Raw genomic sequence first — 263,782 nt, forward strand, 5'->3', positions numbered from 1 at the left:
TCCAGTATAATTGAGGGAGTGGCAGCAAAAGAATAATTTTAAATCAATGGAATATGTTGCATAGAAAGGATAACACCATGTTAAAATGCAGAGGAGGCAATGAAAAAGAGCATTGTCTTACAAAATATTTTAATAAACTTACTTGTTAAATCAATTGCACATTCCACTAGTCCTGGCACTGGTGGAAAGTCATATTCAGAATGTGAAGCATGGATGTAAGTAGGTCTGAGTCTAAGGAGTATACTATATAATCTGTCCAAATTTTCCTGAAAATGATTCCACTTGAGAGCTGGAATATTAACCATGAAGTTCTGTTCTACAAACCAGTTTGAGGGCCCAAAAGTGCACAACGAAGTGACTGGATTAAAAAAAAAAAAGACTCTCTTCTGCCTTCCAAATCACCATCTTCCTCCAAAGTTCTGAAAACAAAGCAAAAAAAAAATCACTTTGAATATTCAAAGTCAATTTTATCCTTCTACTTCCACTGCTGTTGGATAATCCTATAGCAGGACCCTGGACTTCAGAAAAGTAGACTTCGATTCCCTCAGGGAACTGATGGGCAGGATCCCCTGGGAGGCTAATATGAGGAGGAAAGGAGTCCAGAAGAGCTGGCTTTATTTTAAAGAAGCCTTATTGAGGGTGCAGGAACAAACCATCCCAATGTGCAGAAAGAATAGCAGATATGGCAAGCTTGGCTTGGCTTAACAGAGAAATCTTCAGTGAGCTTAAACACAAAAAGGTAGCTTACAAGAAGTGGAAACTTGGATAGATGGCTAGGGAGGAGTATAAAAATATTGCTCAAGCATGCAGGGGTGTAATCAGGAAGGCCAAAGCACAACTGAAGTTGCAGCTAGCAAGGGATGTGAAGGGTAACAAGAAGGGTTTCTACAGGTATGTTAGCAACAAGAAGATCAGGGAAAGTGTGGGACCCTTTCTGAATGGGGGAGGCAATCTAGTGACAGATGATATGGGAAAAGCTGAAGTACTCAATGCTTTTTAGGCCTCCGTCTTCACAGACAAGGTCAGCTCCCAGACTGTTGCACTGGGCAGCACAGTATGGGGCGGAGGTGAGCAGTCCTCAGTGGTGAAAGAACAGGTTAAGGACTATTTAGAAAAGCTGGACATGCACAAGTCCCTGGGGCTGGATGCAATGCATCCGAGGGTGCTGAAAACTCATGGCGATCGGGGGAGGTCCCAGGCGATTGGAAAAAGGCAAATATAGTGCTCATCTTTAAAAAAGAGAGGAAGAATTTGGGGAATTACAGACCGGTTAGCCTCACCTCAGTCCCCAAAAAAATCATGGAGCAGGTCCTCCAGAAATCCATTTTGAAGCACTTGGAGGAGAGGAAGGTGATCAGGAACAGTCAACATGGATTCACCAAGGTCAAATCATGCCAGACCAACCTGAATGCCTTCTATGATGAGATAACTGCCTCTGTGGATATGGGGAAAGTGGTGGACGTGATATACCTTGATTTTAGCAAAGCTTTTGATATGGTCTCCTACAGTAGTCTTGTTAAAGAAGTATGGATTGGATGAATGGACTATAAGGTGGACAGAAAGCTGGCTAGATTGTCAGGCTCAACGGGTAGTGATCAACGGCTCAATGTCTAGTTGGCAGCCGGTATCAAGCAGAGTGCTCCAGGGGTTGGTTCTGGGGCTGGTTTTGTTCAACGTCTTCATTAATGATCTGGATGATAGGATGGATTGTACCCTCAGCAAGTTCACGAATGACACTAAACTGGGGGGAGAGGTAGATATGCTGTAGAGTAGGGATAGGGTCCAGAGTGACCTAGACAAATTGGAGGATTGGGCCAAAAGAAATCTGATGCGGTTCAACAAGGGCAAGTGCAGAGTCCTGCACTTAGGATGGAAGAATCCCATGCACTGCTACAGGCTGGGGACCGACTGGCTAAGCGGCAGTTCAGCAGAAGAGGACCTGGGGATTACAGTGGACGAGAAGCTGGATATGAATCAACAGTTGCCAAGAAAGCTAACGGCATATTGGGCTGCATTAGTAGGAGCATTGCCAGCAGATCGAAGAAAGTGATTATTCCCATCTATTCGGCATTGAAACCACATCTGGAGTATTGTGTCCAGTTTGGGGGCCCCCCACTACAGAAAGTATGTGGACAAATTGGAGGGATTTCAGCAGAGGGCAAGGAAAATGATTAGGGGGCTAGGGCACCTGATTTATGAGGAGAGGCTGAGGGAACTGGGCTTATTTAGTCTGCAGAAGAGAAGAATGAGGGGGGATTTGATAGCAGCCTTCAACTACCTGAAGGGGGGGTTCCAAAGAGGATGGAGCTAGGCTGTTCTCAGTGGTGGCAGATGACAGAACAAGGAGCAATGGTCTCAAGTTGCAGTGGGGGGGGGGGGGGTGTCTAGATTGGATATTAGGAAAAACTATTTCAGTAGGAGGGTGGTGAAGCACTGGAATGGGTTACCTAGGGAGATGGCAGAATCTCCATTCTTAGAGGTTTTTAAGGCCCAGTTTGACAAAGCCCTGGCTGGGATGATTTAGTTGGGGTTGGGCCTGCTTTGAGCAGGGGGTTAGACTAGATGACCTTGGGAGGTCTGTTCCAACCCTAATCTTCTATGATTCTGTGCTCTTCAGGAATGCTTTTATCTCCATCTAGCCTTGAGCAAGAGATTGTGACTGAGTCAGACGCAGACCTTGATACTGTGATCTGGGCCTGTCACGTCCAGCCCATATTACTGCAATGCACTTTTCAAAGGGCTCAACCTCTCTAGAAATTAAAGGGAGTGCATTTTGCAGCAGCCTGCTGTAGCTGTGTCTCAGCAGCAACCTGTTAGCGGTTCTGGGTGAGCTGAAGCGAGTGTTGGTGGATGTCGGGGAGGAGTTTAAGGTGCCTGTCTCATTCAGGCTCGAGCTCCCATCTTCCCAAAGTTTGGTGTCCCTGCCTCTCACTCACGGGAACGGGCCCAGCCCCTTGCTGCCTGCCTGGTGTGGTCGGACTGTATCCGGCCTAGCCTGCCAGGCAGTGCTTCAGGCAAACTCCTCTGCTGGTGCAGTTCTAGGGGCGGTAGCGTGGGGCCCGCAGCCGCCTCACCCCGCCCTGCTCAGCGAGATGCTGCGCTCCCATGTAGCAGCTCCGACTGGGCCCTACCTCCTCCAGGAACCCTGAGCCGGCTCCACGCGGCGCCTCCCGTCCTGCCCCGCCTGCGGCAGGCGTTTGACGGGGCAGGATCGGAAGGGGCTGACACCGCTTCGGGGCTGGAGCCCAGGGCGACGAGCGTGCGTCGCTTAGCGACTGTTGCTAGAGCCGGACGATGGCGTCGTGAGGAGGACGCCGCCGCTACTAAAGCGCATGCGCAGGGAGCTCGGGGAAGGGGCGGGGTTCCGTGTACGGGGCCGGAAGCAGCGGGCGGCTCAGGCAGTGGCGGTTTTAAATCCCCCTGGGCAGTGATGGACGCGCGGGCGCGAGCTAAGCGCTACGAGAAGCTCGACTTCCTGGGCGAGGGGCAGGTGAGGTCTGCGCGGGGGGCCTGCGGAGTTGGGGGCAGAGGGGTTGGGCCTGCCTGTGCTGTGGGGGGTGGGGTCTCGGCTGGGCGCAGGGGGGCTGGGCCGGCCTGTGCTGTGGGGGGGGGGGGGTCTCGGCTGGGCGCAGGGGGGCTGGGCCGGCCTGTGCTGGGGGTCTCGGCTGGGCGCAGGGGGGCTGGGCCGGCCTGTGCTGTGGGGTTTCGGTTGGGGCTGGGCCTGCCGGTGGGGTGGGGTCTCGGCTGGGCGCGGGGGGGCTGTGGAGTGGTGGGGGGTGTCTCGGCTTGGGGATCAGGGGGGCTGGGCCGGTGTTGTTGCCTTGTGCTCCCAGGATATAAGAGACAAGCTGAGTGAGACAAGGCCACCTGCTACATATTAATTATACAATTGTGTCGCTCATGTGCTGTAGGGGTGTTTCAATTAAAAAAAAAAAAAAGACTTCACTAGGATCTCAGGGGAGGGTATGAACCCACTGGGATAGTATTATACGCTGTTTGGGCTTCACTCTCCTGTATTCACTTGTCAAGTACTCTCCATTCTGGTTCTGATAGCAAGTTGCTCCATAGCACAATGTCATTTCTGTTCATTCTTCTCCTTTTTCCCAGGGTCAGGGGCAACTTGTCCTAATTGCTTTTCGATGCACTAACTTGAGGAAAAATCTTTATCTTACTGCTTACTACCTGACACATTTCAGTAGGAAATGTTTCTCCTCTGTCTCATTGAATGCAAAGTTACTTCTCTTTGGGTTTAGACAAGAGTATATTTTGTGCCTTTGCACTTCTAGTTTGTGGTCACTGAATTAGGGAGAATCTGTCTTGGTTGTACACATTTCATTGTGGTAAAATGGTCTGCAGGTAGGAAGTTCCATGCAGGGATCTGAAGCAGTCCACTTTATTGCTGTTTGTTTGTCCTTCATTGGTGTGTTTGAGATGTTGCTCTAGTATTTTGAGCATCTTTTCGTTTTCATTGCTTGCTTTGCTTGTCAGTGGGTTGGAGGTCTTGCACTTAAGAAATGATGATATATAGCAGTAAATTGTGCTTTCATTTAGATTTAGCTCTCCTAAATCTAAGGCGATTGGGGTAGAGGTAGTATTTGCTGCTTTGGTTGTGGTGGCATTAGAATTTGAATATTCTTTTCTGTATATTGATTAATAGGAGGAAATCATCCCAATTCTGCTCTGTTCCTGTGCAGATGGCATATGTTTGCAGAACTGCAGATGTAGGGTTTCTGTTGGGGGGGCTTATCCCAGTTAATGTAATTTAAGTTGGGCCCCCAATTTCACTCCCATAAGTAAAATGGGTTGTGTTGTTGAATAGCTTTTAGTGGTTAGTTTATTGTGGGGAGGGGAGAGTGGGGTTGTGTGTTTCTATCTGAGTGGAAAGCCTGGAAGGTTATTTCTTTAATTCTGATAGCCCATCTGAAACTTTCTGATGTATTTATAATAAGGTCTAGGTATCTATAATTAAGTCTGTTCCATCTTCAAGTCTCTCAAAGAAAAATGTCCCCTGTTCTGGCTGTTTAGGGACTTTTCTTTTTAAAAAACTGATTCTCTCCCTGCCCCTGCCAAGGTTGACCTGTATTATAGTAGGCTTCTAAGAAGGAGTAAGATTCTTTGCAAATCATCTTGAGTAGATGATAGTACAACTAGGTTCCCAGCATACAGCAGTCAACTTATGAGTCCATTAGTGGGAGTTCTGAATTTGGGAATTGTTCCACTAGAGTTGGTAGGTCATTGATGTATGGATTGAAGAGAGTTGGTCTGGTTCTATTCATGGACTCTTTCTTTATAGGTCTTGAAAGTGCTCTATTCTGGGTGGCTGGGCTTTAGTTATGTTGGTTTGGTTTAAATTCTTTCCAGTTGTGCCACAAGAAACTGGTGTCTATTGCATCTTCAATTTATGCTATGGTGGAGCCCTGGGCTAGCCTATGCAACAGAGAGGTGCTGCGCAGAGTGAGGATGGTGGCAGTTTAAGGTCTGTACTCTGGTTAGCTCCTGTCCCAGAATGAAATTGAGAAGGATGCTGATAAGAGGTGGCCTTGTGCTATGTAGTACCTTGCCACAAGATCAGGAAGGGACAGTAATGACAAATAGACACAGAGGATTAGATCCCCCACAGTGTGTAATCCTATCCTAGGTAGATCATATGAGAGATACCTGAGGGATGTTTTTCTCATGCCCTGGCAACACTTGTCATGCCAATAAAGTCACATTGACGTGAGGGGCTATCATCACGTCTATTGGTAGCTGTAGTTCAGGCCTGCACAACATGCGGCCCGTGTGGGCTCACTGTGCGGCCCGTGGGGGGCAAGCGGCGGGTGAGGGAGAGAGGCTGAGGAGGCGAGCTGGAGGGGTGGGGGGGTGAGGAGGTGGGCGGGCAGTGGCAGGGAGGCAGGTGAGCTGGCGTGGGGGGGGGCTGAGGAGGCGGGCGGGCAGTGGCAGGGGGTGAGGAGGCGAGCCAGGGGGCTGAGGAGGCGGGCGGGCAGTGGCAGGGGGGCAAGTGAGCCAGCGGCAGGGGAGGAGGCAGCTGAGGAGGCAGGCAGGTAAGCCGGCGGCCGGGGGGGCTGAGTACGTGAGCCGGGGCGGTGGGGGGCTGAGGAAGCAAGCGGCAAGTCAGTGGCTGACCTGTTCTACTGATCTGGTCTGGCTCCCATCCCCTCTCCAAGGGTTGCAGCTGTCTGGAAAAACAACAAGGAGTCTGGTGGCACCTTAAAGACTAACAGATTTATTTGGGCATAAGCTTTCATGGGTAAAAACCTCACTTCTTCAGATGCATAGAGTGAAAGCTGTCTGGAGGTGCCTTCCTTCCATGCCTTCCTCATTCACACTTCATTCATTCAACAGGGCAACTGATTACAAAGTGGGGGGAAGATCTTATTCTACTTCTAGCAAAAAGACATTTTTCTTTTACCTTAATTATACTACCTTAGGGGCCAGCTATAACATATTACCAAGGTTCAATACTGCTGTTTCAGCAGGGTGGGGCTGCGGGGGGCGGCGCTGGGGGGGGTGTTGTGTTTCGGGGGGGCTGGGTGGTGCTGGGGGGGGGGGGGGGGAGTTCGGCGGGGCCGGGAGGTTTCGGCCCTCAGTTGTTTTCTTTGGAGTAATCTGGCCCTCGCCGCTTTACGGGTTGTGCAGACCTGCTGTAGTTTGAGTATGGGGTCAGTGTGTGTGCCCTAAGGATGGGGAGGCATCTCTTTTGGGTAGTTTGGGGCAGGGTATGAGTATCGTACTTGGGAGTTTTATCCTTTTCCTCTGGTCTAAAGGTGTTTTTCTGATTTCTGGTGCATTCATCTAGGAATATAAACACTTGCATACCTTGTCCATCTAGTCCAGTATCCAGTCTGACAGAGGCCAATACCAGATGCTTCAAAGGAAGGTACAAGAAATTCTGTAAAGGACAAATACAGAATGACCAGCCCATAGGGGAAGCTTCTGTCTTCATTAAATATTTGGCTTTTGCACTGAACTTTGAGAGTTCTTATCCCTTTTATATCCGGATAAATATCTTTTGATGTTTCCAGTATCCATGTAAATATATTAATTCTGTTTTTAATCCTGTTCACTTTGGCCTGAGATCTCTTGTGACAGCAAGTTCTACATATTAATTACACACTGATAAAAGGAACCCTTTTTAAAACAGATTTAAATATGTTGTCTTTTAGTTATATTGAATGTCCCCTTTTTGTATCATGAGCATAAATTGGAGCCCTTGACTTCCCTTCTCTATCGCCTCCAGTATTTTTGTTAAACCTCCATCATATCTGCTCTTATTGGTCTTCTCTCTAATTTTTTTTCAGTCTCTTAGTTGGGAGTCTCTCCATGAATCTAATCACTTTCATTGCCAATTTCTGAACCCTTTCTCGTAGATCTCTTAATATAGAGTGACCTGAACAGAACAGTGTTCCAAGTAAAGGCATTCCATTGGTTTGTATAATGATATTAAAATATTTTCAGGATATTCTTTCCCATACTTTAGACCCTACCATTTTGTTTTTTGACCACTGCTGTGCACTGATCTGGCTGACACCTGTGACTTTTCTTGAGCAGTTACAATTAATTTAGAACTCAGCTTTGTGAATACATAGTTACTCCTTCCAAAGTGACTAGCCTTGCCTTTCTCAGCAGTGAATTCCATTCATCCTTATGATGCCTATTCACCTAGCTTTGTTAGGTCAGTTAATTAGGATTATTAGTGCCCCACTCTTCTCTAGTCTTGATTAACCTAAATAAGCTTGTCATGTATAAACTGTCACTTTACTGTTCATCTCTTTTTTTTCAGATCACTAACAAATATATTAAACAGAACCTTGAGGCAATCCACTGACATCTGTGGCATCTTTATACGAGACACATAATGGAGAGTCATATAGGCTTCTGTCTGTGGGTGGGCAATTCCAGTCACTATCCATTTATTGTGGGTAGTATCTACCAGAACGCTGGTTCCTGCTTTTACTCCATTATTGGGAGAAGGGCTTCTGCAGAGGAAAGAGCTATGCCTTCTTTGCCCCAAGTATTGCAAGATCCATTGTGATAACTCATTGGATTTTCTGGAGCTGAAGGCCCTCCACCCAAAATACCCTTCTCCCCCACAAACCTTCAAGCTTCACATAAGAGACTATTAGGCACTATGTCCTAGGTGGTGGTAACTGTCATGGCAAGGCACTGAGGGCAAGATAGTTTGAGGTGGAAAAGGTCTAACTCACAGAACACTCTAGAGATAAGGATCAGCACCTTGAACTGGATCCAGAAGTCTGGAGGGGAGGAAAACGGGATTGTGAACATATCTGTTCAATGTGCACTTTTGGCCAAAAACGTCAACAATATTAGGATGCGTAAGGAATGAGATGGAAAGTTATAAAATGCCATTGTAATATTTTCTGTATTAATCAGTGGTTTGCTCTCACCTAGAATAATGTATTCCCCTTTGTTAGTTCTCAGAAAGCTTCAATATTCTGCTTGGATTAGAACTAGCAAGAAATTGCCACACATGACACCTCTCTAGGTAAAACTAGCACAGGGCTCATCAAACGTTGCCTAACCAAGACACTTGAAGCAACTAGTTAACAGTCAAAGACCACAACTCATGTAAAAAGAAGCTGATCATAACCTCTTATTTTGCCAACAATGGAATTCACTCAGTTGGTCATTGGGGGAACCACAGCCTTTATGTAGTAGTTAAAATTCACTATTTATTCAAGGCTTTAATTGACACATTCACTATCACTCAATGAGGATCTGCTCCCCATAGGAGGCTGCTATTCCTGCCCTGTATTTTTTTTCTTCTCCATCCTCCTTCCTCTGCTTCTTTCCCTCCTCTGCCTTTGGGCCAGTCTTCACTCCCACTCCCTTTCCCAGTCTGTCTGCTAAAGTGATCAGCAATGAAATAGTTAATGTTGACACTGAAGTCTCACTGATATTTAGAGTTGACACACCAATGGGGGTGGAGGGGGGGAGAGAGAGGGAGTTCATCTGTCTGTCACTGTTTCAGGCTGTCTGCAAACTCAGGCAGACACCACAACACTGGTTATGGTCATGTTTTGGAAGGCTTTCCTAGCTCCCTATGAGAGCTAGAAAGTTTTTAAACGTGAAAGCTCTGTTTCTGCACAATGAGTGTTGTTTGGATCACACAAATGCATCACAAAGGCTAGATCTGACCTGCTAGCCATATGTTAGACACCCCTGGATTGGATAAGAATATGCACAATTGTTATAGCTACTGCTAAAGAGACTTCAAAGGGGTATAAAACTTCATGCTTCTGTGCTTAAGCCAATCTCCAACAGCAGTTAGAGCATAGTCATGAGGGGCAGGATTTTTTTATGTTGGCCACTGCTGAAGATGGGCTACTGAACTATAAGTTTGATCCATTATGGCAATTTCTATGTCTATGAAGAACACTACATTATTGCACTTACCTGTTATATGATTAATAATAATATTGTAAACAAGGACTACTGTTTTTTCTTGTCTTAGTTTGCCACTGTTTATAAAGCAAGGGATAAGAACACCAATCAGATTGTTGCTATTAAAAAGGTGAGTGTTTTGTGTGCTGTTTTATGTACGTACTCTGCAATCAGGTATCTAGTTGCTCTTGAAACTGTTCAATGGCTTTATCAATTTAAAGGGAAGCTGTGATTATTTATTCCTATGGCACCAACAGTGTGGTGGTTGACCAACTGGTTGACCAGTCCAAATCAGCCACCTCAAATGTTTTCATAATGTAAAATGCTGGCTTCAACACCATTACATTTCTAGGTTTGTGATTGGTCACCCAGCTCAGAAGCTGGAATTTTAAATATTGCAGACCACATTTTGGTGGTCTGTTACTTTTTATTACTTAAAAAAAACCCAAACATGCTTTTCCAAACATAATGTTAGTAGTGTTAAACTTTGGGTCTTCCACACACTTGTGTCCTCTTCAAAAGGAGTGTCTAATGTTTGTCCCCCTCAGATAAAGTTGTTTCCAGATAACCCTTTTAGATGGTCTGGCTATTGGTGTTGGGGGAAATCTTGCTTTTGACAGTCATAGATTTCTGTAATTTAGCCTTTGGAGTAAAATGTTTACAGTGTGATTGGTCTTTTCTGATTTGAAACACCACAACCTGATGAGGTTACAGTAAATTGTAATATTGAATATAAATGTTTTAGATATGCTTTGAGGGAAACTTACTATGATGGGATTACCATAATGAAGAAGCAAGTACCCCTCAGCTTGCTTAATAAGCAAAGTTGAGCCATTTCAATAATGCAGTCAGGTTGTTCAGTATTCATATTGTACTTCTACTACTGCTCCCATAAGGCTGTTGCTGTTTAAAATTGCTATGGAGAACAAACTTGTTTGCACTGTAGAATTGCTGTAAGATCACGTGAAGTTTTGTTGGTTAAAAAATAACTTCAGGACCGAAAAATGTTTAACATGGGATCAATCTGGTAAAATCAGAATAGCCTGTAAATTTGAGGTGGTTTGCAACAACCATGTGGATGCCAGTCTTGATAAAATTCGTACTTGGTATGATTCACCTTCTTGGGAGAAGCCCATTACTGGTGTCGTATGGCTTTGCAGGCCCAGACTGAGGTTGCAGTTACAAAACTCTTTGGTAAGATTGCATTATGTCTGGCTTTGGGAAACATAAACACCTGTTCCTTTTGTAAATGCCAAAGCTACAAATTCACTTCTAAAAATAAACTACTTAGCTATTTAAGATTTTTTGTTAGCATTAAAACTCAGTTTATCTTTGAGAAACTTATTGAGGTTGTCTTCAGGTGTTGAGGAATGTGATTCTAATTACAGATAATACAGCACTTACTATTTCTTTAGATTAAACTTGGACATAGATCGGAAGCTAAAGATGGTAAGTACTTAAAATACTTGTACACCATAACTTGTTTTGTCTTTTTGCCTTTAGTGTGTGACTGTGAACTTCCTACTGTTGCTGTAGAGCAGTGAATTAGTTATTTCATCTGTCCTAGCTGGAAAAGTGATAGCTATATTGACTAACTTAATCCTACTTCTTTGATGTAACTTTTCCACAATAACAATACCTCAACACATGCTGTGGGATGGAAAGAGAAACAAATAGAAAACTTCATATACTTTGCAGTGTTGAACATGATATAAAATCCTAGAGTGTCAAATCAATTGATTTCCATTATCTAAGATAAGTAGATGTAAATGAAATATAAATAGTGGCAAATACATTGAATTTTAAAACTTTTCAGTTTTTAATAATCTTTGGCTAGTCACATAATTATATTAGTTTACAACATTGAGTTTACTGTGTCTTTAACTTCTTTCTCCTTTGATTTCCTGCCCACATTTCTGTTGTATGTTTTATCATAGTGCTGTTGATGTGCATGGCATATTAGATTGGTAAGAAGCTAGTCCTTTTGTATTTCTTTTCACACTGGTGTCCCCAATGTCTCCCCGTTTAATATTATTCATGTATTTCAATCATAGTTAGCAGAAGGAAGATGACTGTAGGAAGAATTAGGCTTCAACTATGTGTTGGTGTGGATCTCATTGTAGGTGCATATGTGCCTCATGCATGCAAGATCCGATTTTTTTGAATAGTGGTGTCTAGCAGGGCCTGTCATACACCCTATGCCTCCTTGTGCTCTCATGCAAGCGCATAAAGAGTAGGGCAGGCACAACCCTCCCTAAGATCACTTTTATTGTCTGTGGCAGCAAGATGGAACCCAGCGAGTGTCCAACCCACTACTCTCTTCAGAGACCTTAAACAGGTTTTTTAAACTTTTTTGGGGAAGAAATTATCTTCACACTTTCATGCAAATGATGTTCCCAAAAAAAGAGATGAAATCAACTGACCCCACTATACACTTGGGTGAGGCACTTTGTGCCAACCACACTTTCATGATGGAATCCAAATCCTCAGGATTTCATCTCTGGCCATCCTGCGACAGATACACATGATGCCCCTTCTGTTTAAGGGGGAGCCACATCCCAGACAGGTGCTCTGTGTGCAAGTCTTTATGTGCCATGATCCAGTACAGGGACAATTGGCTCAAGCTGCATCTCCCTGAACAGTCCATACTGGTTACTTCAGGCCAAGAGATGATGGTTACAGCCAGAGTGGGGCTGGATAAAGCAGCATTGGCCAGCATTCCCTTGAGCACTCCATGTTCTGTGGTCAGGGGATGGAAAGAACGCAGAGAGAGCAGTATTGGTACTGATGATACCGACCACCTTAACGTTGGTGAAGTCCCCAGTGCGTGAGACCTTAGCACTGACAATGCTGGAACCAGTGACTTTGGTTCCTGTGCAAGCTACCTTGACACCTCAGACAATAAAATAACACCTATGCCTGCTCATAAACAGGACTCCAACTTGCATAGTTGTACCGAGCATAAGCGTAGCCCTGAAACCAAAGAGAAGTCCCAGTTAGAGCACATGAAATGTCAGTCCTCCAAGAACACAGTCCCTAAGCAGCTGGGCAGAGCAAGAGCCCTGACACTGATCCTGTTACTGTTACCTGTGATGGAGCTGAGCAAGGACCTAACACTTTCTGTAGAGGAACCCGTATACCATCTGCAAATGTTCCTGGTACTGATGAGGTGGACTGGACCAGGACTGGTGCCTTGCCAGTGCCCTTTGAAGGGAATATACACACCTTGCCATTGCCTATATATTCTTGTCAGCATTGAGCAGAGATCCTTTGCCCCTGCCAATGGAGAATGATCCCAAAGAGGGCATAAGGAAGCCCCCATTCAGAGCACTGAGTGCTGCGCCAAATGGCATGGGAGTGACACTGGGTCAGCTAACAAGGCCAGTACCCATGTAATGTCCCACCTTGGCCATATTGGTCTTATTGGGACCTGTCCTCCCACACCAGATGATCAGAAATTTGTGGTGCCACCTCTTGTTGCAGAACTGAGTTGGTGGAAGGAACCCAGAAACATTCATGGAGTGGTACCATCTTCTGCCTCCTCCCTGACAAAGACTTTAATCATGGATGTGTCAAGTACTGATTGGGAAGCCCACCTGGACAATCTACAAATTCAAGAGAATTTGTCCTCAGAAGACCTGGGGTTCCACATCAAGCCATCAGGTTAGCCTGTAATCCAACAGTGCATTTCTTGTAGGACAACAGCTCTGCAATATGCTACATAAACAAACAAAGAGATGTATGCTAATTTCCTCTCTGCCTGGAAGCCATCAAGTGCTGGACATGGTGCCACCAATACTGGAGAACATCAATGGCTCTTCATCTCCCAGGTGTCAGCATCAACCTGGCAGACTTCCTAAGCAGGCAGGCAATTACCACCATGCCACATGCTAAACTTTTGTCCAGAGTGGTCATGAGTTTGGGGTCGCTACCAGATGCCGCCTTTCTGCAGTGGTCCCAAGGCCTATTTTATGCCTTTCCACCAATTATCCTGACCCTCAGGATGACTTCCAAAATCAAAAGGGACAAAGCCATGATTATTCTCCTAGCTCTGTGCTGACCTGAGGCAGTCTTGGCTGACAGACCTGCTACAAATGTCCATCCAGCCTCAGATCCAACTCCCAGACCTCATCTTGCAACACCATGATAAGATACTCCATCCAGACCTGAAACCCCTGCACCTATTCTATGGCTATTGGCTAACTAAGTACCACAGATACAGAATTCATCTAATTGGAAGAGGTTCTCAATGTGAGCATTGGTCCAGGTCTCAATACTGAACATTCTCTACTACTTGTTGCATTTAAAACAGGCTGGCCTTTTGTTAATCTCTTGGGGTCCACCTATTCAGTGATGCTTGGTCTTTTCTAACCCCACAATATCTAAATTTTTCAAAGGGTTGCTGCACACTTACCCACTGTTCAGAGAACAGAATCCTGCCTGAGATCTCAGTTTAGTCTGAGTCTCATGGAGGCCTCTTTCCAACCTTTCACAGAATGCAGCTTACACCACCTATCTCTGAAGATGGTCTTCCTAGACTATTGCTTCAGTCAGGAGATTGAGTGAGCTTCAGGCACTTATGTCTGTACCTCCCCATACCACATTACATAAGCACAAAGTGATGTTGCAACTTCACTTGAAGTTTGTTCCTAAGAGTGTCTCAGAATTTTATCTAAGCCAGTCAATCAAACTTCTTTTGTTTTTCTCAAAGCCACACTCAGCACTGGGAGTGTGTGCGTGTCCAGGACTTGGCTTTATTATATTGACAGCACCAAACCGTGCACTTCATCTTTCTAGCCATAGGTGGGCACTCTACAGGTCAATCTCTTTTCAAAGAATATTGAAATGGATAACACAATATATCTTGCTGTGTTACTTGCTGGCTGGTGTATCTTTTCCATTAAACATCATGACTTGCTCCACCAGAGCACAAGCAACATCCTCCACTTGTTTTAGGAACGTTCCAAAACTGCTGACTTACAGATTTCTAATGTTGAGTAACCCACTGACCTTTGTCAAACACTATGCCTTGGAATTAGCCACCAGGTCAGCTGCCACGCTTGGGAGAGCAGTATTTCAATCACGGTTTTACTGATATAGCTGTAACTTACTCCCACCATCCTGAAGAGGATACTACTTGACTGTCCCCTACAGTGGGATCTACACTAACATGTACTTGAAGGAAGAAATATTACATACACTACAGTAACTCTAGTTCTTTGGTATCTTGTTGGTGTGGATCGCACATACCACTCTTTATCCTCCTCTCACATGGGAGCATGAGGAGGCAGAGTGCATATGCTGCCCCGATGGACATTGCTATTCAAGAGAATCTCCCCTCTCGTGGATGATGCACATATACAACCACAGTGGGATCCACAGTTATTGCTGGATAAGTAACCATTTTTTTAAAAAGCCTTAAAATTGTTTGACAGGTCAAGATTTGATATACTCTTCTAGGTCTATGCCACAACTTCTCTATTTTGCCAAAAGGGGGCATACACTGCTATAGAAACAGTCACATCATAAGGTGTGAATTTCCACCTACTTGGTAGTTGTGAAGTATTTACTGTTGTCTGCTATGATAATGGTGCGTATCCAACTTTGAATTACAGTGATGTACTTAGTTGCCATTCTGCAAACTGAATGCATTTTTTTCTCACTTTAGTCTAGTTCATAATTTCTCAAACAATCATAAATGACCAACATACAAAAGAAGCTGAATTAGAAATTATTGGTAGCTAAATTGAAGTTTTTATATGCTGCTCCTGCCTTTAATGTGATCTTTCTTTCAATCTAGGAATCAACAGAACGGCCCTGAGGGAGATAAAATTGTTACAGGAGCTAAGCCATCCAAATATCATTGGTGTAAGTATAACATGAATACTACTTGTGGCATATGCTGTAAGTCAGTCCCTGAATACTGTAGATCTAGTCTGCCACAAAGACTTACTGCTGTGATCATGGAGATTTTTATCTTAATTCTTATACTAGCTGTCTTGCAAGTTGGCAAACCATGATAAAATAACTTGCATTTTTGCCAAGTGTTAGTTGGAAACTTTTGCTGTTTAGGTGGGGAGAGAGTCTCAAATCCTGAAAAATTCAAATTTAAAAATAAAATTGCTTGTGAATCAATGCGATGTGGCATTTCCCTGATTTTTTTTGCATGTTGTTCTCTTGCGTCTGCTGTTGCTTAGGAAAGCTGAACAGCAACAATGTGAAACTGACAAGGTCTGTTCAGTTTCACTAATGCTATTTAAAATCCAGTGGGCTGCAGTAATACTTGTAGTTCAGAGCATGCATTTTTTTTAGTTGTTTGACTTTCAGCTTCAGATAAATGTTTGTAAAGGTAAATACTAGTGATGGTTGATTCTCTGAACGGTTGGTTCAGATAGACGTACAAAAGTTCAGATGCTTTATTTAAATATTTTCCCTGGAAGTATACTGTTCTTGCTGGATCTCAAGCCCATTCTTACAGCATTTCCATACTTGTAGCTGAAACCAGGAGGTGCTGAAACACATGAATTAAAAAGCAGTTAACTTGACTGCAAACATTCAAAAAAGGCTTTAGCTTGTCATAAATATAAAAAGGATAGCATAAAATCCCTCTTTGGCAGCTGTACTAAATTGCTTTACCTGTAAGGGGTTAAGAAGCTCAAATCTAGTTGGCACCTGACCAGAAGGACCAATGAGGAAAGAAGATACTTTCAAATCTGGGGGGGGAATTTGTTTGTGGCTCTTTGTTTGTTCCCTCTCCGGATGGAGAGAGAGACCAGGCAGGTACATCATCTCCTGAAAACGTATCTAAAATGACAAAAATTGAAACCTTGTAAGTAAGGCAAGGAAATGCGTTAGGTTATCTTTTGTTTTGGTTTGTGAATTTTCCCTATGCTAAGAGGTGCATTCCTGTTTTGTAACTGTGAAGCTGAGCCAGAGGAGAATCCTCTGTGTTTTAAATCTTTTTTTTATTTAACCCTGTAATGTTACCTTCCATCCTGATTTTGCAGGTGTGATTAGTTTACCTTTTCTTTATAAATAAAGTTCTTCTTTTAAGAACCTGATTGATTTTAGTGTCCTAAAAATAAAGGGTCTGGTCTGTACTTACATTGAAGACAATTGGTTGGTATATTATTCTCAAGCCTCCCCAGGAAAGGGGGTGAAGGGGCCTGGGGGGATATTTTGGGGGGATAGGGATTCCAAGTGACCCTGCCCTGAATTTTTCTATAAATGACTTGGTGGTGGCAGCAGTACTGTCCAAGGACAAGGAAAGGAATTTGTGCCTTGGGGAAATTTTTAACCTAAACTGGTAGAATATAAGCTTAGGGGGTCTTTCATGTGGGTCCCCACATCTGTACCCCAGAGTTCAGGAGGGGGGGAGAACCCTGACAGCTTGTATGTTCGCAAAACAGTTTTGCTCATCCTAGTAAAGATGCTAAAATGAGTTTGTCTGAGTCTTTGATAACTTGCAAAACTTAGAAGTTCTCAATTGTCCACTTATGAACTGAAGTTCTAAATGCTGTATTATGGCCAAGAACAGTTTGCCAAAAACATACAAAGCTGAATCCACACAAACAGACAACGGGTACCTGACAATAGTCGGGGGGAGGGGGCAGAGTGAGGACAGGTGGCTTCAGCAATGTTACTGAGCATGCTCAGTACAAGCTAAGCAGCAAATCGGGCGGGGAGGCATGTGACCTCTTCCCCCCCCCCCCCCCCCCCCGGTCTCCCATCTGCACACAAGAATAGGTAACGCATTTCTGAAAGAGCAAGAACAAGGAAGAGACTCCATCATGCTCTTGTCTGCTCTGTTAGTTTGTGATATAACTCCCACTGTAGTTCAGGCTGTGAAGGTAATCCTATTTTACAGGAGTGTCTAACTCTGTTTTTAAAATATTCTTGGTAAAATGTAGTAGTAATTCATTGATATATATTTTGCTTTCCACAACCAACTCTCTGTACAACTTTTCATGAGTGATGTACCCAAATACTTGGATGCTAACATCTAACCTGTATTGTTAAATTTATTCACCTAAATTTGGGTTGCTGATTATGTACTACATGTAGCCTATACATTTTTAAACAAACTTTATATATGTGGATAATCTAAGCACTATACCCAGACATACAGACACTCTTCTTAACCTGTGTATTATATAATTTTTTAACATTAGCTTTAATAAAAAAAAATTAATTCTGTACAACTACTATGCCTTCCATTCAGGATCTGTTTTTTACAAAGACAAATTATGTAAGCCCTTTAACTTCCTTGTGAAGTGGATAAGACTGGTCATTTCTACTTTACAGGTGGGGAAACTGAGACACCGTTTGTAATTTTCTTATGGTCACATAGCAAGAAAGAGGCAGAGCCAGGCTGAATGTCAGATTTCCCCATACTGCCCTCTAATCACTACAGTATGTTCTCTTCCCAGTATATGCAACTCTGCTCCCCCTTCCTGAAAACCATCACAACACATACTGAAGTGACACAGCATTAAAATGGTATTAAAAGTACTCTGCAGTCAAATATATTTTCCATGTTGTGGTATATTTTGGTTTTCCAGCTTCTTGATGCATTTGGACACAAATCCAATATTAGTCTGGTCTTTGATTTTATGGAAACAGATCTAGAGGTAAGACTGCTTTAGCTGTTGCCTTCTTTTGATTCAATACTTGGAATGTTTTAATTTTCAATATTTTGCACAAAACCATTGAAATACTGGAAACTGTGATAATGTATTACTTTTTCATATTGATATCCAGATGGTATCTCCAAGTAAATGCATTTTGAAAATACTTATATCATGAAAGATTAGTGATTTGTATTTGTAAAAGATGAGACTCTATAACACTTTGTCAGTTCAGGTAGTATCTTTTTAAAATCGGTTTTATAGTATATTAACATTCATGCATTCTTTATTAGGATACAATGCTTTATTTTTTAATACTACTCTAGAGTGTCAGTAGACTTTTGTCAGGAAATAGTTTATTAATCTCATATTTGTGTAGAATTAACATTTTGAGACCCCAGTCATAGACCAGGACCTCGTTGTGCTAGACAATGTACAAATATTTACTATATTTTGTAATTAGTAGTAATAGGCATGCAATCCTGTTTGAATCAGTTCTGTTAGCTTGTGAATTGGTTGCATTCCAAGAAATATAGGTAACATATTATCCACTGATAGTTTTCTGTTTTGCTGGTGTTTGATCCCTATTGGAATCTAAATGAGTAAATATTTGCAGGGGATTTGATATCGCATGTTTTTATGCATTCTTCAAAATAAAGACTGTAGTAAGCAAGAGTGCATGTTAAGTCAATGATGGTTGTGCATATGCAATGACTCTCCATGCTTTATAGGGAAAAAGAGCTTAATTTAATGGCAGTAATCTGTCAGTATGTAATGCAGTGAGCAACCGGAAGAGCATATACAAACATTAAAAGAATAGTTGTATGTTTCGCTAATACCTGTAATGCCTGTCATCAAGGAAGAGGTGCTTAAACTAGAGGAATACAAGATCAAAACAAAGTTAATAGATTACTAAACAAAATGAAAGTTTTTTTTGCTGATAGCAATGTTTACCCTCTCCTTGATGATGTGCTCCAAATACTCATAAGAATTCAAGTTGAGACTTGTAAAATATCAACTATTAGTGTTGATCTATATATTTTCCTAATATGTTAACTTTACTTATCTATATAATTCAAAACTAAGTAAAATCTATTTTTATGACCTAGGATGCCATGACAAACTAGGACAAGGCAAAACAAAGCATTTATTTGTATTTTGGTAGCATCCAGAAGACCCAGCTGGGATCAGGATCTGTAGTGATTAGCATTGTACGACATATAGAAAACTTAATTCAGTCTAAGAACTATTTTAGATATTTTACAAATTTCAACTTGAATTTTTAAGCATGTTGGGAAATGGAAGCTATTGTAGGAATGCAAAGCATTATTAGTAGAAAACCAGTGGAGGGAGCAGTGTGTAGAGGCAGAGAGAATGTTTAAAAAATAGGATGGAGCAAGTTCATGAAAGATCTATACAAAAAAAGAGGAGGCCATTTTTACTTGGATTCTGAAACAAGTGGATTTGTTAAAATGGTAGTGAATAGGTCGTACCTCCATGTGTGTTCAGAGGGCTGTTGTGTTCTGCCAAGGCTAGAGTCTTGGAGCTATATTGAAGGAAGGTAAAATAGTTCAGACAGGGAACACAAAAGTATAAATGAGGATTCCTGTGAAGAAGGACTTGCCACAATAGCATATGCGGTATATTTTGTTGAGGTGGTAGAGTTATAGTTAAGCATATTCCTCTTGCCTAAGAGAGGCACTTTAGCTCTTGAAATAACTAGCTGGAAGAAGTTGAGATTTCAGATCAAGCTTATGTGGTCATGCAGGTAGAGAAAACATGGAGTCAATATAAACTTAACACAAATATGGTATCTGGAATATCCATGGTCTCCATTTAAATTTCCATTCTCCAGTGTAAATAGCTATATTTTTTTCTGAAGAAACAAGAATTTCCACTACTTTTTACACAACCCAGTGGCATAGAATCTTATTAGCAATTGCACCATGTAATATTCAACTTTGCTTAAAGGAAAATAGTAACATTAAGCAAAGAGAATTGTAATAAGGTAATTAAACATAGTTAGATTTTTGGTAAAAAGTTTCATAACCTGCTTTTTCCCAGGTTATAATAAAGGATAGTAGTCTTGTGCTGACACAATCTCACATCAAAGCATATATGTTGATGACACTTCAAGGACTGGAATATTTACATCAGCACTGGATTCTGCACAGGGTAAGTAAGAATACAATACCAATCCACTGTACAGTTAGGAAAGTATTCCCATTTACTTATGAAAGCCTTCCATTTCAAAATTGCGATAGAGTACTGTGGAATAACATTAATATATATAATGGTACTTTAAATCTTTTGATTGCAACTCTTATCTTGGCTGTTCTGAACTGGAAGTAACAACTTTATTGTGATGAAATAAATGGCGAAATGGAGTTTAATAAAAAGGGCTGGTTTCAAATGTGTAGTGGAAGGCTGCTAAATTGCATATCACTTTCTAGTTAATATATTTAAATTAATTTAAATAACTAGTGTACTGCACTTCAGGGAGCAAATGCATCTCTAAAACTTTTATTGTAACTGTCAGAGTAATGCCACAAAACTAAACTGCGGCTCTTTGGCAGCAAAGATATGGTCACACTTAAATCAGCTTTTTAAAGGTGTTTGGAAAATTTGCAGGTCAAGTAGTAGAAGTACGACAGCCAAAGACATACACAGGTGTAATGCAGAGTTTATTTTTGCAAAAAGGGCTTTCTATAAAGATAGAAGCTTGTCTCCTAGAATAACTTTAATACAAGAGTGCCAGGGGAGCTCGTTATTAGTCATGCTTTTATTGATACTGTCAATTTTATTGTCTTTGTCCCTTTCTTGACAGGATCTCAAACCAAACAATTTGTTACTAGATGAAAATGGGGTTCTAAAATTGGCTGACTTTGGCTTGGCAAAATCTTTTGGAAGCCCAAATAGAGTCTATACACACCAGGTAGTAACAAGGTAAGAAATAAAGCACTCTGCTTGGCTGTTGGATAGATGGGTATCTTGTAAAATCAGCTCTGTGCACAAACCCAAGAGCTAACTTTATATAAATGTGGCAATGGGAACCTGAATAACTGCTATAAAAGCTGACCTCGGTGCTTTGCAAGGTTATCTAATTGCTTTTCCGAACTATTAGAGAGACAAGATGGGTGAGGTAATACCTTTTATTGGACCAAATTCTCTTGAGAGAGACAAGCTTTCGGGTTTACGCTGAGCTCTTCTTCAGGTCACATGCAGGTGCATCTGAAGAAGTGAGGTTTTTTACCCACGAAAGCTTATGCCCAAATAAATCTGTTAGTCTTTAAGGTGCCACCGGACTCCTTGTTGTTTTTCAGGTCACATGTGTAAGCTAGAAAGCTTGTCTTTCCAGCAGAATGTGGTCCAATAAAAGATATTACCTCACCCACTGTCTGTGTAAAAAGGATTATGGAATACACGCCTGTATAAGATCTTCTGTAACTCTAGGTGTTGCCTTTTCTCCAGAAACACAAGGAAGTATGTACACTAGTCTTGTAAGTCCTGGTTGTAATTAACTTCTGAAACAACAAGGCTTAGGCTCTTTCTCTTGTATATTAACCAAATTATTTGCCCTGAATGTAGTATTCCTAACCACTCACTCATGTGTCTCTTAGGGTAACTAAATGGTCTTAATTGACATCAGATAGATCTGTTGGTTTTTTTTGTAATATTTAATACACACTTCTAAAAACAGAGTGGGGGTGCAAAGCACAACTGAACTGCCAGAATATTTTTTTCATTTGTCTATACTAATATGAATAGTTGGGATTTATTTTAATGTCTTCTTCTAATGGAAGAAATGAAGCTAGATTTGTGTTAGATATTTCATTAATGGCATAATTGCCAACATTTGGAACTATCTAATTTCTTCCATCTACTAAGCTGTTCTCGAATACTAGTGTATTCATCACTGCAAGTGGAATCTAATTAAAGTGTTATCTTCATGTGTAAGGTAAACTGAATTGTTTTAAGCAGTGATACTAGCTACTTTGCGTTAATAGTAACTGCTAGGATTCATTCTACACAAGAATCTCAGCACTTAAATCATCAGTGGCTGTCACTGTCGCTTTTGAGGTGTCTAGATATTGGCAGGAATTTTGATGCCTACTTATTTTGGTTCCTGACAAATAACCTTGATTGTTTTTCATTTATTCAGACTGCCAGTTATATCTTCTGTCTTTCAAGTTTGCAGTCCAGTTGTTTGCTAAGTGCAAACATGCTCTGCAATTTCGCTTTGTTTTGGGGAAGTGTGTACAACATCAGGATGTTGAACCACATCCTTAAAGGGGAAAAAAAGCTCTCTCCAAGATTTAGATCTTTTCAGACATGAACTTGATGATAAATATCCAGGGAGTGAGCAATAAACATTCTGTAACACTTCTGCTCAGTTAAATACTTTATTTGCATGCTGTGTTATACAAATTATCCTTGCTTGAAAGTGTTCCTGCTTGCTTTTCAGATGGTATCGAGCACCTGAGCTACTGTTTGGTGCTAGAATGTATGGTGTAGGTGTAGATATGTGGGCTGTTGGCTGTATCTTAGCAGAACTGCTTCTTAGGGTAAGCCTCAAACACAAATATTTGTGTTTATCCATAATATAATGTAGCTCTTGTACATAGGTTCTTATGTACTTCCATCTTTTGTATTTTAACCTTTGACATTTATAACCTCATACTATCTATTTTAATTAATCAACAGAAATCGGACATCTCATCTCGCATCACTTTTTTTATTAGCAAAGTCATGAATTGCTTGTACACCTCTACCCCGATATAACGCTGTCCTCGGGAGCCAAAAAATCTTACCGCGTTATAGGTGAAACCGCGTTACATTGAACTTGCTTTGATCTGCCGGAATGCGCAGCTCCGCCCCCCCGGAGCACTGCTTTACCGCATTATATCCGAATTCTTGTTATATCGGGTCGCATTATATCGGGGTAGAGGTGTATATCACTAGTGACTCTCGTTCCATATGCACTGAAGTACAATGTCTAGCAACGTTAAAAGTATGTACTAACTTTCCATGTGTTGTTCTTCCCCTACTAACCATGGACCGGTAGAACAAAGTTTAATGTCAACATCTGTCTAACCTTTAATGTGGTGGTTCTCAGATTTTGTGTATGGCTCATAGCTCTTCCTTGCATCCTTTTTTTTTTTTTTTTTTTTTCCCCCCCACTAGTGACTAACTCCTTTAAGTGGGCCCCTTACAATAGAGTTCCTTAGGAAAAAAGGTAGAGGAAGAGAGTAAAATTCTTTCCATTTCTGTTCAAAAAGCTAAACTCTCTTTAAAGTAGGATAAGCTTGAGAGAAATGATGTTGATATTTAAGAGGGTTAATGATGGAAATGGTAGGGTCCTATTGGACAATCTAATCCAATCCTGCAATGCAGGATACTGCACTACAGCATATTTGCTATTACTTTGTCTAGTTTTAGACAATTTTAAGAGACTTTTATCCAAAATGTCTCTTAAACAGATAACATTGAGAGGAAAATATAAACTAAATTTCACAAAAACATTGGGTGTCCCCTTTGCCTTGATTTTTTTTTTTTATGAATATGTTAGTTACACTGGCTTTTCAGTTTTGATTTCAGTTACCCTCACTGTTAATATTGTTATCTAATTCTTCACGCTTAACACATTAATAGTCACCTTATTCTTCAACTTCTGTCCCAGAACTCTATCTTCTGCCTTTGTGTATTGTAAGTACATGGCAGATTGAATTAGGCCAATTTCCTCCTCCTACTTCCAATGTAGTTTAAACTTGACAAGCACTGGTTAGGCAATTTCTAACCCAGTGAATCAGTACCCCATTATTTTTGCTTAAGTAGAGATCATTTAATTCCTAGTATTGTCATCACCGAATTCATTCTGAAATTCTGAATACAAAACCTAGATGGTCTCAAATATCAATCTTCCTCTTTCTTCACTAGTTGTGGGCATTGGAACGATCACAAAGTTATTGAGGAAAAATTTAAAACATGCAACTATACAGATTTAGGTTACTTTACATGGTATGTTTAAAATCTTTAGTAGGTTAGAAAGAGGCATACCTTTGTATTATCTCACTTACATAATGGTGGTTTAGTTTCATAATGGAAAATCTAGTGATGAGGTTAATGATGTCATGCCTAAATGTAAATGGCATTTGAAACCTATTTAGACGTTATGGTGAAGCCCCAAGCATTCCATCAGTGCCCATCTACAGATAGTTGGTATCCAAAGCCATGTTACTATAACAGTAGAATACTTTTCACAAAGGGAAAAATCAAAGTTGTTCCCCGGGAGTCCAAGTTCAGATGTTGATTAAACCTTTAAATCAGAATGGCTGTTGCATTTGCCTTCTTACAGGTTCCTTTTTTGCCAGGAGACTCTGATCTTGATCAGCTGACAAAAATATTTGAAACGCTGGGGACTCCAACAGAAGAACAGTGGCCTGTAAGTCCTTTAGTTAACAAACCTATCTCAACATTCTCTTTTTTTATATTACTGTTAACTGTTTGAATTAAATTTAAAGTTGTACCAAAATATTTGGAAATTACTTCAAAAAGACTGTTAGCTGAATTTACAAAACAAAGTGCAGCTAGTCCGGGTTTCCAAAACTGTTACTTGGATCAGATACCTGCTAATATAATAGCATGTGGTAACTTAAGAGTGAAAATAAAACTTCCCATAATAGACTTTCATCATGTGGTGATAGCCATGGACACAGAGGAGTGATAATTTAATGCTTTTTTGTTTCATCTTGTTTGATATAGCCACGTAGTTTGTAGGCATTTGCAAATGTGTTTTGATTCAGAATAGTTGTATGCGGTCATACCATAATTCAAAAGGAAATGTTTAAAGAATCTTGCAATATTTTATCATATTCTTGGTGCTTAATGAAAACTTTAACTTTGAAGAAATTCTTGTTTGTAGGATACTTGGCCAAAAGAGAGGATATATTCTGAAATTAATTCACAAATCTTGTAACTCTTCAAAATTAAGAACCTTAATTCCCTCACTTCTACAGACTATACAAGAGAGATGTAATTCATTCATTCATCATGTTTACTGCCACTTTAACATGCTGTGGTGTGCTTGGTTAAAACTTATTGCAGTATAAATGACGTTGCTAGAAATATTTAGCATCATTTGGCTATTTTAAGTCTATCAATATAACTTTGTATGATATTGGGGGAAGAAGAGAGGTGACTTGCAAACTGGATGAAAGCAACAGTAAGATATGCATTATTGCAACTTGAACAGGTGTTAATCTATTTGGCTCAATTCTTTTTTCAAAAGTTCTTCAGTTTCCCACTGCAGAAGCAGTTGCAGAGTATTACTTATGCAGAACATAGTCTCCCACATTGTTGATGCAAATGACTTCCATGTTAGAGAGGCCAACTTAAATTGCTTTTGTCTGAAAATCTTGTGTGTTCTTTTACTGCAAATCACTCCTAGGATTACAATAATGAGAGACTAGAGGGGATTTTTTTTTTTTCTTCAATTTTGTTAGTGTATTTGACCCTCTTAGGGATAGTTATTTTTGTTGTTTCCGTTCTATAGTCATTTACTTTCCCGCTTTGTGGAGGTCTTTACATTGCATAGTAGGAAAAATCCTTTAGAAAGGGTAGTGTGATTGTAAAACCACAACATTGATAAGTTTGTTACCTGAAACTAATGTAATAGTTTTTATTAAACTGACTCAATTTCAGATTGACAGTATGCTTTAAAAGTTGACTGTTACTTCTGATCCATAAGCTGCACCGTGGCAATTCCTTCAGTTGGGGTCTAAGCTTTTCTTTATTTGTTGTTTTAAAATCTGATTCCCATTTTGTTTTCATAGGGCATGTCTAGTCTTCCAGATTATGTAACATTTAAAAGTTTCCCTGGAATGCCACTTCAACATATCTTCAGTGCAGCTGGTGATGACTTGCTAGATCTTCTCCAAGGTCTATTCATATTTAATCCTTGTACTAGGGTCACAGCTACACAGGTATGGTAGAATGTTTGTATTGTATGTTATAGGTTGTGTACATTCTAATACCTCTTGTTAACATCAGTTCAATATCTCTTGGATACAAGGAGTGATAGTTGAGGTTTGAGAACAAATAAATAAGATGACATTTTTATTATAGCACATAGGAGTCCCTGGCATGGACCAGAACCTCATCTTGCTCTGAGCATATAACTACTATAAAACCTTCTCATGCTATGGAAGAGACTTTCAAAGGCATAAATGGCAGTTGGAAGTTAGATGTCTGTCTGCCACTTGTGTCTTTGAAAATCTCCCCCTACGGATCTAGGTTGAAGTTATGAAGATGAAAGATTTGTGGCTCCTAGGCTTTTTTGACACTTTCATTACATCCTACCTTTGCAACACTATTTGCATTACCACTACCATGTCTCCTAGGAACCCTAGTCATTGGTCAGGACCCTATTGTGGTGGGCACTGTACGCAGAACATAGACTGTGCATTTGGGGCAGGAGCCATGTTTAAGTATAAGACAAGAGACGATAGGTACAGACAGATGAGGGAGTACAAGGAAACTATGAGACAGTATGGGTCTACTTGGTAGTCTGTGGTATCAGTACACTGTTCAGCTACCTGGTGAACTTTGAGCTTTACATGTCTTCATACAGGACCTTCCATCCCTTATTTTATAAACGTTGAAATCATAAATTCATATTAAAATTCAATTTTTCTCAGTTTCTGTTGAAACTCTTGACTCTCCTTGGTTTTTACAGTAGGAGCCTTATCCCAGAATTTTCATATCAAATCTGTTGCTGAAAGTCTATCTGTGACAACTTTTCTTTGTCACTTTGTGGGGGATGGATCCATATATTCAGTACTGATGGGTTCTTCAGTCTCCATGCTATATGAGGCAGAGTCGGATGTTTTGATTGGCTGGGCTGATTCTCCAGGTAACTGCTTTCACTGGGAAGTAGTGACTCAAAAAGATTTGGGGCTTGTGGTGGATAAACAGATGAATATAAGCTCCCAGTGTGACACCATGGCCAAAAGAGCTAATGTGATTCTGGGATCATAAATGGGAATGAGGAGTAGAAGTAGAGAGGTTATTTTACTTCTGTATTTGGCACTGGTATACTCCTGGAATACTGTGTACAGTTATGGTGCCCACAATTTGAGAAAGATGTTGATGAATTGGAGAGGGTTTAGAGACGAGATTAGAAAACATGCCTTATAGCAGAGGTTCTCAACCTTTCTTTCTGAAGCCCCCCCAGCATGCTATAAAAACTCCACAGCCCACCTCTGTCACAATAATGGGTTTTCTGCATATAAAAGCCAGGGCTAGCAACAGGGCAATTGCCTGGGGCTTCATGCCACAGGAGCCGCCACAAAGCTACATTGCTCAGGCTTCGGCTTCAGCCTCGGGTGGCAGGGCTCAGGGCCTGAGCTTCAACCCCATGCGGCAGGGGCTTTGGCTTTCTGCCCTGGGCCCCAGTGAGTTTGATGCTGGCCCTGCTTGGCAGCCCCTCTGGGGGCCTTGGACCCCTGGTTGAGAGCCACTGCCTTATAGTAATAGACTCAAGGAGCTCAATCTATTTATCTTAACAAAGAAGGGTAAGAAGTGACTTGATTAGGTAGATGGTGACTTGATTAGGCATAAGTAGCTATATGGGGAAGAAATATTTAATAATGGGCTATTTAATCTAGAAGAGAAAGGTACAACACCATCCAATGGCTGGAAGTTGAAGCCAGACAAATTCAGACTGGAAATTTTTAACAGTGAGAGTATTTAACCATTGGAACACAACAGTTTACCAAGGGTTGTGGTGGATTGCCCATTACTGACAATTATTAAATCAAGATTGGATGCTTTTCTAAAAGACCTGCTCTAGGCAATTTTGGGCAAGTTCTATGGCCTGTGCTATACAGGAGGCCAGACTAGATGATCACAATGGTCCCTTCAGGCCCTAAAATGTAAAAAGAGCCCCTCCAGAATTTTCTCTGCCTCCAAAGATGCAGCAGGCTAAGAGTGAGGGCCTTTGTAGGCTGTCCAAAACCTGATGAATTTTTTCTTTTCCTTTTTGTTTTTTGTTTTTCCCCCTAGCTTCTTTTTTTCCTGAGCCTCTCTACTCTTTTAGTGTGTGGAGTTGCTAAAAATGTTTTCCAATGGGCTCTAAAACTGATCCTTGCAATCCCTTCCTGGCCATCCTGTTTAAGGTGGGATGATAAACCTAGTGAAGACAGAGTATGTGACTTAAAAGTCTTCCTCCCCTCCCCCCGCCAAAGTTTTCACTGACAGAAGGGTGGAATCAGCTCTCTGAAGAGACTATGAAGAATTCTCAGGAGCACATAGAGTACGATTGACAATGGTCAGGCTTTTTTTGCCAGAGCAGTACTTCGTTCTTCTGAGTCCATGCTCTCTGACATTCCAAAAAAGGTGAAAAGGGCCAAGGAGTTGGGATCATCCTTCGAGAATTTCCCTAACATCTGCTCTACTTTGACACCTCACTCGATGCTTTCAGGTCCTCCACCAGATAGAGGACTCTAGCATAGTGGCAAGAAGGCTCCTCTGACTGTGGGTGTGGAAGGTGGATATTTCCTCAAGACAGGTTTTTGGTAGCAAACCTATACTTGGGGGCAAAATGTTTGGGGGCGGGGCAATATAAAAAGGGAGATCTAAAGCACAGTACAAACTTTAAACCATTTTAGGCATCCCTTTTGGGGTTATGGAGCTTCATATAGATAATGGTAGGAGAGATGACAGATTCTCTAAGAATAGATGGGAGAATACCAGGCCTATTAAATGCAGAGGTGACTCATTCTCCAGGAATGTCTCTAAGAGCAATCAGTGACTCCCTCCCTCCAATATTCCGTGAGGGTGCAGGTGGGAGCCTGGTTGTTTGGTTTTTTTGTTTTTGTTCCAAACTGGTTTGCTGCCACCTCCATGGACAAATGGTTGACACACATCTTTTCCAAACGTTATGCCATAGAATTCTAAAAGACCCTCTCTTCCCCTGGCTGCCCAGCCCATCCAAGAGGAAGGCTATGCTCTGGCAAATAGACGGCCTTCTCCATATCAGGGTGATTGAGCCTGTCCTAGACCAGGATCAGTATTGGGGCTTATAGTCCATACTGTTCCTGATTTGTGAGGCAATCATGGAGGACAGGGATGTCCTGGATTTAAAGATTCAACAAGCTGATCCATTTCCACAGGTTCAAAATGGACACTGCTCCTGTCTGTCATGATAGCTACCACAATGGGGATTTCCTAATCTTTGTCAGCCTCAAGGAACCATATCTTCACATTTCCATCCTTACACAGATGGTACCTGAAGTTTGCACATGCTGTACAAAGCCCATTTTTGGCACTGCCACTGCCCCCAAAGTAGTCACAGATACTAGGGGCATCTCTGAACAGTATCTGTATCATTTTCTCAATGGCATTCTGATAAAGAGCCTCCTTCCTACAGAAGTCTTTCAAATGCACCCAAATGACCAGTGCACACCCTGCAGAAACATGGATTTATAATCAATGTGGAGAAAAGCCAGCTTGTCCCTACCCAGACAATGGAACACCTGGGATTTGGGCTGAACACTACACTTCACAGGACCTTCCTCCCTGAAAATGGGCAAGTACAGATTCTGGAGAAAACCTACAAGATCCTTCACAGTCAACACTACTCTATGAAGATTTTCTAGGCATGTTCATTTCATGCATATACCTACTGTCACGGGCAAAATTTCATCTCTGGTGCCTGCAGTACTGCCTACTCAGCTTCCCTGCTCACATTCACAATTTCAACTCTCCCTAGAAGACTTCTCTCCACAGTAAAAGGACCCTTAGATGGCAATTACAACAAGATTCACAGACTGTATCTGCTTGGCAGAACCACAGAGATGCAATAATGATGGATGCCAGCTTGGAAGGGTATGGAGCTGACACATCTTTTGAAACACATGGTACAAAGTCAGGGTCACTGACAGAATCTCACTACGCCATAAACTGTTTTGGAATTGCAAGTGATTCACCTAGCCCTTCAGGCATTCCTCCCCACCTTATGAATACAAGTATGTGTCTTGAGTTTAGTCAGCCTGACTGCCATAGCATATGTAAACAGATGGGGCACATGGTTGAGCCTGCTACAAGCAGAAGCCACATCTTTCTTCCAACGGGCTGAGAAAAACATTGTCACTTTGAACCATGCATATGAAAGGGCAGCTGAATGCCAGTGATTGGCTCAGCTGCAAAAGCTCGGAGCAGGGGAAATCGTGCCTTAATCATGCCTCCACCAGAGGTGTTCAAACCCATAGCCCAGACCTTTGGGAAACTAACATGGAAGCTCCAATGCCAAAAACCACTCCTATGCCAGGAAATGAGATTGTCGGGCCAGGGGAATCAATGACCTCCTAGGTATGGCCAACAGCTCTGCTATATGCATTCCCTCTTTTTCCTATAACATGCAGCATCTAACAGAGACAACAGGCTGTAATTCTGATTGCACCGCACTGGCCCAAACTTCCCTGGTTTTTAGACATCATGGAGATGTTTGTGACCCCTCCATCAACATTACGATCCACCCAGGATCTGCTATCATAGGAACATCTGCTCCATCACAGCATCTCGGAAGCTGGCAGCCTGATTATTGAGAGGTCACTTTAAAAATAAATAAATAAACATAACCCCCTACCCACAAACTAGTAAATTCCAGTGATTTGTTCTCAATCCTACTCAAGTCCAGAGAGTTTTCAGCCAATTCTTGATATACAGTAATAGAAGATTTTATTCCTGGTGCATGTTGCGATACACAGCAGGATCAGCATCTGTATTTAGAGAACAAAGTCTCTCAGTAAAACATCTGCTTTGTTCATTCTAATACAGGGCTAGGGGACAGAAAGCTTTGAGATCCTCCACAGCAAAGTGTGTATATATATATTTTGAAGGGAATGGGGGAAGATTTTCCAAGGCATGTAAAGCTAAGAGGTAATCTCTCCCATTCAAGATTAAAGCCAATAAGATAATGCAGCCTCATGGGCTGATGGTTCCCTACATATGTTTACTAAATTCTAGAAGACTGATAGACTTTGACAGGAGTTCTGTGAGCTGTAGCCTACCCTTAGCCCACTCAACAATTGATAGCGAGGGCAGGACTACTGCTACAAAAATCCCAGCGCTGCTGAATTTATGATCCATCCCCTGAAATGAGAATGAAAATTTCCAGATAAGTGAGACAAATTTTCTTTCTGGGTAGGGCATATGGGTTCATAAATTCATCCCGACCCTGTATTTTATCTACTTCTTCTGGAAGGTGATTGGTCAATTGTGCGCTTGATCCCTGTTTAGGGAAGAGTGGATGGATAACCATGCTCTTAAAATTAATTGATGACCCTCAGGGTTGTCCCAGTTTGTTTTTTTCCAGATTGGACAGTTCTTAATTGTTGGGCAGATTTTCTGCTATTGTTAATATCTGAATGAGTATTTTATTCATGATAATAGCTTTGGAAGCAACTTTTCGGAGGGGCTTTTCAGTGGGGGAAGTTATCTGGAGGGTCAGCCCAGCCAGTTAAAACATCTGATTGAAGAACCCATCACTACTGAATTTATGGACCCATCCCCCTACCCAGAATTCTGGGTAAGTGAGACAAATTTCCTCATACTTTTTTGATAGTTTTGCAAGAAAGCTCTTGCTATTTGTCAGTCAGCTCCTGTTCTGAGTATGTTGGGGGGGGGGGGGGGGGGAGAATAACAACAATTCACACGATAAACCCAAAATGTAGTGTATACCTATTTCTTCTCCCTCTCCCACTGTTGCATGCCAGAGGGAACACTGCTGCAAAGAACAAAGGTGTCCCATCACCTGATCACTGCAATTCCCCTTACCACTCAAAAGATTACGTTTTTGGGGATAGGACAGGAGATGAGTTTAACTGCCTTAGGTAGCCTTTTCAACAACACTTTTTCATAGCATTATCTGCCTCTTTATCAGATATTCGCTTTAGTATGCATTCAGTTTCTAGTAAAATAGAATGCTATACTGGAGGCTACTTACAAAGTCCTTTTTCATAGGCTGATATTCAAGGATCAAGCCGCAAAATATGAATTAAAATACTGTAGCAGGAGGACCATTATAACTAAGGCTACGATTTAAACATGGGTATTTTTAGTAAGTCATGGACAGGTCACGGGCAAAAAACAAAAAATCACGGCCAGTGACCTGTCTGACTTACACACCTCTACCCTGATATAACGCTGTCCTCGGGAGCCAAAAAATCTTACCGCATTATAGGTGAAACCACGTTATATCGAACTTGCTTTGATCCACCAGAGTGCACAACAGCCAGCCTCCCCTTCTTCCCTCCTCCTCCCCCCCACACACACCCGGAGCACGGCTTTACTGTGTTATATTCTAATTCGGGTTCTATCGGGTTGTGTTATATCAGGGTAGAGGTGTACCATAAATACACCCTGATCGAATCTTGCAAGGAGCCAGTCTTGCTGCGGCTGCTCCTGGCATCCTCGGGACTGCTGCTCAGGTGGTCCCGGGGCCAGCTGCCCGGGGCTGCCAGAGCAGTGACTGGTGTGGCTGGCCCCAGGGCTGTGGCAACTCGAGCAGCGGCTGCTGTGGCTGGCTGCAGAGCTGCTCCAGCAGCAGCTGGTGTGGCTGTCCCTAGAGCCGCCTGAGCAGCTGGTCCCAGGGCCAGCTGCTTGTGGTGGCTCTGGGGTCAGCCACACTGGCCACTGCAGAAGTCACAAAGGTCGCAGGAAGTCACGGAATCCATGACTTCCCTGACCTCCGTGACAGACACATTTTATAACCCATTTTAAAAATTGCAAGTTTTCTGCTTCAAACTCCTGGGTTCTTCCCGATGTGGCTTGACTTACAGCAGAGACTGAACACTATAATTAGGATAAGCAAAAGCATTTCCTGGCAGTTCCAGCTGCTTGCTTGCTTTATTTATTTATTTCCTGAACTGTGGTTTATAGAAGCTGTGGAACTGAAATCTGCTTTAAAGTGGAGGGGTGGGGAGGATATAATTTAACTTACATAAAATAAGTATCAATTTTACATATCTGCTTCCTATGTGTTCAGGTCCCCTGTGTACTCAGTAACAAGATTTTCTTTCTTTTGGCATTGCAGAATCCAGAGCGATTAGGGAAGAGTAGAACAGAACCCAACTTACTTTGTAAATCAACATAAGGATGGTGTTCCAGAAATCTGGCTTCAATTCCTGGCTCTGCCAGAGGTGTCGCTGATTACCTTGAAAAAGTCAATCTCTGTGCCCCTTTCCTTTTCTGTCTTGTCTACAGTATTTTGACTGTAAGCTCTTCAGAGCTGTAACTAACTGTCTTAGTGTACATGTATAGCGTCTGCCACAATGGGGCCGGGATCTTGGTTGGGGACTCTAGGCACCTACTGTAATACAGATGATTAGACAAATTATCTCAACTTGTAAATTGAGCAAACTGTATGGAAGTCGCTGAGAGAATCTGAAATCTTGGGTTTTGTAGCTACTCTTGAGTACAACTCCAGTCTTAGAACTGCAATCTTAGAACCCCTAGAAATGTCATAAGTTATAAGCAAGGAGTTTAAGAAAAGGAAAGAATATAGCTTCAAATCAGTTTGTGCACACTATTAACTTGACCAGCTTTCTCCCCTTATTTTTAAGGCATTGAAACAGAAGTATTTTAGTAATCGACCAGGACCAACACCAGGAAGTCAATTGCCAAGACCAAACTGTCCTGCAGAAGCCTTAAAAGAACAACAAAATTCACTTTTAAATTTAAAAAGGAAGAGAACAGAAGGAATAGATCAAGGTAATTTTTCTTCTAAATCTTTGCATTTTTATATTTTTATTTTTAAACTGAAGATGCATGGTAAGTATGATACTGTCCCAGTGTTTAAGGACATATGACCAATATATAGTCCTCTATCTTACCAAATGAAATATTGCTCTGTAAATTGGCCAAATCTGAGCCCATAACACCAACCTAAGCCCCTTGGTGACTTGTAGTAGTATTTTTACAAGAGGTGTACCTTGTTAAAAGAAATATCTTCTATTCCATGTCGATTAAGGTGTAGAAAAACTTCTGTATCACAAGTTCTGTCGATATCCAAAACTATTTTACAGTATTTAATACATTTTATCCTATGACTATTACCTGTTTGAGACGTTCTCTTAGATCCTTATATAAAGGGAATTACTTAAATTTTAATTGAGACATTTGATTGAATTCATTGGAAATTCTGAGCATTTTAGGACTCTGATGTACATTAAATGTTTACTTCTCTAGTCTGCACATTCTTAATTTTATAGCCAAACTTCATCCCACTACTGGCCTCTACACATTTTCATGTGTAAAATGTACCTGCTCAGAGATCCTCAGCTTTGAGAACCTTCTGGGCAGCAGTGTCCTCTGGAGCTGCACAAGCAAAGCCTTATAGTACCAGATGTTTTGAGCCAAGACCATGAAGGATGATATGGCCTCCACCACTTTGTTTCTTTTTTTTTTCCTGGCTGAGACTCTATGGGCCTTGTCCTTGTGTCTCCAGACTCTTTTTCTTAAATTGTGCACCTTTTAGTCATTTTGAGTCAAGTTTCTGAAGTTCTGGATATGGTAGATTTAAGCGCATTCCCATTATTTATCCTGCATAGGGGAAAATAACATCTGCACTGCAGTTTTATAGCCCTGCAGCCTGGGTCCCACAAGCCTTTAGTCAGCTGACATAGGCCAGCCATGGGTTTTTACTGCAGTGTAGACATACCCTAAGTGACAGTGTAAGCAAGATCTAAGTTCTTTTGTGGCTTTTCTCTGAGCTTTAACAAAGGGTAGGAAAGCAGTCTAATATCTTGGCCTATTCTATACTACAGATACAACTAATGAATTGTAAATTCTTCAGAGCAGTGGTAGGGAAAATGTTTTGTCTAAAACTCCTTGTGCAGTTTGGCATTAAATAAGTTGGTGAGCATGGTTGTCAGTGACTTGTAGCGTGGATGGGACCACACCATTTTTAAACAAAGCCTCAGTTTATTTATAGGATGCTAGGAGACAACCATGTTTTAGTAGGTCACATTTGTAGTGTAGGTGGACCTCAGGAAAGAGGAATGGAGTAGTGCTGCTATCCTGCCAGTCTCTGGGGCAGAACCTAAAATAAAAGTCTAGTAAAACCTCTAAGCAGACATTGAAAGGGTCTTCATTTCCTCCACTGTACCAACATGCTGCAGTTACTGCGAAACTAGAAAACTTACTATCTTTATTACAATACCACCACCCACCCCACTTGCCTTTTTTTTTTTGCTAAGCTTAATTCTATTTTAAACCTGTAACTTTTTATATCAAATGGAAGGAAAAACAGGTGGTGTCTAAAATGTTTCATGTCACACAGCCTTGCACAAAGATAGCTTGGAAACTTTTTAGGAGTACAAAACGGCTTTCTATAAATAGTTTAATTTTGGATTGCATGTTTCATGTAAACATGAGAGAAACGTTCTGGACAACTTTTTTCATGCACTATTTTAGCTGCTCTTACATGAGCCTGCTCCAAGACTAGACAGGGCCTAAAGAGTAGTTAGGGTATAGCTACAAGCAAAAGCTGTGCATGTTTATCCAAGCTAGCCTGAATCCAGCTAGTGTAGGGAGCAGTGTGGGCTCAAGAGCTGAGTACAGAGGCTGGGTATATACTCCGCTCATGAGCCCATACTGACGTCCGTGCTGTCTTCACTGCTACTGTTTCCTGTGCTAGCTGGAGTCAAGCTAGCTCTGGTAAGCTAGCCTGTTCACAGCTTTTGCTGTTCAAACATACCCTAAATAACTAGTAAAACTTTGAGTGGGGGATTGGGACCTTTATCTCATTTATCAGTATTGATACCAATGAAATACTTACACTATAAAATTTACCATTTTTCAGGATTACCAAAAAAGTTGATCTTTTGATTACCGTGGATGATGATGATTAAATGGCCTGAAAGACCAAGACAATGGGAAAATGCTGCAACATTAACTGAACTTTGATGAAAAGTGAATTTGTAATATATTTACATGTGTAAAATGTGAAACTTAATATTTCAATGCTGAAACCATGTGGAGTGTTTTATTAAACCTATTCCTCTTTGAATAAATATATTTTTTAAAAAGAGCAAGATTCTTTGAACTGGATTGCTGTATAATTACTTTGAAATGTGCTTGTGTAGTAACGATAGGAAGACTCTATGGTGATAAAGGAGACTAACTTGAGATGCACGCTTTGCTGAATGAAGTGCTATGCTAGTGCAAACCCTACTCTAGGAGAGAGCCCCAGGTGAGGAGCCTGTGTGCAGATGAATGTTTGTTAGCCCATATACAGTATTTACCACCCATCTGTACTGGACATAAGGGGATGCCACAGTGTTTTAACTTTGTTCCAGTTAAATCTGCCAATGCAATAACAAATGAGTGTGCACATGTTCTTGTAGCAGACGTACTTGAAAAGTCTTCAGGTGTATCCATGCTGAGTTTTGAACTACAAGGAGGTACTCCTCGATTTGATCCTCCAAAAGAACCAACTTATTGGAAAGAAGAAATATAAATATTTGGAATAGAACGCTAAGGAGATGAAACAAGGAGGCCTTGCAGCCTATAGAGCTGCAGTACGTTTAAAAAGGGATGTCTGAAGAGTAATGTGGCAGACCTCCATATGATGCTGCTTATGACTCATATTTGAACGATATGGTGGTTATGTAACTGAGTACAGTATTTAGTCATCCCAAGAAAACACTAGGGAAAAAAATAATTGTATTTCCTGTATTACTGTGTACTGACCACTAGTAATTTTAAATTAGCTGTAGATCTCCTCCAAGACTTAATGGATTCCATATGTAGATAGAAATTCATATTTAATAACATTTGGTTTGAGTGACAAATTCAGTTCAGAAGTTACTTTAGCCTAAAAACAGAACTCACTGTACACTAAACAATTACAGGTTCAGCATTCTGATGGAACAAATGGCTGTACACTCTCATTTGTAGCAGGCATATACTCAGATGCACTTATCTGAGATCATACTGTGTGGGAAGGGAGGTTCTATTATAAACTCACTTTAGATTTAGCTTCCCTGAGGTAGTTACTGCTCCCTGCTGGATTTCAGGGCCCACATACTGTTCTGAAATTTAAATCTTTAGCCAAAAGTAGGATGCAAAATGAGGATAATACCTAGCTCTTGGGTGTAGTAAACACTGTTTGTAGAGCACTGAAGTGCTAAGTATTATACAAACCACTTCCAGATTATTTTGCACTGCATGATGAGGAGGAATTGCTGCAGGTGCACATGAGCCAGAAGACATTGCCATTGCCAGGAAGTCAGTTTCCCAAGAGGAAACATTCTCTGGTGAAATAAGTAATGCCTCTTGACACTTGTCTTGTTTGGGGAAAGATTGATTTAAATGGGGCCCTGTCAGTTAGTTTAGGTGCAGAATGGAGATAACCTTACTTAGCTAAAGCACATTGAGGTTTCACATGAGCACCAGTGAATTTGAGAGTCAGGTTGCATGTAGCAGTGGGAGAAGAGTAATGCTGGCATATAGAGCATGTTCTCCAGGTTTCTTTGGGGGAATAGACAACTTTTCATTCCTTCTAGCAGGCAGTTGCCCTTCTTGCCAAGCTTCTGAGGGAATCTTTTATGTGTATAAACCAGAAGAATGGGATTCATGGGATAAAGGTACTTGGAGAATTATTCTATCCCCACTGCTAGGTCAGATGGGGTAGGGGATGCCTGCTTCTGGCAGGAATCCTTCTCAAGGAGGGGCCTAGTTGCTGTACCTCCATGGGAGGGTTCCCCCAGTTTGTAGGTCAGTGGAATAGGATCTCCATCATTTCTCTTCCTCCTTTGGGTATATCTATGTATAGGGTAGAAGGTATGTTGGCTGCCACGTTTAACCCTAGTGCTGATGGGGAGCCTTTTATAATTTTAACATTGTAGCTGATCCAGGTGAATACTAGGTTCCTGCTGGGTTTCACCTGACCAGCAGCATGGTCTTCTGTAAGATTTTAAAACTCATTTGCTTTTATTTAAAAAGCTTTTTTTTCTAGTGTGGACAAAACCCTCGAGCAACCCAGTCATTCTTACCCTGTCCTTCTCACCATGAAGAAGTCCCTGCCCTGTTTGGGGGTGTTTAACAGCTGTGGGCTGGGCCTTGTAGATGGTGTGAAGATTGCTGAAAAGGGCTGCTGCTTTTGAGCAGTAGACAAGGTAGGGAGAGAGCCTGGGTGTTGACTAGCTACTTCTGGGGGGATTCTGCATGACAGCACACCTGCAGAAAACACCCCCACTCTGTGCTTCCCTGCAGAAAATGGCAGAAAAGCAAAGGGAAGACATGCAGGGGGGTGGGGGAGGAACAACCATGGATGCAGTTTTTGGGGGGGATTGCCCCCCAAACAGAGGTGGCATGGGGGGCCCACAGGGTTACATTCAACTGCCCCCCTTTCATTTCTGCAAGCACAGAGCTGCCCAGCTGAAGGAGGCTGTGTCTCTGCTGACTCTGCAGCTGAACGCTGCCTCCTGGATCCTAGTGCCAGTTGTGCTCCCCTTCTGTGTGCTGGGAGCCTTCCTGTTTTCTGTGCAACAGTGAGTGCCTGTGGTGGGCTGGGTTAAGGGGTGGATCAGGGAAGAGGCAGTGGGGAAGGAAGGAGGGTGGAATAAGGCAGGGGGAGGGGTGGAATGGGGGAGGGGGATAGGGGAATTGCAGGGGGAAGCGGGATCCCGGTATGCAGCATCCCCTCGGCAGCAGCTGGGGCTCCCCCATTAAGCTGTCCCATAAAACCCTCACCCTAACATGCCCTACCACACCCAGACCCCCATCCCACTGATCCCCCAACCAGCTGCACCTGGACCCCCCTACCGAGCCCCATCTTCCCACACTCAGAGCCTCTGCTGAGCCCCAACCACCTTCACCTGGATCCCCTGTAGAGTCCCTTTGCCCAATACCTGGAACCCCCCATGAGCCCCTGTGCATCCAAATCTCCCACTGAGCTGTCCACAGCCAGATTGCCCTACCCAGAAACCTCTCACCCCACACCTGGATCCCTCCACACTGGGATCCTGCTGGGCTGAGCCTGCCCACAGCTGGTGCACCTAGCATAGAGGGGCAGGGCCGGTCCTTGCATTGTGTCAGGGTCAGGTGCAGCCTCACTGCTGAGTTCCTGTACCGGGGGATGTGGGAGCTTCATGGTGATCTCCCACCCCAGTGTAGCCAGTGGCCTATGCTCCCCACTGCTATACCAGAGCCACATTTATTTATTGACAAATAAAACTTGCAGAATTATGCAACATTTTAAAATATTGTGTGCATAATTTTTGATTTTTTGTTGCAGAATTCCCTTAGGGAGTAATCTGCTAAATACATTCATGTAAATTAAAGCAAATATTTGGCCAACTGAATATCTGAATTTCCTGTTCATGCTGGGACATCCTTGACTCTGCTGAGCTAAGCAAGGACCCAAATACCAGCTGTTGGCTTGAGTAGTTCAAAATGCAGTTGTGACACCCTGGCACCCTAATATTCATCATTGTCATGTAATTAGGATATGTTTTGCACAAAGTTTGCTTTCTGAGGAATCCTTCTAAAAGTCTTGATCTGCTAGACAATATCCCGTTGGATTGTATGTGCTATCGTATGTGAAGTTACAAAGTTTGGCTATGTATGTTACCGAAACATATTGTGAGGTTGAAAACACCCACAAGCAGCCTTTCAGGTACAACAGTAAAAAGACCAAACAATGGCTTATTGAGGAAATGCACACAAGCACCAGGATTACCCCAGGAACTGTGTACAATAGAAACCTCTCCGCGATAGCACTACACAATGGGAACTGTTTGACCCAGGTCACAGGAAAAGAGCTTTTCAGCAAGTGGGGAGAAGCTATAAAAGGGGGACAATGACATCATGATGGTACCTCACTCTCCCTACAACACACCTGGAAACACCTGAGGAAGTAGGACTGAACTGTGGGAAGTGATGGTCCCAGGCTAAGGGATTGCTAGCCTGTGTATGAAAACCTGGAAAACCCAAGCTGAAAAGCCAAGGCAGCTGTTGCCTTAAGAATCTGCCAGCCTGTTTATAGCTCAGGGTAAGAATTTGCTAATTCATATCCTACCTATCTAGTATGTTAACCTCAGTTTGCAGTTTATTTGCTATTTATTAGGTAATCTGCTTTGATCTGTTTGCTATCACTTAAAATCTATCCTTTTGTAGTTAATAAACTTATTTTATGTTTTAATCCAAATCGGTGTGCATTTTGACTGAAGTGTCTTGGGAAAATCTCAGCTTGGTTACCATAAGTGTGGATGGTCCTCTTCACATTGAGGGAGAGGTGGACCGGGTGTTAAACCCATATACTGGCCAAATTTGACCAGCACAGGACAGTACTGCTCTGGCATCCTAGGCTGGGAAGCTGGATGTGTGACTGCTGGTGAAAGTGCAAGCTTGGAGGGCTTTGCAATTTGTCACAGCAGCACAGTGTGAGAGGGGGTCCAGGCTGGTGGGTGAGGGCTGAGTGGCACCCCAGTTCCAGGTGGCACCCAGGAGGAACCCATTACAGCAGTACCACCTGTTGAGGACTCCAGAGAAGCAGGCTGATCTCTCACATTGTGAAAGAGTCCCTTGAGTATATACTCATCAGAACTCTTGAAGGCAGGTTCAATTTCCCTGTGGAAGTTTGCCCTCACCACGGGCAGGGTCAGCTTGTGGGATAGGGAAATGAGATCCCTCGAAGGGCCAGCTTGATGGAAATGGGAAGACAAATATGTAGAGGTAAGGGTTAAATGCATGGCAACAAAAGAGTGTTTCAAAATAAGATAATTGAAATGGAAGGTTTGAATGAATGAGAGCATGACTATTCAAACCTGTATTGCAATACAAAATAACTTCCTGGCAGAAGCTCTTGCACTGCTCAGTAAATAATTGATGAAAAAACTGATTCCCCTGTTGTAGTGCTAGGCATCAAATTATCATAATTAACATAGTTACTCCATTTTCTTCCTTTCTGTACTTCTCCCCACACAGAGCATGATATTTTAAGTTGAGTAACTCTGTAGATCCCATAAAATTCAGCTAATAGGAGCAGCTCTGCAAATCAGGACACTTTTTCGGTGCCAAAGTTTGAATATCTGTGTGTAGTTGCTGCAGTGCCAGTGCCTTTTCAGACAGTCAGTTTTGGAGACTAGTATCATGTGACTTGTCTCAGTTTCTTGTTGTGGCTGAACAAAGTCCCTGATTATACTGCCTAATAAAAACTGGTGTGAAATTATGAAAAACAGCCTCAACAGATATTCTGCAAAAGACATGAGCAGATACTTGTCTAATCCACTGACAACATGTGCGGTGTTTCCCTATGTGGCCGTGTCCACATAATATGCTTTTCCCACTACCAGTTACTCCAGTATCTAGTGTGGAAGTTATCTGTGCTATAGGTTCAAACCCTGCTTCTGCTTCATATGAGGTGCAAGAATTAGTCCTGCCAATCCCAAATGTTCAAAAATCATGAGTCAGGCTCACCACAAATCATGAGATGGGCTTTGAACTCATGAGATTGTGTAACAGTAATAGATTTGGAGTTCTTTTTATTTGCCTTCTGCTTTTTGAGCCTTTAGTGTGCACTGGGCTCACATTTTGAAGCTTTGTCCACAGCCACGAGAGCTAGAAACGTTTGTTTTCTTTAAGCATGAAGGCTGAAACCATCACCTATCCACTTGACTCCAGGAGTTGGGGCTTTAAGGAAAACAATAATTACCATAAAAAGAACAGGAGTACTTGTGGCACCTTAGAGACTAACAAATTTATTAGAGCATAAGCTTTCGTGGGCTACAGCCCACTTCTTCGGATGCATCGGTGCCACAAGTACTCCTGTTCTTTTTGCGGATACAGACTAACACGGCTGCTACTCTGAAACCAATAATTACTATGAGACTCATGACAAAATCATGAGAGTTGGCAACACTGAAGAATATACAGCTGTGCATAAAAGTTAATGTAAGGACTTTGAAGTAATTGTTGGATTGATTTTGTATTTCACAGCATGGTATTTGGATGATGTGCTAATTTGTTTTACTGTTGCATTGTTGCTTTTAGTAGGCTGATGGGAGTTGTCCTTTTAAGAACTAGGTGTGGCAGAATTAGTGTGTCTGAGACAAAATCTCCCACACTGCTCTTGTCTGTGTTGCCTGTCCAGAGAGTAGAAGACCTGCTGGCATAAATTCCTAAAGGTCAAAAAGTGAGTTAATAAATTTACCTTTCTAGACAGCAAGCCTCATTGTCAGTGTAAGTTTAGCACTTATGCGGGAATGGTTCTCATTGCTGCTAATGAGCCACTAAGCCTTTCACTTGTAGCTCACTACTTCAACTGCTGCCCATCTCAGCAGGGATTCAAAGTTCTCCTTATCTAATGGAAGATTGGTAAACCTCCTAGGAGATGAGTTTGAGTATATCCAGCTCCCACATTGTCTCACCCATGCACTGGGGGAGGGCAGAGGAAGTTAAATCAAAAGACAGACCAAAAACCACAACTGAATGGGGGGGGGGGGGAAATCTCATGATTTTGGGAGTGGTTGGGTGTCTGACTCATGACTGCCTTTTTTTATACTGGGAAAAGAATAGCCATGCCTTTGAGGGCCTGTAGCTTAAGTGATCATCTAATATGGCCATCCATCTAAAACCTATAAAAATGCCAGCTGTCAGATCTGCTCTAGGAATTATTTTGGGGAAGTTCTATGGCCTGTGCCATACAAGGGGTCAGACTAGGTGATCACAATGGTCCTTCCTGGCCTTAGAATCTATGACCAGGTTATTTTGTGAGCTTTATTCCACATTAATTGTAGTGGGGCTCTGCGGAGAAAGAATTTGTCATAAACCAAGATTTTGGTGAACAACAATTATCATGTAGAAGGGGTTAATCCATCCCTTTTATGTGAGATCCAACATGAGGTTAGCAGAATGGATTCCTCCCTTTGTTTGGTGCATCTTGTGTAGAGAAATTGCATTTGAAAGAAATTTCTCCTCCCTGCTGGGAGGCCAACACCCCTTTCTTTGCAAACTTAATGGCTCCAGTCCTGAGATAATTGACTCTTATCACCACTTGAATTTGAGTAGTTTACATGCACTGTACTGTAGTATTATCCCTTGTATAATAAGCCTTTTCCCTCCTAGTCAATTGCAGGTTTCCATTGGAGAGAATGAAATGGAAAAACCCAAGAACAAAAACACCACACCCAAAAACCTTTTGGTCACAAAAGAGCAAAGTGATTAATGTGATTTATTTGAATCCTCTTGCTTCACCTTTGTATTTCATTTCCCACTGTATCATCCTCCTAACTGAAGTAGCTTGTTATTCCTGAATAACTTCAATAAAAAGGAACAAGGAATGGTCTGAAGAGCTAGTTTTGGGGGTTAAAATGATGGATTTACTCCAGGGTTTAACTGTCAGTAGAAAGTCTATAAGGGCAGCAGGCAGCTTTGGTACAAAATGGAGCACTAGGCACTGCGCAGGGCAACCAGGGAGTTCCCTGATTCACTCACTCCCCCAGTAGAGCGCCTAGGAATTAAATCCTCCCCTCACTGGCAGAAAACCCAAGGCACTGAGGCAGAAATGCCATCTGTCTTGCCTCAAAAGCGAGTCAGTCCATGCTGGGTAGGAAGGCATGTTGCTGGTGTGGAGAGTTGCAACTCTCATTGCTCCCTAACCATATTGGATCATTTCTGGCACCCGGCTAGATGGCATGAGGACACTCTGGCTAATATTTTTCCCTACTCTCCTCCATTTGTTCCATAGTCTGAAAAGAGTCAGATTACAATGTTACCAGTTTGGATTATACTAAATCTTCCTAAATCACCTGAATGTTCTAGTTCAGATGTTGTAATTAGGTTTGCTTTCAACTGTATCTTGTTTCCTCTCTGCTTGATTAAGACCTTTATATATTTTTTTCCCTAGCAAATGGCTTGATATCTTAATTTCACCTATAAATGTAGCAAAACCTCAGTACTCTCAGCCCAGTAGTCATGTAGGCTCTAGCGCCAACAGGGGCACTTTCTAAAAACGTTCACTGTTCCTCACACTGGTTTTCATCCTGCTGTTGGCAACACAGGGAACCCTACTTTAGATGGGCTATCAGCATTAACAGTGTCTTGTAACCCTGCTCTTAACAGATTTGATCTTTACTAATGTAGATTAGGCCAAAAAGGGACCCCACAAGTGCATGCACTTAATTCTTCAGGTGCTAAGCTTTTATTTTTCAAATGTTATATTTCTGCTTTTCCTGGCTGGTAAAGATCCAGTGTAAACCAGCAGTAGGCAGAGTCAAGAACAGCCCACTCTGGGTTCTGCAGCATTTTCTGTTAGTTAATATGAGCAGATCACATACAATAATCACTGGCGGCCATTGCTGGGGGGAGCCCTTGTTTTGCTTGGGATGCCCACTTCATCTGTTCGTTTGCTTTCTGGTTTGTGATAGCTGCTCCACCCTTCAGACAGGCTAGAAGGTGATAAATACATTCAAGAATCTGTGAAGGATATTTGTTGAGAATGTCAGCTTTCATTTTTTAAAAAAGTAAGTCCCCAGTCCTACCAACTAGGGTTGCCAGGTATCTAGTTTTCAACTGGAACGCCCGGTCAAAAAGGGACCCTGGAGCCAGACATGCTGGCTGCTTCTGGGAGCTGCGCTAAGCCAGGGCAGGCAGGAAGCCTGCCTTAGCCTCTCTGCACCACGGACCGGGAGCTGCCTAAGGTAAGCGCTGCCCGGCTGGAGCCTGCATCCCGAATCCCCACCCGCACCCCAACCCCTGCCCCTTCCTGGAGCCCGCATCCCCGGCCCCACCCCAAAGCCCACACCCCTGCCCCAGCCCTGAGCCTACTCCTGCATTCTGAACCCCTCGGCTCAAGCCTGGAACCCCCTCCTGCACCCCAAATCCCTCATCCTGGCCCCACCCCGGAGCCCTCACCCCCTCCCATCCCCAACCCCCTGCCCCAGCCCAGAGCCCCCTCTTACATCCTGAGCCCCTCATTTCTGACCCCTCCCCAGAACCCACACCCCCAGCCAGAGCTCTCACCCCTTCTGCACCCCAACCCCCTGCCCCAGCCCAGTGAAAGTGAGTGAGGGCGAGGGAGAGCGAGGGGTGTGTGTAGAGTGAGTGGGTGCAGGGCCTTGGAGAAGGGGTGTGGCCTTGGGGTGAGGCCACGGTGTTAGGTTTTATGCAATTAGAAAGTTCTTGGCAACACTACTACCAACCCCCATCCCTGGTTGCAGCTAAAAGTTTGAAAATGTGACTCCTAAAGGCTTAAAACTCAGAAAGCAAATAAAAAAGAACCCAACCTTCTTTTATATCTCATAATTCTTGGAGCCTGACTCATGATTTTAACAGCTAGGCCTGCCAGTAGCGTTGAACTGGGAAAGGAGAATCAGATGAGAACAAACAGAACTTGACAAGCCCTGGATAAGAGAACAGCCTCAAACTGTTTGTGCTGTTGGTGAGTACTGGAGTGGCATTGGAGCTGATGGTTTGGTTGTCCTCTGAATGAGCCAGGCCCCAACTATAGGACTCCACTAGAGAACTGAATCTTTAGGACAGCACCAACCTGCTATGTAACTATCAACAAGGCAGGGCCTGCTCAAAATGTGCTGGTTCAGTTAATATTTTTTCCCGTGTCCACGGCTGTGCCTAACCATGCTATAACTCTGCCACCATTCCTGGTATGATTCCTTGAACCAGTGGCTCTTAGATTTCTAGAGGCTTTCTGGAAGCCGCCAATAGCATCAGAGGTTTGTGGGAGACGTAGTCCATAATTCCCAGGGAAATTCCCTGAGTCACCACATGCTGATGCATATCCAGTTGGTTACACCAACTTTCTCTAGAGTAGACGAGGCCTATGTGACCCCCAGGGGAGGCTGCCACCAAATGCCCAGTTGCGGGGTTTGGCAGGGCAAGTTTCTGCTTTATTATGTCCCATGCAGGTTCTGGGGCAGCTGAGGAGGCGGTATGTGCTATTCAGCTTCCCAGGTTCATCAGTAATCTCCCTGGACTCTGGCTGCGGGGCTGAGGGGCGTGGGCAGAAGGGGCTCCACTGGCTGCCCGTGGTGACCACCTATGTGTAAGACCACCATTGTCCTGCAGTTCTTGCACAGATAAAACCTCCACATTAGACACATTCAGCAAGAGTGTTTGACCATGTTTTTCATAGCCTTGCATACCCTGATGTTCCCCATTACTGGAATGTCTCTTCCAGAGGAAACTTGCAGTTCTAGCAACAGTCAAGGCAGTTAAATAACAGGCTGTGACAGATGGGTCCAATTTGGGCATGAGTTGTTGGACTAAACACCCCCTTGTCCCTACCATACACACACATCGTTTGACTGGTGTCAGGTCATTACTCAAGTAAAATATATAGTTATTTTTAAAACCATTTCCAACCTTTTTATATTGAATTTAATGAGCAGGTAAACTGTAAAATACACCATAAAAGTGAGTTGTTGAGATGAAACTGGCTAACCTGCAGAAGCAGTGTAATCTGTATTTTTTCTTCAAAATATGAACTACACTAGAAGAATTTTCCCTTTCTATTCCCCTCTGACAAATATCAAAACTGCAGATGTTTCCTCCCTGCTTCTGCAGATTTCATTTTCTTCTCTGGTCAGTGTGACACTGGCAGACCAGGTGCCAGCTCATGCCAAGGCCCTGGGCCTCACTGAACACTGACAAAAGAATAGCTGGAAACCAGTGTGGCTTACCTGTGTGTTACTGTAGTTAAAACCGATATTAGTGTTATAAGAATGTGTTTAGACTTTATGAAATGCTTGTAGGATGCTGCATGTATTAATCCTACTTATAATATCAGTGTCCCATGCTGTAAGGTAGTGCTATAAGGTGTTTGCTCTATAACTGTAAAATGTTTATTCTGAAACTCTGTAACTCACCAAAGGGGGGGGGGGGGAAACAACCCTTCACCTAATGCAAAATGCTGGATTCCTACAGAAAGTGTTATCTCCTGCCTAGCAGGAAGGACTGTTGAATCCAAATGGGCCATTGTAAATCAAAGACTTTGTCGATTGCTCCCCTCACCCACCCATGATGAGGTTACATGCAGAACCCCACGTCCCATCAGCTTGCACTCTTGGGTGATGGTGATAAAAAAAAAAATCCCTGACCAGAAGGAATTTGGGGTCTTTTTATGTTGTTTGGACTCTAATGGGCACAGATTCCTAACATAAGCAAGAGATCCCCAGGACTAACCTGGGTTAGCCCTAATGGAAATACGAAGTAACATATTTCAACAGCTCTTATCACCATCTGAAACCTAAGACTGCAACTCATTTGTGTGTATGTTTATCTGTTTTAATCTTGTAAATAACTCTCATTTCTTTTTCCTAGTTAATAAACCTTTAGTTAGTTTGTTACAGGATTGGCTACCAGTGTTATCTTTGGTATGAGATCTAAGGTGACCTGGGATAAGTGACTGGTTCTCAATATTTAGTGATCTTTGGTGTAAAGTGACCATCTATCACAGAATCAGGCATGCTTGGGTGACAAGATAGACCAGTGTGCCCAAGGGGACTGTCTGAGACTCCATGGTAAGGCTGTATAATGCCTGAGGAGTTTACACTTGTGACTTGATTGCTGAAATCTAAGTATAGAATTCACAACCAGTTGGGGGTTTGTGCCCTGGTTCTTAACAGTCTGCCCTGAGGTTTCAGAGTGGTAGCTGTGTTAGTCTGTATCAGCAAAAACAACAAGGAGTCCTTGTGGCACCTTAGAGACTAACACATTTATTTGGGCCTAAGCTTTTGTGGGCTAGAACCCACTTCATCAGATGCATGGAGTGGAAAATACAGAAGCAGGTATAAATACATGAAAGGATGAGTGTTGCCTTACCGCGTGTGAGGTCAGTCTAACGAGACAATTCAATTAACGGCAGGATACCAAGGGAGGAAAAATAACTTTTGTAGTGGTAATGAGAGTGTCAAACAGTTGACAAGAAGGTGTGAGTAACAGTAGGGGGAAATTAGGTTTAGGTTTTGTAATGACCCAACCACTCCCAGTCTTTATTCAAGCCTAATCTGATGGTGTCCAGTTGCAAATTAATTCCAGTTCTGCAGTTTCACGTTGGAGTCTGGTTTTGAAGGTTTTTTTGTTGAAGAATTGCCACATTTAGATCTGTTATTGAGCGACCAGAGAGATTGAAGTGTTCTCCTGCTGGTTTTTGAATGTTATGATTCTTGATGTCAGATTTGTGTCCATTTATTCTTTTGCGTAGAGACTGTCCGGTTTGGTCAATGTACATTAATTAGTCCCATCTCCTAGAACTGGAAGGGACCTTGAAAGGTCATCGAGTCCAGCCCCCTGCCTTCACTAGCAGGACCAAGTACTGATTTTTGCCCCAGATCCCTAAGTGGCCCCCTCAAGGATTGAACTCACAACCCTGGGTTTAGCAGGCCAATGCTCAAACCACTGAGCTATCCCTCCCCCCCTTACATGGCAGAGGGGCATTGCTGGCACATGATGGCATATATCACATTGGTAGATGTGCAGGTGAACGAGCCCCTGATGGTGTACCTGAGGTTGGTATTCTCGCTCATGAGCCACTCTAGATAGCGTGACAATCAGTTTGTCCAAACCCTCCCCTGGTTATTGAAACATCATTATATCATAAAACATTGAGAACATGATTCTAAATTGATTCTACTGGGAGTTTAGGAATTGTGAGTAAGGCAGGGTCAATCTCTTATGGTCATAGCTGAACATAAAATACAATCAGCTAAGTTAGATCCTCTTCTCCCATGGAAGGTGGGCACAGGGCAAACAACATCACTGATTTTTCTCGCAATTGTCTCCTGAGGAGGGCAGGGCCTGGGGGAGTGCAGAATGGGAAAGAGCCATGGATTCCCCATCCCATGGATCCTAGAAATCTCTGCAGCAAGGGAGGGAAAACCACAGCTGAACTGGGAAAGGGGAGAAGAAACAGATGAGAGAACAAACTGAACTTAAACAAGAGAAGCCCTGGATGAGAGAACTTTTGAGAGTTTCATGCTGAATGAAACAGCTTTGACTCACCAGCGGTGACTTGTCCCTGTTCCCTTGCTAACGTAACAAAAGTTAGCTTATTTTTAAAAGAGGAACTAATATGATGCATAACGTGCAAAATCAAGTAGCCTTGTGACCTTCCATTTTTACCCCTCATGAAGGATAATAGCTGTGAAGGATTGACTGACATGCAGTGTAAGCATATTAGAGAATCCGTTGTAACTTTCAGGGTGGTCTCTGCACAGCTTTTGTATGAATTTAACTATTTAGGTTAGGGGTGTGATTTTTATCCTGAAATAGTTACATTGGTACAACCCCTAGTCCGACTCAGTTATAACAGTGTAAAGCCTCAGATTAGTATAGATTGCTCCCAAAAATTGACTAATGTAAGTGCACCCCAATCAAAATGAATTGGTACAAAAACTATGGAAACCAGGTCTTAGAAACCACCACTAGAGACTGTATAAACTAATAAAAGCATCTATCAATGATGTCTCTTCCCTGCTCCAGGCAGGCATTGCCATCAGGCAAGCTTTCTGAAAAGTTCACCTGAGTTCAAAATGCTTTCAGCTACCCCTTAGCTTGCTGCTCAATGACTCCGGGGCTATGCCCCAAGACCATCTGGGTACCTTTTCCTCTTTGGACTTTAACGTGTTGCCTCAGGTATTACCCACACTGGCTTGATACTGCAAAACTTGCTCAGAGAATCAACCCTTCCTCACACAAGAAGTTGACTTCAGCCTCACGTGATTGCTACTCATGTGAGTAGCATGAGCTTTGGCCCTTTCTGACCTCAATGTATGTGTTAACTATTATTTTCTTTATTTGGATTGTTTAAAGGGTGCCTTTCTTTTCACGAAGCATGCAATATTTTCTTCAGAAGGGTGTGAAAAGCAATCAACACTATGAGATGTTATGCAAATCGCCTACATGCCACCCACTGTGGAAATATAGTTAGGCTTGGCAGAATTTGATTTCTTTTTGTAATTTTGACAGATAATATTGATATTTATTTTAAAGCATTTTCTCTTTTTTTTAGCAATTTAAATTTCTACCGGAATTCAAAATTTTGCAGGAAATTATGTGTGCGGAGGTGTCACATAGTAATTTGTTATTATTTATGGAAATATTTTTTCATCAGTTTTTTGGGGGGGGAGATTAAATGGATGCTTGCCAACATTTACTGATAAAAATCTAATCCTCCCAAGCCTAAATATAGTTGGTGGAAGTGGGAAAGAAAACCCAAATGCACATCAGTATTTTGTAAGTATTAACATAGGGAAAGAAACTAAAAGCTGATCTGAAGCAGTATGACCTAGTCCTCAGAGGTGCTGCATGCCTGCTACTCCGTGAGGTGTATAACAGAAAGAAATACATTGTGGAATGTGTATTGACTAAAGAACAAAGGTATCACGCCTTGGCTGTGCATTGGGCTAGGTCAGCCTTCAGATTTTGATTTGATTTATAAAATGTGTTTATATGCATATAAAAAGAAGCAGAGCTTCAGCCAGCGCTTAAGCCCTGATGCAGGGCAGAGGGTAGCAGTGGGCCCAGAACTTTTGCATGAGGAAAAACACATTCATGGAGCCGTGTGAGGAACTCGCCCTGACATTCAAGTGGCAGAGCACCCAGATGAAAGAACAAACAATGGTCAAGAAGCATGTTGCATTTGCCCTGTGGAAATTGGCAGCCCCAGATTGCTACAAATCTGTTGGCAATCTGTTTGGCATTGGGAAATCTACCACTGGGCAGTGCTCATGGAGGTTTGCCAAGGCAATCAATGGTGCTGTGCTCTGGGATTGTCAGAATTGGAAATATCCCTGAAATAACGGAGGTTTGAATGTTCAGGCTTCCCGAGCTGTGCAAGTGCAAGTGATGGGACATGTATCCCCATCCCATGACCCTTTTCAAACAAGAGAATGGTAAGAAAGGATATTACTCATCATCATTATGCAGGCCCTCGCAGGTCACCCGGGCGTACTCATGGACTCCTACATTGAATGCACTGTCAGGGTGCACGATGGCAGGGTGTTCCAGCGGTCTAGTCTGTTTCAACGTGAACAAGAGGATACATTGTCCAACTCTCCAAGCAACACAGTCATCACAGGGGTGTTCATGCAAACTGTGATTTTAGGCAACTCAGTGTATCCTCTGCTGCCTTGCCTGATGAAGCCTTATCCTGATGTGTTCTCCAGAAGGACAAGAAGCAATTTAACTATATGCTGGGCAGGTGTAGGATGGTGGTGGAATGTGTCTTTGGCCAACTATAGGCAAGATGGTGCTGCTTATGGACTCTTTTGGACTGTAACATCTTTAACTCCATAATGGTGATTAGGGCATGTTGTGGGCTTCACATTATATATGAGGATAAAGGGGAATGCTTTGGGGTGGATTGGGTTGCCAGCAATGATATTTTGGGCTCTGCTTACAGACAACCACCAAATGCACCAGTTAGTCTGTTATGCAAAGGCGATAAAGGATGCCTTGTGTGCCTGCATTCTTGAGCCGTGTGGGGAGTACACGGGGTCTGATTTATGGGGTTGTATGGCACATTTGGAGCTGTTGCCTTGAAATCAAATGTTGTGTTTATGCATGCATTAAAGAAATAAATGTTCCTTTCTCTTTACCCGTATTGAAGTTGATTGGTGCTAAAAATATGGACCGACCAGCTGCCCTAATGTTATCCAAAGGTGCGCAAACATCACATACAACTTTGTCACAAATAAGGACACTGCACATGAATCTGTTCTTTTTTCCGTGCATTGGAGCAGATACTGCCAATGGTGAGAAGCTCCATGGCTCATTGACTGGCTCCCCCAGGCATTGTTGTCCATTGTCCACAGGTTGTGGAACATGATAATGTTGAGGCGAGGATGTGGGTGGATTTATATCCATGGCTCATGAGCCCGACTAGCCTCTCAGACACATCCCTCTGAAAGGCCATGTCTTGCTCCCCCTTCTCACAGCTTCTCCTCACGCTCCTCATCCTTGCTTCTCCTCCAATTCTATGTCCTCCTTCCTTCATTTCTCCTTCCGCTCCACATGCTTTCCAATCACCTATAGCACTCTTCATGCACCTCCACGATCAACTCACCCAGTCTCATCCATCACTTGGCCCCAAAATCTGAAACTTTTCACTGACAATCAGTGGTCTCCTAGGAGCCCTCCCCTCCCTTGATGAGTCTGATACCATCAAACATGGTCCTGACAGAAAGGGGTGGGGGAACTTTGAAAGTGCCCTTGAATCCTTGTACTTTCATACTCTGTGAACACACGTGCCAGTAAAAAGTAGCATTATTTTGAGATAAAAGTTGAGATTTTCTTCCTGATTCTCTAGGCCAGCATCTGTCTGTTATGAAGCTTGATAGAAAAGTTTTCCCAAAAAAATAAATGGTGAGTTAATTTTACTTTCCAACTCTCCCCAAAATTTATTTTTGGAGGAGGGCTGGGTATGGGGGTGGGGGAGGTCCAGGTCCTGGGAGACATAATAGCGCAAGAGTGATTATATTAAATCCTTTTCGTTCTGCTGCAACCCTACAAGATGTCATGCTCCTTCATAATGGAAGAAGGTCCAGTTATTCCAGGCCTCAGGGAGAAAGCTCTCCATCTACACAAAAGAAATGTTTCTATGTCTTTTGGTAGATGACCCGGTAAGTGACCGAACAGAGATTGCAAGTTACAGCAGCAGGAGAGGGAGGCTTGCCTTACTAATGAATCTCAGAGGCCTGGTCTACACTACAGAGTTAGGTCGACATAAGGCAGCTTAAGTTGACCTAATTATGTCAGTGTCTACAGAACAGTCTCGTCCCGCCAATATAAGAGCCCTTCTACAGCAATACAATAACTCCACCTCCATGAGAGACTGATACATTTATGGAGGGGATGGTAGGATGAGGTTGCCTACATGGCATGTAACCGATCTGCGACTGCTATTAGCAAATATCTCCAACAACTGGTTATGGGACACTAGATGGGGAGGGCTGTGAGTTGCTACAAACCTGAAGTCTTTAAATCAAGATTTGAGGGCCTCACTCATCCAGAGATTATGGGCCTATTACAGGAGTGGGTGGAGGAGGTTCTGCAACCTGTGATATGTGGGAAGTCAGACTAGATGATTGTGATGGTCCCTTCTGGGCTTAAAGTTTGTGAGTAAGTTACATTTGTCCAAGCTACAGCCAAAAAGCTATTTACTTTTGTGCAAGCATTTTTCTTTTGGAAAAAATGCTACTGCATTCAACCCTTGTCAGCCGCCAGTTTGCAGGGGGGAGGTTCTGCACTTGTCTGCCATGTGAAGCAGTGTGGTAGCAAGTGCGGGAAGAGGGAATAAGGGGAAGGGGTGGCAGGACAAACATAATGGTGCTTAATCCACCCACAACTGAAGCAGCAGCTAAGATTATACGGGAACCTCCCCTCAAGCCGGTTATTTCAGTGATGCTGTGGAGGGAAAAAAGGATCCTCCAGCCAGGTGGCTCCATGCTGGGACACAGGCTTACACTGGGCATTGGTCTGTTGTACCAAACACTGGAGATCAGTGAAACTGCTTGTAAGCAGGCAATCATTGTGGGCCTGAGGACACTGAGCAGAGGGAATATGAAGATAGGCCACTTCCAGTTAGGGGTCAGAGCATAGGTAGATAGCAAGACAGTGCACAGGAATGGGTGCCCAGGGGGCTTATGGGAAGGGATTGGAGGGCTAACATACAAAACTAATTTATTTACATTTTTGATTCCAGAGCTGGCGCTTGCACTTTTGCATGTACTTACGAAACAATTCTTGTTCCACCCCCAGAAATAACTCATGGTTGCTCACTACCACCACATCACTATGCACTGGGCTGGTCTGAGGATTCTGGGGGAGAGGAGTAAACTGATTCTTTGGGCTACACCACAAATGTAAACTGCTTAGTTTCTGTGAGAGGTAGTGTGCTCCAGCCTCCACTGGGTAGGCCTGGGACTCCAGAGACTTGGGTTCTGCCACTGATCTACTGAGACCCTGGGCAAGTCTCTGTGCCTCTGCTCTCCCTCCCGATGTTCTCTGTGTTGCTTTCTGGGCAGGGACTGTCCCTTACTATGTTTGGACAGCGGGGCAGCTCAGGAGGGTAAATTAGGGGAATATGAGTTTATTAGTTTACTCACTTCTTTTTTAAATCACTACACCACTGGCTCAGCTGGGGACTCTGGATGCTGGTGAAATACAATGCACTGTGTGGGGTGAGGAGAGTTTGTCAGGTTCTTTCCCCACTCCTCACCTCCTGCTGCAGAAATGGAGCCCAGTTGCTTGTGCCTTTCAACTGTACCAATCTGCTTACACTTTCAAGGCTCTCTCTCGAGGTCCCTTCCAGTCCTAGAATCTATGAATCTATGAATCTGCAAGAAAATGAGCTAAGCCGAGTTAAACAGCCCCATGCCCCTCCACATACTGACCTTGGCAAGTTTACCTCATGGCAAAATAAATGTGCTTTGTCTTCAGTGTGTTTTGACCTTGGGATAGCTCATGCCTGTTAGTAGACTGAGGTTAAAAAAGAAAAAGTGCCATTTTTAGTAGTGAAGACAAGCCCTGAGTGAATCAGGAGCAGAGGTAACAATTGAATAAAGGGCTTGCAATTACCCTCCCGGAAAAGTGCTGTGAGGAAGCTGCCTGAGAACAGCGTGAGTAGTGGGAGAATGAAATGACCTGAGGGAAGCCAGCCTGGGCAACAGCAAGGGGATCAACCACCACGCCAATGTTTAACTTTGAAATCGCATTGGGTTTTTGAAGGGTGGCCTTGTGGCTAAGGCACAAGCATCACAGGAAATCAGCAGATCTTAGATGCTTCCCATTTCTGCCCCGGACTATTTGTACAGCAATGGACAAGGTGACTAATCACTATTGGCTTTGTTTCTCTTTTGGTAAAATGATGATGATGATATCTGTCTGACAGAAGTGTTGGGAGACGATCACTCATCTGGCCCAATGGTCAGTGCCCTAGAAATGTCCATAAATAAATAATTAATTTATTTAAGAAAACCACAAAATAGAATTCAAGTCTGGATATGTTTTTTATTAAAACTGCACCATTCCGGTACATTTGGACTTTATAGTTGACATTAGACTACCAACTTGTATTGCACCTAGGACTGCTACATCATATCACATCTTCTGTGAGCACAATGCCAAGTTAGTACTTTTGTTTGCATAGACAACTTACAGGAAAGAGTTTTGTGCACTAAATGCTTTTGGCTAAGATTGTGTGTTATTAACTCTTCTAGATCGATTTTTACCCAGAGTAGTGCCTCAACCAATTGTCCTCTCTGAGTTCCATTCCAAGTAGTGCATTCAAAGACCCTTACTTTACAATGGACAGGAAAACACAAACTACAGTTCCAAAAGCAGAAGTTGCTAAGTTTTTGGTAAGAGAGTATTTTATATGTAAATTTTCAGACCTCAAAGGGAAGTCTCTGCATTGACATAAATATTTTACTTTCAGGAAAGTGTCGTTTTGCAAATGTTTGTAGTACACAACCCTTTCCACTATAATGTGTCTGATCCCTATGATGTAGTTAGAAGATGTTTTCAAACCCCTCCAGAATATTGTGTGCTTGGCAGGGTAGGGATGATTGCAGGATTTGGCAGGTTTCCTAGAGGCTTTCATCGACATTTTCCTGAGTATTTCGTAAAGGCTACTGGCCATATTCCCACAATCTACACCACTTCGCCAGGCTTTCCAAGGGATTATTATTATTAATTGGTGTTTGCACAGAGCCTATGACTCTGTGTGCTGTAATAGCTTTTGGTCACATATCAATGCAAAGAAATTTCAATTTAGGATTCTGGCATAAATCTACAAAAGCAAGGAAGCAGACATTTGGGGGCAGATCCTCAACTACTACAAATTTGTCACAGCTCCATTGACTTCAATGGAACAGTGACAATTTACACCAGCTGGGGAGCTAAATTAAAATTTCCTTGCCTTTCTTGTCATGCTACTGTCACCATCATCATGGCAAATCCCACAGGGACAGGGCCTCCTTGCAGATTAAACCTCACTCGGATTAATCTCTGGCTAGGTCCTTCCTGGATATTCAGTTTAAGTCCATCACTGGCAATGTTATTGCAGTACTAAAGCTTTTGGTGTCCATGTGATCGCTGACCATATAGCAGCATTCCTTGCTACACATGCTTAGAATGAATTGGTGTTCCCTTCTAATAATATGTCCCGTATCAAGAAACCCACCAAAATTGAACCAATGCTGGTGGAGGTGGTTGCAGGGTTCGGCTTTGAATATCTTCATTGCTGATCTTGTCCTATCACTTGATACGCAACAGCTGAAGAAGATGACAAGAACAAACAACTTCAATCCGGTATTCTCCAGTCTTCTTCGGTGCCCATGTTTCACTGTCGTATGATAAAGTCAGTATAACTGGTTCTACAGATCCGCTGCTTCGTAGCAAGCTTGATGCCACAACAGACTCACAGAGGCTGCTGAGGGGCCGAAACATGGCAGCAGCTGCTGCTATATGATGAGATTGCTCAAGAGAATCTGCTGCCCTCAGCAAAACTTCAGTATGTTGCCACCCTCCTAGAACAGAGGTTTTCAAGTGTGGGGACAGGAGATATCAGACTCTCTGGGTGGGGTGTGGTGAGCTTTCTGATGGTTTGGTGGTTATGTAGAAGTCAAGGGACCAAGCTCCAGGTCACAGTGCCAGTCACTCAGGTTTGGCCTGGCCTCCCTTTGTCATAATAGTAAGGATTTATAAACTCAGGGGTCGTACCCTGTGACTGGAGAATTGCTAATATAGTTCCTATTTTTAAGAAAGGGAAAAAAAGTGATCCAGGAAACTACAGGCCTGTTAGTTTGGCCTCAATTATATGCAAGATCTTGGAACACATTTTGAAAGAGAAAGTAGTTAAGGCCACAGGGGTGAATGGTAATTGGGATAAAATACAACATGATTTTACAAAAGGTAGATCGTGCCAGATCAACCTGACCTTCTTTGAGAAGATAACTGATTTTTTAGACAAAGGAATGCAGAAGATCAAATCTACCTGGATTTCAGTAAGGCATTTGATACAGTTCCACATGGGAAATTATTAGTTAAATTGGAGAAGATAGGGATTAATATAAGAATTGAAAGGTGGATAAGGAACTGGTTAAAGGGGAGACTACAATGGGTCATACTGAAAGGTGAATTGTCAGGCTGAAGGGAGATTACTAGTGGAGTTCCTCAGGGATCAGTTTTAGGACCAATCTTATTTAACATTTCTATTACTGAACTTGTTGGATTAAAGTAATAATTAATACATTTATGTTATGGGAAAACGTAAGAAAGGATGGCTCAGAACAGACCCCGGATTTGGCCTGACCATTAGAAAGAAATATGCCTCTCAAGCACGCTGAGTCTATTATAATTGAAATATGCCTGTCAGTTTACAAGGTCTGTGTTAATTGTAGAAGCACATCCCGAGACAAAACAGGAACAAGATTTGTTAAAACCCCCCCCCCCCCATTCTTGCACTTTTATCTTGCTTGTTTCCTTTTTCATGTGTAACAAGTGGTATGAATAGGACTATTGAAGTCTGTCATGCCCCAATCATTTTAGAATGGTTATGTTAAAGAATGAATAGGTAATAAAATGTAGAGGTGATAGAATATATGTTAAGTGAAATAGAGTGTGATTGCAGTTGTGTGATTGAATGGGTAATAAAAGGTTGAGGCCCCAGCTTTAGGATATCTAGGATCATTTGGCCGAAGAATGCGCTGGGTGAGATAACCGTATAACCCTGAGGGTACACGCAGTCTTGCTGGACTCCTGGGGAAAAAGGAAGCCATGCTTTATCTGCCATTGACTTGGAACACTGCTTACTGTTCCATTACAGACCTCTTCTGTCAATGACAGTATCTTTCCAGGCATGCCAAGTTGCCTCATTGGATCCCACACATTTGCTCAATGCACTGAATCAAAGGCCTGACAGAAGTCTATAAGAAGTGTTGTGCATGGCATATTAAATTCAGCCATCTTCTCAAAAAGCTGTCATACTACTGCAATATCAACTACATTTAGCTTGTGCTTCATCTTCTTTGTTTGCAATAGCAAAGAAAAACAATGCTTCACATGCCTTTTATTTATGGGAATGTGAGAAATCCATGACTGCTACCTACTACTTCAGATCTCAGTTTGCTACCCACATTGGCGACTGAAAACTTAACAGCAACAATAAGGCTAGAGCTCAGAGCCTGCTCTTCTAGAACCAAAGACTTCCATCATCTGAGTTTAAAAAGGTTCTTTTCCTTTAGCTGTGAGCAATATAACACCTATGGGACACAGCTGAGCTGTTCAGATTTTGTCCAGTAGAGGTCAGTTCATCACAATGCAAATTTATATTTGCAGACTTTCAAGAAGAGATCATGCAGATAGATGCGTGGCCTTTTTAAAAATTATGTTTACAAACTTTTCACATTGAATCCATTGTAGTCTAAATAGTAAAAATAAGGATTTTTTAAAATGCCTATTAGTGAACCGGAGACAAGGTGGGTGAGGTAATATCTTTTATTGGCCTAACTTCAATTACAGTCTCTGTCACATGGTTCTGAGCTCACACTAATCTGATCCAAGTATTATAATTCCAATGATTTGAATGAAGTCACTCCTTATATGCACTAGTTTAAGTGAGATCAAGATCTAGGCCTGCTGTGTAACTCTACTGTATTTACTGTGCAAGACAAGTGCATTGAAGTCTGTGGGTTTTGTTGAAGAATAATCATTACACATAAGCAGTTGGTAGGAATGATGGTTTTAAGGTTCAGACACTAGACTGGCACTCAGAAGATATGATTCTATTCTGAGTCCTGCCACAGATTTTGAGTATGATCTTGGACATATTGATTTAGGCACAGCCCTGTGTAAGGGATAGGGTGTAGATGCACCGCTCCAGGAGCAACTGAGGGAAATAATTTGTTTTAGGAGACATAATTCCTTCCTTGCTCTGAAGTACTCTGCCACCTTTCCTGACCTGTTGCAGTTTACACCCCTCTATCCTTCTCTGGAGCTGCTGGCTGGGGCACTGGGGACAGAGCCAAGATCCTGCTTTTTCCTCATCTGCCAAAATCAGGCATGTAGCTGCTGGTTAGCCACCCAAGTCAGCAAGAGCAATCTAGGAAGTCCACACAGCATGTGCCCCTGAGTGGGGCTGGGTCATACTCTTCTGTACCTCAGTTTCCCCATATGGAAAAATAGGGATAATAATACTCCTCTGCCTCACAGAAGAAACGTGAGGATAAATTAATTGATGTTTGTGAAGCCTCAGACCCTACAGGGACGTGCACCATAGAAAAGCACCAAATAACTATTGTGTTTTTAAAATTAGCTAGTTAATGTGGTGATTCTTAATTGCTCATCAGCCATCTGCTCGTTATAACAAAGGCTCCTGTTTACACTGTGGAGTAGAAGATGTTGAAATAAAGCATCCTGAAAGGCAATGGAAAGCAATAAGGATTTCTTTTTTTTATTTGCAGCAGGGATGAAACAGCTGAGTTGACTTTAGGGAAGATTTGTTGTGGAGAAAAATCCCTCCCAGTGGCCATGTGTTCTGCAGGTCTGTGTTTCATTTCGAGTTTTACAAACTCACACCCAAGATTATTGACTCTAAAAACACCGCAAGGTAGGAACATACTGTACAAATTCTTTCCCTTAAATGGCCTGTAATGTTATGACCAGAAATAAATATACTTTCATGGGGCAGGAGGAGTGAGGGATGACTATGTGTGTGTAAAAATAACAGGAGTACTTGTGGCACCTTAGAGACTAACAAATTACGTGTAACAAATTATGTGTGTGTGTTTAGCATCACATAGGTAGCTGTTTTATCAGGCCCTTAACCAGTGCGGGGCAGCAACCCATGGCACAAAGCCACAGAGGTGGAAAAATGGGTCAGAAACAGAGGCAACACCTAAAGACCTTCATGGTGGGGCCAGTCTGATGCAGTGGGGCTGGGGAGGGAGGGGGAGCACTACCTCCACCCTGAATCACCTCAGCAGACCACTCAGCCTGTCTGGTTTTGGGTGGGGGTGCAACCAAAAATCTGGGGGGGCGGGCACATGACACCTCTGGGTGGAAAAAATGACCAAAAAAAATGTTAGGGGGCACAAAGATGCTTGCTCTCTCCAGGTGCTAAAATGCCTAGTTACAGCTCTGTGTTTTATTCTCATAAAAGTGAGAAGAACTGTGTTCTGCTGGTTTGGCCCCCAGGGACGCACTAAGATCTACATGACAGGGACAATAGCGGTTTAGGTACAGCGCTGTAGCCCACCTAGACAAGGGACTAGAATCAGCTATTTTGAACCCTGATCGTTTGTTTTAGCCACCCACTCATTCTCCTCTGAGCCACTGGACTCTTGGGGTTGCTGCATGACCCGGGGCCAGCCCCACCGCATTTCTCTTCCTCAGTTTCCTCCACAGCAGAATGGGGATGAGAGGCCCCTCTCCCGTTCCCAGGGCTGTGGGGTCGATGCTGAGCTGGACAGCCCCGCTTTTGCACAAGCGCATCATCAGCCCTTCCCGTGGGGCGCTCAGCCAAGGGAGACTTGGGCGCTTCCACACCCCCAGCCGGCAGCGCCTGCGGAGCAGGGTTGACACGAGCTGGGAAAGGATTCGGAGCGCACCCAAAGGTGCGGGCAGGCGAGAGGGCAGCGCCCGGCCCGGCTTGGGAATGGCGTGGGGGGCTGGAGACGCTGCTGCGGCGGAAAGCCAATGAGGGCCGCGCAGCAGCCTGACGACAGCGGAAGCTCTGACCGAGGGGCCGGGCTAAAGCCCTGTCCCGGCTGCCTGGAGCGACCTGGGCGATAGCAACGCCGGGGGTGCCTGTGTCCGACCTGCCGAGCCAAGGCACGGGGGGACCGAGAGCTATCTCCCGGGCTGGCCGCTGAGCCTCGCCCGGGCCGTGTGAGGCGGCGCTCCCTGCGCTCTGGCTGCGGACGCTGCTGGGAGCCGAGCCGAGCCCCGCCGCCTGGAGCCGGGATGTCCGCGCGGTGCTGCGCGGGCCAGGTGAGCGCCGGCGGGGCGAGTCCGCTCCCCGGGGTGCCTGGGCGGGCAGCGAGGGGAGTCCTCTAGGGGCGGCTCCGCGTGGCTGTGGCTCGGGGTCGCTGCCCCCTTGGGGTTGCCTGTGTCGGGCGGGCAGCGCTCGCTCGTTCTCGGCCCCGCTCCCGGGTGCGGGGGGTCGGGGCCGGGTGACCCCGCGGTCAGAGGGAATCAGCCCGGAGTTCCGCCTGGCGTCAAACGAAACCAGAACCCCTCCCCGCAGCTCCTAGGGCAGCAGGGGCGGCCCCGCCCGGCTGGTGACTCGCAAGGAAGCGGGACTGACTTGGGCTTGCAGGGTGGGCAGAACCGGGGCTAGGCATAAGCAGACTAAGCAATTGCTTAAGGCCCCGAGCAGCCCAAGGGGGCCCCATTCGCTTTTTATTATAAGACAGTGCCTGTTTTCGTGTGTGTGTGTTTGTGTGGGGGTATTCTTGCTTAGGGTCTCCAGGCTAGCACTGGGCGGGGGTTTGTTGCTGAGAGGGTCCTGGCAATAATGGGGGGGGGGCTCTGCCCAGCTGAGACTCTGACTAGGAGCCTGGGTGCGGGCTCTAAGGGTCTGGCCGGGGGAGGGAAACTTGCACCGGAGTAGCTACGTTGGTGCAGATCCCCAGGGGTAACCCCCGAGGGAGAGCTGGTGCAGAACGGGGCGTACAGGTGCTACTCTGTGGTGGCCTCAGGACTTTGCCTCAACGGAAGGAACTGTGTTGTTCCTTGTTGATGTTGTTACTCTAGTTCAAGTTTCCCTAGCGTGCACACACCCTGGTGACGCTTGCACCTTAACTCTGGTAAGGCTGCGGCACAGTGGTGCCTAGATGACCAAGCAAGAGGGGAGACGTATGCATGGGCCAGATTCTGATCTGTTACACAGGTGTAAATCAGGAGTAATTTCTAGATTTAGGGGGAGGAGTTCTACAATTATGCCACAGTGACTGAAACCAGAATACAGCCCAAAATAAGTGAAGTGGACCAGCTAAGCTATGTCTTCACAGCCCAAAAGATGGGGAAAATCCACACCTCTGAGAGATGTAGCTATACTGACCTAGCCCCCTGAGTAGACAATGCTATGGTCACTCCAGGGGACATAGGTGGTGGACATAGTGAAGCGCTACAGCGGGCAGCTGCACCTTTTAAGTGTAGACCTGCCCAAAGGCACCTGTGTATTTTACTGCAAGGTCAGCACTATGCTCTGCATGTGGTGCCTTCTCTCCACTAAGATTTTACAGCACAATAGCTAACTAAATGAGCACTAATTAACCAGTGGTAAAACCACACCTTTTTAACAGTGAAAACAAAGCCTAGGTCAAATCCACAGCGGGTTTGGAAAACAAGGAGGGAAGTTTTAGCTGGACACTGAAATAAATAAGAAGTCAGTGAAGTTGTTTGTGGATGGGGGTGACTTTGTTCAAATCACAACAGAAGTTGGTCCAATAAAAGACACTACCTATCAGCAGATGCTCAGGTAGGGAGAGCATGGATTCTCCTTTAAGAGGCCCTAGAGGAGGAATCTGCAATAAAATAGCCACTTGCACCTGTTTGCTGAGTATTGGGCAGTCAGTACAGTGGAATGAGATTAAATGAGCTGTTTCTGAAACCCAGACTGGAAAGCATTTGCTGCTCTCTAAACCCAGACTGAATGCTGAGACCAGTGCTTTTCTGCAGGGGAAGCCTGGGGCTTTGGGGGAAGCCAGCTTGCGGCAGCACCCCAGGGCAAGGTAACAATTGAGAGAGATCCAGTGTGGGGTGCTGCAGTTGGTGTCTTGCCCTATTTGCTGTAGAATGCACCTTTGTGTGATCACTCAGTATGCTTGAATTACAAATACACTGTCTGATGGTGTTAATCTGGCTTGCTAAGAAACTCCACATTTTAAAAAATTGGTTAAAAAGCCAAAATACTAATATGTATGTAATACGTGTATGTGAATGGACAGCCTCTCAAGTTTCTTATTGTGGCTTTTATGCCATTAGGGGAGGAGTTTGGAAACTCTCTTCCTCCCAGGCCTCCCCCCCCTCCCCAGTCAGTTCTGCATTCAGAGAATGAAATGAGATAGCTGTGGAAAATTTTCCTTCACACTGGAGACATAGAGAAATCCCCATGAAAAGTAAAATGTACTGTCATTCAACACTTTCCGTCTGAGCAGTGCTGTGGTTCTGCTGTTCTACTTGCTATAAAATATGAAGAGACAAACTGATTCTCAAGGGAGATGTCCTGTGGTGTGTTAAATAATCTTTAAAATAACTTTCAATACCTCTTTGACCTTATTAGAAAATAATATACAAAACATAGTACCGTCGTGGTGGCTTTTGCTTTTAACTTAAGATGATTTTAAATTGGATTTCTTTCAGTGCAGTTGGAAAATCTTGCATTTATGAATTGTTAGCTATCAACATACATTCTCAGCATTTGTTCTCTGAAATTTCTGCTCTTTGATATGCATTTCTCCTGATAGGACAAGTTCTCTTGTTCAGTTTTAAAATTCCTTATTAGCATAGTTGTAAAATGTATATGGATGTATGTTTTAATAGGGGTGTCTCTGTTTATATAGTACTGTGTAAAACTGTCCCCATATTCAGGATTTTTAATAATTAAAAATGTGCCTTTTTTCCATGGGTGCAGATGACTGGGGTCCCTGGCTAAACGTCAGCTATGTAATTGCATTCTGCCTTCCTAAAACTTTTTGAGTCATTGCAATCAGAGATAATAGCATCACCTTCTCTATCTGTTGAGTGCACAACATTTATATTGATGGAATGTTATGGCTTAGAACTTAAACACAAGAAGCTGTAGCTAGGAGTAATGGGATGTAAATTCAGAAATGGAAAACTTGGACTGAACATCAAGAAAAGCTATAGCCTGTGGAGTAATCTCCCAAGAGAAGTAACGGAAGCAGCATCGCTTGGCACACTTAAAAGTAGACTGAGTAGTGAGTGTAAAATAGCAAATACTGCTCTGACAGGGAGATAGGCATACATGGTGTAAATTGGCCTTTTTAAACTCTAGAATCTATGCTGCATTCTAAAAATAAACAGACATGCAATGGTGTGTGTCCCTCACTTTGTTTGTTGTGGGTCAAAGGGCTTGTCTATGTTAGGGACTGACCAGTGTAAAGTTGGGGTTGCACCAGTTGTGACTTTACCGAGTTTGAAGCTGAAGTAAGTCACACTGGTTCAGTGCATTTACTCTGGGATTTTGTATCAGTGTAGCTATACCTGTGCAAAAATCTGTAATGTGCACAAGCTCTAACAGGCAAAGTGTGTGTCTTATGAGAACACAATGGATTTGTTGGGAAGGGATCAGATACACTCCTAGAATCCTGAAAGTAACCTTTCATTATGGGACAGTATTTAAGGTAGGACATTTTTTAGGCCAGCCATGTTTGTCCCTTAAGTACTGATTGGCAAGAATGTTGTTGCATTGAGGAACTCCTTAGTCCCTTGTATTTCTCTCCTTTCCCTTACAGTTCCCGTCTTCTCAAGGCACTCGTATATTATGTACCTGCACTGAGTCTCTCTTCCCCACACCCCATTGCCAGAGGCACCATAATAGGATCAAGGTTTTAAAACCGTGTAGCAGCTCTCATTTTGTAGAGCATTCAAAATCTCCTGTTTTGGTGCTTACAAGGTTGGCCTGTATGACTCCAGTCAGCTCTGCATAGTCTTAAAAACCAAAGCTGATCCAGTAGTGGAGTGACTGTGAGCTGATTCCAGTTTGCAACTATTATAACTGCTGTGAATGCCTGTAGGGGTGTAGAGGGATAAAGGTGGTGACTGAATTGGATTTCCCCAAGCTGCCGTTCTCACTGACTCTTTTTAATACATATCTTGTCTTCATACTACAAAAGTTTACAGAACTTAAACTATCTCCACACTTTGAAACAATGATTTTTAAGTACACCATGCTGGTGAGCCTGGAGGACTGTCTTTACAGCAGTGGTAGTGGTGGGAGTGCCACAGTAGACCAGCTCACAGTGTTCTATCCGCTGTCAGCTCACCATGCTCAGAGTAGGGCTAGACCATATAGTGGCTAAAACTGGTGCCTGCTGGCATCTTGTCTGCACTAGCATGTCCACCCTTGCAGCTCTAATGGTGGTAGAGTAACCAATAGTGTAAGACATGTGGTGCCTGACTGGCTCTAAAGACTAAATGTCAGTCTTCTTAAAGCCACTATTGATATTGTTAGTGGTAATGTGGTTAGATTTACTAGACTAGGATGGTAACTTAAATAAATACTGGTCTCCCACTGTGAAATCTGGTCTTTTGTGTGCTTTTACACTATACTATACAGATTTCATGTAGGAGACCAGCGTTTCTCAAACTGGGGGCCCTGACCCAAGAGGGAGTTGCGGGGTGTGTGTGTCACAAGGTTATTTTAGGGGTTTGTGGTATTGCCACCCTTACTTCTGCGCTGCCTTCAGAGCTGGGTGGCTGGAGAACGGCAGCTGGTGGCTGGGCACCCAGTTCTGTAGGCAGCGCCCCACCAGCAGCAGCGCAGAATTAAGGGTGGCTATACCATACCATGCCATCCTTACTTCTGCACTGCTGCTGCCCATCTCTGAAGACACAGTACCGCAACCCCCCTACAATAACCTTGCAAATTTCCCCCCCCTTCTTTCCCCCCCCAACTCCTTTTTGAGTCAGGACCTCTACAATTACAACACTGTGAAATTTCAGACTTAAATAGATGAAATTTACCATTTTTTAAAATCCTATGTCTGAAATTGACCAAAATGGAACATGAATTTGGTAGGGCTCTCTAAATATACATGTATATATTAAAAAAGCCTGCTTCCTTATTGTCTTTCTGAAGTTGTTTAACTGTCTGTAAAATAAGCTGAAAATTTGGATTAGAAAGAGCCTCTCTCTTTATTGACCACCAGCATCATAGCTCATTGCTCCAAAACTGCAACCAAGACCTGGTGTAATCACTTATCTCAAATAGTTCCTCAAAGTGTAAGATGTTGACAGAGGGCACTGAATCAGGCAGTGTTTGACCCCGAATGTGGAAAGCCTAGATATTTTTCAACTTCCACTTGATCATATTGTCACCGGTTTTTGCCCCCCATGCTCTCGCTTGATTTAGAGTTCACCAATCTTTTTGTTTAAGGTCAGTGCCTGAGGGGAGTTGTTCTGAAGGAACCAGGTTCTCAAGAATCATCAGCATTTTTTTTTTTCCATTTTGTTACTCTACAGCCTTCCATAATGGTATTTTTGGGGTAAGGAATTTTCAGAGGCAAAGCTCTTTCTGGACTTCCATCTCTCACATGGTGGAAGTGTCCATGCAGTGGGTGTCTCAGAGTATTCATTTGTTTTTGTCTCTTTTCTTTGGAATGCATCTTGCCTTGTTGATGGTAATGCAGTCCCCATGACGCAGCATACTGACAGTGTGCGAGTCAGTTTCAAAGTTCCTGTGATGATCCTACAGGACTGATTGTGTTCAATATTAATGTGTGCGTGGCTCGAGCGTAGAAAACAGTGTTCCACAACTGAAGAACACAAGGTGAGACTGTTTGCTTGGAGTGTTTTGGGGTCATCTCCCAGTTGGTATTGGCTGATTCCTAGGGAACACAGTTTTTTCAAGTAGTGTCCTTATGGGTGCTCCACTTCAGGTATGCATGTACGCTATGTGCTTTTGATCAGAGATTTTCAAATCTCTGTAGGGCCCTGCCTGTACCGAGGATATGTAGAGATGTGTGAGTGAACTGCCCTCAGGTCCTTCTCAACCACCACACAGCCGGAGATGATGCCTTTAGCATGCCTACTTCCAGTTTTTCCTGAAGCTTGCCTTTACTGTAGCTTAGTGTAGTTTAGTCTAGTTGGCTGTCGTCATTGTTGGATAAGCCCCCCTTTTTTACCTTTGTTGGTTTTTACTGTCAAACCCAACCCCTTTCCCCTGCCTTTTTTTCTTGAGGGGCCTTCTGGTGTTGTCATTGCTTGTTATGCAGGGTTCCCCAAGCTTCATGCGCTGCCTTTCCTGCTGTTAGACCATCTTGGTTAGCCATGGTCGTTCTTGGTGCCTCTGTTGTTTAGGGGACATCCAAATACCATCCAAGGGTAAGATCTGTACTTCTTTTAAGAGCAGTTCCAGAAAGAACAGAGAAATTAAATTTTGGCATGATGGAGCAAGTCCTGAGATCAGCTTCAGACCCGGCTCAGAAGATCAGCCATACGCTGCATTTAATGCCTCGTTGACCTTTGTATCCCAGTCACTGAGATCTTTGTGAGATAAGGGTGAAAGTACTGGCAAGGCTCCAAGAAAGAGAAGTTCTGAGTCTCCCATCAGAGAGCCTTCTTCAATGAAATCTTGGTCACCCCAGGAGCCCTCAGGTCCCAGAATAGGTACCTTTGAGGCTCCAAGTGGTCCTGCTACCAGGAACTTGTCAGACTTAGAGGAAATCAAAGAGCCGCTGTACCAAGTATGGTTCAGTACTGAAGCTGTTCTTGGTACTGATGGATCCAAGAACTCTGTTTCTTGGAAGCTGGTACCCTCTGCAGACCCCAAGCATTCTGACGCCTGGAGGCCAGTAACATCAGCCTCCGTATCCAAACTGGTATCCCAGTCTGGTATATCAGTGTGCCAGAAGTTGTCAACATCTTTGGTACTGACATTGTCTGTTAGACACGTGCCTCTGAAACAATATGTGCCCTTAGTACAGATACCGGTGAAACAATCAACAACATTGGTACTGACCCCGATTCTTATGGAACCTCAGTTGACCTTGGCTCAGATACATTAAATACCACAAAAATTCAGATACTCCAGGGATCTTTTTGTTTCTGAAGAAGCAGAGTTTCCATTGCTAATGGATACAAAGTGCTTGTCAATACCAAGATCTACTGGATTGCTGAGTCCATCTCTTTCCCTGTTGCCTTCTACCTTTCTGTTAACTGCTGCACAGGGTAAACAACTACTTTACCTTCATTATCTGCCATGCTCTTGGACTATGTTCAGGATCATTTTGGGGATTCCCACATCTCTATTCAAGGATCTCCCATCTTATCATGGAGAAGACCTCTCCTTGGTCACCTACCCTGAGAGGAAAGTGGCTTGGGAGAAAGAACTTTTGGGTCCCTCCTCATTAGAATGATCAATCCTGTATGCTCCCTCCTCTACCTTATGGTCCACATCAGTATTATATTTACCATCATATTTGGAACCTGGACTCTTTGTTGCCAGCAGTTCTCAAGAGCTCCTGGCTATTTCCATGGGGAGCATAGACAAAGACATTCTCCTGTTCCCGCTCTTCCTCCTCAGCAGCCTTAGCCTCAGGAGGAAACTTTTGAGGAGCAAAATATCTCTACACATATTGCCAGATAATGCCTCTACCATCTTCTTTGGCTGACAATTTTAAACAGTTTCACATGCTGATGAAACATTGCTGATTTGCTCCAAATTTCTTTAGAAGAGGTCCAAGAGTCACAACATAAACTTTGTCGAATGTAAGATGTATAATTCTCTGCACGAATTGCATCACCAGTCAGTGAGGCTCTTTAGAAACCTGCTAAAACTAAACTGGCCTGCCATGGCATCACCTAGATATAAATCGGCAGACACAAATTCTAAGTTCTTATTCTCCCACCCACCACCAAATTCTTTAGTTGTGAACGTAGTCAGTGAACATGCCAGACAGCATCATGCAAAGTCTATGCCTTATGATAAAGACCAAAAACAACTTAATCTATTCTGTTGCAAGAGCTACTCTTCAGCAACCCTGTAATTCAGGATCACAAATTACCAAGCTCTAATGGCAAAATGACACAGCTGTTTAATTTACTATAATTTGTATCTCCCCGAGGAACACTGAAAACAGTTCAGAGCCATTATGGGTGAAGGTCAACTCTTAGTGAGGATAACATGGCAAGCCTCCCTAGAGGCAGCCAATTCTACAGCTTGATTCATCTCCACTGCTGTCGTCATGCATCAAGCATCTAAGCTGCAGCTGTCTGGTTTTCCTAGGGAGGCCCAAAACACTGTGGGAGGCCTCCCCTTTGATGGACTCAAACTTTTTTCAGAGTCCTCAGACAAATCCCTGTATACCTTAAAAGACTCAAGGGCCACACTCGGATCTCTTAGAATATGCACACCTGCAAATAAAAAATTTTAGTAGATCTCAAACCATGCAGAGATCCCGACTTGTCCAATTTCTAACTATCCTAGATCCACAGAGTCAACTAGAAAGAGACCAAGGCATCAGAAGAAGTGATGCCCCTACCACAATCGTTACCATTGCCCAACTGTCATCCTCAGCTACTTCTGATGGTTTGGTCAAGGGCCAGGAACATCCTCACTTTGAGAATCTGCAGCTGCACCACCCTACCCATCTCCTATCTTTTTGGCAATCAGATTTTACATTTTTGACTTGCCTGGGAACAGATTACTTCTGACAAATTGGGGTTTCAAAGATATAACATCGGGTTACTCCACCCATTTTACCTTCCTCCTGATTCCACTCCCCCTCCCCGGCCCTTTTCAGGGGCCCATCTCATGAACCATTACAGAGACAGGAAGTTACCTCTGTCCTATGTGTAAGAGCCATAGAACTAGTTCCAGTCCAGCACCGGGGGAAAGGTTTCTCTTTTAACTATTTTCTGGTTCCAAAAAAGAATAGGGGATGGAGACCAATATTAGATCGCAGGCTCTTGAATGCCTTTGTGAAATCACAGAAATTCAGGATGGTGACTCTCGCATCTATAATTCCATCATTAGATTTCAGGGATTGGTTTGTGGCCCTTGACTTTCAGGTTGTATATTTTCATGTTGCTCTTCACCTCTCTCACAAGAGATTTCTCCGTTTTACAGTCAGAATCACATCTAATATTGAGTGCTTTCCTTCAACCTTTCCTCTGCCCCCAAGGGTATTCTCAAAGGTCATGATGGTGGTAGATACTCACCTATGTTGACTGGGAATAATCATCTTCCCTAACCTTGACAATTGGAAGGGCTGGTTGTACAACAACGTTTTCTCTGCAGTACAGATGAGTGTCCCTGTCTCGTAGGCTAGGATTTCAGCTCAACATCAAAAAGTCCACTTAGAACATAAGAACGGCCATACTGGGTCAGACCAAAGGTCCATCCAGCCCAGTATCCTGTCTTCCGACAGTGGCCAATGCCAGGTGCCCCAGAGGGAGTGAACCTAACAGGTAATGATCAAGTGATCTTTCTCCTGCCATCCATCTAGGCTAGGGGCACCATTCTTTAGCCATCCTGGCTAATAGCCATTAATGGACTTAACCTCCATGAATTTATAGTTCTTTTAAACCCTGTTATAGTCCTAGCCTTCACAACCTCCTCAGGCAAGGAGTTCCACAGGTTGACTGTGCACTGTGTGAAGAACTTCCTTTTATTTGTTTTAAACCTGCTGCCCATTAATTTCATTTGGTGGCCCCTAGTTCTTATATTATGGGAACAAGTAAATAACCTTTCCTTATTCACTTTCTCCACATCACTCATGATTTTATATACCTCTATCATATCCCCCCCCTTAGTCTCCTCTTTTCCAAACCCCTAATCATTTTAGTTGCCCTTCTCTGAACTTTTTCTAATGCCAGTATATCTTTTTTGAGATGAGGTGACCACATCTGTACGCAGTATTCAAGATGTGGGCATGCCATGGATTTATGTAAGGGCAATAAGATATTCTCTATCCCTTTTTTAATGATTCCTAACATCCTGTTTGCTTTTTTTTGACTGCCGCTGCACACTGCATTGACGTCTTTAGAGAACTATACATGATGACTCCAAGATCTCTTTCCTGACTAGCTGTAGCTAAATTAGCCCCCATAGATTCTAGGACTGGAAGGGACCTCGAGAGGTCATCGAGTCCAGTCCCCTGCCCGCATGGCAGGACAAAATACTGTCTCGACCATCCCTGATAGACATCATATTGTATGTATAGTTGGGGTTATTTTTTTCCAATGTGCATTACTTTACATTTATCCACATTAAATTTTGACCTCACTAGAACAAATAAACTTCAAAGGGGCTTCTCTGAATGCCTTAACAGCCAGAGCTTACCTTCCTGTGGACAGGTGTACGACTTTAACAATACTGATAAGCCGCCAGATGTTGGCAAAAAATTGTTTCCAATTGCTGGGTCATATGGCGGCCTGTACCTGTGTGACACAATGCACCAGGTTACACCTTCACTGCTTTTTAGGATGGTTCAGAACATTCTATATTCCAAAAAGGCACAGCCTAGGCAAGCTAGTATCTGACCCTCGCCAAGTATTGAGCTCACTCAATTGGTGAAAGGACCCGTTCAAGGTCTGTATAGGAGTTGCTTTCACCCAATCGCCTTCTACCATTACCATAACATTGGATACATCACTCTTGGGAAGGGGGAGTGTGCCTAGAGGGACACACTGTTCAAGGCAAATGGACGCTTCAGGAGTCTCTCTTCTGCACATCAACCTCCTTGAACTGAGACCTGTCAGGAAAGCCTGTATCTACTTCTTTCCATTAATCAAGGGCACATCCATCAAGATCATGACTACGTGGCCTGCTGCATGTACTATATCAATCATCAAGGAGAGGCAAGACCATCTCTTCTTCCACCAATTTGTGCCAAAGCAATAAAGTTACATTAATCAGTCAGCTACTCTTCCACTATTGGCACTATTTTACCTATTTTTTTATCCTTTTTATTATTGACCATAATAATATGCCTTTTTATTCCCAAAAGTATAAGCTTCACTCTGCCTTCAGCATGGTGAAAGCATGTCTGCATAAAGAACTCAGGCTGAAGGCATGGTACCTGTAAGAGGGCTTTCCCTTCATCCCCACCCCTGGTTCTTGTCACACAGACAGAAAGCAGAAGACCAGAAGACCAAAGTGCAGGCAATGCAATGTTTATTGGGGTTAGTTCAAAGCAAGCATATCCATAGCTCTACACGCTGGCGGAGTCTGTTTCCCAGTGTTCTGTTCCCAGCTCTGATGCCGCAAAGCATTTATTCCGTGACCCTCTTCCCAGCTCTGACGCCACAGAGCCTTGCCTGTGTCCCTGTTCCCCATTCCCACCTCCTCCTTCTTAGCAGGCCCAAATATACCTGCAGTGCATGCGCCTAGTCATACCCCTTACAACTTATGGTCAAGTTCCATTTTGGAGGGTCAAGAGTTGGGGGTGGGAGGGGGGGAATCTTCATTCCATCTCTTTTATATCCCATGGGAGGGGTAAGGAGTGAGGTTGTGTTCTGGCCAAGGCCAGGCCTTTCTTTAGCTTTTAGGTGTCTTATGCCTTCCCCGCCCCCGAACCTCCTTGCCCCTCCTCGTAAGCTAAGGTCAAGCAACCAGTTAGAAGCGCCAGGCAGCCTTTCAGTGTATGCTCATATATTGCACTCCCACCATACCATGTAACACTTTAGTTCTATCTCTTGTCTCTTCCCATTATACTAACCCATCTGGCCAGGCAGAAGCAACACACACAGTGTCTTTGTCTTTTATTTACACATATTAGTATAAAAAATAAGAGTATCAAAAAGTCAAATCCAAAATTCTATCTCAGGCTGACAAACAAGCCTATATACTAACAGTACCTCTCTATTAAGAAGCACCTTTGCCTCTCACGTCTCCTTGTTTTGTTGGTTTTTGTTTGCTTTTCTATATTTCCATTAGAATATTGACACCCACCCTCTTGAGCTAGAGAGACCTATTCCTTATTGATGTCTGTGGTTCATATCAAAGACTTTGTGCTAGTCATGGGAAAAATTACTGGGTTTAATTTCAAAGTACCAGTAGTTAGTTTTATTGTATAACTTGTTGGCCTTAAGAATGGAGAACAAATTCTCCTAGGACAGTATATGAATTAATGTTACTTTGTTTCAAGACCAAGCAATGCCAAACATCCACTTGGTGTTGCCTATCTAAATAACTGTGTTCTGATTTCTCAGAACAAAAATCCTGTTGTTAGCCATTACAATGGCATACTGCCGAACTTTTAACAGTCATGCTTCAGTATTTCTAACTCTGACTCAAAATTAATAACAATAAGACATCTAGTATTAATTAACTGTGCTGTGTGACATGTATCCTTGCCAAGTGGATACTGGAATCCCGCTCTGAAAATATTTCAGTTTACAAAATCTAATCTCTACAACTGATCCAAAACAGAAAATTTCCAAACTTGTTTAAAATGAGCACATTAGAACCCTCATTCTTGTAATGCATTTATAACAGGAATGAAGTCTGGGTTTTTTTTGTTTTGTTTTGTTTTTTGGAATTTTGTCAGTTTTTTAGTAGATTTCCCCCTTCCTCCCCCCTGGAATGTAATGGAGGATATAGTCTATACAAGACCTTCACAATAGAGGGTTGCTTTCGATTATATAAAAACATCTGTTTAAATTTACAGGAAACAGGATTTTACAGTTGGCTTTTCTTCTGTAGTTTGTCTCATGAGAGTAAAGTTGAGCTCATGTTTGAGAAAAGCAGCTGATTGTGGAAAATCTTGATTAAAATGGATAGGTTTTTCCAGTGTTAAATGAATGCAAATTGAATATGAAATGATTTAGATGACAATATTGTGTAGTGATTAGGTAATTGGTGAGAATATAATACGTCTTGTCAAAAATTTCCATTTGGATCCTATGTAATTATTGATATTTAAAATCCTGTGAAGCCAACTTTACAGGTCTAGCTGTCAAATTATGTAAGCTGCTTCCTCAATCAATACCACTCTGCATTTAGCAATCATATCTTGTGATAAAGTGCAATAAGACCTGTCTTTAATGGGATATCAGATTTATACTATACCCAGTACTGCCTGAGTATGGTATACTATATCAGATTTATACTATATTCCGTTCTGATTCATTTTCACTCTCAGTTAAAATGAATCAGATCTCAAAATCAAGTTTGTGCTGTTTTTTTAAAATCTATATATCTTGCTCTTGGATTGTCTTCTGGCTTTTCAATTCCCCATCCCTATCCGCAATGTGTGGATGACAGTTAAAGGTTGAAAATTCAACCTTGGATACATACAAAATGTGTGCACAAAAATGCAGGCCCTGGCTCTTCTGGGCCCCAACTCTCTCCCCTCTTCTCCCCACAGCTTTTGGCTTCCCTGGCTCCCCACTGTCTGCCTTCCCAACTCCACCAGCAAGCCCTCCACTTCCTCCAGCCCCAACTGTCTGTCAGGCTCCAGTAGCTTGCTCCCTGTATCCAGCTTGCAGGGGTTTCCCCTGGGCCCTTCTCCATTAACTCCTCCTTTTGGCACTGTGGTGGCAGAGGGAATTAGACTGCTGCTGCTGCAGCCAACCTCAGGGAAGGGGTTATGCTGAGCCTGCTCCAGAACTCTGGCCTGTTGGCGCCCACTGGGGTGCCCTGTGATAATGCATAGAGCTGCTATGGTTGTCTGCTAAATAAGTGGTAGAGTGGCCTCTAGCTGCTGGAGGGGAGAACCTTGCAGCTCAGGCAGGATTCCCGCACTGCCTGTGTTGTCTTACAAGATCCTCCCCAAATTTGCCCTTGAATGTTGGCAACTCTTTTTACTACACAGGGTTGCTACCTGGCCAGTTTTTAACTGGTCTGGCTGGTTTTTGTAGTGCCTTGCCTGTTGCCAGTGGCAATTTGCCCTTTTTTTTTTTCTTTTTCTTTTTTTTTTGTCATGGCACCGATGTTCCCTCTGTAAACTGCAGCCAGCATATAACTTACAGTGCACACAAGTCACGTGGCTTGAAGTGGAGCATGGTTGGCACAGTACCCAGGTGCCACTCTGTAGGCCAGGCCCTCAACCTGCCAAACCCATGGCAGGTACTCACAGTGCGTGACGGACCTGAGGCTCACCATCAGGGAGAGAGAAGGTGGTGGAGACCAGGGTGGAGAAGGCAGGGGCTGCTGGGATGGCATGGTAATGGGGGCTTACTCAAGGGCTGGGGCTCCTGGGAGGGGGCTGAGTGTGGAAGCTCATGGGAATGTAACAGGCAAAGAGGCCATGAACCACCCCCAAGTCCCCACCTGCACTACTGCCTGCATGGGAAGGGATGAGGAGAGTCAGGCTGGTGGGGACCTGGGGAGCAGGTCAGTGGCTGGCTTTTCTGCATTTCAGAGCTGGCAACCCTACTACTACAATATTTAAGAGACCTTGTCCTTTGGAGATGATCTCCATATAAGAAATGCTTATTCCACAGCTGTACTGCACTTGGAGACACTGCCAGCCTGAACTAGTTAGTTTAAAAAGGAGTGAAAATTCATTTCACCTCCATCACTGCTTACCTCCCCTCCGTCACCTGGCAGATTTTTGTGGCTTTCCAGGCCTTTTCCCCCCTCTCTTGTTGTTGTATAGATCGTTAGTAAGAGATTGAACTAGTTATACAGGGCAAATGGCAAAATCCAGTTGTCACAGTTTCAGGGTAACTGCACCTCTATCTCTACCCCTACCCCTCCAGCCTTCATAGTCTAGTCCAGGATTGCCCAGTCAGGTTTCCAGATATCTGTGGGCAGGGACCTTTATCCCACTGCCCTACACTGCAATATCTCCAGCAAGCCAGTCTGCCTGAAGGCCAGTACCTGCACTTCACTTTCTCTCTTGGGGCTATGACCCTATTGCCAGCAGTTACATGGTACCACACAGCCCCTTCTGGGCAATGACATATACTCTTAAGATAAAAGCATTACGGAGAAAACATATAAAAAACAATAAACATTCTTATTCATGTGCTAAAAGTTTACCAGGAGTCACCCATCAGTCTTATGGGGCCCAAGTAGGCCTAGTCTTTCCAACTCTTCCGCCAAGGGTTGGGTCCCCCTGGGACAGAAGGTCCTGTCTGTTTACTGGATCAGAAAGAAAGCCAGTGTCAATTTGAACTCAGACTTTCTATGCCCAAAGCCCTTTCTTTAGGTCTCTAGCCAGCCCAGTTTGAACCAGTGTAGGCAAGCTTCCCCAGGGGGTGGTACCTCTCTGGAGGTGTTTAAATCAAGGTTATTCACCTTTATCACCCCCACTGTTTTTTGGTTCCTGGAGGAGCGGTGATAACCCTGCCATCTGGAATTGCATACAATCCCTGGCCCACAGTGCTACAGAAACTTAACATAATATGGTCCCAAAGATATTGTGTGGGTTTATAATTCAGGCTAAGATTTTGTCATGGATATTTTTAATAAAAGTCCGGGACAGGTCATGGACTTCCATTAATTTTTCATTATTGTCCGTGACCTGTCCATGACTTTTTTATTAAAAATATTCATGACTAAATGGGGAGCCTGGGCAGCTGTGGGCAGGCTGGGAGCTCTAGGGGCCCCCACCACCAATGGGGGCTTGGGGTCCCCCTCCGCTGGCAGCTAGGAGCTCCGGGGGTCCCCCCTGCTACTAGCGGCGGCTGGGAGCTCCGGGGATACCCTGCAGCTCCCAGACAGCACTGGCTGAAGTCACAGATTCCATGACTAAATCACAGCCTTAATTATAATATCTGTCACAGGAGTAGATAGTGCTGTTAAATACACAGAATAAACTAGAGAAAAAGAGAACCTGTTTCTTTAGTTTGTCTCTTTCAATTATCATGACTTTGGAGCTACTTGCAACAACAGTAGGTTAAAAAAATCAATGTTTATATTTTTAAGTTAGTGGTTTCCCTTTAATACAAAGATGTCAAGATTATCCTTTTTCTAGAAATATGTAGCTAGTCAGAAGATATTCTTCATTCCTATAGCTCTCTAGTCTTGCAGTTTAGACTGCTTTATTGTTTAATCTCTGTTTACACTTCTTCCCCAACCCTGTTATGAAGTGGCTACTTAGTGACATTCCAATTTTGGAACAGCCACTCTGTCTCAGTTTCAGAATAAGTATTGCATAAGAACAGGGCTAGTACAATTAAAAGGCAAGGAAACCCTTTGATGGGAATGGAAGCAGGTGCAAACCTTACTTGTACTGGCTTAGGTGAGTCTCAGTAATGAAGAGATTCTCCCATCAGGAGGGAGGAGATATGCTGGTACACTACTGCAAGATGTATTAGCATAGGGAAAGTATTATGATTTACTGGGTGAGATACTATATGGGTAGCAAATCTCTTATAAATTTCAGGACTCCTTTGAAACAGGTGGTTAACATGGTAATTAACCATTTGAAGCCCACCACACTCTTAAATTATTTCCATGTTAATTTTATATCTGAAGAATTAATGGCATTTTCATTCGGCTCAAACACCACAAGAATTTAACATATTTTGACATGCTAATAATTGCTTATGTAATAATACCATCAGAACACCGTACAAATGCTAACTCCTACTTTTAACACCCTGGTACAGGAGATAAATATTGTCCTCATTTCATAGATGGGGAAACAGATATGAGGATTTAGACAGACTCTCAAAAATGGGGTCCTTAAACTATGCTTCTAAATTAGCCATAGCATTTACAATCCTCACTTCATGCACATTTTTGAAAATATGACCTTTATGATTTGCCCAAGGCAACACAGTAAATCAGTTTTGATGCTGAGATTAAAACTACTTTTACTTGAAAAGGAATCCTTGCATATAGAAGGGTTTTAGCAGAAACTTGTACACTTTGTTGCATTTAGGCATCCTTTGTTTAAGATAAAACTACTGAATCACAAGCATATTGCCATTCACAAGCATACTGCCATTTTATTGTTCCCACAGAACTAAAGCTTTTTACAGTGTAAAATACTAGTAGTTATTAAACTGAAGTGTAAGAACGCATTGGAAAAGAATCTGAGAGATTGGGCTGGTCCACACTAAGCCCCCAGTTCGAACTAAGATACGCAACTTCAGCTACGTGAATAACGTAACTGAAGTCGAAGTATCTTAGTTCGAACTTAAAGGTACTTGCCGCGTGTGGACCCGCGGTAGGCAGGCTCCCCCGTCGACTCCGCCTACTCCTCTCGCGGAGCAGGATTACCGGCGTCGACGGCGAGCACTTCCGGGATCGATTTATCGCGTCTAGACAAGACGCGATAAATCGATCCCAGAAGATCGATTGCTTGCCGCCGAACCAGCAGGTAAGTATAGACGTAAACATTGTTAGGGATTGCATTTCTTACAGCACCATTTGTTTTGAAAAACTTGATCTAAGTACATTATTTTGAAGAGAGCCATCTAGAACCAATAGTCTGGTATGACCACTAACTTTATGATACGACATCAGTGTTGTCAGTATATGGAAGCTTTCAGAAACTAGACATTCCACATGCACAAATAATGTTTAAATATGTGGTGAGGTGTTCCACACGCTGAAAATGGCAGCAAGATAAATCTAAAAGCTGATAAGTAGTTGGTCAATATTTTTCACATAAAATTTTTGTTTAAACACAAATGTTTTCCCCTAAAACCAAAATTTTTTGTGAAAATGATTGACAAGATCACAATTTTCCAGAACATTATTTACTGTTATAATCAAAATTTTATAGAATTTTTTTCCAAAATCATTTTTGAATTTTTTTTCTTTTTATGAAAATACTGATTTCAGTAGGAAAAGAGTGTATGCTAAACAAAAAATATGGAGGGGGAAAAAGCAAAACATTAAAAATTGGTCCATTTTAAGTCCTGCAAAATGGAAATAACTTTGCATATATATATATATATATATTTTTTTGTTTTGCTAAATGCTTTTTGACCAGCTATAGTGACAATAACCTAAATTAGAAGCCTTTCACTGATTTGGGCTATTACTTACACTATTTATTTTCAAGTGCACTGTAAGTTGAGAAAGGGTTAACTTTTACTCTGGATTTCTGGTTTCCTGGCTTTTGTCTGTTTGTATGAAAGCTTTAACACTAGCTTTAAAAAAAATTTTTTTAAAGGCCTGGTGAACTCAATGCAAAAAATTCCTTTTAAAGACAAAACATATTCATGGAGAAGGATACTGTCTATTTACTCAAAACTAAAGCAGCTGTTCCAGCTAACACTGAGGTTAAATCAGTATGTAGACTTTACTTGTACTGCTTTCTTGTTCCTATGCTTTATATATTGTTCAGGCAATTATTTTAGAAAAATCTAAATTATAGATTTTTCTTATTTCCGCTGATATGTAATGCATGGTAATCTATGTTATCCTGTTTGTACATTTCCCAATTTTGAACATTAGGGTTAAATTGGAGAACGTTCACTGAAAGGAGTGATGGTTTTGAAGCTAAAAACTAAATTATTTCCCCTCACTTGGTTATTTTTTCAAAAGTGTTTGTACTATAATTCCGCCTCACAAATATCCTAGCAGTTATTCACCCCACTCCTGTATTTGAGACAAAAGTAGATAATGACCATCTTGTATAGTGCCTAAGGATACCAAAGTTTTCAACTTAATGAAATAGAAGAGTTCTTTATCATCCCAAATGGCCTGTTTTACAGATTGAGTGAGACTTGACATCCCTAAAGACTCAAGTGTGAAGAAATTTGCCTTACAACATTCTGAGTGGGGAATTAAAAATGCTTAAATCTGAACTGCTGCAGAGTTGGATGCAGCAGGATGCTAGGGATAGTTTTCTTAGGCTAGGTGTATGGTCCAGCAGAGTTTTTTCTTACGTTCTGGTGAATTTTTTTGGATACTTTCTTAGGGTACGTCTATACTTACCCGCTGGTTCGGCGGCAAGCAATCGATCTTCTGGGATCGATTTATCGCGTCTTGTCTAGATGCGATAAATCGATCCCGGAAGTGCTCGCCGTCGACGCCGGTAATCCTGCTCCACGAGAGGAGTAGGCGGAGTTGACGGGGGAGCCTGCCTGCTGCATGTGGACCCGCGGTAAGTACCTTTAAGTTCGAACTAAGATACTTCGACTTCAGCTACGTTATTCACGTAGCTGAAGTTGCGTATCTTAGTTCGAAGTGGGGGCTTAGTGTGGACCAGCTCTTAGAAGAGTGAGCATAGAAGGCAGAGAGAAATAATCTAAAACTTGAACAATACGCATATCTTCCTTCAGTAAAGTGCCATCTCATGGGTCCTCCTATTTCCAGTTTGTCCTCATGACTACTTCACCCCTCCTTTGTCCTATGTAGAGACTTCTTCCAGCAACTCAGGGTATGTCTATGCTGTACCGTAAACCCTGGGTTAGTAGAATAGGCATTAGCAGACCCTGAGTTTGTTAACCTAGGGTTTGAGCATCTACACTTTATTCCTATTCCTAATCCTAGGTTAGGAATTATTGAACCGTGGGTCCCAATTTTCTGCTCCAGTGTCTACAATGCAATGTGCAGGCTTGAGCCCCATCACCTATATCCTAGACTTCCTAATGCCATTCCAAAATGAGGCTGCTCTAACCTTTTTGTGGTGCAATGTGAGAACTTGACTGTCCAGAGGACGAAGAAAGTTGGCCTGTGGGATACTTTTGACAGAGTCTCAAAGCACTAGTCCAGTGGGGCAGTGTCTACACTGCAAAGCAATAGATCCCAGCTTAACTCCGGCTCAGACCCTCCAATTCTGTGGGGTCCTGGGACCCTGGGTCCAAGCTCTGGGTTAGCACAATTATTGTGTAGCTAGAAGGGGGGTTAGGCTTTAGCCTGAGTTCAAACCCTGGGCTTACACTGCAGTGTAGACATACTCTGTGGTTCCTTTACCTCTCCCAGTCAGCTGCCTCTCTTAGCAGAAGCCCATTTGATCTGAACAGTTTAGAGCAGTGGCTTTTCAAACTTTTTTTTCCCCTGGGGACCCAGTTGAAGAAAATTGTTGATGTCTGCAACCCAATGGAGCTGGGGATGAGGGGTGTAGGAGGGGCTCAGGGAAGGGGGTTGGGGTGCAGGAGAGGGTCAGGGATCTGGGGTGGGGATGCAGGCTCTGGGCTGGGGATGAGGGGTTTGGGGTGCAGGAGGGGCTCTGGGCTGGGGCAGGGGATTGGGGTACGGGGTTGGGGCGCAGACTTACTTCTGGCGGCTCCTGGTCAGTGGCGCAGCCGGGGTGTAGAGGCAGGCTTCCCACCTGTCCTGGCACCGTGGACCGCGCTGCCCCCCAGAAGTGGTCAGCGGCAGGTCTGGCTCCTAGGCAGAGGTACGCAAGCGGCTCTGCGCGGCTCTTGCCTGCAGGCACCACCCTCCCAGTTCCCATTGGCCGGTGCTCGGGGCGGGACCCCCTGCCTAGAAGCCGGACCCGCTGCTGGCCACTTCCGGGGCGCGGTGCGGTGTCAGAACAGGTAGGTACTAGCCTGCCTTAGCTGGGCAGCACCGCCAACAGGACTTTTAAAGTCCCAGTTGGTGGTGCTGACCAGAGCCACTAGGGTCCCTGAGTGCTGAGCAAGGCGACCCAGTGCCTTACATGCCGCGACCCAAACTTTGAAAAACACTGGTTTAGAGGGAGGTGCAGGGGATGAGCTGCTCGGATCCAGCTGCTGCTAAGGCCTGGTCAACACTACCCCCCCACTTTGGACTAAGGTACGCAAATTCAGCTACGTTAATAACGTAGCTGAATTCGAAGTACCTTAGTCCGAACTTACCGCGGGTCCAGACGCTGCAGGCAGGCTCCCCCGTCGATGCCGCGTACTCCTCTCGCCGAGCTGGAGTACCGGCGTCGACGGCAAGCACTTCCGGGATCGATTTATCGCGTCTAGACAAGACGCGATAAATCGATCCCAGAACATCGATTGCCTGCCGTCGGACCCGGAGGTAAGTGTAGACGTACCCTTTGAGATAATCAGCTAGAGAGGGTGAGGGAGGAGACCACTGAGCTCATCATCAAATGTGGGTGTTTCCCGTGGGGTTCCAAAGGGATCAGTATTAGGCCCAGTGCTATTTGACATTTCATCACTGATCTGAAAGTAAATATAAAATCACTGGTGATAAAATTTGCAGATGACGCAAAGATTGGTGGAGTTGTAAATAATGCTGAGGACAAGGGAGTGATGCAGAGCATTCTGGATCACTTGGTAAGCTTGGCCAATTCCAACAAAATGTGTTTTTAATACAGCCAAATGCTAAGTTAGACATCAAGGAATGCAGGCCATACATACAAACTGAGGGACAGTATCCAGTATTCAGTGACTGTGATGCCTAAATCCTTTTCAGAGTGGACAAGAAATACAACATGAGCTTCCAGTGAAATGCAGTGGCAAAAAGGGCTGATATGACCTTTGGATGTGTAAACAGGGAATTTTATATCTGTATACAGTGTTGGTGAGACTGATACTGGAATATTGTGTACAGTTTTGGTGTCAACATTTTAAAAAGACTGTTGAAAAACTGGACAGGGTGCAGAAAAGATGATTTGAGGGCTGGAGGAAATGCCTTACAAGGAGACTTAAAAGAGCTCAATCTGTTTAGCTTATCGAAAAGATTGAGAGGTGACTTGATTACAGTGTATAAGTCTCTTCAAGGAGAGAAAATACAAGGTATTAAAGGGCTCTTTAGTTTAGCAGAGAAAGGCATAACAAGAACCAATGGCTGGAAGCTGAATCCCAACAAATTCAAATTAGAAATAAGGCACTTTTTTTTTTTTTTTTTTTTTTTTTTAATGGTGAGGGTGATTATCCACTGGAATAAATTACCAAGGGTGGTGGTAGCTTCTCCTTCTCTTGATGTTTTCAGATCAAGACTGGTTGTCTTTTTGGAAGATGTGCTTTAGCTAAACACAAGTTATTGGGCACCATACAGGGGTAATTGGGTGAAATTTAATGACCTGTGACAGACTAGCTGATCTAAGGTTCTCTTTTGGCCTTCAACTCTATGAATCTATGCCAGATAGTTACATTTACATTTACAGCTAAACAGTTGTGGTAACTAAGTCCAAAATATACTCAGCAGCAGTTCAGCTCTGTGGCTAACCTCTGCTATGACTAGAGTTTAACCATAGTTAAGGATAAAAGTCAGACAAGTCACAGGCTTCCGTGAATTTTTGTTTATTGCCTGCAACCTGTCCATGACTTTTACTAAAAATAACTCTGAAAATCTTAGTCTAAACATTAGTTTATCCTCAGCCCTGTTTCAGTTAAACCCATTGCTGAAATGGTGCTACCTCCCGCTGTATATGCTGCCTTAAGGAGAAAGCTATCTTCTGCCACAGCACAGTCCTAGGACGTTGTGCAGGACAGTCACCTGGTGCTGGTTTTGAAAATGCAAATTACTGGCAGGCATGCTGCAGCAGTAGGTGAACGGGCACACCCAGGCCATGTTTGTATGTGTGATTTGCCACACATTTAAAACTGACTTCAGAAAAATACATCCGGTTCATACGCAGGGAGGCGGGGGGGTGGATCCACAACTATGCATTAAAATAGATTGCAAATCACCTTAATTTTATACCCATCACAAAATATCTTGGTTTAAGCGGCACAGTCAGCTATGAATATTAAGGGGGGGAAGTGTTAAAAAGCTAGTTGAGACTAAGACAAAGAAATGAACAAAATATTCCCTTCAATTAAATTAGTTACTTCATGTGCACAATTTTCCACTAAAACAAATCATTGTAAGATCTATGTAACCCATTAGAGAAACTCCTCAAAGCATATGTAACAGAACAGGAATTTCAATAACCAATAAAATAGGACCTAGCTCCTAATGTGTCAGACACTTGCCACTGTGGCACCTTGTGCTTAAATAATTAGGTGCGCCATTTGTTAGTAGTTCATTCTCTGGACGCTCATTTGTAAAATGAAAGTTCTTTGGCCAAAAGAATAGTTGTCCCCAAACTAAGTACAAGAGTTCGGCCTATTTTCTCTCTTAACTTAGCTGTCTAGGGACAATTGATGCTGGACGTTGTTGCTAAAGTTTGGTAGACATTTGGTATTCACAAGTCATTGACCACATCCTTTGCAAATCTTATCGCCCAGATAATGCTGAAGTAATGAAGTAATTAAGTGTTATTTTTGCTCTGTGGAATAGCTGCAAGCTTCCTGTTTAATCTTAATTTTATATCGTAAGCAATAATTTAGAGGGGAGAAAATGAGTCATATTTAAGTCTGCATTCCACATAAATAGGCAGTTTTTTAGAAGTTTGGTACTCTTTGATTTTTGTCAATTTGATCTTTTTCTAGACTCGGTGTGTTTGGATATCCAGATTTGAGCTTCATACATAAACCATAGGAAGATATCATAAAGAAACTAGCTATTTTGCACAGCAAGCTTGAAGCTCACCACCTGCTCAGAAGCATTTCTCATAATGGTTAAATGGAATATTTGGTGGCATTTCTGAGACACTTTCTCCACCAAAAGACATCTTGCTAAATTGTGATGTCCTGTGAAAACAGCAGGGAGAAGGAGCCCAATGTACAGCTCCAGTCCTGCAAATACTCACACACACGCTTAACTTTTACTACCATGAATAGTTCCACTGATTTCATCAGGGTACTCACTGTCCTTAAGTTCAGCATGTGTGTGTCAGTCTTTATCGGTTTGGGGCCTAAGATGGTAAATTGGTTTTCATGCTGTTACACTACTTGATTATTTAAACAGGTTAATGAATCTCTCTTTTGAGGTTGAAATAGGGTGGGAATTTACAAAGTCATACAGGGTTTGCATATACTAGAAAAATGGGTCAATGTTAGGATGGGGTGTGTTAACGAACCTTGATCTAACCATCATCGACTTGCAGCGTGATGCTATTTACCTTGACTGAGTTAGGAGTCTAGGGCAGGGGTAGGCAACCTCTGGCACGCGTGCCAAAGGCGGCACATGAGCTGATTTTCAGTGGCACTCACACTGCCCGGTCTTGGCCACCGGTCTGGGGGGCTCTGCATTTTAATTTAATTTTAAATGAAGCTTTTTAAACATTTTAAAAACCTTATTTACTTTACATAAAACAATAGTTTAGTTATATATTATAGACTTGTAGAAAGAGACCTTCTAAAAACGTTAAAATGTATTACTGGCACGTGAAACCTTAAATTAGAGTGAATAAATGAAGACTCGGCACACCACTTCTGAAAGGTTGCCGACCCCTGGTCTAGGGTATGCCCCATCATGCTCAGTGGAGGTAACTAGTATTGCACTGTGTCCATGCAAGGAAAAAATGGTAGTTTAAATCAATTGGCTAACCTTTTTAAAAAATAGTGTAGAAAAGCCCACATAGGGTTTCTGTACTGCTGTCACAAGTGTCTCTCTCCAGCAAACTAACTGCCATCAGCGGAAAGATTAAAATGCCAATCTTAGTGAACTTTCTATTTTCAAAAATACTTGACTTCCTCTCTGGTGAGAACTGCACCCTCTGGAATATACACTGAGCAAAATGGGTGCTGATTCCTTCTAATGTTTTGTCAGATTTCATCTGTATGAACTAAAGCCCTGACTGCTCAGTAGAATAGTCTGAAAGATGGAGGTATGGTTATAAATATCGGTAGAAAGCCAAGGCCTTGTTTTTTATGCAATGCTTGTATAGGGTTACCATATGTCTGTATTTTCCTGGACATGTCTGGCTTTTTAGTTCTTAAATCGCTGTCTGAGAGGAATTTTTAAATATCTATCTTAAAACGTCCAGGAAAATACGGACGTATGGTAACCCTAAGTCCAAAGTCCCGGGGCTGGTGGCACTTCCTGGGGCAGCTCCCGGCACCTGCCCACCGGCAGGAGCCTGCAGTGTGGGTGGCCCCTAGGCACAGAGGTGGAGGGGGTCTCCGCGTGCTGCACTGACTCCCTCCTGCCCAATCCTGTGATTGGATTGCAGGGGCAGGGCTTGCAGGGGCGGGGAGAGTGAGCCTCCCCCATCCCCGACCCGACCCTAGGAGCCAGAGGGACCTGCCAGATGCTTGCTTCCTGGGAGCTGCCCCAGGTAAGCACCACCAGGACTCCCCACCTCACCCCACGGCAGGTCCCTCTGGCTCTTCGAGTCGGGGGGGGGGGGGCAGCTTGTGGCGGGCGCAGCTCGTGGAGACCCCTTGACTGCCCCTGATCCTAGGAGCCAGAGGGACCTGCGGCAGGAGGGGGTGAGTAGGGAGCGGGGCGGAGTGAAGAGACGAGCGGTGAGCAGCAGGGGTTGAGTAGGCAGGGGTGAGGAGGCAAGAAGCGGCGAGCCAGCGGCAGGCAGGGGTTCTCGGGGCGGGCATGGGGGTTTCTGGCAGGGGAGTGAGAAGGTGAGTGGCACGTGGGAGGAGGCGAGCTGTGGGTGGGGGACTGAGGAGGGATGCAGCAAACCGCTGGTGAGGAGGGGTGCGGTGGCGGGGCCCAGCGGGGAGGGGACGGAACCTAGGGTGAACTGTGGGCGGGGCCGACACCCCTGTGGAGTGTCTTTTTTTTTTTTTTTTTTTTTTTTTAACGTTCAAATATAGTAACCCTATGCTTGTAATCACTGTCAGACTTTTCTGTGGTATTCCAAACCGAAGATAGAGTGCAGACATAAGATTTATGAGTGTGTCATTGTGAATGTATGTATGTACTCTAGCCTAATGCCTAACTCATGGAAACTAGAACTCTGCTGAAAAATATTAATCCATAATGAGTAAACTAAAATTCCTGCTTGCTTTATAAATTGAACCGTAACTATAAATCTTCAGTGATTGCTTTATTATTAAAGCAAACTAGTGTAAAAGGTGGGGAGAAACTAAACATTTCACCAACGTCTTCTCGTCTCTTGACTTTACTATGTTAATGGAATCCACTGCTACCCTGCAGCAGGCAATAGGTCCTGTGGAGAATATTTTGACCCTATAGCTGCAGTTCTCAAACTTCCTTGCACCGTGACCCCTTTCTGATAACAAAAATTATAATTATTACACGACCCCAGGTGGGGGGAGTGAAGCCTGAGCCCACCCAAGCCATGCCACCCCAGACATGGCAGGGACACAGCCAAAGCTTGAGCCCCACCATCCTGCGTGGGTGGGGGCCAATGACCAAGGACATCAGCCCCAGGCACGGGGCCAGTAACCTGAGCCCCACTGCCCAGGGCTGGAGCCCTTGGGCTTCAGCCCTGGACCCCAGCAAGTCTAACACCAGCCCTGGCGACCCCATTAAAATGGAGTCGTGACCCACTTTGGGGTCCCGACCCACAGTTTGAGAACCCTTGCCCTATAGTAATAGGAACCAGGAAGTGAGGTGAATGGAACATACTCACTATCATGATAGTGAGTACATAGTTTAGATTGCATTGATCATTTTGTTAAAATTTTCATTCTTTGTTAGGGGTTCAAATTAGTGCTGAACTTGAAATCTGGCTTCCAAGATATAAATCTGCGAAACTTCTGTGGTCAACATATTGGTGTCAGCATCTTTCTCTCCTGGGGCAGGGACTGATTTCTTGTATACGTGGATAGCACCTTGCATCTGATGAAGTGGGTTTTTATCCACGAAAGCTTATGCCCAAATAAATCTGTTAGTCTTTAAGGTGCCACTGGACTCCTCGTTTTTTTGGATACAGACTAACACGGCTATCCCTCTGATACTTTATCCCTTTTCTGGTAAATTCTGAGGTATCAGGGTTTCTGTCTGCTGAATGAGTAACTTGCTACAGCTTGGTTGAATTATTTGTCTGGCCTATAGTTGATTTGTAGATGTTAACTTAGCCTATTAAAAATAATCAAAACTGCAGTAGTTTGTCTTCCACTTCAGAAATACATATGTATGGGGCACTTCTAATGAACAGAATGGCTTCACATTTAAGTCATGAAGTGCCAAAGTTAGGGCTATCCATGCAATTTTAATTTGACCCCCTTGTGCATATACAATGAGACCTCTGCCTCATTCACTGTGTGGGTCAGATGATGAACGAAGCAGTGTGTGTAGTGAAAGAAATTGTTTTGAGTACCTCTGTTTCATTCATTGAAAAAGTTAAACAGTGAATAGTGAATGAGGCAGGAGTCTGCAGAAGTCCTTGATCATTCAGTGCAAATGTTGGATTGGATGGGATAGTATAAGGCATGTGGCCACAAACCGAATAATAGGATAAAAAGAAATATTGAATTAATACGTCTTTCACTAGGCAGTCTCTATCTTGCCCACTGAATGAGGCATGGTCCTGGTGAAAGGTAGTATGTGATTCTTTAAACTGTTAAAATGCACGCACACAATGCGGCATGGCCATGTCTGTCTGAGCAACTTTAACTTTGGCATTTGCTGATTTGAGTGCTTCCTTTTGCAGCCATAATGTTCTTCACCTAAATTTGGGTTATTGCTGATTATGCACTAAATATATCTTATGACTTTAAAAACAAACTTTGTGGATAATCTAAGGCTTAGATTCTAAGCACTATACCCAGATGTACAGACGCTCTTTTCTTAATCTGTGTACTATACAATTTTTTTAACATTAGCTGTAAGGAAACGTTAAGTTTTGCTTTGAGCACAGAGAATAAATGATTGCCTGCTGGTCAAAACTTTCCTAATTCACTCAAATCCCATTATAAAAGGTTCTGAATATTTTTATTAAAAAGGAAAGTACTCAAATAACATCTGAATAAAGAGAGAGAGCACCTTTAACAAGTTAACGTCAATGAAGAGTGCAGTATGCTTTTGATAAAATGATTTAAACACTGACTCCAATTTCTCATTCAATCAGTACCGTTATACACAGTCTTTGTAAGGTAAAATTTATCTTCAGTTCAGATCACAAATTAAGCCATCTTGTCTTTGTTTTTATTACAGTTGCCATAGAGTCGGTGCCCTTTTAGTGCAGGTCCTTTGACTTATTTCCACTATCAGTGGGGGGAGTGTATGTGTGTGTTGGGAGGTAGGGCGTTGTCATTGGAGTGAATTTGTACTGCTGGATCAAGTGGGAGGATGGGGCCGGTACCAGGAGCTGCCTAAGAATGCAGAAAACCTTTTTAGGATGGCAGAAGTACATTTTGTTCTTACTCTTAGGCTTGGTCTACACTTACCCCCCAAGTCGAAGTAAGGTACGCAAATTCAGCTACGTGAATAACGTAGCTGAATTCGACATACCTTACTTCGAACTTACCGCGGTTCAGACGCGGTCCACACGCGGCAGGCAGGCTCCCCGTCGACTCCGCGGTACTCCTCTCGTCTAGCTGGATTACCGCAGTCGACGGCGAGCACTTCCTGGTTCGATTTATCGCGTCCACACCAGACGCGATAAATCGAACCCGGAACTTCGATCCCCAGCCGCCGAACTAGCGCGGCAGTGTAGACATACCCTTAGTTGTGGAATTATTAGAGCTAGTCTTGGTTTTACCCTTCACTGGCAATGAAGCAGGCCATCGCACCTAGGATAATACATCCCCCTCTGATTACTGTCTATTTCTGGAATGTTTAGGAAGTCTACCAGCAGCCCCAGCGAAATTAGTCAGTTAAAATGAGATGATGCTGTCGGAATGAATAACCTTGTCTGTTTCTGCCTTTCTAGTTGGCCTGTTGCTGTGGTACTGCTGCTTGCTCCCTGTGCTGCAAATGCTGCCCCAAGATAAAGCAATCTACAAGCACCCGCTTCATGTATGCACTTTACTTCATACTGGTAACGCTCATCTGCTGTATCATGATGTCAAGAACAGTAGCTACTGAAATGAAAGCGCACGTAAGTAACAGGGTTTTTCAGTAAATTATTTCTAAAGGGAATGATGGGGCTCTCTTTTAATGCACCCTCATGTATAGATGGCAGAACTGGAAGGCCATAGCCCCATACCAAATATTTCTCTAGGTATATCCTTACAATGGGTCATTCTTGAAGCACAGTTCCAGTCATCTCCCTCCCCTCCCCCTTTAAAAAAAAAAAAAAGTGCTGTTCTGCCAATGCCTCTGTCTGACCTCCAGTTTGGTTTCATAAGGGAGCAAAGATCTAATGAGGAGTGGTCTTCTTCCTGTTTAGTTATGTGGAAACTATTTCAGTAAACACTATACAGGCTTCATTTGGATCACTTGTGGGATATGATAGAACAGCAGACCGATCTTAAAGCCAGCTAACACTTGGTGGACATTCTCTTCTCAAGGGTGGGAGGAGTCTCACCATGATTTCCTCACTGTGGTCTTCACACAAATGTTTTGCCCTTTGCTATTTGTCAGATTGTGAAAATGAATACTGTAAGAGGAAACAGAACAGATTCCAGTCTTTGAGGAGATGCTCTCTCTATTCCCTTAAACATTCCTATTATGAGCCTCTTGCGGGTACTGTTTAAAGTTGCATCTAAGTGCGGTAGTGGGTTTAGCAGCAGAGAAAATTAAAAAGGGAAGAATAATCCTTGAAGTTTTGTGTTTTAGGGCTTGTTTACACTGGCAAGTTTCTGTGCAGTAAAGCAGCTTTTTGTGCTCAAACTGCAGACGTATACACACTGCCAAGCCACTTTGTGTGCAGAAACTCCTCAGTTGCAGCGCTGCAAAAAAAAAAAACTCGACAAGAGTCGTAATGCTATTTGCGCAGAGGCTCCAGTGCTCTTTTGCCAGTGTAGAAGCTTGATTGCTTTCTGCGCTGTAATTGGCCTCTGAAGCTGTTCCATACTGCCTCAAATGACCACTCTGTTCATTGTTTTGAACTCTGCTGTCCTGGAGACATGTGCCCCTCTCCTTTCAAAACACCATTTCTGACAGCCCTTGTTTGCTGTGCTGATCTGCTCCTGGACACAAAGCAAGCCATTAATGTGGAGGAATGCTGGTGCTATTGAACATAGAAGCATGTGTGTGGGGAGAGAGTGCTGTGCACAGAGGCCCCCCAACCCAACCCAACCACTTCAGTTGAAAAGCAGCTGGCAATGTGGTAAGATGCCCATGGAACAATGGGATTGGGGAAACCTGCATCATGTGATGCTGTGCCTGCCCCATGAGGCATTGCAAACCCTTCCCAAAGCACCCTGCGGCCAGTTGCACAGTGGGATAGCTACCACAAGCTGCAACAAGCTTCTGTCATAGCCCTGGTCAAGCTCCCCTGCTGGACACTTTGCAGGCTGCTTTTTGGGCCTATATGCTGGGCCTGTGTGCTTTTAAGCTTCCTGGGTCAGAGCAGAGCCCTAGCACTGCCTCTGACTTTGTATTCCTGGGCACACTATTGGGGTGCAGCTCTTCCGTCTAGTACCCCTTTGTGAGAGCGGAGATCTGACAGTCTATCTGCCTGGGCATTGTAACTAGCTGTAACAAGTGCTGGTTCCCTTTTCCAGAGCTACAGCCTTGTGGGTACTCTGGTTTACAGTTTACTACTTCAGGGACACGTGATAGCTGAGGCACATAACACACACAAACTTGGCAAAAGTTCTTGTGGCGGTATGGTTTGGCCACTTAAGGGTAGTTGTGTGTAAGGTAGTTGTGCCCATCCTTGGTCATGTGACATGGCCTTTTAAGATTTTTGGGAGGTTTCAATGTAGAGAGAGGCAGATAAAGGAAGCGGTCACCGGGAATAATCTGCATTTGGAGAAAACCTCTCCTTCCAATCCTCTAAAGACCTGCGATCTTGTAGAGAGGTTGGGGCAAGATTCCCTCTCTCCCATCCAACCAGAACCAGCTCTGGGAAAGAGGGCTGTCCATCTACTGCCTCTTCACTCAGAACAGAGCCAGATACCAGCAGTTGGAAGGTTGCTGCCAGCTGAGCTCTTCTGGCCAGGGAGAAAAGAGGGAGTAAGGTGAAAAGGAGCCAACTGCAGGCGAGCCTGTTTGAAACCCCAGTTGTAACCAGCAGAGTTACCAACAAGGGTTGCTGTGGGCCTCCTGTGCCAAGGAGAGAGAAGCTGGATAGGCTATTTTCCCTTCCTCCTTGTCCAGGCCCAAGAAGGGCTGGGAAGTCCCCTGAGCCTAAAGGGCAGGATTTGATTGAAAGTTTGCAGGGTCTGCAAAATACAGTTCAAAATTTATGGCCCTTGATTGTCCTGGTAACAGGCAAGACTTTTTTTTTTTTTAAATGTGGTCTTCTAAAGTTCCCATTAACCCAGGTTGCCAGGCTTGTCTGAATTTTACCCCACTCAAATACAGGAGAAGAGAGTGTGTTCAGTCTTTGTTCAAAAAGATAAGACACCATTCAGACTAGACAGGACACTGTCCTCTTATCCAAGTGGGGCTGGTAAATCCTGAGCCATGTTTCAAGTTTGAGCCACCAAAAGAAGTTATAAAAACAGCAAAAAGGGCCACATGGCAATATAACAAAGCACATAAAGAAATGTGAAACTAAATTGAATATGAAAAGAAATGTGGAATCTGAATTTAATTATTTTGAAACTAACAAACCATAGATAAAGGATTCAATTTAATTACTTTATTTAAAATATTTTAATGTATTGTTTGGTTATTTTAATTTATTTTCCATTTATTTTGGAATCTGATTATTTTAGTTTTCTGTATATGTAATATGACTAATTATAGTACAAATACTATTTGGTTTGTATAGTAAGTGTTTTTCAAATGAATGATCACTATAACAAGGTGATATGCAAAATAAACATATTGTTGCCCCCTTGCAGAGAAATTTGCTGAAGCTAGGAGAATCCGTTTTCTCCAACCCATTATCCCAAGGAGTTCCAGTTTGAATGGGCTGGGAGATACCTGACTCAGCTCTGACAGCACAAGGTGAAATCCACATACGCTGAGACCTGGTGTAAAATTTATGTCAACATAGCTATGTCACTCAGGGGTGTGAAAAATCCACCCCTGAGTTATGTAGCTATGTTGACCTAAGCCCAAGTGTAGATACAGCTAGGTCGACAGACGAATCTTCCGTCAACCTAGCTAATGTTGCTGAAGGAAGTGCCATGGGCCATGTCTATGCTGAAGGAACTATAGCAGCACTGTAGCTTTGCTGCTATAGTTCCTGTAGCATAGACATGGCCTATGGCATTCAGTGATGCAGCAAGTTCATAAAATCAACCAGAATTCGTAAGTTGTACATAGATTCCCCAAATTGCCATAGCTCCTGACAGCACAACATATTAATGCGTGAGAGCTAAACTTTGTTTCTGTTACAGAACAAAAATCTGATTCTGCTACTTAAATAGGGAGTGGATTGAATTTTCAATAATTTAGTAACATAGGACAGGAACCTAGTTACTTTCTCCAGGGAATAAGCATCAAGCCTGCCTTTCTGTTTGTGAGTAAGGTGGTCTTAGAAGTTCAGAAGGGGTCTTCAGCCAGTGTTGCATTGGCTGTTTCACTGCACTCTTTTCCCAAAGAAAGTGTGCCATGGAACACATGGTTAAAGCTGCTTCCCAGTTTAATCAGCTATTTAAAATACTAGATTGATTCTGTTCTGCTTGCCTGTAGTCTGTATGGCTGACTAATACAGGCATATTGTTCCTCTTTGGCCTCTGGCTTTTTTAAGACACTTTAGTATGCCAAAGTTCATGTACCATCTTAATATTGAATTGCTTGACAGGAACTAGATTTTTCATTGTGGGACGCTTGAATGGAGAGAAGTTGAATATAATCCAAGAAATTGAAATTTTTGAAGACGATTTACATGTTTATGCCAAAAATTCATTAAATCCATTTCTTTCATTAGTATGGCTTTAATACAGTTTGTGTCTCTAACAAAGCAAGCATTCTAATCAAAACAGTAAACTGTTTCAGGGTCTCTAAGCAGCCCTCAACATTATGATTTTCAGTAATGCCAATTTCTCTGCCTGTTTTGCCTTGAAGTCTCAGAAGTAGGAAGAAATGGCACAAAGAGTTGTTAGTGTGAAGTGGAAAGATAACTGCTATTCAAAGCCATCAAATACTCTTAATTTAAAGAAGTGTCTGAAACTAGGCTTTCTTTATCTGATCTCTAATTTAGTAATCACGTTCTGGGATGTTAATTCAGCCCAGCCTCAGCAGGGTGCACCTTCAAATTCTCTATCCAGATTGGGAAACTGAGACATTAATTATGGGCTGATATTTAGAGGTGGTTTCAATGGGATTTCTGAGTGCTCAGCAACCTTGGAAGCCAGGCCATAAGCAAACTCTAATTCTCCAATATTTGTATAGACTGACCATCTGTTAAAAATAGAGAGCTTTGCTCATGAATTTTAAAACCTAGTCCAGTATTTTATTGGTCTGTATATCTTTGTGCCTGCTCTATCAATTTAGAGATCAAATACTCCTGTTAATATTGTGAACATCCCCTTTCATGTGGAGCGAATATTACCCTTTCTAACTCACCTTTGAAATTTTACTGATTTGATGATGCCATTTGAATGTTGTGCCAACCTAGCTTCTACTTTTTTGCTGTAAATTTGCCAAGTCTGAAGCGGTTCTATATCATCTGCCTTAGCAGCTTATCTGTTAACTCAATGATATCTAAGACACTTGTCTTGGGAGGGGACAGCTACAAGTGAGAGTGCAAACTTACGTTTGCGCAACTAAACTATCTGATGTTTTCAGAAAAAATGTTCAAATATAGTTTTAAAACTTTCATTTTAATAAGAATGTTTGTCTACCCCATGCACGTTGGGGAACTCTCACTACTTTGCATTCTGTCTAGAGAAACAAATCTCAGCATTGCCTATTTTATTAGTCTTTGTATCGCAGTAGCATGTGTGGACACCAATCGGGACTCCATTGTTCTGGGCACTGTATAAGCTCGCAGTAAAAACCATAGTGGCAGTAAAAGCGATCAAGTTATGGTACAATAAGCAGATCTCAGTTCATCACCTGTCTAGCTGGTAGTGCTGTGTGGGCATCGTGTCTGAGATAAGTCTTAAGGACTTGAAGACATAGGCAGCGAGTTATATGGGCCCGTGGTGCCCATGCTCCACCAATATTCAGGAACGTGGGTCCGGCTCTACCAATGTTGGGCTTATATTTTCAGAGCCGTCCCGTCCATAGGACAGACCAGGGCAACTGCCCCGGGCCCCATGCTTTGGGGGGCCCCCCGTGCTTCAGGGGGATGCAGGGTCCAGGGGGGCCTGGCACTGGCAGCAGCGAGTGACCCGGCTCCAGCCTGCCCTGCTCCACCCCGCCCCAACCCCACCCCACCTGGCAATAGGGTGGGGGGCTAAGTGCCTCCCCCTGTAGACCTGCCTGCTGCTGCTTGTCTACTCGTGCCAGAAATATCCCTCAACACCTTTCAATCACTTTCTGCTACTTCCAAGTACTGCATTAAGAGTTATTCCTCTCTGAAATAAATAATGAATTACAAAGTGTTCCACACTCATCCAGATGAGAATGGCTTTCAAAGATTATAAAGTCAGAAGTGACAACTGTGATCATCTGGTCTGACCTGTCTAACACAGGCCATAGACTCTTCCCTGAATAATTCTGTTTGGATGTTTTTCTAGAAGACATTCCTTAGTTAAGTCTTGATTTTTAAAATCTCTAATGATAGTGAATCCCCCATAATCCTTACGAAGTTGTTCCAGCAGCTAATTAACCTCACTGTTAAAAATTTGCACCTTAATTACAATCTGAATTTGTGTAACTTCATCTTCCTACCATTGCATCTTCTTGTTATACCTTTGTTTGCTAGGTTGAAAAGCCCTCTATTTCAAATTTAGGTACTTATGGAGTGATCACGTCATCCCTTAACCTTCTCTTCGTTAAGCGAAAGAGGTTGAGCTCCTTGAGTCTATCACTATAAGACTTATTTTCCAGTTCTTTGATTATTCGCATGGCTTTTCTTTGAACATCCTTCTTGAGCTGTAGACACCAGAACGGGACACAGTACACCTCTACCCGGATATAACGCGACCCAATATAACACGAATTCAGATATAACGCGGTAAAGCAGCGCTCCAGGGGGGCGGGGCTGCACACTCCGGTAGATCAAAGCAAGTTCAATATAACACAGTTTCACCTATAATGCGGTAAGATTTTTTTTTTGGCTCCCGAGGACAGCGTTATATCGGGGTAGAGGTGTATTCCACTAGCGGTCGCACCAGTGTAAATACAGAGGTAAAATAATCTCTTTACTCCTACTCATGATTCCCCTGTTTATATATCCAAAGATGCCATTAGTCCTTTTGGCTATAGTATCACACAGGAGTACATGTTAATTGATGTCCACCATGACTCCTGTGACGTTGCACTCTGTATGATTTTATGAAAGTATGCTGATGAGTGTGAATATAATGTAACTAAACTATGCTTCATGCAAAAGGTCTCTTGTAAGGTATCATTACACAGTTTATAATCTACTGAATGTGTTCATCCTATTTGTATGACTGTATCATTCTTGTATCTGAAACTAGAAATATGAAATATAACTCTGAGGGCCTATTGTAATTATGCAAAGTGTGGGCCATTTAATGGTGGTTTGGAATCTTGATGGCTTCCATTAACCAGGGCAATTGACTGTAGATGACTGTGTTTTACTTGTCAGCGCACACACACATAGGAAGACTTACAAGTGGGTAATGAAGTCTTACAGTGACATGTGATCATGTCACCTGAACTGGAATTCATCTTTAACCTGGTGCTTTTCCATTTAGAAGGAGGGGTGGGAACACCGAGCGGGACAAAGGATTCCCGTCTTATGCAAAAGATATAAAAGTGGGTGGAAAAGAACAAAAGGGGAGCCATCATGAGAAATCCCCTAGCTACCACCTGAGCTGGAACAAGGGTTGTACCAGGGGAAAGGATTGTGCCCAGACTAGGAAGGCATCCAGTCTATGAAAGAAACTTGTTGAAATATCTCTGAGGGTGAGATTTTATCTTTATTCAGTTTCATTAGTGTATTAGGCTTAGATTTGCGTGTTTTTATTTTATTGGTAATTTACTTTGTTCTGTCTGCTGTTACTTGGATCCACTTAAATCCTACTTTCTGTATTTAATAAAATCACTTTTTACTTATTAATTAACCCAGAGTATGTATTAATACCTGGGGGAGGCAAACAGCTGTGCATACCTCTCTTATCAGTGTTATACAGGGCGAACAATTTATGAGTTTACCCTGTATAAGCTTTATATGGGGTAAAACAGATTTATTTGGGGTTTGGACCCCACTGGGAGTTGGGCATCTGAGTGTTAAAGACAGGAACACTTCTGTAAGCTGCTTTCAGTTTAAGCCTGCAGCTGTTAAGGGATGTGGTTCAGACCCTGGGTCTGTGTTGGAGCAGACTGACATGTCTGGCTCAACAAGACAGGGTGCTGGAGTCCCGAGCTGGCAGGGAAAGCAGGGGCAGAAATAATCTTAGCACATCAGTTGGCAGTTCTCAAGGGGGCTTCTGTCATCATGACTCCCAAGTCCTTTGAAGAATTACTACTTCTCGGGATAGTCCTCCATCCTGTAAGAGGAGCCTACTTTCTTGGTTCTTGAGTTACATTTGGCCATATTAAAGAACACATTGTTTGCTTGTGCCCAGCTTACCAAGCAATCCAGATCAGCTCTGTTTCAGTGACCTGTCGTCTTCGTTATTTATTGCTCCCCCAATTTTTGTGTAATTGCAGACTTTGTCAGTGATGGTTTTATGTTTTCTTCCAGGACATTGATTAAAAAAGTTAAATAGCGTAGGGCCAAGAACTGATACCTGTGGGACCCTGCTAGAAACACAGCTGCTCAGTAATGATTCCCCATTTACAATTACATTTTGAGACTTTTCAGTTAGCCAGTTTTTAATCCATTTAATGTGTGCTATGTTGATGGTTTTTTTTTTTTTTTTTTTTTTTTTTTTTGGGTATCATTCTGGTTTTTTAATCAAAATGTTATACGGTACCAAGTCAAATGCCCTAGAGAAGTCTATTACATCAACAATACTACCTTTATTGACCAAACTTTGTAATCTAATTTTAAACAAAAAGTTAGTTTGACAAGATCTACTTTTTATAAACTCTTGTTAAGTATTAATTACAGTAACTCCTCACTTAAAGTTGTCCCAGTTAACGTTGTTTTGTTACGTTGCTGATCAATTAGGGAACGTGCTCGTTTAAAGTTGTATAATGCTCCCTTCTAACGTCGTTTGGCAGACACCTGCTTTGTCTACTGCTTGCAGTAGACCCCCCACCATTACAGCTAGCTGGTGGGGGCTTGGAACCAGGGTGGACCGGCAGCCCCCCATCAGCTCCCCACTCCCCTAAGTTCCCTGTGCAGCAGCTGCCCAGCAGGCTAGCAATTGCAGCTGTTCCTCCCCCCCACTGCCATGTGCTGCTCCTGTCCTCTCCCTTGGAGCTGCTCCCCGAGACTCCTGCTTGCTATGGGGGGGTGGGGAGGGAAGGAAGAGGGGAGCTAATGTCAGGGTGTCCCCCTCCCCCTGCTCCTGCACCCCGCTTACCCCATCTTCCATAGAGCAGGGGGGACACACCAGGGCTCAGGACGGAGGGAGCTTGCAGCAGCTGTGGTCTCAGCAAGCTGATCTAATTAACAAGGCAGTGTACTTAAAGGGGAAATGCGCATATCTCTCTCCATTCCTGCTGCCTTGTAGAGTGAGAGAGTTAACCCTTGAGGGCTCAGCCAATTGCTAGTTCATCATTTAGCAGTAAGGGAAATATCCCCCCTCTGACTCCTCCACCTCAACCAAGCTTCACAAGCATCATCAATATGTACCAGTATTAAATTATTTGTTTAAAACTTATAGTGTGTGTGTGTGTGTGTGTGTGTGTGTGTGTGTTTTATATAATTATATATATAGTGTAATAGTCTTTTGTCTGGTGAAAAAAAATTTCCCTGGAACCTAACCCCCTCATTTACATTAATTCTTACGGGGAAATTGGATTCGCTTAACATTGTTTCGCTTAAAGTCGCATTTTTCAGGAACATAACTACAACGTTAAGTGAGGAGTTACTGTATATTGCTCTCCTTTAATTCTTTGACTCATGTATCAGCTTTTGCATCATTATGCCTGAAATTGGTGTCCAGCTGATTGGCCTGTAGTTACCCAGGTCATTGCATTTACCCTTTTGAGATCCTCTCACAAATTTAGCTTTCTTCCAGTTCTCTGTAACTTCCCCAGTATTCCAAGACTTATTGAAAACGGACATTAATTTTCCATGGAGCTCCTTAGCCAGCTCTTTAAAAACTCTCAGATGCAAATTATCTGGACTTGCTGATTTTAAAATGTCTGATTTTAGTAGCTGCTCTTTAACATCCTCTTGAGTTGGAATAGAATGTATTTCATCATATGATATTATATTACTCTGCTTTTTCCCAAACACAGAACAGAAATATTTATTGAACACTTGTGCCTTTTCTGCGTTACTGTTGATGATTCTACCATATCTGTCTAGTAATGGACCATAAGAACGGCCATACTGGGTCAGACCAAAGGTCTATCAAGCCCAGTATCCTGTCCTCTGACAGTGGCCTATGGCAGGTGCCCCAAAGGGAATGAACAGACAAGTTATCAAGTGATCCATGCCCTGTCACCCAATCCCAGCTTCTGGCAAACAGAGGCTAGGGACACCATTCCTGCCCACCCTGACTAATAGGTCCATCAATGGCTATCTTCCATGAATCTTATCTACTCCCTTTTGAACCCTGTTATAGTATTGGCCTTCACAACACCCTCTGGCCAGGAGTTCTAGAAGTTGACAGTGTGTTGCGTGAAAAAATACTTTCTTGTGTTTGTTTTAAACCTGCTACCTATTAATTTAATTTGGTGGCCCCTTGTTCTTGTATTATGAGAAGGAGTAAATAACGCTTCCTTATTTACTTTCTCTATACCACTCATGATTTTATAGACCTCTATCATATCCCCCTTTAGTTGCCTCTTTTCTAAGCTGAAAAGTCCCAGTCTTATTAATCTCTCCTAATACGGAAGCCATTCTAATACCCCTAATCATTTTTGTTGCCCTTTTCTGAACCTTTTCCAATTCCAACAGATCTTTTTTGAGATGGGGCAACCACATCTACACGCAGTATTCAAGGTGTGGGCGTACCATGGATTTATATAGAGGCAATATGATATTTTCTGTCTTATTATCTATCCCTTTCTTGATGATTCCCAACATTTCTGTTTGTTTTTTTGACTGCCACTGCACATTGGGTGGATGATTTCAGAGAACTATCCACAATGACTCCAAGATCTTTCTTGAGTGGTAACAGCTAATTTAGACCCCATCATTGTATATGTATAGTTAGGATTATGTTTTCCAATGTGCATTACTTTGCATTTATCAACAGTAAATTTCATCTGCCATTTTGTTGCCCAGTCACCCAGTTTTGTGAGATCCTTTTGTAGCTTTTCGCAGTCTGCCTGGGACTTTACTATTTTGAGTAGTTTTGTATCATCTGCAAATTTTGCTATTAAGATTATTTTTGTTCCTAATACACCTCAAAAACTCCTTATTGTCCTCAATTCTGCATTGCCATAGTCCTATGATACATTAACTTCCTGTTGCAGCACTGTGTGTTTTGTGTGTTTTGTGTGTTTTGTGTGTTTTGTGTGTTTTGTGTGTTTTGTGTGTTTTGTGTGTTTTGTGTGTTTTGTGTGTTTTGTGTGTTTTGTGTGTTTTGTGTGTTTTGTGTGTTTTGTGAATATTCAGGCTTTGGACATATTTGGCTGATTTGGCATGTGGATTGACTGCTGTGACTCCAAAGAAAGCAAGTTCACCGACCCCTCACTTGTACGCTCCTGTCATTCATTTTTGTTTACTAATGTTCTGCTTGCTCAAGTAATCCTGTCTTGCATGCCATACTAGCCATGTTCTGAAAGTGTTTGGAGGTGAAAATCTTTCAAGAGTTGCAGTCTGGCTTGAATCTGATCATCCAGTCTTCTATCCATTTGCTCTCTCACCCTTTCCGTTTTGCTTTTCGAGTTGTCGTCTGGGACAAGCAGAGACCAGCATTCTTCCTTTCTTGGAGCTGCACAGTTTCTTTACGTAGGGTATTGTCTACAACCTCGGTATGCTCCCCAGACCCATTTCTCTTCCTTGAGATCATCTGAGGTTGAGCAGCTGCTGAATTTATTTTTTCCATCTTGTTCCTCTAAATCTTTGAAGAGAACATTTGCTAGAGCAAAACACTGTGTGCGTCAGCCTCTGTTCATGTAAGAAAGGTGAACTTATGATCCCCACTCTCATCTGATGGTGTATTGCTCTATAAGTCTCATTGGTTCAGGTTGGGGGCTCTGAGGCTACAGAGAGACTTTAGTTTCCTTTAAATTAATGGTGTTTCACTGATTATTAAATCCTTCTCTTTGGGGTCTGCTCTAGCTGTGGGGTGAGGGGGTGAGGTCTAGTCTGCATACAGAGACACTGCACATAAATGGATAAAAGTCACACAAACCTGCTTTTTCAGGAGACATTTCCAGAGTATTCCGTTCCACGTTAGCGTGGTGAGCCTCTGAGGCCAGAATGAGAAAAAGAGAAAACAAATAACCACACACAGTTAGGGCAAGGCCTCAAAGGCAAATATTTAACAAGTGGGGAAAGGGATGGAATTTTCCTACCTTTCTGCCAATTTATTTTTAAAGCAGAGTTATGGTGCCAATCTTCCTTTAAAAGTGGTGGGGAGAAGGGGATTGTAGGCATTTGACAGGAGTTGTCAATTGTGGCTCCAGACTTCCAATCCTTTATAATCTATGTATCGCCTCACCCGTTGTATGTAGGTTACCCCTCAGTCCAGACTGATGTTTCAGTGACCCTGAACCATAACTTGTAAGTGTGAAATACATCCAATTAGCTATTTTTAAGTCAGCTGTATACATGTAAACTATATAAATTCAATCTGCTTAATTATGGTAAATCTTGTGTTATGTTTAATTGTTTCTCATTGTGTGTTTTTCAGATTCCTTTTTATAAGCACATCTGCGAAGGTATTAAAGCAGGTGAAACGTGTGAGAAGCTAGTGGGATACTCTGCGGTATATAGGGTCTCTTTTGGAATGGCATCTTTCTTCTTTATCTTCTTCTTACTTACCATCAAAATTAACAACAGCAAAAGCTGCCGAGCATACATTCACAATGGGTAAGTTTTAGTTTGTTCGCTTAAAATCAATTGCTCTTCTAAAATCAAGCAATAAATCACATTCCCTGTGTAGTGCTAGATTTCCATACTGCATTTCTTTTTGATTATGTATAGTGTTATCAAAAGCACTGAGTTAATTTTGATAGTTTGTTTGACATAGGTACATAAGTGCGTATAAGTGAATTCTAAGTTGTATTCAGACTGGTAGTAATTCCTTTGTACCAGAGAGCAGTAACCACTACTTAAGGCACAGCTATCCTATGAAACAGACAGCACTTGTGTTGAAGACTTTTAATTTCTTTTATAAATAAATGATTCCACTTTGGTTTTGTCTTCCAGGTTCTGGTTCATTAAGCTTCTAGTTTTGGCAGCCATGTGCTCAGGAGCTTTCTTCATTCCAGATCAAGACACCTTCCTTAATGGTACAATTTTATCTTTATGTGTATACACTTTCCATTCCACTTGTATGAGTGCCTATAATCTTAACAGTAGAGACAGATTGGTTATTTCTGTATTCCTTGTTACAGTAAGCAATGATAGTGCTAGTAGCTGAGTGAATGAATGGGGTTGGCTTAGTTGTGTTAAGACTACTTTCACTTCTTTCTTAGTTTTGTTAAGAATATTTTTAACTATATATACATGTTGTATACACATGTGCAGGGCACGTGTGTGAACAGAAAAACAAACTTGTGCTGCCTTGCAAGCTTTTGGATTTACAGATAGTCATAATAAGTGCCGAAAAAATTAGACACTTAAGAGTAGGCAAAAATTGGGGTTTTTTTCTGGCTGACATAATTAGCTTTATGCTGTGGTGTTATAGCTGTGTTGGTCCCAGGATATTAGAGAGGCGAGGTGGGTGAGGTAATACTTATCTGTTAACAGAAGTTGGTCCAATAGAAGATATTACATCACCCGCCTTGTCTGTATAATTCGCTCTGTCATAGTCATTACTTGCAACAGAGAGAGCTTGTTCTGTTCGTAAGGTGGTACAGTAAGCCAAGTGTAACAAAACATAAAGCAGACTGGAATCCTCTCTCTTGAAAACTAGCAGTGACTGATTGTAATGAGAGACTGGATCTTGTAATTGTTTAGTTTCCACATTGTTTACATCTAGTAGTATAAAATTAGATTTCTTGCTGAGATGTTGTATTGCCAATTATTTATTGTGGATCCTGTTTCTATAGCAGTGTCTGAAGCCATTTTTGTTAATTAGGAATATAAATTGGTAGCAGTTACTGTTACTAACTCTGGGTGAGTGGTTTGAGAATATTTTCTCAATCCTATGTAAATGTCAGCTTTTGGGGGGAGATTTTAAAAAAAAAAAAAAAATCGTTAGGGAGTTAGGAGCAAAAGTCCCACTGAAATTCAGTGGGATTTGTTTTCCGAAATAAAGCCTCGCACGGATACAAAATTTATATCCACAGATATGGATATCCACTGGTATAAAGTGGATATCCGCAGAGCTGCAGGGCTCTACCATGAACCGCAGTGGCAAATGTAGCAGCATGTTGGGCTGCTGCTCGCAGGAGCCAGCGCCCAGCCTGGGAAGTTCCACTGGCATGGCAGTACTACCCCCAGCCCTGCCCACTAGCCAGGGGCGGCTCCAGGCACCAATGCACCAAGCGCGTGCCTGGGGCGGCAAGCTGCGGAGGGGGGCCTGCCGGTCGCTGTGAGGGCGGCAGTCAGGCTGCCTTTGGCGGGCATGCCTGCAGGAGGTCCGCCGGCCCCGCGGCTTCGGCAGCAATTCGGCGGCGAGTACGCCGAGGGCGTGGGACCGGCAGACCTCCCGCAGGCAATGCCGCCAAAAGCCGCCTGACTGCCGTGCTTGGAGTGGCAAAATACATAGAGCCGCCCCTGCCACTAGTTGGTTACGTATTCCTTGTTCCTTAATCTTTAAACACCCACTGTATTAGAAAGTGATGGAATTCTAGAATACTTACTATTTGGAGGCATTCATGCTTCCAGGTCCGCCTCAGTGAGCCTTTCCACTGTACTGATTCTCTCGAGGAACATGAACATGTGTAAGTGGAGAAAAAGTGGCTCTTGAGTCAGGTCATAAACAACAATCTTCTGATGATTCTAAACAGGAAACACTTCTTCTCCCCCAGTCCTAGTTTTGTTTTGCACAGAAAAATCATGTTCCAGGAAGCAAAGTAAGAGAGTGAGTGTGTGTGTGTGTGTGTGTGTGAGAGAGAATGTCTTAGGGGAGGGTGTTTGGAGAGGGGATTGAAGGAACTGCCAAACAGGAGGCATCTGCTTTTCACTCCACCTCCCAGAAGGTTTCTGTAGCTCTCCCCTCTTTCTATTTAAATAAAATACATTTGTATTACCACTGCTCCCTGCCCCCATCAGTTTGGCTGGGGAGGAATCATGTGCAACTGCATGGTTTGCATGGCCCTATTACTAGCTCTGTGGTGCGCGCATATACTACCTGCAATTTAACCTTCTCTGATAGGTATGGTTCTTGCTTGGAAATCTAGGTACCTAGTCACTGAGTAGGGGTGAGGAGCTTACCTGTCTTCTTCTCCCCTCCCCCTCACATACACATAGCCCATTCCACACCTATAGTTTTGTACTCCGCTTTGCTGACATTTTTACAAAAGAACGACATGCTCATTAAACTAATACAATAGCTTATCAAAACTGACAAACAAATGATATTACTTGAGTACTTTCAGTCTAACAAACAAACCATAATGCTACAGTAAAACAAATGTATATAACTCTGCCAAGAGTAATGTAAACTAACACCAATATTGTTTGGCTCTTATAAGTCTTAAGTTTTCCTGGCAAAATAGTACTCGGGTCACAGTTAAATTTTACTAGCACATTTCCCAGTTATAAATTGTTAGTGCGGATAGCTGACTGTCTATAGTTATAGCCTAAGGGTCAAATTTTGAGTGAGAAAAGACGACCCCCCCCCCCCCAGACACCTGTATTACTATGTGCATTTCCAAGCTATAGGACATGCAATGACTCCAAATGAGCTTTTAGATAGCTGCACACATTTCCTTTAGAGCAGTGGTTTTCAAACTTTTTTTTTTCTGGTGACCCAGTTGAAGAAAATTGTTGTCCACAATCCAATGGAGCTGGGGATGAGGGGTTTGGAGTGTGTGAGGGCTCTGGGCTGGGGCAGAGGGTTGGGGTGCGGGAGGGGGTCAGAGCTCTGAGCTGGGGGTTCAGACTCTGGGGTGGGGCTGGGGATGAGGGGTTTTGGGTGCAGGAGGGGGCTCTGGGTTTGGGGGGGCTCAGGGCAGGGGGTTGGGGATTGGGGCGTGGGCTTACCTCGGGCGGCTCCTGGTCAGTGGCATAGCAGGGGTGCTAAGGCATGCTTCCTGCCTGTCCTGGCACCAGAGACCGCACTGTGTCCCAGAAGCAGCCAGCAGCAGGTCCGTCTCCTAGGTGGAGGCACTCAAGTGACTCAGCGCAGCTCTCGCCCGCAGGCACTCCCCCCGCCCCCTCAGCTCCCATTGGCTGGTTCCACTGGCTGTGGGGGGGCGCGCGCACACACACACCCCGCCTAGGAGCCAGACCTGCTTCTGGGGCACAGCGCGGTGTCAAAACAGGTAGGAACTAGCCTGCCTTAGCTGGGCAGCACCACCGACGGGACTTTCAACGGCCCGGTCGGCGGTGCTGACCAGATCTGCTGCAATCCAGTCCCTTCCATTCTGCAACCCAGTAGTGACCTGCAGTTTGAAAACCGTGGCGTTAGAGCCTTTAGTTTTGCACAAAAAATCAGGTGTCCGGTCAGGATGCAGATTGACCACTCTGGAAAGGAAGTGACAAAGAATTACTCACATGTGGCTTTTGTGGTGACCCAAAGGCTATTTTGTTGTATGTATTCACATCCAATCTTGATTTAAACCATTCATAGGTGAATGCAGAGGATTGTCTGAGAACACTTTTTATTCCTACAAATATGAATATTTCCCCTTATTTTTTACATGGTAAATCTATGTAATTTTGAATCTAGTGATAGTCATTTTCAGCCTCAGATTCCTCAACAATTTTAGGTTTTAGGACATCTGTAAACTGATGCCACCACTTTTTTGCACCATATACCAAGATTTCAGTAGCTTCTCTTCATATACAGTAACTTTCTCCACAAAAATTCTTCAGGTTAATGAACTTGTAGTGGATATTCTAGAAGGTGTGGAGTGCCATAAACTGAATCATATCGATCAGTCAGCTGGGATGGATGTAAAGTTGCACTGGTCTTTCAGATGACCCCTGCCATTTTCAGGAAGGTTTCTAGTTAAGGTTAATTGAGATGTGTCTTGATGAGCTGTATAATGGTTTCACTGCATAGACTTTTGCCCTAATGCCACAAAGCTCAGTTTTATCTAAGCTCTCAAGTTCAACATAATTGGAAATTGATCTTTTCCTCTCCTTTCTTCTCCCTTCCCTCCCCCCCCTTGCAGCCTGGCGCTATGTAGGTGCAGGAGGAGGATTCCTTTTTATAGTCATTCAGCTTATCCTGCTTGTGGAGTTTGCACACAAATGGAATAAAAACTGGTATGTGTCTGGCAAGCAATCATTTGTATAATGTATTGTAGTGCAATCCTTCTTTAAATGCATGTTTTTATTAATAGAAAATTAACCACAGTATTTAAAAATACCAGAGACACTATTTTATGATGGCAGGCAACTATACTTAAGGAAGTATACTTCCCAACCTTCTGAGTCTCTCTTCCTACTCTTTACTCGCTCTCCTTCCCCATTTTGGATGCCATTTCTCTCCCTCTTATTTATGACCTCTTGTTGCTTTGTATTTGACTAAAATAGTTCTGTTTTTCCAATAAATAGTAATAGTGCTGCTGCAAGGACCCCATCATTTAAGCCTCTTCACTTCTGTATCGGTATAATCCATTTTTGATAAAATGGAGTGGATCCATACAGCATAGCCACAGCACTCGAGCAATGTTGTAAACTGGTGGATCCTGTTTTGTTTTCATGCAAGTTTATAGACACACCTTAGCCCAGTTTTTAAATAAGAGCTGCGCCACTTGTTTCCACCCAACTCTACAACTTTCCTTGATCAGTCCCCTTGCCCAGCCTCTTTGTATAGGCTTGATTTCCCATTTGTGTAGCTTTGGCACCTTCCTTCCCTGCCCCATTAATATTTTAGAACTCTTAAATCACACACACACACACACACACACACACACACACACACACACACACACACACACACACACACACACACACACACACACACACACACAATATCCCCTCCCTTTAGCTATTCCCTGCCCATCCATTCCTCTGTCTTTCTCTGTTCTTTTGTTTTCAGTTATCCCATTAGCTTGTAGGAAAGGTTTAAAACCCTCTGCTCTCTCCCTTTTCTCCCCGATAACTGTTTTCCTTAGGATAGGATAAATATGTTCTCTTGTCACAGCACAACCACTGCTGCCAATAATTAACTGTAGCAAAACCCCAGTGCTGTCAGTGTGACTGAGAGGAGACTTCCAGCGGTGGCATTTAACTCAAAGACACCATCTGCATTACAGATTTTGTAAACCATTTTGCAAATCATTTCTGCCCTGTTAGCACAGACAGTATCATCCAGTACAATCAGGTTATCTGATACATTGTTCCCCCAGGATCAGTTCTTGGGGTGTGGGTGGGAGTGAGGAATTCAGGACTCAGTAAAACTTGTAGGATACAGAGAGCCAAAAGAAGGGAGAATGGTTGGATGGACAAAACCGTTATAGTGGTAGGTGGATAAGAATAGCTGCAGTGTATTTAACAGTGGTTTTCCAGGGCTTATGTAATGGAAGAACTTCACTAATGAGCTGGGACCTGGAAAGGTCTCGTCCTTGGCTCCAGCCAAGGAATTCCCTACATTAGCTAGGAACCACGATTACAACAGTCTGTCAAAGATTTGCAGATGGCTCAGTCTATGCTGTTCCAAGTTTTCAGAATCTTGCAGGCGCTATTTATGGAAATAGCCAGGCATTAAAACGTCAGTATAACGTCTTGATATATGATCAACACTAGCATTATGGAATGTTTTATAGATCCTAGTGATCGCAAATGAATCTAGCGAGGCAACTATATTTTTAAAATACTCAGGAGTCATGGCCTATACTGCTGAAACAATGTATGTACAGTACTATAGAAAGCAACATGCTGACTTTTGTGCAGCTCTGATGGTCATATAAGCTACCTGGATAAGGAGTATATGTTAAGACTAGTGTTTTGAATATTTTTTCTATAGCTACATATATTTTCTTTCTTACAAACAGGACGGCGGGCACAACACATAATAAACTGTGGTATGGCTTACTAGCTCTGGGCACTCTCATCTTGTACTCCGTTGCTGTGGGAGCCGTGATTTTGATGGCTGTCTTTTACACACGCTCAGAGGGCTGCACATACAACAAGATCCTGCTTGGTGTAAATGGTGGCCTGTGCATTCTTATTTCATTGGTAGCCATCTCACCCTGTGTCCAAAGTCGTAAGTGTGCTTATCAAATCTTTTGTCTATTTGTTTTGTTGGAGATGGGACACCTTGCGAGTTCTCTGGAGCTACTGCTGGTTATCAGACTTAGCAAGGCTGATGTCATCAGGGGTACTGACGCTGTGTGTGTGTATACCTTTCTTGCGTGTGCGTGCGCTCTCTCTCTCTCTGTTTTGAGTTAGATTTTATGTCACTCTGTCTCCATAAAATCCATACCATACCCTCTCTTCTCCGTGTCACTAAGCATAACATCACGTGTAGACAGCATAAGGGTAAGGATAAAAGGGTAAAAAACAAGGGTGATGTCATGGTAAGGGTCTACTACAGATCACCACCTAACCAGGAAGAGTAAGTGGATTAGGCTTTTTTTTAAACAACTAACAAAAACATTCAAAACACAAAACTTGTTGGTGATGGAGGATTTCAACTACCCTGGCATCTGTTGGGAAGATATTACTACAGGGCACAGATTATCCAACAAATTATTGGAATACATTGAAGACCACTTTTTCTTAGAGAAGGTGGAGAAAGTGATATGGGGAGAGGCTGTTCTAGATTTGATTCTGACAAACAGGGAGGAAGTAGTTGAAAACTTGAAGGTGGAAGGCAGCTTGGGTGAAAAGGATCATGAAATGATAGAGTTCATGATTGAAAGGAATGGTAGGAAGGAAAACAGCAGAATAAAGACAATGGATTTCAAGAAGGCAAACTCAGAGAATTGGTAGGTAAGATCCCATGGGAAACAAATCCAAGGGAAAAAAAAGTTCAGGAGAGGTGACAGTTTTCTAAAGAGCCATTAAGGGCACAAGAGCAATGCATAAGAAAGATAGGAAGGATGTAAGAGACCACCCTGGCTTAACCAGGAGATCTTCAATGTCCTGAAAAGCAAAGAGTCATACAAAAAGTAGGTCAAATTACAAAGGACGAATATAAAAAACAACAACACAAGCTTAGAAAAGCCAAGGCCAAAAAAAAGATTAAACTAGCTTGGGACATAAATGGTAACAAGAAAATGTTTTACAAATACATGAGAAGCAAGAGGAAGACCAAAGACAGGATAGGCCCATTATTCAATGAGACGGGAAAGACAATAACAGAAAACACATCAGTGGCAATGCCCTTTTTTGTTTCAGTTTTCACCAAAATGGTTATCAGTGATCAAATGACTAACGTATATGTTCGACAACATAGTGAACATCAGTGTAAATGGGGTAGGATCTGAGGCTAAAATAGGAAAAGAACAAGTTAAGAATTACTTAGAGACAAGTTAAATATTTTCAAGTCAGCAGGGCCTGATAGAATACGTCTTTGAATACTTAAGGAACTGGCTGAAGAGATCTCTGAGCCATTAGCGATTTGTGTTTGAGAACTCACGGAGGAAGTGAGAGACCCCAGAGGACAGGAAAAAGGTATTATATTTGCCCATCTATAAAAAGGGGAATAAAGACAACCCACTGTATTATAGACCAGTCAGAAAAATAATAGAACAAATAATCAATCACTTTGTAAGCACCTAGAAGATAAGGTAATAAGTAACAGTCAACGTGGATTTGTCAAGAACAAATTATGTCAAACCATCCCAGTGTCCTTCTTTGACAGAGTAACATGCCTTGTCGATAGAGGGGAAGCAGTAGATGTGATGTATCTCAACTTTAGAGAGGCTTTTGATACTGCCTCACATGATTTCCTCCTAAACAAACTAAGGAAATATAGCCTAGATCAGGGGTTCTCAAACTGGGGGTTGGGACCCCTCAGGGATCACGAGGTTATTACATGGGGGGTCATGAGCTGTCAGCCTCCACCCCAAACCCTGCTTTGCCTCCAGCATTTATAATGGTGTTAAATATATTTAAAAGTGTTTTTAATTTATAAGAGGGGTCAAATGCAGAGGATTACTATGTGAAAGGGGTCACCAGTACAAAAGTTTGAGAGCCACTGGCCTAGATGAACATACTATAAGGTGGGTATGCAACTTGTTGAAAAAGCATACTCAGAGAGTAGATATCAATGGTTCACAATCAAGCTGGAAGGGCATATCGAGTAGGGTCCTTCCGGGATCTGGGTCCAGTTCTAGACAATATCTTCATACATGATTTGGATAATGGACTAGAGAGTACACTTGTAAAAGTTTGCAGATGATACCAAGGTGAGACAGTTTGCAAGTGCTTTGGAGGATAGGAGTAGAAATCAAAAAATGACCTTGACAAACTGGACAAATGGTCTGAAATAAATAGGATGAAATTCAGTAAGGACAAATGCAAAGTACTGTACTTAGGAAGGAATAATCATGAAGTGACTGCCTAGAAAAGAGTACTTCAGAGAAGGATCAGGGGTTGTAGTGGATCACAAGCTAAATGTGTCAACAATGTAATAGTGTTGTAAAAAAAGTGAGTGTCATTCATTTAGCAGGAATATTGTAAGCAAGACACGAGAAGTAATGCTTCCATTCTACTCAGCACTGATAAGGCTTCAAATGGAGAACTGTGCCCTGTTCTGGGCACCACACTTTGAAAGAGTTGTGGACAAATTGGAGACAGTCCAGAGGAGAGCAACAAACATGATTAAAGGTCTAGAAAACCTGACGTAAGAGGGAAGTTGAAAAATAATTGGGTTTGTTTAATCTGGAGAAGAGAAGACTGAGGGGGAGGCGGGCATAAATCTTCAAGTTGTAAAAGGTTATCAGTCTCCTTTTTATAAATTTGTTGTCCTTACCCACTGAGGACAGGACAAGAAGGGGCTTAAATTTCAGCAAGGGTGGTTTAGGTTGGACATCAGGAAAAACTTGCTAACTGTCAGGTAGTTAAGCAATGGAACAAATTACCTAGGGAGGTTGTGGAATATCCATCATTGGGGATTTTTAAGAGCAGGTTTGTCAAACACCTGTCAGGATGGTCTAGATAATACTTAGTCCTGCCTCAATATGGGGGATTGGGCTAGATGACCTATCGAGATCCCTTCCAGTCCTATATTTCTGTGATTTTCTATGATCAGCATGCCGGTATCTTTGATACAATTCCCTGATAGGGTGGACACACAGCAGAGGTTTCACATGCATAGCCATCGCTAGGCGTGGAGCCACTTATGCTACCTTTGCTGTAATAACATGGTTAAGAGAATAGCATTCAAACCCATTCAGCTCTGATTTCATGCTCATTTCTCACCGTCATACAGTTGCCATCTATCTGTTTTTGAGACATGGGCTGGAACAATTCACAACCATTCTAATTTTTGTTCTTTCACATCACACTTTGTGTTTCAACAAAAATTTTGTGTTTTGTGGCATCTTTCATGCACTGGGACTGAAGATACATCAGTGATTCAAGTAATTTCAAAGTTAAATGATGATAGGCAATTAAAGCTATTGTTATTGTAAGCCAGTAACTTACTCCAAGTGTGAATATTGTTTTTGAGCTTGGTATAGTTGGCCAGAGCACAGTATTTATTTCTTACTGGTTTGGGGATCTTAACCTCCATGGAGCAGCCAGTGGAGAAAGGGATGTTTCCTTGTGTCCTTCAGAGGAAATACGTATCTAATCTGTCTGGAAACTTTCTAAAGTGAAAAGGGAAAGGATTAAATAATATTTCCCATGTGAAAAATACTTTGACCATTTGAATTTGAATTTGTTTGTTTTTCAGTTTATTAAAGCCCATAAAAATGCTTCAGTATCTTACCTTTTTCTCTCTAAAGGCCAGCCACACTCTAGTTTGTTGCAGTCAGGAGTTATCAGCTGCTATGTCATGTATCTCACCTTCTCATCTCTGTCAAGCAAACCACCAGAAACTAGTAAGTTATCTTGAGCTTTATTAAAGTCCTTTAAGGCACGCTGCATCAAAATCCTGCATGGTCATGAGTTCAATGCAAGATGCTAGCTTTGGCAGGAGAGACTAGTGTAGGATGGAGGCCAATGCATGCAATACCAACCAGAAAGATGTATATCCTTCTTTAGTTTCAGATTGGACACTTTTGTCTGCCCTTTTTCCGCTTCTATCCAGTAGATTTCCTCCCCCCGTTGCTATTTTAGCTGCCATTACAATCAGATCTATTGCTTTCTTCCTATAAGTAGGGCCCTACCAAATTCACAGTCCATTTTGGTCAATTTCACAATTATAGGATAAAAAAAATTGTTAATTACATGATTTCATCTATTTAAATCTGAAATTTCAGTGTTGTAATGGTAGGGGTCCAGTCCCAAAAAGGAGTTGTGGGCGGGGGGGGGGGGGGGTCGCAAGGTTATTGTTGTGGTATGGCTCCTTCAGAGCTGAGCAGTAGCAGCGCAGAAGTAAGTATGACCTGGTATGGTATTGCCACCCTTACTTCTGCACTGCAGCTGGCGGGGCGCTGCTTTCGGAGCTGGGCGCCTGGTCACCGGCCGCCGTTCTGAAGGCATCACAGTAGTAAGGGTGGCAATACCGCAAACTCCTAAAATAACCTTGCGATCCCCCTGCAACTCCATTTTGGGTCAGGATCCCCAATTTGAGAAACGCTGGTCTCCCCTATGAAATCTGTATAGTATAGGGTAAAAGCACACAAAAGACCAGATTTCATGGTGGGAGACCAGATTTCACAGTCCATGACATGTTTTTCATGGCCATGAATTTGGTAGGGCCCTACCTATAATTGATGTGCTAGATTGGTTCCATGCTCCCAATTAACAAAGCAAACTACCTAGTTTTTGACCTCATTTTTCCTTTCATATGAAAAATTACTCTCATATCTTTTGTTTCAAGAGCATTTGAGTAGTACTACAATTGCTGTTCAGAGAATAAAAAATTAAGATTTAATCCTCACCAGATATGGGTGTCCTCGTACTTCTTCACATGTATACTAATTCGAACACGTTGTGCCTCATATTTCCAGAGCATCTCCAGATGCCAAAAAACCTTGCTATAGTTTTTCTAACATTAGGCTCTTTTTAAAAATTTGGTTTGTCTCCATTTTTCTCTCAAGAAATTCCTTTTTGGAATCCATCCAGACTGGTGAATCTAGTGAACAGCGAGCCATTTTCCAAGCTCCAAAATAGATTTCTGTGATTCAGATGAATTGCACCTAACCTAGTGTTGGGCAACCTGTGCCCATCAGGGTAATCTGATTGCGGGCTGTGAGACCTTATGCTGATGTTGACCATCCGCAGGCACTGCCCCCCGCAGCTCCCAGTGGCCGCGGTTCTCTGTTCCTGGCCAATGGGAGCTGCGGGAAGTGGCAGCCAGCACGTCCCTGCGGCCTGCCGCTTCCTGTAGCTCCCATTGGCTAGGAACAGCAAACCGTGACCACTGGGAGCTGCCGGGGAGTAGGGGCGGTGCCTGTGGACAGTCAAAGTCAGCATAATGTCTCACGGCCCACAATCGGATTACCCTGATGGGCCCACATGTTTCCCACCACTGCTCTAACTTCTGCAATTTAGGCTAGTCTTGGTAAGAATTGCCTCCTTTTTACTAGAATAGCAGTAACTAGAAAAGGAACGGTGAAGAAGGACTTAGTGATGTGTAGGCTTTCATCTGTCCACCTATCAGAAGGAGAGTTGGAGAATGACACACAGTGGTAAATCTGAATGAGACACCCAATTTATAGTCAAGAAAACTCTTGCATTTGCAAGAGCATGCACTAGGCAGGTAGGTATTAGAAATATGCCAGCCCTTGGTTCAAAGCAGATGTACACCTCTACCCCGATATAACGCGACCCAATATAACATGAATTCGGATATAACGCGGTAAAGCAGCGCTCTGGGGGGGGCGGGGCTGCACACTCCGGTGGATCAAAGCAAGTTCGATATAACGCAGTTTCACCTATAATGCAGAAAGTTGTGGTTTTTTTGGCTCCCGAGGACAGCGTTATATCGGGGTAGAGGTGTATTTGTCAAGCAAGAGTATCTGTCTGTACTCTGGGACACCAAGGACTATGCCGGCAGTTTGCCAGGAATCTGAGAGCAGCAGCTAACTTGCATACATTTTAAAATAAAATATGCCCATAACCTTGTCCTCAGTGCATCATTTTAGGAGTAGAGTTGCCACAGGCCATATTTTAGACCTCACCGAGCCTATATTTGGTACTTGGGCTGCCCTTAAAACACCCCTGTCTTAAACACACATAGTACAGGATAATGTGAGCCAAGCTTTACAAACAGTAACACATTTATAATGTATGTATAATTTTAAATTTCTTCAGATGTCACTTGGCCCTCCAAAATAGGGGGGAGGTGAAGTGTTGGTGACTGGCCCAGCAGAGAAGCTGGGATTTTAAGAACTACCTGACATTTCTCCACTCTGTCCTGGTGAACCAGCAAAGTGCTGAAGTTTATTGTAGTTCTGCCCTTCAAGAAACAACACACCTGGCAAGTCTAATTTCAGCCTCCCAGCCTAGATAATCTTTCTAAAAAACCAAAATGTTCTTGATGTTTCGGGAAACAAATTTATTTTCTTTAATCTGAAGTCAAATGAACTCGTTAATTGTTTATTTATTTATTTTTTAAGTCTTGGATGAGAACCATAAGAACATTACAATCTGCGTACCTGACTTTAGCCAGGGCTTGCACAGAGATGAGAACCTGGTTACTGGATTGGGCACTGCTCTTCTGTTTTGTTGCATTTTATATTCTTGGTAAGTCTTTGTTTTTTGGGTTTTTTTTGTTTTGTTACCCTACTGTAAATTAAATTAAACAGATTAAGATTTTATAATGTGTGCAATGCAAATGCAAAGGAATTGCTAGAGGTAGAATTACATGAAAGGATGGAAATTAATCTGATTAATCATACTTTCCCAGAGTGGCTGGATGTTTCTTCTCTAAAATGATCAGTGATGAAATAGGCAACTCTGAATCCTAATGATTTAGCGTTTTATGAAAAGGATCCACATCTACTGGTGGAAGAAATTCCAAACGTGAAGCATTGCCTTCCTGAGTCTGCAGATATAGCTGGTTTAATGTGTCTGACTGCATACGCAGGAAGACAACACTACCTTTGTTCATATTTGAAAACTTTCTTAATCATCAAGATCAGAAACATCACTTTTTCACAAAGTCTTATTCTACAGAAAGTACCACCAAGTAGTAGCTTCTCTGATAGTAATTTGGACATGGTTTGTGGTTTTTAACTGTGTGGCAAACTGCCGGGGTAGTGTGGTGTTGCTCTCCATCCGTAGCCACCCATGTAAAGGACCCCAGTCTAATAAACTTCCTAAATGCAATGTGCATAATGAATTATGTCTTTCATATGTATGTGATCAAGCACTGCTAGTGTCTGAGAATCTGAATATGAAATTGACTAGAAGCCTTCCTGAAACTGATTAGTCTATTTGGTTGTCGGAGAGAAATGCAAAAAAGCAAACAGTGAAAAGTACAGTAGAGTTAAGAACACTTTGGAAATGGAGGTTGTTTGTAACTCTGAACAAAACGTTATGGTTGTTTTTTCAAAAACGAACAACTGAACATTGACTTAATACAGCTTTGAAACTTTGCAGAAGAAAAAAGCTGCTTTCCCCTTTTTTTTTTTTAGTAGTTTATATTTAACACAGTACTGTACTGTATTTGCGCTGCCTTTTTTTTTTTTTTTTTTTTTTTTTTTTTTAAATCTCTGCTGCTGCCAGTTTGTGTACTTCTGGTTCCAAATGAGGTAGGGGTGTGTGTGTGGGTGTGTGTGTGTGTGTGTGTGTTTGACTGGTCCGTTCGTAACTCTGAGGTTCTACTGTAACTTAGATATTTTTATTTTTTTAATATTGATGTTCACTAGTAGAAAGGGTGTTGTTAGTAATCTACTGAAAGACACTTTGTGTTTAGAAAAAACTTTTACCAGCAGTCTTTTTAAAAAAATTCTAATAGCTTTATGATTTATTCTTAAAATTTAGCTCAGCTGAAGAATAAATATGTTGATGTGGAAAGTAAATACAAGTAAACAGCTGCTCTGGTACAGCAATAACATGCCCATTTAAAAAAAAAAATGATTTGAAATACATGTTGTATTAAAAAGCAGAAATCCCTTACAAAACCTTTTTAATCTGTGTGTAGAGGGAGGTGTGACAGATTGTCTTAGACTTACCCTTTTAAGGTCAGAAGGGACCATTATGATCGTCTAGTCTGACCCCCTGCACAACGCAGGCCACAGAATCTCACCCATCCACTCCTGTATCAAACCCCTAACCTATGTCTGAGCTATTGAAGTCTTCATATTGTGGTTTAAAGACTTCAAGGTGCAGAGAATCCTCCAGCAAGTGACCCGTGACCCTCGCTGCAGAGGAAGGCAAAAAACCCCTAGGGCCTCTGTCAATCTGCCCTGGAGGAAAATTCCTTCCTGACCACAAATATGGTAATCAGCTAAACCCTGAGCATGTGGGCAAGACTCACCAGCCAGACACCCAGGAAAGAATTCTCTGTAGTAACTCAGATCCCACCCTATCTAGTGTCCTATCGCAGGCCATTGGGCATATTTACTGCTAATAGTCAAAGATCAATTCATTGCCAAAATGAGGCTATCCCATCATACCATCCCCTCCATAACTTATCAAGCTTAGTCTTGAAGCCAGATATGTCTTTTGCCCCCACTGCTCCCCTTGGAAGGCTGTTCCAGAACTTCACTCCTCTGATGGTTAGAAACCTTCCTCTAATTTCAAGTCTAAACTTCCTGATGGCCAGTTTTATATCCATTTGTTCTTGTGTCCACATTGGTACTGAGCTTAAATAATTCCTCTCCTTCCCTGGTATTTATTCCTCTGATATATTTATAGAGAGCAATCCTCTCCCCTCAGCCTTCTTTTGGTTAGGCTAAACAAGTCAAGCTCTTTGAGTCTCCTTTCATAAGACAGGTTTTCCATTCCTCGGGTCATCCTAATAGCCCTTCTCTGTACTTGTTCCAGTTTGAATTCATCCTCCTTAAACATGGGAGACCAGAACTGCACACAATATTCCAGATGAGGTCTCACCAGTGCCTCGTATAACGGTACTAACACCTCCGTATCTCTACTGGAAATACCTCGCCTGATGCATCCCAAGACCGCATTAGCTTTTTTAACGGCCATATCACATTGGTGGCTCATAGTCATCCTGTGATCAACCAATACTCCGAGGTCCTTCTCCTCCTCTGTTACTTCCAACTGATGCGTCCCCAGCTTATAACAAAAATTCTTGTTGTTAATCCCTAAATGCATGACCTTGCACTTTTCACTATTAAATTTCATCCTGTTACTATTATTCCAGTTTACAAGATCATCCAGATCTTCCTGTATGATATCCTGGTCCTTCTTTGTATTGGCAATACCTCCCAGCTTTGTGTCATCCGCAAACTTTATTAGCACATTCCCACTTTTTGTGCCAAAGTCAGTAATAAAAAGATTAAATAAGATTGGTCCCAAAACTGATCCACGAGGAACTCCACTAGTAACCTCCCTCCAGCCTGACAGTTCACCTTTCAGTATGACCCGTTGTAGTCTCCCCTTTAACCAGTTCCTTATCCACCTTTCAATTTTCATATTGATCCCCCATCTTTTCCAATTTAGCTAAATTTAGTCTTATGCTCTAAAAGAACCTCTTTGGGGGTGGCATTGAGACTGCCTTTTAACAAGGTGGAGCATCCAGTCCTAATACCTGGAGAAACCAGGCTACCCTGGTATTTCCTATCAGACCTGAATCTGGGCACATCAGTCTGTACATTTGTGGTATCTAGGTTATATTATTGCAACTTCTATCTGGGAATGAACCAGGAAAAAACTCCCAATTGCTTAGCAACACAAGTTGCCATGTAACTGATCTTTGCGTTGGCTCTGCACTGAATAAGAGTCCAGTTCAAAATCTCCATCCTCCAAGAATTTGGCCTTTGCTGCCAATGCCACCCCAAAATAGCTGTATTAGAAGAGGTGATGCAACGAGTCCTCCCATCTGGAGAAACAGCACTACCCTGGTAACTCCTAGACCTGGATCTTGCCACGAATCCATATATTCATGATGATCCAGGTTGATTATTGCAATGACCTCCTATTACATCTACTTTCCACTGGAACAATGAATCTTTCAATCAATAGGGAAAGATTTGTCAGTGTGGAAGACAGACTTTTTAGAAGAGTTGAAACTAGGCTATGGAGCATTCTCTCAGGAAAGGCAGGACCACAAATACCACCATGTTCAGAACTAAATGAGAAACTCATTTCTTTGTGGCTTCCTCCTCAGTACGAGATCTACACTCCTCTAAATGGTGGGAAGGAAACAAGGGGTAGAGTATGTTGTTCTTTTGTTAAATGTTTTAGAATGGCTGGTTTACTACAGTTCTGGGGTCCATATAAGTACCTAGATGGAGATCTGTGTTAACATTTCAGTGTGGGTCATGGGGAGTTTGTGTAACATAGCCATCCTTCCTCTTTTTCAAGATAAAAGCTGGTTTCAGAGAGAAGTGGGGTGGAAACTGGTAAGGATTCCCCCAACAAACAGACTTTACAGGAAATGGAATAATGATGGTATTAATAATCTTTCCTAGCAAATAGTTTATAAATACTGATTATTTCTGTCTGCTAATTATGAGTTTGTCTCATTTTGCAAGGCTGTGACTGTGGTCTTTATTTACAGGATCGGTCAAAGCAATTGCTGTAAAACTAGTCTACACCTGTCATGCATAGCAGGGAGAACCTGTTCTGAAATGCAAATCAGTATGTTTAGCTTTTATGTTGACTGCTGGCTGGTGGCATTGACATTAATAGAAGCTGTCTAGTTTTTTTAAATTCATGATTACAGAATGAGTCTGGTGGTGGTGATCTGTCCTGTAGGTTTCTACTTGCACAGAATAAACCTTTCACAGACTTGGCACTTGACCCTACATCCTGTGTTCTCACTTCAGTTGCTGCAGAACTGGACCCTTGGGGTACGTCTACACTGCAGCTGGGAGTGAGACTCCCAGCCTGGGTTACACAGACTCGTGCTTGGTTCATTTGACTTAGTACGCTAAACTCAGCAGCACGGCTGTGGCTCTGGCAGGCATTTGACCTAGCCACCCAAGCTCAGGCCCAGGGTCTTGAGGGCATGAGCTGCAGCTTGAGCCACAGCATCCACAGTGCCATTGCTAGCACACTACCTGGGCTGGGAGGCTCACTCCCTTCTAGCAGTGTAGATGTTCCCCATGAGATTTCTCAGCATTGCAGGAAACATATACTTACACTGCATGTTATGGTGCTATCTTCTCTTTGATCCTAGTTTGACCTCAACAACTCGTGCAAGCTCTGAAGCACTGAGAGGAATATATGCAACGCCTGAAACTGAAGTGAGTTAACTATTCCCCTGAACTGTAACAGATTGCTTCTTCCCACCATCCCATCTCGGTGCTGACTTTCAAGCTGTCTGTCTTCCGATCGTATGTATGTATTCATGTAGAATTTAGAAGGATGATATAAAAGGGTCAGCTGCCTTTTTGAGCAACCCCTTGTGGACACAAGTGGCTCTGCAGGACTCTGCTTCCGTTTTCCCTCTTCAGGCCCCGTGCAACACTTCTGTAGTTCAGCAATGCCCTTCTTTGGGGCTGGATTTATTACAACAATACAATCATTCCCGAAACAAAGTTCTCAAATCCCCATCAAGTCTATGCTCCCAGTCTTCCTGCTGGGGGTTCTCCCACGGTCTTCCCTGCCTGGAGCCTGCTCCCTCCTTGATAATTTAGGGTTCTCTGCTGGAGCCTGCTCACTCCCAGCCGCCATTCCCTGCCTTGGCAGGCCTTTGCTGACGTCGCTCCCTCCAGCTTCATGCTGGTGTCTTCTCCCCAAGCACTCCCCACTTCTACAGCTTCCTGCTGCTTTTTGTAAGGTAATCACCTGATCCCTGCTCAGGTGTGCCTTCTGATTAACTAGGGTTTGCTGGCTCTAGGCCTTCAGGGGCAAGCCACTCTGTTACAGATAGCTAAGTAAAAAGCCTATTCACACTCCACATGTTCTTCCTGTCAGGAAAGGTGGAATTTCCTGACTCTTTACTGCCTGGGCTGGCTCCTCAGCAGCTCCAGCTGGTCCCTCAGAGGACTTGGCTAATGTGTCCTAAATGGTATGCTGCTGTCCTTGCAATTTTCCCCCTAGCATTCTGCAGACATCCTACGATGATACAACTTGCATTAAACTGGGATGCAACTGTTCCCCAGAAGCTCACTTCCTCTCAGAGGCAGAAAAGTCAATATTTATTAGGAATATAGGCAAAGATTGCAGAACAGGGCAGTTGAGAAAATTCAAAGGTAGTAAAATGTGATCAAAAGTATTAGTGCTCCATATTGGGGTTTCTTAATCTCTTCCCACCCAAAACCACTAACGCTCTGTTTTGTGTCCCCCCCCCCCCCCCTTCCTTCTGTGGCTTTCCTTGGCATTTTTACAGTGAAAAAGATAATTAATGTACTGCCACCACTGAATTGCCATGCTATATGTGGTAAAAGTAAGCCATTCTATTGCATACGTGCATTTGTTAGCTTCACAACTGTCTAACAGATGTTGTTGTCAGCTCCCAGTATGGAAGACTGAATTCCCACTTCCATTCTAGTTCCCTTGTTTTAGTTGCTGTAGCTTCCATCTGAGGTAGAAATATCCATGTTTGGTCTTATCCCAAAGGTGAATTCTGTGGGAAAACTTGAGCAAAATAACTCAACCTACTTAACTCTGAGCATTTAAAAAAAAAATCAGCTTTTTAAATATGTTCACTCAGAATTTGTACACTCTGCTATCTAAATGAGTCAAGGTAAATACTTCAAATTTAGCTTTTTTTTGTAGATCAAGACTCCGAGACTTAGAGCTGATCCTATGTATTGTAACAGCTTCTTTCTGGGTGCCATGAAACTTGGTACAGAATCTAAGCTTTCATACTGTCATCTTTAAAAAGTAGTGTTTCTAGCCTTTCTTGGTTGCAAAGATAAGTATTTAAAAATGCTACAGTAATTAACTATTATATACTCAAACATGCAGGTAGTACTCATATATAAATCTTTGAAAAATAGTAACTATTGCTTATGGCTCAATATTTAATAGATATTATTAGCACTCCATTTTGCAAAATCACTATACTTCAAGCATGTGTACCTGGTACTCCAGGCACATGCACACACAACCTTAATGATGAGCCTCTGTACTGGATTCCAGTGCACATATTCTGCCTCCTTACCCATCAGTTGTGCATACTTTGATCCAGAATAGTGCTTGGGCTGCTTCAGACCCCAATCTTGTCTTGCCAGTGTGAGAGTTGAAGCAGTTAAAGCTTTATTGTATGTTAGAATGCAAATTGCTGAATGGGAAGCAGAAGGCACTGGCTGGCACACCAGTCTTAGCCTGGCAACCCTGGTCCATTTGTCTGAGAAGGTTGAATTGCTTCACTCAACAGTAGAGTTATTTCTAAATCATTTGGTTTTAAAGAGTTGTATGGGGACTGTTGCATGTGAATATAAAGTAATGACGGGCAATGACCAATTAATTGCATTCTGATTATCTTCACTGTGATAAAGGGCCTTTGTTGTTTGCCAAGAAATGTAAACATAATTCTGCAGCTGCATCTATTTATACAGAAAAGTCTTTCTGTACCTAAACTAGAGATAATTAATTGCTCGGAATGGCTTTGTATGCAAGCCAACAGTACTAATTACATTACTTAATGTGCAAGGCCTGAATTTCTGACGCGTGTATCCAAAGAAAGTGTTTTTTCTTTAAAGGAACCTGGCATTAACTTCAAGATCTTGATGTAGCCAAATAATAATGGAAGCGAAAGCCAATAGTTCTTGTCCAAATTTAACTTTAATAAGTAAAGAACCCTGTTAAACCAAACTATAGGAAGAGCCTTTATTCTCCTGTTTAATAAGCTTAGTCAGCCAATCTCTTAAGCAGGAACTTTGCTAGTTTTTTTGCCATCTTTTGCATCCAGAGTATTTATTTAATCATACAAAGCTAGTGTGAAAATCCTTATCTATTAAACTGAAGTATAAAGATCACAAATCTTAAAGTACAACATAATTTCTTGGTATGTATACTTCAAAACCAAATACCCCCTCCTCCAAATGAAACCGAAACTTATTAGAAAACAACAGATGTTGGAGATGTAATATAGAAAATGCAGAGTTAATACATATACTGTGGAATTGTGCAGAAGAAGAAAAATACTGGGAAAACACACAATAAAAGTGCAATGTTGTATATTAGAAGGCAGTGGAAATAGGAAAACACGCTGGCAGTACCCAAATGCATTTCAGAAGTGTCAGTGTGCTACCAGTGAAGAACTAGCTTCTAGACTGAGAAATGAGACTTGTCCACCAAAAAACAAAACAAAAAAAAAAACCTTGCTTACATAAAATGGTATGAAGATAAAGTAACTTTGTTTACTACCGCTGACTCCAACCTCACAAATGTCCATTTAAGTTTGATGCTTAAATTTGTATAATCAGTCTTGCTGAATGTAGTCAGAATCTTTAATATTCCTTGCATCCTCATTTCTATAAATAAATGTTACTTTAAAAAACACCTGTGACTTAGGTCTGAAGAAAGAACTATGGTACACAACCATTTTACAGCATTACTCCACTGTAGCTACACTATTCTCTCGTAATTGGAATATTGGTCTTAAATTATGTAAAATGGATACGTGCAGTATATTTCTCCATAAATGGTTAATTGACACCAAGACTTGCAAAGTAGGTGCCTAACTTCCAAAAGTTCTATTGCTGTAAATTGCTTGGTTATTCCTGATTGAGGCTTTAGCTGTGTTGTCTGTTGCAAATATACAAAGCAGTGTTTTTATAAGTTAGTATTTGTAATTTAGGCACAATAGGCTGACTTAATCTGCTGCTCTATTTCTCTGTTGTTGCATGAAACCTCTTTTTTGTTAACTTTATGTCTGCCTTGTAGGTAGCTCGTTGCTGCTTTTGCTGTGCACCCGATGGAGATGGTAACTATGCATTCCTTATATATTTTGCTTAGCATTGCTTGTGCCGTTTAGCCCAAACCACAAGAGTATAACCAAGGCAAGGCCCAGTATATACAGAGGTGCATGTGTCCTAAATTCTGTGGAAATTGAAACTTCTTCAGCAGCATGAAATGCATTGGAAAAAATATTCAAAAACTAAGACCTGGAATGCTTAATTTTATATATTCATTTTAAAATCTAGACAATTTTCTGTCATTTAAAAATATTTAAATACTTTCCCATTCCATCCTTGTGTGGTTAATCTCTCTTTTTGCATTATATGAAATAAAAAAAGCGTGAAAGGGGAGTAGCTGCTCTTAACATACTTTCAAAAGGGTGTGTCCTGCTGTCACTGCCAGATTTGTGTGCTCAGCATTCTGTGCTCTTCTCCTGTATTGAGCCTTTGCTCTCTGCCTGGGTGTAGGAACAACAACAAATGGAGTACCAATTGTTGCCCCCTCTGTCAGAAGACCCAGTGGTGTTGGGACTCTCACTTTGGTATCAGCAAGGGAGTACTCCATGGACTGAGACCAATATAAAGTGAGGAAGCTCAGGATCCTGTGATCAAGTTAAACACCTGAATTCATGACAGCACTTAAACATATGCTTAAATTCCATTCACTTCAATGCGACTTAAGGATGTGCCTGAAGTCAAGAGCATGCTTAAGTTTTCTGCTGGATAAGGATATTGAACTGAATTGGGCCTAAAATTGTTCATTTTAATTAGATCTATAGGATGTTAACTCTACCACTGTTTCCATTCTTGTGTGAAACAACTTCTTGTTCCCTGTTCCCAGCTGACACCGAAGAGCATGTTGAAGAAAGGGGCGGTCAGACTGTAATTTATGATGAAAAGAGAGGCACAGTATACAGCTATGCTTACTTCCACTTCGTTTTCTTCTTGGCTTCTCTCTATGTGATGATGACAGTAACTCACTGGTTCAAGTAAGTAAACTTCAAGGTGGAAAAATCTTAACATTCATGTAGTGTTACTGGACGGCTCTCAATGTGGGAGTGTGGTTGAAATACCCAAAACTGGAGCAGTTGCATCTTGCCTCCTGGTTGAGAGAGGGAGAGACTATGCAGGTCTGTCCTGGCTGTTACCAGAACAGGCTCAAAGAGCTGTTCACCTGTTCCCAGGTTCAAAATTAGGTTGCTTGAGGTCAGTAATTGTCTCAAAATGAGTAGAGGGAAACACACTCATTGTTCCTATTTTAGATGTAACCGCTTACTGGATTTCTTGTCACCTTTTCCCTTCATCTCTTTAACAGTTATGAAGGTGCTGAGATTGAAAAATTCTTCAGTGGAACCTGGTCCATCTTCTGGATTAAGATGGCATCATGTTGGGTGTGTGTCCTACTCTACCTATGGACTCTTGTAGCACCTCTCTGCTGTCCAACCCGACAATTCTCAGTGTGAGAATTCACAAGCGCTATTCTGTTACAAATACATCAGTCACTTCGATGGAGAAATAAGTCCATCATCAGGTGTCTTAACATGTTGGTTAGGTACCTCTTTCCAGATGAAACTATAGATCTGAAGAATTCCTCTTTTTTTTAACCATTTTTTTAACTGTCTGAACAAAAATGGAGTTCCAAGGAACAAATCTATTCAAAGACAGTGTTGCAACACTGATGCAGAAGGGTGGGGAAAATATGGGTAATGTTACATAAACTGGAATAAATAAAACCGTTGTAGAATAACTGACAATCTGACTTTATTGGCAAGAAGAGCAAAACCAAACATAGTGCAAAGTATATCTTTTCCTCCTGTGGAATGTCAGATATCTTGTAACAAAAAGAAATGTATTCGTTTTTATACTTTTCATTACTGATGCAATTTATGATGATGATGATTCAAACTATCCTTTTATACTGCACACAAGTCTTGATACCTGTCTCCAGATAACTTTCTCCACAAATGCACCTGAAGTACTACTTTAGTAGTAGAAAACGAGTAAACGTTTGACTGGGGTGGAGTAGGGCAATGTATCTGCTCAAAGGTTTCTAAATATATTAAATTACTCAATATATTAAGTTATTACAAATATGGAATGATAGAGAAACATACCAATGGCAATAGAAATATTTATTATGTAAACTGAAAGGCACCTTTTAAGTACAATTGATCATATGAAGCGCTAGGAGACATATCTGAAATATTCAGAGATGCTAAATATTGTAAAAGGAAATGCTGTTAATGTCTTTTTTTTTTTAATTCAAATTTCTACAGATGCTAAATAGTTGTGTAATTCAAAACAGACCCAATTATCAGCAAAATGTGAATGCTGCATGTGTAGTTTAAACTATCATAATGGAACTCCTGAGGGATTTGTTTTGCAAACGGTAACTGAGTGCAAACTGCCCAGTCTGTACAGGGATATTATGCATAGTACATTCTTTATTAAAGAAAAATCACAATGTGTTCCACACAAACAAAGGAGATTCTTAGCAAATATAGGGAAACATTGCTCAACATCTTTAACCTTAAAAATGAGTGCTGAGCATTATTTTTGTCCTCAACATTTTTACCCACATTTAGAGGTTTCCCTCAGACTTCAACCTCAAATTTTCACTACTAATTTCCTAATACTTTAAAGTTGGGATATGGCCAGGAAAGGAACTATGTAAAATGGCATCACCTTATTCAATATGTCTGCTTCTTGGGTATTTAGAGTTGTGCACTTTTTTGGGAAAAATATTTTTCTACTTCTTTACTCCAGCTAGCTATAATGGCACAGCAGTGCTATATGAGAGTGTGAGCGAAATTCTGTTCTGGTGACACATCATTAACAGATTGGCCTGTTAACTTCCATATGGAGAATCTTCCCAGCAAGTTAAATAATTTTTTAATATGAATGGAATAAACATGGTCCGGAGATTACTGAACCAATAAACATGAACCCCTCATTGCCATTATTAGTTAGTTTTCCTGGTTAGAACTACTCTTTAAATAGATGAGTTATTCAGTAGGTAAATAAAAAGAAAACTAATATGAATCCTTCTGAATTTCAGTAGATTTGAAACTAACCTATTCATACCAGTTTGTCAAATTAAAATAAAAAACAAAGAAAGAAAGAGAGAGAAAACTATCCACTTTGATATGACTGTGCTGTCTGTCGAACTACAAAAAGTTAGTGAGCTTTACATCTCTGCTGGCCAGAAGAAGGGAATGGGTGAGAGGGGATGGATCACTTGATTACCTGTTCTGTTCATTCCTTCTGAAGCACCTGGTATTGGCCACTGTTGGAAGACTGAATACTGGGCTAGATGGATCTTTGGTCTAACCCAGTATGGCATTCCTATGTTCATCATCCTTTTGGACCCTTTCTTTAGGAATTGAATTCTTGTAGCATAATGTGTTAAAAGAAAAAACCCCACACGATCCTGATGCAAATAGATGGTCTATTAACACATTATCATGCCTTCATTGTTCTGTATTGCAATAATTATGGTAGTTCTATTACTGCCATATTACTTGGCACCTACTATGATAGATTTGTTCTGTTAATGCTATCTTTAGTACTTCTAACATGCATATTACTGGCATCTGTGCACTGAGGGGTGAGATGGAGAATTCTGGTTCCTGGCTTTAGCAGGAGTTAGATGCAGATTTTTATATCCAGGGTATAGGTACCCTCTTTCGTCAGCTTATTGTTTGACTTTCCTTTTCTCCCAGGTCCTTTCCCTAAACAACCCATACAAAAACAAAACGTACCATCCAGTGCTAGCTTCCAGTATTGCTTTTTAACAACTCAGTAAAACAGTTTGCTTAATGCTAAGGAACCATCATTGAAATAAAGAGCAGAAATAAACCTTTCCCCTATGCTACTGGGGGAAGGTAATGGGTGCTCCTGAGCCCCCTAAAGACCTCTCAGGGTTTCTGGGCTCTCACCTTGGAGCCAGAGGGGCAGGAAGTGACTGTCTCATTCTGGGGTCTGAGTTGAACTGATATGGCTCTGCAAGGGTTGAATTACTCCCAAACCCTGCACATCCTCCTTCCTCAAGCAAACTCTGCAGAGTTTGCAAAATCCTATAAATTTATGCTACTAACCCCACTGTTCCCAGGGGCTTAGATATCCATCAGAATCCCCTCTATGTTGAAAACTGATGTGTGGGTTTCTTTGGTATGGCCGTGAATCTTTTCCCCATTCTCTCACCCACACCTCAACACCACTTCAGCTTAAATAAGTTTTGCTGTTATGTTACAAAGGTGAACAAATAGTTTTCTGGGTTTTGATTGATTATGCTTCCATTATGAAGGCTCTGATCCTGCACTGAGACCTCACACCTGTTTAGAGTCCCATTTGAAATCTGAAATAAAGCAAGAGAGAGAGGCCCATGAGATAACTAGGGGTCATCTTGCCCAAATTGTAACGTTTACTGTGAGAAGAACAGGAAAAGCTACAGCATCAGGCAAATTGTATAGAACGTTCAGATTCATTGTAATTTAAAAAAAAAAGATTTATTTTTTCAAATGAGAAGAAATTATCGCTAGTGTTTAGCCAGTCAAGAGAGCTGATAAGCAAATTTGGATTTTCGGTTTCTGATTTGTATAATTATTATATGTTTTTCAAACTGTTTTGATTTGGTTTTAGGACTCTGAACCACAATCGAGGTACAATCCAGAAAATCTGAATGAAATTCCCTAATGTTCAAATATCTGTAAGTGTAGTATTGAGGTGTCATATACATCTATGGTATGAAAAACAAGTGTATTAAAATACTAATGTTTTTGTGACTATATTATGGCTTAACTCCTTCAGGTATCTTTTAAAATGTGTATTGGCCAAGGCATCCACTAATAGTGACTCTATGCATAGGCAGTATATGTATACCAAAAAAAAAATCCTTATGTAGATACTGCATGCTCATTGTAGTTCAGTTTATGCAGGGCAATAGCTGTTTTGCATGGAGGAAATGATGGCCGCATAAGGAAAGAAGAGGCACCAGTCATTCTTCCTCCTCCAGGACTTGCTTCCCTGAGTCCACCACACAGGCCCATCTCACAAAGTACATGTGCATAGGGTTTGTAGAATCTGGGTAGGATGCAGAGGAAGCAGTGGAGGATGACTCTACACTGCATTATCCCACTCCAAACTAACATTGTGTGAGCCATGCTACCAGAAGGAGAAGGCCCAGAGAGTAACTTGCAGAGGCTGTCCTTTATACAGATGTCCAAGATCCATTTGGATCACCGGACATCTGTGCAGATGGAAAGCTGTGCCTGTTTCCACCGGCTGGAGAAGATGACATCACCTTGGGTCTCCTTTAATGTAGGCCCGTGGAGTTTCCTCAACGATGTATTCCCTCCTTCAGGCCAGGGGAATATTAGGAGCCTTAGTGTAGTTTTTTAAAAAAAAAACACCTCTACTGTGAACTTCCTATTGACAGCTATTTGTATGGTTCCTAAAGTCACGTGTCGGGGTCTGTCACAATTCAGACTATCCAGCTCATTGATCATTATCTGCTCAGGTGAACATGCATTTTTAAAAGTGCCTATTATACATACCTCTGCCATAAATAATAATTCAGTTGAGACTGAAACTGGAAGAACTGAACTGAGCCTATGATTCAATGGTGCTGCCTCATACATCACCTCTGACCTTAAGATGCGCTAATACTTACTGTGCATATGAAAGACTCCTGGTATTTTGAATCTATACTTGACAAAATTCTGTGGTAGGACTCTGATGCAGGCTACTGCTCTGTAGTGATCAGGAATAGGAGATGCTCTGGAAAGACTTTTTAAAGGATGGAATGAGAAGTCTCTAGTGTCTAATGCTTCAATGTTATAAAATGCTTGTGATGAGTCATGTATTAGGACAATAGCTAAATAAGAGCAGAACTTTATCTCCCGGTGCATTTATTGTGTAAGCTAGTTAACCGTACCCACTTGATCTTGCTTGACATCTGGTAGACACCCAGTGCTCTCTTTTGCCCTGGCATGTGCTTTGTATATATCTTTGTTCTTTTGACTTACTGTGGAACTTATGGGTTGTGTTAGTCTGCCTTTTAAAATTTGCAAGAATCTTGAAAGCTACCCACTTTCACAAGGAGCTTTTTCCACCTCTGAGAATGGGGAGCATATTACTGTTAATGGGCAAAACCCATTCTTCCTTTGTTCCTCCTTCCAGAAGTCCATTCCAGTTTAATTTGTATTTAAATTAAAAGGCTGGCTCAAGTCTTATTTCAAGAAGGCCTCTTGTATTGGAGGAAACATGGTTTTGCTTTGCAGTAAGTTTGTGTTTTGTTGAGATTTCCGTTTACTTCAAATACTACATTGGTTCTGAATAATTTTTTTCTTCCTTCCTGCTGCACTTCTGCTTGAGCCTGCAGCAAACTTCCATTCCTTTGTTTGTCAGTAATGACCATGAAAGCAATTGTGGGAGCCCAAATTCCCTCCAATTAGAAGTCCAGGTGACTTTGGCGAGAGCAAGCCTTCGAACCCAAATAGCTGGATTAGCAAACGAGGCCAAAAACACTTATAAGGACCAAGTGAAAGGCAAATGGACTTGTCTGTGCTCCACTTTCCCACAGTGTAATAGTTCCTCAAAGTAGTCAGGCTCCATGAGCAGGCAGATGCTGGGAAATGTAAAAGTAAATTGTGCTCACATTTGAAAGGACCGCACCATTTTATATGCTAAGCTTTGAACTCTTTAAATCACTTCATACTTCAATAATTTCAATTGAAATTTGGATTGGCTTTTTAAAAATATTAAGTAAATTACTTACACATTTAATTTTGTTAAAGCTTTACTGTGGTAGTCTGGATTTTCAAGTATACCCATCAAGGAACTAAAACAGTGGAGAGTGATTAAGATGAATCACTCCGGTTGCAAACACCTCCGGAGAGGTACCAACCCTTGGGGATGTTTGCATGCACTGGTTCAAACTGGGTTCCCAGAGACCAACAGACACAGGGCTTTTGGCATAAAAAGTCTGAGTTTAAATTGACACAGGGCCTTTCTAATCCAGAAAACAGGACCTTCCGTCCAAAGACGGCCCAACCCTCGCAGAAAGGTTGGAGAAATCTTGGCTTAATAAGACCCCCATAAGACTACTGGTGACCTCTGGAAAGTTTTTAGCATGTGTATAGGATGCATATAGCATGTTTTTGTATGTTTTCTCTGTAATGCTTTTACCCTAAGAATAAATGGGCTTTGCTTTATGAAGGATGGTTGGTAACACTGTTGTAGCCCTTGTAGAAAGGTTAACTGGTCAGACATGCTGGGGAAATCACAGCGTGGTGCAGAGGGAAGAACTCCACACCTAACCTCTCAGTCTGGATGGAAAGCGACACCGTTGTCCATGCAAGGTGACAGCTGGAAGTCTGAAACTTTAAGCTGGTGCCCTTGAGGAAGACTGGGGGTGGGGAGGAGCATTTAACTCCGAAACTGTGACAGATCGTGCCGATCAGGAAAGCAGTAGCACCATCATGCAAAAGTTTAGTCTCCGGCAGCACTTTATTTCCAATCAATGCATCAGGAGAATGTAGGCAATTGGAATGTAATTACCCTGCTTGTAACTTGGTGAGGACACCAGGGCTATCAGCACGTTTCAAAAACTGACTGGAAGCTTTAATCATATCAGTAACAAAACAGTCCACTGACTTTCCTAATTATTTCTAACACTCTAAGCTATTCGGTTTTTCTCCAAAACAGGATTGTAAAACAAATTATTGGGAGCCCTCATATGCATCTTTCATATGGTAAACTAGCAAAATTATCTGCAACTGAGGCTTGATAGTACTTACAATGTCCTCACTTTAGTCTTAATTTTTGGTCTCCACAAATATTTGTGTCTCTTCCTCTGTCTGTGGGTCCTTGTTTTGTTAGCCTTCTCTCTCCTTGGTATCTTAAGAAAATATAAGCAACTGAAAACTGGCCAGATTCCTACTCCTAGTTCCTAAAATTGGGAAATGTTTTCAATGATAGTAAACAGCAAAGTTTCTTAATTTGTACCTGGTGATCTCTTCTCTTTGGGACTTGAAAGCAAAATGGGGATCAGTTCTAGTATTCAAAACAGCAGACCCACCTACTTTTTGCCTCTATGCTAAAATTATCTTTCTGATCTCTGTAAAGCAGAATCTAGCCCTTGTGCTCCGGAACCTCCTGAAGGAGGAAAATGCATCATGAATGCAGTGGAATTTTATTCTCTTAATATTCTGGTTTTTAAAGTATTGTGTAAACATTGTCTACACTGGTGCTTCACTTGTCCCTGGGATTCCCTTTTACAGAGGCCATACATTTTAAAGGCCTTGACTTTTTTTATATTTCTGACTCCCAACCGTCCAATCCCTTGTTAATATGCATTATTGTATTTCCCACATCTGAAATGGAAATGCCCAGAAATGAGGCATATCTATGTATCCCAGATATGTCAGTTGGAACAGAACACTTGGCTTGGATTAGTGAGGACTGTCATGATGATTCAATCTCTAACATGGGAGGAAGCTTTCTAGCTTGGAAGTAGACCTTAAACCCACTAACCTTACTAATAGTTATGGTTTTTAATGTGACTTAAAGCTTTTCCACATCTGTCAATGTATTATAAAACACACAGTTTGAAGTTATTTCAAACATATTGACTTATTTCCCCAAGTTGTTTTTCCTGCTCTGACTACTGTTGATCATAAGCCATTTGCACAAATCTCTTAACAACTGCTGTTGTCCGTCTTGAAATCTTTTCAGCATTTTAACAAGGCTTTAGAAGTTCTGATAAGTCAAAGATGGGGGGTGCAGTCCTGTAGTTCGCCAAAGAATTCTCAATCCGAAGCTTAGACAAATTTTGGAAAACTATAAGGAAATCATGTAATGTTACTCATACCTTAATTTTATTTTTCTCCTAATGAAATATATCCAGATGCTTAGATGTTATTGGGCAGTATTTGTGAGCCTGACGTGAAGAAAATTAATTTGTTAGAGATACTTTCAGCTTGAGCCTAGTACCAAAATTTAGAATATAAAACTCCAGAAAATATTTACAAGAAATGTAATAAGGTCCATTGTACTGCTTTATTTACCACAAATTGAAGTTTAATTTTCCATGCCATTTCCAAAAATGGGATGCAAAATATCCAAAACTTTAAACATTTTTTTAAAAACATTTTAAAATGTTTAGTCTTTTTTAAAGTTTTTTTTAATAATATTTCAAATAAGCTTTTTTTATCTCTTGGTGTACTTTTTAAAAAAAAAAAAATTTGTATTCCAATAACATGGATGTTTGCTAGTTTAAGCTTATTTAACTGTTTGTGAATGTTATGATCTCTAGCAACTTTAAGACTGTTTTGAAGTTTGTAAGCTGTTAATGATTTCAGAATTTAAAAACAATTTCTTAATTGTAAAATCAACTGTAAACAGTTTTGTCTTTTTAAAGCATGTTAATGGGTTTTCAAGAAACATTTCTTTGATATGTTGAGTGTAAGTTGTTATAGTTTTAATGTTTATTAGACCAATAAAGTTCTGCCTGTTTGAAATTACAATGAATTGTTTTACATGTACAAAGTTTTTTTGTTTGTTTTTGTTTTTAATTAAATTACACAGATTTCTAAAAGTTTGTATTGTATTTAGTTCTTTGTTAGATACATATTTAGGGCATAACTGGCTGAGGAAAATTTCATTTTTATTAAAGATTTTTTGTGTTTGGGAATTTCTGAAGTCTGTCCTGCAGTAATGTATGGACTTCATAGCTATTGCCAGTTATATGAGCTGGTCTGTTTATCTGTTAGACATGTGACATTCACTCATGCTCCACCAGAATATGATCTGATAGTCATGACACATTTGTCAGTGGAATCTGGTCAAATGATTGTCAAATGAATGACTATGAGATTGCAATTACAATGCCCTTCTTTTGAAACAGTGTTTTTAGCTTATACGTGTGTGCGAAGTAGGTGCTGATATAATCCTTTTAAAGATGGGTAGGCCGAAGCAGAGTGATTCACTTAACCCAAGATTGCACAACAAACCAATCATAAAACTGAACCTAGAAAACAGAGTTCTACTTCACTGTTCTATCCAGACTGCCATATTCCTACGTCTAAAGGCTACCTCTAAAACTGAACAGAAACCACGCTGCTCACTATTTAGTAACATTTTCTGGTCTGTACAGTTTTTGTACCACTAACTATATTGACTATATAGAAACAGTTAAAACAGTAGTGGGATGTTGGCGTGAGAGAGTTGTGCTTTAACTCACTTCTTTAAACTGCTATAGCTACAACCATACACAAACTCTGTCGATATTCTAAGATACCTGCATTTTGATTTCTCTTTTTGTAGTGTGGTGTTCTGATTGCCTTTTCTGGCCAATATTATTCACCCACTCCTCTGCCTGGCTACTTGGCAGGACATTTTTCATGATTGAATAGATCCTGTGCATCTGTGATGGGCCAAGCTGAGCAAGTGAGTGCTTCCCAAAGGAGAATGTGAAAAGAACAGGTCTGTACCAGGACCTTTAGTAAGGGAAGAGTTTTGATTTGCAGATCCAGGGCTTGATCCTGCCCTGGCATAGATCATCCCTGAAAATGGCCCCTGTGCAAAGGAACCTTTCTGGCTAGCAGAGAGCTGTGGTGAAGGCGCTACACCAGCCCCACTCCAGTTCCAATTCAATCCCTGGTCTGCCTCCTATGCCAGGAATTGGGAGTGCACTGCACTATTGATATTCTCTGTTAACTCCTGTTTAGTGCCAGCCAACTGAGTGCTTTCCACCTCTGCTCCCATCATCACTTGCATCTGTTTGAGCATGTCCTACCTGCACACTGCCCCTTGGTGCCTGTCACATAATTGTATGGACCCACTAGGAGTCATTACTGCTGCGTCAACAACAATATGAGACTAAATCGAGCTGCTGGCTCTTGTACTGAAGCTGTTCTTGTAGTAGATCAAAGGGAATGGTAACATTTAACCCCTAGAATATTTATACCAAGGAGGAATGTAATTTTTCGAGGCCATCAAAGGCAGAATTTTGCTGTTGCAGCTGTGTAGCCACCAAGAAATGTAATGCATTTCATATAACCCAACTTGCAGCCCGGCACAACTTCTTTCCCAAGCTAAGCGCAATGATACTAACCCTCATTTTACTGACGACAGTCCTGAGGGCTAAATTAGGGACATAACCCCTTCCTAGCCCCCTGCTATGTCTACGCTACAAAATTATGTTGACCTAACTTATATTGGCGTACAGCCACCGCAGTTATTAACTTGCTTGTGTGCGTGCACACTTGGCTTCTTGTGTCAGCAGTGTGTGTTCTCACCAGGAGCGCTTGTGTCGATTGTATTGTCACTGTGGGGCAATGTGGGCTGGCTCCTGGAGGCCAGTAACAGTTGACATAAGCAATGCGTCTACACTGACCCTGTCTCGATCTAATTACATCGACCATGACGCTATGCCGATCAGGGAGGTGGTGTTACTAAATCGGCACAGAGAGGCACTTAGGTCAACGGGAGCCAAATTTAAGTGAAGACACCTCCACAACTAGGTCGATGCAAGGCAGCTCATGTCTGCCTAACCCTGTAGTGTAGATCAGGCCTTGGTGTCTGTGGTTAGCTTGGAAAGAAGTGCCACGCTGCATGCTGGGGTGCTATGCAACAAGTTCCTTTGTGACTATACTGTTGCATCAGCAGAATTTTTTGCCTCCGATTGCCAGGAAAGAGAACACTCCCCTTGGTATGAACATGCTGATTAAATGTTCATTCCCATTGAGCTGTACTACACTAACAGCTGCAGTACAAAGTCTCTGAAGCCGCTTTTAATTTAGTAAGTATTCATTAAGAAAAATATTAATTTTGGCTTTGCTTGTCTGTGCAAACATGGCAATAATCTGGAAACTATGGAACTGTAACAGTGGAGAGGTTATTAGTACCCTTAATTACTGGTCAGTGTTGGGACCCATATTTCCAGCTATAAACACTCCCTGCCCTCTTTTCCATTTCGCAAGAGACAAGACCCTGCGCTGGATGGAATTTCCCTAAGCAGCATATTTCAAATTTCCCCTGAATTTGTGAAACCAAGAGTTCTTCCTTACTTCCCATTTTCAAACCGAATAACGTGGTATCAGTTGTGAGAAATGTCTTTAATTTTCAGCTATTTTCCTCTTGGGGAAAATCTGGAAAAATAAACACTTTCTTCAAAGTCATATTTTTGTGACAGATGCCTGCACCATAGTTAATACCATGACTGAACAGCGGGGAGACAGTCAAGCACAGCTAGAAAAACTTTTAACCAAAGCTTTTTGACAAAACGTTAATGCAAACAGATCTAGCTGATGTAACAGAGTAGCTGGTGAAAGCACTAATGGCAGCCCCAAGTATTCAAAAACCTTGAGTCAGACCTCAAAATCATGATTGGCTTAAATCATGAGGGTTTTTTTTTAAAAAAAAAAAACATTCTGTAGGTTTTATTTGCCTTGTTTGCGCCTTTAGGGTGTACTCCAATCACATTTTCAAAGTTTGTCTCTACAATTATGAGTTATGGCACTTATAGGGGTTATAGTGGATCACAAATTGTATTTGAGTCAACAAGGTGATGCAGTTGTCATATGTAAGACACGGGAGGTAGTCGTCACGCTTTACTTGGCACTGGTGAGGGCTCAGCTGGAGTGGTGTGTCCAGTTCTGGGTGCCGCACTTTAGAAAAGATGTGAACAAATTGGAGGGAGTCCATAGGACAGCAACAAAAATGATAAAAGGTTTAGGAAAGCTGATCTCTGAGGAAAGGTTAAAAAAAATCTGTGCATGTTCAGTCTTTAGTAAAGACTGAGGAGGGACCTGATAGCAGTTTTCTAATATGTTAAGGTCTGTAGTAAAGAGAGTGGTGATCAGTTGTTCTCTATGTGCAGTGAAGGTAGGACAAGAAACAATGGGCTTAATCTGAAGCCAGGGAGATTTAGGTTAGATACCAGGAGAAACTTTCTAACTATAAGGATAGTTAAGCAGTGAAGTAGGTTACCAAAGGAGGCTGTAGAATCCCTGTCATTGATAGTCTCTTAGAACAGGTTAAACATCTGTCAGGGATGGTCTAGGTATCCTTGGTCCTGCCTCAGCATGGGGGGGCTGCTAGATAACCTCTCAAGGTCCCTTCCTGCCCTACATTTCTAGGATTCTATGAGGGCTAGAAACTTACCATCTCTAAATGAAAACTGAGATTCTCATGGAATCTCTTGACCCCTGGAGCTTCAAGAAAAGCATGAACTATCATGAGACTTGATAAAATCGTGAGTTGGCAACGCTTTGAAACTCAAGGCTTATGATGACTACCTCTTGACATTTTAAACTTAAATACAAAACCAAGTAGCAGGCTATGTTTGAGATGTGTGAAAAAGTTTGGCGTTTGTGGGCCTGTGGTGGCTTAGCTGGAGGAACTTACAGAAATGTTAGGGAAGAAGGGCCAAACTTCCACAAGTAGTATTGTACTGTTTCCTCTGCAAAAGTTAGTAAATATAATACTAAAAAGATGCAAATGTCAGTTCTCTTGTGAAGAGAGATTGTGCCAGATATGGAGACTAACTCAGTCCTTTAAGTGTAAAACGGGGATTCTAATTCTTCACTGCAAAATCTCAGTGCAGCCTTACCTCTGAATTTACTACTGCTATTTCCAGAATTCTGCATATTCCTATTAAAGAGAAATCCTGGCTGCTTTGGTTTGATGATTTGTACTTAATCTTCCTTGAAGGTCTGTGGGGAACTGAAGCTTCTGACATCTATTTGCAGTGGTATTTTACCATTTGTCATGTTAATGAAAGAATTAACAAATAACTTGTGGCACTGACCATGAGATCTTTGATCCTGGGGTAATCACATGGTGGCCATCTGAGAACATGAAGTGCTTTCCAGGGAGTACTTTCATTTAAGTAGAATTTACCCTCGCAACACCCATGTGAGAAAAATGATTAGGCCCATTTTACAGATGTGGAACTGTAACTTGGATTTTGACTTGCCAAAGGTATAAGACAGGAATACAACTCAGATCTCCTGACTCATTCTGAGTTTTATCCACAGAACCATCCTTCATCCTTTAAAACTGAAAGAAGGTTTCAGCATTTCCACTTTGATGCAAAGGTTGGAAGAATGAAAGTGGGGAAAATAATTCTGCTGCCCAAGTAGGAAAGCAAATTCTTCATTTGTCCTGCTGCACTTGCCCAACTTCATATCATCCCCGTGCTCTGTTTAACTTCTCAAGCCTGCAACGGTGCAGTTAGAAAGTTCCCCTCTCATTTTTCTTCCCCAAATGAGCATTGGGTATTGCTGGCAGAATGCAGACAGGGTGATGCAAGTTTTTAAGTTGGTGTGTTAGTGCCCAAATCGGCAACCAAATCCCAGCAATCAGTGTCCATAATACATCCTCCTGGTAGCTTCAGCTGTAGACTTTAATCTTCATGTCTCCTGTGAAAACTTTTGTGCAGTGTTGCTGATGCAGAATTCCTGCCACATTCCACCCCACTGACGGCAACTTTTCCATGGCTGTGTATTTGCAAGTCTGGGTAGTTACATGGCCATGGATTTGAATCCTCAGATTTCTCTCAAGGGGAATAAAAGTCACCATCTGCATAGGTCTGTGAATTCATTAAGGAAGAGCATCTGTATGGACTTGAAGAGTAGAAAGCCCTGCACTAGGTACTGTAGGGCTTGGGATCTAGGAGACTAGCCCCATTCTGAGGAAAATGCTATTGGTGTGCTAACTTTTAGGCTACTAGGGGACTAATTTTCCTTGGTGTAACTCTGACACCAATCCAGATAAATTTGGCCTGGTGGCAAATCTCCAAAGCTGATGGTATAGGCGCCAAAGTAGCTCAGTTGCTGTGTGTCCTGTGGCAGCATCACGAGTGGCTAAACAGTCCGGTTCTCGAATGGCAGTCCTTGCCACAAATAGTGCAGGTATGAAGTGCACCGCCAGAGGATGAAGCTGGCGCACTAGTGCTTCAGGCCAGTTGCGCTTTCCTCTCTCTCTCTCTCTCTCTCTCTCTCTCTCAGCCACATCTCTTCAGCCTCTGACTCCCTGGCATAGCGCAGGACTCCAACATAGCCAGTTGCTAGCTGCATCTCCCCAGATTGTGGGGTTGATGATGAAAGTTTTCAAATCCTTCTTGCAAACGTCCTTGAGCCTGAGCTTTGGTTGGCCCAGTAGTTTTGGCATCGCAAGTTCTCCACATAGGAGATCCTTTGGAATGTGTCCATAGTCCATCCAGTGACCAGATGACCAAGCTAAGGGAGACATCTGTGTTTGTGTGTAGTGACTAGACTTGGCAATTTTGCTTTCTGAGGTGTCAGAAACTTTGTTTTTTCACGAGTGGAAAGTGTTTTGCTTTCCTTCATGCCTGCTGCAAGTGGGCCAGGTCTCACCACCATATAGCAGCATGCTCAAAAGGCATAGCTGGTAGATCTGTATCCTGATGTTCAATGTTAGTTTCCTGTGATTCCACATGTGCTTGGTCAGTTGACCGAATGTGGTAGCTGCTTTTCTGATGTGAGAATTAAGTTAGTAATCTTGAGATAAATTATCAAATACAGTTGATCCTAGATCGCAGAACTTTGTGCACAATTTCTAGCATGGTGTTAGCTATTGACATCTCTGGTGCAGCAAACATGTCTTGTGCCATAAACATTGTCTTCTTTAGACTATTAGTCCAGATTCATAACAAGTTGTCACAACACCACTGAAAAGTTGTTGAAGCTCCTCTTCATTGTATGTGATGAGCCCTGTGGTGTTGGCAAAATAAAATAGTTCTCTTATCAGCAGATGACTGACTTTGCTTTTTGCTCTAAAGTGTGCAATGCTGAAGAGTTTTCCATCTGATCTTGGATGGAGATGTATGCCCTCGGTGCTAGATGAGAAGCATGCCGAAGCGGCAGAGAAGAAAATACCGAAGAGTGTTGGTGCCAAAACATATCCCTGTTTGACATCACTGTGGATTAGACTAATCCCAATCATACCGGACAGTAGCCTTCATGCCATCATAGAAGGATTGAATCACAGTGAGGAGAATTGGAGTGGGGTAGGGGAACCAGTTCTCTCTAGCAATTGAAAAAGACCTTTCTTCTGTCCAGGTCAAAAGCCGTTGTAAGATCTACGAAGGCCACACAGAAAGGTTTTTCCTTGTTCTTGACACTTTTCTTGCAGTTGCCTCAATGCAAAGAGCATGTCGATAATAGATCTACTGGCATGGAAGCTGCACTGATTCTCTGCATAAACACGTTCAGCAAGAACTTGCAGTCTTTTGAGAAGGCCTTGTGCGAACACCTTGCCAGCAGCACTAAGAACTTATTCTGCAGTTGTTCCAATCACTCCAATCTCCTTTGTTTTTATATGTTTTGATGTTCGTATCCTTTATGGCTTGTGGTACCCCACCTGCCTGCCAGCAGGCAAGCAAGACATTGTGCTGATGTTTAAGCACAACCTGTCCTCATTTGTCTAATACCTTAGGGACCAGCCAGACTCCAAAGTTTTTAGCCAGGCTGCTGGGAGATGAGGGAAAGGCATTTTCTAACCTTTGGGGAACATGATGGGACTCCTGAAAACTCCCTACTCTCTACCCCCTCCCTCCATCTATTGTTCATAAGATGACTAATCTCCCCAATAGCCTTAATCACTCTCATTAGGAACCCATTGAAGGAGAGGAAAGGAGATGGTCTCATGTGGAGCTGTAGGAGTGAGACTATAGGTAGCAGTGGGGAGTGAAGCAGGGATCCTGGGAGGATGAAGGAATGGGTGGGGGGGCAGAGGAACAGAGACAAGCTTTATTCCTCTTCTGTCCCCCAGTAAAGAGCCCAGAGGATGAATATCCTGGTCTTTAGTGCTCGCAGGGTTAAGTTTTTCTAAGAAATATGAACGCCTTGTTTTCTTTTCTCTCCCATGGAATGGATCCTAGCCAAGAGAACGACCCAAGATTTTAATAGGATTCTTCCTACAAGGGTGGTAGGGGGTGTATGGATTTTTTTGGTATAGCATTCAGAGGAAGAGCGAGAAACCCCCGTCTTCAGCCGTCTTGTGATTTAGACTTAACCCCCCCACAAAGGAGAAATCTTCAGTATCTGTAGAAATTTCGCTGGCGTGTATGGATTAAATGCTGCCATCTTGTGGTTAGTTAAAATAAATTCCTATCTGCACGAGGAATTTCTCTTAATGCTGTTGTTTTGAAGATTTTTCCAAAGTGACTCAAATAGGCCAGCACAGCAACTTTAAGACAGACCATTCTACATGCTGATTTGTACTCTGAACAGACACACACAATCGGTGAATGTTTAACTACATAAATTACTTCCACACATGGAGCATGCAACTGAGAGGGTCTGTTGTTAACACTGCTTGCCATGAACCTTGGAGAACTGAAGAGCTAGAGCCTGAGGCCATGCCCCATTGTTTGCGGAATTAGTTTCAGATATTTCTGTGAGTAAACAGCTGGATTTTCATGGATGAAATTAGAAGGAAACGTTAGACTAAATCAGGAACAATTCTCAGAGTAGTCCATTAGGGAGTGGTCTGGAATAGTCCATGGGAAAGGGTGGGACCTGATCCTTTCTCACTGAAGACACTAAAAACTAGACTGGAAAAGAGCGTGAGAAGAGCTACCCATGGGGAACAAACCTGCTGTGACGGGAGCATAGACTAGATCGCCTAAGACTTTGCTTCAAACTTGGACTTCTACAGCTCTGAGAACCGCTGATCATTTCATGCTGGTTACATCCTTTGTTTTATGTGTGCGCTCATGCAAAGTAGTGCCTCCCAGTTCATAGCCAAGCGTTTTTACATTAAACTCCATGAGGCAGCATGCCAAGCAATTTCCAAAGACACTGAAGCCCCAGACTATTTTATCTCCTTTTTATTTTCATATTTACATATAAAAGTCTGACAGTTATATCAACCACAAGGAGCTGCAGTGTGCACTCTTACAAAAAAAAATCATATAAGGATTTAAAGTATTGCTTTACTGTTTGAAATAGCAACGTCAGTTTGCTTTCTGTGTTAAATATCTCCAACTCCAAGCTGCTGAGCTTGAAATTCCTGAAAGTCCTCTGGGATGGTGTCTGAAAACAAGAAAATATGCAAAGTTTAGTCTTCTTCCTATGTAGCTGATGAGTGTTTAGAACTAGAGCAATGTGGATAATTGGGAATGAATAGCTTATTGGGTAAATGATGCCTTCTTTTCTAATCAGAATTGCCTCTAAGCAGAATGTGGAAGTTCCAAGCTGAATTTTTAATTTGCTGAATCATTTCTGTGAATAATTTTTGAGTTGCAGATCATTCAAGATTTGGGCATAGTTTCTCTTTGCACTGTGTGGAATAGATAAGAGTGATTGGTTGTGTAACAAACCACAGCAGGGAAAATAGTGAATTTTATAACTGAACAAGCACCTCATAATTTGCTGCCTGTGATGATTCAAGCTGAAGGTATTTGTGGGCTAATAAAGGCTGAGTGGTCAAATGCTTGCTGCGAGGGAACACGAAAGAGCTGGTTGTGGGAATGGGGTGGAACTAAAATACACTCTCTCAAATTCAGCGAATAGTCACAAGCAGTTTTTTTCCTACTCTGCCCAGCTGTCTTTAGAGTGTCATGAAGAATATGTCTATCTCCTGGTTTTAAATAACATGCAGGATTTATCAGTCTGGCCACTGAGCGCAAGGGAGTGGATTAAAAGTCCTTGAAGTTGACAGTGTCAATTTCAAAATCACATTTGTCTGAAAACCTCCTATTACAAACTGCACCTGAAGGACTGAACAGGAAGAGACAAGAAGGAAAATATTTGTTTTGTTTACTCTGTGTCTTTGTCAGAACTTTGCACATTCAGCTGCACTGCTTCCTGCCTACAGGCAGCCAGTGTCCCCGGTTGGGGTGGGCTTTTCACACAGCTGCAGGCAAGGGAACATTAAAACAATCATAAAATATTTAAAAACTGGCAGGTCAATGTTGCCAAAATGACTGTAGTTCGTTTGGTTGGAGATTGACTAGTTTCAAGTGAACAGTGTCCCCTTAAACCCTTGTGCCAAATCCCATGGCTTCTCACTTGAAGCTCCTGGGAGCTGGTACAAAAGCACATAGCTGAATGAACAGTCTGAGGCACTCAGCTCTACGGGGCTTCAGACCCATGCCCTTACCTAAGCCAGACACACATTCCACTCTGACCCAGTAACGCCAGCCTTAAGCCTTCAAAAATCATGAGTCAATCACAAATTTGGCTCAAGAATCAGTGAGATTAAAAGGGGGGGGGGGGACTTTTTATTTGCCACTGTATTTTTTTAAGTGTTTAGGATTCACTTGGATCACGGGTTCAAGCTTTCCTCTGAAATGCTGAGGGCTAGATAGAAACTTTTTTTTTTAAATGAAAGCTGAGATCATTTGACTCCAGCAACTGGGGCGTGAAGAAAACATTGTGAGAAGAGTGTTACAATTGTGAGAATTGGCAGCGCTGCTATTTCCATAAGGGAAGGTACTGCTGAACATGTGGCAATAGTGCTTTTGCTATGGAAGAGTCAGTGATTAGCTCGGGAAGCAGGGCTGTTGCCAAGCAGAGCCTGTCAGTTTTGAACCTTTTTTTCTACAAGTGCTAAAGCTGGGGGGGCAGAGTAATGCTTTGTGGAAAATCAAACATCTAATCTTAAGAACTCTTCTCCCTTCATGACAGTGCCAATTACACTTGCCACCCCGGGTCTTTCACTTGAATCACAACGTTTCTGAGCACAGCAATTGGCTTTGTCATTGAAACTAAAGGCAGAGCGGTTGCAGCAAAGGGCAGCAGCTCCGAGAGCCTGCTTCACTCATTCTAAGCTGGCAACACATTAAACATGCAACATGTCACCTTGGGACTAGTTCTGGGCCGGAGATTTGGATTTAAATGTTCAATTCCACAAAATGTAAGTTACTAGCTCAGTCAGTATTTGCTCACTGCAATATTGGCTAACTGGCTTTTCTTCAGTACATGGGTGGACTATAATGACATTAAACAGGGGACTGTTTGGTCAGGCAGAGATTGATTCTGAGGAGAGAGAAGTGATTGTGTTCCACTTTTATAAGACTGATGAGTTGATGTGACAGAAATAGCCTCATGTGAACAATTCCTCCAGAAGAATTTCATGCAATAAGGAAAAAGTGTACTCGTTATCTAAAGTGGACGCACAGCTGTGTACACAAAGTACATGGGAGCACCAGGGCAGTGAGGTGGTATAGGCGAGGTGGGGGCGACAGCCCAGGACTGTGTTTTTTGTAAAGTGTGCCCAAATTTTATGATGTATTGCGTCACTGTTTTAAAATTAATTCAGAGATTTTCATGCTGACTCACTACATTAGAGATCTGAGTTCAGCTAGAAGGAGCCCTGGCCAAAACTGAAGAGGCGTGAAATGTCTAAATTCTGTCTGCAGATGAGGATGCCTTCTCAGCTGTGGTGCCAGGCATCACGCGGAGGAAGCTCATAGCAACAACTGTCACTGTAAAGACCGGTACAAGAAACTGCCTTCCACTAACTGATTTGAGCAGCAGCAGTTTGGCTGGAGTGTGGGTTGGCTAACATCACGTACAGTGGATGTATTGGTGCATGCAATGAGTGTTGTGGGACATCATATTTAATCTACTGAGGACAATGCCTCATTTGCTGTATGGTTAGCTTTAAGGTGTTGTCCATTTGGTCTTTTAGTAACATTTCTAATGGCACCTACTTGGTGTAGTTAGCATGCTCCATATAAGGGCACTACTGTGCTGGCAGATTACATGTATATTGCAGATCAGGGGCAACAGAGGAGCTGAGCTGCTCATTCTACCTCTGGTGAGATGCGACCCATACTAAGATTGAACCATTGTGCCTGACGTGGCCTCAGATTCATTTGCTGGTGAAGGCTGCAAGGTGGTTAATAAAAAAAAAAAAAAAAAAAAGCCCAAACTACTTATCCTCTAGTACAGTAGGTCATTTGATAATCATGAGCTGAGTAGCTCTAAGAGAAATGTTACCATTGCAGCGATATTTCAGGTTGGACCAAATAATGTTTTCCTGAGAGAAGCAGAAAACACCAAGTCTTCCTCCACGCATGGTAGTGTCTACAGTTACTCCAGAATCTGCCACCAGTTGAGAACCTTCATAAAATCTTGCCCTTCAGAATAAAACAAATGCAACCCGTTAGCTCTCAGATAGCCACTGTTGCTTTGAAAAAGTGTTTTTAATATCTACCTTTATTCTGCCTTGTGACAAGCTCATTAGACTAGTTTCCGGACCATACCACTATAAGCTTGAAGAGAAACCAGGGTTATAACCCTCAGCTGTGACAGGGCTGTGCCAGTGGGGTAGAGAAGGGGCAGAGTTGCTCCAAATTAGGCTAGCTTCTAACAGCCCAGTAGGAGGCCTTACGCTAGCTGGGGATCACTAAAGCATAGTACGTTCTGACCACAGCAGGGCAAGTGTGTTCGGTTTTGTGCAGTTAGAAAGTTGGCAATCCACTCTCATCCCAGCATGCTCCCCACACTGGGGGAGTCAGCTGGCTATGCTAGCCCCATACCAGCTACACCAAACATTCAGCTGTGTACTTACCTGTAAATATCAGTATTTTTTATTTAAACTATGGTGGTGCCCACTGGGACCCAATCAGGATCAGGGCTCCATGGTGCTAGGGGCTGTACAAACACATACGGAAATACAGACACCTTCCCCCAAGAGTTTCCTTGTTATAAAACCATTATAAAAAAAAATCATTTACCATCCTTGATTTTTGTTTATTCGGGTGTTTCAAAAATAGCACAGCTGGTGAATTTAGTCTATTAACTCTCCTGGGCTATTTTGGCTTTTGTACCTATTCCTAGGCCTTGCTGAAGTCTCCGAGAAATGTGAGATGCTACATATTCCACAGGGCTGCTATATTTAGTCAAAACATACTGTAGTGAGTTATGGCCCAACAGCTTTGGCTCAGACTTTCACTTTTGGTTCTGAAGGCCCTTGTTCTCGAAGGATTAAATAAGACTCACTTTATCCGCTCCTTTGGTTTCTGAGGATTTTTAACTGCAGTTACTAAAAAGAGAGAGTGTGGCTGTATACTCAGCACACGCTGAAAGGCAGGGAGCTGCAAAAATTGCGATTAATGTTGAAGTTTATTAAATCCTTTGTCCTATTCAGCCTACTTGAAAAAGAGCGTAAATACGCAATTGGTCTGATGGGGCCAAGGCGCAGTGCCGTGTGCACGTAGAGTTTTTTTCATATGATACTTTTAGAGCCTAATTCCATTGACTTGAATGTTCCAAGATCAAACCCCTGATTCTGAATGATGATTTCTTGTTAAAATGCTTTCTCATTTTTGTTGCTTTGCCCTTCTTAGATATTAACAAAATAGAATGCCCTGTTTCTTTAGGAGACCTACACCTCTCCATGGATGTCAGCCAAAGACCAACATCACTCAAATTACATCTGTAAATCCAGATCTACTGAAAAACAGATTAAAAATCAAGAGCAATTTGTAAAGGCTTCTCACTGAGTGAATCATAGGGCATGGCTACACTTGCCGATGTAGGCTTTGGCTACACTGGCGCTGTACAGCGCTGCAACTTGCTGCGCTCAGGGGTGTGAAAAAACACCCCCCTGAGCGCAGCGAGTACAGAGCTGTAAAGCGCCAGTGTAATCAGTGCCTCCAGCGCTGCACGCTCACTTGCAGCGCTGCAAGCTACTCCCCTTGGAGAGGTGGAGTACATACAGCGCTGCGAGAGCTCTCTTGCAGTGCTGGTGGCGTGACTACACTCGCGCTTCACAGCGCTGCCGCGGCTGTAGTGTAGCCAAGTGTAGCCAAGCCCTTAGAGCGCTGTGAGTTAAACCCGCCTTTGTAGAGCGCAGTAGGGAAAGCGCTGCAGTCTGTCCACACTGACAGCTTCAAGCGCACAGGCGTGGCCACGTTTGCAGCACTTGCAGCGGCATTGGGAGTGGTGCATTATGGGCAGCTATCCCAGCATGCAAGTGACTGCAACGTGCTTTTAAAATGGGAGGGGTGGGGTGGAGTGTGATAGGGCGTGTGTTGTGTATATGTGGGGGGCTGAGAGCATGTCAGCATGCTGTCTTGTAAGTTCAGACAGCAGCAGATCTCCTCATCCCCCCCTGCTTCTCTTGCTCACACACAGCATTCCACAGTAAAGGCTGCCATGCCGGCTGTCCAAAACGGAGCTTTGAAAGGGCATTTCCGCATTCCTACAGGAGTTCAGAACAATGAGAAGAGTGGCCACTTGACTTAAGGGGATTATGGGACGTTTCCGGAGGCTGATCGCAGCGCAGTAACGCAACACCTCGTCCACACTGGCGCTGCGGTGCTCCTGCGGGGGCGCAGCAAACGTTATTCCACTCGCCAAGGTGGAGTACCAGCAGCGCTGTAGCTGTGGAGTCAGAGTGCTCTACGTGCCTTGCCAGTGTGGACGGGAGTGAGCTAGGGCACCCGGGGCTCCTTTATTGCCCTGTAGTCTTAGAGCTGGATCAACATCTCGTTTGCCTTTTAATACTTAAATAGACGACTGCAGTAATGGCCTCACTACTTCCGGACTTTGTTCAAAGAGTGTGAATTCCACCATCATGACTACTTGTCTTGCCCCTGGCAATTTGTAAACATCATAGGGACAAGAAGAACTTCTATGCTAACATACACTCAGAGAACATATTGAGGTCATATCTCATATATACAAGGTTACCCGAAGAAGAGCTCTGTATGTATGCTCGAAAGCTTGTCTCTCTCACCAGCAGAAGTTGGTCAAATAAAAGATATTATCTCACCCACCTTGTCCCTCTCATATCCTGGGACCAGCACAGCTACAAACCACTGCTTATATCATGGATATATATCTCATGTCGTGCTAATTACTGATAATGTTCTGTTTTACCATCTTTACACTTTCTGTGTGGCCAGCTTTGGTTGATGAGTTCTGTTACTTGTTACACATGGTGTTATGGATAAATTATCACAGTTTATATTTACATATTCCAAGGGATCAACATTAAGGAATATTCATACAAAAGTCAAATCTGTGAAATGTTAAGATTTGAATGTGTTTCTAGAAGTGATGTCACTGGTATTTTCAAAATCTTTTAAAGCAAAACCAGGCACAACAGCAGTGTCTGTCTTTAGCAGCTACAAAGCCCAGAGACATTTGACAATATTTGTAATTATATGGGGTTTGGTTTTTCTAAAAAACAAAAACACCCCACACTAAATAGAAGCTCACAAATCTAAAAAAAACAATCACTGCCGTTTAACTCTACAAAGGTTTAAACAAGCCAGTCCCTACCTGATGTATCCAACCTGGGGTCTGTGCTGCAAGAACCAGCGATAAGAGACTTTATCTTTCCAACCTACATTTCTGGGGTCTTTCCATAGCAGTCTGACTTGGTCATTGGTGTCCCCAGTATGCCAGAGTGAATTCCTGAGGTGTTCACCAGGGCCAGTCTTAGATTTAACAGCCTAGACAAATATGGCATAGTTTAGAAAGTGAACAAAGAGAATTTTCCCTTTAAGCGTTAGACCAGGAGCTCTCTCTTTTCATAGTGAGATCACACCTTACTAGAGGGCTTGCCTTGTACACACCTCCCCTCCCATGCATGAGCTCATGACATCCCTGTGCCAATTGTAGCAACTGCTTACAAGGAGAAATAAAAGTATTTAATGTTTGCTGTCTTTTCATTTAGCAGCTAGGAACAAGGAGAAGCCAGCAGCATGTGATCAGAAGGTCTCAATGGGTTACTACTCAGTGTGCCATGGACCACATTTGGGGAAGTTCTGCTTTAGACAAACACACAGCCTCTTTGAAATGGTCACTTTAGGCCATCACCAGTGAACTGAATGAGATCTGTGTCCAGGTTTGTTTTTAATGTATTTATTCTAATTAAAAAGGCCCATTTCAACTCTAGGTCAACCGAGATTTTTAATGAGCATTGACTGGCATGCAAATTTTGGTAGATTCAGTTTATCCTCTGCATTTCCATACACTTATTAGAGTGATGCACATACGTAAGGTACCACTCTGACAGTAAATTAACCTTTCCTTTAGGAAAGAGCTGGTGGTCCCCCAGCAATGGTGGGAGAACAGCATAGGCATTATATGGCCAACTCTTTGTATGCTCGGGTAGCCATTACACAGAGAACGCTGAGCCACCAAATTTGATGATGTTATTTAGCTCAGTACCTTAAGCTGAATGCCAGGCTCTGCAACAGCTCTGAATGGAGTTGCTTGCCAATAAGTCTGTTCTGTCTGCTTCCACATTACCACATAAAAACTGGAACTGTCTTGGTAACCAAAAATAAAGCCAGCATAGTCATCATCTGTCACCGTGTTCACATGAAAGGTGCCTTCAAAGTCAACCCCATTGAAAGCTGTGTAACCTAGGAGCAATGGATATACACTATGTTAAAACCAATAGTTGGCAGAAAACTTGACCACGTGCCAAAAGCTTTTCTATTGCAAAACATGAGTACAAAAAAGGTGTCCATACCAACTGCGAGGCCAGGATCACTGTTCATGGTCTGTACAATCTCCATACCCTGAGAGGGGAAATTAATTACGTTATTGAGGCATGATAAACAATAGGGTGATGCTGCAATTACTATAATGAGACGTCCCAGAGCGGTACATCAGCCTCATGCTGGCCCTCTGTGCAGCAGGGAAGTTCTCCCAGAATGAGCTTTCTGTGTCAGTAATTATTTTAGCCCATGTGTTAGTATGTGTAACTTCAAACTTAGTTGCACACTTTTCCAAAAATACCCTTTCCTTTTGGCTTTTAGCAAGCATCAGTTGATTTTCATTTCTTTGCTAAAGCATTACAGATTCTGATAAGTTCAGCACAGGTTGGGTTTTTTATTTTATTTTGTTTTGTAATTATTTGTTTCTGGCAGCTAAACAGTGTTGAATGCATTTTTTACCTGGTTCAGAACCACCCAGTTAGGATCAATCTGAGCATCACCTTCGGGATCCAGGACCACAGTTTGATAAGCCCTGAAATCTGTCAGGGTAATCTCAGCATTCTCAGGGCAAATATCAATTCGATCAATTACTGTGTCCTGGTCAAAATCCGATTCACATATGTCACCAACTCCATCACCTGAATGCATCAATTAAACAAAAGGGGACTTATTTACAATGCAGCTACAGTCACCTTAGTCTTAACCATTGGAACAAACTACCAAAGGAAGTGGTTGATTCTCTATCTCTTGATGCCTTAAAATCAAGACTGGTTGCCTTTCTGGAAGATATGCTTTAGCCAAACACAAGTTATTGATCTAAGAGTGGCAAAGGAACCTACAGAAAGTGCTTGAAATTTACAGCAAATTTGACAGGTGCAACAGGTGTTTTATTAGGATTTAACAAACACACCATTAGCTGTACTCTGATCTGACCTAGCTAACAGATCAAGCAAAATTCAGAATACAAGTGTATAGCACTTTTGTTGGACTAAAATTAATACCACATAATGACACACAAAATAACAGTCTGTTGCCACTTGTAAGCAAAGATTTGACAGCAGAGTTCCACACTGAGTTCTCAAATGACCAAGACACCATTGTTTTTAGAAATTCTTGTATAGGAATATTTTCTAGTTAAGTATAAAAATACAAATATCCAAATTAACGAATAAAGTATATTCTGTGATGCATTCTCCTTGCTTTGTAAATCGTTTAGTCATTTGCTTGTTTGCAAGATTCAGTAAGGTGCAATGGGGACCCTCAATCACTAATGTGAAGTAGAGAGATTTTACAGTATTGGCTTGTTTTTAAGATTGTTTCGTATCATTGTTCTGGTGAAAACTGAAAAATCTTCCAGGGATATTTTACAAGTTAGTTAGTTTAAGAAAAACAGAGAGACAGACAGATGATTTTACTGTTTTGTGCTGAGTCACAGGGATCCTAATGTAAGTCAATCTTTCCCATCTGAATAAATTTGGTGAATTCACATTGTTCATGAAAGTGAGAGCCAAGGGCCAAAATCTAGCCTCTGCTAGCACCTCTATGCCATTCCAGCAGCATGAAGGGCACTAAGTGCCCCAGAGGGAATTCCTCAAGGGGCATGCTGGGACAAAAAGGGGGGTGTCAAAGGTGTGACAGCAGCAGCTCACAGGCAGCCAAGGAAGGCTTCTGTAAGTCAGAGTGTCCTTGGGCTGCCCAGTCCCCAGAGCAGCCTACAATCTGGGAGGCCCAAAGATGGCTTAAAGCCTCTCCCCACCCCAGCTGTGCTTCCTTGAGAGATGCAGCACAGAATATGGCCCAGAGTATGGGATAGAGCCATTGGCTGCTGCTCCTCGTAATATGTATCAGTCCTGACTTGTAAGTAACAGGGCTTCCTCCTGTACAAAAGAGAAATCAACCTTTAGACTTTGGACAACAGGGGCCTATGTGAACTTGGTTCCTCTTGGTGAGAATATGCTGCCTTACAGTAAGTGTACTGCATGTTCACTAACTGCATAGGTGGGTAGAACAGACTTACTGTTGTCATCTTCCTGTCCTGGGTTGGGAACCAGTCTGCAGTTATCAGGGCCCGGAGGCATGAGGTCTGGAATCCCATCATTATCATCGTCATCATCACACTCATCACCCAGCCCATCCTTATCAGTGTCCAGCTGGGAGCTGTTAATGACTGTGGGACAGTTGTCTGTGCTGTCCTGGTGTCCATCTCCATCACTATGAATTCAAACAAAACAACAAACCACACACACACACACACACCCAAAGAATCAGTTCTTGTCCCCAGACTAGAGCACAACAGCTAAGCAATCATGAAATACAAAGCCTTGCATGGTGACAGGTTTCAGAGTGGTAGCTGTGTTAGTCTGAATCAGCAAAAACAACAAGGAGTCCTTGTGGCATCTTAGAGACTAACAAATTTATTTGGGCATAAGCTTTCGTGGGCTAGATCTGATGAAATGGACTCCTCGTAGTTTTTGATGAAATACAAAGTACAGTTGATGCCATCAGATGGATCCTGATGCCAGCACATGTAATGAAAGGAAAACTCTCGCCAGGACCATGAAATGGGATATCTGGGACAGTGAAACTTGCTCATAGTTAATCTGGTTATAGTGAAGCTTCAGTTTTTGAATGTGAGGACACTGAGTACAGGAAGTTATCTGCCTGGCTTCTCCTTGCCATGGTTTAGCAACACTGCTTTTTGACAAACATTTTGAGGTATCTAAACATAGCACAATTAAAAGTCATGTTGTACCAGTGCGCCCTGGGGTTCCTGATGGACCTAGTCCATGGTACTCAGCACTGACAGGTTTTTGGGGAAATGTCCATACAGCAGCAGCCCTGCACTGAGGCCCAGCTAAACTGATACAGCTGAATCACTAGTGGTTAGGCTTGGCGGGATTTTTTTTTTTTTTTTTAATCAATGTTTATTTTTAAGCCTTTTCTAATTTTTAATCAATTTAAATGTTCGCTGTTGTGCGAAATTATGGAGAGGAGGCTGCATTCTCCAGGCAGAGCAGAGACCCCCCTACACCTGACCCTGGCAGTGTCCTTGCCTCAGAGGCTCCCTCTTCTTAAAATTAACACATGGTAAATCACGGGGGTTGGGGAAGGAGGGAGAGGGGAAGCAGAGGAACTGCCTTCCAGCCATATCTAAATGGCACCAGCTCCAGCTAAGCTAATGCCCGTATTACAACATGGGCTATAGAAATGAAAGTGGGACTCTACTAAAGTTCTCAAGCAGCATTTATCTGACTTTCCATATCTGTAAATTGCTATTGTTATAGATGGAAATATTTTGTTCAGGGATTGTGTGTGTTCAGTGAAATCAACATTTACCAACTTTTACCAATAAAAATCTAGTCCTTCCAAACCTACTTGTGGCTTCCTGACTGTGGTGTAGTGAAATCACCATAAGATACAATGGCTCGGTCAGACTCCTTCTGAAGACCTTACATCATGGGCTGCAACCAATTTGTATAACCCATGCTGGTGAAGCACCTGGGGCTGCTGTTGTGTAGGGGTAGGAGGTATTGCAAACTCAAGGCATTCCAGCAATGTTTTTTTTTTTCAATATCTTTTGGCCTAGAGTAGACAGAGCCACAGTGAAGTGCAGTGAGAGTAAGGAGTAGCTGCAATGTTTATCAACGGACAGTCATGACTTGTCTTCACTGCTAAAAAAGGTGAGTTTTTTCCTCTGGATAACAAACGTGTGTGAGGTACCCTGAGGTAAAACCACAGTGGAGATAAGGCACTTTAGATTTACCTCAAGGTAAACTAGGTGAGGTCAACCCCAGTTGGGGATACAGTGCTGTCACTTAGGCTTGGTCTACACTTGACTTAGCTACATTGCCCAGGGCTGTGAAAAATTCCATGTCCTGAGTGCTGTACATGGGCAGCGGGTATCATAGGCTGGGGGAGGCTGAGCCTCCCCAAACAGCCTGGTGTAGCCCCACCCATGCTCCGCCCCCAGACTCCCTCCTGCAGTTCCTGCTCTTCTGTGGCCCAGGCTGGTTGGGGCTGGGGGACTGACTCTGGGACTCTGGGCGGCTGGCGCTGGGGCCACACTGTGCCACCTGCCCGGTGCTCTTGGCACTAGAACTGTGCCATGCGCCAGCCTGGTGCTCCGTGGCTGGGGGCAATTGGGCGGCTCGGAGCTGGGGCGGTGGGGACTAGTGGCCCTGGGGGGGGTTCTCTGGGCTCCTGTGGGGGTAGGGGGCAGAAGGGAGGGGCCGGGGGCTAGCCTCCCCCATCGGCCGGTTCACGGACTGCCCATGGTGCTGTAGTTAACGCGATCTAACCCCTGATGTAGATACGGCTATGTCAATGGGAGAATTCTTCCCTTGACCTAGTTACTGCCTCTCAGAGAGGTGGATTAACTACACTGACAGAAAAGCCCCTTCTGTGGATGTGGGAAGCATTTACGTTACGATGCTACACCTGCAGATCTGGAGTGCTGTAGCTGTGTCACTGTAGCAGCTGTAGCGTAGCTATAACCTGCCTTTACCTCATGGAAAAACTACAGTGCCTTGTCTCCACGGTGTTTTTACCCCAGGATAGCTTGTGTAATAGCTACCCCAAGACAGAAAACACACATTTTTAGTAGTGAAAACAAGGTCTCATTCTCTTTGCAGTGAAGCTTCACTCCATGATAAAGCTAATCCCCATACATGAGGCTAAGATGATGGTGGAGTAATTTCAAGAAATCCTTAGTGCAGACCAGGCCTCAGTGGTTTCCACTGTACTAATCATCTTGGAATGCAGCAATTATCACCTTCTCATGAGTTGGAAATGGTGCATCCTTAAGGGATTTAATCACTTCCCCTTTCCTCTGTTTTCAGCAGGGGCAAGTAGTAGTTGCCTTTTCCTTGTGGAAAGAGGAGTAAAATATAATGCCTTAATATTGGTTTTGCTGGAGCTGCTCTCATCATGGATTGAAAGTGAATGTAGCTGGTCTTGTGACAGTCGCTGCCTTTGGGAGAAAAGAAATGGCATTTCATGGATTCCCCACCACACCCTCAGCTGCCGCTGCTCAGAAGAGAGACCTTACTACTACTCCTATGCTAAAGTGAACGGGACATTTTTTCAGGTAGGTCCTTGCCTTTTACAATGAAACTTTGTTATAGTGAAGTCTTGTGTGTTTAGTGGGGAAAACTCCTCACCCTAAAATTGTTTGCGTGGTTTTGGTTTTGATTTGTGTTTATTTGATAATATAAGCTCTGGGTGGAGCTTGCCAGTTTTATTTCTATGGAATCAGCTATGAATCATGTCATGTACCTGTTTTCTATACCTTTTTTGGACCTGAACTGGTGAAATGTGCATGGGAGAAAGTGGAAGGGAGGGGGATGTTAGAGCAACAGTAATTGATGGCTATGGCTATGAATGATAGTTATTTCAGAAGATACTTTGTTTTCATTACATAAAATTATGTTCTTACTGGGCAGGAAGTACTGAAAATAACCTAGGGCTGAACTAAGCCCTGGTGGGAGTGTGGGTGCAACTCTACTGAAGTGGGTGGAATTAGACTAGTTTATGCCAGGGCTAAATTTAACCCAGTATTGTTCTCTTGTTGATATTAGATAGGGGGTACTGTACCTGTCTTGGTTAGTGTCACAAGAATCTCCAATCAGGTCATTGTCAATATCTGACTGCAAACAGAAACAGAAGAAGTTTGTAGTATTAACTGCTGAGAGAATATTTAAATGACAGTACTATGTTGGCAGGATCAGTTCTTTTTATAAAATATATCTTCTGGTTATGTGGGTGATCCAAAAAAGAAAATCTATTTAACAAGGGCAGAAAAACAACCTAGTATTAAATTGGGCGGTACTAGCTTCTGGGGTTCTAGCTGAAGGAATTAAAAAAAAAAGTTGCCTGAGATACTGAAAATGAGTAAACCCTCATTTTCCAGAAGAGATTTCCCTCATATGTAACTTAAAAATAAGCCTACACAGCTTAGACAGCTGAACAAAAAAATGTGGCAAGTCTATTCTGTTTACTCAATGCCTGAGTCTGTGGTGATGGGGTTTTTTGTCTGAATAAGAAAATCAGGATTTGGCCCTAATAAAAGAATAAATGTAATGAATTTGTACTCCCAATGGAGTCTTCCCATTGACTTTTATAGGATTGGGGTTTGGCCCACCACAGATGGGATATATTGCAGCATATTGATCGGGGAGGTGCACAATGAGACATGCATAGTGTGAAAAAGCACCTATCTGTTCCTATTTCCAGTCTCCTTTTCCAAACTCAAGCTTTCAAAGTTTCACAAGTTTTTTCTACATATCCTTTAACAAAATGGGAGCAGCTGATCTCTTGTACCTCCAATTGTCTCCTGCTACAGTTATTTGGTGCTCATAGTCACTTTTTCACTAACTTGGTGGGGCTGAGGCTTGTGGTATCCTACAGATTTTTCTTCCCCTCACTAACCTGGTTGGGGTTGCTGATAGTGGGGCAGCTGTCACAAGCATCACCAACACCGTCGTTATCCCCGTCCTTCTGGTCCCGATTGGGAACCCTCTGACAATTGTCCAAAAGGTTCTTAATACCTGGAAAAATCATTGATATTAGTCAAAATTATTCCCTAAGTTTCCAAATGTATGTATTTTCCAAATGCATCCGTTTATGTATTTTCACAGAATACAGCATTACTGTTCAGCCATCACCAAATCTGTTTTGTTTCTGTGCACATCTCATTTAATCAAGGTTAGGAGCATCTCACTAAAGACATTGCCTTGCATTCCATTTTCCTGCACACCTCACTGCGTTCTGTCCCCATACCATATAGTTTGTATCACGTGACATTTCATCCCTATTATTATATTTAAGGGGACTTGATTTTCTTCCAAGCCCCACACAGCAATGAGAATAAAATGTTGCATAATAGAGATCTCTTGGGCATTCAGGCAGGAAGGAGTCAGATGTGCTAGGATGTGGTTGGGCCTGTGGATTATTGTGAAAAGGTTTGGGGTTTTTTGCTGTTAGTATTGATAGTCCATTAAAATGTTCAACAGCCTTTTAATTGTTGTATGAATTATTGTGGTGTTTAACTGTTGCACAGTGCCTGGGGCTTGGGGTGAAGCAAAAAAACCCCAATATTTACATAAAATAAATAAAAATGGCTGCAACTAGGAGTTGCTTGCAGAGATGGAATGTGTGATCTCTGACAAAATCTCACATGAGAAGATGTTTGACCAAGTGATGTCCCCAAATTTGCTGCATTTTAGTCTAAGGCTTGGTTACACTTGCAAGTTACAGTGCATTAAATCAGCCCCGGGCGCCATAACTTCGGAGGTGTCCACATTGGCAAGGCACTTAGAGCGCCTGGACCCTGCAGCTGGAGCGCTCCTGGTAATCCACCTCCCTGAGAAGCATAGATCTTGCTGCACCTGGCTGGAGCGCCGGGGTGTCAGTGTGAATGACTTGTTGCATTACTGTGCTGTGATTGGCCTTCGGAAATGTTCCATAATCCCCTGAAGTCATGTGGACACTCTGGTCATTGTTTAGAACTCAGCTGCAGGCATGCTGATATCCCCTTTCAAAGCTCCGTTTCTGACAGCGAGCATGCTTATCTGCTCCCTGACAAAGCAAACCATTACTGTGGAATGCTGCTGCTGCAGAGGCATGCATTTGTGTGTGTGTGTGTGTGTGTGTGTGTGTGAGAGGCAGGGGCGGGGGCTGATGCTGGGGTTTTCCCCTTCCCCCTTCCGCTGTCTGAACTTACAAGACAGCATGCTGACACACTCTGCCCACCAAAACACACGGTCTCTCCCCCCACATACACACAACACACTCCCTGTCACACTCCTCCCCCCCCCCCATTTGAAGTGTGTACAGTGTGAACACACGGCAGCACTTTCCCTGCTGCGGTCTCCGAGGGCTGGTTTAACTCCCGGCGCTCTACATCTGCAAGTGTAGCCATGCCCTGAGTTGCTGCTGCTGCTGCTGTTGGGATTCATAGTTCTCACACGCTGCAGTCTTATAGGTTAGCTAGAACTGTTCTTGCAACACGTTTCGTGTCCTTTACTGCAGCCATGCCATTGCAAGGAGGGAAACAGTCAAAATTGCTGGGTTTTACACAGTATCTCTGGGTTACCCCATCACTGTTGGAAACTAGAACTAAAGTATTCAGCCTTAGAGATGCCTAAAAGCTGGTGACAAATATCCTCTCTAAGGCTATGTCTACACTACACAGAGATGTGAATAAACCACCCACTGAGCGACAAGTTACACCGACATAAGCACTGGACAGCACTGGGCTGCTTGCAGGGGTTGGAGTAGTTAAGCCAAGGGCCTGTCGGCTTAGAGCAGCTACATTAGAGAGTAGTGTAGCTGTGCCATAACACACAGCACATGCTGGGTGATTTTAAAGAATTAAGTGAAGATTTATCAACCATCTCCATCCATGTCATCATCACAGGCGTCTCCTTTCCCGTCACCATCTGTGTCCCTCTGGTCATTATTCAAGACTGTGCGACAGTTGTCACAAGCATCTCCAAAGATATCTTGATCACTGTTCCTCTGGTTAACGTTTGGCACCAATACACAGTTATCCTAAAAGAGAGACAAACACAAATTCCCTTCTGCTAGGATTATTTGACTCCAGTAAGAATTTAACTCTCATTTATACACTGTAAACTCTTTTGCAGATGGAAATATATCATTGTAAATAGCTTGGCATTCTATGTGGTCAATAAATCAGGACCAGATTTCACTGGTCCTATACCAACTTCCAGTTTTTATATGCAGTGTGTGTGGATGAGAGGTATTACTGTACAATGTGCATAAGGGTTTGTTCATAACAGTGACTTTTGGTTCTCATTTCACATGGGTCCATTTAAACAGTCCGCTTTGATATGCCAGTTCTCTTATTTAATGTGTTCTATTTCAGGGTCTGCATTTCAGGATGCACACTGCTTCAATCCATTAGGACAGTGGCTTTCAACATGTGGTCTGTGGACCCGTGGGGGTCCGCAGATTGTCTAAGATTTCCAAAGGAGTCCGCACCTTCATTTGAAATTTTGTAGGAGTCCACAAATGAAAAAAGGTTGAAAACCACTACATTAAGAGAAAAGCCAGCTCCCCCTACTGGTATATCCTCAAACCAAGACTCTGCTTGGCAATTTGACTTTTTCACCCAGAAAAGCCTGAATTCCAGATTTAACACGTTTTCTAATTTGGTATTAATTCCGCAAGGGGGGACAATAACAAGGAGGCAGTACTTTCCTCTTCTGTGCATCCCTCCTGAACACCTGGGTTCTCATCCTCTCTCCACCCAGAGATGGACAGGACAATAGGGCCCTACGTTAATTTACAGTATCAGCTGTGTATTATTGTTAATGCAGGTTCAGTACTGTGAAGGTGCCAAAGCAATTCCACAGTTAGCACTGCATTAGGATTTTCATTTAAAGCAAGAATTACATTTTTTGTTGTGACGTTGCACTCCATATGATTAGCATATTTTCATAAAATGAGTGTGAATATAATGTAACTGGAATATGCTTCATGCAAAAGGTCTCTTGTAAGGTATCATTACAAAGCTTATAATCTACTGAGTGCGGTCATCCAATTTGTATAAATGTGTCATTCTTGTATCTGAAACTAGAAATATGAAATATAACTGAGGTCCGATTGTAGTTATGCAAAGTGTGGGCCATTAATGGTGGTTTAGAATCTTGATGGCTCCCATTAACTAGGACAATTGACTGTAGATGGCTCTGTTTACTTGCAAGGCTTCCTGTGAGTCAGGCTGGGAAGAATGAAGGCTTGGGGTCTCACAGGACATGTGACCATGTCACCTGGTACTGGAATCCATCTAAAACCTGGAGCTTTTCCATTTAGAAGGAGGGGTGGGGACCCAAAGAGACAAAAGATTCCTGCCTTGTGCAAAAGGTATATAAGGGGGTGGAACAGAACAAAGGGGGCTGCAGTCATGAGAAATCCCCTACCTACCACCTGAGCTGGAACAAGGATGGGACAGGATTGGGCCCAGACTAGAAAGGAGTCTAGTCTGTGAAAGAAGCTTACTGGAACATCTCTGAGGGTGAGGTTTCATCTGTAATCAGTTTCTCACTGTATTAGGCTTAGACTTGCGTGTTTTTGTCTTATTTTGCTTGGTAATTTACTTTGTCTGTTATTACTTGGAACCACTTAAATCCTACTTTTTATATTTAATAAAATCACTTTTTACTTATTAATTAACCCAGAGCAAGTAATTAATACCTGGGGGAGAAAACAGCTGTGCATATCAATCTCAGTTTTATAGAGGGCGAACAATTTATGAGTTTACCCTGTATAAGTTTTATACAGAGTAAAATGGATTTATTTGGGGTTTGGACCCCATTGTGAACTGGGTATCTGGGTGCTGGAGACAGGAGCACTTCTTAAGCTGTTTTCACTTAAGTCAGCAGCTTGTGGGGGACGTGGTTCAGACCTGGGTCTGTGTTTGCAGCAGGCTAGCATGTCTGGCTCAACAAGACAGGGTACTGAAGTCCCAAGCTGCCAGAGAAAACGGGCTCAGAGGTCGTCTCAGCACATCAGGTGGCAGTCCCAAGGGGGTTTCTGTGACCCAATCCGTCACATTTGTTATGCACCAATAACACAATGAATTGTCCCAAACAGACACACTTACTCTTTGAGAACCTGGCCTGATTCAAAGCACTTTGAAATCATTGGAAAGGCTCCCGTTAACTGCTGTCAGCTTTGGACCAGGCCCTGAGTACAGACTGAATTCTCACGCCGAACTATTCATTATTTGAGTTATAGTAACTTTTAAATGGGCTTCTAAGTTCTTTTTCTGGGGATGAGACTAAGTTTATTGCCACTCCCTCTAGCAAATAAGCTCCTGGGTGTTTTTGAGATTTTAAAATTGTTTTGCTGTAACAAAATCTGAGACATGGGCTACTTTCATTGTTAATTTTTAATTTAATTAACACTGTTAATATATCTGCCTATGATGGGGTATCAACCCCACACAGGACTGGAAGGGGTTAAGGTGGCCAGGTAGGCCTATTAACTCCACAGGCTGCACCTGGAGGAAGAACCAGGGAGCAGGGAGTTGATTGCAAGCAGGTTCAGCTGTGCAGTCATAGGCAGGGCCTATAAAGCCAGGAAGTTGGCACCGGACAGGGACTGCTGCTGGCAATAGGGTTGCCAGGTGTCTGATTTTTGACCAGAATGCCTGGTCAAAAAGGGACCTGGTGGCTCTGGTCAGCGCCGCTGACGGGGCTGTTAAGTCCCATTGGTGGTGCTGCCTGGCTAAGGCAGGCTAGTCCCTACCTATCCTAGCATCACGCTGTGCCCAGCAGGTCCGGCTCCTCTGTGGGGTGGCCACGGGACTCCGCGTGCTGCCCCCACCCTGAGCACCGGCTCCGCACTCCCATTGTCTGGGAACCGCAGCCAATGGGAGCTGAGGGGGTGGTGCCTGTGGGCGAGAGCAGCGCATGGAGCCTCCTGGCCCCGCCGCCTAGGAGCCAGGCCTGCTGGCCACTTCCAGGGCGCAGTGCAGTGCCAGCACATGCAGGGAGCCTGCCTTAGCCCCGCTGCGCCCTTGACCGGGAGCTGCCCAAAGTAAGCCCATGCCCTAACCCTCTGCCCCAGCCCTGAGCCCCCCCCAAACCCAGAGCCCCCTCCTGTGCCCCAAACCCCTCATCCCTGGCCCCATCTCAGTCTGCACCCCCAGCCCAGACCCCATACTCCCTCCTGCACCCCAATCCCCTGCCTCAACCCCCTCCCACACTCTGAATCCCTTGGCCTCACCCCCCAGCCTGGAGCCCCCTCCTGCACCCCAAGCCCCTCATCTCCAGCCCCATCCCAGAACCCGCATCCCCAGCCACAGCCCTCACTCCCTCCTGCACCCCAACTCCATGACCCAGCCTGAAGCCCCCTCCCATATCCTGAACCCACACTGAGCCTGCACCCCCAGTTAGAGCCCTCACCCTCTCCCGCACTCCAACCCCCTACTCCAGCCCAGTGAAAGTGAGTGAGTGAGGGAGGGGGAGAACGAGTCACCGAGGGAGGGGGAATGTAGTGAGCGGGGGACAGGGCCTCATAAGGGGTAGGGCGGGGCCTCGGGGCAGGGGTGGGGCTAAGGTGTTTGGTTTTGTGCGGTTAGAAAATTGGCAACCGTAGCTGGCAAAGGGCAGTCACTCCCTGGGAGGAGGGCTGGAGGCTGGTACACCCAGAGCAAGGAGGGAAACCAGGAGTTGTAGGAAGCAGTCCAGGGAAGGAGCAGTGTGTACTGGGAGAGGAAAGCCCAGAACTGCTGGGTCGAGGGTCCCTGGATTGGAACCCGGAATAGAGGGCAGGCCTGGGTTCCCTAACCACCACTGGGGAAATGGCACAGGTGGGGCAGCGAACTGAAAGAGTGCCGGGGTCACTGGGAGTGACAGAGACTTTGAAGGCCTATACCCTGAAGTGGAGAACGCTGAGTGACCTGGACAGAGGGCTGACACATGAAGAGGATACTGCGGTTCCTGAAGCAAGATAGGGGTTGCAGACCAGAGAGAAAGATGGAGTGACAGTGTACAACCGTGGCAAGGGGTGTTGACCTTGTGAGCTAATCCCCAGAGCAGCCAGGAAGAGGCACCAGACAAGCAGTGAATGGTGCACTCTGTGACACTGCTATTGGATGGATGCTACAGAATCTAAGTTTTAATTTAAATAAAAACAAGAGTGCCTAGCTCTCATGGTTGTTCAAGAAACCCTTGAAAAAATGAAGACGTAAATAAATGCAGAGTTGTCTTTCTCAATACGTGGACAGCCTGTAACAATAGTTCTGGGAGGTGAGACCTGCCCAATTCATGAAAATGGAACTTTTATGTCTGAAACATAAAGGTGAAAATTTCAATGTCAACATTAACTATTTCACTGCTGAGACAAGGTGGGTGAGGTAATATCTTTTTATTGGACCAACTTCTGTTGGTGAGAGAGACAAGCTGTCAAGCTACACAGAGCTCTTCTTCAGGTCTGGGAAAGATACTCAGTGTCAGAGCTAAGAACAAGACAGAGCAGATTGTTTAGCATAAGTAGTTAAAACATATTCTAAGGCATAGTCATAGCACAAAAAGTGGGGCTAGTGCAGGTGCAGGCAAACTTTTTGGCCTGAGGGCCGCATCGGGTTTCGGAAACTGTATAGAGGGTGGGTTAGGGGAGAGGTGATCCCAGCAATTACAGGCCTGTAAGCCTGACTTCAGTACCAGGCAAATTGGTTGAAACTATAATAAAGAACAATATTGTCAGACATCTAGATGAACATAATTTGTTGAGGAAGAGTCAACAAGGTTTAAAGGGAAATCATGCCTCACCAATCTACTAGAATTCTTTGAGGGGGGGTCAACAAGCATGTGGAACAAGGGGATCCAGTGGATATAGTGTACTTAGATTTTCAGAAAGCCTTTGACAAGGTCCCTCACCAAAGGTTCTTATGCAAAGTAAGTTGCCACAGGATAAGAGGGAAGGTGCTCTCATGGATTGGTAACTGGTTAAAAGATAGGAAACAAAGGGTAGGTGTAAATGGTCAGTTTTCAGAATGGAGAGAGGTAAACAGTGGTGTCCCCCAGGGGTCTTTTCTGGGACCAGTCCTATTCAACATATTCATAAATGATCTGGAAAAAGGGGTAAACAGTGCGGTGGCAAAATTTTCAGATGATACAAAATTACTAAAAATAGTTAAGACCCAGGCAGATTGCAAAGAGTTACAAAAGGATCTCCCAAAACTGGGTGACTGGGCAACAAAATGACAGATGAAATGTAATGTTGATCAATGCAAAGTAATGCACATTGGAAAGCATAATCCCAACTATACATATAAAATGATGGGGTCTAAATTAGCTGTTACCAATCAAGAAAGAGATCTTGGAGTCATTGTGGATAGTTCTCTGAAAACATCCACTCAATGTGCAGCGGCAGTCAAAAAAGCGAACAGAATGCTGGGAATAATTAAGAAAGGGATAGATAATAGGACATAAACTATCATGTTGCCTCTATATAAATCCATGGTACACCCACATCTTGAATATTGAGTGCAGATTTGGTTGCCCCATCTCAAAAAAGATATCTTGGTATTGGAAAGGGTTCAGAAAAGGGCAACAAAAATGATTAAGGGTATGGAACGGCTTCTGGATGAGGAGAGATTAATAAGACTGGGACTTTTCAGTTTGGAAAAGAGATGGCTAAGGGGAGATATGATTGAGGTCTATAAAATCATGACTGGTGTAGAGAAAGTAGATAAGGAAGTGTTGTTTACTACTTCTCATAAAACAAAAACTAGGGGTCACCAAATGAAATTAATAGGCAGCAGGTTTAAAACAAATAAAAGGAAGTATTTCTTCACACAACGCACAGTCAACCTGTGGAACTCCTTGCCAGAAGCTGTTGTGAAGGCCAAGACCATAACAATGTTCAAAAAAGAACTAGATAAATTAATGGAGGATAGGTCCATCAATGGCTATTAGCCAGGATGGGCAGGAATGGTGTCCCTAGCCTCTGTTTGCCAGAAGCTGGGAATGAGCAACAGGGGATGGGTCACTTGATGATTACCTGTTCTGTTCATTCCCTCTGGGGCACCTGGCACTGGCCACTGTTGGAAGATAGGATACTGGGCTAGATGGACCTTTGGTCTGACCCAGTAGGGCCATTCTTATGTTCTTATTGGTAGGTTGGAGTTAAGGTTGTTTGTCACAGTGTGATTTTTCAGGTCTTTGATGTGAGCATCGTATAAATTGAAATGAGTGCATTAGAGAAGGTGCTGGTGAGTACAGGTGGCTAAATGTAGTGAGGGCAGTGGGACACGTCTCGGAAAATGGTACTGTATTAGGTTTAGAAACGTCCCACCTTGCACCAACTTCATTACATCCTATTTTCATGAAATCCCAAACCTGAACCATATTCTATGTCTGTGTACAGTACCTCTTCATTAGGAATTCCATCTCCATCCGCATCCTCATCACAGGCATCTCCGAGTCCATCACCATCTGCATCTTCTTGTCCTGAGTTTGGAACAAATCTGCAGTTGTCCTAAGCAAAAAATAAACCCAAGAAATATGACCAGCATTCCACAACATTACTTGAAATCTCTCTCCTGGGGGCTGACTGACTTTCTTTACTATTAACCTGAAAAGTTTCTTAATGAAATACATTTTAAACAAAATAAACATAAAAACTTGCAAAAGTGTTTACACTTTGTAGTGTTTCCCCCACTGCCTCTTCATGCCCCTCACTATCACTCCCCTGGGTGATTAAAAAGAAAAAGCCTCCTACCTTTCTGCAGCTTTCAGCAGAGCATGGGAGTTTTTCATCAGGATAGCCATCAATATCTATGTCCTTTCCACAGATATAACCATCACCAGCCCAACCAATGCCACACTACAAATGAAAACACTATTATAGAACCACAGACAGACTGAAGATTCCACTTTGCAAACATGTACAGCAATGCTCAAGATGGGACCCTAGGTCAGTTTCAGAATGGATCAATATGCAGTGCAGGAGGCACTAACCTTTATAATGATATATTCAACTATCTGGTAAGGTAGGCATCGAGATTTAGCTCCAAACTTAAAATGTATCTGCTAATTTTGGATTGCCAGCTTCAGACATGTAGGGCCTGATTTTCAGAGGTGCTGAGTACCTACAACTCCAAATGACTCCAGTGGATGCTCAGATCCTCAGTGCCTCAAGGTGACCATCCAAAATTAGAGGTTGCTTTTGAAAATGTAGGCATTAGTGATCCGGGGTGAAGCAGAGGTCAACAGTTTCCCTGAAAGATGATAAAATGCAAACTCACTGGAAAAAGAGAGCCAAAATATGTAACACATATTCTGAGGGCCAGACTTTCAGAAAGAGAAGTCTGAAATCTCTCTGGAATATTTTACACACAATTATTTGCACTAGCAAATTGGGCATTTCTGCATATGAACGTTTAAGTATCTAAATTGCGATCAGTTCTCAAAAATACCTAATTTGTGGATGCAACTGCTGAAACTGCACACTCAAATGTGTGGGTAAAATTGCATGTGGACTCTCCCGACTGTCCTCAGCACCAATATCTAGAAATCTCTTTGAAATAAATATACTTAAAACTGAGATGCACCTAGAGGGCCAGAGAGGGAGGGGACAGCAGAATCAACATCAGGAAAGCTGTCTGATCTAGCTTCAGACCCCAGAAGAAAATAGAAATACTTCTAGGTAAACAGATCTGTCCAACCCTTTCATTACAACAGTAGAAAAAAAAAACCCTCATAATCCCTTAAATATACCATAGAAAAGAACAATACAGATCTTTATTTAATGCAGTAGGCATCAGTTGTGATGTTTTCATTCTTTTAGACACAGTGGGGGAACTGCTGATCCTGGTGTATGAATTCCTTGATCTTAGTCTTCCTTGTGGCAAAAGAAATGAACTGCACTTGAAATTCTGCCTGTACAAAGGCTACACTATTAGGCCCATTGTATTTAAGGTTCCATCTACACTAAAACTTCTGATTGAGTTTGTATCCCTTTAGTGGCACAGTTTGTTCCCACACATTGCATGACTAATAACTACAGCAACCAGCTATGTGTCACCCTTGCCAGAGATCTAATCTGACATGTTCAATCGTCAAGTATTACTTGACCAGATTACTTGATCATCTCATTATGTAGACAGGAGCCCATAACCACACTTAAATACCAGAAAACTTTCTTCACAACTCACTGGACAGCAGAATGTGGCCAGAGATCCACATGATGCTGATGTTTGCTCTGTGTGCATTGCTATTTGGCACACTTTTCTGCTGAGACTGTACAGGATAGCAGCGGCAGACTTCCCAGAATGCAATCATACAAATGCTGCTAGGCAGCATGGTAAATGTAGCCACCCAGATTTGGCTACCACCTAGATGTACGGGGGGGGGGGAGTCTGCTATCTGGACACAACTGGACTGTTTGTAACTGGGTCAAATGAGTGTGTCATACTCTGGTTACAAACACTTTTTACTGATCAAAGTGTACACAGGCCCTAAAACATCCTGCTCATTGCCTCAGTAGGACTGTTTTTTCTAGTTTCTCTGGAGCAGCCTAAAATATATCCTATCATCAACTTACAGTACATGAAATCTCTCCTTGTCTTTCTTCAATACACTGTGCATAGACACTGCATGGGTTCAAGGCTCGATTTCTGCAGCTTTTCTCAGCCTTGCATCCTTTGACCTGGTCTCCAGTGTAACCGGGTTTGCATGGGCCGCAGCGGTAAGAACCCTGTAAAGACAATCAATCATTCGCATGAGTGTGTCTGTGATTTACCTCACACTGTTTGCTTATGATGTGAAGGCTAAGTTTCATGTTCACTGTGGCGTCTTGCTAGCTCCTTTGTGAATAGACATGTTTGACAGCACTAAGTGCTGTCAAACATGTGAGACTGACAGTTGTGGAGGGACCAAAGTCCCCCATTTATCCAGAGAACAGGTAGAGTACCAGCAGCAGCCCACACTTCTCTACATTGCCCTGCGAATGTCCCTAAAACCTGCTCAGGATGAGCCACCTTTAAGGTGGGAGAGGATATTACAATCTCCATGCCTGTTCATTCTTTGCTGAGCTCTTGTCTATACACAGATTACACCAGTTGAACTCAATCAATTTAACCAGTGCAAAGCATGTGTGGACACTTTATTTTGGTATAAATCAGCCTTGTTTTGGTTTAGCTTCACTTAATTGGGAACAAGTTTAAGCTAAACTGAAACCAGCTGCTCTTAAGCTGAAATAAATGTGTCCACCAAAAGTTTGCTCTGGTTTTGCTTAAATCAGTTTAAAAACTGACTTAAACTAAACTGGTACAACTTCTGTCTGTTGACAATGCCTAGGATCTGACATAGATTAGATCAAAATAAGCCTTGTTTAAGCTGACATAAGAGTGTCCATGCAGCCTTTTGTATTGGCTTAACTAAATCAGCTTAAAATAGCACTGTAAACTACATCAGTTTGACTTTCTTACGTAAACACGCCCAGAGATTCCAAGCAAGGATGTTGCAGTTAGTGCCTTTGCTACTGATGGTGGGTATTGTGATGTGGACAGGTTTACTAATGGGTTATAATCCCACACAGGCATTTCATTTGGTCTTAAGCTCTCTATTCCCCATGCTTAGTTATTTTTGTTTAGTCAAAAGATATAATACATAGGTCATCTCAAGCCGGAACAACAGATACAAATCACAGCCTGATGTAAATGATCAGTTTTGAAAACAGTAAACGAAAGGGTACTTACCATGGTGTTTATGCACTGGGAATTTGGAACACATCCTCCATTTTGGCCATTATTACATTCATCAATATCCAAGCAGACCTAACACAACAAAATAAGGAGCCTATAATAAAAAACTAGTGAACCTTAGATCCAAGTGTGAAGGGAAATCACCCACTAAGCACCTTCAAAGGCTTTGGAAACATGAACAAGCATGTTCAATATGGCATTCAATCTAAATCAGAAATGGAGGAAGGAGGGTCCAGGGGTTAGGATGCTGGCCTGTGACCCAGGAGACCTGGATTCACATTCCTGCTCCACTACAGACTTCCTCTGCGACTGCGGACAAGTGACTTGGCCTCTCTGTGCCACTGTTCCATCTGTAAGGTGGGGGCAGTGGTACTTCCCTACCACACAGGAGTGTTGTGAGGCTAAATCAATTTTTGTTTGGTTTAATACAACCAATATTTTTAGAGTCAGTTTAATTATAAAGAACTTCTTCCCAGTTAATAGACCTTGTATCTGCATAATGACTTTTGGCACTGCTTCTGAGGTAGTGCATTTCTTCCTTTTTTATAGCATAACTCAGCCTCAGAGGAAATCTAATTTGACCCTATAAATAGAGTGGAATTACCTTTTTCTTTTAAAATTACTTATTTTGTGTTTTATCTGTGATGGAAAAGCAGACTGTCTCTTAACAATTGCAAACAAAATGGCCATTTATAATAGCATATTATTCTACCACTTTGGGGTCCCTCCCTTCCCACAGTTTGTCACGACCCCATTTTAATGGGGTCACCAGGACTGGCTTAGACTTGCTGGGGCCCAGGACCAAATCCGAAGCTGAGGGATTCAGCGCTGGTCAGCGGGGCTCAGGTTACAGACCCCCTGCCTGGGGCTGGGGCAGTGGGACTCAGGCGGGATCAGGCTCCAGTCCCCCCTCCTGGGGTCGTGTAGTAATTTTTGTTGTCAGAAGGGGGCCGCGGTGCAATGAAGTTTGAGAACCCCTGCCATAGAGTCTGTCCTAAACTAATGCCCTGTTAAATAACTTCCTATAGATTGGTGAGGTAACAAAACATATTACTATGTACAGTGTGGAAGAACCAATTACTAAATTTTCTCACTTATATGCTCTGTTGCCTTTTTAGTCTGTTTGTGATCCTTCTGAGAAACTCCTATAGAATTTAATGGGGTCTTAAACAGTAGGGTTCTATAGAAATTACACTAAAACCTGTAGGGCTGTATTCGTATAGGAATGCGAAGCAGCCATGAACCTGGCAGATCTGGCCAATTGAAGTCTCTCGTAACCTAGGGGAGCCCATCTGTGGTGTAGCTGCCACTATAGTGATGCTCAGGACTCAGCCCAGAATCTGGTCTATAGAGTTGAATGAAAGATGACAACTTTACTGTAAGTTTTATGAACCATCCTATAGAAATCTACAGAAGGAACACAAATCTCTTTTACAAGATATCATATGGATCTACAGAAGTTTGGCATTTTCTATCAAATCCTACAGGACATTTCCCATTAGCTAAGGCCTTCTCCTGTCTCCCCTCCATCCCACATTAACCTGTTGTTGTTGCTGTTAAAGTCAGGGACAAAATGATGTAGCCGTCTATTCAATAACACTACACTCTGCTGAGCTGCCCAAAACACTTGTAATTTTATTGAATGAAAAATAATTAGAATGTTTAATAGTTTTGTTTTAAGCTGTATTTCGAAAGCAAAAGTGATATCAAACCAGCCTCGCACACTGGAGATGGCGGTGTGTCTGGCTGCCACTCACCTGCTTATTGTTCTTGGCAGCATTGATCCCTACCCCCTGAACTGTCTGTCCTGTGTATCCTGGGGGGCAAGCCTCACATCTGAAGCCTGGAACAATGTTCACGCAGCCTACCCCAGGGAAGCATGGGCTATAGCGGCACTAAAAAGACAAATGAATCATTGAACCTGCATCAGTGAGTCGATAACATTCTGTTGATCTCAGATTCCAAAAGGTGACCTTTTTAAGCAGCACTTAAATAATATTGAATTGTATAGTTGTCCTAGAAGTCTCAAACCATGAGCTCAACTCTCCTCTCAGTTGTATGGGTTCAACTCCCTCTGAAGTCTGACCAAGTACCACTTGAATGGACATGACTGAAAAAAGTAGAAAGCCCTGTAATTGCGGCAGTCATGAGATCACTGGGGAATGACTGTCCACCTGTATTCAATGCACATATAAATAGCAGCATTTTGCTGTTGTTTGTATTTGATAAAATACGGGGGGGGGAAAGTAACCTGAAAATGAATTAGTTAAAATGGCATATGCCCTGTTACAGTCTTGCCCCTCTCTAGTATTTGTCAAATACCAACACCATTTGTTAATTGGCAGACAAATCCTGAATATGTTCATTTTTCATCTCCCTAGATATGGTTCAAACAGAAGATTAAACAAGTAATAGGAAATATAAAATATTTTTAAAGACGCCTGGTCTTTCCACCATCTGGTGTGGTCCCACAGGGGTCTGTCCTGGGTCTGGTACTATTCAAGATTGTCACTGATGACTTAGATAATGGAGTGGAGAGCATGCTTAAATTTGTGGGCGGCATCAATCTGGGAGGGGTTGAAAGCACTTTGGAGGGCAGGATTAGAATTCAAAATAGCCTTGATTAATGGGAGAACTGGTCTGTAATCAACCACATGAAATTCAATAAAGGCAAGCGTAAAGTATTTCACTTAGGAAGGAAAAATCACATGGGCAAATACAAAATGAGGACTATGGGGCTAGGCAGTAATACTGCTGAGAAGGAGCTGGGGTTACAGTGGATTACAAATTGGAAGAAAAGGCTAATTCTGGGGTGCATTAGCAGGAGTGACATTGTAAGAAATGGGAGGTAATTGTTTCGCTCTACTTGGTACTGGTGAGGCCTCAGCTGCAGTACTGCACTACAGTTCTAGGCACCACCTGTAGAAAAGATGTGGACAAACTGGAGGGAGACCAGAGGAGAACAATGAAAATGATAGGTTAGAAAACTGAGTTATGTGGAAAGGTTAAAGAAACTAGGCATGTTTAGTCTTAAAAAAAGAAGACTCAATGGTACAGTCTTCAAATATGTTAAGGGCTGTTATAACGAGGACAGTGATCAATTGTTCTCCAGGTCCACTGAAGGTAGGACAAGAAGTGTAATGGGTTTAATCTGAAGCAAGGGAGATTGAGTTTAGATGGTAGGACAAACTTGATAACTATAAGGATAGTTAAGGACTGGGATAGGTTACCAAGGGAGGTGGTAGAATCCCCATTACAGGAAGTTTTAAAGATCAGGCTGGACAAACCCCTGTCAGGGATGGTCTACGTTTACTTGGTCCTGCCTTAGCATGGCAGAAGGTACTAGATGAGCTCTCAAGGTCCCTTCCAACCCTACATTTCTGCGATTCTATGATTAACTCAGCTTGGGCAAAAAGCAAAAATACCCATAAAATGATGACAAAACAAACCAGGATAACATACACAAAATACATACAGTTCAGTGTATGTCCCTCAACATATAAACATATAAAAAATTTAATACCATTGTAACAGACCACTAAACACAAAATTGGGAGAAATCCTGCTTTGGAGCCTAATAGAATAAAAGATTTAATAAAAGCATAATCCACAATATGAACTTAAATGTAAGACAGACATAGGGTGACCAGATAGCAAGTGTGAAAAATTGGGATGGAGGTGGGGGGTAATAGGTGCCTATATAAGACAACACCATGAATATAGGGACCGTCCCTATAAAATCGGGACATCTGGTCACCCTAGACAGACATTAGGCACAATGTAGCTCTTGATTTGAAAAAGTAGATTATTTTTTTAGCCAGTAGAGGGAGCTCAAACAATGTTATTATTAACAGAAGAGACGTATGCAGTTCAAAATACATATTAAGATACTGTTTTAAGGTTGTGAGGCACATCCCCCAAACAAATCAGCAACGCTTCCTCCTGGGTTGGTGTTAAGAGGCCTTACTAGAGAGATGTTAACAGTCTCAAGGCTCAGACAGGGATGAGGATGGCTCCTAGTTGGAATTCTAGATTCCTTTTGAACAGTTATTGAATACAAAACTCCTATTTAAATGCCCTGGTTTCATGACATGCAGAAACAGTTAACATCATATTGTATCTCCCTCTGTAAAGTGTCCTTCCTGGACAATTGGGCAGTTTGGGGGTGGATAAGGCCATAGAGATCCTTCCACTGGTTCAAATGCACCCCACATTTAGCCTAGTGTGACAACCTGTCCCTAACTGGGTGGGACAGTCCCGAAATGTACATTTCAAGTCCCAGGCTGAATGAGTCTGGAACAGCATTTGTCTCAGATTCCCTGCAGCACCGCTCTGTGCCTGCCCAAGCCTCAAGGGCACTGCCAGATTCTTCCCGGTGGGGGGGCTGGGGTTCCCCACCTCAGCCCTGCCCCCTCTCTGGTCCTACCCCTGTTCCTTCTCTTATTCTGAGGCCCCACCCCCTCGTCAGGCCAGAGCCAGGCATTAGTAAGAGCTGCCCAGGGAGCCCGGGCTGCGGTGGGGAACCCCAGAGTCCCGGACCCTCCACCTACCCAGGGTGGAGCGCCCTGAGGGGGTGGGGACATGGGCCAAGGGCTTTTCTTGGGCACCACAGCCCCCCGCCCAGGGCTGGTAGAGCAGAGGTCCCCAAACTGTGGGGTGTGTGGAGGAACGTTTGGGGGGCATGGCAGGGCCCAGGCCAGTGCCATGGGGGGCAAGAAGTGATCACCACCCAGCCCCGGTTGGCCCCTAGGTGTGCTCTGGCCCCGCCCCCAGCGGTAGCCCCACTTCCAGCCCCGGCGGGGTGGGTGCAGACAGGGATGGGAGGAGCGCAACCATGAAAAATTTGGGGACTGCTGAGGTAGAGGTCAAGGGCTCCCCACAGTAAACTGCCCAGAGAGCCCAGGCCTTACCAATGCCCAGTTCCAGCTTCTGGCCTGACCAGAGGGCGGGGCCTTGGGGAAGAGGAGGAGCAGGGGGCAGGGCTCCTGTATGTGTCCCATTTTTGCATTTTGAAAAGGTGGTCAACCTAATGTAGCCCAATGGAAGTTATCATTTGATGGCCTATGTGAGATGAGCTGTAGGCATTATTCCAGTTTTTAACAGACGTGCTCTTGTAAAGAAAAAGCCCCACATTGCTTGGCAATTTATTGGCACTATCAGCATAAAGGCGAAGGTCTGAATGGACATGGCTTGTGTCTGTTCTATATCTTTTTGGCAAACATTTCACCACTGTTTCTGACACTAACTCAGCTCCACCATGGTAGGGGCACTAGTGCCTGTGTTTTTAACACTGTGTGATCTGACCATGATCAAAGTAAGCCTGAACCACTCGGCGTTGAACACACTGGCCACCAGTCTGCATTAGTCCTCCCACAACTTCTACCATTGGTGGAGCTGCTCCAGTGGTAGTAACAGGAACTTTTTTGCTTAAAATCACCAGGACAGGGAAAGCTCTGGAGACTGAAGTGCCCTTGCACACCTACCGTAGGTAAGGACAAGGTCCATCCAGGTGTGCACTGAGTCAGAGTAGCAAGGTAGTGTGAGGAAGCTGATTGTACTATGCCTATTGGACCAGATTTACAAATGCAGGCCTCCATTTTTGCGCACGACATAACAGTAGGCATAATTCATGTCATGTGATGTTTGGGCACCTGACTACCCACAAACAAGGTAACTGCAATATACATTCAATTTCTTCAACTTAGTTTTCCCTCTATAAGATTTTTTCATAAATGGATACAAATAGACTCATGCACCGTCTCTCTCCGACTTGCACACACAACATCAACCAGCAATCAAAACAACTATCAAATACTCAAGCTATTTCTCCTGCTAGCTGGGGAGGAAGAAAGAGAGATTGTTTCTATTTTTAATTACTTGGGAGGTGCTTAGATGCTACAATGTAAATCTGTAGATTAAACACTTAAGCCTATGTCTACACTGCAGTTGGGAGGGGAGATTCCTAGTGCGGGTATACAGACAGACTCACACTAAAAATAGCAACATGAGCATTGCTGCATGGGGGGCGGATCAGGCTAGCCTCCCAAGTCCAAGCCCACTCAAAGTCCGGGCTCAGGCAGCTAGCCCAAGCGACCACCAGTGCCCCAACAGCCACACTGGTATTATTAGCGTGCTAGCTCAAGCAGAGCTCGCAGAGTCTGTCCACCTGTGCTGGGAATCACAGTTGTAGCTCCCCAAGGATACGTCTACACTGCAGACTCTGACTCAGTTTGAGCCCAAGCCCCATTCTGTCCGCACACAAACCAGTCTGATTTGGTCAGCAAATACTCAGAACCCAGGTCCACGGACACTGCTAGTGGGGTGGGTGGGAGCCCAAGTCCCACTGTCACTCGGGTCCAAACGCTGCCGTTTTGCAGTGTGGACGCAGCTCAGATTGCAGATTTGAGTCAGTAGGTCTGTGTAGTGCAGTATGGCTGCATTAGTAATGGCTGTGAGACGCAGGGCCAGCATTTGTAAGCCCAGGTTTACCATGCAGTGTGGATGCTCAAGTGTGGTCTTGGAAACACCAAGTCCACAAGCCAGGGTCCCACAGAGGGTTCACAATGCAGTGTAGAAATACCTTCTAAGTGACTAGACAGTCTGCAGATAACTGCAGACATAAATCTGCAGGTATAAAAACAGAAGCCTGTTAAATAGTGCCTGAAAATTAAATGTTTGTGCCTTTTTTATGCTGCTTTATGATGTACAAAGAAGGTGTAAAATTTTATTTCCCCCCTTCAAAATACCAGGAATATCGAGTGCTTTTTTTATTGAGTGGCTTTTTGAAAATGTGGGCTGGGAGCTTTTTCAGCCCTCAGTTGAAAGGGCGTGGGAGTGCTGAATCTTTAACAAAGGAAGCTTCCCTCCCACCAAACTGTTTTGAGTTAAGTAAGTGCTGCAGCCAACCAAAATACAAAGAACCTGATTCTCCGCTCCATTACACCATGGCTTTCCCCCACAACAATCAGTATAAAGCAGTGGAAAATCAGGACCAATGAAGTGTGGGTGGTGGATGGTTTTTTTTTGTTTGTTTTTTTAAACACTTCTGAATAATTCTTATTTCCTCTTTCAATTAATCAGGCTTCATTTCCTTGGTTTTTCAGGTGTCATTAATCTGCTAATTCTCAAGTCTCCAAGGGTGAACAAAACCTGAATTTCTAATGTAGAACCACTCTCCCTCCCACAAAAATTTAAAAATAAACCTTTTAGGTTTTCTTTATACATCATAAAGAAGCAAGAAAGGGCACCATCCCAAAGTTTATTCCTTTGCAATTGACCTTTACGGCTGAATTGAAAATCTGGCCAATTTTGTGAATAAACTGACTTCAGTCTCCAAGGCCGTTAAACTTAAACTTTTTATGAGCACTGAAATTCAGAGAAATAAAATCCAAATCAACAGGAAGTGCTTCTGCAGTTCTGCCCCATAACTGATGATATTTAATCTTTTTGTGGAATCCCAATAACCGTGTCAATAGCTCTGCTCTTTCGATGTAACATTCAGAGAGGAGTAAAATGAAAATACGTACTGCAGATACTTGAAAAATAAATGCAGTGGTCTTGATTCACCACAGTATAACTCCATATTTTCACCCATGTAACTCCACTGACAACAATGGAGTCATGGCAACATACCTCTGGTCTAATGGAGTGGAGAACTGGGCCCAGGATGTATTACTATTCACTGTGCAGCCAGTTAGTGAATGCTGCAGAAAGCAAGAGTCAGGGCCCATTTATGTGAGAAATGAGTTGGGATTTTTTTCTTTTTACAAGTAAATATTTTACCTCATCGATATCTGAGCATGTAACTCCATTTCCTGTGAACCCTTCGGGACAAGGCCCACACTGAAATCCATCTGCTGTCTCTATGCACCTGACCCCCCTGAAACAGGGGTTGGCTTCACATTTGGGTTTAGGGGGCACTGGAGGCGCAGTTGGAAAGTTTGTAGCTCCCAAACCTTTGAGTAGAAAGAACAGCAGTTTTAGTGAATCAAGGAAATATCCATCATGCATTTCAATTGGCAAGAGTTCTAAGGAGATACCTAATCCACTGCTGAGCAGTGGGATTGTGTTTCTGCATCATAAATATCCTTTATGTTGGCTGGGTTGGGGCTGCGACAGTAGCAACTTCTTGGATTGTGATTGAGGAGACTTTTTTGTTTAGGAACTGATCAAGAACCTGCAGAATAGTGGAGGTTAAGGCTATATTGCATATGTCACAGGGATGTGGATGTCTTTCTGCTTAGATAGTCCCAGAGCAGATGTATAACTTCTGATGCTGGCCAGAGGAAAGCAATAAATGCAGGTTAGAGTGACCTAACAAGGACAAATGGGGAACAGGTCCCAGAGGGATTATAGGTTGATGGTACTATTGGAAAGACAAGGTGAGCCATTACTCTGGCTAAATCAGCAATGCTGCCCTCAGCGTAAAAAACAGAGCTATTATTTCACCTCAGAGAGATCAGAATTTACAAGGAGTGAAAAAAGGGGAGGGAGGAGGCAGCAAGTGGCAGAGTATTGAATATGTGACAGAGTACTCACAACATTGTTTCATGTACTGAAAGACTGACCGGAGGGGGAAAGGAAAAATCTGGGAGAAGGAGACAGGTGCCAAAATGGTACCAATGCATGTAATTTATCCCTTCAGCTGATTAACACAGTGCAGGCTTTAAAGAAACTTCCTGTGGCTCTAGTCTTTGTCTCACATGTGTGAAAACTAAGTTAGCTGAAGCTCAATCAAGGTGAGATTCAGTGGAGGGATAATAATTTGGGAAAAGCTATTGGAAGATCTGGCAACAATTATGCCTACTCCTCTGAATAAGGGTGTGTCCTCTGCTGGTAAAAGAGTTGGCATTTAGGGGATCTGTTGGATTCCCAGCTATGTTAGAGGATTCTTCAGAAAGGCTTTTAAAATCCTCTCTGTTTGGCCAGGAGATTGACCATTTCTTTTGAATGCAGACCTTGCTACTGTATCTACGCCTGTGTCACCTCAGGATTCGACTACTTCAATGCAAGGTTCGTATAGATTCCCTAAATCAGCCTGGCAATGTGAGCTGGTGCCGAATGTGGCTGTTTGCTTGTTCATCTATTCTACTAAGGCTCTTACACTGCTTAATATGCACGTTGTTATCTCCCAGGGACCATGTGGCACCGGTGATCCACAATCTGCATTCAGGTAGAATCTGAGGTGTTGAGGTGCACATAGTAGGTTTTAGAAAGATAAGGTGGGTGAGGTAATATCTTTACCTCACCCACTTTGTCTCTCTAATATCCTGGGACCAACGTGGCTACAACAATACTACATACATAGTGGGTTTTGACCTTCCTACTGGGGATTCCTTCCAGCTCTCCCTGCACGAAATACTGCCAGAACAGTGGTCACCAGAGGTGCTGGAGCACCATCACTTGAAAAGAGAGGGAACTGCTATCAGGATAATCTCTTTAATGGGCTCTCCACTAGAACTGAACTGACTCTTGGTCTGAAATAGCCTGAATGCAATTACCTCCCTGGCATGCTAAAAGGCTAAGCTCCTGGGGTAGGGCATGATGAGGATTGCTTGTTTTGGATGAGGTAGAGTATTGTTTGGTTTTGACTGGTTACTTTCTGGTTTTGGGGGGAGCGGAAGCTTAAGGCTTTACCCCAATAGGAATCTATTTTTAACTTAAGTCAAAGATGCTTAGAGCCCAGAAGAATAGGCTTATTTTTCAATGCTTCCTATAAATCAAAAAGTGGCAATCCAGTGAGAATTGTTTTTAAATAATTGCAAATCTTATGTGGTCCTCTCTTAATTTTATAGGAAATACAGGAATACTTACCACATGCCTGGCATTCTGCTATAGTATTTCTCAAAAAAGTTGTTTCCTTGATCTTTAGGGTATAGAAAATATGTATTAGTTGGGTGATGCTAATTTGTGCCTGGCTGCCCATAGCACCATTATATCTTGTCTAGATGTTAATAAAATCACTGAACATTCACAAAGTGCCTTACAATGACAGGGTCTGATTTTGCAGATGCTTACTTCCAAGCATGGTGCTTATTAGCATGAGTAGTCCTAGCATCTTCTATGGAGAACTACTCTATATAGATTGTACATTGACTTCCATAGGGATACTCATGGTGGTGAGATTTATGGCCACGATTCAGTCCATCCCTATTCAGCAAAGCACTTAGTAGGAGCTTAACTTTAGGCATGTGTTTAGATCCCATTGACTTAAATGGGACTTCAGCATGTGCTTGAGCACTTCGCTGAATAGAGGCTTACTTAAGCATATGCCTAAATGCTTTCCTGAACTGGGGCCTAAGTGCCGTAGAAAGTGTTTGCAGAAATAAGCCCATAGTTAGTAAAGGATGTTTGGCAAATCAGTAAAACGCTAGCGACTTCACACTAATGAGGCCAATAGTGCAATTAATTTAGTTTCCTTTACATGTGCAAGACTACCTTTATCTAGCTAGCCAATGGGCTAGAATAGTAGTTGCAGTTCTTCTCCACTCTGAATGCAGGGGTTTCTGGGGACTGGATCTATATAAGTAGGCCATCTCCTACCCCACCTCCAGTGGCCCCTCCACAACATGCTGAAGGTGTAGGTCCCCTACAAGGTCATTTCACTCCCACTGCGCAGACAGAAAGCTTTGTACAGGAGCATCACACTTAGGTAAAATCTGCCCTAACGCTGCACAAAGCAGTGCTCTAATCTGGATCTGAGGGATTCGTACTGAGAGCCTCATACAGTACCTGCTGCCTGAGAAGGTCTTTCACATCTCCTAGTATTTGGTTCATTTGCAGCATTTGACCCATGAATTGCCTATTAAAATCATCTGTAGGGACACAAAAATGAGAAAAGGTATGTACAACGATAGTAGCTTTTTGTTCATTTGCCAAGATCAGCACTGAAATCTGAAGTGAAATTGTCTTAAAGGATGAGCTAGAGCAGATAATTCATAATATCTTAGCATCAGTAGGGAGGGAATACAAGGGGAAATACAATAGCTTTAATTTTTAGGAAAGCATCTGTGTGAACTCACTATTCTTCAAAGATACTGGATTCAAAGCACTGAAGATTGAACTCCTTTTTAGCCACACAACAGGAAGAACAAAGGCAGAGGAAACGCAAACTTCTCCACATTGGTGCAACACAGTGGGAGAACCATCTTCAAGAGTTAGAGGACAGTTCTAGCTCCATGCCCATTCAATGTCTGGATTCTTTGCTGATACTATCAACAAGTACACCAGTTAGAATCAGCTGTGTTGCTGGCTCCACTAGGAACCAGACTGAGATGACTAAGCTCAGGCAAGGTGACCATATTTTCAAAATAAAAAGGAGACACTTCTGTGGTGGTGTTTTTTAGGGTCACAAAATAGCCATACAAAAGAAATGTGTGCTGATGCCACTACTGCCCATTTTTGACTCAGCAGCAACACGTTCATATTTTTCAGAGTGGAGGACTTTTTCCATTTACTGAATGTTCTGAATCAGTTTATCATGATGCACTGGACATGTCAATAATATTCACTGAGAGTCAAAGAACAGATGTGATAGTATCTATACTCATTTGACTTTTCTTTCCACTCTGAACATTGTTCATCACACTGAAAGCTAGTTCCCTGGGACTTTTTGTTCCTGGTAAACATAGATCAAATTCTGCTCAGCAGAGCAGTACATCTTGAATAGATATTTTGTTATTATTATAACATATATACAAGTTTTGATAGTCTAAATGAAAATTGAAGACATTTGAGGTGTCCTGAAATAAGTTTGTGGGACGCCAGGATACCATACGAAAAGCCAGGCCTCTTGTGGCAAAACCAAGACATGTGGTTACTTTAACTTCAGGGCACCCTAAAGCCATCAAATGGTATCAACAACTAGTCACTACCCATCTGGCCTGGATTAGAACTGATGAGAGGTGAAACACTTAGTATCTCCAAATTAGGGCTTTCTGACCCATCTCGCTGTGTGTCTGTATATAACTCTCACTCGAGTTTACTCAATCAAGCGCCAATTCATTTACTCCTTTGTTAATTTAAATCTAGATATCTGTGTAAGATTCACAAGATATGCATTGATATTTTTGCATTCTAAGCAGGTAGAGTATTTTGAAACTGTTAAATATATAGTGGCTATATGTGAGTTTACATCTACTTTACTTGCTGTAGTATTGGATGCTTATATGGAAATTGGTCTTATTAATGTTTACTAAATTGTTTTGTACTTCAAAGCATTTCTGGTCTGATCCCAGGCATGCTCAGGGGACTTGACCAATTTGACAGATACTGGCTTTTCTTCATTTCAGATTGTTCTCCTCAAAATAATAAAGAAGCTGAGGTAACCTGGAAATGCTGCATCTGTTCAATCCCAACTTTTATTTTTTTGGGAGACTTAATATCTTGGCCATTTCAAAAATACCTAAGTCTGGAACTTGGCTTGCAAGCTGTCAGGCCAGATGTAGTAACTTTTTTCTTTACAAAGAATTGCTTTAGCCATTATTGATTGAGAGCTACAAAAAATGTAAAATTCTTAAGGTTTCAGAGAAATTTGGTTGCTTTGTTGCCAGCCTCTAAATCAAAAACAGAACAGTTTTGAACATTTTTTTTATAGACTTTTAAACCTTAAGGTGGACTAATGACTTTTAGTGCTGTGAATTATACAGGATGGTTTTGAAATGCCTGGATATCTAAATTTGCATGCAACAAAAATGCTTCCCATAACATTTTTTCTTCTACATTTAAAGCCAAATCCTGCCCCCACTCTGCAGTTGCAGTAGGTCCTAAATGTAGGAGAATTATCAAAGCTCCACTGCAAAAACCAGGCTTCAGAGAAGCTGTTTACACAGTTGTTTAGCAACCATATGGCACAAGTCGTGTTCCAGGAGGGAGTTGGGGCAAGCCAGAGGTGTGGCCAATGGGTATGAAACTAAATGGATCTACTAACCCAGTTCTGTGTCAGCCAACAACCCTTAAGTAAACTAAACCAGCCGGGCTGTTATTAAATGCCTCACCCTGGTTTTGCCTACTGTAAAAATCTAGGTTTTGCTTTATGTCTTTCTGTCCACAATGACAGGGCCCAAAACTTACACATCCAGCCCCTATCTAGGATCACTCTATTCCCATCTCCCATCAGCATTGCTCAAGTCTCCTAGCCACCTAAGGTGGGCCTCGAAAGGATGGTACTGCCATAGCTGGTGTCTGAGTAAGGAGTCCTAGGGCAGGCTATCAAGACCACTGACAGTTCTTTATCTCCCAGACTCTCCACCACTCCCATGTACAGCCAACTAAAATGAGTCTACCCATGGATGGCTAAGCATTTCCATTCCTGTTTATTCTGGCTAAATGTAGTGTGTTCAGTTGATACATTATTGTTGTAAAAGATACATAGTGAAACATACAGGATGTGCAATCTAGCTGAGTTAATATTGCTGTTGGAACATTTGCATCTCTTCTTTTCATGATTTTAATTATGAAGACATATTAACATAGTCTCTTTTGCATTTAATATTATATTAATTCCATTTGAAAGTGAGTATGTGATTGAAATTGGAGGCCAGCACAAAAAGCTCAGTTAGGTCGCATAAAAGGCCACATCTAACTACTAAATAAGAAAGTGTTTGACCCATAAGTTATTGATTAGTGAACAAAAATTATAGAGCTATTTCCAAAAGGGAATAATGCAAGGTCTCAGTTTGGAAATCTTGATCACTGAGTTTTGTGTCTTTACAAGTGGCAGTGCTGAATTAATTTTCTGATGTATCTGTAAGTGCAAGCCAATTTACGGGAAAGAAGAAGGAACCTTTAGAACTAAACCCCTCAAGACTTATACATCTAAACAAAAATATAAAGTATCATGGAAATGGAAACCTGCAACAGGGGACATCTGAAGCTAAATGCAAAGCATATCCAGTCATCATTATTAAGGGTACGATTCTGTCGTGGATTCCATGACTTTTGGGGACTTCCAGGACTTCTGCAGTGGCAGGGCCAGAGCAGCGGTTAGGCCTAGGGCTGCTGGAGCAGTGGTTGGCAGCCAGTACCCAGGGCTGCCAGAGCAGCGGCTCCAGGGCTGAAGCAGCAGAAGTGGAGGGGCGTTTTGGGGTAGCAGCGCAGCTGGAGCAGCTACCACGGTCATCCCCGGGGCTGCCAGAGCAGTGGCAGGCGGCTAGACCCAGGGGCCACCAGAGCAGCAGGCCCCAATGGTCCCCCTCCAGAAGCACTCCCACTGTTAGTTGTGTCCGTCCCCCTCCCAACCCCCCCGGGGTATTTTTAGTAAAATTTAGGGACAGGTCATGGGCTTCCATGAATTTTTGTTTATTGTTAACAACCTGTCCCTGACTTTTACTAAAAATACCTGTGACAGAATCTTAACCTTAATCATTATGAAGCTCTAACACATACAATAGCTGGTCAGGAATTTTTCAATGAACTTTTTTTTCCATCAGAAAATGCTGATTTGTGGAAACAAACTTTTAGAGGAAATGGAATTTCTGGTCAAAATGAGAGCACTTCCATCCCAGAATAGCCAACAGCCTGATGGTTAGGCACTTGCCTAGGGGTGGGTGATCCAGATTCAAGTCTCTGCTTTGGAGCAGGGACATCTGAGGGGAATGCCCTATTCGAGGTTCGCTCTCTGTTCCACTGCAGGACAAAAACAACTTTTTAAACCTTGAAAACTTTAGTGAAACAGAATTCTTGTTTTCCAGACAGGGTAGTCTTGTGTAAAAATGATGTACCCTGTCTCGCAACTATATTAATTCGATCCTAATTAAAATGATTATGGCTGTGGTTTTGCCAGGAGGTGGCAGGGGAGAGAGGGTTTGTCACAGATTCTGTATTTTTATTTACAAGGACATTTTTAGTCTTAAACTGGCCCCATTGGCTTCACTGTCTTACGTAATGTTAACATCTTGTACGCACAACATTCTTCTCCTCCCTACCCCCAGACACTATGAAAACAGTCACAGTTTGTCACTAAATCACTTTGCTCTGCCCTGTCTACTCCTTCACCTCTTACTGTCCAGGAGAGCAATCACAGCAGCCCTTACCCATTTTGCTTCTCCCTACCCCTGACAACTCAATAACCAGGAACCACGTTACATGTAAAAAGAAATCTGTTTAAAAACCCAAAACAATTAGATCCTCTGCTTCAAGCATAACCATCTCACCAGCTGGGTGAGAGCTGGAGCTAAAGAGCAGTTGAATTGGCCTGCACCCCTTCAAACAAGAAAAGCCCTTTCCCAGCACCACTGACTTTCCCATAACTATATCAATGACATGTTGCTTTGTTACATGTATCTGTGACTGTGTTCCTCTCCATCCTGTGACATTTTAAAAAAATGTGCATCATGGCCATGATTCTATCTGGTTGCCCTCATTAATTTGAATGGTTTCTTCAGGTTTATAAAATACACTGTAATTAGTTCCTCAGGATATCTTATGGAGGCAGGGTATTTTAACTTATTTACCTGTGTTCTGAGCAGCAGGCTCAATCTGCTGAAGGAAGCAATCTTGCAGACTTGCTACTTGGGAAAGTGAGCCTTTCACTACCAGCTTCAGCTCATCCAAAGTGTCCTGGAGCAATCAGAGAAATTCACAGCATTCATCTCGGCACAACGAAGAAACAAGCATACAATCTTAAGAGGCTTTCCCCATTTCAACTGATGTGTGGATAGCTCTAAACCATGTTGGGTGGGGAGGGCTTAATAGCCACGATACGGTACCTCCTAACTAGTTTGGCCATTCCATAAAGTCCTTTTGACAGAAGACACTGCAATGAGCTGGGCAAAACCCCACATTTTGGTTTTGCAGATTTTCACACAGGTTTTTTTTTTTTTCTATTTTGAATCACATGATTTCACACAACAAATTTCAACAATAGATATTGCTATAACAACAATACCAAAAAATTATCCTGTGATTTCAAAGCAAAGGCATTTTTTGCTTGAAAACAAAATCATGTTCACTCAAAAAAAAAAAATATATGGGTACCTTACTATTTTGTGTGTCATAGAAATGGGCTCCTTTTCAAGTCTGTAATAAAATGAGGAGAAAACACTCCGTTTTGGACTAGTTTTCTATTTTATGAATATTTTGCATACAACTAGTTGCAATGATGGAAGATGTTTTTGTGCTGTGTTCCTGAAAGATACCGCTTTCTTAGGTTGATGTGGAAATCACAGTAAAAAATGTCAGCCCCCCTGCTTGGAATAACCCAGGCAGAGGTAGATAGCAAGGTTATAATCACATAGCTGGGATTTTGACTCCAGACCATTGCCAGTGTAGTTTTCCTCCTATTCCTTCCATTTCTGAATCAGTCATTACAGAGACTGAAGAGCCAAACTGCATATTTCTTGTACGCATGCACATTGAGCATAAATGCAGCCTATGTATTGTTCCTACAGATTTTCAGTAGGAACCTACTTAGAGCTCTCATTTTTGCAATAGGTAACAATTTACAAATAATCTGATCTTCAAGTAATACCTAGACTAAAACATCTTGGTTATGGTAGATTGTAAACTGGGTGAAATCCCGGTCCCTTTGCAATCAATGGCAAAATTTTCACTGACTTCAGTGCAGCCTGGATTTCACTCTATATCTAGAGAAGCCACCCAATTTTCCATTCATTTTACAGATTACTGTAAGACCTTCTCACTGCTAATGCACCTTCTTTCTAATTGCTCCACCTGCTCTTAAGTTTTCATACTTACCTGTGCCTTTTTTGGTAGGGTGCGAATTTCCACAGACTCTGAGCTGTGGTATAGACCTGAAAATGCTTTAGGTAGACCTTGAATGGCATCCACCTGCGTGCAGTCCAGATATAACTCTGCTGTGATGGATCCCCGCTGCAGACCACTCAACCTCAAAAGGACTGCATGGCGCTTCCCATCAGCCAGCTGGGTGTTGCTGAACATCACAGAGTTTAACTTCCCATCATTCTTCACGTAACGCAGGATGACTAGTAGAAAATACAAAACATGACTATAGGATGGCAACACAAAACGTGACGCGTGTCCTGATAATCTGAGTGGCTGGTGATTCGAAGCTCACTGTGGATACTTCTCACTGCTCTGGTTTATTTAATCACTTCTGCTTTGACAAATGTATCCCATATGCAAATATAAGCAGGGAATATAAATTTGACATAGAATTGCAGATGGAAGAAAACTCATAGGTGCAGTATTGTTGCCTACAGATCATTCTCCAGTGCTTTGTTCAGGCTCATTTTAAATTACTCAAATGATGGAGCATATGTCATCATAAGAGGGCATAATGTAATAAAATACACATTAACAGTGGTACAGCATTTAATTGGCAATCTGCAATTAATAGTATGGCAGAATTATACTCGACAGCCTAAAAGTTACTCTGCAGCAGAAATGCATAGCTAGAGTATAAGTTTCAGTAATGAGTATAACATCTCTGCAAAGGATGCTAACAATTGTGCAGTCAAATACACTGTTAATTATTACTTGATTCCATTTCTTTATCTGTCTTTCACCATGATGAACAGAAAATGAATACAAAAAGTAACACAGAAGAGAATGCAAACATAGTACTAAAATCTCTCTTCTTTTAATGCTTCCTGATAAAGAAGAGTTGTCAAACATCTGGCTTACCTGATGTACTCGCCTGGCCCCCAGGATAGACTGCACTTCACACACAGACACTCTTGTTATTAACTAAATTACTATATTGAAAAAAACTTTTAAAAATGAGTAAAATTGGAAAAGAAAAATCTATCCCCTAAGGAAACTGAATCTACAAGCGAGAATGAAACACCTCCTCAATGCCACCCAGCACTTATCCCCATGGTTACCTGCTAAACCTTCCTCTGTCCACAATCTCTTATGGGGGGGCAACCTAGCTGAGCATATGTGGAGATCCATAATAGCAACAGGGAGAACACATCTATGGTGTGTACAGCTACTTTCCAAGATCCCGTTGATTTAGCTTAAGTAACGTTATTGGAATCTGGCCCTTTTTTTGTGATATCACTCGCTCTGGCTAAGAAATCCAGATACCTGCAAACTTGGACTCCTAGGCATCTCAAGGGGATGGTAACTGTCCAAATTTTGTTTAAAATCAAGGCTAATTACATATATAAACAATAGTAATGTACTTCTGTCCTCTTTTGGAATCTTATAAAAGTGTTTGGAGGATTTTTTTTTTTTTTTTTTTATAATTGCAGCTTCTTTTTAATAGGGTAAAACAGCTGCTGGAACATCTTTCCTAGCTAGTGTCCAGACTTTGCAACATTTTACTGCTCTCGGGAATGAGAAATCTGTAAGTTACCCAATGAGTCTGTGTGAGTGAGGCAGAAGGTCTGTAGGTAGGATAAAGGGAAAATACAAAAATGCTCCCTGTATGTAAAGCCACTTGGCACATATTACATATGATATATTTATGATTACAACCCTCTAGAACTGAAGAAACAAGAGACTGGTGTTTAGACTCTTTGGATACTTGTAGGCAGTTATCATGACCCCTCTAGTTGTCATTTATTCTAAGGTTTGGGATTTCCACTATTCTTTTTATACTATTAATGACTCTTTGTGTTTCTTATGTGTTTTGAACTTCCTTAGAATTTTCTTTGGACACTACATTGATATCATTTGCTTTGGTCATTTCTTTCCATTTCTTAAATATAAAGAACCAGCTTTTGCTCTGTTTTACCAGTATAAATCCACAGTAATTCCAATGAATCTGATGAAGTCAATTCTGATTTATACCAGTGTGTGGCCCCTTCTATCTTTAGTTTATATATCCTTTCTGGAAATCTCAGCAGTTGCTGTCAATGACTCAATTATTTTCAGCATTTTCTATGTACAAAAACAGCCAGACATGAGATTTCCTTAGAATCACTTGGGGTCATCAGTAACTTGACAAAAAGTGACTCTGCTTACTGGCAAATGCTGAGTTTCACTTGCCAACTCTATGTTGCAGGCATTTACTTATGTGATTGCTACGTGCATGGGGATATATTAAAGCAGGATCCTTGGAACTGGGCCCTGCAGTCAGAATGACTGAACACAGCAGTGAGTCAGTCAGAGAGAAACCAGAGGACAGTGGTGGAGCACACAACTGATTGCTGGCCACCTGCCAGGATAGCTTTAGGACAGCTGAACTGTCTGGCTTGAGAGGAAGATCCAAGGACTCATTATTGGGCCAAAGCCAAAGGCCGGTCGAGGGGGCTGGAACAGTCTGTTGAAGAAGATGAGGGCAAAGTTTTGATGGACTACAGCCCCAGTTACACTCAAATCACCTGTGATCCTGCAAGTACCCTCCCACCGCCAGAATGCTTGACACGGACGACCTGCAGATAACGAAGTGTTCAGTTACTTGCACTGTCTAAAAAACATTCACTGTCATTCTGGCTCCTGAAAGCCAATACAATGGTCTGAGCTTAGAAAATGTTCAGTGAAACTACAGCTGCAGCATAGTAATAGACTGTGGCTCACAGAGCTGTTAAGCTATATCAGTTATATTTATTTAGATTTTAAAAGAAACATTGATGTAAAAGAGGTAATTCTGTTATGTGAGAACAGTTTTTCTCCAAGTGCCCTTATTAGGCAGTGAGCATGAGAAGTCTGCAGGACTATTTTAGCTTTTTGTCTATGAAAAATGCACCAGTTTAACTAGATCAAATTAAAAAAAAATGACCTACTTAAACAGGTGCAAATCCCTAATCTAGATACACTTAAAATGGTTCACCTCTTGCTTTTATCAAATTATCTTGCATCAGTAAGACTGATTACATTAATTTGATATAAGCAAGATTTAAACCAGTTACTGTACATTGACATTAGAAGTCTACAGCAGTTTAACTAGATTGAATTAGTTAAACCAGTGCACCTTTCTGGTATAGACAAGATCTTAGTGTAGACTTAGCAAATCCGGGGGTGGGAGGGAACCCACGTCCAATTATTCTGCTGTAAACCTCACACAGACATTAACGTACTTACAATAGAATAAACAAAAACAAAACCAGAATGTGTGCAAAACATCTGGACCCAGTTTTCAAACATGGTACAGTCACAGATAACTAACTTCTGCTTCGGGTTGCTTAGATCAACACTTAGTGCATCAGTGGAAATATTATGCCCCTATATTATGAAGTACAAATGTTTAGATTTCACATCTTGTTTAGGTGTCCATTTGCCATCTGGGCCCACAATGTGCATAACAATAAAGTCTTGAAATAATACTATATTTACCCTCAAAAGGATGCCAAATCATCCCCAGATTCCGTGTAATCATCTAACTAAGATGAGCTGTAGTGAAAAGCCCCACTCCAATGAGCATTCTGACCTACTGCCCACAGCTATTGTACTGCACACTGGATATTTTCAAAGCACTTAACAAATGTTAACTAATTATACAGGTGCATGTCCTAGGCAAACCACACTAAAATAATGTGGGAGAATAGATCTCAATGGACAGCTCTACTGAGGAAGTTCTGTCTGTTTAACTAATCTTAAATCTGAATTTATCATATAATGGTGCTAGAGTGGCAGCCTTGTAGACTGAAATTCTCTACGTATTCAAGAGTCCAAAAGGAAATGAGTAGTGACAGTGCAAGCTTCTCCACACTGCCCATCAATATACCTCAATCCCGACACAGAGGGATCATCTGTAAAGATGAGAAGGTAACTCACTCTTCGTGTTCACTGTGTGCAATAGAAACATATTAAGAACTGCCAGGGAACAATTTAAACATTGTCTATAAAGCTCAAAAAGTCTGTTCCTTAATGCATACCAAGAAAGATCTGAAGGCATGCAAAAGTTCTTGCAAATTAGACACAAGCGTGACTTATTTTTTTTCAACAACGTGTGTGTGTATATACACTGTGCCTGATCCTGCAGTTCTTACTGAGGGCCAGTGCAACCTATTAGGCGACCTAGGCGGTCGCATAGAGCACTAGCATTTGGGGGGCGGCATTTTCTTCGGCGGTGACCGCAGTGGCCAGATCTTCGGCTGCCCCGGTCGTCGTCGGCATTTAGGCGGAGGGAGCTGGGGCAAGGGGGGCGCGGGGAGGGCTGCCTGCAACAAGTAAGGGGGGGGGCACGCAGGAGAACTCCCCGCCCCAGCTCACCTCTGCTCCGCCTCCTCCCCTGAGCACGCCGCCCCGCTCTGCTTCTCTCCCTCCCAGGCTTGCGGCACCAAACAGCTGATTGGCGCCGCAAGCCTGGGAGGCGGGAGAAGTGGAGCAGCGACGGCATGCTTGGGGAGGAGATGGAGCAGAGGTGAGCTGGGGTGGGGAGCTGCTGCACGGCTCCCCGGGTGGGGTGCCTGAGGGCGGAGGGGGGTTGGGAGCTGCCGCAGGGCTCGGGGAGGGGGCAGAGCAGAGGTGAGCTGGGGTGGGGAGCTGCCACACAGCTCCCCGGGCGGGGGGGGAGCTGCCACGGGGGAGCTGCCGCAGGGCTCGGGGAGGGGGCGGAGCAGAGGTGAGCTGGGGTGGGGAGCTGCCGCAGGGGAGGGCCAGGGGGGGTGGGGAGCTGCCGCAGGGGGGGGCGCCGCCGCAGGGCTCGGGGAGGGTGCAAGGTGGAAGTTTCGCCTAGGGCGCGAAACATCCTTGCACCGGCCCTGTTCTTACTCATTGACTTCAGGAGCAGTTTCCTGGAGCTATAGGACCAGACCTTTGGTTTTAAGGGTTTTCTCTGTATGCGCCTCTGTATTTTCTAATTAAAAAGATATAAGTTGTTCTTTTAAGTGAGTGGGAGAATTTTCCTACATCTAACTTAAAATTTCTCAACAAATATATTTCTAACTTTGCTCAAGTCCGTACGGTGCCTCTTAATTAACTGTTTCCAATAAACAGAGAACAAACATTCTCCATCACCTGAAAGATTCTATAAGCGCTAGGAACATTTGGTTTGCACAGTCAAATCTAAACTTCAGGTCCATGGCGCAAGTACCCTTCTTTCATATGCATGAGGCAGCAAGTGCGTGTGTCTGTCACATTCCTTAGTAATAAGAAGCAGTGATTGTCCCAAGGGGAAAAAGGAAGGAAAACAACTTTACATGTTTCTTTAGGAGCCATTCAGCGCTTGCTTGTAGCAAGCTGGCTAGTAGAACGCAGAGACCCCAGTTGACTTTCTCAGCATGCTTCTCCAAGTAGGCATCAGGGTAGTATCAGTGCTGTGCAAGGAAGCATAAAAAGGGAGGCGAGAATGTTGCCAACACTTATATCTTCCTGAGCAGTAGAATGAGCAGGTGATGAGTAGTGAAATAAACAACAAAAGAGTAGCTGCAAATAACATTTGTAAAGACTATTGCAGACATGTCAATAATTGTAGATCCATAAAATAAGGAAGTTGGGGTCAAATAACTTACCTTTATTCAATCGCCCCACCACTGTAAATTCAAAATACTTGCTATTGTCATCTGAAGAATATAAGCCAAATATGGTGGCTGTACTCTTTGTCTGCAATTTGAATGTTGAGAGCACATATACTTCATTCAATGTAGGATCAGCAAGCGCTTGCTGTAGAAAGTTTACCAGTCTCCGGCTGGGAGATGAAAGAAGATCAAAAACTGTAAAATAAAAGGATTTGGGAAGTTGGTAGGTAAACTATATATCAAATCATAGTACAATAATGACCCAAGAGAACTTCATCTAATATCCCTCAATGACTTCTCTTTGGGGGATAGAAACTATTCTTTGTTGTCATGGGGATATTTGAGCAATTAATCCAAATTCTCTCTGAACTGCAGCTAGAATATATAAAGCAATTTTTCACTCATGACATCAGACTCTTTACGGCCTTTGTTGTCACTTATTTCATTTTAGCAACAGTTGTTAGCAAGTATTATCTATTATTGCTCAAATACTAGCATCCTTTACTCTATTTTTCAATTCAAATTATCAAAATCTTTTAATGCAGATTTCTAAAATTCATCTTTTTAACAGAAATCTCTTAACCCACTGTTGTTTTTATAAATTCAGACACTGTCATTCATGCTTCAATCAAGTCCAAGATCTAAAGTCAAAATTTGCATGTAAAAATTTCAGTGTACTGTACGGTACAAATATTTTGGTTTCAGTTAATATAGTCTATATAGGCAGATATCTAATATGATATAAATGATTACTTTCTTTGACTTTCCAGAAGGCTAAAAGAAGACATTTTACGTAAATAAGACCCACATTCTCTTCATAGTACTGATACCAAATCAAGGCACATCTGAAGGCATAGATTAAGAAACTGAAAGGAGTGACATAATTAAATCTACTTGAATTCTCTTTAACTTTTAAAGAATGCATATAGACCTTTTTCTGATAGTCTCACATAGTTAGAAGCATAGAATATCTCTCACTTTCTTTTTTAACACCTATATCAAATCACGCTTTTCTCAATATTTCCAAATCTTTGAATACATTTTTCTAAGACAGAATTGGAACAAAGGCACACTTTTCTGTTGATGAAATATTGTTATTTTACTATGGTCGTTAATTATTACTGCTTTTTGAGTAATAAATATAGATGGGAGGGTAAAAGTTAATTAAATGCCTCCAAACCAAATCACCAATGCTACTAGAAATCTTGCAAATCTCGGATATAAACCAAATATTATTAAAATTGCATATTTCCTATCTCCTTCCTATAAGAACTAATTACAAGGGAACCACTTCAGTAAACTTGTGGTAGTTCTGTTTATTTAGTCACAGTGCTGTACATAAGGTATGCCCTTTTAATAGCTCCATTATGTTAGGGCTATATTACCCCACCCTCACTAACAAGACAAAAACTGGTGGAACTCAATGGGGGTGGAAGACTGGATACACAGAAGAAAGGTAACAGCAGCTCTGTGGTATGCTCTGCCTTAGTTTTCCAAAGTTATAATATAAAGTTTAGGCTGAAAAGGTGAGGGACAGGTAGGCCTGCTCTGCCTGGCCTCATCTCCTATAACTCTGTCCCTCAGCTACAACAATTTTGACTCAGTCAATTTTGACTGCATTATTTTTCAAAGTGACCGCTCTGTATAATGAATTCCACTGAATGCACCTTTCCCTACACCCGGGGCAGCAGTTGTCTCCAGGGCAGCCAACAGAAGGGACTACATGGGAACACAGCTTCCTCCAGGATCACATGAAAACACCTCAGCTCTAAGGAGGCACTGGGATTCCATGCTCCCAAGTTCTATGCAAGTTTCAGGATACCAGATGGGTTAGAGGGCAGAATCACTCCCCATTGCATTTGGATGCAAATGGAATTCCCCCACAGAATGAGGAAAGAAGGAGGTTCTCCCCTTATAGGCGGCCTTCATTTCTTATAAACCTATTGAAAGTTGCACTAATATTCTACTATTTAATGGCCTGATTCTTATGCACCTCAATCTCCCACTGACTTTACTAGGTGTTTGTGGTACACTACAAAAGAAGGACCAGGCTCTAAATGTACCCAAGATTTATTGTCGAATACCAGAGAAATGAATGTCTGAGAGCCACCTCGCCAAATGCCATTGCTAGCATTAATTTATATCCAAAAATGATTTCATTATATACACAGGGCAACCAAGAAGGATTGAGCCCTCACTTCTACTGAGATCAATGATATGGTGGAGGAGGGATTGACACTTCTTCACATTTGGCCCATAGAAAGAAGCCACATAGCCCCAATCAAAGACAGAAGGACAACTCACTACTTCATACAGCAAACTCTTGCAGGTAATAACCACCCAAAATATGCAGCTAAATCTTCTAAGTTATAACATTGGCATAGAATAGAAATCTTCTAGGTCTGTTAAATGCTAAAACAGTTATTGAAAAGGGCATATATTAGTCAAATCCATCCCTGGTGTGAGGCACTCACTTGCTAGCAACAGTTGCTGGCTAGGACAAGCGTCTACCCTCCTACAGGTATGTCTACACACTTAGCAGTGTTCTCTGGGTAGTGCCAGCTTTGAGGCCCCAGCAAGCCCATGATCTGTTTGGAAGGAACAAGAAGAAATGTAAAAGAGAATCACACTTTCATTTTAAGAAAAGTAATCTTCTAGCCCCTTTCCTTGGAACGGCAGACTTTAAAACAAACTTATTTGAGCAAATTGCTAGAACTGAAAGGAACAAGCAGTAGATCTCCATTCATGCAGCCAAACATGTCCCCAAACACATACTCTTTTGTTCTTTCATTCTTTTTTCAAATGAGTCAGTGAAGTTTTCAGTGTATCCCAAGAATCATCTTACTAACTCTTTCCAAATTCCTTAGGATGGATGTACAGTGCAGTGTGATAATGTTGGAGGGGGATTAATTACATTTGAAGAGAATGACAAAATATTGTTTTGGAGGCCTCCGCAAAAATGTTAAGTCTAACTGTGCAATCTGGGAATTCTCAAAGAGAGGATGTGAAGTTCTTAGAGGAGAAAGGAGCTTGGGAGAATGAAGGCAATGAGGGAAGCTATTGAGGGGATCAGGGAGGAGACCAGCAGAAAAGGGCTCCTGTCCAAGGCAGTAGACCAACAAAGTGTGTCAGACAATGTGGACTTGTAAGCAATAGATGCATCACCATGATGATTTGAAGGAAAAGCTTTTATCAGTTTTATAGGTGTTACTTTTCAGTTTCATTGTGCTCTTGTTTTTGTATTATGAGAAAGTAAATCAGGAATTTCTATTTTCTCTATATAAAACCCATAAATGTGTACACCTCAAGTTTATCTCTTATTGTCCCCTGTTTAAACTAAACAGTCCTATTTCTTTTCTGTCCATTTTCATATGTAAGTCTCTCCAGGCCTCTAATAATTTTTGTCACCCATCTTTAAACCCCTTCTATTTCTGTGAGATGCAGTAATCAGAATCAAACATATTATCCCAGATGAAGGCATACCAATGTTTTACATAATGGCATTATAATTTTCAGTACTATTTTATAATTCATCTTTCATGCATTCTAATATTTTTGACTACCATTTCCCACTGAAAATAAGTTTTCATTGGGCTGTCTATGGTGACTTTCAGGTCTTTTTCCTGTGTGGTTACGTTAATTTAGAATCTAGCAATGTGTACAAGAAGTGCAGGTTATTCCTTTCACTACGCACTACCCTGCACATGTCAATTCTGGATTTAATCTGCCATCATGCTTTGTTAGAGCCTTTTGAAGTTGTTTTTTCTAGTCAGGACTAACCTAAATAATTCTGTCTGCTGAAAATGTTCCTACATCACTGTTCACCCCCTTCCCAGATAATTAAGAAAACATATTAAACAACATCGCCCCTAGGATGAAACTCTGGCCCTATTGAAATCAATGGTAAAACTCCCACTGTCTTCAGTGAGGCCAGAATTTCACCCCTAATATGGAACCTTGGAGTATTCCATTGTTAACTTTTTGCTATGTCGACAATTAACAATTTATTCCTACTCCTTGTTTTCTGTCTCTATTGTCAGCTTCTAAACCATGACCATATTTTGCCTCTTACTTTTGTAGATACACTCAAAGAAGTCTAGTAGATTTGAGAGATATGATTTTCCTTTTGCAGAAGCCATGTTGGTTTGTCCCTGTCATATTGTTTATCCAGATGTTTTCTAATTCTGTTTTTAATAATCTTGTTTTTCTGGGAGAGCACTGTCAAGGACAGTACAGTTTCATTATTATTGTCATTAGCGGAAAGACACGTACTAATATTTTTTGTAAGTCAATATCTTCTTGTAAAGTAAATCTAAAAATGTTTTAAATCCCCGATATGCCCCCCAGCCTTGAATGTTGTCTAGCATATTATCAAGATGATGGAGAGGGCTGAAAAGGCACAACGGACCAAATGCCTCCTTAATGTAAACTGGTGCAATTCCCAGAGTTTAACTGCTCACAATCAAGCTAAATTTGATCCAGTAAAAATGCTAAAGTTATTGAACATGTAGTATGTTTGCAGCCTAAACATTTACTGAAATAGAGTAGAGTACTGACTTCCTGTGTAGCATACTTTTATTATATAAAGCCATGTTTCTTAAATGGTGTGTTGCAACCCACCAGTTGGTTGGGAAGATTCTAGATAGGTTGTGGGCCCAGTTTAGAAGGGAGGCCCTGGTTTGTGAGAGGGAAGAAGAGGCCATCCATGATGAAAGGGTGGCCAGGCCAAACCTGAGTGGCGTTGCAACCTGGCTCGTTGGGCTGCAACCCCCAGAGCAAGGAGCTGAGCCCAGCTCCGTAGAACAGGAGCAGATGCTGCAGGGTAAGTGCAGGGTGGGCTAGCTCTCCAATCCCATCACCCCAAGGCCTAAACCAGGATTAGGGTTGCAGTGGCAGTGCGAAGGGTGCTGCTGCAGGTAGTGAGCAACCCCTCAGCAGGGTGAAAAGGAGGAGGTGGCAGAGGAGGATGACTCTGGCCTATGATTTTGGGCTCTTCCACCCGTGAATTTGGATCCTGGGTGTGCAAGAAAAGACAAAAGGCAGTTGGTGGGTCACTGTAGCGGGGTGGTTACCCCGCTCCTGCCCTGAAGGGCTTAAAACAGCCCTGGGGGAAGGTTGTGGCTGGGAGCTGCTATGCTGGGCTGATTGGGAAGCAGCTGCAGCTGGACCACACCCCAATCAGGCCTCAGCTGGCCCTATATAAAAAGGCTGTGAGCCAGCGGTCAATCAGTCTCTCTCTGCCTTCAGAGGGAGAAGGGACTGGCTGCAGTGAGCTAGAGACAGAGTACCTGAGTGGAGCAGAGCTGGGGACAGGCTGGGGAGCTCCAGCCTGGAAAGCCCCAGGCTGCGGCCTAGTAGGAGGCCAAGGGGTACTGGGGGTTGCAGAGGGCGGCCAAGGCAGCAGGTCCAAACCCAACCTTGCCTGTGATGAGTGGCCTATACTGCAATCTGCCCCAGGGAGCGGGGGCTAGTTGGTGACTGGCAGTGGCCTTATTCTGAGGCGAGGTAGGGATAGTGGGTGGGAGTTCCCCAGGGAGGGGAGACCCTAGTACTGAGGGGTGTACTGCCAGGGGGCAGCACCCCAGATAAAAGGGGACCGGGAGGGACATGGGGGCTGGAGGACAGGCGGACCACCGGCCTGCAGGGGGCGCTCCAATGCTGAAATGAGCTAATTTCCGGAAGTAACCAGCAGGAGGTGCCGCAGGGGTGAGTCTGCTCGTCTACAGTCACCTTAGTAAAACACTGGGATACCAGTGATAGAAAGTAATAACATCAGAAGTTATTTATTCACATGTGTGTTATACTCCACTGTTAAAGGAACATTCATACCAGGATTTCAAAGTGCTTTCCAGACATTAATTAATCTGCAAAGCACCTTTCTGAGTTAGGTAAGTGTTGTGCTCATTTTAGAGATGGGTAAACTAAGGCCATGCCTACATTACAGACTTTGGTCAACACAAATTACATCAGCGTACAGCAGCTGAAATTTGTATCTCTCTCATATGCATACATGCTTGCATTGCTGCTGCACATACTCACCAGGAGTGCTTGTGTTGATGCAAAGTGAAGTGCAGGTATACCAGTGCGCCATGTGCTCGCATGATGCCTTTTGGGAAATTTTTGCAATGTGTTGTGGGATAGAAATGCTTGCCCAGGGATCTCTGGAAGCTAGGGGTCAAGTTCCCAGCATGCAACTTTCTCCATTCCATAATGCCATCCATATCACATAATTTTCAAGACTTATTAAAAAAAACAACCCCCTCTCCCCACCACACATGGCATTTTTGGTGTCTGCCATTTCTGACAGAAGGATGGAGCCCACAAAGCTCTGCACTGTTCTCATGAATGCTGCAAATACAGGATGCATGATTCTCCCATATTTGCAGACTCGCAGGAAGTACTGCAACAACAGGGGACATGAGGATTTCTTCAAGGATAGTTTGCTAAGGAACATGGTGAAAAACCATTCAAGGCTGTCGGCGGTGTTCACGGAGCAGCTGCAGATGATTAAGCACCACTTCTGGGCCCAAGAAAAGAGCACCTACTGATGAGATTGCATCATAATGCAGGTTAGGAACAACAAGGAACTTCCAGGTGTGAGAGAGTCCATATTCCTGGATCTGTGCCCCAAGCTCGCCCAGTCCTCCAGTGCAGGTGCACCAGAAAGAGAACTGCATTGACAGTGGAGAAATGAGTGGCAATCATACTCTGGAAGCAACACCAGATTGCTACCAGTCAGTAGGAAATCATTTTGGAGTTGGAAAATGCACAGTGGGAACATGCAAATTTGTAGGTCCATTAAATGTCTCCTGCTATGGAGGACAGTGACTCTCAGCAATGTGCAGGACATAGTGGATGGATTTGCAGCACATTAGGGTGACAGACAACATGCATATCCCTATTTTGACACTAGCCATAGTACATCAACAGAAAGGAGTACTTTTCTGTGGTTATGCAAGCATTGATGGATCACTGGGGATACTTCATTGATATCAGCATGGGCTGGTGACGGATTTCACTCACATCTTTAAGAACACAGGACATTCTTTCCCAACCAGCAAATTACCACTGGTGATATTGAAATGCCAGCAGTGATTCTAGGGGACCCAGCCTACCCTTTGCTCCCTTGGCTCATGCTGTGCACTGGCCACCCTAACAGCACCAAGAAAAGAGACAACTACGGGCTCAGCAGGTGCAGAATAACAGTTGACTGTGCTTTTGGTAGATTGAAGGGGCGCTGATGGCGTTTACTCACTAGATTGGATCACAGTAAGAAAAATATCCCAATGGTTATAGCTGTCTGTTGTGTCCTGCATAATAACTGAGGCAAAGGGGAAAAATACTGTTGCCAGGGTGAAGGGGGAGCAAGCTCTGACTTTGAACAGCCAAACACGAGGGCCATTATAAGACCCAACATGGAGCTATGTGGTTGAAGGAGGCTTTGAAAGAGCACTTTAGTGGTCAGCCAGAGTAGTGTTCTCTGCTGGAGGGTTCTCTGGGCCTGGAGCTTTGGGTGCTGCTAAAAATTGTGTAGTGCTCGCTGCACATTTATAAATAGACTGAATCTATGAATTATGTGGCGGCTGTACACTTATAAGTACTGTTTGCTTTAAGTACCAGTGTGCATTCTGCAATATTTGTTGTGAACTAAAAAAGATAATTTGGGTCTCCAAAAATAAAACTTTGAGTAGGAAAAGCAGTGCAAAAAACCACAGGCAATGTAATACAAATGTTTCATATGAATTAATGGAGTGGAACTACTGCTGATCCCTGTGTACCCCTTTGCCTACATCCCCAGTGCAATCTGCTTGTACATATCCATGTTTCTATGGCGAGTCTGTAGCTGTGCTTGCACAGCCTCTTCTCCGCACAGGCCCAGGAGATCCAATACCAGGCAGGAGTGCGTTTAGTGCATGGAGCTGGCATAGTTGACTAAGTGGTTGCACACAACAAGGGTGAGCTGCTCGGTGTGCTTGCCAAGGTGAGCAATCAGGAAAAGGCAATTGGAAAACACGAGGAGTTCTAAAAAGGAGGGTGTCTTCCAGTCTCTGTGATCTCTCGGGGCAGAGGACTTTAAAATTGTGATCCCAGTAGTCACTGTCACAGAGAATGGGGAATTGTGGGACAGCTGCTGGAGGACTGTTAGGGTCAACACAGGCCATCCAGCGTTTACACTCGCATTGTGTCAACCTCAGTAGTGACTGTTCAGGGAGGTGGGTTTACTGCATTGCTGGAACAGGGCACTTACATTGGCCAGAGACAAATGTAAGCATGGACACGTGAACAAACAGATGGACACAAGGTGACTTATATAGACCTAATTTTATAGTGCAGACCAGTCCTAAGAAACAAAGAAGGTAAGTGACTTCCCCAAGTTCACACAAGGAGTTAGAACTCCTAGTTGGATTTTGTTCCCAACTCCTAGTCCCCTGCTGCAGTCACCAAACCTCACTCCACTTCTCGCCAACATCTTATAATATACAAAGGCAGCATCTCTCATAGTGCCGTACACCCAATATCAACATTTGGTCTATATAGAGGTCTTGGGGGAGAACTTGAAATAATTGTTCTTCTGGCTCTGAGGTAAGAGCTCTATCAACTGAACCAGACTAGACCAGTAAGGAAACATCTCATATATAAAATGAAATCATCATCATAAAACGGTCACATAGTGCAGTCTAAGGAGGAGAGATACCCCCTGCCCAGATTCTTATATTAGCTGTAGAAGAGAATCTGTAGGAAATAGAAGAGGCAATGCATACTTACGCTAAATGTATACTTGGATATTGAAAGCCTATTTAATACAAAATGCTACTTGAGCCTTTGGAACCTGGCAAATATACTCTTTGTCTACAAAACAGATTTAAAAAAAAATACTGAGTAAAAATAAGTCAATACAAGTTAAAGGTTCAGATTTTTAAAGCTGTCCAAAGGAAGATGTGTGTCTGTATTTTGAAAATCTCAACCATAATTTCCAGAGAATGCCATCTTTTTGCCTCAAAAGCAAACATAGAGAGTACACTACTTTTACAACGTTTAAAAACAGCCTCTTTCCAGACTTATGGAAGAATTTTCCCTAAAGCAATCACATCTCTCAGTTACAAGGTTACAGTGTTCAAATCAAAATGTGCAAACAGGTGGAATAACTACAAGTAGAGGTTACTGGGAAATGAAACAACACAGCATCCAGACATTACCAGTACATTATTAGTAATACCAAGTCAAATGAGTCTTTCTGAAATTCTCTAAGGACGAATTTAACTTTCACTAACCTAAGATTTTGTTTCTGCGCCGCCGGCCGCCCCCCCCCCCCACACACACCGCCCAGTGGTCAACTCAAGTTGGCACCAACTCTTAACATACTAAAGGCACTTGTGCTTTACTGAGCCTTCAATAAATTAAGATGACGTTTGTGCCTGACACATTCATTCCTGTTGGGGTACTTTAGAGTAAATCACCATAAAACTAAGCACAAGTAGAAAACTGCGCCTATGTCTAATCCTTAGTTACATTGTCCTCACATAGGTCGTACGGTTCGTGTGTACTGGGACAGAGGAGAGAAGAACAAAGACCGAGGAGACTAGAAGATAGGAGATAAGAAGAATAACCCTACAGAATGTCACTAAGAGGTGAAACATGTCACAGATGCCTGTGAAATCACATGGTTTCCTCACATCTGGGTATCTAGATAAACATGATCCCAGACCAATACTGAAATAGACGTAGACAACTCATTGCTCATTTAAAGAAAAAGGAAAGTTTCTTTAAAAGTTCGAGACCCTGGTGCTTATCTATTCAGTTAACCAGCTTAATTCCCACTGTTCCGCTGTGCTACCTTAGCCCCTTTCACGGGTTAAATAATGACCTTAAGGAGATTTATTTGCATTCGATGTAGCCATCTTTGCCTCAGGGAAGAGATCCTGGGGTTTCTATCACTGCCACCGTATGTTTCCAGTCAAGTCACCTGCTGTCTGGCATGACAATGCACCTCTGCAGAATAAATACTCCTCGACCGGAGGCGAGTCAGCTGGGAAAGCGCCTCACCTATTCCTATCACCGCCCCTTCGCGCGTCGGGCTGCAGAAGGGAAGCTGCTCCTTACCTTGCGGGGCAGACTGGACGCCAGAGCCCGGGCACAGCTGCAGGAGAACTTGCAGGAGCAGGACGGTGACTTGGCGCTTGCTCAGCATGTTCAGTGCAGCGGTGGGAGAGCGCAGCCCAGACTCCTGCCGCGCCTTTGGGGAAGAGGAGAAGGATGCCGGGAGCTGGCCCCTAAGCAGCGAGGGGCATGGAGCGCGGCTCGGGGCTGGCGGCTCTTGCTCGGAGGCTTTGCTCACTCAAGCTCGGCAGCCCAGGCAGGGGCTGTTTAACCCGGGGACCTGCTCCTTGTGTGGGGAAGGAGGCGGAACTTCGGGAGGCTGCAGTCCATTGGCCGCAGGGTCCTTTCCCCTAGACAGGCAGTGGCAGGAGGAGGAGGGCGAGAGGCAGGGGGAGAAGCCGGTGGCTTGTGCGGGACAAGCAGCGTTAGAGACTGACATAAAGAGCTGCCCCGAGAAACACCGAGATCGGCTCAGGGAGTAGGGGGGTTTCCCCAGCCCTAAAGGAGAAAATGATTTGGCGGGAGTTCACTTTCCCCTAATCTCTTGTATTTCGAAAAAGAGAGGCCACAGCTTTGGTTGTTCTCTTTTAAAATAAGAAATTAGAATCTGTACACTAGCAAAGACTGAAACAGAGCAACCCACACCTGATACAATTACACAACGTTATTGGAGCTTGCCTTGGCCATCCAGGGATGTCTTCCAACGAATTCACTCCATTTTACACCAAAAATACACGTGTATCAAGAGTGGGACTCATATGGAAAATTAATTTAACTACTAGTCATTTATATTAGTATCTGTTCCAGTAAACCTAGATCCAACTGAAAGCATTAACCAATGTGGCCCTTAGATAAATTATGAAAATCAACAGAAATTAAATACATCCCTAAAGATGACCTGCAAAAGATTTTTTTTTTTAAAATTGAGCATAGAGCACTGTTGGGATTCTTTACTGAGGCACATAAAGCATGCCCTTTAAAGATTTCTTTGCTGCTTGTTTTTTACCTGAAGGCTGGTCTACACCCAGAAATTGAACTGATTTAACTAAATTGGAAATGGCTGATGGAAATTGTGTAGGTTGATTTCAGAATGTCTGAGTGGTTGGCATCTGTTTAGCTTAGCCTCTCTTAAACTGTTTCCAAAGTGTCCACAAAAAGGAGTTGCACTGATTTAATTAATTCTGTTAAGAAAGTGGAGCGAATTTTGTTCCTAGAGTGGTCCTAATAAGAAAAATTAGGAATTGTCAAGCCTGGTCTTCCATGGCTTTGCTTAGAAGACAAAGGACCATTGGGAAAGCCCAGAGCTTGTTTAATGTGAGCTCTAAAACATACATTGAGGTGGTGAGGTCTCTCACAAAGACTTCCTTTTATTCAATATGGTTATAGATCAGAGAAGTTGAATAAATGCTAAGGAAAACACAAATACCTGGGTTTTAAACCAACTAAAACCCCTCTCTTTCAATTAATTGTTAGGCTCTTGTGGTGTCACTATTTCAGTAATTCTCCAGTCACCACAGCGTCTTCCAGCCAGGCCAGGACAGGACATAAATTTCTAATGTAAAAACACCCAGTTCCTCTTGCAACCTCTCTCACAGGATGGCCATGCAGAATTCCCATTCAGGTAGGGTTGTCTCATAAGTAATCTTCGGGCAGTTTTATGCTTGAAATCAAATGGGATTCCCAAGGGAGTATGCCACGGAATAACAACTTGCCTGGCTCCTCTCATGCTCCTTGCCAGTAGCACATAGCCCAGAGAGGCACCACTGCCTTCTATTGGGTTAGGGAGCAGGGGGGAGAAGTCTGGGGATCAGAGAAGACAACACAGGCAACACCGTTGGGGATTCAAGTCAATGTTACCCTCTACCCCAGGTAGAATGTGGATCATTGTTTGTTTGAATATCAGCAGGAAGGAGGAGCTATCTGAAGCGGTCTATATCATACAAAGGGCACAAGAAGGAAGGGACTTGTATTAGTGAGCAAAGGGGTGTTGACTAGTATGCAATGGCAGTCGTGCATGGAGTGCACAGTTAATGGGCAGTGCAGAGATTAGAACCATGGGGCTGGGGGTATCACTGTGTGCCTGAACACTGCAAGCCTTCAGGGGTGGGATCGTAGGACTGGAGTACCCACTGCTCAGCAAGTGGAAGCCCCACCACTACATATGGAGTGCAGGTGCTGCAGAGGCTAAAATTAGAGACACGAGTAGTCCTGCTGCTGCTCTACACTCAGTGGGGTCAGGGGAGGAGAATTCCTTCATCCCCAGACCTCATTCTTTAAAAATATAAACTTATGTGCCTAGGCAAACACACCACCAAAGCAAGGAATCTGACAGCTATGTATTAAGGCATCCAGTAACTATAGTAGACACTACAGAGAAAAAAAGGACAATGTTAAGGTTTGCCATCACTAATCTAAGTTAACAGACACAAATATTTGCTATACTAGTTGTTTTAGCTTCATTAAGCAATGCATTCATTAGAGTTTGTCAGAATATAGGGAATGTTTTCATGAGACTTCCCTTTTTTGTCTACAGCATTTTAAAATTGTTTTTTTTCCCCCTGACCAGCTCTAGTTCTAATTTAGTCACAGAGGTGATTCTTGATGGTGTGCACTGACAGCAGTGGATTTAATTCTAGGAAGATCTCTGCTCCAGTGCCATGAATTTCACAGTATTTGTTTTCTAAGGGCCAAATTCTGTTCCCACATGTGTGCACCAGGAGTTGCATGTGCATATCAGAGAGCAGAATTTGGTTCTAACAAGTATGCTGTGCTACCTAATAAAATGTCAGAGAACAGAGCAAGTTCACAACTTCTATAAAAACAGAAGTCAATCCATGTTTACATGTACTTAGTGCACATAAAAGGTCCTTGTAGTTTTCCAGGCTTTCATTTCTATGTTCAGTTTTATTACTGAAATATATTACAGACTGAACAGGATTTTATACCTATGCACAGCCTTCTTTAAAAGGATTTTCACAAAGTACTATGTTTATTTGCTGTCTGGATGTGAGTATTTGACCTTTTAACTGTCTCTTCGGATAACAAAACTACTATTGTATTAACTATTATATTTTTACTGTTGTATATTCTCTGAAATTTCAACTCCAGGTTAGCTGAGTGGACCTTAAAATCTTGAACAGGAATCATGAAAAATTACTAAGCACTACATTATCAAAAATTCACACATGTATTAACATGTTCATAAAGAAAATTCTTAAAGGCACATGAGACTGTAATCCTTAATATAGGGTCTGTGAGTGAAGCTCAACTCAACTGTTAAAATATTTTTCTTTCTTAATTTATGTAAATCAACAGAATACTAAGCATACAGAATTTAGAGAAATTGTCAACACTGTTGCTTTTCCTTTTTTTTTTTTTTTTAACCAAAAAAAAAAAAAAAAGCCAGTGTCTTGTTCAAATTCCAAGTACTGGGGGTGGGGGGTGGGGGGCCCAATTGATTAATTCAACTTTCATAATTTGTTCTTAATATGCAACAAAAGACTCTCTGTTTTGCATGAAAGGGTGCCTGGGTCACTATTTAAAAAACTCAGCATGCTTGCAAAACTAAGACACAGGAATGAAACACTGCTCCAAATCACAGCCTTTTACTTTTATTTTGATAATACAGACCTAATCCTTCAACCTGTACACAGGTGAAATTCAGATGGGCTTCAAAGAGAGTTTTGCCCATATAGAAATGCAGGCTCAAGCCCTAAACTTTAAAAAAAAGACATATAATCCTTCCCAATGTGCATGCATAGCTTTCATTAACACTAACAGGAGTTTCAGGCAAGCATCCTAGTGGAAAAAGATCCCGAATAGCCCCTGGATTGGGGAGGGAGGGAGGGAGCAAGCTGCCTCCTCTTGATCCCTGCACTGGACTCTGCAGTGGCACAGGGATGAATTTGGCCCTGGGGCAGTGTAGGAAGGGTTGATCCTTCTACACCTGTTTAACAGATGTAGCCCTCCAATGCAGCCAGTTTAGCCTGCACCCAGAGAAGAGCCACAGACTCACCCTCCCTCCACATAGAAACAGGCCCCTTTGGGGCCACTGAACTTGCAGGCAGCGGCCACCTATCCTTGCACACTCCAACACAGGGATACTAGGTGATGGGAGCCATATAAGTGCCTACACAGACAAACAAGGAAGTAGATTATAGCTAGGCCCTGGATGGGCGGATTAGGAAGGAAAGATTCCTTGAACCCTTTCCCCCCTCTAGCGCATCTGTTTAGGAGAAACACAATTTGACCCTTAGTGTGGAATTGTGCATTTTACTTAGAATTAATGCGGCTGATCATATAGTGCTCTGAAACACACATAGGGACAACGATTTCCTTTGACTTTCCTATACTCCTGCTAATTCGGGGCAAAAACTCTGCTCTCAGAACTGTATTGGAGATTTCAACTATGCCATTCCGCTCTCTCCGTTTATGGAACTCCCATTAATGTCCTGCAGACCTGAGGCAGTGGAGGTCTGATTAGGGTTTTGCTCTTATTTCCTTATTTTTATATTTCTTTATGAACTGGAGATGTTAATAGATTGTTATTTCAATGGAGTTTTCTTCATGTGTGAGAATAATGTGATATTTTGCCTCTCCGTGTTGAAGGATGAGAATATTTTACTTGCATACTTAAAATAACAATTATAATAATAGAGTACCACGGAATGGCTCCAGGAATGCTGAAGTGTGCTACCAGCCTATTCAATGCCTTTATAGGTCCACAACAAAACATTATAGCGAAGGGGTTACCAGTATCACTATAACTTGACCAATACTGGTTTAATAAGATCACACTTATGTTTTCAATGGATGACCAGTTCCTGTTTATAGAGGTTCAAAACTCAGAATATCCATTCTGTGGGAAAGTCCAACATTTCAAAATTTCCTTTTTGTCCTAGATTGGAAAGAAATGTTAAAATTTCCTGTGAAATAAAAATCCTGCCCCCAATTGTTTTGGAAATATCTAATCAATCTTATCAAAATGCATTTTATTTTTTATTTTTATTATATAAAATGATACAGAATAGTCAAAATGACAAACTCAAAATTAAGTGCCTCAACCTGAGTAACATGAAGCTTTTAGATAATTTTTTGTTGAAGATTTTGACTAAATCAATACATTCCCATGGAACATTTCAATTTTGTGGAATCAGCATTTTCAGATGGGAAAACTATTATATTGGGAAATATTTGACCAGATTTTCCTTTTTTAAATTTATTTATTTATTTATCCATCCATCCATCCATCCATCCAAACTAAGCTGAATCTTTGGGGAGTTTACATACATATTGCTGAGTCATGTCCTAAAACTTCTTATAAGGGCTACAAACACTTCAGAAGGTTTAATATTCCTTGTTTAAAGTAGTAATTTCACCTAGAAGATGCCCTCTACTCCTAAGAAATGAACAACCCTTAAGAGAAATAGCTCTTTGTGACTGTTGATACATGCAGTTTACAACTATCATCAGTTACCTCACAAAGCTAGGTCATTGTATTTGATTTTAACTATAATGCCACACTCACATTTCTCTTGTTCTGTGCTATGAATTCCCTCCAGCTGCTGCCTTTTTTAGGACTAGGATCAGGCTCACAGTGGCCAGATAATTCACATTTCACTTCTTCAAGGAATTCTGAGTTTAACACTTTTGGCAGCTCTCCCTTTCCACACAGACAAAATACAATGCAACCTCCTCATCACGCTTTCCTTTTTCTTCCCTCTCACTCAGTGTGGTTCCCCGCACCTGTTCTCCTCCTCTTATGGAGATATACCTATACCATAGAACTGGAAGGGACCTTGGGTCAGGTCAGGTCAGGTCCGGTCCAGTCCCCTGCCTTCACTAGCAGGACCAAGTACTGGTTTTGCCCTAGATCCCTAAATGGCCCCCTCAAGGATTGAACTCTCAACCCTGGGTTTAGCAGGCCAATGCTCAAACCACTGAGCTATCCCTCCCCCCACCCTTGTTAACCTTGGAATAGGTTAATTAAGAAGATTCAAGTTACAACCCCTTTTCCCCCATCTCTATCGTTGGGATTTTAGTTAGTGACAGAAGATGTAACAAGTAGGGCTAGGCGCAAAGCAGACAAAATTTATTAAACAAGGACCCCAACTAAAGAATAACCAGATATAAACAACTCAGATGTTAACGCAACTGCGGGCATAAAGCCCTGAACCTCAGAACCCTTTACACACAATGGGTACAACAGAAATAATATAAGGGTTAACACATCACTATATGTTGTAGGCAGGGAGGACACATGGACACCAATGGAGACGACAGACTGGAACGCTGGACGCCGAAGGATACAGGATGCAGGAACACACAAGGATGTTCTCACAAGTAAGCCGTGGTCTTCTCTCCTCAGTTCTTCTGCTCTTGACTTGCTGTCATGCGTGGAACAATGCGTACAATAAGTTAACTCTTTAGGTGGAATAACTAGTGAGTGTGAGCAATGCAGCACTGACCTGCCTATGGAGAAGCGGTCGGACAAGTCTTAGTAGGGAATCAGGTGGTAACAGCATGGGTACAGGTCTGCCTCTGGGGTGGGCAGCAGGTGAGGAAGCCCTTTATACCCTGCTGTCTCTGGGCTGATTATGTGGTCACCTGACCTTACTTTTCCTGCTCTATTAGAAAAGAGCGCCAAACCTTCAGACAAGAAGGGGGCTCTCTCCCACTATTGCCCAATTTTCCTTCCTCTCTTCACCTCCAAATTCATTAAAGGTGCTGTCTACAACAACTGACTTAAGTTCCTCTCCTCCAATTCTATTTTAGTTTTTCAATTTGGCTTCTGCTTTCTCTGTTCCACTGAAACTTCTCTCACCAAAGTACCTAATGACCTCACCATTGATACCTTTCTTCTTGAAATTTTGTCCTCTCTTGGCTTTCACAACTCCATGTGCCCTTCGTCTACATCCTACTTTGCTAATTGAGCCTTCAGTGTATTGTTCAGTGGATCTTCCTCCTCTCCTCCCTCCATGGTTCTAAGGAGGTCCCACCAAGATCAATATTTGCCCCCATCTCTATTCTTTCTACAACCTTTCTAACATGATCTAATCCACTCTTGTATCCTTACCTGATCACTTACAGCTCCTGTCTCCACTCTATCCAACACCACAACTTGTCCTGTCTCTCTGAAATCTCATCTCAGATATCTTATCAACTTAAATTTAACATGACCCAAACCGATGTTCTCATCTTCCTTCCCAAATTCATCCCACTGTATCTTCCTTTCCCTGTCACCAGTGACAGCACTACTATCTTTTCAGTCATTTGGGACCAGAACCTGAGTTTAGTCTTTTTGCATTCTCACTATCCCCATACATCCAGGCCCTGACCAAACATGCCACTTATTCCTCCATAACATTTCCCAGATCCTGTTTTCTCTCTTTCCATGAAGCAAAAGAGGCTGTCCAGCTCTTGCATTTATCAACTGCCATATTGATTACTATAGCCTCCTCCTCTCTGGCCTTCCTGTCACCTACATCTCCCCATCTATACAGGTCAATTCAAAAGACTGATTTTAAGATTACCTTCCTTGGGTCATCATTCTGCCATATCACCCCCAATTGGAACCCCTCCTTCGGCTTCCCATCTCCCCCATATCAAATACAAAGGGCCTTCACAACTCTTCTCCTCTTTACATAGCCCCACTTCTATCCTATGTCATCACCTTCCCTCTGTGCTCCACCAACAATACCAGCCTTGATTTTCCATTTGTCTACTTCTACTACTTTTTCACTTTCTTTCATGTTACTTCTCATGCATGGAAAGCAATCCCTGAACCAGCCATTAACATGTCCTCCTTCAAATCTCCCCTCAAGACCTACTTGTACCACAATAACTATGGTAAATCACCAACTGATAAGGGCTAGGCCTGTGGGTCATAGGGATTATTGATATCATTAATATTTCTTATTTACCCTATATTTAAATTTAAATTAGCTTAATATTTGAACTGATCACCTGCCTATCAGGGCCGGCTCCAGGTTTTCTGCCACCCCAAGCATCAAAAAAAAAAAAAAAAAAAAGCCGCGGCAGTGCAATCGCGCCGCTCCACGCTTCGGCGGCAATTCGGTGGCGGGTCCTTCGCTCCCAGAGGGATTGAGGGACCCGCCGCCAAATTGCCACTGAAGACCCGGACGTGCCGCCCCTTAGTATTGGTCGCCCCAAGCACCTGCTTCTTTAACTGGTGCCTGGAGCCGGCCCTGCTGCCTACTCTGTGTGACCTCATGTTCCTGTCACTGTTCCCCTTATCCTGTGTTATACCCATTTTCTTTGCATGTTTTCTTACATTAGATTTTCAGAGAAGAGCCTGTCTCTTACTATGTATTTGTACAGCACCTAGCACAATAGGGGCCCAATTCTGATTGGTACCTCAGCACTACTGTAAGACATGTTATCAATAGTAATAATTTCTAGGGGTAAAAGGAGAATTCAGTTACCATGCCCACTTTTCCTTTTCTCTTTCCTATGATAAATTATAGCATATATTTTTCTCTGTTGACCTCAGTGTCTCTTTCTTTCTTTCTCTGAAATCTTTCTAAGACCACACTTCTCTTATTTAACTGAACCCATCAATCTCTTATTTTATCAAAGTTTGCAGTTTGTTAGAGCTATGAACAGCAGTATGGGCACTGTCCAGCTACAGTCTCAGAAAGATTCTATTGCAATGGTTTACACACGTCTTTTGTTTTGAGTAGCTTTGCAACCATAACGGCTAGAAATTTAATTTAAGAAAGAAAAGAAAAGCTTACATTTAGCAGAAATTGATGGCATCCAGCTGGAAAAGATTCCTATTTACCAAGGGTAAGGTGGATGCAGGCCCGCCAACAGAAATTCCAGGGCCAAGGCTGTCCCTAGGGGGGCAGGGCCCAGGGTGGAAGTGCTGGCCAATCACGCCGGCGTGGGGCCCAGAGCAGTCTTGTGTACGTAGGAGTCCTGCGGCCCGCCCAGGTGATTTTAAAAGGGCCCAGGGCTCCCGGCTGCTGCTACTGCGGCAGCAGCGGTGGCCCCATGGCAATTGCCCTCTTTGCTCCCCCCCGTCGGCAGGCCTGGGTGGATGAATGGATGTTCAAGCCATAAATATTTATATAATGATCATTCTGAAGCTTGGAATGTCTGTACAGTCAGTGTGAACTGATGGAAACAGCTACAGCCAAGGATGAGAGTCCTTTGTTCAGAATAACATCAGTTTTAATCATTACTGGGTTTTGCATCTGTTACATGCAATTTTTAAGTTCTCAGACATTTTGACTTTATGAATTACACCCATGTGTGGTGTACAGCTACAATAAGGCATGCCAAGAGTCCTGGATCATTGTGATATTAGTGGTAACTCACCCAATCACCACCCTTACTCTACAGCTAATCTGCATGTAACAATTTCATTACTGTGTTTGGGAGACTGCACAGATGGTGGATTACTTGGCCCAACTGCCACAGTTCTTCAAAACCACCTACACAAGAACACAACCAGCACACACAATAACCCCAAACACACATCCTCATTTGCCACCCACACAAATTCACACAATTCTCCCAGCACACCACAACCCACACACAAATCAACACAGCTATCCCAGCACAACCCACACATTTGCCCACTCTCTCTCACACTTACCATAAAACCATAGCCACAAATTATCATCAGGTTCAATCGTGACCAAGATTTGTGGTCTATTACCATCCAATTTTTAAGTTCTCAGCCAATTTTGGCTTTCCTACACACAGCTTTATGACAGGTTTCAGAGTGGTAGCCATGTTAGTCTGTATCAGTAAAAAGAACGAGGAGTACTTGTGGCACCTTAGAGACTAACATACAGTATTTATTTGGGCATAAGCTTTTGTGGGCTAAAACCCACTTCATCAGATGCATGCAGTGGAAAATACAGTAGGAAGATATATATATATATATATATATATATATATATATATATATATATATATATACAGAGAACATGAAAAAATGGGGGTTGCTATACCAACTCTAACTTTTGTAGCGATAATCAGGATGGCTCATTTCAAACAGTTGACAAGAAGGTGTGAGTAACAGTAGGGGAAATAGTTTTTAGTTTGTGAATTATCCCTCTGATGGGCTTTCAGCTACTAGTTATTTAAATTTGACAAAATATTACTCCCAAAAAGCTGCACAGCATATTTTTTTTAAATAAAATAAACCAGTACTTACCTCTAGAATATCATTTTATACTTATTGTATATTACTAGCTATGGCAACTGTACTTTGCCAGTTAATATATAATTTCTGTCCAAACAGAAACATATTTATGTGGTATATAACAACTTAAATGAGATGATTATTCTCTCATTTCATTTACATGGAAAGATGAGATATACTCTATCTACCATGGTTCTGATGGAAGGACAGGGTCCAAAATTATGTTTTTAAATCAGGCCCATATCTAATGTGCTACAGTATCTCAGAAAAATGTGCAGGGATTTCTTAGTTACTATCATAACTTATGAACTTGAATTAACTCTTGAATTCGTCTTTCATATTAATAGTAAAGCACAACATATTGGGTGACAGACATATTTGTAACATTATTTAACAGAATACCAGGTATTTGTTAAATAACGTTACAAATATTTGTGCATCTCAGCAAGGAATTATTTTTAACATATTTTTCCTACCTACTGTGATACATTAAACACTTATTTGTCCAAAGTCACTTTTTTTAAAAATAGCAAGCCATGTTTTTCCTTCTCTGTGAATAGACATAATTAAAACAAACTGTCGGAGAGGAGTAATGTAGTAATCTACATTACTTCTGCTTATATAAATATACAGGGCACTTTTTCTTGTGGTTAGTGTTTGTTGGGAGCAAACGCAGATTTAGACTTGACAGAAGCCTAGTGTGATTTAACATTTTAACAGAGTAATGTTTAGTGTTTTGTTTATGTAAGAAATTGTAAAGTAATCCAGTTTATGGGGAAAATAGAAGATAAAGTAACTACACAGCCATAAGAAACTGGTTTGAGGGTATGTCTACACAGCAACTGGACATGTGCGGCTGGCCCCCCGTCAGCCGACTTGGGCTCGTGCTGCTCTGGGCTCAGGCTGGTGTCCAGGCTCAGGACTCTGTGGGGTGGGAAGGCCCTAGAGCTCTAGCTCCAGCCCAAGCTGGGAAGTCTACACAGCAATGAAACAGCCCCGCAGCCCAAGCCCTGCAAGTCCGAGTCGCAGGTTTTTCTTTGTTGTGTAGACAGACCCTGAGTTAGCTCAAAACCTCTTCTGAGAGAGAAGAGTTAACACTGAAATGAGAGACTAATACATAGGGCCCTACCAAATTCACGGTCCATTTTGGTCAATTTCATGGTCACAGGATTTTAAAAATTGTAAATTTCATGATTTCAGCTATTTAAATCTGAAATTTCACAGTGTTTTAATTGTAGGGGTCCTGACCCAAAAAAGAGTTGTGGGGGGGATCACAAAGATTATTGTGTGGGGGAGGGTTTGTGGTATTGCTACCCTTACTTCTGCACTGCTGCTGGTGGCGGTGCTGCCTTCAGAGCTGGGCAGCTGGAAAGCGGCAGCTGCTGGCTGGGAACCCAGCTCTAACGGCAGAGCCGCTGCCAGCAGCAGCACAGAAATAAGGATGGCATGGTATGGTATTGCCACCCTTACTTCTGCACTGCTGCCTGCAGAGCTGGGCCCTTAGTCAGCAGACACCACTGTCTGGCCACCGACCTCTGAAGGCAGCGCAGAAGTATGAGTGGCCATACCACATCTCCCCTAAAATAACATTGCAACCCCCCTGCAACTCCCTTTTGGGTCAGAACCGCCAGTTTGAGAAACACTGGTCTCCCCTGTGAAATCTGTATAGTATAAGGTAAAAGCACACAAAAGACCAGGTTTCACAGTCCGTAACGTGTTTTTCATGACCGTGAATTTGGTAGGGCCCTACATAGGTATAAGAAAAGATGCTAAAAAGTTTTAGGTTCAGCCAGTGTAACAAAGAGAAGCTGTATAGTGTGCTGCTGGAGGTGACTGCGGTGACTTACAGGGTCAGGGTCTCACTGATTGCCATATTTGGGGTCAGGAAGGAATTTTCCCCTGGGTCAGAAGGGCAGAGACCTGGGGGGTTTTCACCTTTCTCTGCAGCACAGGCCATGGATCACTTGCAGGTTTAAACTAGTGTAAATGGTGAATTCTCTATAAGTCTTTAAACCACGATTTGAGGATTTCAGTAACTCAGCCACAAGTTAGGGGGCTACTTCTGGAGTGGGAGCATGCAGGAGGTCAGACGGATAATCATGATGGTCCCTTCGGACTTTAAAGACTATAAGTGCATCCTGATGTGCTTTTCACTTGTAACTGATCACCACTTATGCGTGCTTGCCTTCATTAAGATGTGTTAGCTCCATCTGCAGCATGGTGGAAAAGCTCTATCCACCAGTGTTCAAGGCAATCACCCAAGCCACTGTATTCCTGTTCCTCTTTACAACCAGGAAGCCTTCTGTTGGGTTAAAATGCAAAGCAGGTGCTCAGGCCTAGCTAACACAGGTCAGCCAACTGACTCCAGTCCCCCTAGCCCCCGGCTCTGCAGACATACCCTGTGTTAGCTTCTGAGGGCTGACAGCGAGGCTCAGTGGCCACGTAAGCTCAACTAGGGTGACCAGACAGCAAGGGTGAAAAATCGGGACAGGGAGTGGGGGGTAATAGGAGGCTATATAAGAAAAAGACCCCCAAATCGGGCCTGTCCCTATAAAAACGGGACATCTGGTCACCCTACACTCAACTAGACTTGGGGAGAAGGGGACATTCGAGGCCCCACCCCAGTTTGTACCACCACCCTGGAGCCTACTGCACCACCCCTGCCTGTGGAGCTGCGGGCTCATGCATCCGGCCGCACCAGCGGCCAGGTCTATGCGGTGCAGTGGGTCTCTCCTTGTTCCCAGCCCGTGGTGGGTGCGCCGCAGCTCTGGGGCGGGCGGCTGGGCGTAGGCTCTGTTGGGAGGGTGCAAGGTGGGGGCAGGACCGCTGTGGGCGGGCTCCCACGGCCAAAATTCCGCGACACGCGCCAGCGCTGCACCCCACGCGCTGGACCCCTTCCACTGGGCGCCAGCAGCGCGAGGCCCACCAGTTCCCTCGCCACACGCGTCTCGCGGGGCGCAGCACCCGCCGGAAGGCCGGAGGCGGAAGCAAGCGTTTCCGGGGGCAAAGGGGCCGCGGCAAGATGGCGTCTCCCATGGAGTTGAGCTGCTGGGGAGGAGACTGGGGGCTGCCGTCCGTGCACACGGAGTCCTTGATTGTCATGGTAACGGCCGGGGCCTCGACCCAATCAGCTCGCGGGAGGTGGGGAGGAGAAGTAGCTCGCGCCCGATCGGCACGCGGACCTGGATGGCCCTAGCTGGCACCGCGCTGGGGGCGGTCGGGGCGGCTCTGCGGGGCGGCGCCGCTGCAGATGCCCGTGAGCTACTGCCGGGCGCGGGGTCCTAGTTCCCGTCTCAGTGTCGGCGGAGCCGGCTGCCGGTCTCTGCCTTCGGCGATCGCAAACGGCCCCAGCTCCCATTGCAGCGCGGCCCCCGGCTACAGCCCTGTCCGTGCCCTGCCCGGCTGCGGGAAATCCTGCCCCGCGCTGTGGCCATTGAAATAACTCCGGGAAGCTGTTCCCTTCCATCACTGGCCTGTGTCTGACGTTGGTTACGGTTCATGCCGCCTGCCGGTTCCCTAATACCGAATGGCGCGTTATTTATACCTAGCACGAGACTCTGTGTAGGCTACAGGAAAGCGATGCTACCTTCCCTGGCAGGTGGTAGTGTCAGAGGTGAGCAGAAAGCCCATTAATTGAAGTGTAGCAACATTATTGTTCACTTCTGTGTCTTTGGTGATTGTTCAGTACGGAAAATTATCTCTTTAAAACTATATGACAGTCTGAGGAGTTTACAACCTAAAATACTAATCCTGATATCCGATCTGCTTTGGTGGACTTTTACACCATTGCAGAGCTGCCCTGAAATCATTGAGCCTGCACAGGTGAGATTGCATGGTCAGGAGGTAGGGAATTGCTGCCATGTCTTTTTCCATGTAGTCTCTAGAGCAGGGGTGGCCAGCCTGAGTCTGAGAAGGAGCCAGAATTTATCAATGTACATTGCCAAAGAGCCACAGTAATATGTCACCAGTCCCCCATCAGCTTTCCCCCTCTCCCTCCCCCCCCCCCCCCCAGCGTCTCCTGCCCAGCAGTCTGGTGGATCAGCACCTCCCCCTCTCTCCCCACACCTCTGATCAGCTGTTTCACGGTGTGCAGGAGGCTCTGGGGGGGAGGGGGAGGATATTCTTAACTCATAGTTTCCTAGAAAAATTCTGACATTTAAAAATTATTCTAGCTAACCACCACTGCCTGAAACTGCCTAAACCAACCCTTTAGCAATTAATATAAATACAAGTTACAGCAAGAAATTTTAACTCTTAGCACAAAAAGATTAATGTTAGTCATCTGTCTGTTAAAAAATACACTGTGCATAATGAAGTTGAGATCATGTACTATTAACAACATGGCTACCCAGAAGTGCTCTAGCTTAGTGATATCAATTCTTAAAGAGATCACATTTTTTTTGGAAATGCTGACTAGAATTTTTAATGCAACTTTTATTGCAGGCTTATGCCAGATTTTCTGGTGCTCCAATGAAAGTGAATGCTATTGATAACTCATGGAGAGCTCCAAAAGGTACTTCCTTTTGTAATTTTTTTCCCTGTGCACACTAGCCATTTTACAAATGAAGGACTGAGTTTGCAAATACTTGTATGTACATGCCAAACTTTTACACATGCGAGTAATCTATTTGACTTCAGTGGGTCTACTCACATCAATGAAGTTAAGCATGCATGTAAATATGTTTACAACATCAAGCCTGGAAATTGTATGACAGTAAAGTGCTATCCGGAGGGTATAAATAGTATGTCCTGGATCACTATGTAAATTTGATACAACTGACAATCAACAAAACACTGAAACTGACTATACCTATAGTTTTGTTCACACACAAAGTAAACAAATTGAACCAGAAAAAAATAAAAATTTTCTAATCTTTCAGCACAGTATAGCTAGAGGTTATTTGTTACTATTCAAAATAGTAGCCACAGAACTTTCAAATGGAAATTAGATTATCAAGTTACCAGTGTTCCTTTAAATTAGGTGTAACTTGTTTGGAAGATGAGTGTAAGTGTCAAGAAGTATAATTTGCACCAATCTGAATGTGCAAAACCATGCTGAATTTATTTGCACAAAGGTGGATTAAAAAGAGGGTGTATGAAAAATACAAATAAGAGGTGGGTTTAAGATAAGATGCTAGGGAGGCCTTTATTTTGGACCAGTTTATTTCTTTCGCCCTTGGCATGTAAATTGCATTCCTTTTGCACAACCTCTGGAAACCAAATCAGTGAAAGTTAAACTAATTTGCCACTTCTACCTGTCACAGGATTAGGTTGTATATCACTTATATCCACACAGAACTTGGCCCCTTTTGACTTGTAGGGCCAAATTCATCCCTGGTATATCTCTTTGACTTTAGTGAATTACATCAGGAACTAATTTAACATATTTGCTCATAAAGTCTGTATTTTTTAACAAGTAACTATAAGGAAAGAACATTTTAAATTCATCTAATTCTCCAAAACTCTGGTTCAATAATAAGAGTCTTATTTACTTGTATTATGGTAGAGCTAGAGACCAAACCAAATCTAGTCCCATTGTGCTAGGTGCTGTACAAATATATAATATCAGAGAATCATAGAATATCAGGGGTGGATGGGACCTCAGGAGGTCATCTAGTCCAACCCCCTGCTCAAAGCAGGACCAATCCCCAACTAAATCATCCCAGCCAGGGCTTTGTCAAGCCTGACTTTAAAAAACTCTAAGGAAGGAGATTCCACCACCTCCCTAGGTAACCCATTCCAGTACTTCACCACCCTCCTAGTGAAAAAGTTTTTCCTAATATCCAACTTAAACCTCCCTAACTGCAACTTGAGACCATTACTCCCTTGTTCTGTCATCTGGTACCGCTGAGAACAGTCTAGATCCATCCTCTTTGGAACCCCCTTTCAGGTAGTTGAAAGCAGCTATCAAATCGCCCCATATTCTTCTCTTCTGCAGACTAAACAATCCCAGTTCCCTCAGCCTCTCCGCATAAGGCATGTGCTCCAGCCCCCTAATCATTTTTGTTGCCCTCTGCTGGGCTCTTTCCAATTTTTCCACATTCTTCTTGGAGTGTGGGGCCCAAAACTGGACACAGTACTCCAGATGAGGTCTCACCAATGTCGAATAGAGGGGAATGATCACATCCCTCGATCTGCTGGCAATGCCCCTACTTATACAGCCCAAAATGCTGTTAGCCTTCTTGGCAACAAGGGCACACTGTTGACTCATATCCAGCTTCTCGTCCACTGTAACCCCTAGGTCCTTTTCTGCAGAACTGCTGCCTAGCCATTTGGTCCCTAGTCTGTAGCAGTGCATGGGATTCTTCCGTCCTAGGTGCAGGACTCTGCACTTGTCCTTGTTGAACCTCATCAGATTTCTTTTGGCCCAGACCTCTAATTTGTCTAGGTCCCTCTGTATCCTATCCCTACCCTCCAGCGTATCTACCACTCCTCCCAGTTTAGTGTAATCTGCAAAATTGCTGAGGGTGCAGTCCATGCCATCCTCCAGATCATTAATGAAGATTTTGAACAAAACTGGCCCCAGGACCGACCCTTGGGGAACTCCACTTGATACCGGCTGCCAACTAGACATGGCAGAACCCGACGATCTAGCCAGCTTTCTATCCACCTTATAGTCCATTCATCCAGCCCATACTTCTTTAACTTGCTGGCAAGAATACTGTGGGAGACCATATCAAAAGCTTTGCTAAAGTCAAGGAATAACACGTCCACTGCTTTTCCCTCATCCACAGAGCCAGTTATCTTGTCATAGAAGGCAATTAGGTTAGTCAGGCATGACTTGCTCTTGGTGAATCCATGCTGACTGTTCCTGATTACTTTCCTCTCCTCTAAGTGCTTCAGAATTGATTCCTTGAGGACCTGCTCCATGATTTTTCCAGGGAGTGAGGTGAGGCTGACTGGCCTGTATTTCCCCGGATCCTCCTCCTTCCCTTTTTTAAAGATGGGCACTACATTAGCCTTTTTCCAGTCATCCGGGACCTCCCCCGATCACCATGAGTTTTCAAAGATAATGGCCAAAGGCTCTGCAATCACAACCGCCAACTCCTTTACCACCCTCAGATGCAGCGCTTCCAGCCCCATGGACTTGTGCTCATCCAGCTTTTCTAAATAGTCCCGAACCACTTCTTTCTCCACAGAGGGCTGGTCACTTCCTCCCCATGCTGTGCTGCCCTGTGCAGTAGACTGAGAGCTGACCTTGTTCGTGAAGACAGAGGCAAAAAAAGCATTGAGTACATTAGCTTCTCTCTCTCCCCCTGCTCCCTTCCCCTCCCCCCACTAGCCTGGGCACATCTGCAGGGCAGGGAGTCCCCCTGCACCCAGGCTCTGGCCGCGCCGCAGGTTTTTTTTTTTTTTTTTGCTTTGCTGTTCTGGCTGCCGCGGTTTTTTTTTGCTTGGGGCAGCCAGAAAGCCAGAGCCGGCCCTGCTCCCAAGGGGGCTGGCCTGGGCCTCACCATGCTCCCCGGAATGTTTCTCCACACCCCCGGAGGGGGACACACCCCACAGTTTGGGAACCACTGCTGTAGGCTGTCCCAAAGAGTTTACAACAGGGGTCAGCAACCTTTCAGAAGTGATGTGCCGAGTCTTCATTTATTCACTCTAATTTAAGGTTTTGCGTGCCAGTAATACATTTTAACGTTTTTAGACGGTCTCTTTCTACAAGTCTATAATATATAACTAAACTACTGTTGTATGTAAAGTAAATAAGGGTTTTAAAATATTTAAGAAGCTTCATTTAAAATTAAATTAAAATGCAGAGCCCCCCGGACCAGTGGCCAGGACCCGGGCAGTGTGAGTGCCACTGAAAATCAGCTCGCGTGCCGCCTTTGGCACGCGTGCCATAGGTTGCCTACCCCTGGTTTACAATCTTAAACCCCAATCCTGCAATCTGGTGTGTTCAGGTGGACCCTCACGCCATTGTGAGGAGTCCCATTGAAGTCAGTGAGGTTCCATAAGGGTGCAGGGAACTGCCTGCTCAGATCAGCTTGTGGCCCTAGTTTAAGGCAAGGCATAACTGGGGGTTAAAACAAATGGGGGAGAAAGATGGGAGAATGGGCTAACAGACTGGTTATGTGTACAAGTTGTAGATTTACAGGCTGAAATTTTCAAATAGGAATCTACAGTTAGGTACCTAAAGAAGTAGCCTGCCAAGCATCCAGCATATCCCATTGACTTCAGTCTGACTGTGATGTGGTCCTGTCTTTGTTTGGATTCTTTTTTGTGCTAACTATGGCCCTCATTCTGCAAACACACACACAACCTTAATGAAGTTCTTTGTTGTGTAAAGCTAAACACTTGCATCAGTGTTTGCTGGATTAGGGCCCATTTCAAATTAAACTGAAAGTGTCCGGTGTAAATTCTGTTGACAGTATAATTCTCACTTCTTAGGAGATGTGCCAGTGTTGATATCAGAAGACACAGTTATTGCTCAGCCAGCAAAAATACTAAACTTCTTAAGAAAACAGGTGAGTCTCTAACTTGCTAAAGAGAAGTGTTGGGTTTAGTTCAGTTTAATTTAATTTGCACCTTGTTTTTTTCCTCTATCATGTAACGTTTCTACCTGTGTCCCAATATTTATCTATAAATATCCATATATAGATGGTTTCTAATGACATGAAGCCCGATTCTGCAACTCTTGCTTGCGTAGAGTAGCACTAGGTCACTTCAATTTGACTACTCATAAGTAATTGCCTCTCAAGCATAAGTGAGGGTGGCAAAGTGTGGACCATGGTTAGCTGTTTAAGTAGGATTAACCTTAACCCTTCTAAGGTTTAAATATAAAACAAACAACAAAAGCTTCATTGAGCAGGCTGACCCAGCCTGAGTTGTGTATTAAGTGTTCAAATAGCTAATCTTTTTCTAATGTTGCTGGTTTTTGTAGATCACATTTTTATATCAAGTTTTTTACATAACTAGATTACTCTAACAAAAATTTTTATTTTACTTTAAAACCGCTATTATTGTTAATCTGCTGTGGGGATTTTTTGGATAGCAAAACGAAAATCTGGAATCATTTTTAGTGATGCACATTTTGGCAATGTACAGTTTTACTTTTGATGAGCTACGTCTAGAATGTTAAGTAATCTACAAAGGGTGGGAGTTGGTTTGTACAGTTTTTCCATCTTTATAATGTAGGAAGAGGGCCTAAAATGGTATTGTCTCTCTTTTTTTCCCCCTGCTTTGTTTTTACATTAGAAATTCAGTTCCTGTCTAGCCTGGAAGAGTCTCTGATGACTGGAAAGTTAGTGATATTATGATATCAGAAGAATTAAGAGAGTGAAAGCTGAGAATTGGAGCTGGGAAAGGATTTTTAATCACACTGTTAAATAGGCGTTAAACCCAAGAATTTTAAACATCAGTGACTAAGGAACCTCTTGGAGAAAAGACATCGGTTAGAGATTCAATACCTCTCTCTTTCCAATCAAGGTGTGAGAACTAACAATATGCATCCTCCGAGATATCCAAGAGGTCTTCCACAAAAACTGGGAACACTCCCAATATGTCTAAACTTGTCTCTTTTTGACCAAACAAACTTCCAAATCCTCTTTATACAAGACTGAAAAAGTGGGCACAAGACCCATTTAAAAAAAAAAAATCTGTTGCAGGTCACCTTTTAAAAGGAACAAATATGTACCTGCATAAATTTGTGTGTATCTCTCAGCCTTACGTTCGTTGAGACGTTTCTCACTTCTGCTCTAGAAACCAGGAATGGTACAGAATAGTTTATACACATATCCACTTCTCTTTTCTTTCCTTGGGCAGTGAACTATAAGGCTAAATGTCAGGGGTCAGATTCTGATCCCAGCTGACTTAAATGGAATTGATTTGTTGACTTCAGTATAATTACTCAAATTTATGCTGGTGTAATTGAGTCTAGGATTTGGTCTATGGTACCTTCAGCACTCAGACAGTGTTTACATTTCTAAAACAGTAACTTTGAAAAATAGTGTTTTGGTTTACTCTTTATACATCACCATATGTGCATGAGGCTTTACAGAAAATTGAGAGAGCTATCTGCTGGAGGAGTTCAGTACAGTATTGGGACCTGAGTAATACTTTTTGCAGCTGTTTCACTCTGCTGCTGCTTGGAAAGCAGTTAAAGGCAGGCTATTTTTCTGGGCCTTCCTCCCCAGTGGAGGCTGAGGATACTGGGAGCAGTAGAGAGGTTGGGCAGGGAGAGGTTTAGCGTAGTGGGTATGGGTGATTAAAGGAAGGAAATTTCAGTAGCTATACATTTTCCATTCTTAGATTGCAGGACTTAACATTATTTTGGTTACTCGACCTGCTTAATAACTGTTTAGCTCTACAGAAGTCACCAGTTGTGGGTCTTCTTTTCTGTGTGAGAATTTTCATGTGACACTATGTGTGTGTTGCATGTGTGTTTTTTAACTTGACAGAAGTACAATGCTGATTATGAACTATCTGCAAAACAAGGAGCTGACACACTGGCATACATTGCACTGCTTGAAGAAAAACTGCTTCCTGCTGTGGTAAGCATCTACAAACATAAAATGATGGTCAAGAGAAAAAGTGATTAATAATTAAATAGTGCCTAATGTGAGACATTTTAAAGGAACTTGGTTTCCAGAAAGAGGGTAATGAACGCTTTCAGACACCGAATGGAGCAGGCTATACATTATTAGTAAATATTTGTATCTGTGAAGGTGTTAGGCAGCATGCATTGCTCCAAATGGATTCTTATGGGAGATGGTCATTGGTGTTGACTGTGGAGATGTAGCAGTCACACCACAGTTATGGCTGCAACTTACTTCCTTTTTTAAGCCCAATTTTGACAGTACTTCTAACTGCTTCCAAAAAATTGGGGGGGCAAGGGATCTCTGAGACACTCTTTTTAAAATGAACTATACCTATTTTTCCTTTATTTTCTTTCTAAATGTAACTTTTTTGGAGAAACTCTGTCACAAAAACAGTTTATACTAGTGTGACATTTTGGGGCTCACCCAGACCAGTAAGGGGTTCTGTCACTATCTCTCCTGTAACCTTGGGGTGCCTTAATGCTGTGCTGCTATGTCTCAGATCCCTGACACCAATAGCCTGCCCATAAGCACAAGGTCTCGCCCTGGCTTCCACCAGTCTAGTTATTCACTGCAGGGTGACACCAATGGCCCTTCCAGTCCTGAGTGTCCCAAATCTGTTCTCTCCAAGTTCTTAAGTACCAGACTTTTCCCCTCTGATTCATCACCCCTGAAGGCATTAACCAGGGCAGGCAGTGAGAGAACCCCTTACTGGTGTGCATGGTTCCCCAAAATGTGTCAACTAGAAATTTCAGATTTGTTTTATTTAGTACTCCTGAATGAGATCTGGCATGCCTGACTATTTTTGATAATGTCAGGGGCATAACTGTGGAGTTCTTTATAATGGATTTTTGGAACTTCTCAAGGTATGCTGGTATAAAGATGTGCTGGCAGAGTCTGTAAATGCTGTCAGCTGAACTGCCCAAGTTTAAGAGAAGTTACACATGTGCCTCTAAAGATTTGATTTAAAGACTGTTTTGTCATATGTTCTATTAAATAACCTGTGTTCCCTGTACATCACATCTAGAATTGTAATAAAATATCTTTCTATCAGAAAGCAAAATAACTATCCTTAGCAAGCTTTCATGCAATATAGATATTTTTTTCCTAAAGACATCTAGAGAAATTCTCAGATGAAAACTACTTTAAGATACAGTTCAGGCTTTAAATAGGTATCAGTTGTATTTAAACATGAGTCTTGTACTTATTTAAAAATGTAAAAGCCTACACATTCAAAGTTAAGGTTCTCTAACAACCTTAACTCTGACTCTATTAATATCCATATTCTAACAGACCACCAGTAGCCTCCATACCTCAGTCACATCTACCATAGGCCACAAGCCCTCACCAACATACTGTGAATTACAGTAAAGATGTAGAACTCTGTAGCTGCTAGGATTACCTTTCTATTGGAGTTGTATGACTTTGGCTCCAGTTTGTACAGGAAACCATTACCTACCATACTATAGGTCTACCAAATCTCACAGACTGGTGCTGATTCTAACCTAGCCTCTTCACCTTCATCTACTTCCTGAGAGCAATAAACACCAATATCTCCCTCATCCCACTTAGTTCTGTAACTGTCTCAAACCCATTCCCTCATTTTGTTCCTCAATGAAGGATATAGTGTGTGATAGTGATATTATAGAGATATAATCTTTTCCTGTGACATCGACACTGCACAATAAGGTGAGTGAATGATCTATAAGATCAGTCGTCGATTTATTTAGATCCTTCACTTTGAATGTTTTGCATTAACTACAATGTCCTAATGTCTTAATTTAATAGGTGCATAGTTACAGCCTTAACTGTCTCTTAATGCCTTGTGTGTGGGAATATAATTTAGTAAGGAGCCTGCTTGCTTTTTTTAATACACAAATAATAGGAATTTTCATAGTAACAGAGAACCTTACACAGTCTTTATAAAGAGAAGCATAATGTTTTCATTAGAATTCCTATTAACTCTTGTTCATGTTCTTCACTATGTTGATACAGCTGCACACATTCTGGGTCGAGGCAGAAAATTACTGTACTGTGACAAAGCCGTGGTTTGCTTCAAGGATTCCATTTCCATTGAGTTTGTATCTACCTGGGAAGATGTCCAGGGAAGCACTTAACAGGATCCTGCTGACGAGGGGAGAGCCTCCACTATACAGTTTGAGTGAAGTAGAAGCACGGGTATGCTTTGCTTTATGAGTAACGTAGGTCACAAATTGGTACTGACAAGGGGAAGAACTGAAATGGAGACTTACATTGTGTAATGATAAACGCTGTTCTGCATGCTAGTCTTCCCACTTTTTATTGCTCTTAGGTCAATTTTTCTCTTGTTAGATATACAGAGATGCCAAGGAGTGCCTAAATCTTCTATCAAACAGATTGGGAACATCTCAGTTTTTCTTTGGAAATATGTGAGTGTAAACCTTTTTATGATTGATAGTCATCTCACATATTGCATGCTCTAACATTATTGATTTTGAATGTCTCATGCTGCTCCACAAGAGGTTCATGTTTAACATTTATCTTTGGAGGTAAGATCTGAAGAGAAATGTGTATGTAAAGAAACATAGTACTTCAGTGTCAAAGTCTATTCAGACAGGGGTCTTGGTGAACCAAAGATAATTTTTCACTAGAACCTTCTGTGCTTTCTCCACTTATTTATATGTCTTTTGCTGGTGATGGCCATTGCTTGAACAAGATAATTAAAACCAGGCCCATCCACTTTAACTGTAGCAAACTCCCAATTTTGGCCACATCATGCTGCCTCAATCCCCAAGTGTGGAAGGCCCTAAATACAGTAGACCCACAGGTCTACTGTGCAGGTGGACATTCCATGTGTGCTAGCTCAGCAGCTCTCTCCAAAGTAGTTCTGGGGGATTTGTAAGCAGGAAAAGGGAGGGGCAAAGGTGTGGTAGTTATCTAAATCAATGCAGTGATCCCCCCACACTTAGTCAACTGCTGCCTACTTCTATTTATGGGCTGTAGTGCTGGATGTACTAGTGCTTTGTGGCCTGTGAGCGGATTCTGTTTCCCTGCATAAAGTTTGTTCACTTGGTCTCTGCACAGGAGACCAGACTGTTCCAGAGGTGGTGCAAGAAATGGTTTGTAATGTGACTTGAATGACTACCATACATGGAAGCAGGGCTGACTTTTAATTCTGAAATTATGCTGCTTGAGCTTGTAGGGCCCTCTCAAATTCAGAAGCTCTAAAGTCAGAGAAGTGCACCCAGCTGATGGTGTGATGGAGTCCCAGAATAATTGGTTAAATTGTGCTTTACATTTTTTTGGTGTGTGCTCAGAAAGTGGTTTATGGAGTATGGCATTGTTAATGTTTTGTCTGTTTTTACATTCTCTGTAGGCCTACAACCTTAGATGCCTTTGTATTTGGTTTTCTCGCACCTCTTTATAAAGTGCACTTCCCTAGAGTCCAATTACAAGAGCACTTGAAACAGCTTTCCAACCTGTGTCGCTTCTGTGATGACATCCTGAGTGGCTACTTTAGACTTAACGTTACAGGTAAGTCATATTTGTTTTTCTTCTTTAACATGTATACTATATTCAAAAGAAGGATGCCTCTTTCCATTGGATGCCAAATTGAAACTATATTAGTCAGTTACAAAGCTACAACTTAGGCCTATGGCTTTTCATGTTGAGGTTGTGGAGAAGAAATTAAGTCATGATCAGTTCTCAAGTTGTATAGTAGGATAAAGTAATGCTTTGGAACAGTGGAGTGACAACAGCACTTGTTTAACATTTTTAAGTAGCTTCTCCTGCCCCTTACTCTTATCGTATATTATTTGGAAATGGGAACAAATCTGCATTTGTTATTCTGATGTATGAAACTGAGAAACTGGATTGTTCCTCTTCTTCATCTTTGTTCCCGCAGCCTAAACAGACATCTCCTTTGGGTTAAGAAGATAACTTAAGTCTATATGGCCAAATTTGGTGGTCCTTAAATTGCGCAGGTCTCCCACTGACATTGGGGGAGGTTTTGCTCCATAAAGGATGACAGCACTTGGCCCTTATTTACCAATTTTTCCTCCTGTATTTAGAATCTGTCCCTTCAAAGTCAGATTTCTTTTCCTTTTCTAGAAAACAACCTACCAGTGTAAGCCACACCAAGACCCATAGTGTGGGTCTTTATCCCTCCTCTAGTGACTAGATCAAAGGTTTGAGTTTGCTACTGCTTCCAGTGGATCTGGTCCTTTAACTGAAGCAGTAGAGTTTCATGCTTTTAGATCCAGAGATCCCAGCTTCAGTCCTGCAGATGACCCAACCTGAGGCATCAGTACACCAGCATTTCATGTTAGGATGTAAATATAAACACCGTACTGACAAAAACTCAAAAAGCCAGACTGATATTACCTCTTCTGATTTGCCAGCTGATATAGTGTTAGATGTGTGTGTGTTGTGGGGGAGGTTTCCCTTTCTTTGGAAGGCTGAGGGAAAGGATAGAAGGCATGGAATATATCTGGGAAGGAAATGGGTACTCTTGCATTACAGTAGATAAAGGGTTACCAATGTCAATTGTACAAGAATAATCCCGTCTAGTCAGTCTAAAAATCCTACATAAAATATCTAATGACTTGGGATGGGGAAAGGAGAAGAGGAGAGTTCATAACTTCTCAACCACTTTGGACAAGTTAAGATTAGCATTGCATTTTGAAGACTAAAGGCTTGTCTACACTAGGGGGTCTCAACCTTTTTCTTTTTGAGGCCCTCCCCTCCACCCCAACATGCTATAAAAACTCCACGGCCCAACTGTGCCACAATAACTGGTTTTCTGCATGTAAAAGTCAGGGCCGGCGTTAGGGGGTAGCAACCAGGGCAATTGTCTGGGGCCCCACGCCACAGGGGCGCCACCAAAGGTACATTGTTCAAATTTGACTTCCACCCTGGCTGGTGGGACTCAGGGCCCTGGGCTTCAGCCCCATGCAGTGGGGCTTCGGCTTTCTACCCCAGACCCCAGCGAGTCTAATACTGGCCCTGCTTGGCGACCCCCCCGAAACCTGCTCTTGGCCCCCCAGGGGTCCCCGGACCCATGGTTGAGAACCACTGGTCTACACTACTGCTAAAATTGATGTAAGTTACGTCACTCAGGAGTGTGAAAAAACTGCCCCCCTGAGCGACGTAACTTACATCGACTTAAAGCGGTGTTTACACCGCACTATGTTGGCGGGAGACGCTCTCCCACTGGCATAGCTTCCTCCTCTTGTTGAGTTGAGTAATTATGTCGATGGGACAGTGCTCTCCTGTCGATGTAATGAATCTTCACCAGACGTACTACATCGGCACTGCAGCAGCACCAATTTAGCACGGTAGTGAAGACAAGCCCTAAGTAGTTTACTATTGCAAATCTTGCTTATGGCTTTAACTTTGCTGTCAAACTTCTGTGCAAATGGCTTCTTTATGGCTAGATGGAGTAAGGAAAAGAATCACAATTTTTTTGAATTAAGGGGGGATCCTGAAACTTTCTTTTGTTGTTGTAACATGAGGACGTGGTTTTTAAAGGGTTGAGAAACACTTAATCCTTGCCTTTAAAGCATGTCGTGAATTAGCAGGGTGTACCTATATCTACATAGGAGTTCAGGTTCAGGATTTCAATTTGGAAACAAAAGGCTACAACATTGTCTGCAATACAAAGTGTTTCTTTATTAAAGACCTGTTTATAGGGGTGAAAAAACTGCATGATCTTTCTGTCCAAAAAAGCTTTGCAAGAGACTTGTGAAGCTCTTCTAAATTTCATTTCAATCTTCATCTTTCTGCTTTGATGCTTTAGGCTTCTCTCCATCTGGACAGGATACGGTAGATGCAAATCTACAGAAACTCACACAGCTTGTAAATAAGGAATCCAACTTGATTGAAAAGGTTATTTCTCTTCAGTCTTTATTTTCCATTAGTTCTTATGACTTCATTGTTGTTCCCAGCTATTCTTGCATATTGGGGCCTGGTATACACTACAGATTTATGTCGATGTAAGGTAGCTTATGTTGACCTAACTCTGTAAGCATCTACACTAAAATGTCACTCCCACCGATGTAACTCACCCATTACACCGACTTCCTAACTCCACTTCTGTGAGAGGTGTAGTGCTTAAATCGATGTAGTTAGGTCGACACAGTGCCAATGCATACATTGACTGCCTTTCAGAAGCTGTCCCACAATGCCCCCAGTTAAAGTGGTGCAAGTGCTCCAAGTGAGGACACGCACCGCCGACACAAGGAGCACAGTGTGGCTGCGTAAAACCGATTCAATTACTGTGGTGGCTGTATGTCGATGTAAATTAGGTTGACTTAATTTTGTAGTGTAGACTTGCCCTAAATAATCATTGTAACTTTACAGTGCAAATTCTTTCTTTCCTTGTTTCTTTGCTAAGGCGTTAATTTACATAGAAAAACATTAACATAATGTCATAATTCAAAATAAACCAGTAACAAATTCTTGTTCTTCCCGAGGTAACTGTTTCATTGTATTCAAAGCAGTACTGTTGACAAAGGAAATACTGTGTGTTCAAATGTTGAAGGATAACACAACATATTAATAGGAGTATGTATTATTTGTGATGCAGTAGCACCTACAGGCCTCATTCCTGGATCAAGGCCCCATTGTGCTAGTCACTGTAGACACATGTAAAATACACAGTCCCTGCCTCAAATCTTGTCTTCCAAAGACTAATGTCAGCAGTTTTCTTTTGAATAAATGCTGTTAACCAGCAGAATTTGGTTAACCACGTCCCTATTAATAATCCAGACTTCTCCCTGAATAAGGAATTGGTAATGAGAGAGGCAGCTTTTCACTGTCAGGCCTGCAGTTCAGATAATCCATCTGAACTAGAGACCAAAAGTCCTTCCCATGTAACTGTTCAGGGCCTTGTGTGAATAGTCTTGGCAGTCTAGAGATGTCCACATCATCAAATCTGCTGCAGTCTGACACTACCCCTTTTGTTATGGTTTCTGTTATCACCACTTAAATCGGCAACTGACAAAGTTTTTTCATGGTGTCCCCTAAGATGTGGAACTTGCTCCGTATGGACATCCATTTAAGCCCTTTCCTTTCGGTTTGAAGACCCAAAGAGCCTTCTATGTAACTACTTGTCATCCCCTGTCTAGGAACATTCCTTCTTTCCCCTACTCACCCTGTATTTTTAATCCCACATTTGTTCCTTCTAATGCTTGTTGGGTTTTTTTTTTTTTTTTAGTTAATGGGTGAGTCAGAAGTTCCCCAGTCTGTCCTGTACTTGGTAAAGGGCACTTGTTTCCAAGGCTCTCTGTCAGAACCTTTCATAAGAACTAAATTACTGGGGAAAATATTTGAGGACACCAAGCATATTAATTCACTAAAAAATGCTACCCAGATGTGAAAATAACATTCAGAGAAAAATGTCAATGTATCAAATGGTTTGTTCATGAATAATGTGGAGAATTTCCTGCATTAGGTATTGATTGTAACATATTTGCTGGACTTTATGCACTGTTCTATGTGGAGTGTTTCAAATTCCATTTATTTCTTCTGGGAAGTTAAAATCCTTTTATTCAGAGATTGCTTTTAACCTGTCTTTGAAAAGATCTTATCATGCTCTTTTAGCAATATATTTTATAAATCATTAGCTAATTGAAATTCCCCCAACTCCTCTGCAGCTTCAGGTGCTGAGCAGGTTAATGCGCCAGTTGAATTTGGCAGCTTTATGACTTTTGATCCAACAGAATTTGGCTGTCATAAAACTTAGGTACTTCCTTGGAGAAGGTGAGCCACAGCATTCCCTCAATGCTCCCAGTTAGAGATTCAAGGAAGAGCCCACATAACTGTCCCACCTCTTATCTGTCATGATATAAATAGCTATCTCAGCACAAGCAGGAGTTTAGGGATGAGAGAGGAACCAAAGCATCCTTTATGACCAGGGCTGAGAGCAGAAATAGCAGGGTGAGACCACTCACACAAACATTCATGACTGGAACCCCATATGCAGGCTCTTGGCATGCTTCTGTGTTCTTCTGTATGCCAGATTCAGCTTCCATTTTGTTTCCTGCAGATGGACGACAACCTTCGTAAGAGTCCTCAACATCCCCCTCGGAAGTTGACAACACTCAAGCTTAGTGCAGCAGGAGATGAAAGCAGTTAATTGAATCGCTTGTCGCCCTGACAGCCTGTGTTGCCATGTACGTGTGTTTGCCTTCAAGTAATCTGAACTTCACAGTAATTCTTTACATAAATGTGGTCTGACAAGGGGATGAATCACTAAATATGGTATAAAACCAATAAAACATCCCATGCTGTCTATTCCTATAGTCCAGTGAACTAACACTAAGTTAAACAATGTACTGTATGAAATTGCCTTAACTTCTGGAGATTTCTGCCTTTTAGGCTAGCACATTTGTTGACTAAGATTTCATTTTACTTTTAAGATTTTTGGTTTTACTGTAACCATGTTATAGGTTGACCAGGTTGCTATACACTAGTGTAGCTACTTAATCATCACTTCTAGCATTTTTCTAGATTTTAGCAGATTACCAAATTCAGTTCTAAAATGGGTAGGCAATGAAAGATTATCTTTGATGGCAGACAAGAACTGAAAGTAATGAAGGGTGTTGGCCATTTGTTAATGTGCTTTCACAAATAATGTATTGTGTATGTCTTATATTTTAAGAGTATGTATATTTTAAAAGTCACATTGCACTGCTAGGAGGCACAGTGACCAAATGTACTAGAACATCACCTCTGAACCTTTATTGAGATCTGGCCTTAGTCAAACAAGTTTCATCAGCCTACTGGATAGCCATGCTACAAAATCACAGCACAAACTATAGTATAGAAAGATTGGCAGTGTTGGTTCAACAAAGGCAAAAGACCAGACTAGCTGGTCTGGACTGAAGTGCATTGGTTATGGTTGTGTGAAGAAGCTTGCACAGGCCTTTCTACTTTATACTGCTGGCCAGTCTCTAACAAGTCATCAGTGTCTCACTTTTATAAGCACTATAATTCACCCAAAAACTAAAACAAAAGCCATCTAATCTTATTCCTTGATCAAGTCCTTGAGAGTGTCACACTGCAAATTCTTCATTGAATTGCTAAAAGAGATGCACATGTAATTATGTTTCCTCTTAGCAGCACTGTCAGTTCTAGAAATCCAGATAATTCTGAAATTTTGGTATGTTGACAGATGCTTTATTAATGATATCATCAGATTACTAAAAATGCTCAGCCAAAATGGGAGCTGCTTTTCGTCAAGTGTTAATTCAAGATTTCATCTTAGAGAGAGATGATGCAGACGGGTACATGTGCAAGATTACTGCTAACTTTATTTGCCAAGTCAAACTAAGAAGTCTCTTGACATTTTTCCTCTCAACTATTTCCAATGTTCAGTATATGTAGATAAACTATTTATACAGACAAGACTGTGGATTGTGTAAATACTGTACTTTATTTGATCAGCAAGGAATGTAATCTTAACTTTAACATATCTTGTTATTTATAAATAAAATGTTGGGTCTCCAGTGGACACGTGGAAATAACTTTGTTACATGTTACTTCTAGAATGTTGTAGCAATTTGAGACATACTGAAACCACACACAATAATTGAATAAAATGACTTTCATGTACATCCCTAGGGTTGTCAAATGTTTTGAATTTTTTTATTGTCTGCATCTTGATGAGATTTAGAATAAGATCATGTTGCATAATTTCTCCAAAGTTCTTTCATAATCTAACAAACGTAATTGTGAAGAAAAGTATAACTTGATTAGTCTGTTTTGTGAATATGCATGTTTTCCCTTTAAAACTTTATTTTGTAAAATAGTTGATCTCTTGAGATTAAAGGGGTTTTTGAAGCACTTCTTATCCAGAACTAAAAGTTTGTGTTTGAGGTAAAGTTTCCTATGGAAGGATTTGCATATGATCTATGAAACATTTCTACAGAGTAATGAAAGGGAAGCTTAACTGGCAGTTGGTAGAACAAGAGGGATCACGATAGGTGGATTTGTATATTACGTCATAGATTTTGTTTAAATTTAAATTATAAGCTTTTCCGAATAATTTAATTTTTTTATATTAAATATATATATATTATCAAGACGCCTCCAATCTGATTAAATCTGAGTACTGTTGTTGTTGGAACCCCTTTGGCCAGACTGGAATCAAGCCCCATTTAGTCTTAATTTAACAATTAGTTAATATTAATATTAAGGGTTTGTATTTAGTGACTACTCATTCCAGTCAGTGGCCAATTGTTGTTAAATCTTTTGTGCAGACCAATATTTAAGCAATGTAACTCAAATGTAAAAATAAACTTTATGTGGAAATCTTAACCTCTGGTATGAAGACAGACATCAGATTATGTGTGTGCTACACGTAGGTGGTGGGCAGAGTTTGATGAATCAGTTGTGTCATTCAGTTACTGCCTCAGGCTCGGTCTGAGAATGAAAATGGGTGGGCCTGTGAAGTCACAATGCAGTTCTGTGTGAACTAAGGTATACAGTTTGGTGTGGATGTCAAGTGTTTAAATATGGCTTGTGTGTATAGGTCCTTTTGAAAACAAAAAACAAAAATAAAGCAAACTTTTCTGTAACTTTCTCTGTTCTAGTTGCAGGGACATCTGTAATATCATAAAGAAATAAGATGAGAAGTATAAAGAATGAGCTGCTGTAAATGTGCTCTATTTAACGCTTCAAAGGCTAACTTTTAAAATGGTCTTTATTTATTTTTGCTGAAAATCTTAGTGGGATATAGCATGTTCTTATAAATAATTGCATTTTTATAAAGTTACAGCACATATGCCAAAATGGCTTAGAATGGTATTACGAAAACCACTCAAATTATTTGATTTCTGGTTAAAATAGTTTTTCAGACTCTCAAAATATGTACCTCTCTTACTCAACATTACTATTATTTTTGGCATTCCAGTGGAAACCATTTATAATGGTATTTCTCATACATAATATCAATAGATTTTTTTTCTGTTATATATTTAAAACCTTGTTGCTGTAGATCAAATACTCTTTGCTGATCTAAGCTATTGAAAGAGCTGTTAAACACACTGGCCTTGTCTAAGACATATTACTTAATGACATGTTAGATTTAGAATGTACTGATGTAGACCCCAGTTTATCAAAGCACTTAAGCATGTACTTAAAAGCTAAGCCTGTGGCTAAGTGCTTTGCTGAATCGGGGCCGTAGATCACCATCCTGCAAGGTGCTAAGCAACTCCTGTGAGGTGCTGAATTCTCTCAACACTCACTGACACTTCTCACAGAAGTGCTGAGCATGCTGCAGTATCGAGCCCTTGATCATAAAGGCTGGACTCGATACAGAGCAGGTTTAGGCATAGACACTTACGCTGAGACTAGTTGCAACAAGCGCTAAAAAACTTTAATGTTAAATTGCTTAAAAACATTTTCTCACTTGACAATGAAAAATCCACGTAAAGAACTGATGGCCTTAGGCTTGTACTTATTTTCCTCTCCTTCTCATGTTATAATGTACTCTATCAGGACTGTGTGGGCACAAGGGTTGTACCCAGTTTTATAAAAAGAGTAAGGATAAGCACAGATGTCATTCATATGTGTGCGGACATTCTGCAATTGTCACCATTTTAAGAGTGAACTGTCTATCTTTACTGTTAGGTGTCATTTAAAAACTAACCAAAAAGAGTTTACTAAAGAATCTTGCCTACCTTTTGTCAGTAGATAGTGCAATTTTATTGCCACACCATTGCCTTTAAAAACACATCTTCCAATAAACAACTTTGGGGAAAGATTTCCCTTTGGCACCATTTAGCCTTCGTTCGCATAGTCTATCACTGCAACCCTATTTGTTTAAATCCTAACCGTCAAATATATTCAATGTTTTACAATATTGAAGTTGCATATGTGGCTCTGCGGGTGCTTTTACTCCACTATCAGTATACATAAATATTCCTTTTCTCATAGTTAAGCCAACATTGAATGAGAGGGTAGAGAAATTAATTGCCTTGTGTGTCAAGAATGTTCATTTAAGTAGAAACAGCCTTCTTTTTAAGCATTCTATATTCAGTTTGAATTGGTCAAATTATTTTGACATGGGTGGCGAGTTAGTTTGCAGGTATCTTTGCTGCCAGACTTTCCACTGTAACATTTAATGCTTGACATTTCCAGGGCACTGCAAACATTGTTGGATCATTGCAACCCCTTTATGAGCCCAATGTGTAAGTGTTATCCCCATTTTTATAAATGAGGGAGACTTGAGCCACAGCAAAGTTTAGACTTACCCAAAGCACATCTAAATAAAGGTGGTGGTGGTCCAGCTTTATCTTACGCCCTCCTGTGTTGCTTTTCCTCATTCTTTTTGTTAAACAAGCAAACGGGGCATTTATGATTACTGCTCACTTGTTTGAACGATCATTTATCAGCTGACTTAGCTGCTTGGCAGGTGCCTGTTGTGGAATTACTATTTAGATTCAATTAAGTTAGGGACTGAGCTTTTCTACTTAAAGAATAGAAAAAATTTCTTACCTAGGCCGTAAATACTCCTCCCTTCCCAATAGACAATGTCAGTTTATAGTGTCCCTACTGTTTAACTGTTCTCTACTTTTTTTTTTAATATGGTGTTTCCTTGGCATTTTCCTACTCTGAAACATCTCTTGTTTGGACAGTTATTTCTGAATAAAGGTGTTTGGCTTCTCTCTCTCTCATCCCTTCCCCCCTTCTTTTATCTTGAGTAAATCTCTTTCTATAAACTCTTTCCATTACTGCAAGGCTCTTGTTCACTCCTAGCTTATAAATAACGTGAGTTGGAGAGGTATGGCATGCAAGACTGGGGTGCTAACAAGAAGCTCTCTAGTTTTCATGTGGTAGTGTCCCCTGAGAATAAACAAAAATATTTTTTGTGGAGGGACACCTTCCTCACTTCCTTAATCAGATTGGGGTGCATATGAGAAGAATTTATCTCTTCAACTTGGCTTCTCTCATTAAATTTTGCATTTTAGTTCTGAATATGGTGAGGTGATGCGAGGCGAATCATTATAAACTCTTTTACTTGCGAGTTCCAGTGTTAGGGTCCAGGTTTGAGAGGGGATGGTTGGAGACTATAGTCTTTTATTTGTCTCACGAGACTTCCCCCTGTTGTGTCTAAAATTTCGTTATTCTAGCAGAACATGGCTGGTGTTGCAGAGACAAGACTGAGACCTTGAATTGGACTCTGTATTCAATGGGGAGCCAATGAGCACCAGGATGGTATGCTCACAAAAATCATGTGTTGTTCAATATGCAACTTCCTGCCTATTATTCCAGATGGAGATTTTACAAAGGTGTGCAGCTACTCCCTAAATATGAGTTCCAGTATGTGGGGAGGTGTTGAATGTAGGGAGTGGGGAGTTTCTGCTGTCATGGCTATTTGGGATCAAACAGCACTGAAGAGCCAAAAGATTGTGGATTTATTTAAGGCCTTGTCTACACTACCACGTTTTGTTGCCTAAACTGCCATTTGTCAACCCAAACAGTGAGTGCATGCAGACTGCGAGGCGATTTTTGTTGGGGAAAATGCCCAGTTTTGGAGACAAAATACATCCACCCTCACGAGAGATTTAAGAATTTTTCCTCTATATTTTGGTCGACAAAGTGCCAGTGTAGACACCACTCTTCATTTCATCGCTTTAATTGGCCTCCAGGAGGTGTTCCACAATGCCCTTCCTGACCGCTCTGGTCAGCAGTTTGAACTCCACTGCACTGCAGCCAGGTAAACAACCATCGATCCCTCCCCCTTAGAAGCCCTGGGAATTTTTGAAATTTCATCTCCTGTTTGCTCAGCGTGGAGAGGTCTCATCGCATCTTCCCAGGTGACCATGGCAGGTTATCACAGCAAACGCTCTCCTGCTGGGAGCACTGCGGAGCTGTTGGATCTGATCAGTATATGGGGGAGGAGGCTGTGCAGTCCCAGCTGCGCTTGAGCCATAGGGATTGGGATACCTACAGGCACATTTCTCGAGGCTTGTGTGAAAAGGGCTATGATTGGGACATGCTGCAGTGCAGAGCGAAGATAAAGGAGCTGAGGCAGGCGTACCATAAGGCGAGGGAGGCAAACCGTCACTCAGGCGCTTCACCTAAGACCTGCCAGTTCTATAAGGAGCTGAATGCTATCCTCAGTGGTGACCCCACCTCCATCGCCAAGAGCCCCTTGGATACTTCAGAGGGCACAGAGGCGGTGGAAAGAGGACCTAACCTGGAGGACGAAGTTACTGATGAAGAGGTGGAGTTAGATGAGGATGTGCAGCTCCTGGCAGGGTTGCCAAGTGGGGCAGGCAGCCAGGAACTGTTCTCCACTCCAGAGGTGTCTAGCCAGTCTCAGCAGTTGCTCTCTGGTGAGCAAGAAGCAGGAGATGAGACGCCTGGTAAGTGGCTGTGGCTTGTGTAGTGTGGAGGTGGGTTCAGGGTATAGAAATGTGGGAGGTTGGCTGTGTTTCTGTGTGCTGGACATTTCCAATCAGTATGGTGGAACAGGGTGCTGATGCCTGTCGAGATCTCACGGGAATCTGCCAGAGAGATCTCTAGGAAAGGTTCCTAGAGGTACTGGGTAATCTTCTGGTGCAGGTTCCATGGCAGAGCAGCTTTGTTCCTTCCCCCATTGTAGGAAACTTTCCAGCGCCATTTGGCAATCACTTGTGCAGGACCAAAGCAGCAAATAGGCGAGCAAGGCAGAAGCCACAAGCATGAAGTAGATGTACTCTTGTTTCTCTGCTTACCCTTAGCAGTGAGATGTCTGCTAGAATTAACCCCAGCTGTGGAAAAGTGTGGGAGAGTTTTAGAATTTGTTCCCTAGAGTGCTGCACCATGACCATTGCAAAGAGTGTGCACTCTTTTCCCCATATAGAGTGCAGCCCCCCCCCGCCGCCGCCAACACTCGCCATGCTTTGGATGTTTGCAGAGATCTGTGCCTGGCTAGGATCAGGAAGTGTGATGGCAGTGTTGCAAAAGGTGTATTTAACAGAAATGTTTCAATGCTGTGCATGAATTTTACAATCCCGCTTCTGTACATTGTCCCCTGTGCTTCACCAGATGTGGCCTTCAGGAACACCCCACGTATCCCGCCCAAGTGTCGCCCCCAGATAAGAAAGCAGCCAAGATGCATCAAATAAGACATGTTCTGGGAGGTCCTGTAGCGCTCCAATGCAGAAAAAATGGAGCAAAAGGAGTGCTGGGAAGCCGAATGGCAGGACAGAAAAGAGAATCACATGTTTGTTAAGGACGCTACTGAGCAGATGCTTAAAGTAATGAAGGAGCAAACACAGATGCTAAAGTCCTTAATAATGCTGCAGACTGAGATCACTGCTTGAACTCCACTGCAGCACATTCAGAACTCTTTTTTCCATGACCCCGCCCTCCCCAAACTCCACCTGGACATTCCTTTCTACCTTCTGGGACTTCTCAGTTTTCCCTTCACTACACCCCTTTGGACAACTTTCACGATGATAGCTGGACTTACACACAGCTATCAAAGTCTGCCCTTCCCTGGTTCCTCCTTTCCCGCCAAGCATGTGTGTGTTCGTGTGTTCTGTTTCTTGTGCAATAAAAGCAAACTGGTAAATCATCTTTAATTTTTTTCTACAAGGTGAGATCGCAGGCGCTGCCAATACACGCATAAGCATTTTAATCACTTTATTACAGGCATATAAGGCCACAAATGTCACCATTGCCTCGTAGGAAAACTACATATAATGTAACATTGAAGCAACTCTGACAGAAATATGTTAGTAGTGGTCATTGTCGAAGTGCTGCCTCCCTGATTCGAATAGCTCCCCTCTGTGCTCCTCTGAAAGCCCTGGTATCTGGCTGCTCAAAATCAGCGGCCAGGTGGTCTGCCTTAGCACTCCACCCCTGAGGAAACCTTTCATCCTTAGCGTCACAGAGGTTATGCAATGTACAGCATGCAGCTATGACCATAGGAATATTGTCCCCAGTGAGGTCCAAACTGCCACAAAGGCATCGCCAGCGCACCTTTAATCTGCCAACGGCACATTCAACTGTCATCTAGCACCTACTGAGCCTGTTGTTGAACCTTTCCTTACTGCTGTCCAGGTGTCCCATGTAAGGTTTCATGAGCCACGGCTGTAAGGGGGACGCAGGGTCCCCCAGGATCATTATCGGCATTTCAACACCCCACACTGTAAGTCCTCGCTTACAGCTTTCTGTACAGGCTGGTGTTCCTGAAGATGCGTGCGTCATGCACCTTCCCAGACCACCCCATGTTGATGTCAGTGAAATACCCACAGTGATCCACAAGTGCCTGCAACACCATGGAGAAGTACCCCTTCCTACTGATGTACTCTGTCGCAAGGTGGTCTGATGCCAAAATTGGAATATGTGTGCCATTTATCGCCCCTCTACAGTTAGGGAAACCCATTTCTGAAAAGCCATCCGCTATTTCATGCATATTTCCCAGAGTCATGGTCCTTTGTAGCAGGATGCGATTTATTGCCCTGCATTAATGCAGCCCCAATGGCCGACTTCCCCACTCCAAATTGATTCGCAACCAACCGGTAGCAGTCTGGAGTCGCCAGCTTCCACACAGCAATTGCCACATGCTTCTCTACTGAAAGGGTTGCTCTCATTCTGGTGTCATTGCGCCGCAGGTCTGGGGCGAGCTCTGTGCAGTTCCAGGAAGGTGACTTTCTGCATCCAAAAGTTCTGTAGCCACTGCTCATCATCCCAAACCTGCATGACAATATGATCCCACCACTCAGTGCTTGTTTCCTGAGCCCAAAAGCGACAGTCTACAGTCTATGCAGCTGCTCTGTGAATGCCAAAAGCAATCTAAAGTTGCCGCTATCCATATCACGCACGATGTCTGGCACCTGTGAGTCTTCTTCAGTAGGGAACTTCATGATTAACTGAACTGCCATCCACAATGTCTTCATGACAGAGCATAGGAAAGCAGTGTGGGATCCATCCCTTCTCACAAAGATGCTGGGGTGCACAGCAAAGAAGGGCCATTGAAAAAAATGCCGCAAAAGAAAGCCAGAAGTCCATGGAGTGCTGGGACAGAAAGCAATTCATCACGGGACACTTAGCACTGTCTCAAGATGCACCGCGATCCGCTCCGTCATCCCACAACACCTAGCAATAGAAGGATTGTGGGATAGGTACCCACAGTGCATTGCTCACACAGTCGATGATGGTGCCCCCACTGTGGATGCGATCTGCCAATAGAGGGAACAAGTGTGAACACGAAATTGCAATTTTTAACATGTCAACTTTTGGATGTCAACATCACTTTTGTCGACACAAATTGGTAGTGTAGACATGGCCTAAGTCTGAGGGCAAAGTCCCATGGTCGTGAGGGATGTTAAGCGGTGGCAAGTTTTTTGAAGGTCTTCCATTTTCCTGCCAGTAGCATCACCTCAGTCTTCCACCAATTCAGCTTTAGCTACCTGCTCTTCATCCAAGAGCTGATTTCAGCTAGGGACTCTGAAGGCTGTGAGGTGGTGCTGTTTAAGTTTTACATAAAGGACATGTAGAGGTGGGTGTCTTCTATGTGCAGCTAGCACTTCAGCCTGTGTTGTCACTGCAGTTCTCCCAACAGCTTCATAGGGATGTTGAATAGTATATCGAAGACTGAGCAAGATGATTATGGATGTGTTTTCCTTGTGCACATACAGGAGACAGTCATCCAACAAGTGCTGTCTCTGAACCAGGGTCTAGTTTGAAGCTTGACTGAGAGGAGTCCAGGATATTGGTGACTGATAGGTGCTGTTGGAGACTCTGCTCACTTCTCAGTTTGTTTAGCAATGGGAGGTGAGAACTAAGGAGCAATTTGTGAGGAGTCTAGCACTGAGTAATGCTTTCTTTTGTACTGGAAGGTACTTTGCTTTAGGGTGGGTGGTAGATTTCTTAAAGGAGGATTTACAATCTGATATTAGCTGTCCCAGGTGTGTGTTTTTGTTGGTTTTTTTTACTAAGGTCAGGAGTCAGTCCCATGTACGGCCTTGATTTCTGTCAGTGCTGCTATGATTGCTTCTTGTGTAAACAGGCCAAATTCTTGGAAGCAGGGTATTGTGTTCTGGGTGACTCATAAAGCCATCATGTAGGTGGGTGATCTCATGAAATGAGGGGCTGGTTTCCAGGGTTGAGTTGAGGCAGACTGAGTTTATGAAGTGATTTACAGTCTGGAAAACCTCTGGAGGGCATGACTCTGCTATTTCTGAGGCAGAGGAGACGTACAATCTCTTTGCCTCCTTTGCACTAGTAGCATAGATTGGTAGAAATTCTTTGCCTGTTTCTGTACCAACTGTTTTCCACTACTGATACTCTAGCTTACCTGTTTGACATCCAAATTTCCTGCAGTTCTAGTGGCTTCTTATACCTGGCAAAGCATGACGTAAGTGGAACATCAATTTAGAGATGCTCTTTGTTTACTAGAAATATCATTTCTGAGTAAGAAATCTTCTATTGGTAGAAAAGAAAAGTCTTACTTCTTTGAAATGTGGCTGAACTCCATATTGTAATGACATTTTGTGAAAGGAAAAATAAATGCCAAAATTACATCCGTTCTCTGATTTATCAACTTCATAAAGGGTGTTTGACAGTTCTGCACAATGCACTATTTCATTGCATCTTATCCTCTGTCAAAACATTATTAAAATAATACATAGGCATAGGAGGAAGGATATGTTGGGAGTGGGGAAGAGTAAATTGGATGTTTATCTTTCAGAAACCTACCACCCTTCTTCCAAAAAGCATGTGAATGAAATATAATAGGTTATACTCACTGAAGTGTATGTGGAGCAGCTGAAATGTTACCCACAGGATACAGACCATGTGATTTCTATTAAGTAACTAGCTGGTGGTTCTTATGGATAATTACACTTTTTTCCCATTCTGTTTTAGTCTGTCTGATAGTGTCCCGTGGGGCTGTTGTCTGAGACTTTAATAATATTTTTTGGAGTATTTTCAGCTTTAGTAACATCTTCAATCCTAGGCTTACCACACACACCAGACTCTCCAGGGTCTGGTCTGAGATACTTCTATAAACTTAAGTAACTGAATATACACTATGGACACATTCTGGAAAAAATGGATCTAGACAGACTCATTTTAAAGACTTGCACACCTATTTCTTCTAACCACAACTGCTGAGTATATATATAATGAATTCTAATCAACTAACTTTTTTCCATGTACTTTTCCTGAAGTATTCAGTTTTGTGTCAGTGTTTTGCTAACTAAAAGTAATTGCTTTGTGGAGACTGAATGGCTTGACCTGCTGGTAAGAGATTATAGAGCCTTTCACCTTAGTCAGGCTCTTCCCAGTTTCCTAATGGCCGAAACATGTTCCGGTCTGACACCAGTCAAGTTTTGTGTGAAATGAGTTCACTAGTTTCATCCTGGATTTAATGAATATTTTTCCACAGCACAGGTGCAACCACCATTGGCATCTGTTTAGGTATTTCTAAGGTGCCCAAGTGCCATACGGTGACATAACTGAGAGGCTAAGGACTGAATTATGGTGGAGTATGAAATACCCTTCCACAACTAGAAATGCCTAACATGGGGACTGATCAAAGCAGCAGGATAGTGCTAGGAAGCTTGCAGCATCGGCTGCAGCAGTGCAGCTGTTCAGTGGATAAAGGATTGTAGACTGTAGTGATGTCAAGCTAATACCTTTCCTTTCAAAATCATAATTGAGAATTAAAGGAAAGAATTGAAACTGATACCGGTGCATAAAGGGATGTGTATTGTCCACAGTACCCATCTATAACTGCACCACAAAGGCGGGGTGGGGCTTTTCCATTTCTGAAGTGTATAGTGCTGCTTTTTTGGTACCAAAACTGAACAATCCTCTTTGGAAAAATGTGTAGACCTCAAGCTTAAATGTTTCTGTTGAAAAATTAAAGACACACAAATCCTTCTGTTTAACCTTATTCACCTGAGGTAGCAGCAAAATAGCTTATGAAACAATCACTGCTCAGACAACAGCAGTAGACAGAAAACTTGAAAAAAAGTGATTACAGGTTAAATTTATCAAATGGATATTACAGTTTGTAACTTAGGCTATATATTATCCCTATTACATAGCCTCCATTTAAGGACTTGTATATACTACAATTTCCAGTTGTGTTTTAACACCTGCTGTCATAACTATAAAGGGAAGGGTAACAGCTCTCCTGTGTACAGTACTATAAAATCCCTCCTGGCCAGAGACTCCAAAATCCTTTTACCTGTAAAGGGTTAAGAAGCTCAGGTAACCTGGCTGACACCTGACCCAAAGGACCAATAAGGGGACAAGATACTTTCAAATCTTGGGGGGGGGAAGGCTTTTGTTTGTGCTCTTTGTTTTGGGGGTTGTTCGCTCTTGGGACTGAGAGGGACCAGACATCAATCCAGGTTCTCCAAATCTTTCTGAACAAGTCTCTCATATTTCAAACTTGTAAGTAAACAGCCAGGCAAGGCGTGTTAGTTTATCTTTGTTTTCTCAACTTGTAAATGTACCTTTTACTAGAGTGTTTATCTCTGTTTGCTGTACTTTGAACCTGAGGCTAGAGGGGGGTCCTCTGAGCTCTTTAAGTTTGATTACCCTGTAAAGTTATTTTCCATCCTGATTTTACAGAGATGATTTTTACCTTTTTCTTTAATTAAAAGCCTTCTTTTTAAGAACCTGATTGATTTTTCCTTGTTTTTAGATCCAAGGGGGTTGGATCTGTATTCACCAAGAGTTGGTGGGAGGAAGGAGGGGGGATGGTTAATTTCTCCTTGTTTTAAGATCCAAGGGGTTTGGATCTGTATTCACCAGGGAATTGGTGAAGGTCTCTCAAGGCTACCCAGGGAAGGGAATTAGCTTTGGGATGGTGGCAGCGGACCAGATCTAAGCTGGTAGTTAAGCTTAGAAGTTTTCATGCAGGCCCCCACATTTGTACCCTAAAGTTCAAAGTGGGGAAGCAGCCTTGACACCTACTAACACCTGCTTTTAACACAAACGCAGACAAGGAGGAAACATTTGTGCCTTCTGGTTAATTCTAAACACAACTAAGAACTGTAGGTGAAATAAACCTGGGCAGGGTTAGATTTTTTTCAGAGGCTCAATTCTGTGCTTGCCAGGCTTATGTTCACCATGGCATGAGGCAGACTTTCAAAGGCAATGCAAAAGCATTATTTCACTGGGGCCCAAAGTGCTGTTTAATCTACATAAACCAATATTGTCTCGTTTACTTGTACTCTCCCATGGTCAGTGACTAGGGCTCCTCAGTTCTACAGTAATACAAATAAAAATGGGAGCACTTTACCCACCATAGAACTGCAGCGACCTGTGTGGGCAGCACAGGAGCTGTTTTACAGCACATTGTACCACTCCGCAAAAGAGTGAGACAAGACCTGAGAAGGATAGTGTACCTTACCATGGCCTGGAATCAGGAAAAACTTAAGCATGTATTTAAGTGCTGCCCTAACTAGCAGTGCTTTTTGGAATCAGGACCTAAAAGTGAAGGGATGATTTAGTGATGCCAAATGCAACTATTGCATTGGAATAGGGCCAGCACACTAACACTACCAGGCCAACTTTTAAAGAAAAGACCATGAGTCTTTTCATTTTGTTTTTTTAAACACCTTTATTTTCATTTTCTCAAATACTTCACCACCAATGGGGAAAAATACTTGATGATAAAAACAACGAGCTTCAGGTCATACAAAAAGGTGAGTAAAATGTGGATTATGTTCTTAGAAGAGCCACCATATAGATACTTCAGCAAGCAAAGAACACATTTTAAATTAGTGTGTTGATGTTGTTTCAGAATGTACAACGGAGAAATATCCAGAGCAGCCTCAAAAAGAATATTCGCACACTGAAACCAAACAATCATATAAGGATTTAGCTACAGCAACATTAAGATTATCACCACTCAAGGTGTTGTCATTAAACCCCCTTTTAACTTTTTAATTATTTTGTTACTAACAGTTTGGCATCATTTTAAGAAAATGTCTTTCTTCTCTTCCATTGTGATACAGCTTTACAAAAACCAAAGTAAAGTTGTCATCCTGAGAAAAATCAAACTCTTAATTATGTTTATGCTGTGCCTGCACTGCTTCAGTAATGTCAGGGAATAAATGGGTTTTTTCCTTCTCACTTCCAAATTTCTGGTATAACTCTTTATTTATCCAAAACAGACAAAAAGGAAAGCACTAAAATTCTGCATGTTATTGAAGAATGGAGCAAGTCAGGTCGAGATTCGATCTTTATAGAAAGGTATTTTGAAAAATGTAGGAGGAGGGAGGAGGGCAGTTCTTGGGGAAGCTCCAACTCTGAAGGTGTATTGTCACGATAACTAGTTTCAGAATTGTCAGTAAGCCTCAAACAAAAAAATGCCTTAAAGTTCACATTATTGTGATTTTTCCATGGAACAAACTGCAGTCTCTTACAATGGTAGCACAAATAAATAAATAAATGGAGATATCCTGTCTCCTAAAACTGGAAGGGACCTTGAAAGGTCATCGAGTCCAGCCCCCTGCCTTTACTAGCAGGACCAAGTACTGATTTTGCCCCAGATCCCTAAGTGGCCCCCTCAAGGATTGAGCTCACAACCCTCGGTTTAGCAGGCCAATGCTCAAACCACTGAGCTATCCCTCCCCCTGAAGTGCATTTACACTCCAATTCTGCACCTGTACTTCAGACCCCATGAGACTGATTCTCAATTACACTATGCTTAATGTTCTTTTAACCGTTTCTTGTATGTTATAAATCTAGGGTGAAATTCTTCCTTTATTGAAGTCAATGGCAAAACTCCCACTGACTTCATTGGAGCTAGGATTTCACCCTTTGGTCAGTTTCTGACATTTTCAAACTTATATGGCTACCATTGGTCCCCCTGGCTCTCTAGAGGAAAGCAGTATTAGGCAAGTGTTTTTTATTGGGGTCAGGGGAAGAGGAGTGTGTTTAACATGCTTGTGATAATTTCTCAGTGGCCTTTGAGAGGTTAAAAAATATAAGGAAGAGTTAAGGAATGAGAGAGACCTCTTTAAGTACAACAAAATACCAAATTATAACAGTGGTCCAGCTAAAATAACCAGGATGAGTAAATATACTATTAATCATCAACTGGATCTCAAAAATAGCAATGGGCCAGCATGGGCTATACCACCAGGAGAAGTAATAAGAAAAATCTCCACCGCAATTAAGTTAGAAAGGTGAACTCAGCCCCCCGAGAACTAAAATTCTCCTTGCTTCTAGCCTCCTTCAGAAACAGTGAGGCAATCCAGGCTGCCATGCAACCATTAGTGACCCCAGTTGAACCAGACCTTAGTTTTATGTTTCATAGGTAAAACAGCACCTCCAATATCCCACCGCCCGGTGGCACCATGCGGTTACATTGCTCCAGTATTGACTCCAAACAAATGCTGTTTTGTGCTAAATTACTAATCCCAGTAATTCTGGTATGACCTAAATGTTGCCCAGAGGTTCTGTAAACAAGGATTGAACAAACCTGCAGCTTAATTCAGGATATGTGGCATAACATGATATGTCCATAGACCAGCCCCATAAATCGTCTCTGAGTCTCTAACTTTTATAACTCTAGGTTGATGAATTTAGCTAGCAGCATTCATTTAACATCAAATCTCTTCCTCTCCATTCTAGACAGTATTTTTCCTATAGGCTAATGAAAAATAGGTCATACCTACATTTTCAAAAGTAACTAGTAATTTTTGATTACTTCATTTTTGGGTGCCTAACTTGCAACCTTAATGTAGCTTGATTTTAGAGAGTCAGGTGATCGGCCTCTTTTGAAAATCAGACTCCTTTCAGATGTCTCAACTCAGACTCCCTAAGCCATTAATTACTTTTGGACATCACACGTTAGATATCAACAGGAAGATATGGTAAGGAGATTTCATCCATGAGAAAGATTATATCAGTTCCAAGGGGTCTCTTATTCTGGGCAGAGATAATAAATGTAATGGGGGGGGGGGATTACAATGCTATAGAAAAGTCTCTCTTTGCCATTGTACAGCTTTGATAGTACTAGGAAAAATCTGAACTCATCTGACATATTTTCCTAGAAGTCATGTAACCACAGTGCAAAGAATTACATTGTCATTAGCTTGCTTTGCAGGCTTGGTCAGAGCAGCGATATGCTCCAAGGTTGCCTTATAAAAGTCAAACCCTAAGCTTTACAAATGGTGAACAATATCATTCCTATAATGGCTTGGTCAGCAGGTGAAAGTTGAGATTCATGAGGCCTAATCAGAGTAGGGCTCATCAGTATTAAAAAGACATTGCTCACAAGCAAGAATATTGTATGAGGAAACAGATATCTTTGCTTGGTGCCACAAAATATTTGCAGTGCAGAGAAAAGTTTCCTCATTATTCCTCCCAGTTTGCCAATAGACTAATGTTAAAAACATACATATATATGAACGCCAAGCGTACTCGCCTGATTTTTCTCCAGGATGGATGTAGTCATGTCCAGGAACTACCTCAGAGACCTTTTCCATCAGCAGAGGGAACTGAAACCAAAGCCTTCTACTGGTTTTCAAGTGGTTACTAATATTGATAAGTATCCTTGGAACAAGGATCAAAGTGTTCTGGAGGTAAGACTCTCTAATCCCTATGTCAGCTTTTTAGCAATGATCTTAAGGGCTGTGTTGAACAGTGAAATGTGTTTATAAAACTATCTTTCCTTAGGCTGCTTCCCTGACTTCACCACTAACATCATTAGGGTAGTTTTTAGTGACTCTGGAGGGAGTTAATTATGCTTAACCTCTATAACATTTGCAGCACATAGGGCGCCTATCCCTGTTTGAACTGCTTGTAAAATTCAGATAATAAATCATCTGTTCCTAGTGTTTTCCCAGGGTACAAACTGAATCCAGAGAAAATAGAATGTTTTGCAAACTGTGCAACCAGAAGCTACAATGGTGATCACACTTCCATTTTCTTTAATGGTTACAACATCTTTAAACTTGAATCAGTTAAAACACATGTCAGTAACACACATGCAAAACACATTAAAGCAGAAAACAGAAGTGGCTCCTTAAAGCTGATTCTTTCATTCACTAATGACAGTTTTAGACAAGCATTTGATTTACACTGATTACTGCATTCTTCTGATAGACAGAAAGACACCCTTCTGCTGGTGCACTATAGAGAATGTATAGTTAACAAGATGGATCAATGCATTACTGGTAGGGTGACCACTTGTCCAAAATTGGACAGGACAGGCCCAAAATGCGGCATTAAAGTCCCAGTCCTGGGCTGAATGACTCAGGGTCTGCATTTGTCCTGGGTTCCCTGCGGTGCTACTGCACACCTGCCCGAGGCTGAGGGGCAGTGCCAGCCTCTTCCCAATGGGGGAGGCTGAAGTGGGCTTTAGCCCCCACCCTTTGCCATGAGGCCCCACCCCTGTTCCTCCTCTTCTCCCCAAGCCCCACTCCCTGGCCCGGCTGGAAGCCAGAGCCAGGTCGTGGTAAGAGCCACCCAGGGAGCCTGGGCTGCTGTGGGGAATCCCAGACCCTCCACCTGCCTTGGGCAGCAGGCCCTGGGGGGGCAGGGACACAGGCTGGGGCTGCTCTTGTGCACCCCAGCCCCCCATTCAGGGCAGATAGAGGGTCCTGGGCTCATCACAGCAGCCCGGACTCTTTGGGCAGCTCTTACCATGGCCTGGCTCCAGCTTCTGGCCTAGCCAGGGGATGAGGCCTCACGGGAAAGAGGAGCAGGGGGCAGGGCCACGGAGGGGCAGGGCTCCTGCATATGTCTCGCTTTTGCCTTTTGAAAAGGTGGTCACCCTAGCTACTGAGACATTCTGGGCTCAGTTCATGGGACCATCACAGCAGCTCTTTGAGAAGATGGCTGAAGATGAAATGCAATGGGGAACAGTCAGGAGAGTTGCCTAGAAGTGTTTGGGTTTGCATAAGTTTTGCGTAAACATCCAGACATGTCTGGACTGACCATTCAGTCCCTTTGAGAGCTTTTTAGTCTCCCATATAGGGTGTTTCAGCACAGATGGCGTAACAGCCCCAGCTGGTGTGCACGGTTACATGCCAGTCCCCAACATGCTCTAACCTATTTCACAGCCGTGTTTGTGACTGAGTGCAGAGGGGATCAGGATGATTAAAAGTATGGCACCAAGTGTGCTTTCCAGCCACATACAGAGGCAGCTTTCCACAGAGACATATTCAACAACTTCCAGGGTCCATCCAAACAGGAATGGCAGAACTGGAATAGCCAGTGTTCAGAGAACTCTTTCTTGGACCTTTTCCTTCCGAGATGAGGTGAATCTCTAGCCTAATAGTGGATAGGACTGTCCTCCACCAGATCCACTGTAGCAAGGTCTCTCCATGCCCAGATCTCCCCCATTCCTCTGAATACTGTTGAAGGTTCTCCAAGTAAAGGGTTTGCAGTGGGGGGTGGGTTGAGCAGGAGGGCTGCTGAGTGAGAGGGACCACAGGAGCTGCATGTAATCTACTTCTACTGTCAGGATCCTAACAAGGGCAGTCCGGACCAAGAGTCAGAGCCAGGTCAAACCTGAGACAAGGAGAGGGGGAGGAGTTTGTAGTCAGGTTCCAGGTCAGGGTCAATACTAAGCATCAGAGTCCGAGTTAGGTTTCAGGGTCCAGGTCAGGAGGCAAAGACCAAATAAAGCTGAGGTCAAAGCCAGACATTCAGGAGCAGAAACTATAATGGCAATGACAAGAGATCCACCCTGTTGTCTAAACACTTCCTGGAATGTCTGTTGGGTTTATATATGGTGGGGAGCCAATCAGGAGCCATGAGCCTTCTGCCTATCAGACCCCTTGAGGTGGGACTTCCCATGGTCTGCAGCCACAGCAGGTGATAGGCAATGGCGCACAAGCTGGATACAGCTGCTGCTGGCTGGCATCATGGAGCTGTCAGCTGCCTGGCTGCTCTGTAAGCCTGGCTTCTAGACCTGCAGGGCTTTACAGAACTAGTCTCATAGAGGTTCCTGGAAAAGATACTACAACCTCAGGCTGGATAAACTTTTCTACAAAGCTGTATGGGGATGAGGGTGGGGAGTTCCAGGTGGCACCTTCAGCAAGGTGGGCTATCTCTAGTAGCGCTACTTGAAGGAAACCACACTGCTAGGGGCAAGGCAGGTGTGTGATCACTAGTGGCTAGACAGTGTAGAAGCACAAAAAGACCTCTTCCCAGGTGACCCTCCTGGCAGGGCAGGGCAGGGCAGGACCTACAGCCTATTCCATAGGGGAGTCAAACCATGTTCCCTGATGGAGTGATGTGGGGAGACGGCTGAAGAGGGTCATGGTGGGGCATGAACCCCTCCTGTGAGTATTCCTGTGGGATGGTGCAATTTGTCTCACTTTGTTTACGTGCTTCACTCATTTTCCTGAAAGCTTTCTGGCAGCAGCAATGTCCTATTCAAACTCTGCTCAAATTCATGGCTAAAAAAAACCTCTCAAAAGAAACATTCCCAGTGTCACTCGTCAGACAGGGGTGTGCAGGAGCAATTGGACAAAGGAGGCAAGGATCTCAACTGTCAGGAAAGCCTTGTGTGAACACTCCCCCAGTTTTCAACATTTGGTGAAAATCAGTGAAATATGGTGCACAGATTATACAGCAAGCTGGGCATTTTCTTCTAAATGACAGCACTGGATTCTGAAATTATACACAGCAGGACCGAAGCACCCCTCTGGATTTCTAAAGATGCCCTAAGTGAAAGCAACACACTAGCAGAACACACACAGCACATTTTGAAGCAACTTTGTCAGCTCAGAAATGTACCTCTGGTGTATTCTTCCACATAACCGCGTATTTGTAGAATAAACTAGGTAAGACAATGCCAGGTCTCAGGAATCTAGATCACAAAGTACACAAAGCCAAGCTGATGTCATTGAGGGTTGTGAAAAGTGGGAGGAAAGAGACAATCTGTGTTTTGACCAGAGGGTGGCAAATGAGTGCCAACAGCTGGAATGTAGGAGAAGGAAAAAGTTGCATTTGGAAAATAAGGGATTTTGGATGGAATCCAACCTCTTCAGGATTAGCAGGAAACCTAAGCCCCTGGGATGTGGTTTAGCCGGTTATTGGAGGAGTGGAAAAGCAGAGAACCACAGTAGCTGTGGTTGAGAACACTAGCCTTCAATAGATTGATGCCATTTACATGTTCCAGAAGTAGATTATTTTCAGTGAAATAAGGCCATCTCATGTCTTTTGGTATCTAGACTATCATGACTGTCTGGCAGGTCAGCATAGGACAGATCATAAAACTCATTTCATTTTTGAAAAATTAAAGAAATCAGTAGCAATAACGTGAGTATTGCCATGGCTTTCCAGCAGGAGCACATATTTTCCAGTGTATGACAATGGGCACAAATCAGACATTTTCTAGCTTTTCACCTGTTTTAACTGGAGTGCTCCCTTCAAGATGGATCTGTTCAGCATTTCAATTCCCACCCCGCTCTTTACCTGGAGCAAAGATAGCGTTCATTTATGTAGTGATTTGGAGCCAAAGGTACTCTACAAAGTATCGCTTCATCCCTCATTGGGGTGAAATGCAGGAACTATTAAACAGTGCAGAGTAACAATCTACATAGTTTAGGACAGAAAATGAAGAACAATCCCACAGCCAATTGAAACTGCATGAAGCATTTAAATAGGTTGGTTGTAACTACCTAAGTTGGAATCTAGCCATCCAATCAAACTTAACTCTCTCACAAAAAGACATCTGTGATAGATGCTTAAATACTACAGTGATGTCAGCCATATAAATATTTAGCGCGAGAGAATTATTGCAGGCATTCAGGACCTGAGTTTTATGTCTCATTTGAAAGATGGCACCTCCAGCAGCAGCACGTTCTCCTCCTAGCACCATGCTGTCATGCTTGTTCTGAGCCCACTCAGTTCCACCTACTCAGTCAACAACACCATTGCTTGCAGCATGTGCGTATTCCTTAGCAGTCTCCCATCCAAGTAGTCTCCTGGCCTCACGGTGCTTAATTTGTGAGAGCTAACAGGATCACAACACAAAGTGATGATGATGCTATTGACATGAGTAGAGCTTTATAATCTCAGATACACCTGATGCACTTTTTCATAGTTTAGTTGAAACACCAGTGGTTTGAAACTCTAACGGCGCTCTACAAAAAGCAGTTCAAATAGAACTAGTATGTATCTATTAACTAAGGGAGCAACACAGCCTTAGGAAGCCTGTATGTGGCCTAGACAGCAGTACATGACAAGCGGACAACTGAGTGTAAATCACTTATGAAAAAATAACAGGAGTACTTGTGGCACCTTAGAGACTAACAAATTTATTAGAGCATAAGCTTTCGTGGGCTACAACCCACTTCTTCGGATGCATATAGAGTGAACCATATATTGAAGAGATATATATACACACACATACAGAGAGCATGAACAGGTGGGAGTTGTCTTACCAACTCTGAGAGGCCAATTAAGTAAGAGAAAAAAAACTTTTGAAGTGATAATCAAGATGGTTCAGTACAGACAGTTTGATAAGAAGCAAGTGTGAAAATACTTACAAGGGGAGATAGATTCAATGTTTGTAATGGCTCAGCCATTCCCAATCCCTATTTAGCCCTGAGTTGATTGTGTCTAGTTTGCATATCAATTCCAGCTCAGCAGTCTCTCGTTGGAGTCTGTTTTTGAAGTTTTTCTGTTTTAAGATAGCCACCCGCAGGTCTGTCATAGAATGGCCAGACAGGTTAAAGTGTTCTCCCACTGGTTTTTGAGTATTATGATTCCTGATGTCAGATTTGTGTCCATTAATTCTTTTGCGTAGAGACTGTCCGGTTTGGCCAATGTACATGGCAGAGGGGCATTGCTGGCACATGATGGCATATATCACATTGGTAGATGTGCAGGTGAACGAGCCACTGATGGTATAGCTGATGTGATTAGGCCCTATGATGGTGTCACTTGCATAGATATGTGGACAGAGTTGGCATCGGGCTTTGTTACAAGGATAGGTTCCTGGGTCAGTGTTTTTGTTCAGTGATGTGTGGTTGCTGGTGAGTATTTGCTTATGGTGATCCTCGGGTAGCCCTACTCTACTAGGAGTACTTGTGGCACCTTAGAGACTAACAAATTTATTTGGGCATAAGCTTTCGTGGGCTAAAACCCACTTTATCAGACGCATGGAGTGGAAAATACAGTAGGAAGATATATATATATAAGAGAACATGAAAAGATGGGGGTTGCCATACCAACTCTAACGAGACAAATCAATTAAGGTGGGCTATTATCAGCAGGAGAAAAAAAAACGTTTGTAGTGATAATCAGGATGGCCCATTTCAAACAGTTGACAAGAAGGTGTGAGTAACAGTAGGGGGGAAATTAGCATGGGGAAATAGTTTTTAGTTTGTGTAATGACCCCATCCACTCCCAGTCTTTATTCAAGCCTAATTTAATGGTGTCCCCTCTTTCCCCTCTCTCTACTCCTCTCCCCCAGTAGGAATTGTAGTTCCTGGACTCAAAGGTACAGGAACCACCTAAGAACAAACATACAAACGCAAACTGGGGTAGCTATCAGCACCTAGCTAGATACACACTTTCCCCCAGGCTAAATAACCGAGCTGGGTACTGGGGAGCCCCACTGGGATAAGGAGAAGGAAGTATTCTTTGCCCAGGCCAGGGATTGGCAATGGAGCTACTCTGTGGAGTCTAAAGACTGGAGTAGCCTCTGTTGCCAAAGCATGAGCTTCAACACAAAAGATGGGCTCTGCAGCAGCAGATCCTATAGGTAGGTAGGGTTGCCAACTTTCTAATCACACAAAACCGAACACCCATGCCCCGCCGCTTCCCTGAGGCCACGCCCCCACCACACCCCTTCTCTGAGGCCCCATTTACTCCATCCCCGCTCCCTTTGTCACTCGCTCTCCCCGACCCTTACTCACTTTCACCAGGCTGGGGCAGGGGGCTGAGTGCGGGAGGAGGTGAGGGCTCTGGCTGGGGGGTGCGGGTTCCAGGGTGGGGCCAGAAATTAGGGGTTCAGGGTATAGGAGGGGGCTTTGGGCTAGAGCAGGGGGTTGGGGTATGGGAGGGGGTCCGGGCTGGGGCTGAGGGGTTTGGGGTGCAGGAGGGGGTTCAGAGCTGGGGCAGGGGATTGGGATGCGGGAAGGGGGAAGGGGGAAGGGGTGTGGGCTCCGGCCGGGTGGCGCTTATGTCGGGTGGCTCCCAGAAGTGACCAGCATGTCCCTCCAACTCCTTGACTCAGGGGCGGCCAGGTGGCTCTGCGCACTGCCCCTGCCCATGGGGCACGGCCCCCTCAGTTCCCATTGGCCGTGGTTCCTGGCCAATAGGAGCTGCAGAGTTGGCTCTGGGGGTGGGGGAAGTGCATGCAGACCCCCTGGCCGCCCCTGCGCCTAGGAGCCAGACATGCCGGCCACTTCTGGGAGCCGCGTGGAGTCAGGGCAGGTAGGGAGCCTGCTTTAGCCCCACTGCACTGCTGACCAGACTTTTAGTGGCGTATTAAAATCTCCCAAGTTGCAGTCAACCCTACCTATGGGGCTGCTGCTGCCCCCACCGACCTGTGTGTGGCTGCAAAGGGAGCCCTCACAGAGCAGATCTGCATGCTGCCCAGGGTATGTATGCTGTTTCCACTGCCAGAGAACCCACTGTGACCATGCATGAAGGAGAAGGCAAAATTTGCCCCATTGTGCATAGTTTTGCAGAGCATTTGGGGGACTGTTGGCCCTGAGTTATGACATTCCTACCTCTCCCTGTGGCTCTTCTTTGTAGGACAATGGGCATATGGGTATTACTGAACATGATCTCGAGGGGAAAACTCTTGCCATTTAAGCAATGTGCACTAGCCTCCTTGCTAGTTTGGTTAATTGTGAATTTCAAATATGGGCAGATAAAGAGATCCTCTATTTTTTTACTTAGTGCTTTGCTAAAATGTAGGTGCCTTCTGACATCATTAAATCTGGCAAGATCTGTAGAAGGCCTTGGCCCAAGGCTGTGCACCCTTCCAATCATTTCACCCAGCAAAAAGGTGGGGCTCAGAATTCTCTTTCCTTTTGTTAGGCAGATCCAGGTCACAAAGTGATGGGCATTTTAATGAGAACCTTCCTCACCCCTCCCAAACGCCCCACTGATTCAACAGCCCAGTAGCCAGGGAAGAAATTTGTGTGTTTTTCTTAGTATTAATCCAGCTGTGAGCTGGATTAACTGAAGTGGAGGCCTCTGATGGCCACCAGATGTCTTTACAGCCCCTAATTGGCAAATATTTGTCTGCTTTTAAATCTGATTTGCATTCATGAGGGAGAATGGCGGGAGGCACAATTTGACCAAAGTTGGATTTTTGTTGTTTTTACGATGGTAAAAAAACGTGTTTTGTTTTTTTTTTGGTTACTGTTTTTCCCCACACATGTCCAGATCTCTGGTCCTTAAGTCAATAGCCTCTTAGCTTTTTTTTCTGGTAGAAAAATGTGACATACAGGGCTAGATACTTTGCTGATTTAAACCCATTGCCATCTCATTAAGTCAGTGCAGAAGTTAGCCCTTAGTTTTGCTAGTATATGTACATTCTTAGGCCTTGTCTACACTGGCAAGTTTCTGCACAGTAAAGCAGCTTTCTGCGCTGTAACTCCTGAGGTGTACACACTGCCAAGCCACTTAGTGAGCAGAAACTGCACAGTTGCAGAGCTGTAAAAAACCACCCTGACGAGAGGTGTACAGCTTTCTGCATTGGGGCTACAACGCCACGGTGCCAGTGTAGACACCCTGGTCGATTACAGCGCCGCAATTGGCCTCCGGGAGGTGTCCCACAATGCCTGTTCTCACCTCTCTGGTCATCGGTTTGAACTCTACTGCCCCTCCCTCAGGTGACCAACTGTGAGCCCCATCCGTTAAATTCCTTGGGAATTTTGAAAGTCCCCTTCCTGTTTGCTTGGTGACGCGTGCAGTGCTCTCAGCGCATCTTTCCAGGTGACCATGCGCCCCCCCACCCAGACACCACCAACACACTCTTATCAACCTCCTGGCTCCAGTCTGTACCCGCAGCATTCCACTCCTCCCTCCTCACAGTCCAGCACTGTGGACTCCCAGTACCCACTGCACTCAACATCCATCCCTCTACAGTTTAGCCCTGCTGAAGTACAGTACCCCCTGCACCGTACTCCAAAGGACAAGGTTGCATATGATACCGGGACATACACAAATCTTTAACTGTCCCGGGATCCCAGCTCCTCCCAGGACCCTCCCTTCCCCCATCCCCCTCAGTGTTGATGTGGTTTTTTTGTTTGTCTCTCTCCTCCGGTTGTTTTTTAATAAAATAATTGTGTTGGTTTGAAAGCAATCTTTATTCCATTAATTGAAAGCAAACAACAGAGCCCTGCAGAGCAACAGGCAATTTTCTTAAACCTTCATAGTGCATCGTCTGCACCAATCACAATCACTTCCTAGCATTACAAGCACTGCACTCCCGAGCATAGCAACAAATATTAGTGTCTTTCAGCTTCAATTTGCTGCCTCAAGGCATCCCTGATCCTTATGGCCCCACGCTGTGCCCCTCTAATAGCCCTGGTCTCTGGCTGTTCAAATTCAGCCTCCAGGCGCTGAGCCTCAGCAGTCCAGCCCTGAGTGAAGCTTTCACCCTTCCCTTCACAAATATTATGGAGTATACAGCATGCGGCTATAAGCATGTTGAACCGCTCCTTGCTGCTGTCAAGGTGCCCCGTGTATGGCTTCATAGGCCACAGCATTAAGGGGCTCCCAGAATCACAATGGGCATTTTGACTTCCCCTATGGTGATCTTCTGGTGATGACCTGCTTGCAGCTTCCTGAACAGCCAGTGTTCCGAAAGATGCGTGCGTCATGCACCTTTCCGGACCACCCTGCATTAATGTCCATGAAACACCCACGGTGATCCACAAGCGCCTGAAGAACCATTGAGAAATACCCCTTCAGATTAATGTACTCGATGGCTAGGTGGTCTGGTGCCAGAATTGGAATATGTGTGCCAGCTATCGCCCCTCCGCAGTTCGGGAAGCCCATTTATGCAAAGCCATCCACAATGTCAAGCACGTTGCCCAGAGTCACAGTCTTTCGGAGCAGGATGTGATTAATGGCCCTGCACACTTCCATCAACACGTGTCCAACGATTGACTTTCCCACTCCAAAATGGTTAGCAACTGATCGGTAGCAATCTGGAGTAGCCAGCTTCCACACTGCAATCTCCATGCACTTCTCCAACGGCAGGACAGCTCTCATTCTTGTTTCCTTGTGCCGCAGGGCTGGGGTGAACTTATCACACAGTCCCATGAATGTGGATTTCATAAGAACATAAGTACGGCCGTACTGGGTCAGACCAAAGGTCCATCTAGCCCAGTATCCTGTCTACCGACAGTGGCCAATGCCAGGTGCCCCAGAGGGAGTGAACCTAACAGGTAATGATCAAGTGATCTCTCTCCTGCCATCCATCTCCACCCTCTGACAAACAGAGGCTAGGGACACCATTCCTTACCCATCCTGGCTAATAGCCATTAATGGACTTAACCTCCATGAATTTATCCAGTTCTCTTTTAAACACTGTTATAGTCCTAGCCTTCACAACCTCCTCAGGCAAGGAGTTCCACAAGTTCTGCAGCCACTGATCGTCATCCCAGACGTGCATGATGATGTGATCCCACCACTCACTGCTTGTTTCCTGAGCCCAAAAGCGGCGTTCTGCTGTGGTCAGCACCTCCATGAATGCCACAAGCAAGCTCGTGTCGTAGCTAGTACACGTGGCAAGATCTATGTTGCATTCCTCTTGCCTTTGTAGTTTAAGGAGTAACTCCACTGTCACTCATGACTGTTGGTCAGAGCGAGCAGCATACTGGTCAACAGTGCGGGATCCATTCCTGTAGACTGAAGAGGCAGAGTGCACAGTACACAAACTGTTGAAAGATGGTGCCAAATGTGGATGGAAGCACAGGGATTGCCAGGATGCAAAGCAATGCATCATGGGGCATTGGGACAGGACCCAGGATGCCCCGCAACCCCCTCCACCTTCCCACAACTCTCAGCAGCAGAAGAGGAAGAGATGCTCTGTGGGACAGCTGCCCAGAGTGCACCGCTCCGAATACCGCTGCAAGTGCCGCAAGTGTGAACACGCTATTGCGCAGGCAGCTAATGGTGTGAATACACAACAGCGGTTTCCCTTCAGCACTCTCTGAGTGGCGCTGTAACTGCCAGCGATGTAACTCTGCCAGTGTAGACATACCCTTAGATCCACTGTCTGTCTTGTCCCCTACCTGGTTGTTTCGCCTTGCACCAGCTACTGACTCTTCTGATCACAGATCCTTGTCCACCTAACTGAGATCAAGACCATGCAGTGCAGCATTGCTCTAGCGGTGTGTTAGGAAGGACATACAAGAATTTACAGTGTTAGTGTCTGACCTACCACCCACTGACATCAAAGGCAAAATTCCCACTAACTTCAGTGGGACAGGGTCCGGAGCTAAGCTCCCAGGGACTGTTTTTGTACAGTGCCCCGCACAATGGACCCCCAACCTAGGCATTACTGCAATAAATAATAATAATGTAGCCTCAGGTGTTTCTGACTAAGGGTATGTCTACACTAAGTAGGTAGGAAGGTACGTACTGTGGGCGGATCTGTGGTTCCAGGATCGGACTCCTGAGTCATCTCAGGACCCATATGTAAATCTGTGGTAGATCAAATCGAGGGATCACCGATGATGATGTCTATAGTGTAATCAGGAGGTGTAATTGTAGCATGTGTAGACATACCTGAGTGAGCTTTCAATACAGCCAGCTCACGTATTAATAGCAGTGAAGTCTCAGCAGTATGGACTTCAGCACAGGCTAGCGACCCAAATAATTAGCCAGGGTCCCCGGAGGGCTGGAACAGCCTATGCTGAAGCCTGGGCTGCCACGGCTTCACTGTTATCAGCAGTATTCAAGCTAGCTAGCTTGGCTCCGTCTACATGTGCTGCAATCACAACTGATTGCAATGCAGATTGCACATTGTAAATTCTCCATCAGAAGACAGCCAGCATCCCTACATGACAGTACCTCTCCCTCCTGGAGTTGGCGACATGCAACCCCATCCCTCAAAAGAACACTCTGTTTCACTTGCCATTTCCCCCGCCCCACTCTAACCACACACCCGTGACCCAGCTAGTATGGGAGAGGAAGGCTTTTCCAGTAATAGCAATTAATAGTAATCTGAACGGTACGGGGAGCAGGATTTTCTATGCATTGGCCTCAGCAAATCTGTCTGCTCGTAACCTGTTCAGTGTATGTTTATATGATACCCTGGAAAAACTGTAGAAGTACAGCTTGTTCTTAAGCAGCAAAGGTTGTCCATGTAATGATGCCAAAGACTTCAGGCTATCTGAGGTTTTCATTGAGAAATTTGTTCCATTTGCTTGTTTTGGACAAGCTTGTCCATTTTGTCCACCCACATCTCTCAACACACCGTAGCTGTACCCTGATATATCATTTAAAATCCAGGTCACTTAACACCATGTTATTACTGATTGAACGTATGTCCGCTGGGAATGGAGGAGACACATTTCTATAGAATTCATCTTTTTGCCTTTCTTATCCATTTGTCTATATGCCTAATTTGTTGGTATTTGTATATCACACTCTTAAGCAGATATTTCATCATTTCTGTACAAAATACAAGAAAAATGGACTCAAAGAAATCACAAACCTCAACCAAATATGGTCTTTAATAACACCCTTTGCTTTTCTTAGGCCCTAGCCGAATGGGGTCTTTAGGTGCTACAACAGTACAAATAACAGAGAATAGCAACAAGAGTATCGTATATGGTTCGATATTTAAACACAAAAGTGCTTGAAGAACAGTTCCCATCTTCCCACTGAGAAATTAATAGTTCCCTTTAATCGCATTGGAAATGTGCCTGTGGATTTTGCTATTAAGAATAGTCCGTGGTACTTCTATTCAAACCGTTACCATTTTATCACACTACATAACCAAGGTTGTTAGTGACAACAATAAAAATGTTATGAATAGTGCCTGCTGTGAAGCTTTCTACAGTCAAATTTCTCAGCTGCTTTAGTTGCTTTTTAATAGCTCACAATAAAGAATAAGGAGGGCATTTTCAAAGCCTTGTATAGAATTTAGCTACATAGCCCCTGATGATCTTAAAGGTAAAATCCCTGTGTGATATATTGCAAACGTTCCCCTAAGAACTTTTAAAAACGAGGCTCGTATTACCAAAAGATAGCCAATAAACGGTCTGAAAGTCTATATAAGGTAAATGTCAGGTTAATCAATATAAGCTATTATTTAAGATAGAAATTAACTTCAAAGCTGAGAACTTACTGCCAAAATTTGGCATCCCGTCCTGCACAAGCTAAATTAAAATGGCTAGTTTATTAAAAAAAAAAAAAAAAATCTGAAAACCAGGTTTTATAATAAACACCAACACCGTTTTAACCCTTTTACTAAAAACCCAATGCTATAATATAACATTATTTCAGAATTTTGCATACAGTATGAATAGTATCTCCAACATTTATTGATTAAAAACAAGCAAAAAATATATAAGTTATTTCAGCTTTGATTGGCTTATATTGTGCAATATACTAGTCGGATCATTTGAGACACAAAAAGGGCTATCAGCTTTCTGAAAGAAATAAACCAACTATGATGTTTGGTTCACGGATGATGAGCACCTAATAAACCCTGAGTCCCCAGAACATATTGGAGAGAACATAGAATCAGAGAAATGTAGGGCTGGAAGGGACCTTAAGAAGTTATCTAGTCCAGCCCCCTGTGCCAAGGCAGGACCATAAGCCTAGTGGACCATCCCTGACAGGAATTTGTCTAACATATTCTTTTAAACTTCCAGTGATGGGGATTCCACAACCTTCCTTGGAAGCCTATTCCAGAGCTTAACTAGCATTATAGGTAGAAAGCTTTTTATAAGAACATAAGAACGGCCGTACCGGGTCAGACCAAAGGTCCATCTAGCCCAGTATCCTGTCTACCGACAGTGGCCAATGCCAGGTGCCCCAGAGGGAGTGGACCTAACAGGCAATGATCAAGTGATCTCTCTCCTGCCATCCATCTCCATCCTCTGACAAACAGAGGCTAGGGACACCATTCCTTACCCATCCTGGCTAATAGCCATTAATGGACTTAACCACCATGAATTTATCCAGTTCTCTTTTAAACGCTGTTATAGTCCTAACCTTCACAACCTCTTCAGGTAAGGAGTTCCACAAGTCGACTGTATGCTGCGTGAAGAAGAACTTCCTTGTATTTGTTTTAAACCTGCTGCCTATTAATTTCATTTGGTGACCCCTAGTTCTTGTATTATATTTTCCTAATATCTACTCTAAATCTCCCTTGCTGCAGATTAAGCCCATTACTGCTTGTCGTACCTTCAGTGATCGTGGAGAACAATTGATCAGCGTCCTCTTTGTTACAGCACTTAACATATTTGATTACTGTTATCAGGTCCCCCCTCAGGTTCTTCCAGAGTGATGCTGTGGCCAAAAGAACTAATGCCTTGGGTGTGTAAAGAGGGGAATATCAAGTAGAAGTAGGGAGGTTATATTACCTCTGTATTTGGCACTGTTGTGACCACTACTAGAATACTGTGTCCCGGTCTGGTGTCTACAATTCAAGAAGGATGGTGATAAATTGGAGAGGGTTCAGAGAAGAGACCTGAGAATGATTAAAGGATTGGAAAATATGCCTTATATTGAAAGACTCAAGGAGCTTAATTGCTTTAGTTTAACAAAAAGAAGGTTAATGGGTGACTTGATTACAGTTTATAAGGACCTACATGGAAAATAGAAATTTGATCATAGTGGGCTCTTCAATCTAGTAGACAAAGATATGACAAGACAAAATCCAATGGCTGGAAGTTGAAGCTAGACGAATTCAGGCTAGAAATAAGATGCACATTTTTAACATTGTTCAGCAGAGCTAAGGCATTCCTGTGACATTCATACCATATGCATGCCTTATTTCCTATCTAGAAGTCCCCCAGGGAGGTACGTCCACAAGGAGACCTTTGGATGTGGATCGCCTGCTGTCCATGAAGAGAAGGATCGTGTGTTGCCTCCATAACACCATACTCATGTCTTTGGATTCTGTGGAGTGCCTCCATAGGGTCAGGAATCTGTGTGTGTTAAGGGAGACAGTGAGTGGGAGAGGAGAGTGCATGATGCCAGGTTTTTTAAGTACACCATCGTCTCACTCCACATTTCCCAACATTAGTGGGGAATCTGCTCTTATAAACACAGCATCAATCTGTATTGGTTTTTATACAGAGTCATGTTGTGCTGTTGACCCTTCCCTTTGGGGGAATCTGGAGGCAGCTGCCATCAAGAAGAGAAGGCTTGGGTGTGCAACTCCATCAGTGCCACGTTAACAAGGGAGAAGCCTCTGAGGCCCAAGAAACAGTATGGAGGCACAGAGTCTCCAAACAGACAACAGAGATGCGTGGCAGATCTGAGGGTTCCAAATTAAACTCCTTACCTGTTCTAGAGGGGGCAAGGCTGGATAGTTTACAGAATGATCCCACTGCTTCCTGCCAGCTATACTTGTTTTTCCAAGAATGGGAATAGTTCTGGGCCTCAGATTTTTTTTTAAAAGGGATGCGGTACCATCACAGGGAAGAACTAGGCTGCAGTGATCTGATGCCTACAGTGGCATAAAGTGAGGGACAGGGAGGGATACTATATTTTTGGTATATTAGGGATGGCAGAAGCTTATTTTCTGACACTGTTACACAACCATATTACATATCCTTTGTTCTGGCCTTTAACATATGGAAAGAACATTATGCTTTCTTTTCTAAAACAGATGGATGTTGCTGGTCTCCACAGTTCTATTGAAAGTCAGTTCATTATTTGGAATGTACATAGACTTTGTAAAATACATTCCTCCTATAAACTTGCAAATCTTTGAAATTTAAGTTTCCTGAGTTTCCTGTACCATCTTCAAAGAAAAGCAGTTGATGCTTTTCCCGCCCCTTTTAGCAATCATGCTACAGAAGTCAAATAACACAGAAAACAGGAAATTAAATGAATTACTGTGGAAGCCTGCAGATGATTCTAATTTTGTTTTTCCAGCTAATAAAGTTTTTTTGTTGTTGTTGTTGATAAAAATCATAAAATAACCACCCCATTAAAGTGTTTTGTCTGTAATTACTTTATTTATATTATTCTCATTGTCCAGTATACGTCTTCCATAAATTCAATTTGTAATAAAGGAAAACAGATATTTCTGTTTTGTAACATTTTTGGAACACATTTGAAGCATTTCATTGACACTGTTAAGTAGCGGTTCGATCTCTTGGGTCCCTGTTCATGAAATACACATTTTCACATATACCAACAAAAACGGCAGCAGTTTCTGGATAAAGGCAGGCCCAGTGTCAATTCAAAAAAACCAAACCAAAACAAAAACCCTAAGGCAAGTATCCAGCATAAAGAATATCTGCAAATTCCTGGAAAATGAAGAGGGGAAAGCTTAATTTCAGGACATGTCAAGAGTATTACAACTCTGTACAATACCTGTTCCAGTCATGTCTACTTGCCAAAAATCACAGCATTTTCCTTGTTGAACCAGTTCACTTTGGCAGGACACTAGCATGTCTATTACTCCAGGGATTATTCGGTGGTCTATATGAATCAAGTTTTTCTCATCTTAGTTTAGTTGCTAGCACACAGATCAAATAATAAAAAAACACCATGACAGCTGACACTGATTCGCACCTTCATTGGAAAGTCCAGCAGAGAAACCAAGTACTGAATGTGTTTAGAGACTGGTCTACCTTTCTATGGAGGAGGAGGGGTCCCAGGAAGTCAGAGTGGAGGCAGATTTGGGCAGCGGTGTGAGGAAGCTTTTACTGCCATTGCCAATTTTGTACTTACTTTTTGGCCTAGCAGAAAATGTCAATCTCTAGTGCTACCATCCTGCCACGGGTACTAAAAATGACTTACAGTTTCTTGTAGAATATAAAATGTCTGCTACTCATTCTCTGGCACAAGCAAATCCAGACTAAATACATAGAAACAGAATAGGAGATTTTTTACTTTCTGAGATAGGTGTTGGCATGTATCACGCAGCTGAGGTTACCATCTGCCCTTTAGTTAGTAAGAGAACCCACTATATGTCATCCCTGCAACTCACTTACTCCAAGCTGATATGTATCTTGATGCCTGCCAACAATCTGTAAACAATTGCTAAATTTACAGCTGATGCCTTTCACAGAAGCAGCCCATTCAGACAGTTATGTTAGGAGCTGTCTCCCTCCCCTATGCCCCAACTTTTCAATTGTGGATCTCAAAAAATAATTGACAACTTCTTATATCGAGAGAGAATGTGAGCCAATCGCACCTGCACCTGCACCTGTTTTGATCACCAATTGCTTTGGAAGGATTGACTGAGGGTAGGTTAAATATATATGCGGGGGTGCTGGAACAATTTGTATAGTGGGGGTGCTGAGAGCCATTGAACCAAACTGTAAATCCTGTATATGATGGAAACCACTTCAAGCCAGGAGGTGCGGCAGCACCCCTAGCTCCATCACCTATGAATAGAGGGATGCCCTTTTCAAATATTATCCGCCAAATACCTGTCTAAACTAATAATTTCAAGCATGTAAATCAGTGTCCATTCTGGAGCTCAAAGCACACACTCCTTTCTCTTTACCGTCTATAAAATTATCAGAAGCAATCAGGATGAACTCCCCTACAGTTTCTGCCCAGGAAAGAATGTTGGGGCTGCTTACTGATGTCATCCCCTCAGAAACTAACACAAATGACTATTGGAAAACGATTGTCGCTGCAGGTAGATGTAGTATTGCAATCGCAGAATAAAGAGTCTACAAGAAGGTGCTCTGTTTCAACAATTAAGGGAAATTATTATTCTGCAATGTGGCTGCCACTACTATGGATGAATGGGGGAATCTTCCTCAATGGTCAATAAGGCAGATTAGAGAGATATTACCTCACCCACCTTGTCTCTTTAATATCCTGGGATCGACACAGCTACAATTACACTGCATACAACAGTGAGGCAGTTGGCAACCAATCTGCAAGCAAGATTTTTCAACCAGTATCAGCATAAATAAAAATGTCAAAATTCAACCCTGAAGTTTGACAAGCTCATAAAATGGCCCCGGTGCAAGGAGAGCATCACCAGACTCCAGAACACAAAGCAACTGAATACAGAGAACAATGAATAACAGGCCAGCCTACAAGTATTAATATTAGTTCATGCAAAGGGAAGTCAAGCTGAAAACATTTAGAAATAGTTTGTCCACAATGAGGAAAAAGATGAGAATAATTGTAACATCAGTCTTAAAATGATATATGATGAGCATATCATTCCAGAAAGGAATGTAATACACCAAGGTTTGCCCAGGGTCTGAAAAGGTGCAAAGACATACTAGTACTGTATGAAAAAGCACTGTGATTTCAGAAACATTACTATTAATATTTTTGCTAATTCTGGAACAGGCAGTGCAAGTGGCACAGCTGCCTGAGCCACTGACAATGCAAGACACCCAGCAAGAAAGTAGTAGAAGCATGATGCAAGAAGTAGCAATGAAAAGGAATCACACTAAGGCCTGGTCTACACTACGAGTTTAGGTCGACTTTAGCCGCGTTAAATCGAATTAAGCCTGGACACGTTCACACGACGAAGCCCTTTCTTTCGACTTAAAGGGCCCTTTAAACCGGTTTCTTTACTCCACCTCCGACGAGGGGATTAGCGATCAAATCGGCCTTAGGGGGTCGGAATTGGGGTAGTGTGGACGGAATTCGACGTTATTGGCCTCCGGGAGCTATCCCACAGTGCTTCATTGTGACCGCTCTGGACAGCACTCTCAACTCAGATGCACTGGCCAGGTAGACAGGAAAAGCCCCGCGAACGTTTGAATTTCATTTCCTGTTTGCTCAGCGTGGAGAGCACAGGTGACCACGCAGAGCTCATCAGCACAGGTAACCATGATGGAGTCCCAGGATCGCAAAAGAGCTCCAGCATGGACAGAACGGGAGGTACGGGATCTGCTCGCCATATGGGGAGACGAATCAGTGCTAGCTGAACTCCGAAGCAGTAAACGAAATGGCAAAATATTAGAAAAGGTCTCCAAGGCCATGAAGGACAGAGGCCATAACAGGGACGCACAGCAGTGCCACGTGAAAATTAAGGAGCTAAGGCAAGCCTACCACAAATCCAGAGAAGCAAACGGAAGGTCCGGGGCTGAGCCGCAAACATGCCGCTTCTACGCGGAGCTGCATGCCATTCTAGGGGGTGCAGCCACCACTACCCCAACCGTGTGCTATGACTCCTTCACTGGAGAAACACACAGGGAAGCGGGTTCGGGGTACGAGGAAGATAAGGATGGAGAAAATGTAGATAGCTCACAGCCACAAGGAAGCGGAGAAACTGGTTTCCCCAACAGCCAGGATATGTTTATCACCCTGGACCTGGAACCAGTAACCCCCGAACTCACCCAAGGCGTGCTCCCAGACCCTGAGGGCACACAGGGGACCTCTGGTGAGTGTACCTTTGTAAATATTACACATGGTTTAAAAGCAAGCGTGTTTAATGATTAATGATTAATTTGCCCTGGCAATCGCGGCCAGTACAGCTACTGGAAAAGTCTGTTAACGTGTATGGGGATGGAGTGGAAATCCTCCAGGGACATCTCCAGAAAACTCTCCTGGATGTACTCCCAAAGCCTTTGCAAAAGGTTTCTGGGGAGGGCTGCCTTATCCCGTCAGCCATGGTAGGACACTTTACCACGCCAGGCCAGTAGCACGTAGTCTGGAATCATTGCATAACAAAGCATGGCAGCGTATGGTCCCGGTGTTTGCTGGCATGCAGACAACATCCATTCCTTATCGCTCTTTGTTATCCTCAGGAGAGTGATATCATTCATGGTCACCTGGTTGAAATGGGGCAATTTTATTAAGGGGACATTCAGAGGTGCCCCTTCCTGCTCTGCTGAACAGAAATATTCCCCGCTGTTAGCCACGCGGTGGGGGGGAGGGGTGAAGTGATCATCCCAGAGAATTGGGTGTGTGGGGGAGGGGAGTTAGTTGGGTTTGTGCTGCATGTTAACCCTGAAACCGCAGCCCCTCCTTTTACATTGCAAACTCATTTTAAATGGCCAA

General features: G+C 42.9%; 4 protein-coding genes across 5 annotated transcripts; 3 read left to right on the plus strand and 1 right to left on the minus strand.

Moving 5' to 3' along the window:
* The first annotated feature begins 3,420 nt into the window (after positions 1-3,420).
* On the plus strand, positions 3,421-36,106 carry CDK7 (cyclin dependent kinase 7). Its single transcript, XM_065406579.1, has 12 exons — positions 3,421-3,490; positions 9,476-9,535; positions 10,821-10,854; positions 15,206-15,273; positions 17,967-18,035; positions 20,097-20,207; positions 20,860-20,978; positions 22,498-22,597; positions 24,388-24,474; positions 25,865-26,014; positions 33,656-33,803; positions 35,896-36,106. Exons 1-12 carry the CDS (start codon positions 3,431-3,433, stop codon positions 35,919-35,921), a joined length of 1,032 nt encoding a protein of 343 aa, XP_065262651.1. The 5' UTR covers positions 3,421-3,430; the 3' UTR covers positions 35,922-36,106.
* Positions 36,107-69,685: 33,579 nt separating this feature from the next.
* SERINC5 (serine incorporator 5) lies at positions 69,686-124,484 on the plus strand. Its single transcript, XM_065405883.1, has 12 exons — positions 69,686-69,793; positions 89,228-89,395; positions 101,427-101,605; positions 101,945-102,027; positions 106,027-106,120; positions 107,854-108,065; positions 111,757-111,852; positions 114,538-114,664; positions 119,232-119,298; positions 122,891-122,930; positions 123,746-123,893; positions 124,220-124,484. The coding sequence occupies exons 1-12, from the start codon at positions 69,686-69,688 to the stop codon at positions 124,365-124,367; spliced, it is 1,470 nt and encodes a 489-aa protein (XP_065261955.1). The 3' UTR covers positions 124,368-124,484.
* A 16,423-nt stretch (positions 124,485-140,907) lies between these two features.
* On the minus strand, positions 140,908-199,103 carry THBS4 (thrombospondin 4). Of its 2 annotated transcripts, XM_065406882.1 has the most exons (23): positions 199,016-199,103; positions 188,909-189,109; positions 183,282-183,529; positions 182,039-182,144; positions 177,318-177,400; positions 176,388-176,451; positions 175,941-175,973; positions 174,369-174,532; positions 168,344-168,481; positions 166,581-166,658; positions 165,425-165,577; positions 163,601-163,705; positions 163,250-163,357; positions 156,736-156,895; positions 154,772-154,890; positions 153,938-153,990; positions 150,363-150,556; positions 148,805-148,983; positions 148,378-148,426; positions 148,071-148,267; positions 147,177-147,349; positions 143,883-144,022; positions 140,908-140,969 (listed from the first exon to the last, which is right to left on the minus strand). In XM_065406882.1, exons 1-23 carry the CDS (start codon positions 199,101-199,103, stop codon positions 140,908-140,910), a joined length of 2,895 nt encoding a protein of 964 aa, XP_065262954.1. The 2 variants fall into 2 exon arrangements, with proteins under 2 accessions (XP_065262954.1, XP_065262955.1); XM_065406883.1 differs by lacking the exon at positions 175,941-175,973 and having other exon boundaries at positions 174,369-174,541; positions 176,400-176,451.
* A 13,108-nt stretch (positions 199,104-212,211) lies between these two features.
* MTX3 (metaxin 3) lies at positions 212,212-227,840 on the plus strand. Its single transcript, XM_065406864.1, has 9 exons — positions 212,212-212,292; positions 213,633-213,702; positions 217,578-217,654; positions 219,587-219,679; positions 221,720-221,902; positions 222,056-222,132; positions 223,080-223,237; positions 225,501-225,589; positions 227,751-227,840. Exons 1-9 carry the CDS (start codon positions 212,212-212,214, stop codon positions 227,838-227,840), a joined length of 918 nt encoding a protein of 305 aa, XP_065262936.1.
* Positions 227,841-263,782: the final 35,942 nt, after the last annotated feature.

This window comes from Emys orbicularis, chromosome 6 (assembly GCF_028017835.1).
Source record: "Emys orbicularis isolate rEmyOrb1 chromosome 6, rEmyOrb1.hap1, whole genome shotgun sequence".
NCBI classification, from domain to species: Eukaryota; Metazoa; Chordata; order Testudines; family Emydidae; genus Emys; species Emys orbicularis.

Excerpts from the sequence above, each read along its gene's own strand:
- SERINC5 (XM_065405883.1), top strand. The coding sequence starts at position 69,686 with ATGGAGACCAATATTAGATCGCAGGCTCTTGAATGCCTTTGTGAAATC. Across the intron at positions 101,606-101,944 it reads CGAGCATACATTCACAATGG|GTTCTGGTTCATTAAGCTTC; the intron begins GTAAGTTTTAGT and ends TTTGTCTTCCAG. Across the intron at positions 119,299-122,890 it reads ATGCAACGCCTGAAACTGAA|GTAGCTCGTTGCTGCTTTTG; the intron begins GTGAGTTAACTA and ends TCTGCCTTGTAG.
- MTX3 (XM_065406864.1), top strand. The coding sequence starts at position 212,212 with ATGGCGTCTCCCATGGAGTTGAGCTGCTGGGGAGGAGACTGGGGGCTG. Across the intron at positions 212,293-213,632 it reads CGGAGTCCTTGATTGTCATG|GCTTATGCCAGATTTTCTGG; the intron begins GTAACGGCCGGG and ends CTTTTATTGCAG. Across the intron at positions 225,590-227,750 it reads AATCCAACTTGATTGAAAAG|ATGGACGACAACCTTCGTAA; the intron begins GTTATTTCTCTT and ends TGTTTCCTGCAG.
- THBS4 (XM_065406882.1), bottom strand. The coding sequence starts at position 199,103 with ATGCTGAGCAAGCGCCAAGTCACCGTCCTGCTCCTGCAAGTTCTCCTG. Across the intron at positions 168,482-174,368 it reads CATGCTCAGATATCGATGAG|TGCCGCTATAGCCCATGCTT; the intron begins GTAAAATATTTA and ends TTGTCTTTTTAG. Across the intron at positions 163,358-163,600 it reads CTGCTGAAAGCTGCAGAAAG|GACAACTGCAGATTTGTTCC; the intron begins GTAGGAGGCTTT and ends TTTTTTGCTTAG.
- CDK7 (XM_065406579.1), top strand. The coding sequence starts at position 3,431 with ATGGACGCGCGGGCGCGAGCTAAGCGCTACGAGAAGCTCGACTTCCTG. Across the intron at positions 22,598-24,387 it reads TAGCAGAACTGCTTCTTAGG|GTTCCTTTTTTGCCAGGAGA; the intron begins GTAAGCCTCAAA and ends GCCTTCTTACAG. Across the intron at positions 24,475-25,864 it reads CAACAGAAGAACAGTGGCCT|GGCATGTCTAGTCTTCCAGA; the intron begins GTAAGTCCTTTA and ends TTGTTTTCATAG.